Source organism: Geotrypetes seraphini, chromosome 18, assembly GCF_902459505.1.
Source record: "Geotrypetes seraphini chromosome 18, aGeoSer1.1, whole genome shotgun sequence".
Lineage (NCBI taxonomy): Eukaryota > Metazoa > Chordata > Amphibia > Gymnophiona > Dermophiidae > Geotrypetes > Geotrypetes seraphini.
In genome coordinates this window covers 26,060,793-26,349,150 of record NC_047101.1, presented here as the reverse complement: position 1 = coordinate 26,349,150, position 288,358 = coordinate 26,060,793, and the positions used below count along the sequence as shown (strand labels likewise).

At 43.8% G+C, this 288,358-nt stretch overlaps 3 protein-coding genes across 14 annotated transcripts; all 3 read left to right on the top strand.

Annotated features, from left to right (window-relative positions):
• The first annotated feature begins 2,362 nt into the window (after positions 1-2,362).
• CXXC5 (CXXC finger protein 5) lies at positions 2,363-47,667 on the top strand. Of its 9 annotated transcripts, XR_004537502.1 has the most exons (4): positions 2,535-2,668; positions 14,995-15,904; positions 41,208-41,299; positions 45,536-47,667. XR_004537502.1 is itself a non-coding variant. In XM_033927485.1 (3 exons), exons 2-3 carry the CDS (start codon positions 15,119-15,121, stop codon positions 45,578-45,580), a joined length of 831 nt encoding a protein of 276 aa, XP_033783376.1. In that variant the 5' UTR covers positions 2,363-2,498; positions 14,949-15,118; the 3' UTR covers positions 45,581-47,666. The 9 variants fall into 9 exon arrangements, 8 of the variants coding, with proteins under 8 accessions (XP_033783376.1, XP_033783375.1, XP_033783372.1 ...); XM_033927485.1 differs by lacking the exons at positions 2,535-2,668; positions 41,208-41,299 and adding an exon at positions 2,363-2,498 and having other exon boundaries at positions 14,949-15,904; positions 45,536-47,666; XM_033927484.1 differs by lacking the exons at positions 2,535-2,668; positions 41,208-41,299 and adding an exon at positions 2,366-2,498 and having other exon boundaries at positions 45,536-47,666.
• Positions 47,668-62,531: 14,864 nt separating this feature from the next.
• STING1 (stimulator of interferon response cGAMP interactor 1) lies at positions 62,532-120,436 on the top strand. Its single transcript, XM_033927224.1, has 7 exons — positions 62,532-62,733; positions 74,845-75,092; positions 87,152-87,338; positions 89,118-89,226; positions 95,622-95,860; positions 109,188-109,374; positions 119,903-120,436. The coding sequence occupies exons 1-7, from the start codon at positions 62,731-62,733 to the stop codon at positions 120,091-120,093; spliced, it is 1,164 nt and encodes a 387-aa protein (XP_033783115.1). The 5' UTR covers positions 62,532-62,730; the 3' UTR covers positions 120,094-120,436.
• Positions 120,437-147,554: 27,118 nt separating this feature from the next.
• Positions 147,555-278,644, top strand: SLC23A1 (solute carrier family 23 member 1). Of its 4 annotated transcripts, none has more exons than XM_033927302.1 (14): positions 147,555-147,666; positions 166,327-166,476; positions 168,897-169,054; positions 176,175-176,263; positions 183,479-183,546; positions 187,810-187,991; positions 195,500-195,620; positions 195,710-195,866; positions 198,749-198,896; positions 212,753-212,858; positions 230,154-230,283; positions 234,736-234,879; positions 252,781-252,876; positions 277,463-278,644. In XM_033927302.1, the coding sequence occupies exons 2-14, from the start codon at positions 166,369-166,371 to the stop codon at positions 277,753-277,755; spliced, it is 1,800 nt and encodes a 599-aa protein (XP_033783193.1). In that variant the 5' UTR covers positions 147,555-147,666; positions 166,327-166,368; the 3' UTR covers positions 277,756-278,644. The 4 variants fall into 4 exon arrangements, with proteins under 4 accessions (XP_033783193.1, XP_033783197.1, XP_033783194.1 ...); XM_033927303.1 differs by having other exon boundaries at positions 147,579-147,666; positions 166,354-166,476; XM_033927304.1 differs by lacking the exon at positions 147,555-147,666 and adding an exon at positions 162,888-162,955 and having other exon boundaries at positions 166,354-166,476.
• Positions 278,645-288,358: the final 9,714 nt, after the last annotated feature.

The window sequence follows — 288,358 nt, the reverse complement described above, 5'->3', positions numbered from 1 at the left end:
CTCCAAGCTGGCTTTAGAAGTGCTGAAACCAGGACGTTACAGAGATATTTACACACATTCTTCTGGCTAAACAACTGAATTCTAGAAAAAATTGTTCACGTGTTACTTTTCTTACCAATCATTGATGCTAAGCTCACACTAGCAGGTCATTAGCAGGTCACTTATCTAGGCCCTGCAGTCTTTCTGTTAAATGTCGTTTATGCTGAGATAGCCATAAGAAGTTAGAATGTCCAAGCTAACACCCAAGGCAGGCAGGCTAGAACATGAGATAAGTTAGGTCTGCAGCTAAACATAATACAGCATTTTATTAAAGAGAAAACTTAGTTCAACACTTAGGAAAACCAGTCCCAGACTCCTTCATAATGAGTGCCTGTGACATAGATGCTGGTTAGAGCAGTGTTCTTCAACCGCAGGTCCGCAGAAAATTCCTGCCGGTTCGCGCAGGGCTGACAAGATCGACAGCTGCAATTTCCTGCCAGTCTGCACAAGGCCGGCAAGATCGACGAGCTACAGGGCCGGTGAGATCATGGGGAACCTCCAACAGTGGCTTTCTGCTGTCGGTACTTACCAGCGCAGCGATTCAGGAAGGCAGCCTTGGGGATTTTGCCGAGTCGTGACCGCCTCTGATGATGCAACTTCTTTCCTCAGAGGCGGCGCAACCCATCAAAGGACTCAAGGCTGCCTTAGTGAATCGCTGCACTGACAAGTACAGAGAGCTTCTGGGAGGGGAGAAAAACACTGTTGGAGGCTGGGAAGCTGATTGGCAAGGGAAAACAAAGGGATAGCTGCTACTGGACTTGGAGAGAGGGAGAAGGAGAGATGCTGCTGGGAGGGGAAGAGAGCAAGGGAAGAGAGTTATTGCTGGACAGGAGGAGGAGGGAAGGGAGAAGGAAAAAAGGAAGGAAACAGCTGGCAGGGAGATTAGAGGAGGGGGAAGGGGGAGAGACAGGAATGAGAAAGTAGAGAGATTGATGATGGGAAGGGGGTCAGCAGAGAAATAAGCAGAGGGACAAAGATGCTAGATCTGGTGTTGGAGAGATAAAAATGAAGAGAGCAGTGAAGCTGGAATGAATCATGTAAAAAGGAAAGAGGGGGCGCAGGCTGGATGGAAAGGGGGGAGAGGACATAGAAAGAAGACAGATACCATATGGAAGGGGAGAGGGCAGACAGTGGATGGAAGGGGCAGATGCTAGATTGAAGAGACAGAGAGGGCAGACGCTGGAAGAGAGTGAAAAGAAAATGAAAGCAGAAACCAGAGATAACAAAAGGTAGAAAAAAATAATTTTATTTCTATTTTGTGATTAGAATATATCAGATTTGAAATATGTATCCTGCTAGAGCTGGTGTTAGACATAACTGGGGACTGCAAAACACAGGCAGTGCTTCTTTAGCTTGCAGCTGGCCTAGGGCTCTCTGACCAGGGGGCAGTTGCCTTAGTTTCACTCCCCTAACACTATTCCTGTCATGTGTGACTGGGTATTCTGTTAGCATGATATTTCTGTGTAGCATTCTGTAATAAGTTGGCTTATTCAGTTTTCTTGATAGTAGAGGGGATATATGTGAAGGGGAGGGGAGATGGAGGTTTTGTTGATCCTTGCTCTGTATAAAATGACAATTGTATAGAATATTGTTTCTTTTTATACTTTAATAAAATACATTCAATATAAAATCATAACTGAGGCTTGTGTGGATGGGATCACATTGTTTGCGGGAACCAAGCTTGCGGAGATGGGGCAGAAACGGGGTTTTTAAATTTCAGTGCTGGTAGTTTGCCGTCCACAAAATAATAATTTTATTTCCGTCGGTCCATAGGTGTAAAAAGGTTGAAGAACAATGGGTTAGAGAATTGTGGTGGTGGTTAGAGAGGCTTACACGATTCTATATAGGATGCTGGTGTGCAATTTTCTAAAGCGGCTTCAGAGACTGGGAGTTCTATACAGAATCCGACCCGTTATGTCCATTAGTTTTAAGAGCTTTTAATTTTTAAAATTTTTTTTTTTTTTTTAGTTTTGGTCTTTTGTACACCAATATGGACTTTTTGGGATATGTGCAGTGTATAAATAAAGAGTTTGCATTTGTATGACAAATTAGAGGCGTTTCCAGCGGCAATTGTTTGGGCTCCTTGCCCCCATGTCAGTGTCAGACTATGGAACTTGTGCGACCCTTTTTGAAAAGCTATGCGTGGGCTTTTTGCTATTGTCAGGGTCTCAGTCTGGAGGTTTGAGCCGCGGCTAAGCTCCGGGGTGGCCGTCCTCGCGCTCTGGCTATTCGCCGGGGTGGCGTTGCTCTCCTTGCGCCGCTCGCCGGACTGGCTTGGAAAGTCCATGTCGCCTTTTGCCAGCAGCAGCAACTGAGCCTGTAATGTTGCCCTGTGCTGGCCGGGCGCGCTGGGCTGCGGAGGTGGCTTGGCGGGGTGGCGGCGCTGCGGCTCGAGCGCTTCTGGCGGAGTCTCGCGGCTCGAGCGGCACCTACTCGTCGTGTCGCCGTTGCCGCGCTCGGTAAGTGCACAGGCCTCGAGTTGGAGGAAGTGTGCCGAAAGTTTGGGCTCCTCTTTCCGGCCCGGAGGAGGTGGTCTCACCTCGCTAGCTGCAGACAAAAAGCGGCTCTTCTCACACGTGCAGGTTGGAGGAGAAGGAGGCGGACGGTGTGTGGTGGTGGCGGCGGCCGCGTAAGTGTGCAAACGAGCAAAGTTTGTCGGGGCTGCGGACATTGTAGTTTCTTCTGGCTCTTTCTACACACACTGCAGAGACCTCCCTGCCCTCTCCCGCAGGCTGCATTTCGGCCACTGTTAAGGCCTTGCTTCCATGGTCACCCTGTACTCTTGCCTCTATTTCGCTAATGGCTTTTCCTTTTCCACGGAATGCTTCTGCTGTAGTGTGCAGATACATTCCCTGCCACTTCTAAAGCTAGAGTCATGGGAGTGAAGCTGCACCAATTATTTTTTTCAGCTCACATTGTGAACCTAATGACCTGAGCGAGCTTGATAATTTAATGCCTTCTGGAGCAAGTGTGTGCAACTAGCAAATGACATCATGGATGTTTTTCGTATTGAGTGGAGAACTCTGTTTTTTTATGTAAACTACAGTAATTGAATATTTCGTATATTTTGGTAGGAGGCACAATACCAATACCGTTCCTCATCCATGAACACTCCTGCTGAGACTACTGCCCTTACTTGCATGTTCATGCTGTGCTGATTCACTTACAAACCGGCTTTCTTAGAAACAGTAGCTACATGGGCAGCTCGGATTGCTTTTTCATCCATTTGAGTGGGGTTAGAGCCTCATTTTTTTGTTTCGTATTCTGTGAAATTGCTGTTTCAGAGAGCTCTGCCCAAATTTTATTGGAAATATTAATATAAGGAAGAAAAATAGGTGCTGGTATGTATTTTAAGTGAATAGATGCTGAATGGTGGTATTGCATTCTGGTAATATCTGCCAAGATTTATTTTATAAATAGGAATAATAAAAGGTAAGAGCTGAGCAGTCTTGATAGAAAAGTAGCACATAAAGGGACTCATTTTCAAAGCACTTAGACACACAAAGTACAGTACCATAGTAACTCATGATACTTTGTGTGTCTAAGGGCCCCAAAATATATTTTTAGTAATTTGCAGAACTAGTCTTTGATTCAGTGAAAGCATATTTTTTTTCACACTCTAAGTATGGTGGTTTGATTATGTTTATTAATAGTTAAACTTTCAGCTCATAGCTTAAAATCAGCCAAGCACAGAATAGAAGCATTTACTCATGCTCTGTTGCCCAGCAAGAATATGAAGTGGAGGCTGTCTGTGGCAGCATTGGGGCCTTACCAGGGTCTTACTCCCAGAACTCTCTTGCAGATCTTTTTATTCCCTGTCTTTTTCTGGCACTAAAGAAAAATAAGTTACTTTTTTATTTTATCACTTGTTATTAGAGAATCACAAAAAGTCTTGTATAATTTTGGATTGTATATTGGGGGTTCTCCATAAAAGCTTATCATGCATGACATTGTCATCAATTGTGTATGCCAAAACCTCAGAGTATATGGGAAACTGCTTTGAGAATTTGTTAGTAATGTAATCTATATTGAAAATGCTTGAGTATCTGATTGTAAACCATCTAGATAACTTTGATAGGCAGTATATAAATACCTAAATAAACAAATGAATGCAAATGAGACTTTAGTGGGAAAACTCAGTTCTACCTCTTAATTTAGCATGCACTGCTGGCTTCTAAAATGTAATCTGATGAAGGATGTGCCATGGTTCTGGTCCTAATCAATATCTTTGTGAACAATATTGTGCTGAAATTGGGAGGAAAGATATGTAACACATTGAGATTGCTTGAGGGGGTAGAAGGAATTAAATTATGTAAGAAAGCTATGGATTTATTTATTTATTTGGTTTTATATCCCGTCCTCCCCAGAGAGCTTGAAACGAGTTACAAATTGACATTACATAGGGATGTAGTTAGCAGCACTCATAGGGTTACAGTGATAATACATAGGGATAAGGTACATTCACAGTTTAAGAAATCTATGGAATAACAGTTATGATCCCAAACAAAGGCCTGTCTGTCTTAATTACCTTACTGGGCAGACTGGATGGGCCACTTTGGTCTTTATCTGGTGTCATTCCCTCTTACTATTTTGAAGAGCGGTTAACTGTGTTTCAGTTATGACAGGTACTGAAATGTTCTTAGCCCAACCAACCAAATTCCTAAATTCAGAGCATTGTTTTGCCACTGTAGTTGAACGGTGTAATCTTATTTCATTAAATGCCAATTTGCAGAAGCAAAATTCTATGTTCTTGCACAATCCCACTCTATTCCTGGACTTGGGTTATTTTCCTATGGTTGCTAGACAGCTTGTAGGAAGCCTCAATTATTCAATGTTTTAGCCCCTCCCCTCAGAGCTGCCCCCCCCTCCCCCAGAATCCAGTTTCTTTCCTACATGCCAGAGCTGTAGGAGCTTGTCTTTTCTGCTTGTGTTTATTTTTCTTTAAACTCAAGTGTTTTGTACGTGAATTCCACCCTTGTGCTGCAGAGATTCCCTGCAGTGACAGCTCTGGCTGCAGGAGATCCCAGACTTTATGGAAAGTCTGTTTCCAGGGGGTTGACTGCCTGGCAATGCTTTTGGATCGGGGCTCAGGAACCGTTCCCTTGGGAGCTGGCTCACCCCAGATTCGTCCACTAATGGGTTTGAGCGCAGGCTGTATGGCTCCATGGAGGTGTGGCCGGGATCGGAGCCAACTGTGCTTCTCCACCAGGTCATGCGCGTGGTGTGTTCCGGTGGCGGAGATCCCTGGCCGCAGGACTTGGGGCAGTCAGAAGACCAGCAGTCCAGTTTGCAAGGCTTGTTGAGGCAGAGGATCTCCCTGTAAGGTTATTCAGCTTCTTTCTGCAGCTTTCCAGCACACAGTATGCACAGTGAGTACAGAGCTGACAAGTCTTATCACAGTGATTTGGGGGGGGTTCCTTAAAAGTGGATTTTGGGCAATTTGGGAGTTATCCCTAGACCCTTCACCCCTAAAATTCTAAAATTGCTGCTTTTGGGAGGGGGTTCCTGTGCTTTTCCTGAGCTATTTTCTTTTGAAAATTGCTCAGTGGCCATCTTGGATTTTTCTTAATTGGAATTTAAAGTTATGTTTTGCTTTTACAAGCTTTGTTTTTGCAAGAAAACCACTCAGATGGAGTCCCCAAGGCAGGATACTTTAGAGTCATGCTTTTTTTTTTTTTTTTGCAGTGGATGGCTGTCTGGTGAGAGCCATGTTCCATGTGCTCCGCGGCAGGGTGGGGGCTGAAATTTTGTTGGCCCAAGTTCTCTTTGCCCCTGAAGGGGTTCCTGCTGCTGTTGCTATCTGGGTCAGCCCAAAAAGTCGAAAGCGGGCCGCACAGACAGTGCCGTTACAGCCATGATTCGGTCCTAAAGTGCACAAGTCCTCCAAAGGTTCTAAGGGGGCTTCCTGGAGGCGGCTTCTGCCTCAGACAATGGGTTTTGCCCAGAGTTTAACTTGCTTTGTCAGGCTTATTTGGCAAAGAAAAAGGCACCTTCCGCGCCTCCTTTGGCATCCTCGTTGGCTATGGGGGTTTCCTCTTCTCAGGACTTGGGTATTATGCCCAGTCTTCCCAAAGTGTCACCAGCTGTTGCGCTTGTGTTTGGCGTGGACTACCTGGATGCCACGCCATATCTTTACTTACACAGGCTGCAGCACTCATGGATATACAGGATCGGAAATTTTCACACCTACGAACCTGAGTCCAATCCAAGAGTCTACTACTGCAGAATGCTCTCTTATGAGTAACAAGAAATCGCAGTCAGCCACCTTCCCTGATCATCTGGATATGTTTGCTGCCGGAAACCGCTTAGATACTAAGCAGTCTATAAATGTTTTAAATAAATAAATAGTCCAGATGTTCCCGGATTAGTGGGAAGTGGCTGAGGTCCCTTGAAATGTGCCAAAGCCTTGTCCAGGCTCTACCCGATGGTGGACACTTTTAACCAGCACTTTGCGTCCCCGAAAGTTGAATCCTCAATGGTGCAGGTTGCTAAGCACACTTCTCTCCCCAGTGATAGTGGAGTAGTGCTGAAGGACACTCAGGACTGCAGAGTGGACATTGTCCTTAAGCGCCTCTTTGACTTGACGGCTGCCGGGCTGAAGTTGGCGGCAGCCTCTTTTGTTGCCACAGCTTGACATTCACAGCTCTGCCATGATCCTGGTACTATCTTGATCCAGGATCTCGCCCTTCTAGTCTTATGGGTGGATTTCATGGTGGATGCCTTGTGCAACATTTTCAAAGTATTCAGCAAACAGTCGGCCTATTTCATTTCGGCACATAAGATGTTGTGGATCTGTCAGTGATCCAGTGACTCGTCCTGTAAGGCAGCCCTGAGCAAATTAACTTTCAGAGGGCAATTGCAGTTTGGCAAAGGTTTAGATGACCTTATGGCTAGTGTGCAGGACCATAAACCCAAGTCCTTGCCAGTTAATAGGTCCAGGGATTCAGGATGCCCTAGTTTTCGTCCCCTTAGACGTTCCTGCTAGTACTATGGGGGCTTCTTAAGCAGTCACACAGAGGTTCAGTGGTTCCCATTGCTAGCCATCAGAACTTACAATCTAAAAAGACAGACAAACAGGATGTCATGGATACAATGATCGCCCAATCTAAGAATTCCTCCTAAAGTCTCTTTAGCATTTACAACTCACTGATCTTCACTAAAGAAATAATGGAAGGTTCAGCATTGCAGCAACCAGATGGAGATAAGCAAGCACATTACTTTCAAGAAAAAATCATAACCTTGAAGACATCATTCACACATGACCCAGAAGATAGTGTAGCTCTATACCCAACCAAATACAATGAGAACGAAGGGAGTCCAGCTGACATACTGGTCAAAATTCACCTCAGTAAACACACAAAGAATTCTTAAAGCTGTCTGAAGAGAATGTCGAAAAAACACTGTCACTTAGATATATGCCAGCTAGCTAACTCATGCCCGCTCTAACTTTCTACTGTGGTTGTCAAATCTAGTAAACATGCTAAAAAAACAAAACAATATCAGCTATAGCATTGACACCCATACCTAAAGCCACAAACCCTAGATCTGACTATAGTAGAAAACTTCAGACCGGTAGCAGGGATTCCATGGCCTACCAAACTACTAGAATTCTGTGTTAGTACGCAACTAGCTAAATTCATAGACCAAACCAATGGGTTTCACAGATCACAACATGGCTTCAGGCCAAGGCACAGCGCTGAATCCCTATTACTTGAACTAACATCCAAAGTAAAATATCAACTCTGCAAAGGAAAACAATCTATGCTTCTACAATTTGATATCTTGGCAGCTCTTACTTCTCATATTAACCCCCTCCTTTACTAATGCTTACTATGAGTTTTAGCACTGGCAGTGGTGGTAACTGCTCCGATGCTCACAGTTACCGCTGCTGCCAGTGCTAAAACCCATGGTCCACATTAATAAAGGAGGGGATACAGGGTATGATACTACAATGGTTTACACAGTTCTTAAAAAAAGAACATAATGAAGTCTGGAAAGATGACAAAACATTCCAACAATGGAAGGCAAACTAAATTGTAGTGTTCCACATGGCTCTCCACTATCACCTGCACTGTTTAACATCTATTTGAGAGCTCTGGGAAATAATTTGCCCTCAACCTAGGATCTCATCCTCTCTTATATAGATGATATCTTCATTCTATGCACAGCCAAAGAACCCTTTGACACTCTAAATTACTTGAAAAATACTATTGATGACCTGAGCACATGGACAATGAAGAAAACATGCTGTATCCACTGAGAAGAGCCAAAGCCGAAGTCATAACATGGGATTAGAACTGAACATAAACAAGACAAAGATTATGAACATGGAAAATGATGAAGATTTTGAGCTTGAAAGCTATAGAATAGAAGTTGTAAAGGATTTCAAACTCCTGGACTCTTTTGTAAACAAAGAAGCAACTAACGGGGAGGAAGTACTCCACAGAATAGCACTTGGTCGCTCTTCAATGAAGGCTCTCAACAAAGTATTCATAGGCAAGGAGGTAACACTCCAAACAAAGATCAGACTAGTCCACGCACTCATATTCTCAGTGGTCAGTTATGGATACAAAAGTTGGACACTATGGAAACAAGACAGAAAGAAGGCTGACTCATTTGAGCTTTGGTGCTGGAGAAGGATTTTAGGCATGCTGTGGACTGCCAGAAAAATTAACAAATCGATTCTGGAAGAGATAAAACTGGCTATGTCACTTGAAGCCCAAATGGTGAAGTTATGACTATCTTATTTTGGTCACACTATCAAAAGAGAGAGATAAATAGAGAAGGACATCCATGTTTGGGAAGATTGAGGGAACCAGGTGAAGCAGACGACCTGCAATCAGATGGCTGGACACGTTGAAAACAGCCATGGTGATGATGCTGGAGGACCTTTCTGGACTAGCACAAAACAGATTTCTTTTGTGTAGGAGTGGTTCCTTCCTCACACCTAAGGTTAGGCCTTTCTGATGTCATGAAGCCTGAACCATCTTTTGCAAAAGAGAAAAGAAATAATCTTTGCTGTTTCTGCCTGCCTGATGCATTCTGGGTATGTTTACCAGAACTATGTGTTTCTCCAGTCAAGGACATCCGACTATGCCTACAAGCGCAGCCCGTGTGAATTTGGGGGAGGCATGAGCGTCTATGCTGTTCTTATCTACAATGGCGCCTCTCTCTTGAGGCCTGTACGAGACTTTACACAGAAAGGCTATTGATCCAAGTTCTGTTTCTGGATTGGTCTTGGGAGGTCATCTGACGAAAACTAAGGAGACGGTGTCTAATTAATTATTAGTTCATGCTGAGATGTAAGGAAGCTTGGATCTTCGCATAGGTTTCTCTGCATACCGCAATATAATAAAAACTGATAAGTTACCTCTTGTGACTAGCTCTCTGCCAGAGAGTGAAGAAAACAGAACTCTTTATATAGATCTGGATTCCCTCACATAAGGAACTGAGGCAGACCTAATTTACAGCTTTTCCAGTGACTAACAGACTGTTCCTGATCAGAAGAATTCTGTCCACTGCTGCGCTGAGGAAAATGGACGGATTCCATCTCCCTGATCTGACAAGGCCTGATCTGAGGGTGATAAAGGAATTATATTTTCTTTCAGTTGGGCTAGATAGAATTCTCTTGTCTTTGGGATAAGTAAAGTGAAGCTCCTTTGGTGATAAGCTATTTAGATTGCTGGAATTTATTATTAGAAGGAATTTACCTAGTGTGTAAGAATTAGTTGTATTTACTCATTTACTTAGGGATTATTGTGTAATAATTATGTAATGATATATATATATATATATATATATATATATATATATATATATATATATATTTTCAGATATTTTGTGAACAATAATTAGTTATTATTTACTGCTGGCTTGTGAATTATATTTTTCTATTTTTATAATAAAAATATTTCATATAACTCTGGTCTGTGTAGTCGTATAAGTAGGCAAAAATCTGAACCCTGGATAAGGTGTTTATGGGCTCCCTAGAAACTAGAGATGCACTTGACTTGTTTATGTAGCAATAATTTGTTATACCCATAAATCTACCTACAAAGCCCAAATGGTGAAATTACGACTATCTTATTTTGGTCACACCATCAAAAGAGAGAGAGATAAATAGAGAAGGACATCCATGTTTGGGAAGATTGAGGGAACCAGGTGAAGCAGACGACTTGCAATCAGATGGCTGGTCACACTGAAAACAACCATGGTGATGATGCTGGAAGACCTTTCTGGACTAGCACAAAACAGATTTAAGAACATAAGCAATGCCTATGCTGGGTCAGACCTGAGGTCCATCATGCCCAGTAGTCTGCTCACGCGGTGGCCCAACAGGTCCAGGACCTGTGCAGTAATCCTCTATTTATACCCCTCTATCCCCTTTTCCAGCAGGAAATTGTCCAATCCTTTCTTAAACCCCTGTACTGTACTCTGCCCTATTACGCCCTCTGGAAGCACATTCCAGGTGTCCACCACTCGTTGGGTAAAGAAGAACTTCCTAGCATTCGTTTTAAATCTGTCCCCTTTCAACTTTTCCAAGTGTCATCTTGTTCTTTTATTTTTCGAAAGTTTGAAGAATCTGTCCTTCTCTACTCTCTCTATGCCCTTCATGATCTTATAAGTCTCTATCATATCCCCTCTAAGTCTCCTCTTCTCCAGGGAAAAGAGACCCAGTTTCTCCAATCTCTCAGTGTATGAGAGGTTTTCCATCCCTTTTATCAAGCGTGTCGCTCTCCTCTGAACCCTCTCGAGTAACGCCATATCCTTCCTAAGGTACGGAGACCAATATTGGACGCAGTATTCCAGATGCGGGCGCACCATCGCCCGATACAATGGCAGGATAACTTCTTTTGTCCTTGTTGTAATACCCTTCTTGATTATGCCTAGCATTCTATTTGCTTTCTTAGCGGCCGCTGCGCACTGTGCCGTCGGCTTCATTGTCATGTCCACCATTACCCCCAAGTCCCTTTCTTGGTTACTCTCATTCAATAATATCCCTCCCATCGTATAGTTGTACCTCGGGTTTCTGTTTCCAATATGCAATACTTTACATTTCTCAACGTTGAACTTCATCTTCCATCTCGCCGCCCATTCCCCCAATTTGTTCAAGTCCCTTTGCAATTCTTCGCATTCCTCTTTAGTTCCAGCTCCACTAAATAGTTTTGTATCGTCCGCAAATTTTATTATCTCACACTTCGTGCCTGTTTCTAGATCATTTATGAATATATTAAATAGCAGCGGCCCGAGCACTGAGATCCCCAATTCTTCAAGTCGCTAGGACTTGAGCACGTGTCGATGGCACCTAACAGCAGCAAGTGTGTTTTATTAGCGTTCATAGGCATGAATTTCTTAGCAGAAGCCATCTTGGATTTTAGCGATCTTTTCTTCAAAAGTTCCCTGCACTTTTAGAACTGCAGTCCTTGAGCTCTTCTGACACAAATTCATGCCAGGATTGCACACAAATTGCACTTCTGGAGCATCCTTGCTGCGTGGCACAAAAAGGAGAGGTAGAAGTATACAGCTTAGCCTCTCCTGTGCTTGAGCAAGTGACCAAAAGGGCGGCTAGTCCGTTGGGATGGCTTTTTCTGTTTTTGGAGCCTGGTAATTCTGACCGTTCCACATAACAAGATGCAGACACCCCGCAGCCCAAGAAACACAAAGTAAAGTCATCAAAGGGTGACTCCAAGGTCCAGAGGACTACTCAGCCTTTATGAAATTTTATGTCAAGCCTTTTGTGACAGTTGTGCCTCTCCTGCACAGAGCCGTTGCGCCTCAGGCCTGTCTCCTAATGGCTTTGTCTCGCAAGGCATCTCTTCTTCACAGTCTGCCGCTGTTCAGAACATGGATGACCTCTCTCCAGGAGATAATAATAACTTTATTTTTGTATACCGCAATACCACAAGCAGTTCACAGCGATGTTACAGAAAATATTTTCAATTACATTAGTAAGCCGAGAGAGGTTAGGTATATCCAGAAGAATATCAGAGATACAAGAAGTATTTCAGAGATACAAACAATGTGTTGGAGAAATTTATCAAAGAGATAGGTTTTAATTGATTTCCTGAAGGATTGGTAGGAGGGTGTATTTGAAATGAGGGTAGTTAGGCATTTATTCCATTTGCCTGCTTGAAATGACAGTGTTCTATCAAGGGATCTCTTGTAGATACAGCCCTTCAGGGAGGGGAAGGCAAACAGATTGGCATTGCGTGTGCAAGTGGTGCTTGGAAATACAAAATGGTGCGACAGATAGATTGGGGATGAACCTGTTATGGTTTTGAAGCAGAGGCAGGCAAAATTGAAGATGACCCTTGCCTCTATCGGCAACCAGTGAAGTTTTCTGTAGAACGGGCTTACGTGTTCCGACTTTTTGAGACCATAAATGAGACGGACGGCAGTATTCTGGATGATTACTGCAATATCATATACCTGTGATCCTTTAAGAAAACCATTTGATGGTTTTCTTAAAGGATCCCAGGTATATGATATTGCAGTAATCTAAGGTGCTTAAGATTAGAGACTGAACCAGCAAGCGAAAGGAAAGGAAGTCGAAATAGTGTTTGATGGTACGGAGTTTCAAGAGAGTGCAAAAGCATTTTTTAACTTGAGCATTGGTATGGTCTTCAAAAGTCAGGCATCGGTCCAGGGTAACTCCAAGGATTTTGATGGTAGGATTGATTGGGTAAGTTAGCCCGTTTAACTTCAAAGAGGTATTTGTTAGCTTGTGGTTGGGACTTGACAGGAAAAGCTTGGTTTTTTCAGGGTTCAATTTTAGTTGAATTGTGTAGTCCATTGCTCTATCTTAGTGAGAACAAATGAGGTGAATTGTTCAGTTTCTTGTGTCAGTGAGATTATGGGGATAATAATTGTAATGTCATCTGCATATATGAATGATTTCAGTTTTAAGTTAGATAACATATGTTCCAATAATGCCATGTAGACGTTGAACAGAGAAGGAGAAAGAGGGGAGCCCTGTGGAACTCCACAGGTATTGCACCAGGATTGGGAAAAGGTTCCGTCGCTGTGGACCTGGTAGGTGCAGTTTTTTAAGAAGCCTGTGAACCAGGTTAGTACCTGTCCAGAAATGCCAATAGAATCGAGGCATCCGAGCAGAATGTCATGGTCGACAAAGTCAAAGGCACTGCTTAAGTCAAATTGAAGTATCAGTGCACTTTTTCCCAGAGAAAACAGATGGAAGAGGTGATCAATCAGCAACGCTAAGACAGTTTCCATACTGTAGTTTGTGCGAAATCCTGACAGTCATGTAGAATGTGTGGCGCAGTGGTTAAAGCTACAGCCTCAGCACCCTGGGGTTGTGGGTTCAAACCCACGCTGCTCCTTGTGACTTTGGGCAAGTCACTTAATCCCCCCCATTGCCCCAGGTACATTAGGTAGATTGTGAGCCCACCAGGACAGACAGGGAAAAATGCTTGAGTACCTGAATAAATTAATGTAAACCGTTCTGAGCTCCCCTGGGAGAACGGTATAGAAAAAATTGAATTAAAAAAAAATTAAAAAAATAAATATTTCATGAGATCAAGATTAACTAGACCTTCAATTAGTTTAAGGAAAAGAGGTATGTTGGAATGGGAAGGGGGCTGTTTTCATGATAATCGGAGGACAGTTGTCTAGTAGGCAGTTGGATTTTGCGTATTTACTGATGATGATGATGATTTTTACAGATCTCTTATTTTCAAGAGATGCTTTTCCTGTGGCTGGGGACCCGGGAGCATATGCCATCTTTGTTGATCCTGCTTTGGCTTTAGAACCAGGGGATGATCTCATGGATTTATGTTTATTTAAGTCTGTAGCTTTGCTGGATCTTATTTCTTGTATTAGACACGCAAAATATCTGGCTAATAAATAAAAATGAAACCAAGCTTCCCATCCCCCATCCGACAAAGCGCTCCTTCTCTTCCCCCTCCCCGAACCCCCAAAAATGGCAGAAAGGGTGCCCACTCCTTCCTGCCATCGGCTATCCACCCACTGTGCTCAAAAATTTGGCAGGACAGATGCCCAGTCCCTCTTGCCATCAGCGCCAATGGCCCCCTCCCTCCCGCCTGCGGCCGGCTGAACACCCTCCCTGCCCACCAGCCGAATATCACCCTGAGCTGAAAAATGCCATCGGGGCCCTCTCGTTCTCCTTCCTTCCTCCCCGTGAAACAAACGACAGGATTGATGCTGCCACCGGACAGCTGCGGATGCCTCCTCCCCATACCTGTATATTGGGAGCAGGAGGGGTGCTCAGTCCCTCCTGCTCCTCCGCCTCCTGCGACACAATGCGGATATTAGGCCCTGCCACGGTGCATCATGTGATACACAGGGAGGGGCCTAAGGCCCTGATTAGCTCAGGTGCCTTGGGCTCTTCCCTTGGGAGGAGCCTGAGCCAATCAGGAACTTCCTTAGGGAGGAGTCTAAGAAAGTCCCTGACTGGCCATTGTTTTGGCCAATCGGATTTCCTTAGACAGGTCTACAGCAGTCGGGTTTTAGGATAGTAAAACCCAATTCAAAATAGCCAAAGAAATGTTAGTGAATCAATCGCTTGGCTATTTTGCATGGGGTTTTACTAATTTTCATGGGTTGGATTGAATCGGACAACACACGGTGAGTCATTTATCGGGTGGGTATCAACGATCGTCTAGCGACGATCACTGACTTTAGTGAATCTAGCCCATACAGTTGCACATAAAGAGCTTGAAGGCAAAGAGGATGGGTGGGAGAGATGAACAAAGATAGCTATTTTTAGACATCTAGATAAAAGTGAATTGAAAAGTAGTTTATCATAAAAGGTTAGTAGTATACATTGAATGAGTATGCAGAAAATAATTGTCACTAGCCTATGATATTCTAAAGGCGTTATATCTAGAACAGTAATTATTGTACTGAAAAGTTTGAATTTTCTATTACAGATGAATACAGCTAGAGTCCTGACTACCTGCTCTTTTCTGTCTACAGAAGTGAATGTTTGATGCTTTTGCTATTGGCTATGCTGCTGTGCTGAAGCTGGGTAGAAGTTCCCAGTTACATTGTTACTTGAAGGACCCCCTTCATTACATGTTTATAGTGGGAGTGTGGTACCATGTCTGAACCCAGCAGCCAGCTAAACATCGATAAGAAACTTAACCTTTTGGAGAGCAGCATAGTGGATGACCCTCTGCCTGCAATTCATTCTGAGAGGAGAAATAAAATTGGTATAATTAGTGAACCTTTAAACAAAAGCCTGAAGAAGTCTCGTTCACTGTCAAACTACTCAACCTTTGGCAGCTCCAGCTCAGTAAATGATCACTTGGACAAAGGAGTCGCTCTGTCGAATGTGGGTGACCTAACTCTGGATAAAAGTATTTCTACCTCAAAGCACAAACGCATCTCTCATCTTCTGAACAAATCCAGCAGGGCCACAGAGGTCTCTGTAGATGGCCTGAACAGTCTACAGTTCATGCAATATACAGACATGTTTAAAGGAATAGGGACAGAGCATGTTCCTCCCCCTACTGACCTTGCAAATGGCATCTCAGACATGGAAGCAGTCTCAACTGCGGAGACTATGAACCTTTCTTCTGAGTTCCCCTACCTTGGGGCTTTTCCTTTCAATCCAGGTCTTTTCATTATGACTCCTGCTGGGGTGTTTCTGGCAGAAAGTGCACTGCATATGGCTGGCTTGGCAGAATATCCAACACAAAATGAATTAGCATCTGCCATTAACTCTGGTAAAAAGAAACGGAAAAGATGTGGCATGTGTCCTCCTTGTCGGAGACGGATTAATTGTGAGCAGTGCAGTAGTTGTAGGAATCGTAAAACTGGTCACCAGATCTGCAAGTTCAGAAAATGTGAGGAACTGAAGAAGAAGCCATCTCCTGCACTGGAGGTAAATGTTTCAATACAGTGTATTCATATGTGGTTTCTTTTTCTGCTGTGGATACAATGCACTCGATATTTAGCGCTATATAACCAGACAGGAAAGGCTTCTGGCTAATTAAATAGCATTTGGCCGACTATGCTAATATTCAGAGGTAGATAACCGACTCTGCTGAATATTTGTGTTTCCTTTTAGAAAAATTAGGGATGATAATTATCAAAAAAGAAGTCAGAAAGGAGTTTAAATGCAACAAGAAAAACTGACTTCAATAGAAAAAACTGTGTATAGAGAGTGATCAATTAAATATGTAAAATGCTCAGAAACATGGAACTCTGAAGGGAAGGCTAATAAACCCCCCTGCAATAAGAGTTCACCTTCCAGTCATTGCAACCTCATAAATCAGTGATCACGCTCCAAGACGTGGTGAACGGTTTATATTAATTTCAAAGTTTTTTTAATCCTTCAAAGTTGTTAAGAGTGATATCTTCTCTTCATTTATCAAAAAACAGCCATCACTATGTTAATTTAATGTAATAATATTCACTTAGCTTTTGAACGTGGTTTAAGGGGTCCCAACTTGGCCCCGTTTCTGCTTCAGGAGACCCAATTACGAGTTTTCAAAAAAAGCTTAGTGCTTTAAGTTGTAATAGTTATGTAAACTTCGTGATGTACAGTTACATCGCTGCTGGATCTCAATGTTAGTTCTGAAAGTTCCAACTGCCAGTTCCTGCACTGGAGGAAAATGTTTCAAAACAGTGTATTCACATGTGGTTTCTTTTTTCTGCTGTGTATACAATGCACTCGATATTTAGCGCTATATAACCAGACAGGAAAGGCTCCTGGCAGTTGGAACTTTCAGAACTAACATTGAGATCCAGCAGCGATGTGAACGTACATCACGAAGTTTACAGAACTATTACAACTTACAGCACTAAGCTTTTTTTGAAAACTCATAATCGGGTCTCCTGAAGCAGAGATTGAAACGGGGCCACGTTGGGACCCCTTAAACCATGTTCAAAAGCTAAGTGAAATTAACATTAAAGTGAAATTACATTAAATTAACATAGTGATGGCTGTTTTTTGATAAATGAAGAGAAGATATCACTCTTAACAACTTTGAAGGATTAAAAAAACTTTGAAATTAATATAAACCGTTCACCACGTCTTGGAGCGTGATCACTGATTTATGAGATTGCAATGACTGGAAGATGAACTCTTATTGCAGAGGGGTTTATTAGCCTTCCCTTCAGATTTTCATGTTTCTGAGCATTTTACATATTTAATTGATCACTCTCTATACACAGTTTTTTCTATTGAAGTCAGTTTTTCTTGTTGCATGAATATTTGTGTTTAGCAACTAAAACGTAGCTGGCTATATTGTGCAGTAGCTGCCAATTTTAAATATTGATTGGCCAATTTTATCAGCCACATTGGGTTGCCGAAATATCCGGTCTGTCTTTGGCTGTCATAACTTAACTGGCTAAGTGCTTAAAATCAACTTAGCTGGCTAAGTTTGAGCCAGCCAAAAATAGACCAGATACAGGTATATTCATTGCTGGTCACTGGAAACTGCCTGGCATTGGATATCCAGGCTCAGTGCCGACCACAAGAATTAGCTGGCTTCCCTCCCATGGTCTCAATATTGGCTCCACTGTGTTTGAAATAAGTTGAACATTGTAGTAATCTATGAATAGTAGTTTGCTAAAGTCAAAGTATAAAAAAGTAAGAACATGTCACAGAGAAAAATATGCCTTTTAACATGATATAACGTTAGAAGCAGAGAAGTAGTATTTAATGTCTGTACTGCTCTACTAGCAGACATTGTAATGGTCATAACTGGTAGAATTCAGTCTTGTATGGGACAGGTAAGGAAGATGAGAAGGGAGCAAATTGACCAGTGATTGAGCATAGTCTTTGGCAATGCTTCTCAACCCTCTTCTGTCGGATTTTCAGGATTCCAACAATGAATATGCAGGAGATGAATCTTTCACACAGTAAAAACCCATCATATGCAGCTCGGTCTCTTGCATATATTGTGGTGATCCTGTAAATCTGACTGGCAAGGTGTACCTCCAGGAGAGGGCTAAGAAGCACCGGATTTCTCCAAGGATAAAGCAGGTCCAATGTATTCTCACATGTTGGTAATGTCATCTGATGGAAACCAGTGCGGATGCTGCCTAGTGCATATAGCTTTGAGAAAATTCTGGCAGCATCCTACTATGCATGTGCAGGTGCCTTCTCAGGTACTTCAGTCTCTCCTTTTAGAACGTGTTTCGCAGTCTTCCTTCAGCGCATAGTTCTTTTGCCTTTAAGTGCCTTCCTATGTGGGTTTAGCTCTTATTTTCAGTTGTTCAGTATGTCCCTTGTTTTAATTCCTAATTATTTTTTAGGGTTTTATTTGGCCCTTCAAGTTTTCTTTCTTTTTTTCACGACTCTTTAGGCCTTAGCACCAGCCTCAATTTTGGTTTTGTGCCGTTTTATCTGACCTTCAAAACTGAGGAATTTAATTTGGCTGCTATTCTTTTCTTGATATCTTAAAAAACCCCAATGGCTTCAAAAGGCGTGCCCAGTGTAATTGGATGATTTCTGCCTAGACTTGCACAATTGGTGCCTCGAGTCGGATCACCAGCCTGATTCTTGTTCTTTCTGTTTACAAATGCAGCTGAGGATATAGAGGGTGCATCAGGTTCAACAGGAGAAATGTTTTGGCTCCTCAAAGGCCCTTCCCCATACATCCCAGGATGCACTGCGAAGAGGAAGGCCTGCCATTTTGGAGTGACAGGCTTGTGCGCAGGAGGAACTAAGCATCCTTCCTGCCATCTTCTTTCTGTAAAGGTATAGGGGTGGTGCGGGGCATTGGGGTAGTTTGGGGAAGGAGCCAGGGGTCATCCGGTGGCAGGAGGGAGTGCTGCTTCTACTACTCTTTTTTTTTTTAATTTATAAATTGCAATTTATTATAATTCACAATCTCTACTACTACTATAGCAATACCAGACGTACCTAGTATTGTACAGAGTCACGAAGAAGAGAGTCCTTGCTTAAAGGAGCTTATGATCTAAACAGACAGAATGTCATGGATACAGTTAAGGAAAATTGTTAATCTGCTAACTAGGTTGGTGGGCATTGGGAAGTAGGGTTATGGATTGAAGGCTATATCAAAAAGGTGGTTTTTTCAATCAGTTTTTAAACAAGGGAAGGAGCATGGCATGGTGGACAAAAAAGTAAACAGGATGCTAGAAATTATTTAAAAAGGGATGGTTAACAAGACTAAGAATGTCATAATGCCCCTGTATCGCTCTGGAGTATTGCGTTCAGTTCTGGTCTCCTTATCTCAAGAAAGATATCGTGGCGCTAGAAACGGTTCAAAGAAGAGCGACCAAGATGGTAAAGGGGATGGAACTCCTCACTTACGAGGAAAGACTAAAACGATTAGGGCTCTTCAGCTTGGAAAAGAGACGGCTGAGGAGGAGATATGATTGAAGTCTACAAAATCCTGAGTGGAGTAGAACGGGTACAAGTGGATCAATTTTTCACTCTGTCAAAAATTACAAAGACTAATCTGCTTACCTGACAGCACAGCTAGGGTTTTTTTTAAATCACTCTCAAAGTGAATAATTTACTTGAATTTATCATCTACAGCAAGAATGTCTTCAAGCAGGCAGACTAAATTAGAAGCATCTTTTGCAGCTAGAGGCTCAGTAAAAAGAAGGCAGATCCTCTTAACTCCATCCAAAGTGCCCTTCCCCAGGGACTCTTCTGAATTTGAGCAGCTGATGGAGGAATTAAAATCCATCAGAGGAGTGCTCCAAACACATACTGGCCAATTGGACACCATGCAGGAGGACCTGCATTCCCTGACGCAAAAGATGAAAGTATGTGAGCTCAGGACTGATCAGCTGGAACACCAGTTAACTAAAGTAGAAGGCCGTTTTAATAAGGTTCAAACAGACACTAAAGAGCTGGTGCGAATGGCAAGGGAGTTGGAGGACGCAAATAACAGAAGCCGAAGGTGCAATATTTGAATTTTAGGACTCCTTGAAGGGGTAGAGGGGGCTAACATTATTTCTTTTGTTGAGAATACCCTGCCAAAATTGCTTTCTTTGAACCTGCAGTTCCCACTTGAAGTAGAGAGAGCATACAGGATTCCAATGAAAATTTCAAATTAGCATACCGGCCTGAGGCACATAATCTAAATTACTTTGGTTCAGGCAGGTAATTGAAATTTTAAACGCAGCAAAACAAGCCAGCTCTTTAAAATGGCAAGATAGTAAGCTTCACATATTTCCTGATTTTGCTAAGGCGACAGCAGCCCTAAGAAAACATTTCCTGCTCCTTAGGCCAAAATTGAGGCAGTTGGGAGCTAAATACGGTCTCTTCTACCCTGCTAATATGAAAATTACTTACAACAATATCATTACCCACTATGAGGATCCGTGCAATCTTGAAGAATTCAACAATCTAAACTTGGACCATATATCTTAAAAGGACCATTTACTAGATTGGAATTAAATGTCAGACTGAATATGTTTTTTCTTTGTGCTGATATGAGTTTTTTGGGGGAGGGATAGAATCGTTAATTTTTCTTTTACTATTTTTTCTTTTTATTTTTTTTGAAAGTGCTGGTATGCAGAACACACTGAGATTTTGAACTGCCAAGTGAAATGATTTCGTTGGAGAGGGGCAGGACTTCCATTTCTTGCCGTTGATGTCAAAGTGCCAAAGTTCTGCATGAGTCACTGTGCAACATGTCTTTCTGGCTTGTGATGCCCATCCGTACTCTTGGTTTCTCGTGGACCAGCCACACCCACCTCTTAGCTGGCCATGGATGAGCACGAGAGCCAGTCTTTGGAGATCTCCAGTGCTATCCTGCCGGAGCCGCATTGTTACCAGCAGGAGCCCGAGGTGGAGGAGGAAGAGGAGAGCGAGGAGGGGGAGGACAGATCGGCTAGGTGCTGGATTGAACTAGTGGTACCGTGGATCGTTCCCACCTGCCCTTCGCTGTCCACTTCCTCCTCAGTCTAGAGCAGAAGCAGCCACTGCCAGCTCCCGAGATCAGGGGGAGCGGAGAAAGTCCACGAGAGAAGTAGTCCACAGCCGTCATCCGAGCTGCCGAACGTGAAGCTGCCAGAGATGAGTCTCGAGAGGAGCCTTGAGCCTCCGAGCGTAAAAATCCCTGTGCCGCGCATCAAACCCCCGGTGCCCGGTAACACCTCGGAGGAGCTGGCTTCGTGGTAGGAGCTTGTCTGGATCCACAGATGAGGCCTTTTTTGCTCTTCCTGCTACATCTGTACCTCTCTACTCCTTTGCAGACAAAGTTCTGGTCTTACAGGATCAACCAAGAGGATAGTCCATCTATGCTGCTTGAAACTGCTGCTTCTCTTCCTTCTCTCTAATGTGCCTATTAAAGAATACATATTCTCAAACAGAGCTCTACCTGAGCTGCCTGCAGAAAGAAAGGCTTCTCTGGTTTTGTGATAATTTGTTGTTATAAAGTTCTTCTTATATTGTTTAGCGTATGGAGGCAGGCAGCAGGGTTGTCATTGGAAGATAAGGTGTTTTGGTGCCAGTATGTGTCAGAATAATTGTTAAATGTTTAGTCTTCCTCCTGCGATTTTTATATAGCTTAATATATTGATATTTCAAATGCTACACCTACTTATTTATTTATTGATCTGAATATCAATTATTATTAAGGTTATATGAATATAAGGGGATAAAAGTGAAAATAATAAAATTAAACTGATGGATTCCAGTTATGGGGGGATGGTATAGTTATGAAAGGGGTTAAAATTGGAAGTGTAGATATAGTGGTATTTTAATCTTCACTGCACTCAATTGTTTAGAGCAGGGGTGTCAAAGTCCCTCCTCGAGGGCCGGAATCCAGTCGGGTTTTCTGGATTTCCCCAATGAATATGCATTGAAAGCAGTGCATGCAAATAGATCTCATGCATATTCATTGGGGAAATCCTGAAAACCCGACTGGAGTCTGGCCCTCGAGGACCGACTTTGACACCTGTGGTTTAGAGGCTGGAAGAGAAATTGATGAATTCAGGTTTGGTGGTTAGTAAGGGGTTAAATTAAGTATGAGTGGGTAGCTTCTGTTGGTAGTTTTGGCACAATTTATATGAATACAATACTGAACTGAATATATAAATGATATTTAAATGAATAAGTGAAAATGTTATGGGAATTATTCATTTTTATGATTATAATGGTATGTTTTGTGAGGCTTCTCTATTGAAGTTTTCATTTTATCTTTGTTTAGAAATACATACTTATTTTTATGGGTAATAAATGAATTAATTTGAATTTTTGGAATATAGTATATGAGAGTAGAAGCTTATCTTAATTGATTTAATTATAATATGGAATTTTATAGGAAAAAGAACTTAAAGCATTCATAAGTAAAATTTGCTGTTGGTTATATTTATGTGGATCATTTATTCATATATTCACATTCATGTGTTATGTTTTTAAGGAGTCTAATTATATTTCATGCATCTTTTCTATAATAAAATGATGACTTCCTTTTATGGTCTAAATGGGGAATTTTCTGGGATTTAAAATTATTCATTACATTCAGGGTGTATATTATGGGCCAAATTGGGGAAACAGTTAAGGTGCCTGGGGGAGGTTAGCAATTACCAGCTTAAATGTTTGCTTACAAGCTTTCGGGTGATATGATGGGATGGGTTTGGGGAGGGAATGGGGGATATTTGGGTTTTAGATCTTTGATTAGATGCTTACAGGGAGGGGCTAGGGGTGGGAGGGGGTTTAGATTGGGACCCTGGATGTGGGGGGAAATTTATCTAATTATATCATTAGAGGAGGAGAATATTTAGTAGTATGTTATAATTACTTACAGTGGCTTTGAAAATATTTTCATTGAATGTTAATGGACTTAACCATCTTATTAAAAGGAAAAAAAAATCTCAAATTTTTTTAAACAGGAGGTGGATGTTTGTCTTTTACAAGAATCACACTTATCACAAGTTAGTAGGGGGGTTGGTTAAATATTGTTTTTGTGCTCCTGTGGTGCCGAAAAAGGCTGGTGTGGCTATCCTGGTCAATAAAAGTTATTCTGCTATGTTTGGTAATGTTCAAGCTGATCTTTTGGGCAAATGGCTTCATGTGGATATGAGTTCAGGTAATGATATCCTGACGCTTTTAAATATTTACGCTCCTAATTCAAATCAGACCGAATTCTTTAAAAATCTTCAACAAATAATCCTGTCACTGGCTACATCTAGTTTAATTGTAGCCAGAGACTTCAATGCTGTCATGGATCCATTATTAGATAAACAACCTAGTAAGCAGATGAAATCACTAGGCCTAGATAATCTTGTGCAAGCCTGTGGATTGAAGGATATATGGCAGATTCTTCATTTTAATGCTCGTGAATTTTCTTTCTGCTCACGTGTTCATAAATCATTTTCAAGAATTGATTACATTTTTGTTTCAGATTATTTAATTCAACAGGTTATAAAAGCCAGCATAGACCTGATTCTTTTGATGGATCATGCTGGAATTTGGATAGCGTTTCAGTTTACTGAAAAAGATTTCAGTAGACCTGTTTGGAGATTTAATAATGCATTGTTTGCAGATTCAAACTTTCTCAAGGAAATTCAAACAAAAATAGATGAGTATTTTCAACTCAATACTTCGGAGGAAGTCTCTTTGGAAACTATTTGGGATTCTTTTAGAGCTACAATGAGAGGGAAAATAATTTCATATTCGACATACATTAAGAAACAAATAGAATTGGAATTTTCTAATTTGGAACAAATTACTTTGACATTAGAGTCACAATTGGCCTCGAAATGGGAACAAAATACTTTACAGGCCCTTTTGAAATATAAATATAATGAGATTTCCTCACAATTGGCTAGGAAAGATTTGTTTTTCAGCAGGCTCTGTATTATGGAAACTCGAATAAAGCGGGAAGATTATTGGCCAATTATCTTAAAGCTAAAAACAGAAAAGTAAAGATTGTGGCTGTTAAAGATGAGAATGGTAAAATTCATACTCAAATTGGAAATATTTTAAAACAATTTTTGGAATATTACAAGGCTTTATATTCCTCTGAGCTTTATTCAAATAAAGAAATTGAGGGTTTAGAATTTTTAAAATTAATTCATGGGCCCAAAATTACCGAGCATATAAAAGGAAATCTTGAAGCGTCGATATCACTTAAGGAACTACAGGCAGCGTTGACCTTCCGGAAAGCGGTAAAGACCCTCCTCTTCAACTAAAAGGACAAAGCGATCTACCCCTCAAACTCCCCTGTCCTTCTCCCCTCCTCACTCCATCCTGAACCTCTACTTAAATTATTGTATAGTCCTCTCTTAACTGTACCTAAATTGCTGTATAATCCCCGTACTTGAACTACTGTATAATCTTTGTACTGTCCAAATGTACATCACTGTGAATGTTTGCTTGTAGGCTGTTCTGAGCTCTGGGAGAATAAATCAAAATAATTAAATAAATCGGGCCAAAAGCTCCATGACTCGTGCCTTGGTGCCCTCAGGTGGGGAGGCTTGGACTCTGGACTTGGTTTGGGAGAAAAATTTATTTTTATTTTTTGACGAAGTGTATCTAGATTTTCAGAAAGCTTTTGACAAAGTTTCTCATGAGAGGCTCCTGTGAATATTAGAGTCATGGGATAGGAGGCAAAGTTCAATTGTTGATTAAGAATTGTTTATTGGACAGAAAAAAAGGGTAGGGTTAAATGGCCATTTTTCTCAATGGAGGAGGGTAAATAGTGGTGTGCCGCAGGGATCTGTACTGGGATCGATACTATTTAACTTATTTATAGATGATTGGGAAATTGAAGCTGTTCAAAGTTGTTAAAATGCATACGGACTATGAAAAACTGCAGGAAGACTATAGGAAACTGGAAAACTAGGCATCCAAATGACAGATGAAATTTAATGTGGACTAATGCAAAATGATGCACATTAGGAAGAATAATCCAAATAATAGTTACTGGATTCTAGGGTCCACCTTGGGAGTCAGCACTCAATAAAAAGATCTGGGTGTCATTGTGGACAATTCGCTGAAACATTCCACTCAATGTGCGGTGGCAGCCAAGAAAGCAAACAAAATGCTAGGAATTATTAGAAAAGGGATGGTAAACAAGACTAAGAATGTTATAATGCCTCTGTGTCGCTCAATGGTGTGACCTCACCTTGAGTATTGTGTTTAGTTTTGTTCTCCTTATCTCAAAAAACATATAGTGGCACTTGCTAAAGTTCAAATAAGTGACCAAGATGATAAAGGGGATAGAACTCCGCTCGTATGAGGAAAAACTAAAAAGGTTAGGGCTCTTCAGCTTGGAAAAGAGACGGCTTAGGGAAGATATGATCGAAGTCTACAAAATCCTGATCAATTTTTTTTTTTTTTTTTTACAAAGACTAGGGGACACTCAAAGTTACAGAGTAATACTTTTCAAACCAATAGGAGGAAATATTTTTTCACTCGGGAAATAGTTAAGTTCTGGAAGGCGTTGCCAGAGGATGTGGTAAGAGCAGTTAATGTAGCTGGTTTTAAAAAAGGTTTGGATAAGTTCCTGGAGGAAAAGTCCATAAACTGTTCTTGTTGCAGGTTTCTGGATCTCACTGCATCTTTGTCAGGTAGACACAGACGTTTCTGCCACCATGATGTGGCTTTCTTCAGAGTATGCTCTGAAGTCTGCAGTGTGACTTTGTAAATAGTGGGTTCACTGACCTGATTGGGAACAGGGCAACAAAACTCAAATTTCTGACCAACTGACTTTCCTGCCGAATTCAAATTGGTGGACTGCCCTGTTTCCAATCAGGTCAGGGAACCCACTATTTACAAAGTCACACCGCAGACATAAGAGCATACCCTGAAGAAAGCCACAGCATGGTGGCTGAAACATTGGTTTCTACCTGACAAAAATGCAGCAAGATCTGTTGTGTTTATCCTATGCATTTTTGAACTCAATGTTTTTGCCGGCACCATCTCCAGAGGGTGGGCATTCTAGGCATTTACTACCCTCGCGAGATGGGATGCATAACTCACTTGTCCAGGAATAGAGTATGGATTTACAAGAAAGAAGATTAGCAAAGGTAAGAATCTAATCTTTCATTATCTTAGGTGTCTTCCATAATTGGAAAAATGTTGCCATCAGCAAAACTTTATTAAACTCTGCACCAGATGGTTTGGGGAGGGATAGAGGATTCTTAGTTGTCCGTTATTTGGGAGAGTGATTATGGTATCCTCTGTGGATATTCTAGTGTTTTTTTGCAGTATTTTTTTTTTCACCTTTCATACATTGTTTTGATGGTGCTATGAAGCTAAAATACATTCAGATTTTGCTCAGATTTGTGTCAGGTTAACTATGGAATTTATTCCAATATTTTGTTATTGCCTGTTTTTTTCTGCATACTAGAGGTTCATTTATACCTATCCCTTGCATGGGTAGGGGGTGGGGGTTTATGCTGTTTATTGCTCTTGATTATAGTTCCAGTGCTATATGGAGAATAGATTGTGTATTAGGGCTAGAAGGAATTGTGATGGTTATCTACTCTATTTTGAAAATCAATAAAAATTGTTGCACATTAAACTCTGCACCAGATCAGTGTGTAAACATATGGACAAAATTAACGGCTTAAAGCAATGATAAAACATAATGTCGGTAAAATATGAAAAATGTGTAGACTAAAGATACGGTGTATGTTGTCTGTATTGTTCTTTATATAATATGCCCTTATGTTTAAATGTATAGCAGAGGAGTGTGTGGCACAGTGGTTACAGCTACAGCCTCAGCATCCTGAGTTTGTGGGTTCAAATCTCATGCTGCTCCTTGTGACCTTGGACAAGTTGCTTAATCCCCCAGGTACATTAGGTAGAGTGTGATCCCACCAGGACAGCTAGGGAAAAATTACTTAGGCTATAAGTGGTATATAAATACTAAAATAAATAAAAAACAGCCTCAGAACTTTAAAAAATGGGCTGTGATCCTGTAATAAACTAGTTAAAAACACCAAAAGCTTTAAAAGAATGACTTACCGACCAAGGGTAATAGAGAGCACTTATGCAAAGATATCTCAAAAACATAAGCTCACTGATGAGAGGCACAGCTTATGTCAATTCTTGCAAAAATAAAAGGACTTCATTTCAAGAAGCTTTATCAAACTAATAATCTGTGGAATTGTGAACATATTACTGCTCCCCACAATAACAGAATCCAATGCTGAAAATCTTGGCATAAGTTAGTGCAATGCTTGCATAAATTAACATTAGAAAATGTGAATGTTTAACGTCACAAATGTGAAAAATAGTGCACAAAAGAATAAGAAATCATAAAAAAACTAATAATTATGTGTAAATACCAATAGAATGTGAAACGTAGCACCTGAATGAAAAATTTAAAAAAACAGTATAAAGATGAAAAATAGAAAACTGCTGAGATAAAATTAATATTATTGGAACTGTTGGATAAACAAATATTATATACCTGTGTAAAAAATACACGTAAAATGAAGGTAACACAATCGTGAAAATGTGAAATTGTAATCACCAATAAAAAACATTTGAAAAGGGTAATAAAGTTACAAATGTGAAAAATCTTTTATTTAAAAAAAAGTTTCAAGTCTAATTCAGAATTAAGACCAAAAGGGAAACGGTATTGAACATATAAATGTAACGTTGCTCCTCTCCTAAGTAAAATATGATCAATATCACCACCTCTCCATGATAATCACGAAGTCTTGAAAACAAAGGGTTCCTTTTAAGAAGGTGCGCTAGGGTTTTTAGTGCACGCACAAAATTACCGCGCCCTGTAGGAGGCGGTAGTGGCTAGCGCGCTCGGGAATTTAATGCGCGCTATTGCGCACATTACAGCCCTAGCGCACCTTTGTAAAAGAAGCCCAAATAATTTAATATCTGTAGACACATGATTAGACAAATACCAATGTTTAACTAGAGGGGCTGTTTATACTTACCTAATTCTATAGCTCCTGTGTTCTATAATTCTTGTCCTAACACTCTTCTTTGTATACTATAATGACATTAGAGGTTTTGCAGTCTGAAGAATGCCTCAGAACATATTCTTTCCTTGTAACTGGATGCATGAAAAATGAGCCTACCACACAGTGTTTACAAACAGAACAAGACCCACATTTTTGGTGACCAGAAAGATTTCTTGAGGGGCAAACCTAGAGGAGGCAATGTTAACATGCCAAATTTTCTTACCTATACAATTGTGGGTCGTATATGATGGAACTGTATTCATAACAAAAAGAAAAACACAGCCCCACGTGTAGTAATGCAAGACACAAAAGAGAGTATGGAAGGGACACAGAACATCAGCCACAGGGACAATCAGTTTATTAAAAGCATATAAATGGGTAAAACACATAGAAAAAATAATAATAATGCAAACCTATCAGTGTCTTTTATCCTTTTTGTACTGGACCCCAACACGGTCCGTTTTTCAGCTATGAAAGCCTTCGTTAGGGGTGTGCTTATGAAATCTAAAAAATAAATAAAAAAGCAAACAATGTATCTTCACATATTAAATTATACATTGAATAAAAAGGAAAGAATAATCATGACTGGACTAAACATTCACATTGAAATACTTATAATCATATCGAAAGATATCTCTGAGCAGAGCAGAAGCAAAAAAAAAAAACTATCATAAAGGAAGCATACAAAATGACAAAACTATCATAAAAATGCCAAAACAGAAATATTACCAATTAAAATATAGACATGCACATCATTAGGATATATACATTGCATAAAAGCACAAAAAACATTTTTAATATATCAAAATCATACAAAATGAAAAATGTCTAAAAAGAACATGAAAACATGTATAAAAGATCATACATAAGAAACTAAAACTTGCATATAAAAGGAAAATTAAACCAAACATACCCAGTAGATGGCGCCAATATACTCGTAAAGACCAAAAAGGAATGCTATGAAATAAGAATCGTCATATAATTTATAAAGCAAGAAAGACTTTAAACAGGAGTGCACAAAGTGCTCAAAACATGCCATGTGGAAATGCCAAGGTGTGTAATGCATATAGGCTTCACGGAGAATCCTGGGGCACAACTTATGAAATTACAAAAAGTGTCCTCCATAGAATCCTCCTAAAAGGTCCACCTCATAAAACCATATAAAATCGGAGACGTGACCCCACAAAATGAAAAAAAAAGCTCTTAAAACCATTAAAAATCAGAGAGGTGACCCCACAAAGTGAAAACATCTGAACCAAAAGTAAGAGTGATACAGCGTATGGAAGAAAGGTTACCTCTCAATTTATATATAAAAGCTTGCAAATCAATGTAGTTGCTCTAAGGGTAAAAGACATTATAATTGTCATTTAAAAAAAAACTCTTAGGTGGATCACGGGAAAACATAAGCCAGTAAAAGTTATATACCAAATTGTTGGACACTTACCAGTCCCAAAACACTGCGTGCAACTGCATCTGCTGATGGTATCACTGCTGAAATGAGGAGCACGTCAAAGAGAAAGCTCTTAAGAACAGAACAAGGCAAAATAATGACGTCATCAAAAGAGCATAACTGGAGCACATAAAACATGTTAAAATAAAAATGATGGGATGAATGATGTGGGGAAAAGGCAAGGTACAAAAAGTTAGGTATTCTCTGAACTGCGGCACTATTTTGCAAAGTGTCTTCTAGATGCTTTAAAAATAGTAGAAGATACCCTGCAAAATAGAGATGCAGTTCAGAGAATACCTAACTTTTTCATAGTGACCCTCGCCACCTTTGCGTTGACACAAAATTATTTTTTGTTCCAACAGACGTTTTATCAGCAAATGAAGGGGACTGCTATGGGTGCCACTATGACACCTGATACTGCAAACTTATATGTAGCAAATTTTGAGGAGAGACATCTTACACTGTACCCCTATATGAACAATGTCAAATTCTACATGCAATATATTGATGACAGTTTTCTACTTTGACAGGGCGAGATCACTGAACTAGAGCAGTGTTTCTCAACTTCTTCAAGCCAAGTACCCCCTAAGCCTAACAAATTCCAACCGATTACCCCTGCCCAAGCTCCGCCCCAGACCCACCCCTGACTCCACCCCCATAATAATAGTACTAATTGTAATGCAATTTCTTCCATCCATTTTTCATATGCACACAATATAATCTTATTAATACATAATAGTAACCACAACATTTAAGAAAAACCACACATTAGAAAGAACACTTCGCAGAGAAAATGTTAATTATCATTTATATTCTTTTTTTTTTAAAGAGGTCAAGGCAGGTAACTTTAAAACATGCAATGTCATCTCAGTAACAGCTATAGAAAAATAGACAAATATAGTGCAAAGTATAGACAGCAGATAAACAGGGTGTCCCAAAAGTCACTACACACTTTTTTTTCTATTTTATTTCAGGTATCATTCGGAGAGACTTGAGGCCATCAGCAAAATAATAGTTAGGCTTTGCAGTTTCTGTAAGCATATCGTCCCTTAACCATAGGTCGCCAATTGACAAAGCAGCGTTGTAAAATTGTCGCTTGCGTCCGAAGGTGGCTGAAAGTTATCGAAAATGGAGGCGCTCATATGGAGGTATACAACTCGTCTTCGAGGCATTGGGAATGTGATGGCAAGCCTAGCAAGTAAAACTGCAATGACTCTTTTGTTGATGCTAAGAATATGAATAAACTCAGTTTCTTGTGTAATTTTTAAGAATTTATTAAAAATGTGTAGTGACATTTGGGACACCCTGTATATTCTCAAAACTGACACATTTTGATCACTAAATTGAAAATAAAATCATTTTTCCTACCTTTGTTGTCTGGTGATTTCATGAGTCTCTGGTTGCACTTCCTTCTGACTGTGCATCTTTCTGCCTCCTGCATGCTTCCTCTCCTCCAGATCTCATTCCATTCCCCAAGAAACATCTCTCTCTGTCCTTCCATGAGTCCAACTTTTCTTCCTCTCTCCTCCACCCCCATTGGCAACATTTCTCCCTCTCTCTCTCATTCCCTCCCCTGTTGCAAAGGGAGTGGGGAAAGAGAGAGCGAGAGATATCTAGGATGCATCTCTCCCTCTCCGTCTACTGCCGCATCCAACATTTTTCCCTCCTTTTCACCTGTTCAACATCTCTTTTCTCTCTGCCTCCTTCACGCTTCATCTCCTCCAGACTTCATTCCTTTCCCCAACTAATATCTTTCTCTGTCCCTCCATGAGTCCAACTTTTCTTCCGCTCTTCTTCACCCCTATTGGCAACATGTTTCCCTCTCTCTCTCTCACTGTCCATCTGTCATGAGAGATCCAGGTATCTCTCCCACCCCCTCTACTGCCACATCCAACATTTCACTCTCTCTCATCCCCCAGATTATGTGCAGCATTTTTCACCACTGCCCACCAGCCCCATGCTCATTTCTACTTCTATCAACCCTCTCCAGCACCATGCCACATCTGTTCCTCCATCACTATGTCCTACATTCCTCCCCCTTGCATCCCCTTCAATCTGTCCCTTCTCCACCACCATATCCAACATTTCTCCCTCTAGTCCTTCTGTTCCCCATGCATCACTAACACCTCTCTCTCTACCCAATTTATCTTTCTTCCTTTCCCCATGTGCACCATCTCTTTCCCTGTCACTCACACACTCATGCCCAACAATTCTCCTTTTCTATTCCCTCCCATGTGTCCCAAGTTCATGCCCCTTCCCTTCCTTCTGTATCCTGAGTTGGTGTCAACCTCCCTGCCTTCCAGTCTTTGCCCCAAAAATGTGCCTCTCCCATGTCCCAATGTGATCCTCCCCCCTCCCTTTGTCCCTCGATCATGCCCCCTCTCTCCCTTACTCGCAGGGCTGCACTCGCTTCTTTCATTGCCGCCAGATGGGCTCCTCCTTCCTGTCTTCTCTCGCACTTGTTTGCAGGCAGATACAGGCAGCGGCTCTTACACACTGCATGTGGCTGACGCACAAGCTTTCCCTCTGACGTCAGCTTTGACGTCGGAGATAAGGCTTCCAGGTCAGCCACTGCAGTGTGCAAAGAGCCGCTGCCGCGTTCCTGCTACAAGAGCCTGGCAGGAGGTAAATGGGATTCCCTGCTGACCCGAAAGGCTTCCCTCTAACGTCATCTCTGTCATCGTAGGGAAGCCTTCTGGGTCGGCTTCAGCAGAGGGAGACAGGCAGGAATTAAGGCATGGGATCCCCGGTGGCGGTGGCTTCTTTCAGCAGAGAGGGGTGGGAGAACTGCGCAGTGCGTACCCCCAACAAGCGGCTTGCGTACCCCGTGTTCCAGTGATTTCTAGGATTCACTTTAAATGTACCTGCTTAATTTTCAAGATCCTACATAGCATTCTGCCTCCCCTAATCCCTCTATCCTGGAATTCTTCGAGACCTGATGCTACCAGATCCGCCCACATACTCAAACTATCTTTCCCCTCGATAAAAGGTGTCATGTATGCAGGTAAATTAGGGAAATCCCTTTTCTTCAAATTCACTGAGCTTTGGAATAACCTCCCTGCCCCGCTGCGGAACCTAGGCTCATTCCAATTATTCTGAAAGCATCTGAAAACCTGGCTTTTCTCCAAAACGTAAAGCTATCTATTTAAAATGTAAAGCTAGCTATCCTCTTCATAACCTTTAATTTATTATTATGTCCTTCCCTCATTTATTGAATTACCTGTAAACTGTCGAGCTCTATCTTTATGGAGATGATGCGCTATACAAACTTAAGGTTTAGTTTAGTATTGAGAAACACTGAACTAGAGCACTTCACATGGTTGAACACTAGACGTGACAATCTGACATTTAAGATAATGTATGATCCGTTAGAAATCAGTTTTTTGGACTTGCACATCACCAAGCATTTTGATACCTTCACTACCAAAGTGTACAAGAAACCTACAGACAGAAACTCATTTTTGGATTTTAGCAGCTATCATTAATGGACTTTGAAGGCTAATTTACCAGTCAGTTAGTTTTTGCATGTGAAATGTATTTGCACTAATGATAGTGATTTTAGAGAACAATCTGGGCATTTGGCAAAAACATTTAAAAACCGTGGAATTCCTGAAAAATGCATCCAGGATGGCTATTTGAGGGCAGATTCCTTTGAAAGAAATACATTACTCCAAAATAGAACACAGAAATGCCCTCCTGAACTCGGTACCTCGGAATCCGAACACCCCAGAACTTGAACAATTTGGAATCCGAACTAAGTTTAAGAGCAAATTTTGCCCCGGAATCCGAATGCTGCTTTGGAATCCGAACGTACGCCTCAGACAATGAGGAAAAAAAGACTGGAAAATTTAACGTGCCAAGCACCCCTCTTCACATGCATTCGGTGGCCAGTCCCGTTCCCTCCCCTGTGATCTCTGCCATCTATTCTGCCCTTCCCGGTCCGGCGTTATCTCCCCCCACTTCCGCGATACTGTACCGCTCACTCAAACTCCTTCCGTCCTTCATGCTCTTGTCTGAAGTCAGCTGCCACTGACACGACTTCTTCCTCGTCTGCGTTCACCTCAGGAAATGCGTCAGGGGGAGGCAAGATGAGGGGGGTGGCCACTAGCAAAGGGAAGAAGTTGCGTCAGGTGTGTGCATACGCAGAAGGAGGCGAGTTTATGAGTGAAAGATGGTATCTGGAGCTTTGGACTCATTCGTTATCAAGGTTCACTTTACCTTTCTTTTACTGTACTGTATTTGAGTGTTCTGAATTACAAAAAAATCCAGTGTATTTAGTGTTAAAATTATTTGAAAATCTGAGTTTGTGGGACCAAGGAACGGATTAATCCAGTTTCTATTATTTTCAATGGAAAAAATTGTCTTGGAATTAGAACATTTTGGAACTCAAACAGGGTTCTGGAATGGATTAAGTTCGGATTCCAAGGTATCACTGTACTCGTATATAGCCCGAGATATCCAGAGAATAATAAGCCAACATTGGCACATCCTGGAAAAGCACTCCTGTTTTAAGAACAAATGTCTAGTAACTGCTTTTTCAAGAAACAAGAATATAAAAAAGAGAAGCTGGTTTCATCCTTTTTAGCACCCATAAGGCCAGATGATGCACTGATACATATGGGACACCGTACTTGCGGAAAGTACAGTGTGTACCAGCATGCAATGGCTATTGACCATTTTGCACACCCTCGTACTGAACGTGTCCATGACAGCAGACACAGTTTAAATTGCAAATCAACTTCTGTGATATATCTAATTCAGTGTCCATGTGAAAAGGTATATATTGGTAAGACCAAACGAATGATACGAACAAGAATAATTGTACACCGCAGTTGTCTGCACCACTGGTGGAACATTGGAGAATAATGGGCCATACTGTAGTAGATGATTTAAAATTCTTTGTTCTAAAAATGACCAAACGAAGCATGAGAAGAGAAGACATTGATAATATTTTGATACAGGAGGAACAAACTGATTTATGATTTCCAAAGCCTTACTCCACTCCATGGTTTAAACTCAGAGATAGATTTTATGGTGTTTGATATCTTCAAAATCAATTTGCGCACATGATTCATATTGACTAGACAGGTTGTTAACAATGGTTTCTTTTACGTAAACTGCTATATCATTTTTAAATCAATGCTAAACAACCTTTATATGGTTCGACTGTTTAAATCGGGGGTGTCAAAGTCCCTCCTCGAGGGCCGGAATCCAGTCGGGTTTTCTGGATTTCCCCAATGAATATGCATTGAAAGCAGTGCATGCAAATAGATCTCATGCAGATTCATTGGGGAAATCCTGAAAACCCGACTGGATTCTGGCCCTCGAGGACCGACTTTGACACCTATGGTTTAAATGATACATGTTGTTTATTAACAATGTCATGTTCTATAATTGAAGCGGTATTCATAATTGTATTTACTTTTTGCACCCCCTCTTTTATGCAACTTGTTTTAATTTTTCACTTATTAGTACCTTATATTTTTAATCCTTGATATTTTGAACCCCTTTTTTTACATCCTGGTTTAAAAATCTTTCTTGATCATTAAGACTTTTTAAATTTTATTCTTCATACACAGTCTGATCTTGGCACATGCCTGCTCTTGGCAGACACACATCATCTTTTAGGACCTTTTCTTTTAGATCATTTTCAAGGATAATTTTTTTGATTAGTTTACTTTCAGGACCTTTTTCTTTTAGATCATTTTTAAGGACAGTTTGATTAGTTTCACTTTGGACATACAGTTTTTTGTATGTTGCCTTTTCCCCACGTCATTCATCCCATCATTTTTATTTTAATATGTTTTATGTGCTCCAGTTATGTTCTTTTGATGATATCATTATTTTGCCTTGTTCTGTTGTTCTTAAGAGCTTTCTCTTTGACGTGCTCCTCATTTCAGCAGTGATACCATCAGCAGATGCAGTTGCACGCAGTGTTTTGGGACTGGTAAGTGTCCAACAATTTGGTATATAACTTTTACTGGCTTATGTTTTCCCGTGATCCACCTAAGAGTTTTTTTTTAATGACAATTATAATGTCTTTTACCCTTAGAACAACTACATTGATTTTCAAGCTTTTATATATAAATTGAGAGGTAACCTTTCTTCCATACGCTGTATCACTCTTACTTTTGATTCAGATGTTTTCACTTTGTGGGGTCACCTCTCTGATTTTTAATGGTTTTAAGAGCTTTTTTTTTCATTTTGTGGGGTCACGTCTCCGATTTTATATGGTTTTATGAGGTGGACCTTTTTGGAGGATTCTATGGAGAACGCTTTTAGTAATTTCATAAGTTGTGCCCCAGGATTCTCCGTGAAGCCTATATGCATTACGCACCTTGGCATTGTTACATGGCATGTTTTGAGCACTTTGTGCACTCCTGTTTAAAGTCTTTCTTGCTTTATAAATTATATGACGATTCTTATTTCATAGCATTCCTTTTTGGTCTTTACAAGTATATTGAAGCCATCTACTGGGTATGTTTGGTTTAATTTTCCTTTTATATGCAAGTTTTAGTTTCTTATGTATGATCTTTTATACATGTTTTCATGTTCTTTATAGACATTTTTCATTTTGTATGATCTTGATATATTAAAAATGATTTTTGTGCTTTTATGCAATGTATATATATTCTAATGATGTGCATGTCTATATTTTAATTGGTAATATTTCTGTTTTGGCATTTTTATGATAGTTTTGTCATTTTGTATGCTTCCTTTATGATAGTTCTTTTTTTGCTTCTGCTATGCTCAGAGATATCTTTCGATATGATTATAAGTATTTCAATGTGAATGTTTAGTCCAATCATGATTATCCTTTCCTTTTTATTCAATGTATAATTTAATATGTGAAGATACATTGTTTGCTTTTTTATTTATTTTTTTAGATTTCATAAGCACACCCCTAACGAAGGCTTTCATAGCTGAAAAGCGGACCGTGTTGGGGGTCCAGTACAAAAAGGATAAAAGACTCTCTGATAAGCTTGCATTATTATTTATTTTTTTGTATATATGTTTTACCCATTTTTTTGTATATATGTTTTACCCATTTATATGCTTTTAATAAATGGATTGTCTTTGTGGCTGATATTCTGTGTCCCTTCCCCACTCTCTTTTGTGTCTTGTATATGACGGAAACACTCCTTTGAAGATAAAATATGCCAATGTTTCCTTTTTATATTCTGAATATTGTGTCCTTCAGTGATACATTCTTTAGGGTATCGTGTGTGAGAAAATCTTGATCATAACAGACATGTTTGCTTTTCAAAATTGTCCAAATCTGAGCATAGCCTATGTAGCCTTAGAAACTGACTATATAGCAAATTTCTTATGAGACTCTTATGAAAGCTAATGAAGTATAGATATGAATTTCTATCTGTTGTTTTTATAAGAGTAAAATAAATAGTCTGATTTCCTTATCATATCTAAAAATGGTAGTCTCACTTTGGTAGGGAAGTTTTTTGGGGAGTCTGGTATTTCTCCATGAATGGGACCTGCCTCTAGTGAATCCATATTGCCTCGGTTCCTGTAATCCAGTGGATTCCAGAAATGTCACACTTCTCTGTTCTAAAAGTGTATCCATTAATTTACTTACCAGCCTATAGTTCCCTATTTCTTCCTTACTTCCACTTTCATGGAGAGGGACCACATCTGCCCTTCTCCAGCAGGAGAACCTAATTCAAATCACACAAATATGCAGGAATAAGAGAAATATCAACATCCATCATTTATATCTTCCTTCTGAGATGTTTAAAAATCTTTAACAATTGTTCAGACTATGAAAAACTGTGATCTTCACTGTCAGAGACAGTTAAATCTTTTTAATTGTCTTCCTAAAGGAGGAAAAGGCCTCGGATCCCCATATGCTAAAAGTACACGACTTAAAAAGCATACTTTAAAGGGAAAACTCCTCATCCGCCTGAAAAACCTCCGTAACTTAAGTAGTTGCTGGCATAATAACATTAATTCTAATATTTCTTCTGCATAAATAGGTTACATTACATTAATGACTTCTATTCCGCCTGTACCTTGCAGTTCTAAGCAGATTACATCAAAAAGATAACTGGACATATCCAGGAAGTGGGATACAATTCAAGGCGTTGGGGCCTAATACAATTTTGAAGAGAGGATACTAAGTGGGAGAAAGAGGGGAAAAGAAAGGGGGGTTAGGACATCAGGACAAATTTTTTGAATAGTAAGGTTTTGATTTCTTTTCGGAAAGCTTTGAGGTATGTTGTTGCTGTCAGCAGGTTGGTGATGGAGGGGTCCAATTTTGCTGCATGTGTTGCTAGTAGGTTGTCATACATCTTTTTGCGCTTAGTTCCTTAGAAAAGGGGGTAGGAGAAAGTGGACTGGGTTCTCCTCTGTCTGGAAGAGAGGTTCCTGTTTAGGCGGTTGTTATAGTAGTTGTGCCGATCTTCAAGAAAGGTTCGAGGGGAGATCCAGGAAACTATAGTCCTCGGTACCGGGAAAGATGGTAGAGGCGCTGATAAAGGACCGCATCATTGATCACCTTGACGGACACAATCTGATGAGGACCAGCCAGCACGGCTTCAGCAAAGGACGATCTTGCTTGACGAACTTGCTGCACTTCTTCGAGGGAGTAAACAGGTAAATAGACAAGGGTGACCTGGTCGACATTGTATATCTGGATTTTCAGAAGGCGAACGACTACTTCGAAAAATCGCAAGCCATGGAACGTGGGTTAAAAACTAGCTGGAGCATAGGAAACAGAGAGTGGGGGTAAATGGACAATACTCGGACTGGAAAAGCGTCACAAATGGAGTGCAGGGTTCAGTGCTTGGATCCATGCTCTTCAACATATTTATAAATGATCTTGAAATTGGTACGATGAGCGAGAACAATTTGCAGACAATACAAAGTTATTCAGAGTAGTGAAGATGCAGAAGGATTGCAAAGACCTGCAACGTGACATAAACACACTTGAGAAATGGGCCACGACAAGGCAAATGAGGTTTAACGTGGATAGGGTAGTGGTCTCAAACACGCGGCCTTCCAGGTACTATTTTGAGGCCCTCAGTATGTTTATCACAATCACAAAAGTAAAATAAAACAGTTTCTTGATCATATGTCTCTTTAGCTATAAATGACAATATTATTATTGGAGACTTGGCCAAAAGGAAAGATTTATAAACTATGAAGAGTTTTACCTCATGCAAAATTGTCATTTCTTTAATAAGACATTAACTATTTTTTCTGCGGCCCTCCAAGTACCTACAAATCCAAAATGTGGCCCTGCAGAGGGTTTGAGTTTGAGATCACTGGTATAGGGTGATGCATGTCGGTAACAAAAAGCTTATACATGAATACAGGATGAATGGTGCGGTACTCTGAGAGACCCCCCAGGAAAGAGACTTGAGAGTACTGGTCGACAAGTTAATGAAGCCGTCCTTGTAATGCACAGCGGCTGCATAAAGGGCGAACAGAATGCTAAGAATGATTAATTAGGGGATCACGAACAGATCGGAGAAGGTTATCATGCCACTGTACCGGGCCATGGTACGCCCCCCACCTGGAATATTGAATCCTGCACTGGTCGCTGTACATGAAGAAGGACACGGTACTGCTTGAAAGGGTCCAGAGAAGAGCGACTAAAATGGTTAAGGGGCTGGAGGAGTTGCCATACAGTGAGGGATTAGAGAAACTGGGCCTCTTCTCCCTTGAAAAGAGGAGACTGAGAGGTGACATGATCGAAACATTCAAGATAATGAAGGGAATAGACTTAGTAGATAGAGACGGGTTGTTCACCCTCTCCAAGGTAGAGAGAAGGAGAGGGCACTCTCTAAAGTTAAAAGGGGATAGATTCCGTACAAACATAAGGAAGTTCTTCTTCACCCAGAGAGTGGTAGTAATCTGGAACGCTCTTCCGAAGGCTGTTATAAGGGAAAACACCCTCCAGGGATTCAAGATAAAGTTAGACAAGTTCCTGCTGAACCAGAACGTACGCAGGTATGGCTAGTCTCAGTTAGGGCACTGGTCTTTGACTTAAGGGCCTCTGCATGAGCGGACTGCGGGGCACGATGGACCGACCACTGGTCTGACACAGCAGCGGCAATTCTTATGTTCCTATTCAATCTTATATAAAACTTATCTTGCTGAAGTCACTTGATGTTTTATATGCACTGCATACGGTCTTTGCTGTGCCCCGGTCTGCTGCCAATGGTAGCTAGTTGGCGTTTCGCTGAAGGGCTGCTTCAGGGCAAATGGACTCTATCCTTCAAAAAGAAAAAGAGAATTAAGAGCAAGACACTTTTTTTTTTCAGAAACCTCTATTTTCCACATTACTATATTACACCAGTTGTCATCCCTGAGTATTTAATAACAGTCTCCCCTTCTCGCAATTCTTAAGGTATAAATGCATTTGCTCCACCCAAGCAGACTTCAAGAACCAAGCTAAGCAATTGCAGTGTAAATTACTAGATCGTGGCTACCCTGAGAAGGTAGTGAAGAAGAAGAACGCATGCACCAGGGCAAGATTTGTGAATAGGGACCTTCTTCTAGAGGATAAGGAAGCAAAAGTGGAAGACTGGAATCCTACCTGTGTTTTAAAATTTTGAGGTGGCATAGATTAGATCGCTCAAATTCTACAGAGACACTGGTCAATAGTTCAATTACATCCAACCTTTAATGAAAAGAAACTGCATACAGTCGCCATCAAAATATGAAGGAGATACTGTGTCTTTCTGCCACTGTTGGTGAGGCAGACATGTTCGTAAGGGCAGGAAGCCATGTTAAGTGTGGGAAATGCAAGATGTGTGAGTCTACACTAGAGATGAGAAGGAGTTTCGTTCATCCTTTCACAGGAGAGAGGTACTTTGTGAGACATCACACTTCTTGTGTCACACCATTTGTAGTCTATGCAGTTACATGCCCTTGCCCCAAGCTCTATATTGGACAAACCTCTAGACCCTTTCAAGTTTGATCGGGTGAACATAGGAGCAGTTTGAATTGCAACAAGGAGGATGAGCCACTAGTTCAGCACTATGACACCTTGCATCACAGTGTCAGTGACATGAAGTGTGTTGTTATTGACCATGTGCCATTCTTGAACAGAGGGGGCGATAGGAAACTCGCCCTATTGAGTAAAGAACAGGAATGGATTTACCATCTTAAATCACAAGAGCCTAATGGCCTCAATTTGAAAATTGAGTGGCACCTATTTTTTTGAATAAACTGGGAATAGTCCCAGCTCAGGATATATGCATTATCAGGTATATGAGTATGTTTTTGTTAATAAGAAGATCTTTTCTTGAGTCTTGAAACAATCTTTAGTTTGGTGGGTGGAAGTTGGTTTTTTTTTTGTATGGGTCTCACTGTCATGTGGGCTAAGAAAATGAATTGAATTTGACTTCCCAGTGGACCACAGGACTTTTTTAGTGGCATATATAACATAAAAACTAAAAAAATTAACAAAAAGTCATTAAGAAAGAAAAAAAAAAGAATTGGAACATGAATTGCATGAAGAATTTAATGAAACCGATTCGATGTGTCAGCTTCTTGCAGTGAAAACTATAATGGATTTTATGAGCATACAGTAAAAGACAGTAAGAAATACATCAAAATCATTGAATGGACTGGAGATATCAGTATCATATATTAGATTGTAATCTCACAGAGCCGCACCTCCATCTAACTTTTTGGAACACGTTATTGATGACACTTACTGCTTTAAATATCAGCTGATCGAACTGGCAGCCATCTTTGCTGCACAGTGAGCATAAAGTTGAAACGCCGACAGTAAGTTTTGTTCTCTATAGGTGAACTGTCCTCTCTGTTGTCAAATGTAAATTTTAAAATTCTGCTACGAACTTGTGCTGACGGTCTGTTTCTCTTTTTCTTTTTGAAGGGTAGAGTCCATTTGCCCTGAAGCAGCCCTTCGGCGAAACGCCAGCTAGCTACCGTCGGCAGTGGACCAGGGCACAGCAAAGACCGTATGCAGTGCGTATAAAACTTGAAGTAACTTGAGCAAGATAAGTTTTATTTAAGATTGAATCATTGATCACGTTGTTATAGACAGCTCTACAAACATGGCTGCTATAACCTATTTATGCTGAAGAAATGTCAGAATTAATGTTGTTATGACAGCATTTGCTTAAGTTTTGGAGGTTTTTCAGGCCAATGAGGTGTTTTCCCTATCAAATGTGCTTTTTTAGTCGTGTACTTTTAGCATACGGGGTTTTGAGGTCTTTTCCTCCTTTAGGAAGACGATTAAAAAGATTTAACTGGCTCTGACAGTGAAGATCACAGTTTTTCCATATGCTGAACAGTTGTTAAAGATTTTAAAACATCTCAGGAGGGAGGTATAAGTGGTGAACCTAATTCAAATCCTGCTTCTGTTCCTTGTGATCTTGGGTAAGTCACTTAATCCTCTATTGCCTCAGATAAAAACTTAGATTGTGATCCCTCCAGGGATAGAAAGATTGCTGAACCTGATTGTACATTGCTTTGATAGCTTTCATGCTAGCAGGTGATATATAATAAATGTAATTAAAAATGCAAATATACACATTGAAAAAATAAATAGCAGAGACCCGGTAGCTTCCACATGGAAGTATTACTGCCCTATTTTACAAAGATATGCAGTATGTGTAAGTAGAAAGGCTACAATTTTAACTTGGTTACATTTTGGAGGCAGACATAAACTACATGGGATTAAGGAAAATGATTCCTTTAATCCCTCATGTAAAACCCTGGTTGAAAAGAACATTTTTAGAAACAGAGAAACATGGTGGCAGATAAAGGCCAAATGGCCAATCTAGTCTGCCCATCCACAGTATCCACCATATTCAGCTAAATGCCAATGAATAGGACCAGTTAGCCCTAAACAAACCTTTTAATCAGTCAAAAGCTGTTTCTGGCTGGTTAAATTGTTTTGAATATTGATCCCAGAGAAAGCAAGTTCAGTGACTGCATTTAATCAAAGAGAAAGCCTATGTGGACATTTTCTCTCAATTTTGGTACAAACCCCATATGTACACAATAGCTGTAGCCGGTTTTCATTATTGCCTCCCTCAGGTCAGGATTTCTTAGAAGAAAGTTTAAACTTTGTGCTCTGGTAACAATAGATACAATACATAGCAGCAGAGAAAGACCATACAATAGCTAGCCTTCAGATTTTACTTCCATTGCTCAATCTGTCCTCCTTTTTCTCCTGATGGGCTATGGCCCTTATCTGCCGTCATCTTCTATGTTTCTATGTTTCAATAAACTTAGTTACCCTATTCAATCTACTATGAAGGTCTTGGGGGTAATACTGGACCAGGGCCTAACCATGAAAGACTCCAATCTACATCCATTTGAGTCCATCTTAGTGCTATTGCTGCTTTTCATCAGCTTCTTGATGGGAAACCTCTCTGCACATCCCGTAGTTTCCCGATTTATGAAAGGACTCTTTAATGTTCATCCACCATTTAAACTGCCTCCGGTGGTTTGGGATCTCAATGTTTTTTTAGCTCAACTAATGAAACCGCCATTTGAACTTCTGGATAAAGCTCATCTCAAGTATCTCACTTGGAAAGCGTTTTTTCTGATTGCCCTCATGTCTGCTCGAAGAGTCAGTGAGTTACAAGCTTTGGTTGTGGACCCACCTTTCACAGTTTTCCACCATGACAAGGTGGTCCTCCGTACTCATCCGAAGTTCTTGCCTAAAGTGGTCTCAGACTTTCATCTCAATCAATCTATTGTTCTACCAGTATTTTTTCCAAAGCCTCATTCTCACCCTGGAGAAGTAGCGCTTCATACTTTGGACTGCAAACGTGCCTTGGCTTTCTACTTGCAATGCACTCAACCTCACAGAACAGCTCCTCAACTTTTCATCTCCTTTGATCCGAATAAGTTGGGATGTCTTTGGTTAGAAAGGGTTTTTTACTCTCTGGAAGCTTCGGTCCATTAGAGCATATTTTGATGCTTCATCATTCAGAATTTTGGTAGAATCCCTTATACTGAGCCAACTTGATTACTGTAATATCGCCCATCTGGCAATTTCCCAGAAGAATATGCAGCGATTACAACTGGTGCAAAATGTGGCGGTCAGGCTGATTTTCAGGTTGAAGAAGTCCGATCATGTAACTCTTTCCTACCGACTCCTGCACTGGTTGCAGATGGAAGCACCTGCGAAGTTTAAGTTTGGATGTCTCTGCTTCAAGGTACTATCTAGTTTAGCCCCTAAATATATAACTGACCTCTTCTCTTTCTCAACCAATAAACACAAGAGAAGTTCACACTTGAAGTTTGTTTCTCCACCGGTTAGAGGATATAAATTTAAAAGACATCATCAACATCTTTTCTCTTATCAAGCAGCATTATGGGGCAAAGATCTAGAACAATTGCTTATGCATGCTGAGAACTATGGGGAATTTAGGAGACACCTCAAAACATATCTATTCCTGAAGTACTTGGGTAGCTGATTTGCACAACCTCTTCCACAACAACTGATCTCTACAACTTCTAACTTTGTTCGTTCTACTCAATTTGTAACATCTTTAATCATTGTAACTGTTAGATCCATTCAATTTGTAGCATTTTTAATCATTGTATGTTCAAATGTTTTTATTTCAACAAATAACAAATAAAACAAATAGCATAGTCAGGAAATAATATTGAATACACTCCCCCTCCCTCCCTTCCCTCTCTCCCCACCCCAAGAGTCCAATGCCACAGAAAAATTGAGAGTGAAAAGTAAATCTATTGATTCAAGAGTCTACTTCGAGCATATGGTGTGAGATCCTGCCAGAAATATTCCCAGGTCTGACGAAATCCACGACCCGGCCCGTATTCAAAGTCTCCCACCGATCTTCGCTCCAGCGTAGCATGAGTTATCATCAAGGCTCTCCATTGAGCATTAGAAGGAGGATCTCGGGATAACCAGTTAGTAAGAATTGCTTTCTTTCCCATCAAAAGCACTCTAGTGATAAAAGCTGTCATTCCTTTAGGTTTAGGAGTGGCTATATTATAATATCCGAATAGTGCTCTCGGTTGCGGAAGCCATCGCCTTCTCCAAAGCATCGTAGTATAATGACCAAGATATCTCCAAAACTGTTGAATTTTGGGGCAGGTCCAAAACATATGTCCCAATGAAGCATGAGCCAGTGCACATTTCGGACAAGAATGAGATGTAGTTATCCCCATCCGGGCTGCTCGTTCTGGTGAAATATAAAGTCTCAAAACAATTTTCAACTGCATTTCCCAGTGGGTGATATTAGGAGACACCTTCTGGATATTCTTCAGTACCCGCTGAAGCTGGTGGGCCATTATCGTGCATTGCAAATCTTCAGCCCAAGCTGCCGCTAAAATGTCCAAATTAGGGCCGGATTGACCATCTCGAATCCCCACTATGTGAAACCGTAGAGGAATACTCTGTTGTGCAGAAAGGCTAAAAAGTTCCGAAAGAGCTCGCATAGAACTTCACGGTCCTGCGGTATATAAACTGTTATTATTATTATTATTGTATCCAATCACTTAGGTAGTAGGCTCTTGTGGTTTTTACATGTTTTAATTTATTACCCAATGTGTTTCTTGGCCTGGCAAAGGAGAAAGATGTCTGCATATGAGAGGATTTGGACTTGTGGAAGGGTGAAACTTTTGCCTAGAATGCTTATGTATAAATTGAACAATGAGGGGGAGAGTGGAGATCCTTGCGGGACTCCACAGGAGGCTTTTCAGCTTTGTGATTTTTCTCCAACTTTCCATACTTTGTAAAATCTATCTATAAAAGATACTTTTTAAGGTATACAGCAAGGGACTAGTGGAGGAAAGGGAAAGAGAACAATTCTGGATCCCAGAGATGAAAGGCCACCAGCGTGCTTGACTTTAAGAATAAATGGGACAACCATGTGGGATCCCTACGAGGGTCGAGTTAAGGAACTAGGTCACTAGCACTCAGACTTAATGGGGTGGGGTCATTAGAGTGGGCAGACTCGATGGGCTATAGCCCTTTTCTGCCGTCATCTTTCTATGTTTCTATGTTCTAAAGGGAGGGGGGAGGAATGGCTGGAGGGAAGCCTCAACTTATACTTCAGTTATCACAAGGTGACTTGCACATAAAATTTAACAAAGCATCAATAAGAGAAACAAAATTAATAAAAACACATTACAAAGAAAAAAATAAATAGTTAAAATATTTAACAAAGCTAAATTGCATTGCTAAACTGATTGTTTGTTTGTTTGTTTTTCCAGAAGGTGATGCTTCCAACAGGTGCTGCATTCAGATGGTTTCAGTAGCTCCAAAGCGCTATCCATTAAGTGCTATGTCACAACTTACTTGTGTTGTCTCAAGCAAGGAATTTTGGTTGGATTAAATGGATGCACCACAGAACCAAAAATATTTCCTTGCAGAATTCATCCTGGTTTCTTTTTATTAAATGTTTATCATTTGCAGTAGTAGTACAACTTATAATTTCTTTTGAAATCTGGATCTATAACATATGAAGACTTGCTAAACAAACTATGGACAATCAGGTTTTTTTCTGTGTTTTGATGTCAATGGTGTTTGTGTGAAAGATGCAGTTCTTGTATAGAGAATGTAAATTTGAGGTAACCTTTTAAACGTAGTTACTAATAAACACTGCTGTAATTTAGCACAGTTAACTATACCTTCATATATACTTTTATTTCTATCATAAAATAAGGTGGATAGTTTCTAAGATGCTCGATTTCATGCTTGTAATGAAAATGTTCTATTCACTTGCAGAGAACAAGCAACAGAAGACAAGATAAGCACAGCGGAAGAGACGAAAACACGAATCAAAGTATGGCATTCAGCTAACAAATTTATTGAAAAAAACGCAACAAGATTCGTGTTTCGGCCACTAGGCCTGCATCAGGAGTCTAAATAAAACAAAATAAGCATAAAATAAAAGCAATTTTTAAGTTTGCTATTATATTTTCTTGATTATAATAAATGTTTGTATATATATATGATGACATGTCTTACTTGTTTATGTATATGCTTATATTTTGTTAATTTTGTTTTATTTAGACTCCTGATGTAGGCCTAGTGGCTGAAACATGAATTGTGTTAAGTCTTTCCAACCTTTGACTTGCATTTTAGTCTCTTCCACTGTCGTCGTCTTGCTATTCATTTGCAGAACATACTTCAGCAAAACACTGAGGGGCTGATGCAGTGAGCTGCATGACCCATTGGCATACTGATTTATGTTTGTTTGGGTTTTTTATGCTAATCTTGCTCCTGATGCAGAAAGAAAGGTTATTGCAGGAAAAACAGCATAAAGCTACTTTCCTACAGGATAGTGTAGTAATCATACAAAATGCATAGAAAAGAACTGAATATTAAATTGTTTCCTGGTGGAAAGTTCTTCACTAAAATCTGGCACAGATTTTTTTTGTTTGTTTTTTATTCATTTTGTAGTACTGAATTTTTATGGCAGCTCAAGGAGCAGATGATTCCTCAATCCCAAAAACATTCCAAGTGTCCCATGTGAGGTTTTCATACTCCCAACTCCACAAAATACCATGGTGAGCCTCTTTTCCTGGACTGCTCAGACCCCCTTTCCTCAGGGCACTTTTTTGACAAACTGATCTTGCACGATGGGTCACAGAATGCACTGCAAGAGATCAGGTGCTGCGATTTTTCAAGATGGCAAATGTGTATCGCTGCTGCGTACCAAAATTTAAAGGTGCTTTGAGGAGGGATACTTGGACCACCAGAGACCTGGGTATCAGAAGTGCCCACGGGAGGAATGTGTTGTTGATTCTGTGCTAGTGTCAACTGAAGGTCTTGCACAAGACCTCTAATTGATAATAGTGCAGACCTATGTGCACATGTATCTGGCCTTAAGCACACAGTTTTTGGACTGGTTACTGCATTCAGAAGCTAGATTTTTGTGTTACACTTGCATTAGTTTGCGGCTCTAACACAAGTTTTCTGCGTTGGCCCCTGAATATGAAAGTGGAAATAAAACAAGAGGCAGATTTAAAAGGGTTTTATTAGTGTACTCCAAAGCATGGAATATTGCACAATAAATAAAACTTATTTACAAATATTTAATCAAAGAGAACACTTTTGTAAACTTCCTAATGTTAATCTCATCTGCCACTTGTGCTGAAGTCAGTACTTCCATGTGAAATCTCAGCTGTGCTGTTTGTAATGATTTAGGAATGCACATCCTGTGTCATAATTTACATCTTTGTTCCATATGTCCATTTTTGTTGCATGCGATTTTGATGCTCATTTCTGTTTCAGTGTTTTACAAATATGTTTCCTAGCATTTTCTTCTGTCTCCTCCCAATAATCAAGCAGAATAAATGAGAACATTGTAAATGTGTTAATTCAAATGAATATCAGTCATTTTAAAGCTTTATATTGTCTTTTTAACTAAGTTTTTTCTCAGGTTCTAAATGTAAGATGTGAGTTACATAATGAGAAGATTGTTTTCAGGTGAGCTATCTATTAAATCTGTCTCTTAAGAATTTTAAATGAAAGCAACTATTCTGTATATCATAATGTATCCACCTGATTGACAAACTAGGGAGAATATCTAAAATTGAGAGTCAAAAAAATATATGTTAAGAACATAAGAAGGTCCATCAAGCCCAGTATCCTGTGGCCAACCAGGTCCCAAGTATCTAGCTAGATCCCAAGTAGCAAAACAGATTTTATGCTGCTTATCTTAGGAATAAGCAATGCATTTCCCCAAGCCATCTCAATAAAGGCCTATGAACTTGTCTTTTAGAAAATTATCCAAACCTTTATTAAGCCCTGCTAACCTAACTGATTTCGCCGCATTCTCTGGTAATGAATTCCTGAGTTTAATTACACATTATGTGAAGAAATATTTTCTCTGGTTTGTTTCTCCGGTTTGCTACTTAGTAGCTTCATCGTACGTCCCCTAGTCCTAGTATTTTTGGAAACAGTGAACATGCAATTCACATCTACCCTTTCCACTTCACTCAGTATTTTATACACCTCTATCTTATCATCCCTGAACCGTCTTTTACTAAGTTTATGTGGACACGTGGAATACGCTTCCAGAGGACATCTGGAATGTGCTTCCAGAACACAAAGGCAACGCAGGGCATTCAGCGCAGCTCCCTGCGCTAAAAAACATTATCGCGGTTTAGTAAAAAGGGAGGGGTATATTTGTCTATTTTTGTATAGTTGTTCCTGAGGTGACATTGCATAAAGTCATCTGCCTTGACCTCTTTGAAAACCCATGGAATATAAATGATAATTAACATTTTCTCTGCATACAGTGTGCTTTGTTTTTTTTTTAAATTTTATTGTTGGTAGATCATTTTGACTTGGTCATTTAAAGGTAGCTCGCAAGCTCAAAAAATGTGGGCACCCCTGTTCTACAGCATGTCTTTTGTTTCAATTCAACATTTTGCTCTAGACCAATTAACTGTGATTAATGTTATCTGGAGGTCACTAATGAGTTTTGCCTTTCTGACCATTTGTTTGTGCTGACTCATTCCTTGCAGTGAGGTGCTCCCACTTCTAAGGCCACAATCTCCAGGTTGATCCATAGAGCTATTTCGTCCACATACTTTCTTGCAGGGAAAACAGTCCCCTGTTGCTGTTAAGGTGCATTCTACCCAGAGTGTGGCTTCTTCATGGGCCAAAGCTAGATCTGTTTCTCGGGGGGAGATTTGCAGGATGGCGGTGACATGGTCATCTCTTCACACGTTTGCCAAATTCTACAGAGTAGATGTTGCTGCCAAACAGGACTTGGCTTTCAGGTCTTCGGTCTTGAAGGCTGGCGCAGTAAGCCCACCCTGACTATTTGGGGGGACCGCTATGGTACATCCCTATGGTCTAGAATTTCTCACCTATTGCACTGGAAAAGGAGATTATGTACTTACCCTGGTAAGCTCTTTTCCAGTAGATAGGTGAGACATTCTAGACTCCCCACCCTGTCCTTGTTGTGCCTGCTTTCAGATTTCAAAGTTCGGTGCCACATTTGAGTCTCCTTATGCTTCTCCAATCTGTTTTGGGGAGACTGATCAGCCCTTTGGGGCTAGGAAGAGTTTGTAAATATGGTCCACGTGTTATGGGAGTAGTTCCTGAGCTCCTTTGAAGCCTATGTTGGCGGTTAATGATACTGTTTAGTTATTTTTGAGCCTGTTGTTAAAAGTGGCTCTACTTCACAGATGGTAGTGCCTTTCTATGTTTGGGTACAGACTGATGGAGGAGCTAAGCTAGTCTGTGAAGTACACTAAAGGCAGAGTGAAAAAGCTGGAATAGATTTCTTCTGCAGCTCATGTAGGCAAAGGGAAATAACCCTATGGTCTAGAATGTCTCACCTATCTACTGGTAAAGAGCTTACCAGAGTAAGTATATAATCTCCTTTTTGACAGATTGGCAAAAATCTGCTAAAACAATTGCTGATTATACAACAGATATCCAGGGAACATGTTGGGTGTATAAATCCACAAGTAGCTGAGTATGCAGTAGCTATCAGCCAAGTGGGTGCCCAAATGTTTGAATGCTGACAAGAAACGTTGTCGAGTGAACACTTCCCAAGTTGATTTTGCAGCATTTTCAGCAAGCTAGTTCTAACATTTTAGAACAACTAGCTACTATTGATGAAACATGGTTACACCACTATGATCCCGAGACAAAACGGTCTCATACGGCGGCCCTCTGGTCAAAGACCAGCGCCCTGAGACTAGCCCTACCAGTGTACTCTCTTGTTCACCAGGAACTTGTCTAACTTTGTCTTGAATCCCTGGAGGGTGTTTTCCCCTTTGACAGACTCCGGAAGAGCGATTGGTTACTTGTGTCTGTTCTGAGAACCGACCTGTCTGCTAACCCGGCTTAATTCCTCTTGGAATTTGTAGACCTCGTGGCTCTGGCCAGCTCAACTGATTAATCGAGTCCTGGGATAAAGTGCAAGTATCTGTCTGGGAATGGCCACCAAACTGGTAAGTGGAGGAATTGATCATTCCTCTCCTGTTTCTTTTCCGTTGCTCTAGTAAATGACTTGATTCATCATTGAAACAGCGGGGAGGGATTCTAGGAACTGTGTCTGTTTGTTTGGGAAACGAAACTGAACTACCGTATTTTCGCGGATATAACGCGCGCGTTATACGTGTTTTTACGTACCGCGCATACCCCTCGCGCGTTATATGCGTGAGCGCGGTATACAAAAGTTTTTAAATATAGTTCCCACCCCGCCCGACGCCCGATTCACCCCCCCAGCAGGACCGCTCGCACCCCCACCCCGAACGACCGCTCGCACGCGCTCCCACCCGCACCCGCATCCACGATCGGAGCAAGAGGGAGCCCAAGCCCTCTTGCCCGGCCGACTCCCCGACGTCCGATACATCCCCCCCCCCGGCAGGACCACTCGCACCCACACCCCGAAGGACCGCCGACTTCCCGACAATATCGGGCCAGAAGGGAGCCCAAACCCTCCTGGCCACGGCGACCCCCTAACCCCACCCCGCACTACATTACGGGCAGGAGAGATCCCAGGCCCTCCTGCCCTCGACGCAAACACCCCTCCCCCCAACGATCGCCCCCCCCAAGAACCTCCGACCGCCCCCCCAGCCGACCCGCGACCCCCCTGGCGACCCCCACGACCCCCCACCCCCCTTCCCCGTACCTTTGGTAGTTGGCCGGACAGACGGGAGCCAAACCCGCCTGTCCGGCAGGCAGCCAACGAAGGAATGAGGCCGGATTGGCCCATCCGTCCTAAAGCTCCGCCTACTGGTGGGGCCTAAGGCGCGTGGGCCAATCAGAATAGGCCCTGGAGCCTTAGGTCCCACCTGGGGGCGCGGCCTGAGACACATGGGCCCAACCCGACCATGTGCCTCAGGCCGCGCCCCCAGGTGGGACCTAAGGCTCCAGGACCTATTCTGATTGGCCCACGCGCCTTAGGCCCCACCAGTAGGCGGAGCTTTAGGACGGATGGGCCAATCCGGCCTCATTCCTTCGTTGGCTGCCTGCCGGACAGGCGGGTTTGGCTCCCGTCTGTCCGGCCAACTACCAAAGGTACGGGGAAGGGGGGTGGGGGGGTCGGCCAGGGGGGGTCGCGGGTCGGCTGGGGGGGCGGTTGGAGGTTCTTGGGGGGGGCGGACGTTGGGGGGGGGGGGGGGGTTTGCGTCGAGGGCAGGAGGGCCTGGGATCCCTCCTGCCCGTAATGTAGTGCGGGGTGGGGTTAGGGGGTCGCCGTGGCCAGGAGGGTTTGGGCTCCCTTCTGGCCCAACTACACAAAGGTATGGGGAAGGCGGGTGAGGGTGTCGTGGGGGTCGGCCAGGGGGGTCGCGGGTCGGCTGGGGGGGCGGTCGGAGGTTCTTGGGGGGGGCGGTCGTTGGCGGGGGAGGGGGGTTTGCGTCGAGGGCAGGAGGGCCTGGGATCCCTCCTGCCCGTAATGTAGTGCGGGGTGGGGTTAGGGGGTCGCCGTGGCCAGGAGGGTTTGGGCTCCCTTCTGGCCCAACTACACAAAGGTACGGGGAAGGCGGGTGGGGGTGTCGTGGGGGTCGGCCAGGGGGGTCGCGGGTCGGCTGGGGGACGGGCGGAGGTTCTTGGGGGGGGGCGGTCGTTGGGGGGAGGGGGTTTGCGTCGAGGGCAGGAGGGCCTGGGATCCCTCCTGCCCGTAATGTAGTGCGGGGTGGGGTTAGGGGGTCGCCGTGGCCAGGAGGGTTTGGGCTCCCTCCTGGCCCGATATTGTTGGGGAGTCGGCGGTCCTTCGGGGTGGGGGTGCGAGTGGTCCTGCCGGGGGGGGGGATGTATCGGACGTCGGGGGGGGGGGGGCATCAGGCTTTCAGGATGGGGACAGACCTTCAAGGGGGGACAGTGCACGGAAAGTCAGGGGGGGTGAACGGAGAGTCGGGACAGCGCACGGAAAGTCAGGGCAGTGCACGGAAGTCAGGGGAGGTGAACGGAGAGTCGGGACAGCGCACGGAAAGTCAGGGCGGGCGAAAGGAGCGTCGGGCATCATGCGCGGTATACCCGTGAGCGCGGTATACAAAAGTTTTTGTACATATCATCGTGATTTCTGCGCGCTATACCCGTGTGCGCGCTATACCCGTGTGTGCGTTTTACACGGGTGCGCGTTATATCCGCGAAAATACGGTAATCTGTAGATCTGAAGTTAGACAATAGATGTAAGCTGTTTGCATTTACAGGGCTCAGCATGATTAGGATGCATCCTTAAAAAAAAAATTGGTTAGAACTGGTTATATTTCTATTGTGCTGTATTTGTAAAGGAAGAAAATTGTACGAAAGTACAGAGATTGCTTTTTGCACGGGCCGTTTATCTGCATGTATGTGTGGGATTTTTGTGTGTGCATGACATTCAAAATCCCCATCCTTGTTTTTTTATCCCGGGTTCCTTATGAGTTCTGTCTGTCCAATATGAATTTTTATTCTCCATGTTTGTTTTATAAATTATTTTTAGAATTGTGTAATGCTTTGAATGTCTGATTAGGTGATTAATCAATTTTTAAAAGTGCCCATCTTTTCTGTACATTGAAATACATGGCAAATCAGGGTTTGCAGACCTGGTTCAGGGTAATAGCTGATTTTGTTAGTGCTGAGTGACAATGTGTGTGAATGTATCTTTTAAACCTAAGGAAATTCTGAAAAGTACTACATCTGTAATTTGATCTCTTTGATCTTTAACCCTTTCAGGACCATAAGGATCGTAGGCCAATTTTTGTGGTTTTGACGACATTTTTATGGTAAAAAGGGCTTGCAGATGCCAAAAAATTGATTCGGAGACGATAGCTGTTATAGTTTACGAGTTATAGCCTGGGACATATATGTCCCTATGGTCGGCTAAGGACACAGGTTGTATATAAGAGACGTGTATGCATATCCAATATATAACACAGCATAAGTTTCATCCTGAATTTATTATTGCACGATCTGTACATGAGTATGACTAAACCACAAAATCAGGTAACTTACAAGCACCGAGGTCATCTTTATTTGACCCGCAATAACCACTATGTGTGATATTTCTCAAAACAGTTGCGTGATGATGTGTAGCACAAGTGAACCTGACAAATTTCACAAATATTATCAATCCGATTTTCAATTTTGTCCTTTGCACATTGAGCACACCTTTTCCGCTTTCCCATTTTCGCCAACTTGTGTTCAGGCATAGGGGATGGTATACTGTTCTTGCTGCTTCGAACAGGTCCTGCTGGAAGACTTCTCTTCCTGTTTGTATAATTTCCAATGAGGAACCTTGCAATCAGTTGCCTGTACTGAAGAGGGGTCATGGCCTTACATTGAGGATTCATGTTCAGGTTCAGTTGAGTAAATATGCAATGAGCATTGTTGACAGCTATATCAATCAAATCGAAAAATATGCGCAAATAGTATTTGATCTTCGACTTCCTGTCAACTTCATATGTTATCTTCTTTTGATCCATGAGATCGACGACGCCCATGAAGTTGTTGTAGGCAACTATTATTTCAGGACAAGGAATTTGGATCTTTTCTGCACTTTTTTGTTGCCTCCTGGACACTGAGACCGAGTTGGTGGAATGCAGAAAATTAGACAACATCACAACAGATCGGTTGTCCATCCATTTTATACAGGTTATGCCATTTGCTGAAAGCATTTGGCTTTCTCCACGTTTCAGCTCTTTGTACTGCTTGAGATTCTTTAGCATATGCTTTCTGTCTGCCCGAGCCGTTCCACACAAATATATTTCCTGTTGTTGTGTTTTCAGCTGAAGAATTGGGGAATTGAAGAAATTGTCTATGTAAATCTCACAGCATAAGTGCTCGAGTGATTTCGTTAGCATGAGGACCACGCCCTCTCCAAGTCCATGTTCTGTGTCAGTTTTCTTGCCTGTGTACAAGTCGAATTGGTACAAATAGCCAGTCTTTGAGTCACACCTGCACCACATCTTGAAACCCCACTTTATAGGTTTATTTTTTATGTATTGCTTCATGATGCTATGTCCTTTGAATCGTATCATGTGTTCATCTACTGACTGTTGTTGGCTTGGGTTCCGTGCATTCTGGAAGCATCGATTGAAGTGATCCATTACAGGCCGAACTTTGAAAGCTCTATCAAACTCGGGATGGCTTTTCGGAAGCATCTCTTCATTATTTGAAAAATGTAAGGCAGACCTGATCGCTTCAAACCGTTGTCGAGGCATTACTTTAGCAATGTATGGCACTTGTAGGTCAGGGTCAGTAGACCAGTAGTCTCTCAAACTAGGAAGCACATGGTAACCCATCACTAAATTCATTCCCAAGAACGCACGGATTTCTTGGGCATCGGTTTGGAAAGGAACCCCCTTCTGCTTCATGTATAAATTACTTTGTTCAACAATATGAGCTGCCAGATCATTGAAACCGCAAGTTTTCTCAAATACCTCGTAGGCATTAGGTTCCACACTGCAATCGACATCTATGTTCACATTTCCATATTCATACTCAATGGTGTTCTTTTGAAAATTTGCTTTCCGAGGCTTCCAGATGAAAATGATGTCTTCTTTCTGGCCTGCTTTTGCACGACGTTGTTTTCGTGGAGCTTCGGGTAAGTCATTAGTTGCTGCTACAGGGCGCTCAATAACAATTTCTTTGCCTACCTTCTCAACATCCTCGTCAAGAAAGCCTCTATCTTCTTCATCAAGTGGAAGATTGTCTTCATCATCACTGTTATCTGCCAGCAATATCTGCTCAATGGCATCCTCAGTTATTTCGAAGAAGCGTTCTGCTAAAGGCATCCTTATTCTATCGGGTGCAACTGCAACAAAATATTTGATGAGCATACAAGTACTCGAGAAAGGATCCAAAATGCGTTCTACAGTTATTGGACAGGTCGGCCAACTTACCTCAGAGCTCTAGGCACCAGGTAACACAAAACGAAAAGAATCACGACATGTGCACATCAACCTCAGAATTCTACTACCGACCATAGGGACATATGTGTCCCATGACGAAATAAGGCGACATCTTGAGAACGAGAGATCAGATGTGGCATAAAACGCACCAGAACGCTATAGTAGCGACATAGGAAGGCAAAACCAAAGACAAAATGTTTTTGTGAAATATCATTATTTTTATTTAAAAAAATCAAACTTCTGGCTTATGGACTGTGTGGCAAATGAATCTTCTCGTCAATCTGGCAACGACGCTAATGAATGAATGTCGGAACCAGTTTGTTTACATAAAGGCAGTATCATATGGAATCCGTACATATCAAATTTAGAACTGTAGACTATCCCAATCAAAATTTATAGGATTTTAAAGTTATGGGACAAATATATCCCTTGGTCCTGAAAGGGTTAAGCAACTCTCTCTCCTCTGTGAAATTTTGAAGGGAGGGGGAGTAAGTCTCTACTTAGACGCATGTTGATTGTAACAAAAAAAAAGGTTTAAAGTTGTGTGTATGGATTATCTTTTGTGAGTACAGTAAAACCTTGGTTTGCGAGCATAATTTGTTCCAGAAGCATGCTTGTAGTCCAGGGCACTCGTGTATCAAGGCGAGTTTCCCCATAGGAAATAATGGAAACTCAGACGATTTGTTCCACAACCCAAAACTATAATACAAAAATATATATACTTGTATTGCAAAACCTTGCTCGTTTGGAACAGTCACTGCACTCCTGCAGCGTCATAGAGAGAGAAACCATTGGCTCAGTTGTGATAATGTGATGCTTGTATACTGCATGTACTTGTATTGCAAGACGTTGCTGGTATAGCAAATTAAAATTTAATCAAATGTTTTGCTTGTCTTGTAGAACACTTGCAACCCAAAGTTTTACTGTATATACCAATCTTTGTTTTGTATTTATTTTTATAAATCATGTAAGCTTAGTATAAGAATGTAACTTTTAGGTATAAGAATGTAATTTTTAGAAATGCTTTTGTATGGAAGTAAATATTTTTGCCAGTCAGATGATAGTGAAGGGACTGCCGCTTTAGAGAGCGCTTGTGTCAAATTACCCTGTTTAATAGGTGGACCCAGAGCTGAATTTTACTTAATTTTTACAAGTCAGCTCTTTGGGGTAGGAACCTGATACAGAATAGGGATTGAGAACAATTCTTATGTGCTAGTAGACAGTTTACTTGAGTCTTTTAGATAGTGGGTCTGCCTTTTAAATTTTCCTGTGGCCATATTTACACTGATTCCAAGTATGCCTTCCTCGTGTCACGTACCTTGGCTTTCAAATGTCCCAGGGTACTCGGTCCCTTCCTCACACCCAGGTCTGTAGTCTCCCTGTCCCTGATAACCTCAAGGCTCTGCATACCTTCTTCAGTACTGCAGGATACTGTCACATCTGGATTCCTGATTTTTCTACCATTGCCTGCCCTCTGTATGATTCCACCAAAGGCGCGGACTCAGCCCCTTTTCTCTGGACCCAACTCCAGGATCGGGCTATCCGCTGTCTGCAAAACTTCTGACTCGGGCTCCTGCTCTCTGGCATTTCTGCACAAGAAGCTGAGCTGTATGCCCTCCCTTCTGCCCTGTGCCACTCTGCCTCTCAGTTTTGCAACATATACACTTACTCCAAATATGCTATCTTTACCTTGCATTCCCATAGGGCCATCTGGAAACATTGAGGTTCGTTACAGCCTCCGGCCGCCTGATCCGTCATGCTCCCCTCATTCTTGACTTCCTCGAGGCCATCCAATTGCCATCCCGTGTCGTGGTTATGCACTGCCGTGCTCACAGACGCGTGACAGACCTTGTCTCTCGTGGCAATGCCCTTGCTGACTGCACAGCCTGAGCTGCCAGCCTCTGCCCCCCTCCTTCGGCTCCTCTGTACACCATCATTCCTTTTCTGGACACCCTTGCACCCCAGTACACTTCTCAGGAACAGACTTGGGCCCACATTCTTTTGGGCCAGTCTGTCCTGAAAGGGGGGTGGATACAAATATGCGCCAAATCAGACCCACACACTGATACTTCAAATGCAAGCACAGCGGGTACCCTCATATTAATTCCTCATCACCTGGCCCTCACGATTGTCAAAAGATGCCATGATCTGGAACACTCTGGAGAACCAGCTATGAAAATGAATCCCCCAACCAGATGACTGCCACCTCCTGGACACCAACCCATTGGAACATATCCGATGCAGGTTCTGTCTGTAGATTTTACCCACATGCCCACTTCCCGTTACCTCAGTCACTTCCTAGTCTTCACTGACTAGATGGGTTGAAGCCTTCCTTACTCGCACTGAACGTGCCAGGGACAGCGACAACGGCCCCGTCTTCATTGCTGATGTCGTACAACAAACTGCTCAGGCCCTCCAAATTGGATGGAAATTATATGCTGCTTACCATCCCCAGAGCTGAAAGGATGAACAGAACCCTTAAGACCCTTCTCACCAAACAAATTGAAGAAACCAATCTGCCCTGGCCTATCTTGTTGCCTTCTGTTCTGTTTCAGATCAGGTGTACCCTGTCAAAATCCACTAAACAGTCCCTGTTTCAGCTCATGTTTGGCCGCCTACCGCCCAGACCCTGGTTCTTTTGCTACTCTGGGGTCAGATCCAATCAGCTAAAGCCCTTCAAGAGCTCCACAAATGGGTTCTGGAAAGGGCCCCACTACCGATAGCTACATAAGTCCATGGGTATGTCCCTGGAAATACAGTATGGCTAAAACTTGGAAGTCAGGCCCCCTGAAACCTAGATGGATAGGTCCTTTTACTGTCCTAATTTCTTCTCTTACTACTCGTTCATACAGCCAACCAGAGTTTATTGATAGACTGCTTACTCCTTATCACCCCGCTAAATCTCTTTGTTCCATATCACAAAACCTTTTAGTTGTACCGTCTCTGAAATTAATTAATACGTTGAGATCTAATAATTTCGCTGTCACTGCACCCACCCTATGGAATTCATTGCCCAATCACTTACGTGTGGAAACCTCGATAAAGCAGTTTAAAGCAAAACTCAAAACATTTTTATTTGAGGATGCTTTTGGATAAAATTGTCCTTTTTAGGGCTAAACTGTCCCTTTCCCTACCTGTTGTTTTATCCCTAAGTGTGCTTTATCTTAAATTATTGTAGTTCAATCCTACTTTCCCATTTGTGTCCAGTTAGTATATGTGTTTATGTTTAAGTCTACTAACTTGATACTGTATTGTACAATATTTTAACACTAATTGGTTTTGTTTCTTTTAAAGGTTACTTTTTTATTATTGCTGTACATTGCTTAGAAATTTGAATAAGCGATATAAAAATTTTTTAATAAACTTAAAACTTGTTGTCAAGGTGTCCGGACATGAAACTTGGTTCCAATACAACACGGATCTTCAGCTGAAGCTTTCTATGACCTCAAAAGTTCTGAATATTTACCACTTGACTCAGCAGGTGTTCGAATATAACCTTTTTCACAAGTGTTTGAGTTTAATTGACTGCCTATGGTTCACCACTGCCTTTAGCAAGTGTCTTGAGTATAACTGTTTGAAGTTTTCTAAGTCATGCCTGAAAGAAAAATGAGCTTCCTATGTTAGCATTGTAGGCACCTTTTGTCTTATATATATCTGATATTTGTGTTGCCTTCACTGCCTTATGTTTCTTTTTTTCTGTATTTCTTTCCTATTGTACTTAAGTGCCCCTAGCCCCTTTGCCATTATGTTTGTTTGCATGATGGAGTTAAGTACAGAAAGTGTCAAACATCAGAGGGTATTTTCTGTTTCCAACCTACTGGTGATGAAGTTTAAAAGTGGGCGGAAATCTGCATTGATAATGTTGAGGGTTCACTTATCAACCAGACTCTTATTGTAGACCCCACTCGCCCGGTGATGCCCAGAGTCATGGTTTTGCCCCTAATACAGTTTTGTGTGGCTCCCTAGATTGACAGCGTTATTATACCAAATGTGCTAAGTATATATGTCTGTATAACCTGATGCCTTTAAGAAATGCCCCTATGAGGAAAACTTCACTAATGGTGGAGCCTGTCCTTTATGGGAATGTGTCTCATGGGCCACCTACAAGAACCCTCATAAATATCCCCTAATACCCCCTCTGCCTCACTTACTTTAGGTCCTAGCTCCAGCCCCTTGTGTACTACAGGCCACTGCAATCCCATGGTTTTCACTATCACTGACCCACATAACTGGAATGCCAATGTCCAAGTCCAGAAGGCCAGAGACCGCATGGCATTGTATATTGATGGTAAAAGGTAAGACCGAGGTACTGTTGTATATGTCCGTATTGTGTCCCGCTCACGTGCTTCTGTCCATCACTCTGTGGTGTTTCCCCAGTTTTATGAAATTATGAAAGTAGATTCCTGTAATCACTAGAAATCTGTTTATACAGTTTGCTGAAATTATAGGTCAGACTCTTAATGTTAGCAATTGTTTTATATGAGGAGGGACTGGTATGGGAGAACAGTGCAGCACAATAATGTAACCCTTTTGGATAATAGCCAATAATTTCCTAAAAATAACAACACTGAAGGATTGGCTAACACACCTGGTCCTTGGGCTAAAAAGTCTGATGAAGTGAAACAGGCTTTTAAGTAATGGACATCAGTATGAGCCCTTGATGAATCAACGTAAACCACTGGCTCAGGCGATATCTCAAAGGTGACAAGCACCAGACCGTAGTCTAAATGAGAATTGCCTCATACATCATGTAGTCCATGAAGAAATTAATAAGCGAGTGAATCAAATCACACTCCCAATGAAAAATCAGACTTTTATACCAAGGAAAAGGGGTGGTAAAGGCATAATAAATACATACACTCCCTGAAGACCAACCTAATAAATAATGAAATAAATAAACTAATACAATACTACAATGAACCGTACAATAGACAAATACAATAAAACCCATGTAAAGTGCAAGTGATAAGAGATAGTTAAATAACAACTAATTCTAAGATGAAATGCAAGGTGCAAGTGCTTACTACTAATTCATAGTATGTAAATATATACAAATTAATTAAAATATGGCAAGAAAAAGGAAGAGGCAGTATAAATATAAAGTGCAAATCCACACTAAAAATCCACTAAAAATCGCGTTGCCTTCGCGATCTACCAGTTTTTGTTTCAGGTTGTGTGGCTGTCAGAAGGCCAGCATGGGTGAAGCCGGGAATATTTCAGTAATTTGTCCCCCTAGAGCAGTTGCTGTGCTTTCAATTTACCTTGTCTTGAAACTTTGAAACCTTGTAACTTTCAAAAGATTCAGTTCTGTGTGATATTGTTGCCATTTATATGTGTTAATAAGTTTGTGTGCTATGATTAAGCTGTCAGTTGTACCACTAGTGAAAGTTTTCTTTTACCGCATGGCACCTGTGAATCATTGATTTATGAGCATGCAGAAGTTCCAAAGTTGGGACTTATAAAGTGATTCAAAATGATTTTCTGGTGGGTTTTGGAGTGAAAGATGGGATATAGGGCAGAAAATGAAGGAGAGAAAAACAGCAATTGGATAAGAAGGCCATGGAAACACAGACAGAAGGAAGTGCAACCAAAGACTGGGAAAAGATGAGTAGAAAAATAAAATCACCAGACAACAAAGGTAGGAAAAGTGATTTATTTTTAGTTTAGTGATTGAAATGTGTCAGTTTTCAGAATTTACATCTGCTGTATATATTTTGCACTGTTCAGGAAGAAATTCTCTGGTGTTGTATTGCATGCAGAGCTTGGCATCTTAAGGTTTTGTTTGTGTATATTAGGACTTTTAGTTTGTGGTCAGGGCAGGGCCAAGTGTCCTCTTTTTTAAAAAAACTTGTCAGGGCAGAAGCAAAAATCTAGTAATGCTAATCTTAAACAATGTCCAAACATAGCATTACGATTCTGCAAATTGGTGCTTTGCAAAATAAAATAACTCTTTTCAGCTACAGTGGCAAAATAACAGAATTTGGAAAGTTGGTTAGTCTGAGAACTTTTCAGTACCCCCATTCCATAAGACTGAAGGATTGCCTAGTCAAATCAGTCTTGATTAGTGCTGCCCGATTAGCAATTCGAATTGATTCACCAATTCACTTTGGGTGAATCGATTCAAATCGATTTGTTTTGGCAGCAATTCATCAGCCCCCTTGCTAGACACTCGTTCGAGCTTTCTCTCTGCCACCGAAGTCCATCCATCTAATGTAACTTTCGGTTTTGGGAAACTGGAAATTATATCAGAAGCAAGGACTCCGGTGGCAGAGGGAAAGCCTGAATGGACCTCTGTGTGCAGATTGGCGGCAGCAAGGCTCTCTACTTCTCGGCAGGAAGTATTTCTCCTCTCCCCAACCAGGCAAAAGTGGCAGTAGCAAATGCAATTCACTACCCTGTCACTACTCCGGGCGTCTTCTCTCCATTCGGCTGCCCAAGTGGAAACAGGGTGGGCTACAGTGGAGAGAAGACGCAAGGATTGGCAGCAGGAGTGGATCGCTAAATCACTTCCACCACCGGCAACATGCTGTAATGTCAAAATAAAGGTAGATGGGGGGAGAGGGGAGATGGACTTGGGGGAGTTGGTGGACTGGAGAAGGAGAGATGGGGAGAAGATGGATGGGAGAGATGAATTTGATGGAGGGGGAAGATGGATGGTCGAAGGAGGGAGAAGGACTTGGGGGAGATCATGGAGAGGGGAGATGAGGGGAGGGATAGAAGAAATGATGGATCTAAAAACAGGAGAGGGAGAGAGATGATGGACAATGGGATTTAGGGAGAGAAGGAACAGAAAGGGAGAGAAGTTGGTTACAAGGAATGGTGTAGAGGGGGGAGAGAGATACTGGATAGGAGGGTAGTTAGAAAGAGAAAGGGAGAACTGGTGGGGAAGGAGGGAGAGATGGTGGATCGGGATGGTGGGTGGGGTCTATCACTGCAGCTACAGGAATAGAGACAAAGGAAAGATGCCAGACCTCTGAGGGAGGGAAGGGAAGTGGAAGGGGAAGACAGAGATGGAAGATGGATGGTTACCACGGAGAAAGAAGAAAACGACACATGGGCAAGAGACTCTGGCAAGCGAGTTATCAGAAGATGTTTGTCGCAGAGCTGGGACCAACATGATTTGAATAATGGCCAGACAACAAAAGGTAGAAAAAATCATTTTATTTTCTATTTTGTGATTACAATATGTCAGATTTGAAATGTGTATCCTTCCAGAGCTGGTGTTAGACCGCGAACGTGAGCTAGGATTTAACAAAGAGGAAAAATTTTTTTGTTTGTTTATTTTGTTTACACTACAGGACCAGTGTGGGTAGGAGAGGACAAAGGGGGTGAAGAGGCTATAAAATAAACCCACCAGGATGTTTGGAAAAAAACACCCAACTGAGCAGGAAAATCAAATCAAAATATTTTTTCCTGAATCGGGCAGCACTAGTGGCTTGTCCAACAGAATCTGTCTATCACTTTCCATTCTGCTTCTCAGTTACTAACAGGAATCATCAGACCTGGGAAACTGAAACCTTATACTGGGAGGAAGTATTTAAAGTCTTAACTTGAATTTGTCAAACAAGCTTGAGAAACTTGTCAGGGCAGAAGCAAAAATGGTAAGTAGGCAACTAAATCTTTTACTGAAACTGTACTAAGAATATAACATAAGAATAGTCTTACTGGGTCATACCAATGGTCCATCAAGCCCAGTAACCCGTTCCCACGGTGGCCAATTCAGGTCACTGGTACCTGGCAAAAACCCAGAATAGCAATATTCCTTGCTACTGATCAGGGAAACTGAAACCTTATAGCTGGGAGGAAGTATTTAAAGTCTTAGCTTGAATTTGTCAAACAGAAGCTTGAGAAATTTGTCAGGGCAGAAGCAGAAATGGTAAGTAGGCAACTAAATCTTTTACTGAAACTGTAGTAAGAACATAAGAATGGTCCATCTAGCCCAGTATTCCATCTTCACAGAGAGCAATCCAAGTCACAAGTACCTGGCAAAAACCCAAAGAGTAGCAACATTCCAGGCAAGCAATGGCTTCCCCCATGTCTTTCTTAATAACAGACTATAGACTTTTCCTCCAGGAAATTGTCCAAACATTTCATAAAACCAGATAGCTATCTGCTCTTGCCACAACCTCTGGCAATGCGTTCCAGAGCTTAACTATTCTCTGAGTGTAAAAATATTTCCTCCTTTTGGTTTAAAAAGTATTTCCCAGTAACTTCGAGTGTCCTCCTAGTCTTTGTAATTTTTGACTGAGTGAAAAATAGATCCACTTGCACTCGTTCTACTCTATTCAGGATTTTGTAGACTTCAATCATATCTCCCCCTCAGCTGTCTCTTTTCCAAGCTGAAGAGCCCTAATCTTTTAGTCTTTCCTCATACGAGAGGAGCTCCATCCCCTTTAATATCTGGGTCGCTCTTCTTTGAAACTTTTCTAATGCTTGCTATATCTTTTTTGAGATAAGGAAACCAGAATTGAACACAATACTCCAGGTGAGGTCACACTCTGGTGCGATACAGAGGCATTATAACAGTCTTGTTAGCCATCTCTTTTTAAATAATTCCTAGCATCTTATTTGCTTTTTTGCCGCCGCCACACATTGGGCAGAAGGTATTGTCTTCAATAACACTCAGATCCTTTTCTTGGGCACTAACCCCCAAGGTGGACCCTAGCATCTGGTAACTGTGATTTGGGTTAATCTTCCTAATGTGCATCACTTTGCATTTGTCCACGTTAAATTTCATCTATCACTTGGATGTCCAGTCTTCCAATTTCCTAAGGTCTGCCTGCAATTTTTCACAATCTGCATGTATTTTAACAACTTTGAACAGTTTAGCGTCATCTGCAAATTTAATCACCTCACTAGTCATTCCAATTTCCAGATCATTTATAAATAAGTTAAATAGCACCGGTCCCAGTACAGACCCCCTGCAGCACTCCACTGTTTAATCTCCTCCATTGAGAAAAATGACCATCTGGCATCCCTCAAGGATTCCCATTGTCACCGACTCTTTTTAATATCTAATTGATTTCTTTGGTTAACTTATTACAAAATCTAAAAGTTAACTTTTATATCTATGCGGATGACATTACTGTATTATTGCCTATGTCTTCGTTTTCTGAAGACATCAAAAATCAGATTGCCGAAATGCTAGTAAAGATAACAATGTTGGATGTCTAGATTTAAACTTAAACTGAATTCAGACAAAACAAAATTTTTTTTTGCTGGCCCTAATGCTTCTATTTCAGACAAACACATTTTAATTAACGATCAAACTTTTGAAATTGTTTCTTCAATTAGGATTTTAGGGGTTACATTAGACCGACAGCTAGCATTTGAGGATCATATAGATCTTATGATAAAAAATGTTTTATGATTCTCTGGAAATTTAGAACCATTAAAAGATATTTTGATTTTGTTTCTTTTAGACTCTTGGTACAGTCTTTGATTCTGTCTGTCCTCGACTATTGTAATATCATCTATCTTGCATCTTTTAAGAAAAATCTATGACGTATTCGATTAATACAAAATACGGCAGTGCGCCTAATTTTTGGTTTAAAGAAATATGATCATATCGGTCCTTATCAACAATTGCATTGGTTGCCTTTTGAGGCACGTATTCTTTTTATGTTTGGCTGTCTTTTCTTTAAAGCTTTTTTGGGTTTAGCTTCAGGTTATTTAATCTCCCAATTTACCCGTAATAATTTCATGTTTATGTACCCTTCAATTAAGGCCTGTCATACAAGAGATTTTTGAATTGGACACTTGCTTTTCAATTAGGGAAAATGAACTCTTGGTTAAGCTCGCTGATCTTTCAAATGGATTTTTATTGTGTTTTTAGAAAATTTTTAAAAACCTATTTGATAAGTTTGTCAAATAATTATGCATTTTTATCTTATTATTAAATTTTACCATATTTTATGTATATGTCACTGATTGTACAGTTCCTCTTTTCTGTTAACCGCCCGGAACCTCATGGATGGGCGGTATACAAGAATAAAATTATTATTATTATTACCCTCTGTTTTCTGTCCAATAACCAATTCCTAACCCACAATTAAACTTTGCCACCTATCCCATGACTCTTTAATTTTCTCAGGAGCCTCTCATGAGGAGCTTTGTCAAAAGCTTTCTGAAAATCTAGGTACACATCAACCAGCTCACCTTTAGCCACATGTTTATTCACACCTTCAAAGAAGTCAAGCAAATTGGTGAGGCAAGATCTCCCTCATTAAATCATGTTTGTGTACGTGTTCACAATTTTATTTTTTCTAATTGTTTCCACCATTCTGCACTGAAGTCAGGCTTACTGGTCTGTAATTTCTTGGATCTCCCCTGGAACCTTTTTTAAAAATCAGCATAACATTGGCCATCCTCCAGTCTTCAGATACTATAGATCATTTTAGTGGCAGGTTACATACAGATCATTTCATTTTCATGCAGCAGCTATAAGAGGAAGTATAAGACAGTAGCTGTTTCCAGACAATACCAGAACACTTGGGCAGTGTTAGAGTTGCCAAGTTATCCAGTTCCAAAAGGGAGACTTTTTAGGCATTTCTGGCTGCTACATGATAGGTAAATGGGACACAGCTTTAGGGAATATCCTAGCTGCATGTTTTGCTAGAAAGTATACATCAGAGAATTATTAATCTGTGAAATGCATCCACCTTTAAATCACAGTGCAAATCCTATGGATCATTTTAGCTTATGTTCAGAGAATGTTTTGCAGTAATCCAAAGGCCAACTATAGTGAAGGAAGAATCAGACAGTTAAAGGAATAGTAATGCGATAGTGAAGCAAATGATGGAGGATAGGGAAAGAATGAGAAAGGAACTTGGGATGTCTGGGAAACATCCAAAGTTGGGAGATTTGTAGATTGTAAGCTTTTCTAGGCAGGGACTGGCTATTACATGTTAAATGTACATGTACAGCGCTGCATGCACTTTTCAGTTACAAAAAGCATACAAGTCCTGAGAATGGGTTAAGTCCCCCAAATTGTGAGCTATTGCAGAAGGAATCAGCTCTGCCTCCTTCCTTGGTGGGCTGTATTGCCTTCTTCAGTTTTTCCTTGTGCAAGCGAATTGGAAGGTGTCTTTCTGATCTGTTCTGAGAAGTTTTTATTTTTGGAGAGTTTTATCTGATTTTGAGGCTTGCAGTGCCCAAGAGGTTCCCAGTAGCCCTGGGGCAGCTCTACTTAGGAGAGGATGCAGACCCTCTGATGAGCTGTTTGCTGCTGACTGGGCTGCAGTAAAGGAACCTATCTAACCAGCCTGCACTAACAGATAAGGAGATCAGGGATCATTCCCCTGGGAGTAAGGCTCACCCTTGATGTATCAGATGCTTGAGCGCAGGCTGTTTGGCCCTGTGGTGATCCAGGAAGGCGTTTTCCTTCCCCCGTTGTGTTGCACAGGTTTGTGGGTGTCTAAGGCCTCAGTCTGGCATCAGCCGAGTGGCAGCCCAAACACTGAAGGGTCCTGGATTGAAGATATACTTGTCTGAGGCAATGATAGGATTACCAGATGTCCGGATTTCCCTGGACATGTCCTCTTTTTGAGGACTGTTTCGGGAATCTGGGTGTATTTTTAATTTTGCAACTTTTGTCTGGAGAAACTAGACATCTAGTAACCCTACAGCAGCTTGGGCACCTATCCGGAGTCCTCCCTCCCCCACCTTGCAAGATTCAATGTTTACTCACCTGCTGCTGCTGTAACTCTTTGGCCCATCAACAGCGTAACTGATGTAAACACACAGTGTTCTGTGACCTGGAAGTTCCTCTTCTGCTACTGTTTCATGTCTTTGCCTAGGCAGAAAGCAGTAGCAGAAAGAAAGCTTCCAGGTCGCCGAAGGCAGTGTGTATACTTCAGTCACACTGCGGATGGCCTGAAGAGTTACAGCAGCACCAGGTGAGCAAGCTCTGGATGGTGGGGGAAGAGGGGGGAGGGTAAGAGAGATGCTAGACCATGGGAATGGGGAGAACATAAGCAGTGCTTCTGCTGGGTCAGACCAGAGGTCCATCATGCCCAGCAGTCCGCTCACGCGGTGGCCCATCAGGTCCAGGACCTGTATTCTCTAACTATACCCTTCTATCCCCTTTTCCTTCAAGAAATCATCCAATCCCTTCTTGAACCCCAATACCGTACTCTGTCCTATCACACTCTCTGGAAGCTCATTCCAGGTTTCCACCACCCTCTGGGTGAAGAAGAACTTCCTAGCATTGGTTCTGAATTTGTCCCCTCTTATTTTTTCCGAATGCCTTCTCGTTCTTGTAGTTTTCAAAAGTTTGAAGAATCTGTCCTTCTCCCCTTTCTCTATGCCCTTCATGATTTTGTAAGTCTCTATCGTGTCCCCTCTAAATCTCTGCTTTTCCAGGGAAAAGAGCCTCAGTTTCTCTAATTTTTCAGCATATGGGAAAGGGAAGGAAAGATGCCAGACCTCCTGGGGAGGGAGAGGGATAGATTAAGATGCCAGACCACGGGAGGGGGAAAAGGGAAGGAGAGAGATGTCCAACCACTGAATGGTGAAGAGGGGGGAAGAAGAGAGAGATGTCCAGGGAAATGAAGGACTAAGGCAGGGGCAGGGGGAGTGAATGATAGAGGCTTTGGGGCGGGGCTGGGGCAGAACTGGGCAGGGCTGGAGGTAGAGCAAGTCAGGGCAGGCGGCGGAACGGGTAAGGACCATGTGTCTAAGTTTTTGCATCTCAAAATGTGGTAACCCTAGGCAAGGGTTTTCTCCACTATCCAGCTGCAGTGAGAACAAAAGGAGGTTATAGCACCAATACAGCACAGTAAGGCCATCACAACCTATGGGAAAATCGGGAGGGGGGATGGTGTCTTTAAAAGTCAGTTTTGATGGTTTCTGTGCTAGATGTAGGGTCCCCCACTTCCAAAATCACCTTCCCTGATTTTTTCCTAATTTAATGTAGATTTCCTGGGCCCTTTTTTTGTGTTGGACAGTGGCATAGTATGGGTGAGCAGTGCCCCCCCTTCCCCCCCTGTCATGCACGCTTCCCTTTCCCTGTACCTTTTTAACTTCTCCGGCATGAGCAGCATGGCCAAGTCTGTGTCGGATCAACTTTTGACATCACTTCTTAGGCGTAGGTCCTAGAAGTGACATCAGAGAGATTGCTGATGGCATTGCGGGCAGCAGCCTCATGTCAGGAAAGTAAAAAAGGTACAGAGGAAGGCAAGGGGCATACACACGCAGCAAGGAGAGGAGCAAGGGATGGAGAGGAGGAGGGGGGCCGTGCCCTTAGCAAGTCCTTGACCGAGGTGGAGTCCCTTGACTACGCCACTGGTGTTGGAACACTGCCGTGGTGGCCATCTTGAATTTCACAATTTTGATTTTATAGTCCATCTTAAAACTAAGTGGATTACAACCATACATATGTAAAATATTAAATAAACATAGTAACATTTAAAGCACAAACAAAATTAAAAATTGTATTTTGCTACTTATCTCTCATTTCCTTTTATACAAATCTGACAATATGTTTAAGAAAACACGCGGTATGGGCAGTGCTAAAATTTAAAGTGACAGTACACTTTTTAACTATCCATACTGGGTTCCATGGATGACATCACCATATTTGCTTTACTTGTGCCCTTGCTGCATTTGGCCACCTATAGCAACTTTATCCACAACTTTGGGTCCTATTCCTATTTTTATCTCTTCAATTAACATAAGAATATAAGAATTGCCATCCTGCCCAGCAGTCCACTCACGCGGCGGCCCCAAGTCCAAGACCAGTGCTCCAAATGAGTCTAGTCTCGCCAGTTTAGCATGAATTTGTCCAACTTTGTCTTGAAACCCTGGAGGGTGTTTTCCCCTATAACAGACTCCGGAAGAGTGTTCCAGTTTTCTACCACTCTCTGGGTGAAGAAGAATTTCCTTATGTTTGTATGAAATCTGTCCCCTTTCAACTTTAGAGAGCGTCCTCTCGTTCTCTCTACCTTGGAGAGGGTGAACAGTCTGTCTTTCTCCCTTCAGTATTTTGAATGTTTCAATCATGTCCCCTTTCAGTATCCTCTTTTCAAGGGAGAAGAGGCCTAGTGTCTCCAATCTCTCACTGTCCGGCATCTCCTCCAGCCCCTTAACCATTTTAGTCGCCCTTCTCTGGACCCTTTCGAGTAGTACCGTATTCTTCTTCATGTATGGCGACCAGTGCTGGACGCAGTACTCCAGGTGAGGGCGCACCACGGCCCGGTCCTTTGGAATTTCAATAAAATCCTGCTTAAAACTTACAATTTCTTTCTTGTTCTTTTCGTCTTTTTCACACACACACCCTAACCCCTCCAACAATGAATGTTCAGTATTCACAGATCTGTTTTCTAGGGTCATCGCCCAACTCGCATTAACAACCCAACCATTAGTCTCATTCCCCAACGTACCGAAATTTAGCCCTATCGGACTTATTCTCCTACTTCTCTCTCTCTCAACGCCACAGCCCCACAATGTCTAAATTTAGGTTTAACACCAGGTCAATGCGCACAAAACATCACATAATCAAAGATCTTATTACTCAACATTCCTTGGTTCTAAATTGCATAGTAGAAACCTTGCTATACGAGGGAGATGAGGCTTACCTCTCCTTTGCTAGTCCCCCTGGCTACACTTACTTCTTTAATCGCTGCTCTGGCAGGAAAGGAGGTGGTCTTGCCATTATTTTCAAATCCTCCCTTACTGTTAGCATTGATCCCTCCTCGATCAATTCCATTGTAGAGGCCATTCAACTTAAAATCCACACAAATCCATTTGTCGACTTACTCCTTCTTTATATCCCTCCTCCACTCAACACAAACATTATCACTATGGCTCAATCTATCGTTTTTGATTTTGCAACTCTCTCCCAAAATCCTATTATTCTTGGGGAATTTTAATATTCATTTTGAAGAATTCCTTAGCCCACTTACCTCTGATTTTCTAAATCACTTACAAGATCTTAATATTTCCCCTTTTGTTTTCTGACTCAACTCATTCAAAGGGTCACATCCTTGACATGATTTTCAGTCCCTTAACCCAAATTTCTATTGTCTCTAAGCCACTTATAATACCAGTTCCTTGGTCTGACCATTTTTTCATTTCTACATCCTATTGCTTAAAGCCTGCATCTCATTCACTGCCACCAAAAACCTTCCTTACAAGAGACTTTCATAATTTAAATGATTCGCTCCCTCTGTCCTCTTTTTAAATAGATCTAAAAACTTTTGACGCTGCTGGTTCTGACAAACAATTAGAGATCTGCCTGTCATTCTCTTCTCGACAACCTAGCCCCAACTTTTTCACGTACAATTTCTTAAAAAAAAAACCAACACAATCCCTGGATTAACTCCTCACTGGTTCTCCTCAAACGCCAAGTACACTCATTGGAACACAAGTGGTGCTCCCATCCTACCCTACCTAACCTCAGTACAAGGAACATTGAGAATAGTATAAAAAGACCTTGAACAGTGTAGAGGAAATATTATTCTAAATGCATCACTAAAGCAAATAACTCATCTGCTCTCTTTTCCATCCTGAAAAAAGTTACTCAATTTAAGCCTAAACCAACTACCCCTAACACAGACTCTCTTTCAGCTCAAGATCTGGCAAACCTTTTCCAAGAAAAGATCAACACCATCAGATCAGAAATTAAAACAGCAACTAGTCCAACCGTTCTCTCAGAAGAAGCCAAACTTAATTCATTAAGCTCCTCATGCTCAAATTTAATAATAACAATTTATATACTGCAGGACCGTGAAGTTTTATGCGGTTTACAATGATTAAAGATGTTCCAGATTGAGTGGAATAAACAAAGTTCAGACTTAGTGATTAACAGTTCTAGAGATCATTTGTTGAGGACTAAGATTGTATGGGTTGGTTTCCTAAGTATTTCAGGAACAGATGTATTTTTAGGCGTTTCCTGAATTCCCTATAAGTAGTAGGCAAGAGTAATTGTTCTAGATCTTTACCCCATAATGCTGCTTGATGTGAGAAAAGATGTTGGTGAGGACTTTTAAATTTACAACCTCTAACTGGTGGAGAAACAAAATTCGGGTGTGAGCTTCGCCTATGTTGGTTGTGAAAGAGAAAAGGTCTGTTATATATTTAGGGGCTAAGCCATAAAGTTCCTTGAAGCAAAATCAACTAAACTTGAATTTCACATGTGCCTCCATCGGCAGCCAGTGCAGAAGTCGATAGGAAGGTGTTACGTGATCAAACTTCTTCAGTCCACAAAGTAGTCTAACCGCTGCATTTTGCAATCACCGCATATTCTTCTGAGGGAGTGCCAAGTAGGCGATGTTACAATAATCGAGTTGACTCAGTATAAGGGATTGTACCAGAATTCTAAATGATGAGACATCGAAGTAAGCTCTGATGGACCAAAGTTTCCAGAGGGTGAGAAAGATTTTTCTAATCAAGGAGTCTACCTGATCTTTCATGGTCAGGCTCTGGTCCAGTGTTTCTCCCAATACCTTCATAGTGGGTTGAATGGGATAACTAAGGTTATTGAAGCACATTGATGTTTAATGTCAAGTGGGTGTGGCGATGCTATGAAAAATTTTGTTTTCTCTGAGTTTAGTTTTAGTCTGAATTCAGTCATCCATTGCTCCATCCGATTTAGTACTTCTGTTGCTTTGGGGGTGACTTCTGAAACAGAGTTAGTGAATGGGATAATTATTGTGAAGTCATCAACGTAGCTAAATAGTTTTATCCCCAACTGGGACAATTGCGCACCCAATGAGGACATGCAAACATTGAAGAGCAAAGGGGATAATGGTGACCCCCTGTGGCATGCCAGATGGATTGCTTCATGTGTCAGAGAGATCGTGATTAAAGCGGACTTGGTAGGTGCGTGTTATTAGGAAAACTCGAAACCAGTTTAGTACCTCTCCTCTGATTCCAATTGCGTCTAGGCATTGTAACAGTTTTCCATGGTCCACCAAGTCAAAGGCAGAGCTCATGTCAAATTGCATGATTAGGGCGTTGAGGCCCTTACTAAACAAGTAACGCAAATTGTTCATATTATGCACTCTCTTAATTCGAAAGGTTCCAACTCTGATTCTATTCCCCCATTCATTCTCAAACATCACTTTTCTATTTTTGGACCATACATTCTTAAACTTATTCATGCAAGTCTAACCTCAGCAACACTACCAAAAGCTTGGAAGCATTCATTTATCTTTCCCATTCTCGAAAACTATAAAAGATCTACTTAGGAATGTTCTAATTACAGACCAATAGCCAATCTTCCTTTTCTGGCAAAACTAACAGAAAAAATCGTGTTCAATCAAATTTCAGACTTTGTTGAAAAAACACAAGTTCTTCACCCCAACCAAACTGGGTTCTGCAAAAATCACTCAATGGAACACTCTCTTTTAGGATTAACAACCTCTATTCAATACTTCCTTGAATAGCATAGATTAGTTATTCTTGTCTCATAGGATCACTCAGCGACCTTTGACACAATAGATCATAAATTACTACTTAAAAGGTTAGCCTCTGTTGGTATTTCTAACCAAACCCTTGCATGGTTTACATCTTAATTTACAGACTGCACTTCTACAGTATCCTTCAATAACTCCACGTCTTCTATTTACAAAAGTAACTTCGGTATTCCCCAAGGTTCTATTCTTTCCCCCTTACTATTTAACATCTATCTGGCCCCTCTACTGAATCTGTCAATTTATTGGCTTTACCGTTTACACATACGCTGATGACATTCACCCCATTGATCCATCTAACATTTCTGATATTAGCAGTATCAACTTAAAACTAGATAAAATTAGGCTATGGTTAAATTAAAACATGCTCTCTCTCAGTATTTCTAAAACTAATTGTATTCTTTTTACCTGGAAGGAGAATATTCAACATTGGCCTCAATAACATTTCAATTGAACTGGTTAGTACAACAAAAATTCTAGGTGTACTTATAGATAAGTTAACGTATCGCCCACAAATTTCTGCAGTAGTTAAAAACTGTTTCTACAAGATATGGATGATAAGATCTTTGGCAACTATCCTAGACCAACAATCTTTAAATATTCTTATCCATTCTCTCATCATTTCAAAAATAGACTATTGCAACTCATTATACAAAGGTTTATGTCAAAAAGAGATCAGATGCCTTCAACTAATCCAAAACACTGCCATAAAAGTCATAACTAATTCCAAGAAATACGACCCTGCTACTCCTTTACTAAAAAAAGCCCATTGGCTTCCAATTCCCCACAGAATAACCTACAAAATAGCTATTCTCACATTCAAACCCCTACAATCCAACGAACATGCTTTTAATGATAGAACCCTCATCCCCTATGATCCCCTCAGAGCCCTGAGATCAACTTCTCAACATCTTCTTCATATCCCTCCCTTAAAAATTATCGGCACTCGTCGAACCACCTCCTTCTCGGTTACAGTCCCCACAATCTGGAATTCCCTACCAAATACCCTGAGGGTCGAAAAAAACAGATAAATTCAAAGGTGGACTAAAGCGTTTCCTTTTCAAAGACGCTTTTGAGTAATAACCTCTTCCTCTTTCCGGAATAAAACAAAAGAACCTAAACTTCTTAATGTAAGCGGTAAAGCATTCCAGAATTTGGTTAATTTAAAAGCAAAAGAATGACTAGGGGCTCCTTTTACTAAGCTGCGATAGCGGTTTTAGCACGCGCTGAATTGCCATGTGCACTAGACTTTAACGCCAGCATTGAGCTGGTGTTAGTTCAAGCTGCGAAGCACGGGTTTAGCGTGCGCTAAAATCCTGTATGCGCTAAAAACACTATCGCAGCTTAGTTAAAGGAGCCCTAAATCTCTTTAAAGTTCTGTTTTTACCATTGAGAGAAGGAAATGTAAGTTTTAATTTTTGAGAACTTCTGCCAATATAAGATCTATGAACATTCCAGTCTAAAGGAATCAAAGTGGCTAAAATGCCAAATAGGATCTTAAATGCAATACAAATGCACTTAAATTGAATTCTGAGAAACACTGGAAGCCAATGTAATTCCTTGAGCATAGGGGTTACGTAATCGAATTTATTCTTACCGAAAATAAGTTTAGCTGCAGTGTTCTGTATTAATTGAAGTCTCTGCAGATTGACCTTTGAAAGACCTAAATACACTGAATTGCAGTAATCCAACCTTGACAAAATGATTGCTCTCACTCTTCTCAGATCACGGAGGCTGAAAAGTCACTTTTTAATAAGCGAGTTTAGTTGGTCCTTAAATGTAAGTGAAGAATCGATAACAATACCTAGTACTAATGAGGAAAATTCAATTTTCAAAGATTCTCCTAAGATTACAGCAGAAGGGAGAGAATCTAACTTTGGGCCAAGCCATAAAAGCTTAGTATTGGCAGCATTTAATTTCATCTGAACCATTGTCGCTCTGAAAGCTCATTTATGCTGGCTTTTACAAAACTGTGGTAGAGGTAAATGTTCCGACGCTCATAGAATTCCTGTGAGCATCAGAGTATTTACTTCACTGGCTCATGGTAGAAACCTCTACTGCAGCTTTGTAAAAGGGGACCTTAGTTAATATTAGCTATTGCTTCACTATTATTAATGATGGATATATTGTATTTCCTTTAGTCCAGATCTAGAAGTAAGAGATAAGTAGTCCTTGATTTTTGGGTTGCCAAGCATCCTTTGGTTGGATTGAGTCACTGCACTCTATGCTCAAATGTAGCATTCATAAATTGTTTTAATTTACTGTAAAGTGTTTTTTTGTGTGTATGTTCCTTCTTAGAATTCTCACAGTAAAAGAAGAACAATTGTCCAATCCAGTGATATTATTCCAAAAGCAAGAGGGAGACGAGCTCACTATGCTATTTTCTGTGGAATCATCTTGGGTTTTGTCACGCTTTATGTAGAAGGGGCTACTACATATAAGCCTATCCTTAACCATTTCCTGATGTTCTTCACTATATCATTCTTTATGCGTGTTATTAAAGGCATATGTGACTTCTGTGAAGAGATTCATCATGTACAAGCAAGGTAACTAGCTGTAAAATATATCAAGAAGCCCTCTTTCAAATCTAAGAAACACATTAACCAATATGTTGTACTAGTGTTTAAGCCCGTTACATTAACGGGTGCTAGAATAGATGTCTGTCTGTCTTTCTCCTGCTCCCCTGTCTCTTTCTTCCTTTCTTTCTGTCTCTCTCCCTGCCCTGTCTATCTTTCTTTATTTCTTTCTTTCTCCCTCCCGCTGTCTATCTTTATTTCTTTCTTTCTATCTTTTTTTCTTTCTGTCGCTCTCCCTGCCCAGACCCTCACTGAATAGCCCGTTACATTAACGGGTGCTAGAATATATGTTTGTGTGTCTGTCTTTATTTCTTTCTCTCTCTGTCTCCTTAGCCGCTTTCTGTATTTCTGTCTTTCTTTTGGCTGTCCACCACCACCCCTTGCATGCTCCCCCTGTCCATTCTCCCTTCCTTTTAATTTAATTTAATTTAATTTAATTCTTATATACCGCTAATAACCGTGAGGTTTCTAAGCGGTTTACAAAAATGATGAATTAAAGTTACAATAAATAAAAACTAAATAAATAAGATAGGTACTTGGAAATTTCCTAACTGTCCCAAAGGCTCACAATCTAACTAAAGTACCTGAAGAAACAGTATGAAAAATAAAAAGGTAGAGATGAAATATTCCAACAAGTAATGAATAAATAATTTAAAGATAGAATTAAAATAATAATTAAAGTAAACAAAATAGAGATAAAAATAAGCATAGAGAGAAACAGAAACCCACTCCAAAAAAGCATCAAGATCTTTGACTTGTAATTATTATGATCATTAACACCAGATCTTAAATGCCTTTCCAGAATACATCATATCCCTATCCCTCTGCATACCCACCTCCATCTCCACCCCAATTCACTTCAACCACCTTTCCCATTCTATTCTTTAACTGCCGTCAACCCCAATTCCGATGGCTATCATCTGGGTCCCGAGTTTCATCCAAGAACAGGCGACATCTCTGGCAAAGTAATCTCCACCGCTGCCGCACATGATGCGAGATCCTCAGAGGTAGACCCTTCGGAATGGGGGAGGAATGAAGATGGTGTCGGGTACCCTGCTGGAACGGGCTCCCGAACCGACCGTTGGTCTGAGCATTGGACTGCAGCTCTCCTCTGTCGGCTCTCCCCTGCTGGAACGGGGGAGGGGTGTAGATGATGCTAGGTGCCCTGCTGGAAAGGGCTCCCGATCTGGCCACTAGTGAAACTGGCATTTGGTGCCGAGCACCGTCAGCGCTGCTCCTCCTGTAGTTCTTTTACCTCTCCTGTGTCCACCACCACCCCTTCACTGCTCCCCTTATCCAGCAGCAGCCCTTCTCCCTTTGTTTTACCTCCCCCTTGTCCATCAGCACCTCTTCCTGCTCCCCCTGTCCAGGAGTAGGCCTCCCTTCCTTTTTTCCCCCCTGTCCATCAGCACATTTTCCTGCTCCCCCTGTCCAGCAGTAGGCCTCCTTTCCTTTCCCCCCCCCCCCCAAAGCAGTCTGCAATAGTTACATTTTTGAACTTCTACAGCTCATTTTCTGTGATGAGTTTTATTTTTGGACTGTGTTCAAAACATCGGTTGGTATCATCTCAACCAGTGAGTTTGTAAGATGTGTTTTACTTCTCCTGATGAAAACACACCAGCTAAAACACATCCTTGTCGAGGGAAAGAGGCTGCTTGAAATTGAGAGAAAGTAACTGCTTTGAATTGAGTCTGTTCTCCCAGAAAGCAACTTCTTCTTATTTGGACTGTTATATGCTTTATTAAAGGTGCTTTGGACTTCATAGTGTTCTAGTTTGTTCATCAGTAGTTGGCAGTATACATAGCAACCAACAAGAAATATGTATTCATAAACAGGTTAATCAGGTAGTGGGTGTTGTACATTTATATAACTAAATACCTACTCAAAAATATGCATCTGTGAGTGTTTATTACTAATGCATAGCTTTAGACTCCTACCTCAGGGAAATGACAGTAAGCAGATTATGTTGCAGGGCTAGGTTAGACAGTTGCAAACACTTCTATAGTGCCCCATCTTCAAAAAAGCTGAGAACATTGTTATCAAGAGATAAATGCTTAATGTCAAGCAGACCTTGAAAATCCAGCCCTGTTGCTTTTGGAATCAAGTTATTGCTGCAGTCCAACTTCTGAAGCTTGCTTGGCAATCTGAGTGGTATGGCTTTAAGGCGGTTTTTGGCCACCTCCAGTATAGTTATGTTAGAGAGAACCTGGGCACCATACATGGAGGAGAGCTGATTGGCAGAGAGAAAAAGTTCTGTTAGGTTCTCCAGATGTCTCATGTCTTCAAATCTCAGATTTAAGCAATCACCTCACATACATCACTGGCTCAAACTCCAACTTCCATTTCTGCTGGCTTCTTTGTCTTGGGGGTGGCTCCTCCCTGACTCTTTCAGGCCTTTTCCGGGGCTCGTTAACCAGCGCTAATGTGCGCGAGTGGCTCCAGCATCGGCTTCTCCACCCAGACCCTGGGCACGCGCCGCACTCCGCCCCTTAGCTACCCGGAAGTACCGGGCTTCACTCGCCTTCTCCCGGAGAGTAGCCCAAGAGAGAGGGCGGGAGGGGCTGCTATGGTGATCTGGCAGACTCCCTTGCCGGAGTTATTTTTGTAATTATTCCTCCTCTAATGATCCCCGCCTGCATTAGAATTCTTCTCTGAAGCAGGTGTGGCTGGTGACAGGAGCCGCCGCGGCACCTTTAAACTGAAAAAATAACTCTGGCAAGGGAGCCGGCCAACTGGCAGTTAAAGTCGGAGCTTCGGTCTGGCCTGCTCCCTGCTCGCCTTGCCGTATTGTATTTTTTTACTTGAAAGACGCGGCGGCGGCTCCTCTCATGATCACCACCTGCGTCAGAAGTTCGACGCAGGCGGGGATCGTGAGAGGAGCCACCGCCACGTCTTTCAACTAAAAAATACAATACGGCAAGGAGCAGCAGGGAGCAGGCCAGACCGAAAAACAGAACCCAAAGCCGCGCATGTGCACTCCTACCTGCGGGTCCCTACATCTCACGGAAAACCGGTGCACGCAGAGGGAGTGCGCATGCGCGGCTTAGAGTTTTATTATATTAGATAGCAGACAGTTTCCTTCCAAGGGGTACTTGAGACATCTGCTGGGGCAGGGGGAGGTATGCAACAGCTGACAAGAACACTGATCATTCTTATTCCTTTTCCCATTGGGGTGTCCTTCAGCAGTGACAGTTCAATTTGGAGCAGGTACAGAAGCTTCATGGGGCATGTGTAGAGGAGCTTTATTGATGCAAAGTGCAGTTTCTATGCAGTCCCACCTCAATAACAGCCCTCCCATCGTGTAGCTGTACCCCGGGTTTCTGTTTCCCACGTGTAAGACCTTACATTTCTCTACATTGAACTTCATCTGCCATCTCTTCGCCCACTCCCTTAGTTTGTTCAGGTCCCTTTGTAAATCTTCGTATTCCTCTTTAGTCCTAGCCTAATTAAATAGTTTGATGTCATCTGCAAATTTTATTATTTCACACTTCATCCCTGTTTCTAGATCATTTATGAATACATTGAATAGCAGCGGAACTGGAACGAGAGAAGAGGAGAAAAAAATGGACAGCAGACACTGGAAAGAGAATTAGTTGAAGATAGACAAAATGCAGAAAGAGAAACTGGGACCAAGATGATGGAAAAACAAAACATCCAGACAACATGTGCATCACAATTATTTTTGTATTCAGTGGCGTAGTTATATACAGCTGATTTATGGGAGGGACTGGAGCCCATAATTAGTGGATGGGCACCAAAGTTTTTCCCTGCCTGAGTGCAATTTATAAATACTTGAGCTAGTGGGGATTCCCAAGCCCTGCCAACTGAAGACATCTTCCTCCAGTCTGGCAACTCAAAATCTCCAAGCTTTGCAGCCAATGGCAATATCCTCAAGCTGCCACTGCTTTCATGCATGCATGAAAGCCAAGGGGGGAGGGGGCAGGGAGAAGGGAAAGCAGCAGCTCTGCAATATTGCTGCCAGCTGCAGAACTTGGGAAGTTGTAAGGGGAGGTGGTGGCCGTCAGTTGGTGAGGCTTGGGGATTCCTACTAGCTACAGCAGGGAAGATATTCATTTTGAGGGAACCTAAGCTCAAAATAGGAGGCCCTGACTGAACGATCCTCCACGTGCACTGCTGACAGCTGATTCAGCATCCCCGCTCTGATGAGGCTCACCTCTGATGACGCTCACCGTAGGTGTAATAGAAGTGAATGAAAGAACCAGGAACACGCATCCCTGCTCATCAGAAGCCTGTAGCTGCTTCCACTGTCAGCGGTGCACGTGGAGGATCACTCAGGGTAAGTATTACTGCTTTTTTGGGTTCCTTTCCACAGTGTCCCTTTAATGAAGGTTTATTATTGGATAACATTTTCTTTATTAGTGATTGCAAATTTGGGTCTTGCTCAACCTTTTTTTTGCTCATCAACTAGTGTTAGTGTTTGTGCGTCCCCAGAAAAATTTTTTCATCCAATGCGGCCCATGGAACCCAAAAGGTTGCACACCCCTCGTCTATAGGGTGAAGAAGCTGTCCTCTCTGCAGGATTTACCCACAAGTATCGCTTATTACCACCCTGATTTTGATCATTTTTAAAAATTTCCAAAAGTGCTATGTGCAAAGATAAAATCGAGAAATCAAAAAATCTTGAATACAAAATCGTTTAAGCGCACATATCCTAGTATAAGAAAGTTTCCACCAAGTAAATCATAACTCAATGTAGACGGAGACTTTTATTGTTATGTCTGCAAGTGTTCAATAATTTCCTTAAGAGGGGGTGCCTCAGCTGATTGCCCTACAGAGTACCCCATTTCGTATCCTCCTTCAGGGGCAAACTCAGGGACACATCCTGCTGTGTATGTAGAGTGTTAGCTTCTCCATATCACTGCGGCAGAGGAAATCTAAGTTACATAGTAAATGACGGCAAATAAAGACCTGAACAGTCTGCCATTAGTTATTCTCATTAAAAATACATGATTAAATTAACTTGTATCTTCTTTGATATTTCTGAGCCATAGACTAAAGTCCACCTGGTATTATTCCAGCATCTGAAGTTGCCATCTAAACTCATTCAAGTCTGTCCAGTAATGTCCTCATGTTCCAAGTTAGTGGAGTTACCATTGGTTCCCTCCCCAGCCCATCCTACACCAAATCACTATATATGGGACACAAGTCTGTCCAATACCAAGGGAACGGCTCCCACAACTGAATCTGCAGTTGCCAGTTGCGTTCAGAAACTCTGTTCCGGCTCCTCCACAGAGCTTTTTTTTTTTTTTTTTTTTTTCTTCTGGCTCTTCCACAGAGCTCTTCGGGCTCCCACAAGCTGTAATCGTTAGCCATTTGAGATCGGGGCCGGGCTCCTCCACGGAGCCTCCACTGAAACTGCCCCCCCTCTAGCCAGGCATGTGAGCCAGCTCCGCCCCCCCCCCCCAGGTCAGCGAAACCACACCAAGGGAACGGCTTCCACAACTGAACCTGCAGTCTGCAGCATTCAGAAACTCTGTTCTGGCTCCTCCACAGAGCTTTTTTTTTCTTCTTCTGGCTCTTCCACAGAGCTCTTCGGGCTCCCACAAGCTGCAATCGGCAGCCTTTTGAGATCGGGGCCGGGCTCCTCCACAGAGCCTCCACTGAAACTGTCCCCCCTCCAGCTGGGTGTGTGAGCTAGCTCCGCCCCCCCCCCAGGTCAGCAAAACCACACTAATTACACCAAAGGAACGGCGTGCAGCCGTTCGGCGCGCCAGCTAAGGCACACAGCAAAGGCACGTGCGCCTTAGCACGCGACTTTGCGAAGCGTCTATGCAAAACATCTGAAACCCGGACCACAGGATATGTACTCATTATTTACCATCAAAGGGATAACCAGCTGCTGCCTGTATAATCTATAATTATAGCTTGCCACCGCATATATAGTCTGTATAGCCTGCATATATAGCTTATATAGTATGTATAGCCTGCATGTTTAGCCTGCATGTAAGCATGTATTGACTGCATCTATAGCCGGTTACCACATGCACAGACTGCATCTATAGCTTGTTACCGCATGTACAGCCGCACGTACACGTATAACCTATTGTATTGTTTAGAAATAATAGCATAACCTATTGTATTGTTTACTATAAAACCTATTGCTTACATAAAGTTATCTATTACCTTTAGCCTACTGCTAAATGAAAAAAAAAAAGGTGGGGGGGGTTATCTGTTGTTTAGAAATAATAGTATAACTTATTGTATTGTTAGAAATAATAGTATAACCTATTGTATTGTTTACTATAAAACCTAGTGCTAAACAAAAGTTATCTATTACTCAAAAAGTATAGCCTATTGTTAAAAATAAAAAGGGGGGGTTATCTGTTGTTTAGGAATAATAGTATAACCTCTTCTACTGTTTACTATAAAAACCTATTGCTAAACAAAAATTTACCTATTACTCAAAAAGTATAGCCTATTGTTAAAAATAAAAAGGGGGGTTATTTGTGGTTTAGAAATAATAGTATAACCTACTGTATTGTTTACTATAAAACCTATTACTAAACAGAAAGTTACCTATTGCTCAGAAAATATAGCCTATTGTAAAAAAAAAAAAAAAAAAAAGGACCAAGAATGGCAGGGAAGACAAGGAGCACCAAGGCTGCAAACAAGATCAACCCACGGCTGCAGAAGAGAACCAGATGAAGGCCACAGTCTCCGTGCAAACTGAGGAAAATCCCCCCCTCCCCCCCCCCGATGGACAGCGGAGATCTCTATACAGACCGAAGCTGAACCCCACCTGATTTCAGTCTCTGTGCAGACGGAAGAGGACGACCAGCAACAGCTCAACGGAGACATCCTACAAGAACTGACAAGTCTGAGGGAAGAAGTGCAGCAGCTAAGAAGTATCCGAGAGAGTGAGGCTTTCATCGATGGAGCCCTCCTAGAAATATCCCAGGTCTCTGAGCAAGGGCAAGAAGTCAGGCCCACAGCATTGGAAATATTGGCTGGGATACAAGAAGAGACTAGAGACGAGGACACCTGGCAACTATTCACCTCAGCAAGTAAAGAAGAAGAGTCTCGAGACAAGGATACCTGGCAACTAATCACCTCGGTAAGCAAATACAGAAGGTGGTCCAACTCCTCTAGATTATTATCTTCAAGCAAGCACAACCACAATCTTACATCAACTCCGCAAATCACCCTGAGCAACAGATATCAGCTCCTACAGGAAAGCCCCGCCAGCAGAACTCAAGAGAACATTCAGGAAGACATACAGGAAAGTCCCGCCAGCAGAACTCAAAAGAACACTCAGGAAGACATCCAGGAAACCCAGCAGATGGCCCCAAATCATGAAGTAACAAAACAACATCCTCTCAAGAAGCGCAGAGTAGTTGTCATTGGGGACTCTATGCTGCGGGGAACTGAGGGACCGGTATGTAGACCTGATCTACAAGCAAGAGAGGTCTGCTGTCTACCAGGAGCCAAGATCCAGGATGTGAATACCTGCATAGGCAAAATAATCAAACCCCAAGACCACTACCCAATGCTCCTCATCCATGTTGGGACAAATGACACAGCCAGGAACTCCCCGGAGCAGATACAGGAAGACTTCAGGGCCCTAGTAGAAAAACTGAAGCTAATGAAAGCACAAGTGGTCTTCTCCTCCATCCTACCGGTGAGAGACAAGGGGAGAGCCAGAGAGGAATGGATCAAGAGGACTACTGAGTGGCTAAGGGGTTGGTGCAGGGAGATGAACTTTGGCTTCCTGTACCACGGAGGAGCACTTCAAGGACTGCAGGGGCCTAATGGCCTACACCTGACCAGAAGAGGAAAGAATATCCTAGGACGACGCCTGGCTCACTTCATAAAGCTTTAAACTAGGTGAGCCGGGGCAGGGGACCCACACTCACACAAGCTGGGAAAGTAACTCGGAGGCAAGAAACCGCGCCAATACTAAAGGAGACAGAGGGAGGGAAAAAAGAAGAGTGGAAGACAAGGACTTAGTATCTGGGGTAAGCAATAAAGTCGGTAGAGTGGGGGACAAAGGAAAAGACGGAGTCTCCTTCTTGGAGCCAGTGGGGAAAACTCGCATGGACAGGACGTCAGGGGGAAGAAATCGCTTAGACACTGAAGGAGACCGAGGCATCAGAAGGGGTGACAAAGGCACGACTGAAGGGGACAAACTATCTCAACCAGAAAACACTCCATACAAAAAGAAAGAATGGACAGCCATGTATGCTAATGCCCGTAGCTTAGGCAACAAAATACTAGAACTGGAAACAGAAATGAGAAACGCTGACCTTGATGTAGTAGCGATATCAAAAACTTGGTTCTCGGAGTCCCACGGATGGGATATGGTCATACCAGGTTATAATCTACTCCATCAAGATAGAGAGGGCAAATCAGGAGGAGAGGTAGCTCTATACATTAGAGAAAACATCAAAGTTACTAAAATCACAGACATCAAGTATACAGGAGAGTCCCTCTGAGTGAACCTGGCCAGGGGCAATAACAAATGCCTGTATCTTGGTGTTGTATACAGACCGCCTGAACAAAAGGAGCAAGCAGACGAAGAGCTAATGGAAGACATTGAGACCATAATACTGCGTGGAGATACAGTGCTAGTGGGAGATTTCAATATGCCCAATGTGGACTGGAACGAACCTTCCGCTACAACCAGCGGCAGCAAGAGGATACTAGCCTCCATGCGAGGAGCATGCCTAAAGCAGATGGTACTGGAACCCACTAGGGGTCAGACGACCCTGGACTTATGCTCACCAATGGTGACAGTGTCACAGAGGTATCGGTGGGAGACACCTTGGCATCCAGCGATCACAACATGGTGTGGTTCCACCTCAAGAAAGGAAACACTAGGTCAAATACATTGACTAAGGTACTAAATTTCAAAGGAACTAATTTTCAAGGCATGGGGGACTACGTCTACAACGTGCTGCAAAATCAAAGCACGACAGATAACGTAGAGGATCTATGGTTGACTCTGAAATCTACCCTGCCAGAAGCAACCAACATATACATAAAAACCGTGAGCAAATGAAGGAACAATAGACTACAGTGGTTCTCCGCGGAGATCTCAGAACTAGTAAAGCAAAAAAAAAAAAAAAGCTTTTGTTACCTACAAACAATCACAGCAACTGGAAGTTAAAGAAACCTATATGGCTAAATCCAGAAAAGTTAAAACGACAGTCAGAGAGGCTAAACTCCGGATGGAAGAAAACATAGCTAGGCAGGTAAAGAAGGGAGAGAAATCCTTTTTCAAATACGATAGTGACAGGAAGAAGAACACAAGCGGCATTGGGCACCTAAAGAAACCTGACGGTAACTTTACAGACTCAGATGCAGACAAAGCAGAATTACTCAATAACTACTTCTGCTCAGTCTTCCCCTGCAAAGCGCCAGGATCTGGTCCTCAGCTACAGACAAGGGGGGGTTCGGAAGACCCATTCCAGAACATGGAATTTACTGCAAGCGAAGTCTACCGTGAACTATCAAAAATAAACGTGAACAAAGCTATTGGCCTAGACAATCTACACCCTAGAGTACTTCGAGAATTGAGCGATGTCCTGGCAGAGCCGTTGGCCGTGCTCTTCAAACTTTCCCTGAGCATGGGTAAAGTACCCCTAGACTGGAAAATTGCAAACGTTATCCCGCTCCACAAAAAGGGAGGTAGGTCGGAGCCTGAAAATTATAGACCGGTGAGTCTCGCATCAGTAGTGAGTAAACTCATGGAAAAATTGATTAAGAACAGATTAGACACGTTCATGGATGATGAAAGATTAAGAGATCCCCACCAGCATGGCTTTACAACGGGAAGGTCCTGTCAATCTAATCTGATAAGCTTCTTTGATTGGGTAACAAAAAAACTGGATGAGGGTGAGCCCCTGGACATAGTATATTTGGACTTTAGTAAGGCTTTTGATAGTGTTCCACACCGAAGGTTATTAAATAAGATGAACTCGCTAGGACTAGGAGAAACACTGACAGCATGGGTACAAGACTGGCTTAGTGGAAGATTTCAAAGAGTGGTGGTAAATGGTATCCCCTCATAAACATTGAGAGTGATCAGCAGGGCTCAATCTTGGGCCTGATGCTATTTAATATCTTTGTTGGGGATCTGACTCAGGGACTCCGAGGCAAAATTACACTATTTGCCGATGACGCTAAACTATGCAGCGTTTGGGCAGGGCCTCAGAACCTGATAGTGCAACCAGGCCCAACACTATGGAGCAAGACCTGCTTGTATTGGAAAAATGGTCCAGTACTTGGCAACTATAATACCAAGAAATTTAAAGTAATGCATCTTGGGAGTGGAAATCCACGCAAAACATACACCTTAAACGGTGAAAACTTAACAAGAACCACTGCAGAAAGGGACTTGGGAGTTCTCATCCGGGAAGATATGAAAGCTGCTAATCAGGTGGAGAAAGCTACATCGAAGGCCAGACAAATGCTGGATTGCATCAGAAGGAGCTTTATCAGCCGGAAGCCGGAAGTAATACTGCCGTTATACAGTTCCAGGGTGAGACCTCACCTGGAGTACTGTGTCCAATTTTGGAGACCACATTATCAAAAAGATGTGAAGAGAGTGGAGTCGATACAGAGAATGGCCACTAAGATGGTCTCAGGACTTAAAGGCATCCCATATGAAGAACGTCTGATCAAACTGCGCTTATATTCTCTTGAAGATCGCAGAGAAAGGTGTGACATGATAGAAACATTTAAATACATCATGGGCCACATCAAAGTGGAGGAGGAAATCTTTTTTCTAAGGGTCCCACGGCGACAAGAGGGCATCCACTAAAACTTAAGGGAGGAAGATTTCATGGTGACACCAGGAAATACTTCTTCACTGAACGGGTGATTGATCGATGAAATGATCTTCCCCACCAGGTGGTCGAGGCCAGTAACGTGCTCGACTTCAAGAGATGATGGGACAAACAAGTGGGAGTACTACGGAGTTATGCTCAATCGATAGATACTCCAGGGAAGAAGGGTCCTTCAGCAGGCAAACTAGTTGGAGGGAGGGTTCTCGAGTGGGCAGACTTGTTGGGCCATCGGCCCTTTTCTGCCATCATATTCTATGTTTCTATGTTTCTAATACTGGCCTTAGTTCTTTAATTTATACCATTTGTTTTCTAATTAGAGATCCTCTGTGTTTATCCCATGCTTTTTTTAATTCCATCACTGTTTTCCTCCTTGGGAGGGCATTCCAGGCATCCACTACTCTCTCTGTGAAAAAATAATTTGCTAACATTACTCCTAAGTCTTCTTCCCTGCAACCTCAAGTTATGCCCTCTAGTTTTATCATTTTTCCTTCTCTGGAAAAGATTTTGTTCTATATTAATATTTTTCAAGTATTTTAAATGTCTGTATCATATCTCCCCTGTCCCTCCTCTTCTCTAGAGTATACATGTTTAGGTCTTCCAGTCTTTTCTCGTACTTCTTTTGATTCAAACCCTTACCATTTTCATTACCTTCCTCTAGACCACTTCAAGTCTATCCTTGGCCAGATATGGCCTCCAAAACTGAACACAATACTCCATGTGGCCTCCCCAATGACCTATATAAGGGCATCAACAACTCCTTTCTTCTGCTGCTTATTCCTCTTTCTATACAGCCTAGCATCCTTCTGGCTACAGACACCGCTTTATCACACTGTTCCAGTTTACACTGTTCAGAGGTTTACATTGTGTATGTGCTGATAACCTCCAACTGTTTGGCAGGAGACAGCCTTGTGCATCCTGGAACTGAATAGTTTTACTTGTTTCTCTGGTACTCATCATTATTTCAAATGCACCACTAGGAATTCTGAACCCAGTCCTTGGGACACACCAAACCAGTCAGGTTTTCAAGATATCCATGATGAATATGTATGAGAACAAACTGCATACAGTGGAGGCATTGCATACAAATTTATCTCATGCATATTCATTGTAGATATTTTGAAAACCTGACTGGCTTGGTATGTACTGAAGACTGGGTTGAGAATCCTGCATTACAGTAGTACTATCATTCACTTAATCCCTGTCTCTTGTTTGCTTTAACAGGTACCAGGGGAAATACTCAAAGGCTGCATCTGCATGCATCAATGTCAAGCATTTCCTTTTAATGCTGCTCTTTGGATGCTTCTTTCTTTCACAGATTGACATGGATTCATTGATTAAATTGTCAAAACCTTCAACTGTTGTCCTGGTGTGCATTAGCCACTTGCTGTTGGTTGCATTTGGCCTGCAGGTATGGAAATAAAAACATTTATACTGGGATGTGTGATGCTGTGCTTTTGCAGATGGAAAGGTATAAAACATAATGTATATGGATTTCTGCCAAGTACTTGTGACCTGAATTGGCCATTGTTGGAAACAGGATACTGGGCTAGATAAACCATTTTATGATTATTTTATGAATATAAGAATAGCCATTCTGGGTCAGACCAAAGTCCATCAAGCACAGCATCCTGTCTCCATCAGTAATTCTGTTACATCCACTCTGGATTCTATATGATGGTTGTTCAGTCTGAACCCACGAATCGGGTCTTGCAGAAGTTTCACTCGAACAGATTCATCAATGGCTTGACTCTAACAGATTGGCTTTTAATGTTAATAAATCAAATGTTATGCTATTTCCCTGGAAAGACGGCTCTAAGCTTATTTTCCCAATTATTATCAAAGGTACTACTCTACAGTCAATAAGTAGCATTAAGATCCTAGGGGTCATCTTTGACCATAAATTAACCTATCATGACCACAGTAGTAGTATTATTAAATCAACATTTTCAGACTTCGTCAAATCCATTCAGTTTCAAAATTTTTATGTCCCAAATCACTCAACATTTTAATTCATTCCTTGGTAATCTCTAAAATTGATTATTGCAATGCTTTATTCAAGGGAATAGCCCAAAATGAAATCAGACGTTTACAGATTATTCAAAATGCTTCTATTAAACTTATAATGAAATCTAAGAAATTTGATCATGTGACACCTCTCCTTAAGAAAGCGCATTGGCTCTCAGTAGCTCATCGTATAATGTATAAACTAAGTCTGCTTACTTTCAAATCTTTGCTATACAAAACTCCTGCTTTTATTTATAAATTACTGAGTCCCTACACCTCAAATAGATTATTGAGATCAAACGATCAACATTTATTAATAATTCCCTCATTTAAAACCATTAATATACGACGGCAATTCATTTTTTCTGTCACAGCCCCCCAAACATGGAACTCACTCCCTATCTATTTAAGGGAAGAACGTGATTTGGACAGATTTAAGAGCAAATTAAAAAGCTTTCCTTTAAGGATGCATTTGATAATTAGAAAGCCTAACTAGTAGCCTTATTTCAATTGCATTTCTTTACTTCTCTGAAGTACATGATCTCTCCCTTCCCAGTGTAGTTTCCCATATATGTCTTATTTACTATCAAACAACTTGTATTTCTTTTCCCTTTCTTTCCTTTTGTTTTAATATGTTTGTAATATTAGTTTTTAATATGTCTTACAAGATTTAATTTGTGTCGTCTCTTTTGATGTCCCCTAAATTTTGTAATTTTACTGATTTGTGCATCGCTTAGAATTTTGAATAAGCGATCAATCAAATTTATATTAAACTTGAAACTTGATTTTTCAGCACCTCTCACATGACAGTGGAGTATAATGACTGGAAGAGGCAGAAAAAGTATTTGATAGGTTGTGAACTGTCTTTGCTCTATCCACTGAGCAGACAGGCAGGAGGAACTAAAAGATATTAACTAACTATATTGTGTGATCATGTAAACTTCTGTGTGCCTCCCTTTCCAATTTTTCTGCAGATTGGACATCTTTTTGGCCAAAAAGCAAATAAACTAAATTGCATTACTTTACCCAAAGTCTCTGCAAAGTCTTTCTCTACTGTGGGCAGTGCTTTTCTCACATTCTGAAAATGTAGACCTCAGTTTTGAAGGCCATAGGTTTTCATTTGTGCTTAGGCTTATAAACGTTGCAATTTCTGTCAGGTGAATTAATTTATTCTGTTCTGCAGCAGCCTACCATGGTGGAAGTGTCTGAAATCTGTGAAAAGCAAAAACTGAATGTAGCACATGGCTTGGCCTGGTCTTTTTACCTGGGGTATCTCAAGCTTGTTTTGCCAAGTAAGTCTAAAATGAATCTCCCTTCTCTCTTTTGAAATGACATTTATAAAACTGGTCTGAAATTACAATTGAAAATAAAAATTGATAAAATAACTGATATGGGGAGGAGAGATTTTCAAGCTATGTTCAAAACCTTCAAGTATTAGAGTTCAACAGGAAAAAGCATAGGTATTTACCTTTCCAGAGCCATCTTCTGGGAAAACTTTTGTTAACGAGTCCCTTTTATTTTTTTCAGAGATCATAAGAACATAAGAAGCGCCATCTCCAGATCAGACCCTTGGTCCATCAAGTCCGGCGAACCGCACACGTGGAGGCCCCGCCAGGTGTACACCTGCCGTAATTTTTAGTCACCCATGTCCTTCTATGCCTCTCGTAGGAGATGTGCATCTAGTTTGCTTTTGAAACCTAGGATGGTCGATTCCACAATAACCTCTTCTGGGAGAGCATTCCAGGTGTCAACCACTCTGCGTGAAGCAGAACTTCCTGATATTTGTCCTGAACTTGTCCCCCCCTTAGCTTCATTCCATGTCCTCTTATCCATGTCGAATTGGACAATGTAAATAATTTTTTCTGCTCTATTTTGTCGATTCCTTTCAGTATTTTGAAGTTCTCGATCATATCCCCTCGCAGTCTCCTCTTCTCAAGGGAGAACAATCCCAGTTTCTTAAGTCGATCCTCGTATTCCAGTTTCTCCATACCTTTTACTAGCTTCGTTGCTCGTCTCTGCACCCTCTCCAGCAGTTTTATATCCTTCTTCAGGTTGGGGAGACCAATGTTGAACGCAGTATTCCAAGTAGGGTCTGACCATCTAATATAATAAAACAGTAAGCCATGCATACGCACTTCCTATGCGTGCGCCGGTTTTCCGTGAGCTGTAGCGACCCGCAGGTAGGAGTGCGCATGCGCGGCTTAGGGTTCTGTTTTTCGGTCTGGCCTGCTCCCTGCTGCTTCTTGCTGTTTTGCGGTCTGGCCTACTCCCTGCCGTATTGTATTTTTTAGTTGAAAGACGCGGCGGTGGCTCATCTCACGATCCCCGCCTGCGTCGGACTTCCGACGCAGGTGGGGATCATGAGAGGAGCCACCGCCGCGTCTTTCAACTAAAAAAATACAATATGGCAAGGCAAGCAGGGAGCAGGCAAGACCGAAGCTCCGACTTGAACTGCCAGTTGGCCAGCTCCCTTGCCAGACTTCTTTTTTCACTTTAAAGGTGCCGTGGCGGCTCCTGTCACCAGGGAGTCGGACAGATCACCATGGCAGCCACTCTCCCCTCCCACCCTCTCTCTTGGCCTACTGGGAGCAGGCGATTGAAGCCCGGTACTTCCGGGTAGCTAAGGGGCAGAGCGTGGCGCGTGCCCAAGTCCGGGTGGAGAAGCCGGTGCTAGAGCCGCTTGCGCACATTAGCGCTGGCTAACGCACCCAAGGAAAGGCCTGAAAGCGCCAGGGAGGAGCCACACCTAAGACAAAGATGCCAGCAGAAATGGAACAGGGCTGAATTTTCAAGGACTGCTTGACTTGAAACATTTATTTCTTGATAACAATGTTCTCAGCTTTTTTGAAGATGGGGCACTCCAGAAGTGTTTGCAACTGTCTAACCTAGCCCTGGAACAGAATCTGCTCACTGTCATTTCCCTGAGGTAGGAGTCTAAAGCTATGCATTAGTAATAAACACTCACAGATGCATATTTTTGGGTAGGTATTTAGTTATATAAATGTACAACACCCACTACATGATTAACCTGTTTATGAATACATATTTCTTGATGGTTGCTATGTATACTGCCAACTACTAATTAACAAACTGCAACACTATGAAGTCCAAAGCACCTTTAATAAAGCATATAACAGTCCAAATAAGAAGAAGTTGCTTTCTGAGAGAACAGACTCAATTCAAAGCACTTACTTTCTCTCAATTTCAAGCAGCTTCTTTAAGGATGTATTTCAGCTGGTATGTTTTCATCAGGAGAAGTAAAACACACCTTACAAACTCACTGGACAGAAATAAAGACAGAAATACAGAAAGCGGCTAAGGAGACAGAGAGAGAAAGAAATAAAGACAGACACACACACATATATTAGTGTGGGTCTGGGCAGGGAGAGCGACAGAAAGAAAAAAAGATAGAAATAAAGATAGACAGCGGGAGGGAGAAAGAAAGATAGAAAGAAATAAAGAAAGATAGACAGGGCATGGAAAGAGACAGAAAGAAAAAAGATAGATGGGGCAAGGAGAGACACAGAAAGAAAGGAAGAAAGAGACGGGGGCAGGAGAAAGACAGACAGACAGACATCTATTCTAGCACCCATTAATGTAACAGGCTTAAACACTAGTTGCTCTGTAAAGCGGCATTATGACCCTCTCTGATCTACTCGTGATTCCTTTCTTTATCATGCCCAACATCCTATTTGCTTTCTTTGCTGCCGCTGCACATTGCGCTGACGGTTTCAGGGTCCTATCTATCAGTACACCCAGGTCCTTTTCTTGTTTGCTCTTACCCAGACTTGCACCTGACATTCTGTACTCATATTCCTTATTTTTTTTTCTGCCTAAATGCATTACTTTGCATTTCTCCACATTAAACTTCATCTGCCATTTCTCTGCCCATTTCTCTAAATGACACAAGTCGCTCCGGAGTTCCTCGCTATCCTTCTGCGATCTGATCGCCCGGCATAGCTTTGTGTCATCTGCAAACTTGATGATCTCACTGGATGTTCCTTCTTCTAAGTCATTGATATATATATTAAATAAGATCGGCCCAAGTACCGAGCCCTGGGGTACACCGCTAGTCACTTTCTCCCAATCGGAGAACTTCCCATTTATGCCCACTCTCTGTATGTAGCTAAGTTTTAAAGTCTGGGGGAGTAGACTTTTTTTTTTTTTTTTAATAGGCACCAGAGGGGTAGTCAAGCCATAGCATCCCACAACAGAGAAGGTTCAACAAGATACCTTTCCCATCGTCCCATTTAGCATTTTATTTTCTGTTTGCTTTCTGACCCCAGGTGGGAAAGCACACGCAGAGCCACAATTTGAGTTGCTGTATGCCTAACTAGGTTCAAGGCGACTTATAAGATAATTTACATGTTTAGGAGAACATAGGGCTAGATTCACTAAACTCACCAGTCTGGATCATTGTTGGGCGATTTGTGGCCGAGTTCTTTCGGGCGACCGATTCACTAAAGAGTCCTCATGCAAATTATCTAATCGGAAACACACCTCACCACGATCCCACGGATCACTGCAGAGCGATTGTGATGCAAGTACAGACCATCCTGATAGGCTGTAGATGCGATCCGCACATGCGCTTGCTCTCTGCACAAGTGAGATCAAAACAAAGGGGGAGGGGTGGCTTCAGTTTACTCGCTGGCCCCACGAGTGGACATTCAAAGCCCTAAGGTGTAGTATGTGGCAAGAAGCATAGGTACATGAAGAAAAGACAGGTCGACATATGCAGCTCCCCAAAGGAATCATTTCAATTTGTGCTGACAGAATAGAACATAACATGCTTTGCAGCCAGACTATGAAACAGAACACACTTTAACCTGTGGGTTAAAACCACGGGCTTGCATCGCTTTTTGCACAATATATAAAAAGGGGGGAGTATGCATATGTACAGTTTTTTTTATTTTTTATGTTGGTGGTTGGGATTTCAGTGTGGCAGAGAGCAGAAGAGTCAGCAGTCGCTTCATTTTGGATCGGCAAACCCAATCGGTGTTTCTTCTTCTGTTTAGTGAATCGATGGTTTCCTACTTATGCTTGCCATTTCCCCTCATTTGAATGGGCAGATCGGATCAGGTGGGACATTGATCGGCCAGAAGGGTAGTGAATCAGGTCGGGAAACAATTGCAAACTGATCAGGACACGATCGGTGCATTTAGTGAATCTGGCCCATAGTAGTTATAAGGCAACAACATACTTAAGTAAACCCCTCCAATATTTTTTCCTTATGAGGGGTTATATATCACATCTAATAAACCACTGAATATATATAATTTTTAAATGCCATAGTAACTGCTTAAAAAAATGGCTTACTCCTTCTGCTGCACATTGACCTGTACATCTTAAAGAGCAAGCTGAGCCAATCTATTTCACTTTAGATAAGGACAGAAATCTAGGACTGGATCTAATGGACACTTCTTGCCTGTGATTTACACCACAGAGAGACCTCCCAATCCTAAATACACTCCTGACCAGCTGTCTCTGCAATAGAGAGTTGCGCGTGGACAGAAATCCTACCCATCCCCACCCATCTCTGTGAGTAATCCTACCTGTCCCCGCAAGGAATCACCTCTGGCCCCGCCCATCCCTATAAACTTCAGAAATAGTTATTTCGTTTAATTATGCTACTGAATTAAAGGCTCTGGTAGAGACCCATTTACAAATAAGCAAAGAGACTTTATTAATTTGGAAATATTAATTGGGAAAAATACATACTTTGTAAATGAGTTTCTACCAGAACCTCTAATGTAAATATAAAATATAAATATTCAGCTGATGAGAACCCACAAGCTGTCAGCTGAGGACTTCCTTTGCAGTTGGCCGGGGGTCCCTTTTGCAAAGCTTGGCAGTAGCAGTAGCGTCCCTGAGTCACAGATGCTGGCACCTCAGTGGCTCATGGATGTTGCCAGCGACTGCTGTGCTTGGTGGAGGGGAGTTCTGGCCGTCTCTAGAGGAGGTCCTCTGCTGGCGGTGCTTGGGGATCCCCACCAATCACAGCAAGGGTCAGCAAGTACTTCAACACTGTAGAAATAAAACCAGAAATGCATTTCCTTTTCTTTTGAACACAATGCAAAGACATCTGCTATATACATTTCCCAAAGCTAACATATTTTAGTCAATAAATTCCGTTTTTTATCTTTGTTATCTGGAGACTTATTTTTCCATAAAGTTGGTCCCAGTTTCTTTTTTCCGCTTTCCCATCTTCTGTAAATTCTTCTGTTGCTGTCCATTGGTTCCTCTTACCATGGTCCAGCATTTATCCCTTTCTCATCTTTCGTGCCTGCCCACCAGCCCCATGCCCAACATTTCTCCTTCTATCACCCCTCTCCAGCACCATGCCATATCTCTCCCTCCATTCCCTTCACCACTATGTCCAACATTCCTCCCTCTTGCATCCATTTCAATCTGTCCCACTGTTCCCTTTCCACCACAATATTTCTCCCTCTCATCTGTACCTCACTCCCTCCCTATGACCCAAAATTCTCCTTTCTTCCATTCCCGTGTACACAACAATCTCTTTCTATCCCTCTCTCCCAAGTTCATGCCTTCTGTGTCCAAAAACGCATTCCCTCCCCACCTCAGCATCTCCCTCCCTTCCTCTCTCCCAAGTTCATGCCTTCTGTGTCCAAAAACGCATTCCGTCCCCCACCTCAGCATCTCTTTCTCTCCCTTCCTTTCTCCCAAGTTCATGCTTTCTGTGTCCAAAAATGCATTCCCTCCCCCACCTCAACATCTCTTTCTCTCCCTTCCTCCATCCTCTTTCCCAAGTTCATGCCTTGTGTCCAAAAATGCACTCCCTCCCTCACCTCAGCATCTCTTTCCCTCCATTCCTCCATCCTCTTTCCCAAGTTCATGCCTTGTGTCCAAAACGCACTCCCTCCCCCACCTCAGCATCTCTTTCCCTCCCTTCCTCCATCCTCTTTCCCAAGTTCATGCCTTGTGTCCAAAAACGCACTCCCTCCCCCACCTCAGCATCTTTCCCTCCCTTCCTCCATCCTTTTTCCCAAGTTCATGCCTTGTGTCCAAAACGCACTCCCTCCCCAACCTCAGCATCTTTTTCCCTCCCTTCCTCCATCCTCTTTCCCAAGTTCATGCTTTGTGTCCAAAATCGCACTCCCTCCCCCCTTTTGTGTTCCGCCTCCCAGCCCTCATCTGCAAGCAAATTACCAGCAAAATGGAGCTCGAGCCGCGAGGCTCGTTTTCTATTTCCTGCCTGCACTGCCCCAGCACACATAGCCGACCGGAAGTCTTCCCCGATGTCAGCGCTTAAGCCATTCCTCTGACGTCAGCGCTGACATCGGGGAAGACTTCCGGTTGGCTGTGTGCTGCGGTAGGGCAGGTAGGAAAAAGAAGACGAGCCTCGTGGCTCGAGTTGCATCGAACCCCGCAGGATCCCCGCGACCCTAGGAGGCGTCCCCACAAGATCCCCGCAACCCTAGGTGGTGTCCATATGGGATCCCCGTGACCCGAAGGGGGAACCCGCGGGATTCTCATTGTCCCCGTTCCCGTGCAGCTCTCTACTCTGCAACTCAATCCCACAATGAAGCCTTTTCTATAATAAGATTTCTTCTGATTATATTAATTATTTTTAAAGCATCTACAAAATAAAACTGATTGAAGTACTAGCCAGGAATTAGAATGCTTTCATTAACGAACAGTTTGTCTTCTTTTTCTAATTCTTTAGATCTTAAGAAGGCTGTCAGTTCATTCAATAAAGAGAACAGCAACCTTTTATGTTGTGAGGAAATCTGCAAACTGCATATTTTAATCCCATTAAGCTGTCGAATCCACAGCAATCTAAGTGAGGTTGATAGCAACATCCAGTTCGTGAAGGAGCTGCCCCTTCTGCAGATTGACAGAGCTGGAGTGAAAGGAAGAGTCTACAAGAACAGCATGTACCGAATTGTTGATGAAGATGGAAGGGTATCATAACTAACCTTTTTCTAGATTAAAAACAAGAGAGAGCAATGGAATTAGGGGACTCTCCACAGTGATAAGTTTCTCTGGATTTCTTTTGTACAGTTTTCAATACTTGGATGAGGCTCGTTTTAAATGTTCTACTACCTAATTCTATCTGTTTTACTTTTGCCTTTTTCTTGCTAAAAATCACAAAAGGAAAATAACAAACTTTTTGCATTTGTCCATTGAACAAGTTATCTCTTTGCTCACTGTTTCCTAGTATCTGGCCTGTTTCACTATAATATCTTGGTTTCTGGTGCACAGGACATACGAGTCTTGATGAGTAGGTTTCTTTCCCCAAACTGTGGGCTAGATATACTAAAGATCATTGGTAAGATTGTGTGGCTCTGCTCCAATCCAATTTTTGGCCAATACAAAAAAAGCTATTGATGCATTAAAAAGTTTGCATGCAAATGATTCACACTAGAGAATGACACGGGGAAAAAATTTGTCACCGCCCCGTCCCCGGCCGACTATCCTCTGCACCGCCCCATCACCGCCATTCCCTTCACCGCCCCGTCACCGTCACCGCCATCCCTTTCACCGCCCCGTCACCGCCACTGCCATCCCATTCACCGCCCCGTCACCGTCACCGCAGCATGTATAAAAGCCTCAAACAGGTATGATTTTATATACTTATCTTTATTAACGTATAAAGGAAACATTCTTTACAACTTTACAACTTAGTTAACTATACAAAAACAAAACACAACCTGTACTTTTAATTGTCCTTATTTTTTAACCCGTGGATGAACAACAAATCATCTGCACAAATGGGTTAAAATGCAAACCTGCTACCATGAAATTTGATTTTTAAGGGCATGCATTCGTGCAATTGTGCCACAGCAAATGGACTTTGGTGCATTTGCCAAGGGAGAATCGCTACTGTGGCTTTGTAAAAGGGGCCCTTACTGAGTGAAGTCCATAGTCACCTAGACCAGTGTTTCTCTCAACCAAGTTTCCCAGGCCAATCTCCACCCCTGACCCCCATCCCCATCATAATAGTAAATAGTACTAATTGTAATGCAATTTCTTCCATTCATTTTTCATGTACACTACTGTATATAATAATTCATTATGGTAACCACAAAATTAAAAGAAACACAAAGCACACTGTATGCAGAGAAAATATTAATTAATATTTGTTTCATTTTTCAAAGAGGTCAAGACAGATGACTAAAATATGCAATGTCACTTCAGAAACAACTATAGAAAAATAGACAAATATAATGCAAAATATAACTGATATAAATTCTCAAAACTGACACATTTTGGTCACTAAATTGAAAATAGTCATTTTCCATACAATTTTTCTATCACTAATCTTCCCCCACCCCACATATATTCCGCAAGTTTTCAAAGAGATCAAGGCAGATGATTTTATGCAATGTCACATCAGGAACAACTATACAAAAATAGACAAATATACCCCCCCTCCCCTTTTACTAAATCGCAATAGCAGTTTTTAGCGCAGGGAGATGCGCTGAATGCCCTGCACTGCTTTCGATGCTCATAGGCTCCCTGTGCTAAAAACCGCTATTGCGATTTAGTAAAAGGGGGCCATAGTGCAAAATATAGACAGCAGATATAAATTCTCAAAACAGACACATTTTGATCACTAAACTGAAAATAAAATCATTTCTCCCACAAGTGGACATGCTCTATGGCTGCTTTAACTGTAAGGCGCCTGAATCTAAGGCTACCATTCTGTAATGGAACCTGGGAGCCCATTCACTGCTATAGAATAGGCGTTCCCTGTACAGTCTCAGGGTGCCTACTAGGAAGAACCCACTTGGAAAATTGCCCCTTATTTTTTAAGGATTATAAAAACAGAAGCAATAATATGAAAAACAAAACCCAGCCTTAAAACAGGCTGAATTAATTTGTGAACCATTATTTAAAGGATACTCAGAAAAAATATTGTTTTCCCTTAACTTAAATGAAATAAACATATTCCTATCCATCATTTGACTATAGCTAAGGGCAAAAGAACCTCATAGAGCTGCAGTGAAATAGAAAAGTGATTTTGTTTTACTGTAATCTCTGCATTAAGTAGATTTGCACACCCCAAGTTCCTTAAATCCTGATGCACTTTTAGCTTTTCCTGTATCAGACTTTGCAAGATTAATAAATGGAGCATTCTTCTGCCTGCCAGTTAAAGGATGGAAAAAAAAAAAAAGCCTATAAAGTTCAAATCACAGCTTGACTAAACTCGAACTTTTTTGATTTCATTCTTCCTGGCTGACCACAATAAGCACCAAGGTTGGGGAAGGGGTAAAGCGCGGACCTGACGGACCTCGCGGATCTAAACCTGTACCGCCTTAAAAATCTGAGGTCCGTGTCGTGGCGAGAGCAAGCAGAATCAGGTCCAATGTCCGTGCGTTTTTTTTTTTTTCTCAAATTGTATACCACTACACTTGCTGCTTTTACTTGCTTCGGGCCTTCCTCGTTGCCGGGACCTGCCTACTTTCTGTTTCTGCGAAGGCAGGACCCGGCAGCGAGGAAGGCCCGAAGCAAGTAAAAGCAGCAAGTTGTAAGCTTCCCTCCGGGGCTCTATTGTGTGCGTGCTGGCTTCCCTTCTCTTCCCTCCGAAACCAGAAGTAGCGTCCCGGGGGGGGGGGGAAGAGAAGGGAAGCCGACACGCATACGATAGAGCCCCGGCCCGGAGGGAAGCTTACAACTTGCTGCTTTTACTTGCTTCGGGCCTTCCTCACTGCCGGGTCCTGCCTTCGCGGAAACAGAAAGTAGGCAGGATCCGGCAACGAGGAAGGCCCAAAGCAAGTAAAAGCAGGCTGGCAAAAAAAGGCAGGCGTCAAACAAAATTTTCGGTGGCGAGTTAGCCCGGGAAGGAGCATCGGCAGCATGGGTGGTCATCTAAATCAGCCGGGGAGAACACTTACTTGTACCTGACGAAGTGAAACGAGTGAATCCAAGCGAGGCAGCGACTGCAAACAAAATTCAAATCCTGGGCTCGGCTCCGAAATCCAATCGCTACTGCTGCACTACAACCCATTAAATATCAGGTGTGGCAGTAGCGATTGGTCCCCTTCTTTGAGCAAAAAGAACTGACCAATGAAGAGCCTGTATATTAGGGGGCGGAGTCAATGCGGCAACGTGCAAGTCGGGTAGAGACTAGAGAGTTGAGGAGACAGACCACGCGGAGACAAACATGGCCGCTGGAAAAAATCTGACACCCGGTCCCGAACTAAAGACTCACGGTGAAGACAAGGTAAATAGCGGTACATAGAAGGGGGTACATTTGCCTGCGGGGACAAATCTTTTCACCGTTTTTGCGGGCGGTGAAAACTTTTGTCCCCGTGTCTGCGGTGATTTGGCTATGGAGTCTCCAAAGCCCGCAGCCAAACCGCAGCCACCCCGCGGCTCCCTGCGGGGATCGCTCCCCGTGTCATTCTCTAATTCACACGAAGGTTTGTCGTAATCCCTGACTCTCCCATCAGATTGATCGCTGTGAGAGCAACTCTCACACATGTGCAGAGCTGGCAGGGGAAGGCTCCTGTCACACACAATAGCTGCCCCATCCAAAAAAAAGAAAAAAAGCACCACCTCCCCCCCCCTGATAACAGTCCACCCAGACGAATGTTGCACCCCCAACCCACACTAGTGTAAATTGGCAGGAGGAATACCCATTCCCTCCTGCTAACCCTTGCCACCCCCCACCCCCGTGCAAGATGGTGACTATCCCCTCTGAGAGAAAACAGGCAGGAGGGATGCCCACTCCCTCCTGCTACCAGATGCTGGGTGGGGCCTTAGGTGACTGAGCCAATCAGGGCCTTAGGCCCCTCCCTGTTCATCACATGATGCACCAAGGAGGAAAGGCCTGCCATTTTTGGATCGGTGGGCCTTGGAAGCTGGAGGTACCATGTTTTCCTCCTGCTTCTAACTTCAGAAAAAGATACCGGGAGGTCGGGGGAGCATCTGGTAGCAGGAGGGAGTAGGCATCCCTTCTGCCAATTTCTCTTACACAGGGGGTGGGGTCAGCATGGCAGGAGTGAGTGAGCATCCCTCCTGCCAATCTTCTTTCACACAGGGGGGCGGGGTCAGCATGGCAGGAGGGAGTGAGCACCTCTCTTGCCAATCTTCTCACACAAGGGGGCAGGGTCAGCATGGCAGGAGGGAGTGAGCATCCCTCTTGCTGTTTTCGCTGCCGTGGCATTGGGGGTTGTTTCCTGGTGCCGGTTCATGGGGTGCAGAGCTGGAAAGGTCATCATTGGCAGAAGGAGGGGAGTGCTTTTTTCTTTTTCTAATGGAGCAGTTATTGTGCGTGTGGAACTTCAAAGAAATGGGAGACTTCGTTCACCAGGCGCTACAAAGCCAAGCAGAAACCGATAACGTGGAAGAAATGTGGTCGACTTTGAAAGCCACCATACAAGAAGCAACAAACCGCTATGTTAAATCAGTAAGTAAACGGCGAAGGAACAATAAGCCACAGTGGTTCTCTGCGGAGATTTCGGACTTCATCAAGGAGAAGAAAAAAGCATTCATCTCTTACAAACAATCAGGGAAACAGGACTCTAGGGAAGTCTATCTGGCCAAGTCAAAAGCCGTCAAAACAGCAGTTAGAGAGGCCAAATTCCGCATGGAGGAGTTTCTAGCGAAGAACATCCAGAAAGGAGATAAATCCTTCTTCAGGTATATCAGTGACAGAAATAAGAACTCAGGCGGGATAGTACGTCTTAGGAAACAAGACGGAGACTATGTAGAAGCGGACTCTGAAAAAGCCCACCTGTTAAATGAATACTTCTGCTCAGTCTTCACCCGTGAGGCGCCAGGACTTGGCCCTCAGCTACAGACAAGGGTTGACGCAGATGACCCGTTTAGTAATTTCGAGTTTACACCCAGCGGTGTCTACTGCGAGCTGTCAAAGCTTAAGGTTAACAAGGCAATGGGGCCTGACAACCTACACTCCAGGGTGCTCAGGGAGTTGTATGATGTCTTGGGGAACCGCTATCCATGCTCTTCAATCTCTCCCTTAGTACGGGTAATGTCCCGTTGGACTGGAAGACGGCTAACATCATTCCACTCAACAAGAAAGGCTCCAAGATGGAGACAGCAAACTACAGACCAGTGAGTCTCACATCAATAGTGTGCAAACTAATGGAAACTCTAATCAAACGCCAATTGGATACGATCCTGAACGAGGAGAATCTACGGGATCCCCGTCAACATGGATTTACTAAGGGGAGATCCTGCCAATCCAACCTGATCAGCTTCTTTGACTGGATGACGAGGAAGCTGGATGTTGGGGAGTCCCTGGACATCGTATACCTGAACTTCAGTAAAGCATTCAATAGCGTACCACACCGCAGGTTGCTGAGCAAGATAAGTTCTATAGGATTAGGCGACACATTGACGAAATGGGTTGGGAATTGGCTTGGAGGTAGGCTTCAGACGGTAGTGATGAACGTCACCCCCTCTGAAATGACGGAGGTAATCAGTGGAGTGCCGCAGGGCTCGGTCCTGGGCCCGATCCTATTCAACATCTTTATAAGAGATTTGGCAGAAGGGCTGCGAGGTAAAATAACATTATTCGCCGATGACGCCAAACTAAGCAATGTAGTGGGCAAAAGCACAACAGACATAAATTCAATGTCCGACAACATGATGCACGACCGCTCCTACTGGAGCGCTGGTCTAGGTCCTGGCAACTCAGCTTCAATGCCAAAAATTGCAAAGTCATGCACCTGGGCAGCCAAAATCCATGCAAGACTTACACCCTTAATGGCGAGATCCTAACAAGAACTGAAGCAGAACGAGACTTAGGGGTGATCGTCAGTGAGAACATGAAGACTGCCAATCAAGTGGAGCAAGTTTCATCCAAGACAAGGCAAATCATAGGTTGCATACGCAGGAGTTTCGTCAGCCGTAAGCCTGAAGTCATTATGCCATTGTATAGATCCATGGTGAGGCCCCACCTGAAATACTGTGTGCAATTCTGGATGCCGCATTACCGTAAGGATGTGCTGAGACTGGAGTCGGTCCAGAGAATGGCCACCAGGATGGTCTCGGGACTCAAGGATCTCCCGTACGAGGAATGGCTGGATAAGTTGCAGCTGTACTCAATCGAGGAACGCAGAGAGAGGGGTGATATGATCGAAACATTCAAGTATCTCACGGGCCGCATCGAGGTGGAAGAAGATATCTTCTTTTTCAAGGGTCCCGAAGCAACAAAGGGGCATCCGTGGAAACTGCACGGGGACACCAGGAAATTCTTTTTCACTGAAAGGGTGGTTGATCGTTGGAATAGTCTTCCACTTCAGGTTATTGAGGCCAGCAGCATGCCTGATTTTAAGGCCAAATGGGATAGACACGTGGGATCTATCCACAGAGAAAGGTAGGGGAGGGTCATTGGGGTGGGCAGACTAGGAGGAGTGTGTGGCGCAGTGGTTGGATCTACAGCCTCAGCACCCTGGGGTTGTGGGTTCAAACCCCGCGCTGCTCCTTGTGACCCTGGGCAAGTCACTTAATCCTCCATAGCCCAGATACATTAGATAGATTGTGAGCCCACCGGGACAGAGAGGGAAAAATGCTTGATTACCTGATTGTAAAAACCGCTTAGATCAGTGTTTTTCAACCTTTTTTGGGCAAAGGCACACTTGTTTCATGAAAAAAATCACGAGGCACACCACCATTAGAAAATGTTAAAAAATTTAACTCTGTGCCTATATTGACTATATATAAAGTAATTCACTTGAGTGCCACCGCCGCCATCGGGAACAGGCCGGCGCCAAGTTCTCCCTGCTTCTCTTCCCCGCGGGGCCGACCCAACTCTCGCCACCCGTCGTCAATTCTAACGTCGGAGAGGACGTTCTAGGCCAGCCAGGCAGCGATTGGCTGGCCCAGAACGTCCTCTCCGACGTCAGAATTGACGCGAGTGGCGAGAGTTGGCCGGCCCCACAGGGAAAAGCAGGGAGAACTTGGCGCCGGCCTGTTCCTGATGGCGGCGGTGGCACTCAAGTGGCTAAAGAGCCGCAGTTTGCCGGCCTAGGGACAACACTGGAGGGTGGCCAGCTGTGCACCCCCTTGGGACGTAAACCCGGGGTGGGGCAGACCGCCCCCCCCCACCCTGGTATGCCACTATCTGTACCTCACTCCCTCCCTATGACCAAAAATTCTCCTTTCTTCTATTCCCCATGTACACAACCATCTCTTTCCCTCCCTTCCTCTCTCCAAAGTCCATGCCTTGTGTCCAAACACTCATTCCCTCCCCCACCTCAGCATCTCTTTCCCTCCCTTCCTCTCTCCCAAGTCCATTTCTTCTGTGTCCAAAAACGCATTCCCTCCCCCACCTCAGCATCTCTTTCCCTCCCTTCCTCTCTCCCAAGTCCATGCCTTCTGTGTCCAAAAACGCATTCCCTCCCCCACCTCAGCATCTCTTTCCCTCCCTTCCTCTCTCCCAAGTCCATGCCTTCTGTGTCCAAAAACGCATTCCCTCCCCCACCTCAGCATCTCTTTCCCTCCCTTCCTCTCTCCCAAGTCCATGCCTTCTGTGTGCAAAAACCCATTCCCTCAGCATCTCTTTCCCTCCCTTCCTCTCTCCCAAGTCCATGCCTTCTGTGTCCAAAAACGCATTCCCTCCCCCACCTCAGCATCTCTTTCCCTCCCTTCCTCTCTCCCAAGTCCATGCCTTCTGTGTCCAAAAACGCATTCCCTCCCCCACCTCAGCATCTCTTTCCCTCCCTTCCTCTCTCCCAAGTCCATGCCTTCTGTGTCCAAAAACACATTCCCTCTCCCACCTCAGCATCTCTTTCCCTCCCTCTCTCCCAAGTTCATGCCTTGTGTCCAAAACGCACTCCCTCCCCCTTTTGTGTTCCGTGTTTGCCTCCCAGCCCATCTTTGCAACTTTCTCAGCAAAACGAAGCTCAAGCCGCGAGGCTTGTCTTCTGCTTCCTGCCCTGCCGCGCACAAATAGCCGAACGGAAGTATTCTCCGACGTCAGTGCTGACGTAGGAGGGCAGGCTTTGCTTAAGCCCTCCCTCCGACGTCAGTGCTGACATCGGGGAACGCTTGCGATCGGCTATATGTTAGCTGCAGGGCAGGCAGGAACAGAAGACGAGCCTCGCGGCTCGAGATGTATTGAACTCTGCGGGTCCCCCGTCCAGCTCTCTCCTGTCCACGTGGGGCGGACCGCCCCTCTCCCTAGACTGTGGCCTAGGACCCTGGGGGAGCCCGGGCCCACTGTCAGCTCCGGGCCCCTGAATGCAGGACTGGTGGTACTGCCCTGATGGCGGCCCTGACCGTACGGCACACCAGGCAACATCTCGCGGCACACTAGTGTGCCGCGGAACAGCGGTTGAAAAACACTGGCTTGGATAACCTTGATAGGCAGTATATAAAATCCTAATAAACTTGAAACTAGATGGGCCGTGGCCCTTATCTGCCGTCTATTTCTATGTTTCTATGTTACCCACTCCTCCAAAAATGCCCCTTTTAGCTCTGGGTGCACAGAGGTAGAGGAAAGGCCTAAGCTGGTTTTAGATACGTCTAAAACCCTGTTTGATTATCGGCAGTGGCGTACCTAGGGGGGGGCGGGGGGGGGGCGGGCCGCCCCGGGTACCAGCCCTGAGGGGGTGTTCCCAGCCTTGCCGCTCAGTCCCCCCCCACGCCCGAAGGACCGCTCGCCCCACTGACCTTCCAGCACACCTATGAAGCAGCCCGCAGCAGGATCGCGACGTCAGCAATCCCTCAGCTGCTTGGGCGCTGCTTCCTGCGCCGCGGTCCCGTCCCTCCTCTGACGTCAGAGGAGGGGGCGGGACCGCGGCGCAGGAAGCAGCGCCCAAGCAGCTGAGGGATTGCTGACGTCGCGATCCTGCTGCGGGCTGCTTCATAGGTGTGCTGGAAGGTCAGTGGGGCGAGCGGTCCTTCGGGCGTGGGGGGGGGCAGTAGCTTAAGGTAGCCCGGCGCAGGAAGCAGCTCCTAAGCAGCGCAAAGATAGCTGACGTCGCGATCCTGCTGCGGCTGCTTCATAGGTAGTGCGGGGAGGCCAGGGGGGCGAATGGTCCTTCGGGGTGGGTCGGGGCATCAGGCCTTCAGGGTGGGGCGGGCGGGCGGGCAGGCAGACTTTCAGGGGGAGGGGGGTGACAGGCAGGCAGGCAGGCCTTCAAGGGGGGGTGCAGGTCTTCGGGGGGGGGGTGCAGACCTTCAAGGGGGGACAGGCCTTCAGGGGGGGTGCATGCCTTCAGGGGGGGTGCCGACCTTCAAGGGGGTGCAGGCCTTCAAGGGGGGGACAGGCAGGCAGGCCTTCAAGTGGGGGGACAGGCCTTCGGGGGGGTGCAGGCCTTCGGGGGGGGTGCAGACCTTCAAGGGGGTGCAGGCCTTCAAGGGGGGGACAGGCAGGCAGGCCTTCAAGGGGGGGACAGGCCTACAAGGGGGTGGGACAGGCCTTCAAGGGGGTGCAGGCCTTTGGGGGGGTGCCATCCTTCAAGGGGGGGTGCAGGCCTTCAAGGGGGGGGACAGGCCTTCAAGGGGGGACAAGCAGGCAGGCCTTCAAGGGGGGGACAGGCCTACAAGGGGGTGGGACAGGCCTTCAAGGGGGTGCAGGCCTTTGGGGGGGTGCCAACCTTCAAGGGGGGGTGCAGGCCTTCAAGGGGGGGACAGGCCTTCAAGGGGGGACAAGCAGGCAGGCCTTCAAGGGGGGGACAGGCCTACAAGGGGGTGGGACAGGCCTTCAAGGGGGTGCAGGCCTTTGGGGGGGTGCCATCCTTCAAGGGGGGGTGCAGGCCTTCAAGGGGGGGGACAGGCCTTCAAGGGGGGACAAGCAGGCAGGCCTTCAAGGGGGGGACAGGCCTACAAGGGGGTGGGACAGGCCTTCAAGGGGGTGCAGGCCTTTGGGGGGGTGCCAACCTTCAAGGGGGGGACAGGCCTTCAAGGGGGGACAAGCAGGCAGGCCTTCAAGGGGGGGTCAGGCCTTCAAGGGGGGGACAGGCCTACAAGGGGGTGGGACAGGCAGACCTTTAAGGGGGGACAGGCCTACAAGGGGGTGGGACAGGCAGACCTTTAAGGGGGGATAGGCCTTCAAGGGGGGACAAGCAGGCAGGCCTTCAAGGGGGGGTCAGGCCTTCAAGGGGGGGGGGACAGGCCTTCGGGGGTGCAGGCCTTCGGGGTGGGTGCAGGCCTTCGGGGTGGGTGCAGGCATTCGGGGTGGGTGCAGGCCTTCGGGATGGGTGCAGGCCTTCAGGGGGGGACAGACCTTCGGGTGGGGGGTACAATCCTTCGGGGAGGGTGCAGGCCTTCAGGGGTGGGGTTTAGGCGTTCAGAGGGGGACAGACCTTCGGGTGGGAGGTAAAGTCCTTCGGGGGGTGCAGGTCTTCAGGGGTGGGGTGTAGCCCTTCTGAGGGGGGACAGACCTTCGGGGGAGGGGGGTCCTGGTGTAAAAGTACACAGAGGGAGAGAGGGAAGGGGGGGTTCAAAGATACGTGCATATGCCAGACTTTGGGGGTTAGAAATAATGGGTCTAAAAACAGAGGAGTGGGAGAGAGATGGTGCATAATGGGATTTAGGGAGGGAAGGAACAGAAAGGGAGAGAACTTGGAAACAGGGGATGGTGTGGAGGGGGGATAGAGATACTGGATAGGAGGATAGTTGGGAACAGAAAGGGAGAGATGGTGGATCCTGGGGTGGTGGGGAGTTGAGAAAAGGTGAATCTGTGGATGGAGACAAAAAAAAGGAAAGATGCCAGATCTCCGGGGGAGGGAAGGGAAACGGAAGGGGAGAACAGAGATGGCAGACGGATGGTTAGCACGGAGAAAGGAGACCCTGGCAAGCAAGACAACAAGAGCCTGGGACCAACAAGATTTGAATATTGATCAGAGAACAAAAGGTAGAAAAAATAATTTTATTTTCTGTTTTGTGATTACAATATGTTAGATTTGAAAAGTGTACATGAGACAGCTTGAAATGGGAACTTTTCTATTTTTGTGAATGGCAAGGCTGAGTTCAGTTAAAATATATGCTTTATAAGAAAATATAATAATGTGTTTTATAAAGTTTATAAGCATTGCTGGCATACTCGGTGAGGTGTTCCTAGTGTTGGTGGTGGTGGTAGCATGTCAGTGTGTTGAGAGGAAGAGGTAGTCTGGGAAATTCTGCTGAGCAAACTCTGGGCCCATTTCCACCCCCAGTTAGTCCACTCCACTCAACTGGCTCACACACTGAGTGGGTCTTTGGGTGTTATTTCTGGGTAGTTGTTTTAGAATCTCTTCCAGTGGTTTGTCAGTATCTCCTTCTGGTCCAAGGAAGGAAACTTTGTCAACCTTAGCATTGACCTTCAGAATATGTTTGTAACAGCGCTGCTTGTGTGGCATTAGGCTATGTAGTGATCGAAAGAAAAAAACAGACCTTTGCACATTTTTGCACTATATGGTGGGTGTATGAGGAGATTCATTTCCTGCACAGTTAAGTCCATGTGAAGTTACCTTGTGCTGTATTTGACATCTAGCAAGGTCTCTGTTTGGAAGGAAAGATCTAAGCTTAAAAATGAAGTGGCCAGAAGTTATGTTAAAAGTAGATAGCGTAGCTGGTTTTAAGAAAGGTTTGGACAAATTCCTGGAGGAAAAGTCCATTGTCTGTTATTAAGACATGGGGGAAGCGTCTGCTTGCCCTGGATTGGTGCACTCAGCAGCAACAATTTTTTCTACTGAATAATAGTCTAGGTACAATGAAAGTAAATAGCAAAAATGTTTGAGTAGATAATTAAGGAAATCTTTTTCATATTGCTTGCTTATGGACTGGGAAAAAAGACTGTTCAAGCAAATGTCTCCAGAACTGCTTTAATGGAAAAATGTGATTTTTTTTTTTTTAAGTACTTTGTGAAATTTATTGTTGTTGTGAAATTTATTGTTATACTTTGTTTAAACTTAAAAAGCGGTGTCATTAACAGTGAATCTAATCGAAAACAGGGTGAATCGAATCGAATGAAATATTTTTCTCTGAATCGGGCAGCACTATTGGCTACCATGAGAATGGGCTACTGGGCATGATGGACCATTGGTGTGACCCAGTTAGGCTATTCTTATGTTATGTTCTCATCTGTAGGGGCCTTTGTTTTCACTTCTTATTTTAATGTATTTTTTTCCTGGGAACTTATCAGTGTTTTTTTATAATGGGAACAAAAATGGAAGAGAATTAATGTGTGTGGAATGGGGGGGTAACTAATTTCTTCAGCTAAATAATTCAATCCACTTCAAACAGACATAGGAGAACTCACGCACCATTCACACACCCTCCAACCAAAAACGTCAAAAGAAAAAAACTGTTCGACAACCTCCTAGCCATTCGAGCTGCAACACTTGACCCCCAACTCTACAACCTATTGACCTCGACCACAAACTACAAAACCTTAAAAAAAGAAATAAAAACCCTTCTATTCAAAAAACACATAAAACCAAACTAACATAATCAGAACTGTCCCAAGCATCACCTGCAACTACTCCATATGTACTTCTGATGTCATGACAATTCCGACATAATTTATGTTATGTTATGTTTGGAATAATGGTTACATAAATGAGGTTCAATAAAAGAAAATTTTCACTGCCTGTTTCTTTTTTTTTTTTTTTTTTTTTTTTTTTTTTGGTGCCGTTTCTATTCTGACCATTTATTCCATTTCATGGTTATTGCAAAAAAAAAAAAAAAAAAAATTTTACATGGGGGGGGGGGGGGTGTCAAAAAATGATGGGCCCCGGGTGCCACATACCCTAGGTACGCCACTGATTATCGGTACTTGGATGACCTGTCTTTTTGATCATCTAAGTACTGAGTTAAGCGGGTTTTTAGAATTTTTTTTTTTTTAATTATTATTATGTACCTCATGCTGGGGCCTAGAAAAAAACTTAGGAGGGAGCCCCAAATCTTAGCAGCAGGCTGGGCCTCCTTTAGCTTCAGGCATCTTTGGGTCCCCTGGTTGCATGTCCCTAAAACTGGCCCTGAGCAGGACAGATTTTATATTGATATAGTTCTTAAAACAACTGGTAATAGTAAAATAGCAAATTGAGTTTAATTAAGGACACCTGAATTTCTAGCTTTAAAAGGTCCGGTGAAAGGTTGTTTATTAACCTCATCCTTTACAAAGCCACGCTAGCATTTTTAGCTCTGGCTGCCGCGGTAACAGCTCCAGTGCTCACAGAATTCCTATGAGCGTCTGAGCTGTTACCATGGCATCCGCGCTAAAAACGCTAGCATGGCTTTATAAAGGAGGGGGTAAATTTGAAGGCTAATGTTACTTTAGAATGGGAGATTTAACCTGGTAATAATGCATTTCTTTTCTTTTTGTTAGCTATATTATTGCCCTGTTGAATATGCTACGCCACTGCACACCTTGTATGCAATGTCTGGAACAACCAGTGCTGGATTCAGTAGTGAGGATCGCCTTCTACAAGCAAAACTTTTCTATACAACTTTGAAAGATATTCTGGAAAATTCCCTGGATTGCAGAAACTGCTATAGACTTGTGGTGTATGATGGTCAGTAGCTCACAGATCTGCTGTTAAGTTCAGATGCTTCCCCAGCTTTCTTTTGAATATACATAGAATTACACAGTGTTTGACTGGCAAAAAACCCCCAAGAATCTGTGGTCCACTTGTGCTAATTTCCCCCTCTCTACACTATACATTCTACCTGCTTTTTCAATGAGTTTTAGCTATCATTCAAGCTCAACTGCATTTTTAAAAAATAATTTTTCTTCCCAGGTATCTGGAATAACATAAATGTCAGATAAATTATTCCAGGACATAAACTAGGTCAATCTAGATTTTACTACTTGGAGTTGATTTTCAATGAGGTGCTGTCAAAGCAGCAAAATTAAAACTGCTCAGATAGTTAACCTTTTCTAGTTGACAAAATACAGTAGTTGGTTTAACTGTGGATTGACTTTCCCCCTCTTTTACAAAAGTGTGCAATGCTTTTTAGTGTGTGCTAAACACGCTCTAAACGCTGTCCTATGGACACGTTAGCAGTTAGCCCATGTGTTGATTCAGCACATGCTAAATCCGCACTAAAACCTTTGTAAAAGAGGGCCTTTATTGTGCATAATACAATTTTAATCTTTATTGTTCACTTCTTTGGACAGTGTATTTAAAAGCTAGTAAGTTGGCCAATAAATATTTTCCTAAATAACCATACTAAGTCAGATGAAGGTCCACTCAGTCAAGTATCCTTTCTTTGATAGTGGAAGTCCCTATCACATCCCAAAAAATAGATCAATTTCCCAAGGATCATCTCCCAAGTCTACCTGGCTAATAATTTTTTATGAATCTTTCGTTAAAAGTAGGAAAGTTGTGTGGCTAGATTTAAGGCATCCATTTGGCCTCTTGGCTTATAAATCACCTTGAACCTGTACTGGATAACATAAGAAGTGCCTCTGCTGGGTCAGACCAGAAGTCCATCCTGCCCAGCAGCCCGCTCACGCGGCAGCCCACCAGGTCCAAGACCTGTATAGTAACCCTCCTATCCCCTTTTCCTTCAGAAAATTGTCCAATCCCTTCTTGAACTCCAATACCGTACCCTGTCCTATCACGCCATCTGGAAGCGCATTCCAGGTGTCCACCACCCATTGGGTGAAGAAGAACTTCCTAGCATCGGTTCTGAATCTGTCCACTTTTAATTTTGCCGAATGCCCTCTCGTTCTTTCAGATTTTGAAAGTTTGAAGAATCTGTCCCTCTCCACTTTCTCTATGCCCTTCATGATCTTGTAAGTCTCTATCATATCCCCTCTAAGTCTCTGTTTCTCCAGGGAAAAGAGCCCCAGTTTCTCCAGTCTTTCAGCGTATGAAAGGTTTTCCATACTTTTTATCAAACGTGTCGCTCTCTTCTGGACCCTCTCGAGTATCGCCATATCCTTCTTTAGGTTCGGCGACCAATATTGGACGCAGTACTCCAGATGCGGGCGCACCATCGCCCGATACAACGGCAGTACAACTTCTTTCGTTCTGGTTGTAATACCCTTCTTGATTATACCTAGCATTCTATTTGCTTTCTTAGTGGCCGCTGCACACTGTGCCAACAGATTCATTGTCTTGTTGATTATTACCCCCAAGACCCTTTCTTGGGTACTCTCACTCAGTAACAGCCTCCCATAATGTAGCTGTATCTCATGTTTCTGTTTCCTACGTGCAAGACTTTGCATTTCTCTACATTGAACTTACATCTATCATCTCTTCGCCCATTCCCCCAGTCTGTTCAGGTCCCTTTGTAAATCTTCGCATTCCTCTATAATCCTAGCCCCACTAAATAGTTTGGTGTCGTCTGCGAATTTTATTACTTCGCACTTCGTCCCTGTTTCTAGATCATTTATAAATACATTGAATAACAGCGGTCCAAGCACCGACCCCTGCGAAACACCACTCGTGACCCTCCTCCAGTCCAAGTAGTGGCCCTTCACTACTGCCCTCTTCTTCCTACCCGCCAACCAATTCCTGATCCATCTGTGTACGTCTCCTTCCACCCCTGGTTCTTCAGTTTCCAAAGTAGGCGTTCATGGAGTACCAGTTTAAGTATATGATGTCTATGGGGTCCCCTTTGTCCATCCGTTTGTTAATTCCTTCGAAGAAATGCAATAAATTCATTAGGCACGATCTTCCCTTGCAGAAGCCATGTTGGCTTGTTTTCATAAGTTTATTCTTCTGCCATTTTCCCCGGAACTGAGGTCAGACTTATCGGTCTGTAATTCCCCGGGTCACCTCTTGATCCCTTTTTAAAGATGGGTGTAACGTTGGCTATCTTCCAATCCTCTGGGATCACGCCTGTTTTCAGGGATAGATTACAAACTTGCTGTAGTAGTTATGCTATTTCCTCCTTAAGCTCTTTCAGTATCCTAGGGTGGATTCTGTCCGGGCCCGGTCAATTTTCAGTTTTTCTAACTGCCTGTGTACGTCTTCAAGGTTTACTTCCATGAATGTTAATTTTTCTGCTTGTTCTCCTTTGAAGATTTGTTCAGGTTCCAGTATGTTGAATGTGTCCTCATTTGTAAATACTGACGAAAAGAACGTGTTTAGTCTTTCTGCCACTTCTTTCTCCTCCTTCACCACTCCCTTCCTATCTCCGTCATCCAACGGTCCCACCTCCTCCCTGGACGGCTGCTACCCTTTAACGTATCTGAAGAATGGTTGATAAATACGATGCAGAAATTCAGATTAGATTAGATTTATTTGTTATAACTGGAGGTCAAATGAGGAGGTTAAGACAAGAAACTTAGAAGCATAAGTATCAGTAGGATCATCAGAGTGAAAGTTAAAATCCCCAAGAATGAGGTCTAGCCTTAAACCATCCAAGTTTTGCCCTTGACATTTTCTGCAGTGTTCTATTATGGCAGAAAATCATCCAAATCATAAATATACCCTAATGCCAAACATGTCCCCAACAGGCTTAGAAAACTGTCTATGTTCAAATGATTTTTATTGTTCCAACAGAAAACAAACAATACAATCAGTAACTTATTCTAAGAAAGAACAATGCAACAACCCCCCCCCCCTTCCCAACCCTCCCCACCCCCGGAGTCCAATTTAGAAAACTGTCTAAAAAATGTGCTTCGAAAATGTCAATTTGGACATTTTAGCACGTAGTCATTCTTAGGACCCTTTTTCTCTTTTGAAAATGAGCCCTGTTGTGGTGTTCAGCCAAAATGTAACCAGTTTGCATGGATAGCGGGAGGAATTTTAAAACCAGCACTTGTTCCCAATATTATTCATTGTGTATATGATATCATTTTGTGGTAAATTTTCTGTCTAGGTGTGAAATTCTTTTCCTATGTTGACAATATGTTTATATTGATACTCATTTAAGTAGGATTACCAGATTTCCTCATAAAAAAGAACAAATCTTTGTGAGTTTAGATATCGAGTAAATATAGAAGATCTTAGCTTGTACCGGGGCGAGGCCCGAGATGTCTTGCTGTTTCCATGCTGAAGCTATCACCAACCTATTAGCAGTGTAGATTTGATGAACAAGTCTCCTCCAGCAAACCACTAGTTCCTGAGAGCCAGTGTTCAGCTGAACCAAGCCTTGGACCTGATCCCAGCAGACCTGAACTTTCAGACAGGACTACCAGATGTGACAAAAAGATCACTGCCAACCACATTGTCACCAAAGATCAGAGCTTCAACCATACATGATTTTGAAATGTACTGTACATATGTATATAACAGTAACAGCTACTACTCAAAAACATCCACTAGAGAACCAAATACTTGTATAAAATGCAGCTATGATGCCAGTAAAGGGGGTGATAGAGCCTCAGAAAGTGGAGCACTCTAACTGATATGGGTATTTTTAATTTGAACAATGTTCATGAGCTCCTGTTCAAGTCACCAGCTCTATCCCCACTCTACCACTAAATTACTTTTTAATCTTTAATTATGCACTTTTTAATAGTCTTGATATAATATTTTTAAATAACTTCATTTAAAACTTCTCCAGTATTTAAGAAACATTTAGCCCAGGCAAAAAAAACTTCCAGGAGTGAAAATACCACCAAACAGTGTTTATTTACCTCACACTATATTTGGGTCAGAATCGGCAGATAAAAGCATAAACATAACACATCAAGCTACTTTACTCATATGCACTTGATGTGTTATGGTTATTTTATCTGCCAATTCTGACCAGGGCACACTAAAGGTAGTGGCCACAGTTTGAGGCACCCAGAAGTGCACAGACATGCATAAGTAACATCATCACGTCGACGTCCGTGCATGTGCAGAGGCCCTCCAGATGGGCCCTGAGACCCCAGTAGGGGGGTGCCAGCAGGGAAGAGGGCCAGAGAGGAGCTGGTGCCGGCTGATTGCCTACAGCAGTGTTTCTCAACTACTTTGAAATAAAGGCTCGTTACTTTACCTCACTGGGGATCCGTCGTGAAGGAAAAACACAAGGCTTACATTGTATATTCCAAAGCAAATAACTTTTTATTCTAGTAATAAGTATTATAGCAGCATTAGGCAAATCAGAAATAAATCAGTTTGGACATATACAACGGAGAGAAGAAAAAAAAACTCCTACAGGGTGCCAGCATATTTCTGTAAGTATGGCACAGCTTTTCTAAAGAAACTCTGCCAAAGCATGAGGGTTTTATCCAGAAAGTTTCTTTGTTTTGCAAGACCCTCTACTAGCTGATCATGTACCACCCTATTCGAGCAAATATGCTGCCTATCTAACCCTCCCCCCAGTCCACATCTCCATTCTTCCCTGAGGGGATCAGTGTCCCAAAAGCTTCATCACTTCTCCTATTTACCCTCTTTTTATCTGATAGTGTTTATCTAGCCTGCCTCCTGTACACATAATCAGCCACAGGTACCAGAACAATGTGATCCCGGGCAGTGTTTTCTGATCTGCTACAGCTATATCTCCTCGGGTGCACAGTGAAAATGGCAATTCAAACTTTACTAAATTAGTGTACAGGGCAAGGAATTGATTCAGCAAGGGCCTTTCTGTTACAAGAGGTTCCTTTGGTGTGAAGGTGGTGGACCTCACACATCACAGAATTGCCTTCAAGGGGCTCTTTAGAATTTCAATTGGATATCTTTTAAGCATTTATTTAGGAAAAGTTAAAGGGTATTTGGAAAAATTTATTGCAAAGATTATATTAATTTCTCATGTTTTTCAAGGCCTCTGCCTTATTACATTCAAAGACTACATTTTCTTGCTCATTCAAGCACAATTTAATCTTAATTATCTCCATCTTTGCTTAAAATGCATCCAGTCTATCATTATTATGAATAGTAGTAGTAATAATAATATTCAAATTATTTATCTAAGCCAGTAAGGGGAAGGAAATGAGTTTGGGTTTAGCCTACACTTTTTTCAGGAGTAACTCTAAGTTATGTATTTTCCTGTCCCTGGAGTGCTTATCATCTAAGTTTGTACCTTAGGCAGTGGTGGGTTTAATGACTTGCCCAAGATTACAAGGAGTAGAAGTGGGATTTGAACCTTGCTTCCCTTCATAACGATGTGCAACCTAAGACACATACACATTTTTTGATGAGCAACAATTTTGTCTCTTAGTACAATCCCTAATCTTGGGAATGTTGGATTACTATATCATCTTGTACCAACCATGTCCGGATGCTACTCCAATCATTGGGTTACTTCCTCCACTCCTCTCATATTATATACAAGGTGTATTGCTTTTGACAAGTTAATTAAAATTCAAAAGTCAATTCACAAACAGATCTGTCATACTCAGTAGTCCTCGTCCAGACTTGAAACTTCAGAAATCTACCAAACTCCTCTACTGCCACCTGCAGTGAGCCATGTACAGCAACTGTGCTCCAATCTCTCCTTCTTGCACTGTTGTCTCACTGATGGCATTGGTAGGCATCTGAATGGCTGAAGCAGCCAAGGAATTCTCCATTTGTGGTGAGCTAGGACCACTAAGAAATGTATTCAGACAAAGATCCATCGTTGGCCTCCTATCTGATGACAGGACTCCGATGGGGACATCTGAGATTGGGGAAGTTTCATAAATTGATCCATTGGGCCCATGGAGGTAACTGGTCATAATTGTTGCAGTTGTCCAGGACTCATCACATCTGGGTAGGTAGAACAGACACTTCAGCCATCTTGATGGCTGAAATGTTGGTTCAGCCTACCCAGACGTGGCAAAACTCGGACAACTGCAACAATTGTGATGCCAGCCGTGGAAGCCTAAGAGAACGTATCTAGTCATGGTTCCCAGGAATAGACCATTTAAGAAACAAATAAGGAAATCCTGGGAATAGTTGAGTGTGTCATACAGCCCTTAGATCTTTAATATTTTATATAGAGATTTTAGAGCACAAGTCTCTTAACATAGAAACATAGAAATAGACGGCAGATAAGGGCCCACGGCCCATCTAGTCTGCCCACCTTAATGTCCCTCCCCTACCTTTGCCCTGTGAATAGATCCCATGTGCCGATCCCATTTGGCCTTAAAATCAGGCACGCTGCTGGCCTCAATCACCTGTAGTGGAAGACTATTCCAGCGATCAACCACTCTTTCGGTGAAAAAGAATTTCCTGGTGTCACCTCGTAGTTTCCCGCCCCTGATTTTCAACGGATGCCCTCTTGTTGTCGTGGGACCCTTGAAAAAGAAGATATCTTCCTCCGCCTCGATGCGGCCCGTAAGATACTTGAACGTCTCGATCATGTCCCCCCTCTCTCTGCGCTCCTCGAGCGAGTATAGCTGTAATTTGTCAAGCCGTTTTTCGTATGGTAGATCCTTGAGTCCCGAGACCATCCGGGTGGCCATTCTTTGCACCGACTCCAGTCTCAGCACATCCTTGCGATAATGCGGCCTCCAGAATTGCACACAGTATTCCAGGTGGGGCCTCACCATGGATCTATACAATGGCATAATAACTTCCGCCTTACGACTGACGAAACCCCTTCGTATGCAGCTCATGATTTGTCTTGCCTTGGACGAAGCCTGCTCCACTTGATTGGCAGACTTCATGTCCTCACTGACGATTACCCCCAAGTCTCGTTCTGCTACCGTTTTTGCTAGGATCTCGCCATTAAGGGTATAAGACTTGCATGGATTCTGGCTGCCCAGGTGCATAACTTTGCATTTTTTGGCATTGAAGTTGAGTTGCCATGTCCTAGACCATCGCTCCAGTAGGAGTAGGTCGTGCATCATGTTGTCGGGCACTGAATCTTCGTCTGTTGTGCATTTGCTCACTACATTACTAAGTTTGGCGTCATCGGCGAATAATGTTATTTTACCTCGAAGCCCTTCTGCCAAGTCTCTTATAAAGATGTTGAATAGGATTGGGCCCAAGACTGAGCCCTGTGGTACTCCACTAATCACCTCCGTCATTTCGGAGGGGGTGCCGTTCACTACCACCCTTTGGAGCCTACCTCCAAGCCAGCTCCCAACCCATTTCGTCAATGTGTTACCTAATCCTATAGAACTCATCTTGCTCAGTAACCTGCAGTGTGGTACGCTATCGAATGCTTTGCTAAAGTCCAGGTACACGATGTCCAGGGACTCCCCAATATCCAGCTTCCCTGTTACCCAGTCAAAGAAGCTGATCAGGTTGGATTGGCAGGATCTCCCCTTAGTAAATCCATGTTGTCGGGGATCCCGTAGATTCTCCTCATCCAGGATCTTATCTAATTGGTGTTTGATTAGAGTTTCCATTAGTTTGCTCACTATCGATGTTAGACTCACTGGTCTGTAGTTTGCTGTCTCCATCTTTGAGCCTTTCTTGTGGAGTGGAATGACGTTAGCCATCCTCCAGTCCAACGGGACGCTGCCTGTGCTAAGGGAGAGGTTGAAGAGCGCGGACAGTGGCTCCGCCAAGACATCACTCAGCTCCCTAAGCACCCTGGGGTGCAGGTTGTCCGGCCCCATTGCTTTGTTAACCTTGAGCTTTGACAGCTCACCGTAGACACTGCTGGGCGTAAACTCAAAGTTACTAAACGGGTCAACTGAGCCAACCCTTGTCTGTAGCTGAGGGCCGAGCCCTGGCGCTTCTCGGGTGAAGACTGAGCAGAAGTATTCATTTAATAGTTGGGCTTTTTCCGAATCCTTTTCCACATAGTCTCCGTCTGGTTTCCTAAGACGTACAATCCCGCCTGAGTTTTTTCTTCTATCACTGATATACCTGAAGAAGGATTTATCTCCCTTCTGGATGTTCTTTGCTAGAGACTCCTCCATGAGGAATTTAGCCTCCCTGACTGCTGTTTTGACGGCTTTTGATTTGGCCAGGTAGTCTGCTCTAGAGTCCTGCTTCCCTGATTGTTTGTAAGAGATGAATGCTTTTTTCTTCTCCTTGATCAGGTCTGAGATCTCCGCAGTAAACCACTGTGGCTTATTGTTCCTTCGCCGTTTACTTACTGATTTTACATAGCGGTTTGTTGCTTCTTGTATGGTTGCTTTCAAAGTCGACCACATGTCTTCCACGTTATTGGTTTCTTCTTGGCTTTGTAGCGCCTGGTGAACGAAGTCTCCCATTTCTTTGAAATTTGTGTCCTTGAATTTGAGGACATTGGTTAGTGTAGTAGATTTAGTGAAACCTTTCCTGATATTGAACCATACCATGTTGTGGTCACTGGAGGCCAATGTGTCGCCTACCGAGACCTCTGTGACACTTTCTCCATTGGTAAGTATCAGGTCCAGTATTGCCTGATCCCTTGTCGGTTCCAACACCAGTTGCCTGAGGCTTGCTCCTTTCATAGAGTTTAATAGCCTCTTGCTGCTGCCGGAAGCAGAGGTAAGTGTAACCCAATCCACATCAGGCATGTTGAAGTCACCTAGCAATACTGTGTCCCCACGCAAGGTGATATTTTCTATATCTTCGATTATTTCCATATCCAGGTCATCCTGTTGTCTTGGGGGTCTGTAAATTACGCCAAGATACAAGCATTTGTCCTTCCCTCTGGCCAAATTAACCCAAAGGGATTCTCCAGTATACTGGACATCTGAGATTCTCGTGACCTTAATGTCATCTTTAGTATATAATGCTACACCCCCTCCCTTCCTACCCTCTCTGTCCCGGCGAAGCAAGTTGTAACCCGGTATGACCATGTCCCACCCGTGGGAGTCTGTGAGCCAGGTTTCGGATATCGCCACCACATCCAGGTCGACATTCCTTATTTCTGTTTCCAATTCCAGGATCTTGTTTCCTAAACTGTGTGCGTTGACGTACATAGCCCTCCATGTTATATTTTTGTTATGTCTCAGTGGGGATATTCCTGTTTGAGCTATTTGAACACCTTTAGCATTGTTTGTGTTATTTGTGCTTTCCTGAGGCTCAGAACCACAATGTGTACTCCCCATATACCCAGAACTACAGTGTGTACTCCCCCTAGACCCGGAATTACAATGTGACCCATAAATATGATGTGACCCTACTCCCGACTCAAAAGTGTGTGCACTCACCCCTGACCCAGAATTTCGGTGTCTACTTTCCTCAGCCTCATAAATGTATTGGCATTTTAGTTCGCCTGGTATGTTGTTTGTGCCTGTACCCTCCCCCGACTTACCTAGTTTAAAGCCCTGTGGAGTAGGCGGGCTAGGCGGTGTCCAAGGACATTCTTCCCTCTTCTGGTTAGGTGTAGCCCGTCGTGTCCCTGTAGTCCTTGCAATGCTTCTCCATGGTGCAGAAACCCGAAGTTCATCTCCTTGCACCATCCTCGCAGCCAGTCGTTCGTCCTTTGTATTCGATCCTCTCTGGCTCTGCCCTTGCCCCTCACTGGGAGAATCGAGGAGAAGACTACCTGCGCATCCATCCTCCTCAGCTTCTCCCCCAGGGCCCTGAAGTCTTCAGGTATGCTGTCCGGGCTGCTCCTTGCGGTGTCGTTGGTTCCGACGTGGATTAGAACCATGGGGAAGTGGTCTCGGGGCTTGATGAGTCTGTCAATGCAAGCAGTGACATCCCGGATCCTGGCCCCTGGCAAACAGCAGACCTCTCTTGATTGTAGGTCTGGTCTGCAGATTGGTCCCTCGGTGCCCCTCAGCAGCGAATCTCCGATGACCACCACTCTGCGCTTCTTAGGGGTGGGCTGTACTGTTGATTCCGGAGTTGGAACCGTCTGCTGAACAACTACTTGTAGCTCTTTCTCCGGACCTTCCTGTAGCAGCTGATATCTGTTCCTCAGGGCGATATGAGGTGTCGATGTTGAGCTGTCCTGTATGGGGGAAAAAGAGACAGAGTTAGGTCCTCTGCATTTTCTTGTGGAGGAAGTCACCAACTGCCAGGAGTCAGCGTCTCCAACCACTTCCTGCATTCCGGTAGTTTGTCTCAAGGTGGCCGTTTTGGATGCTATGGGTGTTCCCAGGGCGGTCTTGTCAGGTTCCTGTTCAGCGATCTGAGACAGCTCCTGGATGACTCCATCGATGAAGGTCTCGTCGTCTCGGATGCTCCTTAAGCGCTGAACCTCCTCTCTCAGGCTCTTTAGCTCCATCAAAAGGCTTTCGTCCGGTTGAACCATTACTTCTTGTACTAAATAAGCATTGTGCATGTGATATTCATTTGTGTTACATAGTACACAAATAATAAATCTTCTGATTTCTTCTAGATTCTGCCATTTCTGAGGATGAAGCCCAGAACATTCATTTCCTTTCCCGAGAAGTATTATGGCATTTGGAGCAACAGGCAAAGGAGGAATACAGCCCCTTAATGCATCATCCTTCTATTGCCTCTTCAGAGCCAGAATTGATGCTGAGTAATTCTGAATCACCTCATTCTTTACACAGTCATGGCACTTAAGGGTAAACTTTTGATAGGATGCTTAACAGCAAAAGTATCTTTTTATTCCACAAAATTCTAACTGATTTTAAAATACAATTGATCTGTGTACCCTTTGTTTATGAGGCTAAATTATGCAAGTTTCAGCCCCCTTACCCATCGTTCCTACCTTGTTTGTATCCTATCCTATTTGAATTGTATTGTAATGTCTTAGTTGATGTCCTTGTCTAGTTACGCCATTTGATTAATATTGTTTTTTGCTCTTTTTAAAATTTTGTTACTGGCATTTTCCCCATATTTTAATCTGCATCTCGCTTAGAAGTCGGAAAAGCAACATCAAATTTTAATAAAAACTTGAAACTTCTTGTTGGTATGTCTATTGTGTGTATGCATTTTTAAATCTTAAATTACATTCCTACTTTTCAATTGCCTCCCTAGAATGTCTCTTTTTAATGCATGGAGCATGGTTGGGATAAAATACTGCATATTACCTGTGTCCTTGTTGCATTTAGATGCCTACATTACATTAGCTCTAGTGAGTGTGTGTGGGGGGGGGGGGGTCATGCCTTTATCTCTCTGGTGGTCATGTGTAACCCTGATACTGGGTTACAAATGGAACTTCTGTACGTCCCTTCTGGATTCCATATGCTAGGTGTTCAATCCTAACCTGCAATCCGGGTATTGCAGGAATTCACATCATTTCAGAACACAGGGTGCACTAGTGGCAAAATCAGTGTTTAATTTCTGCAAGCAGCCTGGGCAGAAGTCTTTTGCTGCTTCTGTTTCTTAATTTGCCGATTAAAGTTAACTTAAACTTCATTTCCTGGTGGTCCGCTGTCAGAGAAAAGGACGTAGTTCTGCGGGGCCAGACTGCAACTTCAAAGAGAGACGCTTGTAGATCTTTGAAACCAGCCAGCTATATGCCACCTTCCAGAAGTACCCAGGGTCCCTCCCGTGGAGTTTGCTAGCCGGTGACCCCACAGTCACAGGTTTCTAGTGCAGGCTGAGTGTGTCTAGACAGAAACCCACCTGGGTTTCAGGGTGTAGGCTGCCTTTCCCGTCCCGGACCACATGGCAGAGGATCCGTGGGGGTGGAGGTTGGGGGTCGGTGTCTGGCTGGCTGGCAGTCTGAAGATCTCCATTCCTGGGCATTTGGAGTTGTTTTGGGGCAGAAAAGTCCTTGTTTCTCCATTCAGCTGCTAAAAAAAGCTGACAGGCAGAAGGCACCAGACTGTGAGTAACTCCAATGTTTCCTATGGGAACTTTCGGGGTGGCTTGGAAAATGTTTTAAAACCTGTTTTTCACAGTTTTTATGGGTAGGGTTCATGTCCTCCACCTCCCCAGACCACAAATCGCTATTTTTTATTTTCAGATGTTTGTTATTTTTGCTGTTTTTGGCGCGAATTTGTGACAGCAGCCGTCTTGAATTTGAAAATTGATCTTTTGTGCTAACTTTAAATTCTGCCTCAAAACCCCCTCAATGTGACTCAAGATCAATTGGGATGGACTCCCCAGCCCCTAATCTATTGGATTTAGACATTGATTGCGCCGGATTGGCACCAGATCAGTAAATTTGAAACACGTGCCTTAGCACACCGGGGGAGTGGACGAGAGCTTCGGACTTCGCCTATTCTGTGTTCTCTTTGGCTGGGGTGCCAGACTGGGTCCATGCCTTTTGAAGAAAATTTCACCCAGGTGAGCTCTTTGGGGACAACGGGGCAGAAAATGAAATAAATAATAAATTTAATTTGGATCCAGCTGCTGCCTTTGCTGAGACTGGTCTCCTCAGCCTCCCTGAGCATCCAGGGTTGGAGTTTCTGATCCTTCTTCGCATTTTCAGTGGGCTTCTGTCTGCCTCTTTCTAGTTGATGTTCTGTAAGAGCTCCGTTTGGGTTTTTCACTTTCCAGGCTTCAGTCCTGGTCTGTTCTGTGCCTTTTCTATTCCGTCCACGGATCCTGGGACAAGTTTCAGAACAATGTGATCCCAGACAGCGTTTTCTGATCTGCTACAGCTTTGTCTCTGTTTTATTTCCTGAATCCTGCTCTTTGGCAGGTCTGAACAGCCTGAGGTAGATTCTGCTGTGGTGCAGGTTTCCAGCATGCAGCCCTCCCTAGGGCTGGGGAGTGAATATTCAGGTCTCTCAGGATGCCTGAGGCTATTCTGATATAAAATATTCTTTTCTAGCATCCTCAGGTAGCCCAAGTGGTGGTGGCCACTTCATTTTTGGCACATGCCTGTCATTCCGGCCTGAGCAATGCGTCCTCTGTGGTGGTGCATACCTATTCTTCGTTGGTGTGGCTGCGGTGCTGACTGTCCTTTATGATCTCTTTTGAGTCTTAGTTCTGCTGGTGCAGAGACCGAGCGCCAGTCTCTTTGGACATGTTTTTAGATGTGGACACAGCCTCGAGGTTCTCCTTCAGTGGCCATCCTTGCAAGGTCCGGATTCTTGTTAGTACAGTTCAGAATGATCTTTTCTCAGGTATGGTGCTCGCTACCCTACATTGCTCCCTGTAATCCAGCTTCGCTGACCTTCAGGAGTGGATTGTAGTTCTCTTCGTTCCTCCCGCAGGTGTCGTCAGGGTTATTCTGTTTTTTCCTCCTTGAGACATTAATAGGGCCTCCGTTACCATGGTTCAGATTCCAGGCGTCATCAAGTTCCTGTACAGTGGCTATGCCACACACTTGCACGCACACACACACACAAAAAAACCCATTAGAATAAAAAGTGCCCGTCTTCTTCTACTGTTTTGTCAGTATGGATTCGACTTTCATTGGTCACTTGTTAATCTTTGCCTGCCTCTGGTTTGGTTTCTGAACTCTGACAAGTCGCCGGCAAAGTTTAAGGTCTGTGATATTCTGTAGCACCTCTTGGTCTTCGGGATGCTTAAACCAGTTCTAGTACCCTGAATGAGGACTTAAGTGAATGCTCCTTATACTTCCTTGTGCCAGACGGGCTCGGTGATTTGAAGACACATTCTGGTTCTATGATTGGTCACCCACTTCAAGCTTAGCTGCTGTCTCTAGGGAATTTTCTAGTCTTCTTGTATTTTTCAGAGGTTTTCCTCCATATTTCAATCTCCCTTGAGCATCGCAGGTTTCTGCTTTTCCATGTTCCACATCAGCATTTCCAGTTCACAGCTCTGCCCCTTGGCCTCACCCCTTTCATCCCAGTAATTGTAGTTGAGCTGGTTTTCCGCCAGCAAGGGGTCCACATCCACCCTTGCTGGGACAGCAGGTGCTCTGGGTTCCATTTCATTGGGTGTACGAAGACATGGTGGGGATGGTAGTGTCTCTGCTGCAGGCAAGGCAAGTTCAGGAAGAGACACAGAGCATTCTCCCAGTCTCTGGACTTTTTTAGGCCTTCTTTTCATCTCCAGATGGAATCGTGCATTTCTTCTCAGGGCGATTAGACAACCTTCATCAACAGATTTGAATTCTCTTGGATTGTCCGGCTCTCTCGGCCTGGGTTTATTTGCAGGTTCTGGTGCTCGAACAGCCTCCTTGGGGGCGATCCCCTGGGCCAGAGCGGCTATGCATCCTTGATGGGAGCCCTTCTTCTCTTGTTGATCTCTGCTGAGTTTTTCCACCTTTCACGGCTGCTCTCCTGGACAGAGCCAGATAGCGGCAATTTGAGCTGGTGGCTTCAGGGTGGCTCTCGGCTAGGGCTGGCTTCTTCATATTTCCAAGTGGTTAACTCTTAGCATGAATGCCAGCATCTTGGGTTGCAGGCTCCTTCTGGGGCCCACTCCATTCATGGGTAGTGGACTCCTGGTCTGCAAGACCTATCGTCTTGAGCTTCAGAAATTCGGCTGGCGCTACTCGCTCTCCAGCCCCTTCATAAGAATCAGTGGTGCAAGTTTTCTTCGACGCTATGGTGGTGGCATATGTACATTGTCAGGGAGCTCTACTGCCCTCTCTCTCTCTCTCTCTCTCTTGCAAGATAGAACTGTGGCATTCCACTGGGAGGAAGCTCTTCGGCCTTTCTCGGCGGCCCATGGGGCCAGAGTCGCCACTGTTCCAGCAGTCTTCCTCGGCCAACATTTCCTGGTTTCAGGAGCCTGGTTCCTCTCACAAGAGCCGGGGTTTGCCCTGGAGGATTTTGTTGGCTTCAGCAGAGATTTCAAAGTCCGGGCACCTTTCAGTCAACGAACAACGTGGGAGCTAGGTTCAGATGTATTGGTTTGGCCCTGGCTGGCTCACGAGTTCCTCTGTGATGTCCCCCCATGGCCTCTGATAGGTCAGGTCATCTGCTGGATAAGTAACACATTCTGGCCTGGTGTCTTTAGTAACTCTGGTTTGGCTTCGCCATCCGTGGTATGCAGTTCTTGTATGTCTTTAGCGGGATGAGAGACTCCGGTTCCCTTTTTATTAATATCTTCTTAGTCAGGGACTGGTGTCCTTGGAAAACCCACGACATTTTGGTCTTTTGGCATGGCTTTTGAGTGCTCAGCCTTGATAGTGAGCAGTTATTTGGAGGTAGTTATCATGATTCTTTTGCACTTGAAGTATCCTCTACTTTGGCTTCTTCTGCCAAAGCCTGGTAGGCTTTTCTCACCGGGGGTGCAGTGAAGCCTGAGCAGGCTCCCAATTAGGTAGTCCTCATTTTCCTTCAGGAGGGTTTAGCCAGAAGTCTGGCAGTGGCCTCCCTGAAAGTTCAGGTTGCAGGCTTTGTGTGTTTTTAGGTGCACAGAGGAGCTAATTCATTTACTATTTCAGATCTGACCAGGTGTGTGAGGGAGACGCTTTGTCCAAGCCCTCCCTTGTATCTTCTTTTCTCTTCGTGGACTCTTAACATCATTTTACAAAGCCTTGATAAGGCTTCCTTTGAACCACTATAGGATGTAGCTCTTATTGTTTATTGTTTATTGTTTGTTTATTGTTTATTTTAATTATTTGATTAAACGCCTTATCGATTCTACAAAGCGTTGTACAGAATAAAAATTTTTTCCTTTAGACAAACAATATTACAATTAATACATACTTTTTTTAAAGAAAAAAAGAAAACTACAGACGAACTATAATACATACAAAATTGTTGTGGACGAACGAACAAAAGACACACAAGGTAAAGAGGGGAGAAATACAATAGTTATAGTAAATAGAAGAGACATTAATGGAAAGAACAAAAGGGCAGGGAGATTAATTTAAAAGAGTAAAAAAGAGATTAAAATTAAGACGTCAATTAAAATTAAATTTAAGATAAAGTAAAACTTCAGTTAAAAGCATCTTTAAATAGGAAGCATTTTAATTTGCTTTTGAATGATGTTAGATTATTTTCCATTTTTAAATACAACGGAAGAGAATTCCAAATCGTTGGGGCTGTTACCGAAAAAATGGTAGTACGACGTGTGCCAATCATCTTCAATGAAGGGATATTAAGGTTAGATTGGGTTATGGATCTCAAAGATCTTGGTGGGTCATAAGGGATCAATAATCTATCAATGAAAGCTGGAGAATTGGTTTGCAAGGTTTTAAATGTTAAAAGAGCTATTTTATAAGATATCCTATGTGAAATTGGCAACCAGTGGGCGTCTTTTAGCAGAGGGGTAACATGATCATACTTTGATGCCTTTGAAATTAACTTAATGGCCGTATTTTGAATTAACTGTAAACGTTTCAAATCCTTATGATATATTCCTTTTAAAAGTGAATTGCAATAGTCTATTTTTGAGATTACAAGTGAATGAATCAGTACGTTAAGGGAACTGGTGTCGAGAAGAGGAGCCAGTGTTCGAATCATTCTTAGTTTGTAAAAGCTTCTTGACCTCCTGATCACGATGGTTTTTCTGGTCACTGTTGTCTCAGTACAGTGTATTATCCCAGGACAAGCAGGCAGGTATTCTCACTAGTGGGTGATGTCATCCGACAGAGCCCCGATACGGACATCTTGCAAGCATGTCTTGCTTGAAGAAACTCAGAAGTTTCGAGATGCCCGCACCGCGCATGCGCCAGTGCCTTCCCGCCCGATGTACCGGGCGTGTCTCCTCAGTTCTTTTCTTTCCGCGGAGCTGAGAAGTTTCACTTCATTCTGCGCTGACTGAATTTCAGTATATTTGCCTTCTTTACTACCGCGTTTTGTTGTTTATTTGATTTCTTTCAATTTTACGTTCTATTTAAAAAAAAAAAAAAGTTAAAATTATTTCTTCCGGCGGTTCGGCCGGGCCGGCCTCGTGGCTTAGGCCGAGCACCTTCAACCTAGCGGCGACGATTTTCCGGCCTATGTCCCGGCCAATCACCGGTTTTAAAAAGTGCAGCAAGTGCCAGCGTGCGATTTCGTTGACGGACCCGCATCGACGCTGTCTTCAGTGTCTTGGTCCAGAACACGTTCCGAAATCGTGCCGGCCTTGTTCCACGCTCACTGCGCGATCGTTCAAACGGCGCTGCTTACTTTGGGAGTCGATGTTTAAGATGGAGTCTGCCAAAGAGCCGTCTGCTTCCACTTCTACTGCGGTTTCGCCGGTTCGTTCGAAACCTGCATCGACAACTCCTGCATCTGGCATCGTGAAGCCGGCATCGTTCACTCCGACTTCTGCCTCCGGTTCAGCATCGGTGCCTGTCCCCGTCTCCTTGGCTCAGGTACCGCCTTCCACTGTCCCTCCGGTGGTCATCAAAGTGCCTAAAGCTAGCAAGCAAAAGCACTTGGCCACAAAGGAGCGCGAAGACCGTGCTGGAGGACCCCCTTTCGGTGCGGATCCCTCCATATCGGCTTCGCTGCGATCCCTGCTGGAAGCTCAGTTTGTCGAGCTTATGCAGTCTATGGGACCCCGGCTTATCGCCTCCATTCAGGGTGACCTCCCGGTCTCGACCCCGGGGGGCGGTCCGCCCCCTCCCCCTCCTCCTCGTCGTACGATCTCTCTGCTCGACGAGGAGGAGCGGCGGAGGGCGGCGGGTGCTTCCAGGCGGGCTTCATTTAGTGATATGCCGCCTTGGAGCCCATCGCGCCCCCTCGACAGCAGAGTGCTGTGTCAGCCCCTGATAGTCGAAGTCCTGGGCATACTGCATCGCAGGAAGAGTTCTTCCGCACTCCATACCAGACCTGGGTGGCGCTGCGTGAGTCCGCATCCTTACCACCTCTGCGATCCACTGCATCGAGTCCCATCCATTCCTTGGAGGCTTCGGGGTATCGTGCGATGCACAGAAGATCTCGTTCCCCATCCCGTCACCGGGAGGGGCATCGATCTCGGCACTCATCTCGACACTCCTCACGTCATTCGGAGGTGTCCCCGCAAAAGAAGATCCAGCGTATGGGATACTCCTCGTCAGATTTATCCCCGCCTGAGGGACCGGAGTATGAGGAACCATCTACCTCCTATTCTCCTTGCCGCTCTCAGCTTTCTCTGGATCCGGAGGCTTCCACTTCTTCTAGTCCGTCTCGCCGGCCGGCGCTGGCGGACCAACTATCTTTTTCATCCTTCCTTCGACAAATGGCGGATGATTTGGATGTGACGTTGGACACTGGTTCTCGATATTCTAAGGAGTATCTGGACACCATGCATTTGCCTCACCCTCCAGCGGAGACGCTTCGCCTTCCTCTGCATAAACTGCTTGACCAGACTTTCATGCGTTGTTTTGAGACACCGTATTCCATCCCTGCAGTTCCCAGTAAATTGGATGCTCGATACCGCATCGTCCATCACAAAGGGTTTGAGGGGGCGCAACTTTCTCATCAATCACTTCTGGTCGAGTCCTCCCTCAAACGATCTCATCCCTCCCAGGTTTACGCCTCAGTACCCCCAGGCCGTGAAGGGAGGACGATGGATAAATTTGGTAGACGTATCTACCAGAATTCGATGATGGCGACTCGAGTGCTCAATTACAATTTCTTCTTCTCTTCATATTTGGACTTTTTCTTGCCGGTGCTCCGCAAGTTCATCCCTTTTATCGATGCTCAAGCTCGATTCGAATTTGAAGAGGTGGTGGCGACCCTTTCTCAGTTACGCCTGCAGCTAATGCAATCCTCCTACGATGCCTTTGAACTCTCGGCACGTGCTGCGGCCTGTTCGGTCGCCATGCGTCGCCTGGCATGGCTTCGTACCATTGATATGGATCCGAACCTCCAAGACAGACTTGCTAATGTGCCTTGTGCGGGGGCGGATCTGTTCGATGAGTCTATCGAGACTGTTACTAAAAAGCTTTCGGACCATGAGAAGTCCTTCCAGTCTATTCTGCGGCCTAAGCCTAAACCTCAGCAGTCTCGTCCCTCTAGGCCACCTCTGATTTACCAGCGGCGTTATCAGCCGAGACAGACTCCTCCTGCGAGACAGCCTGCAAAGAGACAGCCTCCTCAGAAGCCTCAGCAGAAGCCTAAGATGCCGGCTGCACCCAAGGCTACTCAGCCTTTTTGACTCTCTTCCAGGGAGCATAACCGACTTCGTTCTGTCTCCCCCCGTTTTTCCCATCGGGGGTCGTCTCCATCATTTTTGTCATCGATGGGAGACAATCACCACGGACCTCTGGGTCCTTACCATCGTAAGAGAGGGATACTCTCTTCATTTCCAACGGGTCCCCCCCGGACCACCCGCCAAGAGAGTATCCTTCCAACTCGACGCAGACCGCTCTTCTTCTCCAGGAGGCTCAGGCTCTTCTTCGGCTTCGGGCCGTCGAGCCGGTGCCATTAGATCAGCAAAACCGGGGGTTCTACTCCCGGTACTTCTTGGTTCCGAAGAAGACGGGCGATCTGCGTTCCATTTTGGACCTTCGAGTCCTCAACAAGTTTTTGGTCAAGGAGCGGTTCCGCATGCTGACCCTTGCTTCTCTCTATCCCCTCCTCGAGCAGAACGATTGGTTATGCTCTCTGGACCTTAAGGAGGCCTACACTCACATCCCGATTCATCCGGCCTCCCGCAAGTTTCTCAGATTTCGGGTGGGACATTTACATCTGCAGTATCGAGTGCTTCCATTCGGCCTTTCCTCGTCTCCCAGAGTCTTCACGAAGTGTCTGGTGGTGGTGGCCGCTGCACTCCGGAACATGGGTCTTCAGGTGTTTCCATACCTCGACGACTGGCTCATCAAGGCACCGTCGGCTCCAGAGGTCATTTCGGCGACCTTGACTACAATTTGTTTCCTGCAGAGTTTGGGCTTCGAGATCAACTTCCCCAAGTCACATCTGCAGCCCACCCAGTCTCTCCCCTTTATCGGGGCTGTTCTGGATACCATTCAACTTCGAGCATTCCTTCCTCCTCAACGCATGGATGCTCTCCTTCTACTCTGCCAGTCGGTGTCTTCTCGCCCGTCCATCTCGGCGAGACATATGATGGTCCTCTTGGGCCACATGGCATCTACAGTTCATGTGACGCCTTTTGCCAGACTACATCTCAGAATTCCTCAATGGACACTGGCATCTCAGTGGACTCAGGTGTCCGACCCGTTGTCCCGTCACATTGTCGTCACTCCTGCTCTACGGCAGTCTCTTCTCTGGTGGATGACCTCTTCGAATCTATCCAGAGGTTTGCTGTTTCACTCTCCTCCCCACCAGAAAGTTCTCACGACCGATTCATCGAACTATGCTTGGGGGGCTCATCTGGATGGTCTTCACACTCAGGGGTTCTGGACCAGTGCGGAACGACTCCATCAAATCAATCTTCTGGAGCTCAGAGCCATCTTCAATGCTCTCCGAGCTTTTCAGCATCTGCTTCACGACATGGTGGTCCTTATTCGCACAGACAATCAGGTCGCCATGTGTTATGTCAACAAACAAGGGGGCACGGGCTCGGCCCCTCTTTGTCAGGAAGCTCTTCGAGTCTGGGATTGGGCGGTTCGCCACAACACCTTCCTCAGAGCTGTCTACATTCAGGGGAAAGACAACGTCTTAGCAGACAAATTGAGTCGTCTTCTCCAGCCTCACGAATGGACGCTCCATTCCAAACCCCTTCATCAGATCTTTGCTCAGTGGGGAACGCCTCAGATAGACCTCTTTGCAGCCCCCCACAACTTCAAACTGCCTCAGTTTTGCTCCAGGATCTACACTCCTCTCCGCCTCGAGGCGGACGCCTTTCTACTGGATTGGGGGAATCGCTTCCTATATGCGTTTCCTCCATTTCCTCTCATTCAGAAGACTCTGGTCAAGTTGAGATCAGACCATGCCACCATGATTCTGATTGCTCCTCGGTGCCCCAGACAACCTTGGTACTCCCTTCTACTTCAGCTGTGTAGCAGGGAGCCAGTACTTCTTCCAGTGTTTCCTTCACTACTTACTCAACATCAAGGTTCACTACTTCATCCCAACCTGCAGTCTCTCCACCTGACAGCTTGGTTCCTTTCAACATAACTCCTCACCAGTTCTCTCAAGCAGTGAGGGAGGTCTTGGAGGCTTCCAGGAAGCCTGCTACTCGACAATGCTATTCCCAAAAATGGACTAGATTCTCTTCCTGGTGTATTTCCAATGCCACGGAACCTCAGCGAGCTTCCCTATCTTCTGTATTGGACTATCTTCTACACCTGTCTCAGTCTGGTCTCAAGTCTACCTCTATACGAGTCCACCTGAGTGCTATTGCGGCTTTCCACCAGCCTCTACAGGGAAAACCTTTGTCTGCTCAACCTGTGGTTTCCAGATTTATGAAAGGGCTTTTCCATGTCAACCCTCCTATCAAACCTCCTCCTGTGGTTTGGGATCTCAATGTTGTCCTGTCTCATCTTATGAAGCCTCCGTTTGAACCTCTCAACAAGGCTCCACTTAAGTATCTCACCTGGAAGGTGGTTTTCCTGGTGGCCCTCACGTCAGCTCGCCGGGTCAGCGAGCTTCAGGCCCTAGTGGTGGATCCACCGTTCACTGTATTCCATCATGACAAGGTGGTCCTTCGTACTCATCCAAAATTCTTGCCTAAAGTGGTCTCTGAATTTCACATCAACCAATCCATCGTGCTTCCAGTGTTCTTTCCAAAGCCTCATTCTCATCCTGGGGAATCTGCTTTGCACACTCTGGACTGTAAACGTGCTCTAGCTTTCTACTTGGATCGCACAAAGCCACACAGAACTGCTCCTCAACTTTTCGTCTCCTTTGATCCAAACAAGTTGGGACGACCTGTATCGAAGCGCACCATCTCTAACTGGATGGCGGCTTGTATCTCTTCCTGCTATGCCCAGGCTGGATTATCCCTTCCCTGTAAGGTCACAGCCCATAAGGTCAGAGCAATGGCAGCCTCTGTTGCCTTCCTCAGATCGACACCGATTGAGGAGATTTGTAAGGCTGCCACTTGGTCCTCGGTTCATACATTCACCTCTCATTATTGTCTGGATACTTTCTCCAGACGGGATGGACAGTTTGGCCAAACTGTGTTACAAAATTTGTTCTCTTAAGTTGCCAACTCTCCCTCCATCCCATTGGGGTTAGCTTGGAGGTCACCCACTAGTGAGAATACCTGCCTGCTTGTCCTGGGATAAAGCAATGTTACTTACCGTAACAGTTGTTATCCAGGGACAGCAGGCAGCTATTCTCACGTCCCACCCACCTCCCCTGGGTTGGCTTCTCAGGCTAGCTACCTGAACTGAGGAGACACGCCCGGTACATCGGGCGGGAAGGCACTGGCGCATGCGCGGTGCGGGCATCTCGAAACTTCTGAGTTTCTTCAAGCAAGACATGCTTGCAAGATGTCCGTATCGGGGCTCTGTCGGATGACATCACCCACTAGTGAGAATAGCTGCCTGCTGTCCCTGGATAACAACTGTTACGGTAAGTAACATTGCTTTTTGGAGTTTCTGCTCTTTCGTGCAGAGAACCTTTTTTCCGTGTGATAGACGCGGGTGTTTTCCTCTGTACTGTACACTCCTTCTTGTCGACAGTGGTCTCAGCTTTCCGAGTTCATCAGGAAGTTAGATTGTCTGCATTTCATACGACAGGTTCAGAGTACAAAGATTGGATCTTCTGCAGATTAGATGTCCGGAAGATCTTGCTCCTGAAGATTGGAGGGTGGCCAATGTTATGCCGATTTTTAAAAAGAGTTCCAAGGGAGATCCAGTAAATTATATACCGGTAAGTCTGACTTCAGTGCCGGGTAAAATGGTGGAAACAATTATAAAAAATAAAATTGTGGAACATGTAGACAAACACGATTTAATGAGACAGAGTCAGCATGGGTTCAACTGAGGGAGATCCTGCCTCATCAAGTTGCTTGACTTCTTTAAAGGTGTGAATTAACATGTGGATAAAGGTGAGCCAGTTAATGTAGTGTATCTAGATTTTCAGAAAGCTTTTGATACAGTTCCTCATAAAAGGCTCCTGAGAAAATTAGAGCCATGAGATAAGTGGCAAAGTTCAGTTGTGAATTAGGAATTGGTTATTGGATAGAAAACAGAAGGTAGGCTTAAATGGTCATTTTTCTTAATAGAGGAGAGTAAACAGTGGAATGCCACAAGGATATGTACTGGGACCGGTGCTATTTAACTTATTTATAAACAATCTGGAAATTGGAACGACGAGTGAAGTGATTAAATTTGCAGATGACACTAAACTGTTCAGAGTTGTTAAAACGCATGCAGATTGTGAAAAATTGCAGGCAGACCTTAGAAAATTGGAAGACTGGACGTCCAAGGGGTAGATGAAATTTAATGTGGATAAATGCAAAGTGATGCACATTGGGAAGCATAACCCAAATCACAGATGACTTCATGCTGCTTTGGGGTCCTGACGCATTTCGCCAAATGACTGCTTCAGAAAACCCATAAATAGCTGAACTTCAACCCGTTTTCAAACAAAATATGGTATGTGGAAAAACATAGATAAAGGTTACAATCAATAACAAAAAACATCAAAATACTGCTCATACCATATTGTGTTAAACATAGAATCATGAAAACTGCAGAAGGTACCTGTCTATCATACTCCCACTCTTCACACTCGCAGACAAACTGGTACACACGTCAGCTGATATTTAAAGATCCCAACCAGAAATTACATCAAGCGATAAGTGCGGGCGTTTCAAAACGCTGTCAATCATTCAATGCAAAGAATCAGGTATCATAGTCTATCACTGAAGATAATATTAAAAATAAGAAAAAGTGCAAAAATGTTAGAAAAAATTTTCACCATTCCACCACTTAGATTGAACAAGTCCAGGTAACACATCAAGAATGAGGTAAAAATGCCCACCATTCCACTTCTTTGTTCAAGCCCAAAGGAAAAACTGTCTCCCACTTGTAAATCCACTGTTGGTTTTTTCTCCACAGGAACTCCTTAACGTTACCTCCCCTGGGGAAGGAGGTGTTGGCCTCTTATTTTTCATTTTTATAAATTTATATTTGAAATTCTTAATTTGTAATGTACAGTGTTTATAATACCATTGGAAAATTTTTGCACACATCAACTCAGTCCTTTGCTCACGCAAAAAAAATTTTGTTCACATCAACTCAGTCCTTAGAGGTAACATTACTTGTAACCCATTAGATTCTAGGAATTTCACTATCATTTCCTTCAGGAACAGTTCCATTATTTTTCCTATAACTGAAGTGAGGTTTACCGGCCTGTAGTTTCATCTCTGTAGGGCATTCGGTTGAGGCACCCCCCTAAAGAGAGCGCTTTGACTTCATAAGGACTCTTGAAAGCTAAGTTTTTCTGCATATCACATTCTATGAGAAAACTGTTACATTTAAGAACTGTTAGATTTAAACATTTTCACTGATATATTATTGATTTACTTGATTCCAAACTTGCATTGGGCACTTTACTATTTATTGATTGTTATATATGAAAGACACTTTTATATTTAAAGCGTACGGTGCACGAAGCACAGAACCTGTACGTCCCCAGGTTCAGAAAAGAGTGCAAGAAAAATCGAATAAAGAACCCAGCATGGATAACGGCAGTAAAAAAGGCGATCAGTAACAAGAAATCATCGTTCAAAAAATGGAAACAGGACCAAACGCAGGCCAACCAAAAGGAACACAAGGAAAGCCAGAAGGAATGCCACCGAGTGGTTAGGAGAGCAAAGAGGGAATATGAAGAGAGACTAGCGGGAGAGGCAAAAAATTTCAAATCATTCTTCAGGTACGTAAAGGGAAAGCAACCAGCGAGGGAGGAAGTGGGGCCCTTGGATGATGGGGATAGAAAGGGAGTAGTGAGGGAGGAAAAAGAAATAGCTGACAAGTTAAATGACTTCTTTACGTCGGTCTTCACGAGGGAGGACACATCCAACATTCCGGAACCAGAGGAAATAGAAAATGGAGATCAAGATAGCAAGCTGGTCCAATTAGAGGTGAGCCAGGAGGATGTCCTCAGGCAGATAGACAAGCTAAAGAGCGACAAGTCGCCAGGTCCGGACGGCATTCACCCAAGGGTGCTCAAGGAATTAAGGAATGAAATAGCAGAGACACTTCAGCAAATATGCAACCTATCCCTAAAAACTGGAGAGATCCCGGAGGACTGGAAAATAGCTAATGTCACGCCCATCTTCAAGAAGGGTTCGAGGGGCGACCCGGGAAACTATAGGCCGGTAAGCCTCACATCGGTCCCGGGAAAGATGATGGAGGCACTGATTAAGGACAGCATATGTGACCATATCGAAAAAAATGGACAGCTAAGGTCGAGCCAGCATGGGTTCTGCAAGGGTAGGTCGTGCCTCACAAACTTGTTGTACTTCTTTGAGGGGGTAAATAACCAGGTGGACAAAGGAGAACCCATAGACATAATTTACCTAGACTTCCAGAAAGCCTTCGATAAGGTACCACATGAGCGGTTGCTCAGGAAGCTATGGAATCATGGGGTGCACGGGGAAGTCCACCGATGGATCAAAAACTGGCTGGCAGACAGGAAGCAGAGGGTTGGTGTAAAGGGCCATTACTCGGACTGGCAAGAGGTCACGAGCGGGGTTCCTCAAGGATCGGTGCTGGGACCGCTCCTGTTTAACATATTCATTGACGACCTGGAGGCGGGAACAAAATGCGAGGTCATCAAATTCGCAGATGACACCAAACTATTCAGCAAGGTTGAAACCACGGTTGACTGCGAGAATCTTCAAAGAGATCTTACGACATTGGAAGAATGGGCGAAAAAGTGGCAAATGAGCTTCAATGTAGGGAAATGCAAGGTCATGCATATAGGGAGAAGGAACCCGATGTTCACTTACAAAATGGGGGGATCAATGCTAGGGGTCAGTAATCTGGAAAGAGACTTGGGAGTGATGGTAGACACGACATTGAAGGCGTCGGCACAATGCGCCACAGCCTCGAGGAAAGCAAACCAAATGTTAGGTATCATTAAGAAGGGTATCTCGACCAGAACGAAGGAAGTCATCCTGCCACTGTACCGGGCTATGGTGCGCCCGCATCTGGAATACTGTGTACAGTACTGGTCACCGTACCTCAAAAAGGACATGGCAATGCTTGAGGGAGTCCAGAGAAGAGCAACTAAACTGATTAAGGGTATGGAAAACCTTACATACACTGACAGACTGAAGAAGCTGGGGCTGTTCTCCCTGGAAAAGCGGAGACTCAGAGGAGATATGATAGAGACCTTCAAGATCCTGAGGGGCATCGAAAAGGTTGACAAAGACAGATTTTTCAATTTGAAAGAAACCACAAGAACAAGGGGACACTCGATGAAATTGAAGGGGGACAGGTTTAAAACAAACGCAAGGAAGTTCTTTTTCACACAGAGGGTGGTGGACACATGGAACACCCTTCCGGAGGCCGTGATAAGAAATAGCACAGTACAGGTTTCAAAGATGACCTGGATAGGTTCCTGGAAGACAAAGGGATTGAGGGGTACAGATAAGAGCAGTGGAAGGTTTAGAGATAAGTGTAGAGGTAGGCATAAAATTAGTCAGGGACCGCTGACCAGGCAATATGCCTGATGGGCCGCCGCGTGAGCGGACCGCTGGGCTGGATGGACCTCTGGTCTGCCCCGGCGGAGGCGACTACTTATGTACTTATGTACTTATGTACTTAAAAGGTTCATGGGGAGACTGAAGGTGTTGTTTGTGAGTATAATCCTGTAGGGTGCTTCATGCGCTGAGGATACACCCAGGTGAACTCCGTTAGAGCTTTTTCTCTCAGGAAGTTCCCCAGACTGATTAGTCTCCCTTTGTTAACCATTCTACAAATTTAATTTTTCTTAACCGTTTGAATAGAGTGAGTGCTGATGCATAGTTGGAATACAAGGAACTAAAGCAGGTCTGTGTGAACGTACTATATTTGAAATTGACTCCTTCATATTTATATAGAACTTCAGGCTTTGGGATATTTTGGGTTTTATCTCTGTGACCACTTTTATAAAGAGAGATCACATCCACTCTTCTCCAGTCCCATAGAAACTCTCCTATCTCCAAGGATTTATTGAACAAATCTTTAAAAGGACCCATCAATAATATCCTCCAAGGATACCTCACACTGAACCATCCGCTCTCGGGCGACTGTCAGTTTTCCCCCACATCTCAGTTTAAAAGCTGCTCTATCTCCTTTTTAAACGTTAGCGCCAGCAGCATCCCAGTTAAGGTGGAATCTGTCCTTTCGGAACAAGCTCCCCTTTCCCAGAAGGTTGCCCAGTTTCTAACAAATCTAAATCCCAGCACCATCATCTCAACCACGCACTGAGACTTTGGAGCTCTACCTGCCTCTTGGGTCCTGCATGTGGAACTGGGAGCATTTCTGAAAATGCAACCCTGGAGGATCTGGATTTCAGCTTTCTACCTAAGAGCCTAAATTTGGCTTCCAGAACCTCCCTTCCGCCCCAGCACTATCTAAAATCCTATCTATGTAACGCATGAGGTCTGCCATCTTTGCATCAGGCAGGCAAGTGACCAGGCGATTCTCATGCCCACCAGCCACCCAGCTATCTACAAATCTAATAATCGAATCACCAACTACAACCACTGTCCTAACTTTTCCCTCCTGCAATATGATTTTATCCGGCCTGTGGAAGAATTGTGTGGAAATGCACCAACTGGATTAATTTTCCAATTAGAATTTGCAAAATAAAAAAAACACCCCAAACCAACAACCCATGGGGTGTTGATAGATTTCAAATGCATTAATTAAAATTGTGTTCAAAATATATTGATATTCCATATTATATTAATATTCATATTAATAATATTCACAACTTTATTTAATATTGAATCATAATTGTATATTTCAATGTCTTTCTTCATACTTGATCAGCCTTGATCAACAGTCTGAATTCATGGCATTGTAAGTAGCTCTGGTGCTGTGATGAATCTTTAAATTGAATCTGGAAGTTCGTTACTAGTCGTTATGGATTATCCATAAGAATATTTGCAGTGTTGCAGTATATAATACTCAGTTTGTAATTGTATAAATTTATATTTAAAGGTGCGTATTCACAAATTTCCTTGTATGATAGTTTAATCTCATACACTCTGTAATTAGTTTATAAAATTTTCTGCTTTCAATGTCACCTAGTCTTTTAAAAGAGTAAAAAATCAATTCACTTTTACCCATTCTACACCACTCAGGATTTTGTAGACCTCAATCATATCTTACCTCAGCTTTCTCTTTCTCTTTCCCAACCCTAACCCTAACCTCTTTAGCCTTTCCTCTCATTTTGTCCTCCATTGTTCTATCAGGCCTACTCGAAACCATCATTTTTTTGCCTATCCGACATTAAGATCCGGCTGATATAAGAAATTTTTGGATAGAACACATGCATTCCAATTGTTTGTAAAGAGAGCGAAACGGAGATCTTCCGTCATTTCCATTTGGCCGGGTAGCAAATCTACTCCTGAGCTAAGTACTATTACAATAATGAACATAAGGAGATAATCAAAGTAGAATAACTATAGTGAAAGAAAAAGAAAAATTTCCATATACATTAAACCTTACCTTGCCACTCAAGGAATCCACCCACCAACAGCCATCCACCTAGCAGACCACCTCAAAAACAAGATCACTAATATCAGAACCGTATTCATCAATACACCCACCCATCTCGAAAAGATAACAACAAACCCAACAACAGGTGAAGCCATCGTAGCAGACAGAAGCTGGTCCAACTTCCCAATCCTACTTTGGTTGGATATGAACTGACTCTACAATAAATACAGCCATGCTTCCAGCTAACTAAATAATTGCCCCACCTACCTGTTATCAAACGCCTCCATCACATTCAAAACCAACTTTATGTTATGGATTCAAACCACATTAACAGAAGGCCAATTCCCAAAGGACCTAGGAGAGATCTTAATCACCCCAATCATGAAAGATCACAAAGGCCCAATAGATAGCCCCTCCAACTACAGACCTATCACTTCAATTCCAATATACGTCAAAATAATAGAAGGCCTAGTTACACAATACCTCACAAACTACCTGGAAAAACATAACCTACTCCACCCCTCACAATCAGGATTTCGAACTAACCATAGTACAGAAACACTACTAGTCTCACTTCTAGATACAGCCCGACAACACATCAGTAAAGGAAAAAAGATGATACTAATACAACTTGACCTCTCTGCAGCATTTGACCTAGTTGACCACACCTTATTACTACAGATACTCGACGCCATAGGGATCTCAGGCAAGGTCTACAATTGGTTTCAAGGGTTCCTCAAATCAAGAACCTATAGGGTTCAATGATATAATGATATCAAATCAGAGCCATGGACAAATCCCTGCGGAGTTCCACAAGGATCACCTCTCTCACCTACACTCTTCAACCTCTTTATCTCCTCCCTAGGAGCCACCTTAGATAACCTAAATGTCACATCCTTTAGCTATGCAGACGACATCACCATACTCCTCCCCTTCGACCCATCAGAGCCCACCACCACAGCAAAGCTGGAAACAACCCTAGATACAGTAGAAAAATGGATGATGGATCACAAACTAAAACTAAACTCAGAAAAAACAAAATTCCTCCTGCTCGAAAAGGCCAAAACTCCTACCATCACAGAATTGATAATCAAAAATACCAAATACCCAATACAACCTGAACTAAACCTACTAGGAGTTACCATAGACAGATGTTGCACAATGCAGTCCCAAATCAACAAGACGACCCAGAAAGCTTTTCTAACCATGAGAAACTTACGCAAAATCAGAAAATTCTTCAACCAAACACAATTCAGACTAATTGTACAATCCCTAGTCTTAGGTCTACTGGACTATTGCAACTCCCTATATCTTCCTTGTCCAGCCATTATGATAAAGCAACTCCAGACCATACAAAACACCGCCCTCAGACTGATCTACTCACTTAGAAAATATGATCACATAACAACTGCCTTCTTAGACTCCCACTGGCTACCCATACAAGCACGAATTCAATTCAAATTCCACTGCCTATTATTCAAAGCAGTACACGGCTCTTCCCCATCCTACCTAAACAACCGCTTAAACCAGATCTCCACCACAAGACACAGAAGAACCCTGAACCCTTTTGCCTCCCCCCCACTCAAAGGCACACAACGCAAGAAAATGTTTGACAACCTTCTGGCAATACAAGCAGCAAAACTCAACCATTCCATCTCCAACCTGCTGACAACATCGGACGACTTCAAAACATTCCGTAAAGAAATCAAAACCCTGCTTTTCAAAAAATTCATCCAAATATCTTAAACCCTCTTCACCTACCTCCAGCTAATTTCACCTACCTCCAGATAATTCACCTACCTCCATTGAATTCACCTACCGCCAGATAATTCTCCCCCAAATATCCCACCTAAACACCTTTCAAGTAAACAGACCCCTAAAATAGATTGTAATCTTGCCTACTCTAACTGTATTCCATTTGCTAATATCACACAGTTCGGCACTGTCAGTTTACTATCCAACCCGTAAGATCCCCTCGAATTCTTTCCAGCTACCCCCCTAAAAAAAAAAAAAAATTGTATCCTCACTGGAAAATGTCCAGTAAAATCCTCTGATGTGATCATCGCTGGAAATGTCCAGTCAAATCTTTTGTAATCCTCCTTGAACTGCAAGGTATAGGCGGAATAGAAATCCGTAATGTAATGTAAGGTAATGTAATTAAATTGAACATTACAATAAAGAGTTTAAAAGACCGATGATAGCTCGCAAGACAGTTATATGCCATTACTTGTTCAATTGGCAGTATAACTGCGAGCACTTGAGATCCATAAAAAACCTTTTAATTCAATTTAATGAACGTTATATGGATTTGTGGCTCTGGCAGTAGCCTATATATTTTGGTGGTAAGAGTGCGTTGCACAAGATTTTTTGAAGGAGTTATCTATATCAAAATGTAATTATTCCATATACTCCATCTTATTCCTTTAGAAAACTGGTGAAGACCTATTTGTTTTAAAAATTTGTTGCTTGATATATATCTATTTTCCATTGCGTGTATTTCCCTATTATTTGTATTCTTTAGTTCTTCTTTTTTGTGAACTACCTAGAACTATGTGATGTGGCGGTATATAAGAATAAACTTATTATTATTATTCAATTTCCTTTATCATTTTGGTGGTTGTTCTTTGAATCTTTTCTAGTTCTGCTATATCTTTTTTGCTCAACTAGAACTGAATGAAATACTCAGGATGAGGTTGCACCATGGAGCAATATAGAGGCATTATCGTTTTCTTGGTCTTATTTACCATTCCTTTCCTTTCCTAATAATTCCTAGCATTCAGTTTGCTTTTTTTTAGCCACCGCTGCACACTGGGCAGAAGATTTAACAGTATTATAACACCTAGATCTTTTCCTTGGTTGATGATTCCCAGATAACTATGCTTTGGATTATTTTTCCCAATATGCATTACTTTACATTTTTCCACATTAAATTTAATCTGCCAATCGTATGTCCTCCCTAACCAGCAGATTAAACTATATCCCCCACACTGGCATCCTGTTTGTCTGTCCTTTCTGTTTAGATTGTAAACTCTTTCTTTTCTTTTTTTTTTAATATCATATTTATTGAGACAAGAGGCGTCTAAACAACGAGAGCCCAACAGTAGGCAACAAAGCAAACAGTATATCACACAAGATCAGAATGGTACAATCAGCACAAGCAGGAATGGAGCACACAAAGGAGCAGGTAGGAGACAGCAGCAGAATCACATCAGGGTCAAAGTGCAGTGGGGAAACCACTCGCTAGCCATCGCCCCCATCCACTTTTAAATATAAAAGAACATCCCCAATCCCCAAACATTGCAACACAAGCAATCATCACCCGAACACCACCCCAACATACCAGAACTCACCCATACACTACAGGACACATGCAGACTCACAAAAACTCACAACACATACACACAACTAACCAGATGCAAACACATTCGCCCTGCCGGAGAGCGCCACACCGGAGACAATGTGAAGTAAAATGGTAAAGTAAAATAGACAAGAGAAATAAGCAGGTCTGAGAAACCACTCAAGCCCGCACAGAAGCCAAACCAGCAGCAACATTTATGCATCAAGGTCCAAGAACTGCTGCCAAAGGGTGCAATAGAACTTCCATTGATCCTGCGGACGAGTCAAGTATGTGTCCAACTCAAAGCGAGCTTGCTGTTTCATCATGGCAACCACAGAGTATAAGAGGGGGCCTCCTCTGAGATCCAGTATTTTAAGATGAGCTTTTTCCCCACCAGAATCGCATGTAAAACAAATTTCTGGGAGGGTAAGTCCAAGCCATGATTCTGGAGGTCATGGACATCTCCTAATAACAAGGCAGGTGCATTCCAGGGCACCGTGCAGTGCAAGAGGAGGTCCAGGCAGCTCCTGACAGATTCCCAAAGAGTCAGTTGCAGGCATGCAAAAAAGGAATGTGCCCCTATGAGTTTTACATTTAATACATTTATCGTCAGACCATAACCCCATAACGTGTCCTCGGGCTCTCGTAATGTAAAAGTGATGCAAAATTTTGTATTGTGTCTCCTGCAAAGACACCGCTTTCACATGACAATAGAGAGTTTGAAAAAAGAACCTGATGTCATTAATAGAGACCTCCTGTTCGAGTTCAGAAGTCCACTCCCCCACCAAAATGGAGAGACATCTCTCCCCCACCCCATCCCTCCCCGCTCTGTACCAAGTAGATATTTTGTTAGCGTCTGTGGGGGTAGAAAGGAAAATCAAATCCATAGTCCCATAACCCCATTTGTCCCCATGAGCGCGCACCAGTGAGTGGTAATAGTGATGGATTTGGAGATAAGTGTATAGATTGGCGGAAGGTAGATGCCACGATGCTTGCATTTGGGCAAAAGAAGGGAACACTCCTCCCCCCAGATCTAAAGCAGCACCCATAGTTGTGTCCTTCCCTGGGCGTCCTCTCAAGCCCGCCAAACCTCCCACCCCAGGAACAAAATCAGGGTTATGAATAAGAGAAAGAAAGGGAGAAACCCGAAGTAGCCGACCCTGGTGCCTGCGCCACCAATGCCAGGCTCTGCGAAAGGGAAATAGGAATGGGAGAGTATGGGAAACAGATGCCCCAGCACCACCACCAGACCCGTGTATAAAAGACGAAAAAGACCAGGGCATTCAACAGTCCTCAAGCAGAGCCGCAGGGGAGTAGCGGCGCGAAGATACCAGATGTTCATGGATCCAACGGAGAAGCGCCGCAACGTTGTAAACACGAAGGGCAGGCAAGCCCAAACCCCCCCCTATCCCTACTCTGCGACAATTTAATAATATTTATAAGGGCCACCTTTCCCCTCCAAACAAAAGAGCGGACAATAGCCTGATAAGAGCGTTCGTCCGCGCATGATATCCAGACAGGTATTGTTTGCAAGGGGTAAAGCAGTTTCGGAAAGAGCACCATTTTCACTAAGGCCATGCGACCCATCAGGGACAGGGGAAGCGATTGCCATTTCAAACACAGGGTTTTAATCTGTCCAATAGTAGCCATGATGTTGGCAGCATACAACTTGCGGGGGTCTCTATAGAGCATGATACCTAAATATTTTAACTTCCCTGGTGCAATGCCCACACCCAATCCCTAACACCAAGGTTCCTTGGCCTGGGCCACTAGCAAAAGGGCCTCTGTCTTATCGAAGTTAATTTTAAGACCAGAAAAAAACACCATAGGACCGAATAATGGACATCAAGGTGGGCATGTTATGGTCTGCGTGATTTACATATAACAACATGTCAGCGAACATGCTAATGCCCACCCGAAGTCCCTCCAATGTAGGATCCTGTCGCAAATGGGAAGCTAGAGGCTCCAATGAAAGGAGAAAAAGGAGCGGCGAAAGAGGACAACTCTGCCGTGTACCTCTTCCGAAGGGGAAAGGATCAGATACTCCACCGTTCACCAGTAACTGGGATTGAGGATTATGATACAACGCTGAGAGCCAGGCAATGAAGTCTCCATGCACGCCAAAGCACTCAAGGGTCTTGAAGAGATGGTCCCAGGAGACCATGTCAAACGCCTTCTCAACATCCAAACTGGTGATGAGCGCTCTGTCTATGAGGTCGCGGGGAGATTGCAACACCGCTAGCACCTTCAAGAGATTCATGGAAGCATGCCTACCTGGTACAAAGCCCACTTGGTCTTCATGAATAAGAGAGGGCAGGTATACATTAAGCCGCCCCGCAAGTATGCTAGCCAAGATTTTGCCGTCTTGATTGAGGAGAGAGATGGGTCGGTAAGACACCAGAGCATCAAGAGGTCGCCCGGGCTTGGGAAGAATTATAACATGTGCTCTATTGTGGGTATCCCCCGGAGGGGTGGTAGTGCGTAAGCCTATAAAGAAGTCCCGTAAAGACGATAAATCTGAGGGGTCCAAAAGTTTATAAAACTCAGGGCCTAGTCCATCCTAGTCTTAGCCAGTTTAAGTTTCTGAATAGCCACTTGCAACTCCGTGCCTGTGATGGGACCATTAAGAGCTGCGCATTGGTCGGAAGTTAACTTGGGAAGGGAGTTATCCCGGAAGAACTGATCACTAGCAGACACATCAAAGGGTTGAGCGGCGTAAAGGTCTGAGTAAAATTTCACAATTGGTGCGTGATGGCTTGATGGGTAACATGGAGTGCTCCCTGTCTGTCTTTGATTGAAGTAATAATGTGCCGCGCCTTATGAGGACGCACTAGATTAGCCAACAACGGCCCGTTTTATCGCCCCAGCGGTGGAGTTTATATTTATAACAGTAAATATTGCGACTAGCCCGCTGATCTAAGAGATGGTTAAGTTTAGATTTGATAGTACTTATGGTCTGTCTGGTAGCGTCATCGAGATGAGAGATGTGTAGGGTCCTATAGGCAGCCAGGTCCCGCGATAAAGAGAGAAGCTCCCCATCCCGTCGCGAGGCAGAATAGGCCAAAATGTGCACTCTCATAACCGCCTTAGCGGCCTCCCAATAAATAACTGGGCCCACATCCTCCACAGAATTGGATAGAGTAAAATCATCCCATCTCTTCAGAAAGAACTCACGAAACAAAGAATCCGTAAAGAGGTGGGGTGACATATGCCACACTCGGCCCACTGATGGAGAGCCAAACTGTAAGGCGAGGCCCAGAAGGGCATGATCAGAAACCAGGGGTGCTGAGATAGTAGCGGCCGACATGGAGGGGAATAGGGAAGCAGAGATAAGTATGTAATCAATGCGAGAGTATGACGAGTGCAGATAGGAATAGAAGGAGAAGTCATATTCATCCAGGTGCAGGGTGCGCCAGGAGTCTAGGAGGCCCAGCTCCTTCATGAGGAAGTGCACCCCTTTAGTAAAGTGTCCTTTCGGAACCGCCAGTGCTGGTTTATGATCCCACTGGGGGTGGGCTACAAAATTGAAGTCCCCTCCTAATACGATCGGTTGGGGCATATGGGGGGCCAGATGACCAACCAAAGAAGAGAAAAAGGCATGGGTGTAAAGGTTAGGAGCATAAACATTACACAATACTAAAGGTTTTCCCCAGAATTCCCCCACCAGGATAATGTATCGCCCATTAGGATCAGCAATTTGGCTATGAATGTGAAAGGGTATATTCTTGTGTATTAAGATAGCCACCCCGCATTTCCGAGCTGTGAAGGAAGCATAGCTCACCTGACCCCCCAGTCCCTTTGCAGCTTGTTATGTCAGATGGGTCTCCTGTAAAAAAGCGATGTCAGTGCGTTCCCTCTTAAGGTAAGCTAGTATCTTTGTACGTTTGATGGGGGAGTGGATCCCAGCCACATTAAGTGACTTCACATTCAAGGAGGTCATAGCTCAGAAAAGGCACAAAGCATGAATAACCAAGTGTAGAACATACAGCAAAAAGAGGGGGGGACATCCCAGCTGTATCCCTCCCCTCGGAACATATACAACAACCAGATGGTAGGCTAAAACCCAGAAAAGCTCCGACTGACGACGACTCCCCAGCAGAGAAAACAAACATACAACCCCAAGCACACCACCACATACATTCCAAACAGACTGACACCCCCCTCCCCCTCCCACTCCACCCCCTCAGACCCAAAACCCAAACAAAGCATGGATAGCTCCCTGCAAATCCCCAACCCCTAGAACTCTCCCACCGCGCAGCCCCGGACCGCACTACATCAATCAGCAGTCCGACCCGGCAAAGTTAACAGTGTGGCCCCACCAGGGTCGTAGCCCCTCACAAGGCGAGTCCCGAACAAGGCAGATGATGGCAGGGCCAGGTGAAGGCTTATAACAGAAAATCCAGACAGTGGAATGCACAAAAGTGCATAGAGTACATATAAACCAATGAAGGAGCGTAACAGCAGTGTCCAAAAATACTGATAACAAAGGAGTCAAGTTGCATCACAAATCAAGATATCAGGCTCCTTGAGGGAACAAAACAATGGAACAGAACATTCAAGTGCATAGCAGAACCTCACACTCTGGGTGACCAAGGCACAGCATAGGAAATAACCTCCGGAGGCTTTCCCTTGAGCAAATAGCCACGGAACACCAGAGCCAGGGTTACAAAAGTACAAAAGAATATACTGTAGAAGATCCACCTGGACTATAGAGCAGATCTGCAGAAGGTAAGTACTGACGCAAAGCTCCAGGAACAAAGCGTCGGCCATCACCATAAGATAGCTCGTCATGGTGGGCAACCAGATCGCCCAGTTCAAACAAGCAGAAATCTGGTGCCAAACGGAGCCTTCACACCACTTCCTCAGCGACCCAACTCAGACAGTGCCAAACCAAGGAAGGAGAACAGTGGCTCATTTAAAGGCCCGTTCATAGCCCAATCAGGAGACACGCCTGTCTCCCGGCGCCATGGCAAGGAGAGATTTAATGAACCCTGCCAACTCTGCAGGAGTGGTGTAAATAGTGGTGGTGTTGTTGTAGGTCACCCTTGCCCTTGCAGGATACAGCAGCGAGAATCTGATGTTGCGCTTGAATAACTCACTGCAATGGGGTGCCATAGCTCGACGCCGCGATGATACTTGTGGCGAGAAGTCCTGAAAAATGAGCACTTTGTGACCCTCCAGTTGCAGGTTAAGATCCCGTCCTCTACGATAATGGGCCAGATTCATGGCATAATTAAGAAACCATGCAATAACTGGCCGGGGCCGGGAATCCTCCTCACGTCGGGCGCCCAATCTGTGATCCCTTTCTATAGAGAACGGCGCCAAAGGGTCAGGCAGTGCAATAGCTTTAGGCAGCCAGTCCTCCAGCCACTGGCGCAGGTCGACATCCCGAATGCTGGAAGGGATCCCCACAAACCTCAAGTTATTGCAGCGGCCCCTATTCTCCTGATCCTCAAGGCGATCTGCCATGGCCCTATTCGCCGATTCCAACGTGCGAATGCGCTCCTCAAAGTTAGCTGTGACATCCTCCTGCTGGGCTATGCGATCTTCAGCCCACTGAATCCTGCCTGCCTGGGAGTCCAAACCTTCTTTTATACCTTCCATGAAGGTATGTAAAGTGGCCAGTTTGTCTTCCATGACTAATGTGAGCGAGCGGGTGAGCTCTTGTACCGCTGCTGCCTCCAGCGTGAAGATAGGCGCCTCGTGGTGTTCCGCCATCATGCCGTCGGGTCCCCTGGTCTTGTCCCTCACGGCCTGAGCAGATTTTGCTGCCATGAATCCGTCCCCGTCGGAGCGGAAGCGTAGAGGCAGATACTGCACTGCAAAGGGAGTCGGGTCTCCAGTGTCGGGTTCGCCGCCGGTCAGTCGGAAGCAGATTAAAATGTAAAGGCTGGCGGCGCGGCCCGGAGCTACGCAGAGGCATGTCCGTTCACCCTCCCGGCATCACGTGCCCCCCAGATTGTAAACTCTTTCAAGCAGGAATTGTCTCCTTCATGACTCTGTACAGTGCTGTGTACATCTGGTAGCGTGCTAGAAATAGTATTAGTTGTATGTCCAGTCTTCCAATTTCCTAAGGTCTTCTGCAATTTTTCAGTCTTACAGGGAAAAACTTAGCAAATAAAATGTAATAATTTACTGGATTGTTGATTCAACATTCCTTAATGAATGTGACTGTTGGACAGACTGGATAGACTATACAGGTCTTTATGTGTCATCATGTAAGTAGGGAAGAGGTTAAGGACTGTTGAACAGATTCAGCTCTGTTCTTTTTAAGAGCAGTTATAATTAATGTAGTTAATATATCATCTAAAAGCACAGCTGCCATTTAATTGTTGGTAATCGTTAACAATGGTTACAAATTGACTGCATAAGAATTTTGTTTGATGGTTAAAGTCCTCTGTATTTTCTGATAATCTGAAAAATTTCTATTCTTCTTTTCTGTGCAGTCTAACAACTAATCTCAATACATAGCACATCTCAGGACAGGACCCTAAAGGTAAATCCATTTTATAACAATCTAAATCTTTTAAAAAGGTAGTTTTATGATTTCTATAGTGCTACCAGACGCACGCAGCGCTGCACAGAGTCACAAAGAGTAAGAAAACAGTCCCTGCTCGACAGAGCTTACAATCTAAACAGGCAAGACAGACAAATAGGATGTCATTAATACAGTTAAGGGGAACGGTTAATCTTTTGGCTGGGTTGGAGGATTTAAAATTATTTTAATAATTGTTAATGCTCGTTGACAATGTTGAATAACGATATAATATTGATATTAGACCCCAAAGATCTTTAGTTATCTACATAACATATGTAGCAGCAGTACAAGATTTCCTATAATTCTCTGGAGGAATTACCTCTAAAGGTGCAAACCTGATTTAATAATCAAAATTGTTCACATTTGTGCAAACTCTGTCCACAGAGTTTACATAAGAACATAAGAATTGCTACTGCTGGGTCAGACCAGTGGTCCATTGTATCCAGCAGTCCGCTCACTTGGCGGCCCTCTGGTCAAAGACCAGTGCACTAACTGAGACTAGCTCTACCTGCGTATGTTCCGGTTGTCTTGAATCCCTGGAGGGTGTTTTCACCTATGACAGACTCCGGAAGAGCGTTCCAGTTTTCTACCACTCTCTGGGTGAAGAAGAACTTCCTTATGTTCGTACGGAATCTATCCCCTTTTAACTTTAGAGAGTGCCCTCTCGTTCTCTCTACCTTGGAGAGGGTGAACAACCTGTCTTTATCTACTAAATCTATCCCCTTCAGTACCTTGAATGTTTCGATCATGTCCCATCTCAATCTCCTCTGTTCGAGGGAGAAAATGTCCAGTTTCTCTAATCTTTCGCTGTACGGCAGCTCTTCCAACCCCTTAACCATTTTAGTCGCTCTTTTCTGGACCCTTTCGAGTAGTACCATGTCCTTCTTCATGTATGGCGACCAGTGCTATACGCAGTACTCCAGGTACTGGAGGGCGCACCATGGCCAGGTACAGCGGCATGATAACCTTCTCCGATCTGTTCGTGATCCTCTTCTTTATCATTCCTAGCATTCTGTTCGCTCTTTTCGCCTCGGCCGCACATTGCGCGGACAGCTTCATTGACTTGTCGATCAGAACTCCCAAGTCTCTTTCTTGGGAGGTCTCTCCAAGTACCGCCTCAGACATCCTGTATTCGTGCATGAAAACAAAACTCTGCATAAGGCTTTATTTTTCATTATTGCTTGTTTCTTTGTGTTATTTTCCCAATGGAAATTCATAAATGGGGTCTAATGTGATTTAACCTGCATTTCCTATTATTCTCATTATTAAGCATGGGAGTAATGAGAGAAAGACTTTTAACGCGCATATACTGGATGATACCAGGATGATCTCGGGGCTCAAGGGTCTCTCGTACGAAGAGAGACTGAACAAATTGCAGCTCTACACTCTCGAGGAACGTAGGGAGAGGGGAGACATGTTCAAAACATTTAAGTACCTCACGGGACGTGTCGAAGTGGAAGATGATATTTTCTTTCTCAAGGGACCCTCGGCCACAAGAGGGCACCCGTTCAAACTCTGGGGCGGAAAATTTCATGGCGACACCAGAAAGTATTTCTTCACAGAGAGAGTGGTTGATCATTGGAACAAGCTTCCAGTGCAGGTGATCGAGGCAGACAGCGTGCCAGACTTTAAGAATAAATGGGATACCCATGTGGGATCCCTACGAGGGTCAAGATAAGGAAATTGGGTCATTAGGGCATAGACAGGGAGTGGGTAAGCAGAGTGGGCAGACTTGATGGGCTGTAGCCCTTTTCTGCCGTCATCTTCTATGTTTCTATGTTACTGTATACACAAAATGTAATGCCTTCTGACTCTGGTGGAGGCTTCCTTGGGAGCCACTGTTTACTTGTGTGTGTACATTGACAGTGACAGTAGTTGCCTTCTTTTCCCAGGCTGGTCATCTCAGTTGCTGCCAGATACCATTTCCGTTTCTCTCTTTGCTTTCATATGTTCTTGTAGTTGTTTTTCTAGGTCTGCTGTAGCCTCTTTTGATAAATCACTCAGTGCTGATGAAGATCACCAGAGACTGCCCAACAAAAAACTAGGCTGGTCAGAGGCAGTTCTTTTTCCTTTATTTTATATATTTTAACTCTGAGTTTTATTATTATTTTCTTAACTGCCCTGCAGTGCCGTAGCCCTCTTTTCTGCCCCCCCCCCATGTGTTCCCCTTCCCTTAGACCTGTTTAGCTTCCCCAGTGCGAGCAACATCTCTAACTTGCTGCCCATGTCGGCGTCGGCTCTCCTTTTGATATCACTTTCTAGTCACATGACTTGGAAGTGATGTCAGAGGAACCTTGCCAGTACGAGGAGCAGGTTAGAACTGCTGCTCTTGCTCCGAAGAGCTAGAGGTACAATGGGGGGAAATTGAAGGTGTGTGGTTGGTGGGAGAGGAGTGAGAAGGAGCTGCTATGACCTCTGAAAGCAGCTACATAAAGTACTGCGAGAGGTCACAACAGCTATATGCAAGGAGTGAAGCTGTATATAAAAGGCAGAATTGAGATGATTTTACTTCTGCCCCCAATGATCGCCTTAAACCACCAAGGAAATCAGGTAGGCCCAGGGTGATGGGAGGCTTTGATCTTGCAGGCTCAGGGGATGAGGGAAGGGGTGGGAACTATTTTGGAGGTCTGGGAGGGAATCGGAAGCAGGTACCTTAAAAGGGAGTTATGAAGGTCTCAACTGATATTCAGTGGGGCCATAGTCATCATGGCCTGGCACTGAATACTAGGGGCTAACCTAACTACTGACGAGCAGCATAAAAAAAAGGAAAAGCTGACTGCCACTGACTGACATGCTGAGACATGTTGGCAGTTAACTATGCTCTATCTCAGTTTCTTGACGAGCTTCTCAATTGTGGTTCAATTAAGCAAGTATAGGTTCCCGAAGAAGGGGAGAGTTGTGTTGAAACAGAGCTCAGAAGAATCTGGGGCTGCAGTAGAGATCAAGTTTATTTTTATTTTGATATACCACTTACTCAGACAAAATTTTATCTTATTGGAAGTTGACTATGATATCAGCAATTTGGCTTCATGTATAAATTGCTGTATTTCTAAACTCCAAATGTGGGCATTTCCAAATTAAATTGAATGCTGCTAAAACCAAATTGCTTTGGGTTGGACCAAGATTATAAAAACTTCCTATTTATGTTATACTGAATACAGGTATCTCATTACACATATATTTTTCCTCTAGAGTATTGGGTATTATCCTTGATTCATCACTTTCATTTCACGAACAGATAAAGTCTTTGACAAAAAAAGTGTTTTTTTAGTCTACGTATGTTGAGGAAAGTTAGATCATTGTTCCATCAAGAATATTTTTCAGTATTGGTACAATCTACAGTGCTTGCCGAGCACTGTAGTTGGAAAAATAATGGAAGTGTTGCTGAAAGAAAGGATAGTGTACTTCAAGTTTCAAGTTTAATAATGATTTGATTTATCGCTTAATCCAAATTCTAAGCAATTAACATATTGATAAAATTACAATGTAAGGGGAATAATACAATAAATAAGACTGACAAAATTATTAACAAATTTGATAAGACAAGAAACATAAGGGAGGAGATGGGAAAGAATTACAATATATTTAAAAGATAAAGAGACAAATAAGGAAAGGGGGAAAGAAAAAAAATATATATATATAAAAAATATAAAACCCCTTTTTTTTTTCTTCTTCTTTTTCTTTTAAATTTAAATTTACTTCAATAAATGTTTGGAAAGAAAAAATTATATCGATTCAAAGACAAAATGATTAATTTATAAAGGCATCTTTAAAGAGAAAACTCTTCAGTTTACCTTTAAATTTTTCTATATTGGTTTCATCCCTTAAATGATTAGGGAGAGAATTCCAGGTTTGGGGAGCTGTAACTGAAAAAATTAACTGTCGTCGGGTATTTATAATTTTAAGGGAAGGAATCGTTAGTAGATGTTGTTCAGCGGATCTTAATGTTCTATTGGCGGTGTATGGTATCAATAACTTGTAAATAAAAGCTGGGGATTTAAAGAGAAGAGATTTAAATGTAAGCAGACATAGTTTATATGTTACCCGATGTGTAACTGGAAGCCAATGGGCTTCCCTAAGAAGCGGTGTTACGTGGTCGAATATTTTGAATGATCTGTAGACGTTTGATTTCCTTTTGAGCTATCCCGTTATACAGAGCGTTACAGTAATCTATTTTGGAAATAATGAGAGAGTGGATAAGAGTTTTGAGAGACTTAGCACAAAGAAATTGGGAAACAGAACGAATTTGTCGGAGGCTAAAGAAAGAGGATTTGACAATATTACTGATGTGGTCGTGAAAAGAGAGTTTATGATCAAATGTAACACCTAAGATTTTAATGTTATTGACTTCTTGCAACGGAACACCCTTGATTGTAATTGGAAAGTTAAGTTTTAAGTTATCTTTCCAGGTAAAGAGCATAATATTTGATTTATTGATATTCAGTGCTAGTCTATTATTATTTAGCCATTGTGATATTTTTTCAAGTTTCATATTTATTGTTGGTATGTCCAAAGGGTTATTGGTATCTATGGGATGTAATAGTTGAATATCATTGGCGTAAGCATAAACATTGAAGCCGATGGATTGACACAGAGTAAGTAATGGGGCGAGAAAGATATTGAATAGAAGTGGAGATAGTATAGATCCTTGAGGCACACCGTATGTTGTGGTAAAATTATTAGAAGTTTCGTTATTAAATGACACAGATGAAGTACGATCAGAGAAATAGGATTGAAACCAAGATAAGACCTGGTCTGTGACACCAATAGATTGTAGCCTATTTAGTAAGAGCTCATGGTCGATCGTATCAAAGGCGGCTGAAAGGTCTATAGAAATTAAAAGAACTGACTGGTGGTGATCCAAGAAATATTGTATGGATGTGGTCATACCTACTAATGAGTATTCTGTGGAATGGTGTTGCCTAAAGCCTGTCTGATTTGGGTGCAAGATGTTAGTTTTTTCAATGAAATCTGACATTTGATTAAACACCACCTTCTCAGTTAATTTTGATAGGAATGGGATGTTCCTTCCTTGAATCTAATGGGTTACAGGATCCGAGGCAACATGGCTTTACAAAAGGTAAATCGTGCCAAACGAACCTGATTGAATTTTTTGATTGGGTGACCAGAGAGCTGGATCGAGGACATATGCTAGATGTAATTTACTTGGATTTCAGCAAAGCCTTTGATACAGTTCCTCATAGGAGGCTGTTGAACAAACTTGAAGGGCTGAAGTTAGGACCCAAAGTGGTGAACTGGGTCAGAAACTGCCTGTTGGACAGACGCCAGAGGGTGGTGGTTAATGGAAGTCGCTCGAAGGAAGGAAAGGTGACTAGTGGAGTCCCTCAGGGTTCGGTGCTGGGGCCAATCCTGTTCAATATGTTTGTGAGTGACATCGCTGAAGGGTTAGAAGGAAAAGTGTGCCTTTTTGCAGATGATACCAAGATTTGTAACAGAGTAAACACCGAAGAGGGAGTGGAAAATATGAAAAAGGATCTGCAAAAGTTAGAGGAATGGTCTAATGCCTGGCAACTAAAATTCAATGCAAAGAAATGCAGAGTAATGCATTTGGGGATTAATAATAGGAAGGAACCGTATATGCTGGGAGGAGAGAAGCTGATATGCACGGACGGGGAGAGGGACCTTGGGGTTATAGTGTCCGAAGATCTAAAGGCGAAAAAACAGTGTGACAAGGCAGTGGCTGCTGCCAGAAGGATGCTGGGCTGTATAAAGAGAGGTGTAGTCAGTAGAAGGAAGAAGGTGTTGACGCCCCTGTACAGGTCATTGGTGAGGCCCCACTTGGAGTATTGTGTTCAGTTTTGGAAACCGTATCTGGCGAAAGACGTAAGAAGACTTGAGGCGGTCCAGAGGAGGGAAATGAAAATGATAGGAGGCTTGCGCCAGAAGACGTATGAGGAGAGACTGGAAGCCCTGAATATGTATACCCTAGAGGAAAGGAGAGACAGAGGAGATATGATTCAGACGTTCAAATACTTGAAGGGTATTAACGTAGAACAAAATCTTTTCCAGAGAAAGGAAAATGATAAAACCAGAAGACATAATTTGAGGTTGAGGGGTGGTAGATTCAAAGGCAATGTTAGGAAATTCTACTTTACGGAGAGGGTGGTGGATGCCTGGAATACGCTCCCGAGAGAGGTGGTGGAGAGTAAAACTGTGACTGAGTTCAAAGAAGCGTGGGATGAACACAGAAGATTTAGAATCAGAAAATAATATTAAAAATTGAACTAGGCCAGTTACTGGGCAGACTTGTACGGTCTGTGTCTGTGTATGGCCGTTTGGTGGAGGATGGGCAGGGGAGGGCTTCAATGGCTGGGAGGGTGTAGATGGGCTGGAGTAAGTCTTAACAGAGATTTCGGCAGTTGGAACCCAAGCATAGTACCGGGTAAAGCTTTGGATTCTTGCCCAGAAATAGCTAAGAAGAAAAAAAAAAAAAAATTTTTAAATTGAATCAGGTTGGGCAGACTGGATGGACCATTCGGGTCTTTATCTGCCGTCATCTACTATGTTACTATGTTAATTCAGTCCGTTTAGGTATTAAGCAGGGCAGTCTAAAATGACTTCAGCTGATACAAAATATGGCAGCTAAGCGAAAGTACGATCATTTTTCTCTTTTGTTGAGAAAACTTCACTGGCTTCCAGTCTGCTTCAGGATTCAATTTAAATGTGCATGCATGATCTTTAAGCTTCTCTATGGAATATTTGATCCTTTAGTTCCCTTATATTGGAACCATAAGAACCCATAAGAACATAAGAATTGCCGCTGCTGGGTCAGACCAGTGGTCCATCATGCCCAGCAGTTTTCTTACACTGCGGCCCTCTGGTCAAAGACCAGCGCCCTAACCGAGACTAGCCCTACCTGTGTACGTTCTAGTTCAGCAGGAACTTGTCGAACTTTGTCTTGAACCCCCTTCAGATCTTGCCATTTGAGGAATACACAGAGAAATAAACTATCTTTCCTTTCTTTTAAGGGTATTAAATCTATAGGAAAGCTTAATCAATCTTTTGCCTTCAAGCTGGTAGAGATGTGGAATGGACTTCCTGACTCCATTAGACTGATAGGCCAGCTACAACAATTTCGTAAAGCCCTGAAAACTCTGCTGTTTACATAAAACTTAAATGGCTTAACTATAGTATCAAAGAACTGACGATAATCCAGCTTTTTTTTCTTCTATGCTCTCTTTCTTATATACTGTAGTCTTAATTACATGTGAACCGAGTCGAGCTTCATTGGGAGATGACCCGGTATATAAATTGAAGTCATGCTGATCGTCTTCTTTGACTTCAGTGGCATGGTTCATCACGAGTACACACCACACGAGTATCACCACAACCATCAGCAAAGGATACAACCAAGAGGTTCTGCGTTGCCTTCGTAACGCTTTGAGAAGCAAACGGCCAGACCTGTGGGCAGCGAGCAATTGGCAGCTCCATCATGATAATGCACCTGCCCATTCTTCACATTTGATACGGCATTTCCTGGCCAAACACTTCCTCCTCAGTGTCTACTCTGTTACAATTCTTGGTATCATCAGCAAAAAGGCAAACCTTTACTTCTAACCCTTCAGTAATGTCACTCACAAACATATTGAACAGGATCGGCCCCAGCACCGAACCCTAAGGGACTCCACTACTCACCTTTCCTTCCTCCGAGCGACTTCCATTAACCACCATCCTCTGCCGTCTGTCCAGTTCTCCACTTTGGGTCCTAACTTCAGCCCTTCAAGTTTGTTCAAGAGCCTCCTATGAGGAACCGTGTCAAAGGCTATGCTGAAATCTAAGTAAATTACATCTAGCATATGTCATCGATCCAGTTCTCTGGTCACCCAATCAAAAAATTCAATCAGGTTCATTTGATAAGATTTACCTGTAGTAAAGCCATGTTGCCTTGGATCCTGTAACCCATTAGATTCTAGGAAGTTCACTATCCTTTCTTTCAGCAACACTTCCATTATTTTTTCCAACAACCAAAGTGAGGCATACTGGCCTGTAGTTTCCCGCTTCATCCCTGTGACCACTTTTGTGAATAGGGACCACATCCCCAGGAACCACTCCCGTCTCCAGAGATTTGTTGAACAAGTCTTTAATAGGACCCGCCAGAACCTCTCTGAGCTCCCTCAGTATCCTGGAATGGATCCCGTCCGGTCCCATCGCTTTGTCCACCTTCAGTTTTTCAAGTTGTTCATAAACACTTTCCTCCGTGAACGGCGCAGAATCTACTCCATTTTCCCGTGTAGTTTTGCCAGACAATCTCAGTCCTTCTCCAGGATTTTCTTCCGTGAATACACTCACCACATATCGGTTCCTAGCATCTTTTAGTTTAGCATTTCCATTTTTCATCTTCTGCCTTTCACTGATGTATTTTTGTCTCCCTTTTTTACATTTTTAGCTATTTGCTCTTCCGCCTGCACTTTCGCCAGAAGTATCTCCCTCTTGGCTTCTTTCAGTTTCACCCGGTAGTTCTTTCTATACTCTTCTTCTTGGTTTTTTTAAAATATTTCAGGAACGCCAACTCTTTTGCCTTTATTTTCTCCACCACTAGTATAGCTGACTTCCAGACCTTCTTTCCCTATTTGGGCCCTTGCATGGATGCTTCTATATTCTTTCGCTGAAGACTTCAAAATTCTACTATGGTGTTTCAACCATGTATGCTTGTTCTGTTGTTTCTCTCTGATTGACTTTTTCTGGGTTGCGGGAACTAACAAGGGTGGAGAGCCTTTCAGTTTAGTCTTCCCGTCACTACAGCTACTCCTCTGTTTTGCTGCAATGCAGGATCAACCAGGTGTAGTGGTTCTTCACTGCCTTCCACTGTTCCACTAATGTTACAGGGTGCTTTCCTGCGAGCATACAGACTATGCCAGTGTCTCCTATGTCCCTTTGCACTTCATGCCGGAGGTTTGGGAGTGGCTGTAGGGGAGTAGGAGGCCGCTCAGTCCTTTTTAGGATATTTTTCTTCTCCTGTTTTCTATCGCATCATTTCCTTCTTTTTGCTCGATCCATGGGAATTTGTTTGTACAGTGCACTTTGTGTGTTTTTCTTCACATTGCCTTCTCTTCATTTCCGGGGCCCTTTGGCCGCTGTCCGGCTGTTTAACATCCCTGAGTTCTCAGGGTCTGGAGTTTCTTCTCCCCAAACGTACGATTGGTTATCAGCCCCTTTCGGTTATCCTGTTCTATCACCCAGGTGCAGTCTTTTCAAACTTCCCGAGTCTCTACTCTGAGTTTCAAGGAAGCCTGTACTTCTATGTCATTCCTTCTGGCTTCCCGCAAGTACTTGCGCTTTTCTGTCAATCAGCGCAGTTTCCACTACCAGACCCTTCTTTATGGCCTATCATCTTCTTTCAATGTCTGGACGGAGTGCTTGCTTATTGTGGCAACGGCACTCAGATCTCACGGTCTTCAGGTTTTCTTTACCTGTACGACTAGTTATTCAGCAGTTTTTTCCTCTCAGGCAGTGGCCCTAGCGAAGTTTTTTAATCTTTGGGCTTTTTTTCCTAGCTTCTACTCAATTGAGAGCATTTTCAGGATCGTCTGCTCGCTCTCCTTTGCCTCTGTGTACACATGTTTCAAATACAAACATTCTCTGCAAAGCACTTGAAGGCTCTCTTAGGCCACATAGCTTCCACATAACATGGACCACTACTGGCAAGACTCCATCTTCATATTCCGCAGTGGACCCTTGCTCCTCAGCAACAGTGTATTTCTCTACCATCCTCTATTCAGCAGTTGCTTCAACGCTGTATGACCTCCTCCGTACTCTTCAGAGTTCTCTTTTTACACTTCCCTCCTTTTCAAGGGGTGATGTTGACAACCCATCTCCTTATACCTGGGAAGTGCACCTGGATGTCCTTCTAAACCAAGGTATTTAGTCCATCAAGGAGCACACCTTATCATATCAACTTACTGTGTTCAGAGTAATGTATTATGTTCTCAATGTTTTTTTCAACATCTCTTGAGCCCTGGAGTCCTTTGCATGGACAATCAACTACCCATGTACTCTGTAAACATGCACAGAGCCACAGGATCTCTCCTGTTATGTCATGAAGCTCAGAAAATCTGGCTTTGGGCAACCGCTTGTCTCCTTCTCTTGATGATTGCCTGTTTTCCAGGAGAGCAGAATGCCCTATCAGACAAACTAAGCAGAATTCTTCAGCTTAACGAATGGACTGCCAGCTCTGCAGCTCTCCATTCCATCTATGCTCAAAGAGGCACTCCACAGGTGGACTTGTTGGTGACTCCCACCAATCACAAGTTGCCCCACTTTTGCTTCAGACTATACTCATTGCACTGTCTGGGAAGCAGAGGCATTTCTTTTGGATTGGACAAGCATGTTTTTTCTATGCATTTCCGTCCTTTCATTTCATGTTGACGTCTTTGTTCAAACTACAACAGAAGTCAGCCACCCTGCTTCTTATAGCTACTTGGTGGCCCAGATAGAATTGGTTCTCCATTCTACTTCACTTCAGCACAAGGGAGTAAATACCTCTGCCATTTTTTTCCTACTCTGCTTCCTCAGTGGCACGGATATTCCAACCTGCAATTATTCCACCTAACAGCTTGGTTTCTTTTGGGCTGAACCCATCTGCATTACATCTCTCTCAGCCTGTCCACAATATTATTGAAGCCTCCAGGAAACCAGCCATGCAACAATGTTATCATCAAAAGTAGACTAGGTTTTCTTCCTGGTGTCTCCTTCATCATCACAATCCAACTTCATTGTCAGTGGAAATGGTGTTGGAATCTCTACTTCATCTGTCTGACTCTGGACTCAATTCTACATCTCTGTCTCAGTGCTATTCCAGCTTTTCACCTGCCAGTCGAGGGAAAGCCTCTTACTATTCATCCCTTGGTCTCCAGGTTCATGAAAGGACTTTTGAAGGTGAATTCACCTGTAGTCTGGGACCTTGATGGGGCTCTTTCCAGGTTGATGAAACCTCCATTTCAACCAATGGCCACAGCTCATTTCTAGTTTCTCACCTGGAAAGTTGTCTTTCTTCTTTCTCTCCCCTCTGCCAAGAGGGTCAAGTGAGTTCCAAGGATTAGTGGCGGATCCACCCTTCAGTTTTTCACCATGATAAAGTGGTTCTGTGCATGCACCCAAAGTTTCTATCGAAAGTGGTGACAAAGTTTAATTTCAATCAATTGTTTGTTCTTCTATTTTTTCCCCTAAGCCTCATTCTCATGCAGGAAAAACAGCTCTTTGCACTCTGGACTGTAAGGGTGCTTTGGCTTCTTACATTGCCAGGACAAAGCCTCATAGAACTTCTCCCCAACTCTTTGTCTCATTTGATCCAAACAAGTTGGGACATCCTGTTTTCAAGAGAACGATTTCCAACTGGTTGGTTGCCTATATTTCGTTCTGCTATGCTCAGCCTGGCCTGCACCTGATGAGTCAGGTCACAGCCCATACAATCTGAGCTATGGCAGCTTCTGTTGCTTTCCTTAGATCTACTCCTATTGAGGAAATATGTAAAACTGCCACCTAGTCCTCAGTTCACATATTCACCTATCATTATTGTCTGGAGTCTTTCTCCAGATGGGATGGGCACTTCGGCCAGTCAGTATTACAAAATTTATTTTCTTAAAGGCCAATGCTCCTACCATCCCATTCTAGTTAGCTTGGAGGTCACCCATATGTGAGAATATGCTGCCTGCTTTTCCTGGGATAAAGCACAGTTACTTACCATAACAGGTGTTATACAGGGACAGTAGGCAGATATTCTCACAACCCACCCACCTCTCCTGGTTGGCTTCTTATCTGGCACCTCTGTCGAGTGGGAAGGCACTCGCACATGCGTGGTGCGGGCTATCGCAAACCTTTTAAAATCTTAAGCTTCAGCACCAAATAGACTGGGGCCAGGGAATATGAGGGAGGGAGGGACCGAGGCAAGGGGAGGGGGAAGTAGGCAAGGGGTTCTGGATATGAATCTTTCTGTGTGGGAAAGAGGTGTGTGTGTGGGGGTAAGTGGTAGATTTGATGCGGTTGGAGGGATTTATGAGAGCTGTTCTGCATTAATAAACTTGTTCACTGATTTTACTGGAAGTTTGTCTATTAATCTAATCTAATCTTTGATTTTTTTATACCGATTCATCCCAACAGGAGGGCTCGACTCGGTTAACAAAATATTAATAAAATTATACAGGAGATTAGAGCAGAAACTATATCTTTTAGGCCATAATTTTATATTTTATGAATGATTATTTGAAAAAGAAGGATCATTAGTACATTTCTGAAATAAATATGTCTTCAAGTTTCAAGTTTCAAGTTTTATTGATTTTGATAAATCGCCTATTTTGTACTAAGCGAGCAACAATTAAAAAGAAATACTATACATAGTTTTAAAAGAGGTACATAAAAACTTCAGACAGACAATACTGACAAACTTGAGAAACAATGGGAAGGGATAAAGTAGGTTAAAGTTACATATTGCTTTTCTCAGAGGAGAAGAAATGGAAAATATGAAAGAGGAAAAAACATTAGGGTTGGGGGTTTAAAAAGTCATATTAAGAGAAGTTGAGAAAAAAAGAAATAGAAATTATTTAAAATTGCTGAAAAAAAAAAATTGTACTAAGCGAGCAACAATTAAAAAGAAATACTATACATAGTTTTAAAAGAGGTACATAAAAACTTCAGACAGACAATACTGACAAACTTGAGAAACAATGGGAAGGGATAAAGTAGGTTAAAGTTACATATTGCTTTTCTCAGAGGAGAAGAAATGGAAAATATGAAAGAGGAAAAAACATTAGGGTTGGGGGTTTAAAAAGTCATATTAAGAGAAGTTGAGAAAAAAAGAAATAGAAATTATTTAAAATTGCTAAAAAAAAAAAGGATTAAAAAATAATATTAAGTGAGAAGGTTTTAAATATTAAAAGAAGTTTTAAAAAGGAAAGTTTTTAGATTAGATTTAAATAAGTTCAGGTCTTTGGTTTCTCTAATGTATAAAGGAAGGTCATTCCAAGTGAGGGGAGCCATGACTGAGAATATGTCGTGACGTCTGGTTCCGATGATCTTTAGAGAAGGCACAGTAAGTGTTCCTAAAGCAGTTGATCTTAATGCTCGGGACGAGCTATATGGAATTAATAGTTGATCTATAAATAAAGGTTCATTATTGAGTAAAGCTTTGAAAGTTAGAAGTGATATTTTATAGGTTATTCGTTGATTAATCGGGAGCCAGTGTGAGTCTATTAAAAAGGGTGTTACGTGATCGTATTTTTTGCCATTATGAATGATTTTAACTGCAGTATTTTGTATTATTTGTAAACGTTTTTTTCTTTTTGTGTAATGTTTAATAAGAGTGAATTACAATAGTCTAATTTGGACATGACCAAAGAGTGTATTAAAATATTCAATGATTTAGGTTCCAGAAATTTAGACATCGAACGGATTAGGCGCAAGCGAAAAAAACAGCATTTTACCACATTGCTGATATGTTCATGGTATGAGAATTTGTCATCAATAGTGACTCCTAGTAATTTTAGTGATGATACTATTTTAATTGGTAGGTTGCTTATTAGAAAAGGCGCTGACAATGTTAATCCTTGCTTCATTGGAAAAAATAAGGCTTTGGTTTTGGTAATGTTTAATGCTAATTTGTTTTGTGAAAGCCAGTTTTTTATTTTTTCAAGTTTTTGATTAATTGCAAGTATTTCATTGATGTTTTCGGGATTAAATGAATGAACAAGCTGAATGTCGTTGGCATACGCATAAATAGTGAAACCGATAGATTGGCTCAAACTAAGTAAGGGTGAAAGAAAAACGTTGAATAATAGTGGGGAAAGAATGGAACCCTGTGGGATTCCATAATTCTGAGAGAATAGTTTAGAGTTTGCATTATTGAAGTTTACTGTTGAAGAACGATCGGCTAAGAAGGAAGTGAACCATTGTAATGAAGTATTACAGACACCTATATTTTGTAATCGGTCCAATAAAAGCGAGTGGTCGATAGTGTCGAAAGCAGCTGAGAGATCAAGGGAAAAAAGAATAACGGAATCATGGTGGTCAAGATGATAAATAATTTTTGTGGTCAGACCTATTAAAGAATATTCAGTGTTGTGGTTTTTTCTAAAACCAGTTTGATTAGGGTGCAAAACGTTTGTAGACTCGACAAAATCTGATAATTGATTGAATACCACCCTTTCAGTAATTTTAGCTAAAAACGGAATGTTGGCGATAGGGCGGTAATTAGTAGGGTCATCAAGACTAATTTTACGATCCTTTATAATAGGGAGAATTACAGCTGATTTCCATGCCTTGGGTAAGGTCCCAGTAAGGAGACTCTTTTTGACAAATGAAAGTATAAAGGGTCCAAAGCAGGTGAAATATTTCTTTAATATTGCTGGAGAGATAATCTCTGATACAGAACTTTTTAAATTTGTTTTTTGGAGAATGAGTTTAATATCTGTCAATGTTGGTATGTTGAAATTTGAGCATTTGGCACAGGGAAGTATAAATTTGCTAGGTGAATCAGGATAATCGATGTCTTTGTTGGTATCAAATTGCTCACGTATTTTTGAAATTTTATCACAAAAAGCATCAGCTAAATCTTGAGCTGAGAGAGTTGTTTTTTTTGTGTCCTTTTGTGAATCAAGAGTGAAAGATTTCACAATCGAGAATAATGTTGAGGAGTTTTTAGCCGATTTAATTTTATTTGAATAAAAGGATTTTTTTTCAGTATTAATTTTGTTTTTAAAGAAAAGTGATAGTTCATTATATTGATTCAAGTTTTCGACAGTTTTATTTTTTCGCCATTTTCTTTCCAGGGACCTGAGTTGTCTTTTAATCAGGGTAAGTTCTGGTGAGAACCAAGGGTTTTGTAATTTCCTACTAGATATGGTTTTAGTGGTGAGGGGAGCTTCTTTGTCCAGAAAAAGTTGAATTGCTGTATTCCAGGAGAGTAATTGTTCTTCAAGAGTATCAGTCTTCAGTACTTTACGAAAAGTGGGTAGATAAGAGAGAACTCTGATTATAGAAGGAAGGTCATTCCAAACTTTAAGTGTTGCCTCCTGCCCACTATCCCTGCTAACTCCCACTAGCTACCAAAGGTTGTGCTCCCCCCTTAGACAAATAACCTCCAGGCAAATTGCTATCTTAGACACAGCCAGCAACAGCACTCCTCAGTCAGTCAGCCCACTCCCTCAGACGCAACAGACAGACAATTAGCATTCACTCTGCAGCTCCAGGCACACAGGACAGGCAGAAAGTAGACAACACAGTGACAGAGAGCCAGGTGAGTGAGTAAGTGGAAATGGAAAGGAGGGTGACAGATATCAGGTAGGAGAGTTACTGAGTGCTAGATTGGCTGTCTGTTTGTGTCCCTGTCTCGACCTTAACCTAACCTGCCCTGTTTCTCTGATTGGTCCATTTCTCACCCCACACCTATACCTTGCAGACCTCTGCCATCCCACTTAACCATTCCTCCTTGATGATCTAGCATGAGAACATGTTTTATTGGGTTAGACCAGTGGTCGGCAAACTGCAGCCACTCATGGCTTGTCTAGAGCAGGGGTGCCCAACTGGCTTCCCTTCCCTTCTCACTGCCCTCCCCCAAGCCACCGCCATTGGGGAACAGGCTACCGCCATCGGGGAATAGGCCGCCACCGATGCCATTGGGGAATAGGCCGGCGCCGAGTTCTGAGCTCTCCCTGCTTCCCTTCCCCATAAAGAGGAGCGCAGGGCTGACCAACTCTCGCCACCCGGCGAGAATTAGTCGGCCCCACACTCCTCTTTACTGGGAAGGGAAGCAGGGAGAGCTCAGAACTCGGTGCCAGCCTATTGTCCGATGGCGGCACTGGCAGCCTATTCCCCGGCGGCGGTGGCTGCAGCATGTTCCCCAATTGCGGTGGCTTGGGGGAGGGCAGGGAGAAAGAAAGAAAGAAATGGGGGACAGGGAGACAGAAAGAAAGGGAAACAGACAGAAAGGGAGCATGAAGAGAGAAGCACAGACAGAAAGAAAGAAAGGGGGCATGGAGAAAGAAAGAAATGGGGCATGGAGAGAGAGAGAAAGACAAACATACAGAAAGAAAGGGGGGCATGAAGAGAGAAATAAAGAAGGGGGCAGGGTGAAAGAAAGAAAAAGTTGGGGGAGGAAATGAGGTCTGGAGGAGAGGAAGCATACAGGAGGCTGAAAGAAGGGAATAAATATTGGATGCACAATCAGAAGAATAAAGTGCAACCAAAGACCAATGAAATTAGCAGACAACAAAGGTAGGAAAAATGATTTTATTTTCAATTTAGTGATCAAAATGCGTCCGTATTGAGAATTTATATCTGCTGTCTATATTTTGCACTATGGCCCCCTTTTAATACACCGCAATAGCGGTTTCTAGCGCAGGGAGCCTATGAGCATCGAGAGCAGTGCAGGGCATTAACATAAGCATCGCCTCTGCTGGGTCAGACCATGGGTCCATCATGCCCAGCAGTCTGCTCCCGCGGCGCCCCCCCCCCCCAGGTCCATGACCTGTAAGTGATATTTTACTTAAAACATGTTATTCCCTAATCATTTAATATCCTGTATAGTAACCCTCTAACTATACCCTTCAATCCCCTTTTCCGTCAGGAAATCATCTAATCCCATTTTGAAACCCAGTCCCAAAATCGTACTCTGCCCTACAACCTCCTCTGGAAGCGCATTCCAGGTGTCCATCACCCTCTGAATGAAGAAGAACTTCTAGCATTTGTTCTGAATCTGTCTCCTTTCAATTTTTCTGAATGCCCTCTTGTTTTTGTTGCCCCCGCTAATCTGAAGAATACAGATTAATACAGTGGCAGTATAACCTCCTTCGTTCTGGTAGTGATACCATTTTTGATAATGCCCAACATTCTGTTCGCCTTCTTTGAGGCCGCTGCGCATTGTGCCGCCGGCTTCATTGTTTTATCCACCAAAACCCCCAAGTCCTTTTCTAGTTTGCCTTCCCCAGTACTAACCCTCCATCATGTAGTTATACATTGGGTTTCCTTTCCCTATGTGCAAGACTTTACATTTCTCTACATTGAAGCTCATCTGCCATTTATTTGCCCACTCACTCAGTTTGTTCAGGTCCCTTTGCAGTTCTTTGCATTCCTCAACAAACTGACTTTAATTTCTATGAATGAATAGAATGAAAATGATATAAAATTGCTTGCTTGTTTTTATGTGCGTGCGCTGAAGGGAAGCAGAGAGAGAGTGGGCTGAGGATGCTGAAGGGAAATGGGGGAGAGTGGGGAGAAGACGCTGATTTATAAATTGACAATTGTACAGAATATTGTTTCTTTTTATACTTTAATATAATAAGTTCAGTATAAAACTATTCGAGGCTTGTGTGGATGGGATCAAGTGGTTTGCAGGGATGGGGACTGAGCTCATGGAGACGGGGTGGGGACGGAGACAATTTTTTTCCCCGTGTCATTCTCTAGGCTCTGCCACGAATCGATTTCGACTACGTGTGGGCAAGCGGGGTGTCAGTCGGGTTGACGTAGCCATTGTAGCGCACATGGGCACGGGGTATGGCTCTCAAAAGAAATCTTAATTGTTGTACTGCTGATTTTGGCTCTTTTGACTAATGAGTTTGCCTACCACTGGGTTAGACTATTGGTCTGTCTAGCCCAGTAGTCCATCTTCACAGTGGCCAATCTAGGTTAGCAGAACATGGCAAAAACCCGATCCATATAATTAGCATGCTATTAGTTTTGAGCTTTGTGAAGGGTTTTTTCTGCACTGTTCCAGTGGTATTTTCCAGCTCTCGAGCATTGGCCTGAGCTTCTCTGCTTAATGCAAAACTAGCAAATGTCATACATCACTTAGCTAGGGTTTTAGAATGTGTTGGAGAAGAGTCATAAGAACATAAGAATAGCCATACCAGGTCAGACCAAAGGTCCATCTAGCCCAGTATCCCGATTCCACAGTGGCTAATCCAGGTCATGGTCCATATGGATGCCAAGAACACAAGAAGGAGCAGAATGAATTTTGTGGAAGTCAAATTTAAGTAGAAGATTGAAATCCAGAACTTTCCATAATAGTCTTCTCATGAACAGATCAAGGAGGCAGGCTGAGTGTTTGGGTCTCAGTATATGGATGAAATGATGGTGCACAGAGAAAAGTCTTAGATTTGTAAGGAACTGGGGACTCTTTGGGGAAAGGGGAGCCTTTTCTAATAGGGTAGTCTACCTGAGATCTGTTCTCTGCTGCTGCTTGGCTGTTGACTCTTATTCTCTATTTGCTCTTAACTCATATACACAGGTTTTCTTAATCCTGGATAGTATTAACAAGGATTGCCCTCCTTTTGAAATGCGTAGCACCTTTCAATTCATGTTCATAAGCTACTTTGTCTGTTGCTAAGATATTTATTTAGAAAATGACTTATCTAACGAAGAGCTATAGGCCTACTCAACATATACAATACACTTATTAAGAATTTTCAAAGGTATTTACTGTGGTAAATTGGTGTGTTTGAATAACCCTGGGTGCAGTTCCTTTCTTCTTTTCCACACCTCCCCTCATTCCATTTTGAGAGGTTCTATTTCCTCCTTTCCTTTGTTCTGTATTCTTCTAGAAAAGACTCCTCCTTCTTTTTGAAATAAAGGTCCTATTCATTCAGAAGTTAATCTGTTTTTGTTGCAAAGGAAGAAAACTTGTCATCTAATTCCCAGAAAGAAGCACACAATATGAGACAGCCAGCATTACCAGCTATGGCAGAACAGCCAGGATATGACTTAATCTATAAGATAGAAGATGTTCCTCCATGGTATCTTTGCATTCTGCTTGGCTTTCAGGTAAGCCCATTTCTGTTTTTAGTAGATAGAGACTTCAGCTCTGCTTAATTCAGAGGTGCCAAGGGTAGAACATTTTACCCCAAAGAATGAGATTTTCAGATGGTTTGTAAGGGTATACATCTAAAAAATGTTTTTAGTGCTGTATTGCTTAACAAATGAAAAAGACAACATAAAATATTTGTTTGGTTTGGTTTCTCTAAAATGATAGGGTGGAGGCAATATGAGACAATTTTCAAAGGAATTTATTTAGGAAACTCGGCAGATTACATCTAATCTTTAATTTCAGAGTTACTCTATGCCTATCTAATTTCAAGGCGATTTACAAATGAAGGGTTTACCTTATAAAAATCTGAGTTACAATTAGATGAAGGTGTACTAGGAAGAAATTACCAGATGTATTGAGAAGCATACACAGAAATTCCATTAGAGATTACAATAAAGCGTTTTAAAGTGCCATACAAGTTATGCAACAGAGAGCTCGAGGGGAAGCTCATGTAGGGTTCTGGGGAGGGTGGAGGACTCTGTAGGTTGATGAATAATTTGTTAGGTGTCAGTGGTGTATATGTTCTCAAAAAGGAGAGTTTTTTTCATAATCTGAGGTAGGTAAATTCTGTCTTAATGAATGTTGAAAGATTGTTCCAGGTCTTGGTGCCATATAAGTGAAATGTGAGTTAGATCATAGGCATTGAACATAAGAACATAAGAAGTGGCCTCCACTGGGTCAGACCAGAGGTCCATTGCGCCCAGCGGTCCGCTCCCGCGGCGGCCCATCAGGTCTGTGACCTGTGAAGTGGTTTCTGACCATTTCCATAACCTACCTCTAGTTCTATCTGTACACCTATCCAAACCTTCCTTGAACCCCTGTAATGTGCTCTGGCCTATCACATCCTCCGGAAGCACGTTCCATGTGTCCACCACCCTCTGGGTAAAAAAGAACTTCCTAGCATTTGTTCTAAACCTGTCCCCTTTCAATTTCTCCGAGTGACCCCTAGTACTTGTGGTTCCCCTCAGTCTGAAGAATCTATCCCTGTCTATCATGTCTCCTCTAAGTCTCCGCTTTTCCAGGGAGAACAACCCCAGCATTTTCAACCTGTCAGCGTATGAATAATTTTCCATATCTTTTATCAGTTTAGTCGCTCTTCTCTGGACCCCCTAAAGTACTGCCATGTCCTTCTTGAGGTGCGGCGACCAGTACTGGACACAGTACTCCAGATGTGGGCGCATCATTGCATGATACAGCGTCTTGATGACTTCCTTCATCCTGGTTGTGATACCCTTTTTAATGATACCCAACATTCTGTTCGCTTTCTTTGAGGCTGTCGCATACTGTGCCGATGTTTTCAATGTTGAGTCCACCATCACCCCCAGGTCTCTTTCAAGGTTGCTCACCCCTAGCAATGATCCCCCCATTTTATAGCTGAACATCGGGTTCTTTTTCCCTACATGCATGACCTTGCATTTCTCTACGTTAAAACTCATTTGCCACTTTTTTGCCCATTCTTCCAGTCTCGTTAGGTCCCTTTGCAGGTCTTCACAGTCTTCCGTGCTTCTAACCCTGCTGCAGAGTTTGGTGTCATCAGCAAATTTGATAACCTCACATTTTGTCCCCGTCTCCAGGTCGTTAATAAATATATTGAACAGGAGAGGTCCCAGCACTGACCCCTGGAACGGGAGTGGGGGACCATGGCCTTCCCCCAAAATTGGCAGTAGGACCTCTTGTATGGCTCACAGCTTTCCGTCGGGTTCCAAGGCTCCCCACCTCAAAAACTGCAAGGAGCAGCACCGATTCTCCAGTGCTGCCAGGGTCCTCCTCTGCAATGTTCTGCTGCTGCAGTTCACCCCCCACTGACTTCTGGGTGTCAGTAACAACTGATTTCAAACCTGCCTTACTAATAAGAGCTCTCGCAGAATAAATCTCTTTAATTACCCATCCCCGAAATCATGTCTTTACAAGAAGTTCCTAGAAAGCATGGAACATACACAGGATTTCTAAGGTAGTATGAGTGGGCAGACAGGCCATTCAATATTCAAAGTTATTTACATGGACTAATACTGTACAACTAACACCAGAGGTCATGGTGGCTATTTTTACCATGGAAGTTCTAGGGATAGGAACGAATGGAGTTTGGATCACCAGGAAATTCAGGGTAGGTCTGGGGGAAGGGGTCTATTCTAGACACAAAACTTATGTGGGTTCAGTCACTGATATTCACTGCTGGTGATAGAACCATCAATGGCTGAAGACTGATTGGATGGGCTTTATTTGCTGTTCTTTTCTATGTTCCTCTATTTACAACAGAGGAGAGGGAAGCGGGAGAGAAACATATGGCTAAGCTGTTTGTTTCCTTTTTATTATTATTTTAGTTGGCAAACCTAAGTCTCTCTGTGCTCTTAATAATGATTTCTGCCTTTCCTTACAGCATTATTTGACCTGCTTCAGTGGCACAATCGCTATCCCATTCCTCCTTGCAGAAGCTCTCTGTGTGGGCAAGGACCAGATTACCATCAGCCAGCTCATTGGGACAATCTTCACTGGAGTGGGTATTACTACCTTAATCCAGACAACAATAGGAATTAGGTTTGTTTGGCTTTTACCTTTATCATCTAAAAATAGCATAATTAATTATAACACAAAATATATATTTCAACTTTGATGTAGCTATTTTACAAACTTAGTTCTCATGTAAAGCTGCTTGTACATGCAGAAAAAGACTTATATTTCACTAGTTATATCTAGGCACTGTAACAAAGAAACATGAAGGCAGATAAAGACCAAATGGTCCATCCACTCTGCCCATCAGGAGTAACCATTATCTCTTCCTCTCTCTAAGAGATCCCATGTGCCTATCCCACACTTTCTTGAATTCAGACATAGTCTCCATCTCTACCACCTCTTCCGGCAGACTGTTCCACGCATCTACCACCCTTTCTGTAAAAAAGTATTTCCTTAGATTAGAGAATGACATGGGGACAAATTTTTCCCCGTCCCCACAGGAACTCAATTTCCCCATTCCGTCCCTGTGACTTTCATAACTGCTCAAGCCTTGAGCACTTATGATTTTAAAGTGTTTGAGGCTTGTGCAGATGAGGACATAGCTTGCAGAAATGGGGCAGGGACAGGAAAAGAACTCACTGGGTTGGGAAAAGGAGTTCCCAGGAGGACGGGGAAAATGTGTCCTTGTGTCATTCTCTGCTCCTGAGCTTATCACCTCTTAACTTCTTCCTATGCCCTCTCATTCCAGAGCTTCCTTTCAAATGAAAGACTCGACTCATGTGCATTTACGCCACATAGGTATTTAAATGTCTCTCAAGATCAATAAGAGTAGTGACAGTAAAACCCAAACAATTCCAAAAAATGTCACTCACCAGCAGTGGGCTACCTCTCCAAGATCCAACACTGAATTTCAAAAACAGGTGGAGAAAAAGCCTCAAAAACGTTTTAAATATGCAGCAATCATTGATGATTCACAGCTGACATTCTTTTCTTATCATAGGCAAAAAACTCACATCCGCAGCACAATGTAAAAGGATCTGAAAGGGAAAACCCCACTATTTTTCCCCGTCCCTCCGTCTTTTTACATTGTGCGGCGGGTGTGTGTTTTTTGCCTTTGATAAGAAAAGAATGCCAGCTGTGAATCATCAATACAGCAGCCAAACTTATTTTGGGAAAGAGAAAGTACTACCATGTTTCCCCATTGACTTCCGGTCCATCATAGGATCCAGTTCAAGTGTGCATATGTGGTTTTCAAACTCCTTTATGGAATATTTGACTCTTTGATTCCCCTTAGTGGGAATTCCTTTAGATCCTGCTATTCAAGAATTACAACAATTCACAAATTAGCATTTCCTTCTCTGAAAGATATTCAATGCACTGGGAAGCTTAATAAATCTTTTACTTTTAAATTGGTGAGAATTTGGAATGGACTTCCAGATTCTCTAAGACTGGTAGATCAATTATTTTAATTTCAAAAAAGTTTAATAACCTGGTTGTTTTAACAATAGTTAATTTGATTTTAGCTATCGTATAGTAATTTTAAGCAATTCAACACACTTTTTTCTAACTTTTTCCATCCATCTAATCTAACCAATTTCTGTTTTTATCCCACAGTTTTTACTTGTTATGTTTCATTTTTTAATCAACTGTAAACCGAGTCGAGCTCTTTAGGGAGTAGATTCGGTATATAAAATGAAGATCAAAATACTAATTCACTCTTTAATTATAGCAAAACTTGACTATTGCAACACACTTCTCCTCAATATTTCTCAAAAAGAAAAAAGGAGACCAGTTAATACAAAACACTGCAATCAAATTAATATACAATGCTAGGAAATATGACCATGTTTCACCGTTGTTGATAGACGCCCATTGGCTTCTAATCGGCCATAGGATCATTTTTAAAATAATGTTGCTTATATTTAAAACTCTAGCATTCAACGAACCCCAATTTATTTCTAGATTATTAATACCACACAGTACTCAATGCCCACTTCGTTCATCTGGCCAAAATCTCCTCTCTGTTCCTTCTTTGAAAATTATAGGAATAAGAAGATCGGATATGTTCTCTGTGATGGGCCCTCAATGATGGAACTCTCTGCCACAATATATTAGAAACGAAAAATGTAATGTAATGTAATGTAATTTATTTCTTATATACCGCTACATCCGTTAGGTTCTAAGCGGTTTACAGAAAATATACATTAAATTAGAAATAAGAAAGATACTTGAAAAATTCCCTTACTGTCCCGAAGGCTCACAATCTAACTAAAGTACCTGGAGGGTAATAGAGAAGTGAAAAGTAGAGTTAGAGGAAAAATAAAAATAAAATAAACATTTTAACAAGACAGCATTGATCTAAATACTTTGGAAGGTAGAAGAGAGGAGAGAAAGGAATAGAAGCAGAAGGGGGAGCCGTTGAACAGTAGAATTCTGGAGAAATTTAAATGATAGAAATAGAACAAAACAAAGACAAAAGGCAAAACAATAGATAAGATTAAAGATAAATCATAAGCTGGAAAGAAAAATAAAATAAAACTTTGTCTTCAATCCACGGTTTCAGCGTCAGTGATGAAGTGGAGCAAGTAAGTTTAGGAGGAGCGATTGACGTTTCCAGAAAGGGCTTCTTCAGGGAAGAGACTTGGCAGACAGTCCCAGGATGCCTATGTCTCCTCCCCTGCGATGTTCTCCCATCCATGCATTCCCTCCCAGACACACTGCCCGTGCCCCAGCCGCTCCAAGGAGGCTGCCCCAGATGAGGCCCACGGTGAATGCAGGATTCTCTCCTCTGCGGGAAAGCCGCCCGGAGCCGACAGTCGATCTTCTTAGCGAATTGCATGGGGGGAAGAGTTCACACTCTTGGTAGGATCGGGTCTGTGTGCTCTCGGTGGTTGTGGCTGGTCTCGTTGCTGCTTAGGTGTAAAAGCAGTTGATCTCCTACTTCTGATAATATTTAAAAGCAAGCATATTGATTTTTCCAACGGAATGCTGGGGGAAGAGCTTACTTGTTTGGCTGGATCAGGGCAAAGGGCTCTCGGTAGTGGTGGCTGATCCTGTTGCTGCTTAGGTGTAAAAAACAGTTGATCTTCCTAGTGGACTGCAGGGGGAGGTGGAGTTCACACTCTTGGTTGGATCGGGTCTGTGGGCTCTTGGTAGTTGCGGATAGTTCCGCTGCTGCTGAGGTGTAAAAGCAGTTGATTTCCCACTGTTGCTGATATTTAAAAGTAGGTAGATTGATCTCTCCAATGGACTGCAGAGGGAGGAGCTCACATGCCTGGCTGGATCGGGGCAAAGGGCTCTTGGTAGTGGTGGCTGGTCCTGCTGCTGCTTAGGTGTAAAAGCAGTTGATTTTCCTAGCGAACTGCAGGGAGGGTGGAGCTCATATTTTTGCAGGACCGGGACTGTGGGTTTTTGGTGGGTTGGTCCCGTTGCTGCTTAGGTGTAAAAGCAATTGATCTCCCACTGCTGCTGATATTTAAAAGCAGGCAGATTGTCCAGGGAGAGGAGCTCTGCACTCAAACTGCCATCCTCCTCGCCTCCAAGTTCCGGAATATGTCACAATGTTCAAAAAATCTTTAAAATCTTATCTGTTTAAAGATGCTTTTAATATTTAAACTTCTTAAGTGAGGTTTCAAAATGTGCTATAGTTTAACCACCCCCCATCCTCTTGTTTTTTCCATTTTTCTACCAAAATTGAAAATTGTAACTTTTTGCATTTTCCCTCCCGACTCATGTTTGTATTTTATGAAAGAATATTGTTAATATGTTAGTTTCTTTGTATTATACTCTATTTTTAATTTTGTTCATCGCTTAGTAATTTTAATAAGCGATTCATCAAACATATTAATAAAATTGAAAAATTGAATTGAAATTGAAATATTATATTATATAGAGAGAGACCTCACCTTGAATATTGCATTCAATTCTGGTCTCCTTAACTCAAAAAAGATATAGCATCACTAGAAAAGGTTCAAAGAAGAGTGACCAAGATGATAAAGGAGGTGGAACTCATATGAGAAAAGATTAAAGAGGTTAGGGCTCTTCAGCTTGGAAAAGAGACGGCTGAGGGGAGATATGTTTGAAGTCTACAAAATCCAGAGTGGTGTAGAACAGGTACAAGTGGATTGATTTTTTTTACTGCATCAGGTTTTACTCAAGTTTCTCAAGTGTATTAAAATTGGATATACCGCTTTAAAATTGTCAAAGCGGTGTACATTACATTCAAACTATAAAATTGGAGACATACTGTTAGTACTTAGGGTAGATACATGACACATCGAGTCATAAGGGACGAAGAATGGAACTACAATCATTTATAGGAAAGAAGGAGAAAGGATAGCACAATGGGGAAAGGAAATGATGCTCTTCCTTAGATTTTATTTGATTAGGAGAGGTCAGAGAACTTTTTTGATCTGACGGGAAGTCATAAATTATAGGCATCCTTCAACATGAAGGTTTTTAAGTTCGATATAAAGAGTAAGGGGACACTCAATGATGTTACAGAGAAATATTTTTAAAACCAATAAAAGGAAATATTTTTTCATTCAGAGAATAGTTAAGCTCTGGAATGCATTGTCAGAGGATGTGGTAAGAGCAGTTAATGTAGCTGGGGGGTTTTCCAACTATGTTTATTAAATTTTCAAGAATATACAATCCAACAATACAGCACAGAAGCCAAGCTGTCATATAAAATGAAATAAATCACAAAAGACAACAATTGGAAGAATTGTCCATTCCCCCCTTCCTATCCCCCTCCAACCCAGGAATGTAAGAGAAAAAGATTACAGAATACAGAAGTCAGGGGCAAGCATGTAAGACACGGCTGCGGGCATGTGGAGTTAAGGTATCCATAAGCAACACTTGTCCCTGTTTAGTGTCCCAGTCAGACAGATACATGGGTTCCATTATCAGGAGGTGTAACATACATGAGCGCCATTGGCCATAAGTAGGAGCTAGGGATCCTATCTAATGAAAAAGTAGAACCTTCAGGCCTGAGAGAATCGCCCAGTGAAGAAAGCCCTTGAGACCTCTGGGTATAAGACATTGAAGATCAAAAAGCTAAAACAAACTATAGATATTACAGTGCCATCTGGTTTGTCACATGCTGCCAACTCTGGAGAAAATCACAGATCAGAAAGTGTGCACTAAGGAACAGTCCCAAAACATGTGTGACAGGGTAGCTTTAGGGCAGTGGTCTCAAACTCGCGGCCCAGGGGTCAAATGCGGCCTGCCAGATACTATTTTGAGGCCCTCGGTATGTTTATCATAATCACAAAAGTAAAATAAAAGTTTCTTGATCATATGTCTCTTTAGCTATAAATTACAGTATTACTATTAAGACTTAGCCAAAAGGAAAGATTTATAAACTATAAAGAGTTTTACCTCATGCAAAACTGTAATTTCTTTAATAAGACATTAACTATTTTTTTCTGAGGCCCTCTTAAGTACCTACAAATCCAAAATGTGGCCCTGCAAAGGGTTTAAGTTTGAGACCACTGCTTTAGGGTAACCACACTTTAGGCAAGAGTCCGCAAAGACAAGTGTTGCTCTATATGCACACCAAGGCGCTATGTACAATCTACAAAGAAATTTGTAGCCCATTTCAAAGTAAGAAATGTTAGGCAAGAGGCCATGAAGCAGTTTCAGGAAGCGTTGTATGTGAAATCCCTGCAACTTAATCTGCAATTCAAAATTCCAAGCCTGGGACACCTTAGCAGAGTCTAAAGAGAAAGAAAATTCCAACAGTGAATGGCAAAACTATTTAAAGGGCACTATCAGCTGGGCATCTAACCAATATACTTCGGACACCGAGGAGGGCAAAGAAGTCTCATAGTGCCGAAGTTAGAGATAGGAAAAGACATCCAATCTGCTCCAACCATAAGCAGTGCACAACTGGGAAAGTGTTGGTAGAGTACCCTCACCAGTAAGGATCTGATACAAATAGGAAATGTTTCCCCTTCTATCCACCAGAAATCCCGCAGCTGTTATACCTGGTAGAAATATGCCATTTCCATAAGAGAGGTGTAAACTGAAAGTTTAAGTGCAACTGAGCACATACTTGGCGTCAAGTGGATCTCAAGGGAACAAGAAAAAAGTAATAGGGGTTCCCCAGGACAGCAGCCACAACTCGAGGGGTATGTAAGAGAGAACTGAAATGATAGGGTTTCCAAAACTGTAATTCAACCAGAATCCAGGAGAAGTAAGACGCATAAAGAAACCAATCATGAATATGCCGCATGTGACAGGCCTCCACAAATCTCCTCAAAGGCAACAATTCCAGGCTGCTCCCATTTATTGGTAAAGTCACCAGGCATAAAGGAAGGCGTGGGAAGCCACCCAGCCAAAGAAACCCACATAGTAATTTGTCCAAATTACATTCCATAGTCCTTGAGAAGGTCAGGGGCAGCATTTGGTAAACATACAGCCATTGAGGAAGTATCAGCATATTATAATGAGCAATGCGCCCCATCAAAGAAATGGGAAAATGCCACTAAGTCAGCCAGCGTGTTTTAGTCTTTTCCAACAAGGGTTGTATATTAAGATATCCTGTGGAATCGTAATCCCCAAGTAGTTAACTTTCCCTGGCACTCAAGTTAATGGGAAAGGCCAATTCCATTGTGCTGGCAAAGTTGATTGGAAGGGGAGGGCTACTGATTTCTGAAGGTTCAACAAGAAACCAGAGTGGAAGCCATACTCAGCAAAGGCATCAAGCAGATGAGACAAAGAACTTGTAGGATTTCTCAATATAAGCATCAAATCATCTGCTTTTGACTCATAGTCGGCAATATGATTGATTGATTGTATTTTCCTGTCGATTTTATGACCTTTTTGAATATAAATCGCCTTGAACCTTTTTGGTATAGTGCGATTCATAAATTGTGTATTAGATTAGTCCTGGTGGGCTACCAAACCTGGGGCAGTGAAGGGCTAAGTGACTTGCCCAGTTTCCTCAGGGTTCAAGCCCAGCACTGCTTTCTTCCTTCCTTCCTGTCCTGGCAGAGTTGCAATGTATGCATGTATTTTATATAATGTGTGTACATGCACATATTTACATTTTCTTCAGAGCAGCTATAAATTTGTGTGTTGACATTTGTTTCTCATTTTAGATATTTCACGTAGACATAGAAGCCCTTACTGTCCAGTTATATTCTATAAAGTTAGAAGAAAGTCTGCATATTAAAGGGTTTTTTTCTCATTCCTATAGGCTCCCCCTTTTCCAAGCCAGTGCCTTTGCTTTCCTGGTTCCTGCTAAAGCCATATTAGCCCTGGACAAGTGGAAATGTCCCTCTGATGGTAAACTATTTATTTTGTTTAACATGTCATGATTATAATTTCACCTACAGGATTTTTGTTCAAGAATTCTTCCCATTGAAATTAAGGGAAATGTGGCATTTTCATTGATCAACTGAGTAATTTTTGCCTGGGTGTAAAAATGGAACAAATGTTCAATGAATCTGCTCTTACATTAATTGTTTGATACCTAATAGATCTATACAATAGATGAGAGTAAGGGAACATTTTGATTTAAATTTGTAAGGACAGGTAAGAATTTTATTATTCACTTTTCTTTTACTATTTTACTTCTATTAGAAACAGGCATTGTCCAAGGGATTCCGATAACCTAGGCAAACCTTCAGCCATTTACCCCTCCTCCCATTAGGAGCAGCTCAAGGTTCTAACCCCCCTCACCTGATAGTCCAGCATCTCCCTTTTCCCTCCCTTCCAAAGAGGAAGAATGAGCACTTTCCCATAAACACACACAGCTGGTCTAGTGAGAAGCTATCTTGGGCTCTTTGTCAGATAAATCTGTAGCTGTAGGTACAGCCAAGCATCCTCCTATGCCCTAAGGCCCTGATTCTATAAATGGTGCCTGACGCTGTTTATAGAATTACGCCTAGTGGCGCTTAAGCATTCTTAGGCATCAGTAGGAGTTAAAGCCTTAGGCACACTGCCATTTAGGCCAGGGTTTCTTGGCTTAAATGAGTGTGCCTAAGTGAAACCACAACCAAAATCTGCCCTGAATCCGCTCATAACTAGGTGCCTCGGTGTAGATGCCTACCTCAAAGTGGTAGGCATCTATGTGTCAGTAAACCCAGAGCAGGAAGCTCAGGCAGAGGAAAGCTGATCCCTTCCTGAACCAGAGGACGACGATGGCATGGAGCTGTAGCCACAGTTCTTGGCAGGTTGGAGCTCTTCACATAGAAGTTGGTGCAGCAAGTTTTGCTTTGTTTGTGCTGTTGCACAAAGGAAAATTGTTTTTCTTGTTCCTTTTTGAATGTTTTTGCCACTTAACAGTTGCTAAGAACAAGGAACTGAGCACAAAGTCTGAAACCTTTAATAATGTGCTTAGGGGGGAGGGTTCTTGTTGGGCCGATGGCCCTTTTCTGCCGTCATATTCTATGTTTCTATGACCTTGCCCAAACCCAAAGACTAATAAGATATTGCCTTTGGCATGATTTTTTTCTTTCACCTTCTGCTGAAGTAGTATATTAAGGCCCAGTTATTTTGAATTGTGTTTTTTTTCTTTGCCTTGTATGAGAACTTTTTGAGGCTTCCAGTTTATTTTGTGGATTTATGTGGGTGGGGGAACCTGAAGATTTGGTTCCTTTATGGGAGGTGAAATCCCAAGCTTGGGGAAGTAATATTCCTGATTTTCCCCCAAGCACTGGCTATTAAGTACGGGGTGAAGAACTTGTGCTTTGTTTTTTGGTTGCTTGTTTGACCTACCTGGTTTGCATTGTTTGACCAAACTGGAAATAGTGGAAGAGAAGGTGAAGCTTGAACTGAGTATGATTTGTTTTCTTTTTTTGCACCATGGGATGGGAACTACTGTGAAGGTTGTTCCAGAGCTCAGTGATTTTGAAGGGGAGGGAGGTCCCTAGTTTTCCTGTATGGAAAATGCCTTTTAGCGAGGGGAAGGATAGTTTTAATTTGTGGGAGGGTCTGGTGATATTAGGGTTTGAAGAATTCCAAGAAAGAGGGATAAAGGGAGGGATGATACCGTGTAGGATCTTGAAAGCTAGACAGGCGCATTTAAAGTGGACCCTGGCGATTATCGGAAGCCAGTGAAGTTTGGACAGGAGCGGAGAGACATGATCAAATTTACTTTTAGCGAAGATGAGCTTGGCTGCTGCATTCTGAATCCGCTGAAGTCTATGAAGGTTTTTCTTAGTTAGGTTTAAGTAGATAGAGTTGCAATAGTCTAAACTGGAAAGGATGATGGATTGGACAAGGAGGGTAAAATGGTTTTGATGGAAGCAGGATCTAATTTTCCTCAGCATATGAAGGCTGAAAAAGCATTTTTTTTACCAAGGATTGGAGGTGGTCGTTGAAGGACCATGTGGAATCAATGATGACGCCCAGAACATTGCTCGAGAACTCAAGCTGCAGAGTGGAGCCAGAGGGTAGTGGGATGGAGGTGGGTAGTTGGTCTAGTTTTGGGCCGAGCCAAAGAAGTCTTGTTTTGGACTCGTTTAGTTTCATTTGCACAGTGTGGGCCCAAGATTGTAGGTTCAGTATACAAGAGGATATGTTTTTAGACAGGTTGGTGAGGTTCGAATCGGTCTCGAGGAGGACGAGGATGTCATCAGCATAAGTGTAAATTGTTTCAAGGGGGGATAGATGGAGGAGTTTGAGGGAGGACATGTAGATGTTGAAAAGGATAGGAGATAGGGGAGAGCCTTGCGGGACTCCACAATTCGGTTTCCAGGGGGAGGATGAGGTGCCATTCATATTGACAATGTAAGAACGAGAGCGGAGGAATTTTGAGAACCAGTCTAGGACTGTGGAGTTAATGCCTATCTCAGAGAGTTGGTAAATAAGAATATCATGGTGGACAACGTCAAAAGCAGCAGAAAGGTCAAATTGTAGGAGGACGGCGAACTTGTTTCGAGAATGAAGTTGCTGAACCTTTGAGATCAGGGAGGTCAGTAGGGATTTGGTGCTGAAGTTGGGACTAAAGCCATATTGATAGAGTAGGAGAATAGAGAATCTCTCTAAGAATGATGAGAGTTGGGTAGAAATGATAGACTCAAGCATTTTGGTTAAGAGAGGTATATTTGCAATTGGGCGATAACTGGAAGGTATGGAAGGGTCAAGGTCAGATTTTTTCAGTACTGGGGTCAAGGCAATAAGACCCATTTCTGGGGAGAAAAGGCCCAAGTGAAGGGTGGAATTTATGAGGTTAGTGATAGAAGAGATGGCCTGTGCGGGAATATTCTCGTATAGGTAGGAGGGGAATGGGTCCAATTGTTCTTCCTATTATTGTCTCTCTTTCCTTTAAGCTATGTAGTTCTACCCCTCTACCTTGATGGACCAGTATGTCTTATAGTCCATGTCCCCAAGATTTTACTTTTTATTGGAGACTCATATGTATGCCACTTAGAAATCCAATAGGCGGACAAAGGCGAGTGAGGTGAAAGAGAGACTGTGACCTACTTCCGGGATCCCCGTGGCTCCTTTTCCTGGCTAAATTATCTTTGTGCTGTGCCGCAGTCTAGTGTGCACAGTGTTGGACAGACACGTGACGTCAGCACGGTCCTCTTTATACCAGCTAAAAGGACGCTGCAGGCGCGGCCAGAGGGGCACGCCATGCCCCTTGGAGCCACAAAGAGCCACTGCTACTGCAACGAGAGCTAAGTGAACTTATGTTTAACATTCACTTATATAGAGTGCTTCCTTTTTTCCCCCTATTCTTTTTCTGTTGTTCTAGTTTATAATGTGCAATGATCTTCTTTTGATATGGGGAAAAGGAAGGTAAAACCACTTAGCTCTATACCTTCAGCAGGAGGCCCTATGGATCTTCATGTAGTTTCTTTAGCTGAGGGGTCGGCTTCAACTAAAGTAGCCAATTCAGTCACGGGGGCATCTCTCAGTCCCTTAGAAAGGAATCCTCCTCCCCCTCCTTCATCTTGTGAATTTGGTGCCGAAGTGGCTTCCAAAGGTTCAGTGGGAGAGCTACTTTCCTCAGAAAATCATGTGATCTGAATAACTGCCCCTCATATCTACTAATGAACGCTACCCCTAATTTCAAAGCTAACCTCATGCAATGGATACAAATCACACTCAGAGAAGGCCAATTCCCACCAGAACTAGGCGAGATCATAATCACCCCTCTACTGAAAGATCGTAAAGGCCCAATTGACTCTCCCTCTAACTATAGACCCATCGCTTCAATCCCATTATACGTTAAAATAATAGAAGGTCTTGTTGCACAATATCTCACAAATTACCTGGAAAACCATAACTTACTCCATCCCTCACAATCAGGATTCAGAACAAACCATAGCACAGAGACATTACTAGCAACACTACTGGATACAGCCCGACAATACCTCAGTAAAGGAAGTAGGATACTAATTATCCAACTAGATCTTTCTGCTGCATTTGACCTAGTAGATCACACCATACTACTCCAGATAATAGACGCCATAGGGATCTCAGGTGGGGTATACAACTGGATCCAAGGATTCCTTAAAACAAGAACCTATAGAGTAAAGTCTAACGATCTCAAATCAGCCCCATGGTCTAACCCCTGTGGAGTCCCACAAGGGTCACCACTATCGCCCATCCTCTTCAATCTATTCATATCCTCCCTTGGTACCACTCTAGATACCCTAAATGTAATATCATTCAGTTACGCAGACGACATAACCATTCTGCTCCCCTTTGATAACCAAGACCCCAACTCAACAGGACACCTGGAAACAACTCTGAAAGCAGTGGAAAAATGGATGACAAACCACAAATTGAAGCTTAACTCGGATAAAACAAAATTCTTACTACTTGAAAAGGAAAAAAACCCTTCCATAACAGAATTGGTAATAAATGTAACCAAATATCCAATACAGACATCTCTTAAAATCCTTCGAGTATTGATAGATAGATGCTGCTCAATGCAGACTCAAATCAACAAAACAACACAAAAAGCATACTTCACCATGCGTAACCTACGAAAAATAAGAAAATTCTTCAACAAAGAACAATACAGGATCATAGTCCAATCCCTTGTACTAGGACTATTGGACTACTGCAACATCCTCTGCCTACCTTGTCCAATAAACTTAATTAAACAACTACAGTCCGTTCAGAACACAGCTCTCAGGCTAATCTATTCACTCGGAAAATTTGACCACATCACCAATGCCTACCTAGACTCACACTGGCTACCCATACAAGCCAGAATCCAATTCAAATTATTCATTCTATTATACAAAGTAATAAGCGGAACTGCGCCTACCTACCTAAACAATCGCCTAAATCGAAACCTTTCACCCAGAATTAGGAGAACCCAGACACCATTCTCCTACCCAGCACTAAAAGGTACCCAACGCAAAAAAAACTATACGACAGTCTCCTAGCTACTAAAGCAGCGAAACTTGACCCCTCCATATCCAACCTATTGACTACAACAACAGACTATAAAGCATTCCGAAAAAAATATAAAAACACTACTATTCAAAAAACATATTCGGTTAACCTAACCTAACATGAATCCCATCATGCTGGAATCTTCTTCTCTATGTCACAAAATAACCTGAAACCTCACTATGTAACTTGAAACCAACTACCTTCTAATGTAATGTAATTTCATGGAAATGTCCAACTTTCTTTCAATGTATCTTCCTGGAAATGTCCAGCTATCTTCCAATGTAATGTAACTTCCTGGAAATGTCCAGCTATCTCCCAATGTAATGTAACCTCCTGGAAATGCCCAGTTATCTTCCAATGTAATCTGCTTAGAACCGCAAAGTACAAACGGAATAGAAATCCGTAATGTAATGTAATGTAATATTGCCTAAGGCAATTACCCAAGAAGGGTTACATGAGGAAAGTGCTCACAAGAAATTACTTTGAAAGATTTGTGGGAAGTAAATATGTGAGTTGAGGGGTTGTTAAGATCTGTAGTCAAGCAGAATGTTGATTTCTCTCAAGAAGTAGTGACCAAATTTGAGAATATTGATTCCAATGTAAAAAATTTAGATAAAAGAACAGCTAAGTCCCTCTGACGTGGGAGGAACTTCCTCTGTCAGATGGAAGGCTTCTGGCTCAGCTGTGGGATGCGCATAGGAGCAGCTGCCCACAGATTTGTGCAGAGAAATGACTGCAGCTGGAAGGAGGGAGCCAGCCAGAAGGTAAACACCCACTGTAGGGAGGCATGTACTTGGGGCATAGAATGGAGGGATGGAGAGACATTGGAACTCGGGAGGGAGCACAGACTTGGGACACAGAATGGAGGGGAGAATGAACCATATGATGGAAGAATGGAGGGAGTGAGGGAAAGAAATGCTGAGGTGGGGGAAGAAATAGAAAGGGAGAATTGGGTATCTTGAGTGAGAGAGAAAGAGAGATGGTGCACATGGGGAGGTGAAGAAAGAGGAGATTTGTTGGGCATAGGGAGGGAGAGAGAATTATTGGACACGGTGGTGGGAGAGGAATGAGATAGAGATGCATGGGGAAGAGAGATGAGAGGGAGTAATGTTGGATGTGTTGGTGGAGAGGAGACAGTGGGATGGATGGAAAGGAATGTAAGAGTGGTCTCAAGGAGGTGGAGAAGATGGGAGGAATACTAGGATGTGAGTTACATACAAATTCAACTTCAAAGCGGTTTACAAAACGGAACCCGTTCTTAACCCGGGGACTACCTGTACACACCAATTGATAAGCCCAGTTCAGACTTTTCAGCAGTGGCTGTGAAGGCCATGCAGCATAGGAGAGAGGATGTTAGATGCACCAAAAGATGTGTTCATTTTTCAGAATTGACTGGGGAAGAATGTGTGTGTTCCTGATGAAGTTCTTCAGTCTCTTTCACGATATTGGTTAACTTTGGGAACTACTCAGAATTAGATCATCATGTTCCTGTCTGTACTAATGTACAGTACTCACTCTGTTTTCATCCAGCTCACTACTTGAATTTCTTTTTTATTTTCTGATCAGCCAGTTCAGTAACAAATTGTTAAGGATCCTTTTCAATAAATAATTTCTTCAATTTTATGGCCAATGTAACAATCACTTGAGGAAAGAAGAGAACGGGGAGATATGATTGAAACATATAAGTACATCACGGGACGCATCGAGTCAGAAGATGATATCTTCTGGCTCATGGGACCCTCGACCACCAGAGGGCATCCGCTGAAAATCAGGGGAGGGAAGTTTCATGGCGACTCCAGGAAGTACTTCTTCACCGAAAGAGTAGTGGATCATTGGAACAGACTCTCACTTCAGGTGATAAAGGCCAGCAGCGTGACGGATTTTAAGAGAAAATGGGATACTCATGTGGGATCTTTAAGGGAGTAAATTCAGGGGAGGAGATACTTGGAATGGGCAGACTTGGTGGGCTATAGCCCTTTTCTGCTGCTTTTTTCTATGTTTCTAATCATTCATGGAAAAGATTATGAAAAGGAGGGAGTGAATCATTATTAATCCTGTAGTGAAGTAGTAGAACGAACACAATGCTATAGATTCAGATAGCATTCCTGCTTTTTATTCCCATTTTTGTTCCCTCCCTAGAGGAGATCTACAGGAACTGGACAGAGCCTTTGAACACATCACATATCTGGCAACCAAGGATCAGAGAGGTAACTGTTTTGTATCATATGCTCACCATGGTAAACACTTATGCCTCTCTAATGTGTCAGATTTCTCTGCTTCAAATTCTGTGGACATAAATGTCAATAGACAAACAAAAAAATTGATATATTTGTATTGGATTGACTTAATACATTTCTTGATTAGCTTTCAGGTCAAAAGCAGGATGTGGGACACTTTGAATAGAAATCCGTCATCTTTATAGCATATATATAGCTTATTCACCTTTATTACCAGGCATATAACTGTTATGGCTAAATTGGGAAAGGAATCATAATCTGAGATATTAGCTTTAGTTGGCCATGTACATGCTTACCCTTACATAACAACCATCATACTATGCTTCAGAATGCAACGCTGGAGCATGTTATAAGTATGGAGACCTTAGAGTCAATGCAAGGTGGTTGGCATTCAAGGTGAACCTTCAGCCTTAGCATGCAGCCACAGCAATATTTTGTGATAATTAAATTCAACAAGTAGGATCTTCACATATCCTATAAAAATGCAATTTAAAGTATATGTTGATTCTTTGCATGGCTCAGGACTTATTGTTTTGCTTTGACTGAAGTTGCTGATCTAGGTGACTGTCTAGTCTTACCTAAGGTATTTTTTTTTTGTTCATTTTTGTTTTATGGTTTATGCATAGTACGATGGAAGAATGGAAGGAGTGAGGGAAAGGGATGCTGAGGTGAGGGAAGAAGAATTTTGTATCTGAGTGAGAGAGAAAGAGAGAGGAGAATTGTTGGGCATAGGGAGGGAGAGGGAATTATTGGACACAGTGGTGGGAGAGGAGTGAGATAAAGATGCATGGGGAAGAGAGAGATAAGAGGGATGGAAAGGAATGTAAGAGCGGTCTCAAGGAGGTGGAGAAGTATACTAGGATATTTTAGAGAGAAGTTTTTTGCCGGTTATAGTTCATTCCTTAATAATTATCTCATTGAATTGTTCTAATATGTTTGCTAGGTCTTCCTGTCAAACAGATGAAATGATTGTAGATTTTACAAAATGTTGAGGGGAAATAGATTCAATCATGTTACCTCATTACTACGAGAACTGCATTGTTTGCCAATTGATGCAAGAATTGAATTTAAAAGCTTGATTTTTATTTTAAAATTTTATATGGGTTATGTCCAGGTTATTTGACAGATTACATTACATTACATTAGTGATTTCTATTCCGCTTGTGCCTTGCGGTTCTAAGCGGATTACAAATTAGAAGTCTGGACATTTCCAGGAGCGTTACAGTACAAAGTAGCAAGTTACAATTGTTAGTCTGGTTATTTCCAGGAGAATTACAAAGTAAAGAGTAAGTATATAATAGGTTACTGTGATGAATAATAATACAATCGGGATACAGTAGTGAGTTGTACAATGTTGAAGGTGTTGCTGTGGTGGTGGTGGTGGTGTTCATGAGAGTATTTTCTAGTGCTATAGTGAGGTTAAAATGATGGGAAGTGTTTTTTGAAGAGATGAGTTTTGATTTCTTTTCAGAATACTTTAATGTCTGTTGTTTTGGTCAGTAGATTGGAGATGGTAGTGTCAATCTTCGCTGCCTGTGTCGCCAAAAGGCTGTCGTATAGTTTCTTGCGTCGGGTACCATTGAGAGGGGGGTAGTTGAATAGGCTCTGAGTTCTCCTTATTCTGGGTGAGAGGTTATGGTATAGTCAGTTGTTTAGGTAGCTGGGTGCTGTTCTATGGGTTACTTTATATAGTAGACAGTAGAATTTGAACTGGGATCTTGCTTTTATCGGTAGCCAGTGTGAGTCTAGGTATGCATTGGTGATTTGGTCATATTTGCCGAGGGAATAGATGAGTCTGAGGGCCGTGTTCTGAACGGTCTGTAGTTGTTTTATCATATAGTTTGGGCATGATAGGTAGAGGCTGTTGCAGTAGTCTACAATACTTAGTACAAGGGATTGTACTAAAATCTTGTATTGATCTTTGTTGAAGAATTTTCTTATTTTTCTTAGGTTTCGCATTGTGAAGAATGCTTTTTGGATGATTTTGTGGATTTGAGTCTGCATTGTGCAATTTCTGTCTAGTTGTATTCCCAGAATCTTAAGTGTGCTTTGCATTGGGTACTTGATTGTGTTTAATTCAAGTTTCTGCACTCAGGCCCAACAATTGTCTCTTTCTATTCCCTCCCTCCTTCCTTCCAATGTCCTTAGTACCCCACAATTTATTTTCCAACTTGTGGATATCAAATTATTCATTTTAACTTTATATAAACAATGAGACAAAAACTCACTTATCCAATTTGCCCTATAAACCTCAATCTATATAATAAAACCGTAGGCGGCGCATGCGCAGTCTTATCGGCGTGCTTCCATGATCCGTATGTCCGTGGCCGCCAAGACTGCAGCATGCCCCGCTCTTACTACGGCCCCACTGCCCTACACTCTCCAGAAGGACTGGACTGTATGAGTCCCCAGCACAAGCGCGTCGGCTCGAGCCACTTCTCATCTCTGCCTTGATTACACATAACAATAAAAAATGCCCCAGACGTTAACACCAGCCGGAGAGCAAGAGGAGTGCCTGCGATCCACTGTCACGTGAGCCCTGCATTTGACACATAGGAAGTGTGCATGCGCGGCTTACGATTCTTTGAAAGACGCGGCGGTGGCTAATCTCACGATCCCCGCCTGGGTTGGACTTCCGACGCAGGCGGGGATCATGAGAGGAGCCACCGCCGCATCTTTCAACTAAAAAAAACCAAAAAACCAAGGCGGATGTCGGCCCGATGGCTGGAGTTCACCGCTGAGTCCGGTGAGGAGTGCTTCCCTCAACAGGAACCGTCGGGTCTAATTCAAATACTCCCAGCAGGTCGGGAGGGGGCGGAGCAGGCTCGCACGCCTGGCGCGGACCGGACAGGAACTAGACTCCCTGCAGGAGCCATCCTGATGGCTGGAGATCACCGGACTGGACAGGGGGAGCAGGTAAGGGGGTGCTGCAGTACAGGAGGAGCGGGGAAGAGGTGATTCTGGACAGGGGTGGAGGTAACAGGAAGGGAGGCCTACTGCTGGATAGGGGAAGCAGGGAAGAGGTACTGCTAGACCGGGAGGAGGGGGGGATAAAAGGAAGGGAGAAGGGCTCCTGCAAATGAGAATAGCTACTGCTGGATATGGGGAGCTGGAAATGGGGTGATGCTGAACAGGGGGAGATAAAAGGAAAAGGGCTACTGCTATATAGGGGGAGCAGGGAATGGGTGGGGGTGCTGCTGGACAGGGAGGAGGTAAAAGTAAGGGAGAAGGGCTGCTAGCACCCGTTAATGTAACGGGCTAAACAACTAGTTATGTAATATAAATAAAAGTAAATTAGGATCAACAAGGTCAAAAGCACTAGAAAGATCAAATTGCCCTCAAATAGCATTTTGCCCTTGACTAAGTAATGACCTACCTTTAGCCGCTAATTAACAGATCAAGATCTTGTACACTGAGGGGGGAAATTCTATAACCAATGCCTAAATTTAGGCCTGGTCACACCTCATAGAAGCTCTTTGTACCTCTGTATTGTAACACTCTATAGAAGCACTTGCAAACCGCTCTGAATTGACTCCCCAGTCATTAGTAGCAGTATAGAAGCTCACAATAAATACTTACTCAAAATTAAGACTACAAGTGAAGAAATGTGCTGGGGGGGGGGGGAAAGACGACTGAGACAGGCCCTGCTAAGCCTGCCAGTGGTTAATCTGTTCATGCTCTAGGCTGTGACAGCTACGTTTCTATCTCTAGTAGAAAGTTCAAATTGAAAAACTATGGGGAAAATGCTTTTACATTGTGGAAACTAGTGAATGAGTAAAGTTTGCTTTTATAAAATTTAAACTCTCTTTATACAGGAACCTTCAATTTATCTTTTATCCCAAAATTATAAAATCATGTTTACTTACCCAGAGAAATGTCCTCCTCTCCTCTCCCAGGTTAACTTAACATATTTACAAATGAAATGAATCACTGAAGGTAAAAATGCTTACAGATACCTCTAGTATTCCTGTGTGTACCCTCCCAGGGCCTTCTATTCCGCAGGTTGGTGTATAAACTAAAATTGGACAAAGTTTATGCAGTCAGCAGTGAAGTATTAAAACAGTAAGATATATCTGAGTAATTCCAAGATACCCAGTCAAATTGTTTGAGTCTCAGATGCTTCCATCCATTAGTCCTTTTTTACAGGTGAGCTCTAATTCCTATGACTTTCATCTTAGTCTGTGTACTAGTCCTGTTAAATCATAACTGCTTTTCATTCTTCTTTCTGGCCAGATCCAAGGTGCGATCATTGTGTCTAGCATTGTAGAAGTGTTTATCGGGCTGGTGGGACTCCCAGGAGCACTGCTGAGTTACATTGGACCCTTGACTGTAACTCCTACTATCTCTCTGATTGGACTTTCAGTCTTCCAAGCTGCAGGGGAAAGAGCCGGAAGTCACTGGGGCATCTCAATATTGTAAGCCTGAGCACTTTGGAGACATTTCATATTGTTCCTAACTTGAAAGGACAGAAACTCCTCCCCTCAAAAAAACCAAAAAATTTCCAATGTTTTCAGCCTTATTTTCTAATCCTCTGTGTATTTGATTTCTGCTTTTGTCTTGCTTCTTGATGCCTCAAGATTTCAAATTCTCATCAAGCTCTTTGCTTCTGGTGTTCAGCTGGGACCTGTATAAAGGGGAACTCTGAAGTTGTTGAATCTCTCTGTTTTGATCCCAAAATCAACACTTAACCTCATCTCAATGGTCCCAAAGGCAATAAAAACCTCCCAATGCTTCTCCAACCAATCTGATCACCTCCTAATGACCCTAAAGGCAACAACCCCTCTTCCCCCTTGATGCTTATCCCTTCTGATGGCCTCAAAGGCAACAAAGACACCCCCATCCCACACTCTTCCTCCCATAGCAAAAGAGCCCCTGACCCCCAAGAAACACCAAGTCCTACCAGGGTGCATCTGTAGTGGTATAGTGGGATGGGATGGGAAGGGATCTCCCTTTGGTTCTGCCCCATTTTGTTCCAGATGCTATGTATACCGTGTCAGAAATGCTATTTAAAGGTGAAGAGTTAGAGGAACTGAAACAGATCTTGGTGAATCTGGAAGATGTCATAAGCCAAATCCAATAAAAACTAATGACAGCTGCTTATCCAATCCAATTGTAACTGGAATAATTTTCCTGCACTTTTTCTGACTTCATGTGTATTTTTTTTTTTACTTAACTTAGTCACCCTTATTTCTATCTAACTCCTCTAGCTAAAGGAACTTAGGAAAATTCTGGTGGCTCCGCTGACTGACCTTTTCAATGAGTCTCTAGAGTTGGGAGTAGTACCGGAGGACTACAGAAGGGTGGATGTAGTCCCTCTCCACAAAAGTGGAAGTAAGGAAGAAGTAGGGAATTATAGGCCAGTAAGCCTGACTTCTGTGGTAAACAAATTAATGGAAACGCTTTTAAAACAGAGAATGGTCAAGTTTCTGGAATCTTGTGGATTACTTGACTGGAGGCAACATGAACTCACTAGAGGTCTTGTCAGACAAATCTGATCAATTTCTTTGACTGGGTGACCAGAGAATTGGATATAGGGAGTGCGCTAGATGTGGCGTATTTAGATTTTAGCAAAACCTTTGACCAGTGTTCCACACAGACGTCTAATAAATAAACTGAGGCCCAAATTCTGTAACCAGTGCCTAAAGTTAGGCTCCTGTTTCGGAGGCGCCCAACTAGATAGGTGCCTATCTAAATTGAACAACAAGCGCAATTAAGCTTTTTAATCAGCACTGATTGAAACATAGGTGCCTATCAAGAAACATAGAAACATAGAAGATGACGGCAGAAAAGGGCTACAGCCCATCAAGTCTGCCCACTCTGCTTACCCACCCCCTGTCTATGCCCTAGTGACCCAATTTCCTTATCTTGACCCTCGTAGGGATCCCACATGGGTATCCCATTTATTCTTAAAGTCTGGCACGCTGTCTGCCTCGATCACCTGCACTGGAAGCTTGTTCCAATGATCAACCACTCTCTCTGTGAAGAAATACTTTCTGGTGTCGCCATGAAATTTTCCGCCCCTGAGTTTGAGCGGGTGCCCTCTTGTGGCCGAGGGTCCCTTGAGAAAGAAAATATAATCTTCCACTTCGACACGTCCCGTGAGGTTCTTAAATGTTTCGATCATGTCTCCCCTCTCCCTACGTTCCTCAAGAGTGTAGAGCTGCAATTTGTTCAGTCTCTCTTCGTACGAGAGACCCTTGAGCAGTGGCGTACCTAGGGGGGGGCGGGGGGGGCGGGCCGCCCCGGGTACCAGCCCTAAGGGGGTGTTCCCGGCCTTGCCGTTCAGTCCCCCGCCACCCCCGAAGGACCGCTCGCCCCACTGACCTTCCTGCACCACCTGAGAAGCAGCCCGCAGCAGGATCGCGAAGTCAGCATCAGCATCCCTGCGCTGCTTCCTGCGCCGCGATCCCGCCCCTCCTCTGACGTCAGAGGAGGGGCGGGACCGTGGCGCAGGAAGCAGCGCAGGGATCGCTGACGCTGACTTCGTGATCCTGCTGCGGCTGCTTCATAGGTGGTGCGGGGAGGCCAGGGGGGCGAGCGGTCCTTCGGGGTGGGTCGGGGCATCAGGCCTTCAGGGTGGGGCGGGCGGGCAGGCAAGCAGGCTTTCAAGGGGGAGGGGGTGACAGGCAGGCAGGCAGGCCTTCAAGGGGGGACAGGCCTTCGGGGGGGGGGTGCAGACCTTCAAGGGGTGCAGGCCTTCAAGGGGGGCAGGCAGGCCTTCAGGGGGGTGCAGGCCTTCGGGGGGTGTAGGCCTTTGGGGGGGTGCAGACCTTCAAGGGGGTGCAGGCCTTCAAGGGGGGGAACAGGCCTTCAAGGGGGGAAAGGCAGGCAGGCCTTCAAGGGGGGGGACAGGCCTACATGGGGGGGGACAGGCCTACAAGGGGGGGGACAGGCCTTCAAGGGGGGGACAGGCCTTCGGGGGGGTGCAGACCTTCAAGGGAGTGCAGGCCTTCGGGGGGGGAGGGTGCAGTCCTTCAAGGGGGTGCAGGCCTTCAAGGGGGGGAAAGGCAGGCAGGCAGGCCTTCAAGGGGGGGACAGGCCTACAAGGGGGGGGGACAGGCCTACAAGGGGGGGGACAGGCCTACAAGGGGGGGGGGACAGGCCTACAAAGGGGGAGACAGGCCTACAAGGGGGGGGACAGGCCTTCAAGGGGGGGACAGGCCTTCGGGGGGGCGCAGACCTTCAAGGGAGTGCAGGCCTTCGGGGGGGGGTGCAGTCCTTCAAGGGGGTGCAGGCCTTCAAGGGGGGGAAAGGCAGGCAGGCAGGCCTTCAAGGGGGGGACAGGCCTACAAGGGGGGGAGAAGCTACAAGGGGGTGGTACAAGCCTTCAAGTGGGGGACAGGCCTTCGGGGGGGGTGCAGACCTTCAAGGGAGTGCAGGCCTTCGAGGGGGGTGGTGCAGGCCTTCAAGGGGGTGCAGGCCTTCAAGGGGGGACAGGCCTTCAAGGGGGGAAAGGCAGGCAGGCAGGCCTTCAAGGGGGGACAGGCCTACAAGGGGGGGGGAGAAGCTACAAGGGGGTGGGACAGGCCTTCAAGTGGGGGACAGGCCTTCGGGGGGGTGCAGGCCTTCGGGGGGTGCAGACCTTCAAGGGGGGACAGGCAGGCAGGCCTTCAAGGGGGGGACAGGCCTACAAGGGGAAGGGACAGGCCTTCAAGGGGGGTGCAGGCCTTCAAGGTGGGACAGGCAGACCTTTAAGGGGGGACAGGCCTTTGGGGGGGACCATGATTTAGAAGTACACGGAGGGAAGGGGGTGTTCAAAGAGACATGCATATGCCAAACTTTGGGGGGGGGAAGAAATAATGGGTCTGAAAATAGAGGAGAGGGAGAGAGATGATGGACCATGGGATTTAGGGAGGGAAGGAACAGAAAGGGAGAGAAATTGGACACAAGGGATGGTGTGGAGGAGGGATAGAGATACTGGATAGGAGGGTAATTAGGAAAAGAAACGGAGAGATGGTGGACTCTGGGATGGTGGGGAAGGAGGGAGAGATGCCGGATGAAAGGGTATTTAAGAAAAGGTGGATCTGTGGAGGGAGATGAAAAAAAGGAAAGATACCAGACTTCCTGGGAAGGGAAGGGAAATGGAAAGGGAGGACAGAGTTGGCAGATGGATGGTTAGCATGCAGAAAGAAGGAGACCCTGGCAAGCAAGTTATCAGAAGAAAACCAGAGCCTTGGACCAACAAGATTTGAAATATAACCAGACAACAAAAGGTAGAAAAATTAATTTTATTTTTTGTTTTGTGATTATAACATGTCAGATTTGAAATGTGTATCCTGCCAGAGCTGGTGTTGGACTGCAAACGTGAGCTAGGATTTAACAGAAAGAGGAAAAGTCCTTTTTGTTTCTTTATTTTATTTACACCACAGCGCCAGTGTGGTTAGGAGAAGCCAAAGGGGGTGAAAAAGCTATAAAACCCACCAGGAGTTTTGAAAAAAATCACCCAACTGGGCAGGAAAATCGAATTGAAAAACCAATTCAATAGGGCTGAATCGAATCAAAATTTTTTTTTCCTGTATCTGGCAGCATTAGTTTGCGCTACTGTCTTAGACTTTAGGACCTGGGATTGGGGAGAGATGGCATCCTCAGTACTTTATAATGCAAGTGAAACGAGGATTTGGTCAGACTTTTGAAGGGTCTGCAGAAAAAAAATATTGTATAGGCCGGGGACATGAGACAGCAGGAAATGGGAACTTTTCTTCCTTCTATTTTTGTGAATGGAAAGGCTGAGGATGTCAGAGAGGTCAGTTAAAATATGTGCTTTATAAGAAAATATAATAATGTGTTTTATAAAGTTTATAGCATAGCTGGCCTACCCAGTGAGGTGTTCCTAGTGGTGATGGTGGCAGCGTGTCAATGTGTTGAGAGGAAGAGGTGGTCTGGGAAATTCTGCTGAGCAAACTCCGGGCCCATTTCCACCCCCCAGTTAGTCCACTCCACTCAACTGATTCACACACTGAGTGGGTCTTTGGGTGTTGTTTTGGGATCTCTTCCAGTGGTTTATCTCCTTCTGGTCCAAGGAAGGAAACTTTGTTATCCTTAGCATTGACCTACAGAATATGTTTGTAACAGCGCTGCTTTTGTGGCATTAGGCTATGTAGTGATCGAAAGAAAAAAACAGACCTTTGCACATTTTTGCACTATATGGTGGGTGTATGAGGAGATTCACATTTCCTGCACAGCTAAGTCCATGTGAAGTTACCTTGTGCTGTATTTGACATCTAGCAAGGTCTCTGTTTGAAAGGAAAGATCTAAACTTAAAAATGAAGTGGCCAGAAGTTATGGTAAAAGCAGATAGTGTAGCTGGTTTTAAGAAAGATTTGGACAAATTCCTGGAGGAAAAGTCCATAATCTGTTATTAAGACATGGGGGAAGTGTCTGCTTGCCCTGGATCGGTAGCATGGAATGTTGCTACTCTTTGGGTTTTGACCAGGTATTAGTGTCCTGGATTGGCTACCATGAGAATGGGCTACTGGGCATGATGGACCATTGGTCTGACCCAGTTAGGCTATTCTTATGTTATGTTCTCATCTGTAGGGGCCTTTGTTTTCACTTCTTATTTTAATGTATTTTTTTTCTGGGAACTTATCAGTGTTTTTTATAATGGGAACAAAAATGGAAGAGAATTAATGTGTGTGGAATGGGGGGTAACTAATTTCTTCAGCTAAATAATTCAATCCACTTCAAACAGACATAGGAGAACTTGTGCACCATTCACACACCCTCCAACCAAAAACGTCAAAAGAAAAAAACTGTTCGACAACCTCCTAGCCATTCGAGCTGCAACACTCGACCCCCAACTCTACAACCAATTGATATCAACCACAGACTGCAAAACCTTCAAAAAGAAATAAAAACCCTTCTATTCAAAAAACACATAAAACCGAACTAACACAATCAGAACTGTCCCAAGCATCACCTGCAACTACTCCATATGTACTTCTAATGTCATGACAATTTAGACATAATTTATGTTATGTTATGTTTGGAATAATGGTTACATATATGAGGTTCAATAAAAGAAAATTTTCACTGCCTGTTTCTATTCTGACCATTTATTCCATTTCATGGTTATTGCAAAAAAAAAAAAAAAAAAAAATTTTTTACATGGGGGGGGGGGGGGGGTGTCAAAAAATGATGGGCCCCGGGTGCCACATACCCTAGGTACGCCACTGCCCTTGAGCCCCGCGATTCTGTAACAAGGCGCCTCTAAAAATTTAGGTGGCCTTCAAAAAATAGGCGCTATGCATGTCAGATGTGGGCATGGGTATGTGTTAGGCGGCTTCTTATAGAATCACTGCTCTTATACGTGCTTAAGCGCTCGTATAGGCGCCTAACTTTTAGTTGTGCCTAGAGCTGGCCTATTTAATGGGTGCCTCCAAAATAGGTGCCGCTCAGTTTGATTCACTAAACAGCACCCAATTTTACTTGAATCGTGCTGAACAGTGCCTATATCAGTGCCTAACTTTTGGACGCTTCTTGAGTGCCCTCGGGATGGGTCCCAAAGTGATGGGCTGGGTCAAGAACTGGTTGAGTGGATCAATGGAGATCACTCTGAGGAAAGGGATGCCTCGAGGCTCTGTTCTTGGGCCTATTCTTTTTAACATTTTTATAAACGATATTGCTGTAGGGCTCTAAGATCCACCTCACAACATACTCTTAATATCCCATCCTTAAGAATAATAGGTACTCGACGTAATACAATCTTTTCAGTAACTGCCCCCCCGATTTGGAATTCCCTACCTATATATATATACGATCTGAAAACAATCTACAGAAATTTAAAAATAGTTTAAAATGTTTCTTTTTTAAAGATGCCTACAATTGACTATTCGTTTCAAGTCCAGCAACTCTTGATTTCCCCTCCCATTGTTCTTCCCTTTGCTGTATCTTTTCTTAATAAATATTGTAGTTCTCCCCCCCTCTTTTCCTATTGTGTCCTTATAGTTTAACAAAAAAAAAAAAAACAACCCACGAAGTATGTTAAGATGTTAGTCTCTGTGTACTTTTGTCAATGTTTTAATTATTATTGTACAACGCTTAGTATTTTGATAGGCGTTTAATCAAATAATCAAATAAACTTGAAACTTGGCTGTCAGGTAAGATTTGCCTCTTTGTGGATGATACCAAAATCTGTAATAGAGTAGACACGCTGGATGGTGTGAATAAAGAAGAAAGACCTGGTAAAGCTTGAAGAATGGTCTTAAATTTGGCATCTATAATTTAATAAAAAAATATAAAAAATAAAACAGAGAGCTACAACCAATAAACAACGGGATTCAAAAGTAAATCTCAAAGATAAGAAAAAGAAATCCCTAAAGAGTATATACCACAGAAAAATACTATAATATCAGAGCAATGTATTCAAATTGCAAAATTAGAAATATTGTAGAAATATTTAGTATTATGATATTATAGTATTTTTCTGTGGTATATACTCTTTAGGGATTTCTTTTTCTTATCTTTGAGCTATAATTTAATGCTATGAAATGCAAAGTCATGCATTTGGACTGGAAAAACCAGAGGGAACGGTACAGTTTAGGGGGTGAAGAACTTGTGTGCACGACAGAAGAGCGGGACTTGGGTGTGATTGTATGTGACGATCTTAAGGTGGCCAAACAGGAACCTTGAAAAGGTGATTGCGAAAGCTAGAAGGATGCTAGGTTGCTTAGGGAGAGGTATGGCCAGTAGGAAAAAGGAGGTATAATTGATGCCTCTGTATAAGACTCTGGTGTAGAATATTGTGTACAATTCTGGAGGCTGCACCTTCAAAAAGATATAAAAAGTATGGAGTCAGCCCAAACGAAGGCTTTATTTATTTTCTGCCTTTTCATGAAGAGATTCACCCAAAGTGCACATTTAGTGATAGTTATGTGCAGGCTACGGCAATAGGACAACTAATCTATTCTTATTTCTTTTCTAGGTCAATGTTTCTAATAATTTTGTTTGCTCAGTACCTTCGGAACATATCTATTCTGTTACCAAGTTATAAGCGGGGAAAAGGATTCACAGTACTGAGGCTGCAGATCTTCAAATTATTCCCGGTAAAAGGCATCACTCATTTGTAATCCTGTTCTTTTCACTTTTCTCTGTGCATTGAAGGTCCTTCTGATCTTTTCTGTATCTTTTACAGATAGTTCTGGCCATCATGGTCGTTTGGCTACTATGCTACATTCTAACAATTACTAATGTGTTTTCAAGTGACATAATGTCGTATGGGTATATGGCCAGGACAGATGCAAGAGGAGAAATCATGTCAAGTGCTCCATGGTTCCGTTTTCCATATCCTTGTAAGTAAAATGCTTGTTACAGTCTGTTCTGCTTCATGAAGAGAGGTCAGTGATAGAAGTCACTGATATTATTGCTATAGGATTGCTTTTCAGAACCATAGTAGATGACGGCAGATAAAGACCCGAATGGTCCATCCAGTCTCCCAACCTGATTCAATTTAAATTTTTTTTATTTTTTTTTTATTTTTTCTTCTTAGCTATTTCTGGGCAAGAATCCAAAGCTTTACCCCGTACTGTGCTTGGGTTCCAACATAGGAACTAGATACCCTTCTAGTGAACCTTCTAGTCACCAAGCACAGCAACTTTCTCCTCTTCAACACTAGAAGCATTCCTCTCTCTTTTTTCGTCCTCACCACAGCCTCTATTTTTCTTCTCACACCACCCCCGCAAACTCTCAGCACATTAGTCCCACAGTTCCTCTGATCTTTTCCTCACAGACATCCAGTGCAGTTTGACCTCCACTTTCCAAGAAGGGCAGGGCGTATCACAGAATCAACTTTCTGCTCAATTAATGCACAACATGGACTCCACAGACATGAAGTTCCATGGTATGCATTCCCCCTGCCAGCAAGTGGAGGAAGTAGCAGGAATAGGATCACTCTAGTGCAAATGCTTTGACTCAATGAGCAGGCTGTACTGCTCAAGACCACTCCATTGTATTAGGCTAGAGAATGAGAGGTTGCTGTCCAGTGCATTAGACTTGCAACTGCTATTCCCAAAATTGTGGTACACTAGGCAGTCATCTAGTTCACACAGACTCTCGGAAAGCTTTTAGTATAAAGAAAAGTAGACAATTACTTTTCTCTATAGAATATTAGCCTAAGTGGCTGACAACATGCCTGTATTTGACATGAGCATTTACACCAGCCATAGCATTGTGTAAATCACAGAAGACAGACACAAATAGGTGGTAGACCCTGATCAATTTTCAGAGGATTGGGTTCATGAGGAGCTAGCTAAATTAAAGGTGGACAAAGTGATAGAGTCGGATGATGTACATCCAAGGGTACTGAAGGAACTTAGGGAAACTCTGCAGGCTGACCTTTACAATGCTTCTTTAGAGTCGTGAATGGTACCAGAGGACTGGAGAAGGGAGTATGAGGAAGTAGGGAACTACAGGCTGGTAAGTCTGACTTCTGTGGTAATGCTGTGGAAATGCTTTTAAAACAGAAACAGTAACATTTCTGGAACCCAGTGGATTACAGAACCCGAGGAAACATGGATTCACTAGAGGTAGGTCTTGTCAGACAAATCTGATCAATTTCTTTGACTATATTTATTTATTTATTCCTTTAGTCCGTCTTCCCATAAGAGTTCAGAACAGGTTACAGGAGTACATACATAGTAAGGGTCAAAGACAAGACAAACATGAAGTATTTGGATAGCGGGTAATACAATAACTGAGTTACAGTAGACACAAACATCTGAGAGACACCAGTTAACAATACATGCTTTGATATGGACATTGGACATATGACCTAGCTGGTGAGACTATTAGAGTTCTTTACAGCTTGGTCTTTTCAATGAGTTGGATTCGTGAAGAGGAAAGTTTTGACATGGTACAACGGGGAGACAACATTTTTTTAGATAGGAAAAAGTGCAAAAGTGGCATTGTGAGACTCAAAGGTAAAGGAGAGGAATATGTAGAAACTGATAAAGAAAAGGCTGAATTGCTTAACAAATATTTTTATTCTGTGTTCAATGCTGAAGCGCTGAGAACGGGACCGCAGAAGACAAACGTGAATAGGAATGGAGGAGTAATAGACCCTGATCAATTTTCAGAGGGTTGTGTTCATGAGGACTAGCTAAAATAAAAGTAGACAAAGCGATGGGGCCGGATGGTGTACATCCGATGATGCTGAAGGAACTTAGGGAAGTTCTGGTAGCTCCACTGACTGACCTTTTCAATGAGTCGCGAGTAGTACCAGAAGACTGGATAAGGGTGGATGTGGAAGAAGTAGGCAATTACAGGCCGGTAAGTCTGTCTTCTGTGGTGAGCAAATTAATGGAAACGCTTTTAAAACTGAGAATGGTCAAGTTTCTGGAATCCTGTGGATTACAGGACTGGAGGCAACATGGATTCACCAGAGGCAGGTCTTGTCAGACAAATCTGATCAATTTCTTTGACTGAATGACCAAAGAATAGGATAGAGGGAATGTGCTAGATGTGGTGTATTTAGATTTTAGCATAGCTTTGACAGTGTTCCACACAGACGTCTAATAAATGAGTGCCCTCGGGATGGGTCCCAAAGTTGGCTGGGTCAGGAACTGGTTTAATGGACGTCGACAAAGGGTAGTGATCAATGGAGATTGCTCTGAGGAAAGGGATGTTGCCAGTGGTGTGCCTCAAGGTTCTGTTCTTGGGCCTGTTCTTTTTAACATTTTTATAAACAATATTGCTGAAGGGTTGTCGGGTAAGATTTGTCTCTTTGCGGATGATACCAAAATCTGCAATAGAGTAGATACCCCGGATGGTGTGAATAACATGAAGAAAGACATGGCAAAGCTTGAAGAATGGTCTTAAATTTGGCAGCTATAATTTAATGCTATGAAATGCAAGGTCATGCATTTGGGTTGCAAAAACCAGAAGGAACGGTACAGTTTAGGGGGTGAAGAACTTGTGTGCACGACGGAAGAGCGGGACTTGGGTGATTGTATGTGATGTTTGTGCATCAGTTGCTTGGCTATTTTGCATGGAGTTTTATTAATTTGCATGGATCAGATCTGATTCTTAAATGGGCGATCAGGGGGAAAGACACGTGGTGGGCATCGGGGAATCAGATCCAATCGATCTCTAAACTGGTCCAACCGGATTGGGACAGGATCGGTAAGTTTTGTGTATCCCCTCGTATAATGCTTTATCTCTTTCTGTTTTTATGCAGGTCAGTGGGGATTGCCTACAGTAACAATTGCAGGTGTGTTAGGAATGTTCAGTGCTACTGTAGCTGGAATTATCGAGTCAATTGGTGATTATTATGCCTGTGCTCGCCTGGCTGGAGCACCAGCCCCACCTGTACATGCTATTAACAGGTACTGCAACAAGCCACTATTTTATTCTTTCTGTACTAGAAATGGTTTTCATCAGGATTATAATACCTGTTCAGTAATACTCAGGGTTGGCCCAAGGTGCCTTGGTTCATAGACAACGGCGCGAAAGACAAAGGCGCGCGCCGACAACTGAGCGCAAGACGGAAGCGCGCGCCAAAGAAAATTACAGTTTTTAGGGGCTCCGACGGGGGGTTTTGTTGGGGAACCCCCCCCCACTTTACTTAATAGACATCGCGCCGGCGTTATGGGGGGTTTGGGGGGTTGTAACCCTCCACATTTTACTGTAAACTTAACTTTTTCCCTAAAAACAGAGAAAAAGTGAAGTATTCATTAAAATGTGGGGGGTTACAACCAATGTTCCCTCTAAGGATTGATGAGGTGTGTGCAAAAAAAAATATGCATGAGCGACAAGTTACATATTCCATAAATTGATGAGCAGGCACGGAGGACGCATTTTTAAACATTACATTACATTACATTACATTACATTAGGGATTTCTATTCCGCCATTACCTTGCGGTTCAAGGCGGATTACAAAAGGTTAATTTAAAAATACAGAGTTACAATGATTGGCTAGAGAGGTAAGTTGTAGATTTTATAAACATTAACGGGTTGTTGAGGGTGAGGTGGTTTGTAAGAGAATTAATAGTTGGTCATAGTGGAGGTTCTTTTGTTGTTGTTAGTGCAGTAATGGGTAGATCAGATGTCGGTTTTAGAGTTACTAAGAGGTCGTGATGTTATTGCTGCTTCAGGAATTTCTTGAAAAGTGTGGTTTTTATTTCTTTTCTGAACGTCCTATAGTCTGGGGTGGTCATCAGAAGGTTGGAGATCTGGTTGTCCAGCCTTGCGGCTTGAGTGGCTAGGAGGCCGTCGTGTAGTTTTGTTCTTTTTACTTCCTTGATTGGAGGGGGTATGAATGGGGAGTGTGTTTTTCTGTGTCTGGTAGTGGGTGCTTGGATGAGGCGATTATTCAAGTATGATGGGCTGTCTCCGTGTAGGGTTTTAAATAGTATGCAGTAGAATTTGAATTGGATTCTTTCTTGGATTGGAAGCCAATGTGAGTTGATGAAGGCTTCAGTGATGTGGTCATGTTTTCTCAATGAGTAGATGAGTCTCAAAGCTGTATTTTGGATTGTTTGGAGTTGTTTAATCGTGGTTACAGGGCAAGGAAGGAAGAGGATGTTGCAGTAGTCCAATATACCTAGTATTAGGGATTGTACTATAAGTTGGAATTGTGTTCTTTCAAAGAATTTTCAGACTTGTCTCAGATTTCTCATGACTGCGAATGATTTCTGAATTGTTTATCCTTGTACTCCTTATGTATTTTTAATCATCTATGGATATGTTTGTATGTTTATTGTTCAAATGGTTTTATTTATTTCCCAAAATTTATTTTTGTTATACACATTGAAAATATTTGATATTGCGTTTAAATCTAAATCTCAATAAACTTGAAACTTGAAACGAGTGCCCATGAGATTGTGGGAGGGTTAAATACTCAAAACTTAGAAGAATAACAATTTACTTGAAGTTTTTGCTTCGCCAGCTTTCTGGTATCTTTACATACAGTGGCGTACCTAGCATATGTAACACCCGGGGCCCATCATTTTTTGGCACCCCCCCCCCATCTGTACGAAAAACATGATTTTTAGTAACAAGCCACACGTCACACATGAGTACCTAGGAAAAGGCAGCATCTTACATATTGCAGTGAACAGTACATCAATACACCCATTGTAAAACTAAACAAGCCAGACCAGCACAGATCAATCCTACACCGTCAATCCTAACAGAAAACTATGTCTTTCGAATACATAGAACACACCTTCGCCTAGTATGGAATATGTAATCACAAACTAACCCATCCCTCTTTTACAAAATTGTAGTGTGGATTTTAGCTACGGAGGTAACAGCTCTGATGCTCATAGAATTCTGAGCATCAGAGCTGCTACCACCACGGCTGGTGCTAAAAAACGCTTCACAGTTTTGTAAAAGGGGGGATAAAATAAAAATACGTAGACAAAGGTTAAATTGAACCAGCAAGAAGCTGGACTCTGCATACAATGCTTCACAGAAACAGTGACACATGTCTCCTAAAGCAATAAATAAATAGAAATTTTTTCTACCTTTGTCTTCTGTGGTTTCTGCTTTCCTCATCTTCTTGTAACTCTCTTCCTTCCATCCACTGTCTGCCGTCTTTCTTCCCCTATATGGCATCTTCTCTCCTTCTATGCCCCTTCCAGAAACTGTATGCCTCCCCCTTCCATCTCTCCTTTCACCCCCATTGGTCTGGCATCTCTCTCCTCTCCTTCCCTCTCCCACACCTCTCCTCTGCAATCCCTTTCCCTTTTTTCCCTCATTTCCCTTTTCAATTTATTTTCTGCATCTGTCTAGATTATGTTCTTACTACCCTCTCATCAATGTCCTTTTTTACTGTCTACCTAAAGCTTGCCACCTCTTTCCCTCACCCCTCCAGTGTTTCCCTAACTCAATCCTTTTCTCCCCATCATGTGTCCTCCTTTTATTTATCCCCTCCTTTCATCATGTACCCTCTTTCTCCAACCCTTCCATCTAGTACCTTCTCCTATCTCTGTCCACTTATCATCCAGCATCTGCTCCCCTCTTTCTCTCCTCCCATTTCCTTCTGGCATTTGCTCCTTATCTCTCCCATCTGCACTTCCATCCAGCATAGGCTCCCCACTACCATCCAATGTCTGCCCTTTCTCCCTCCATCCACCCCTCTTCAATCAGCATCTTCCCTCTTTCTTTCCCTCCAATATCCTTCCCCCTTATGTCTCTCCCCTTTCTCTGTACATCAATTCCATCAGCACCACCCTTCCATACCACCCTGCCCCCTTTCTTTCCCTCCACCACTCTTCCATTCCAGCAGTCCTGCTCCTTTCTCTCCCTTCATGCAGCAAGGTCCCGCGATGATTGCAGCTGCCTGCTGCCAATCCACCCCACTCTGACGTACTTTCTCTAGAGCGGACTCAGCAGCCGCATGCTAGAAGGGCCCGCGAATCAGAGAGCAGGTGTCCTCCAGCTGCATTGCTACCACTAGGGGGTGGAATATTTTCAGTCGCTAAGGACAGGTATGTTCCCTGGAGTCCTGCAGAACTTGCCTGTCCCTCACAATTGAAAAATGTGACAGTAAAACAGCACCCTCTATTGGTGAGACTGTGGGTGGAGGACTCCTGCTCAGCTTAGAGGGAAGAAGTAAGTTACGTTGGAGGGGGTGGACCCGGCAGACGCAGGGAGTTGCGGCAAAGTCCCGGAATGACTGCGTCTGCCGGGTCCACCCCCTCCGACGTAACTTACTTCTTCCAGAGCAGAGCCAGCAGACGAGTCATCGCGGGACCTTCCTGCACCTCAGTGCGGATGCTGACTCTGCTGAAGAGAAAGTAAGTCAGTGGTAACGTGATCATTTATTTTTTTCATCAAAAGGGGACATCTATTAATTGACTGTGTAATCTTTCTTTCTTTCTGCACTCAGGCCCAACAATTGTCTCTTTCTATTCCCTCCCTCCTTCCTTCCAATGTCCTTAGTGCCCCCAGTGCCTCCTTCCCGTGTCCATAGTGCCCCCAGTGCCTCCTTCTTATGTCCCCCCACCGCCTTCCAGATTTTGCCCACCCCCAAAGCCAGCCAGCTCTGCCACCTCTCCATTTTTTTCTCTCTGTCACCACCGCATCCCCTATGCTCTGGCATCTCTCTCTTCTCCTTTCTTTCCTTCGCACCCCATAGTCTGGTATCTTCCCTTCCCTTCCCTGATTCTCTGGCATCTCTCTCCTTTCCTTCCCTCCCCCTCCATGCTCTCACGTCTCCCCCTTCCTTTCCCCTTAGTCTGGCATACCTTCCTCCTTCCCTCCAAGCCCTGGCATCTCCTTTCATTCCCTCCCTCATCTTCCTTCTCCCTCCAGCTGGGTACCGCAACACTCTCCCCTGCAGCTCCGGACTTCCCCACACCTGCTCCCCCAAAATTGCCATGCTTCGGTTCCTCTTCTTCCTTCCTCCCATCCCCCCGCGGGACCCTGCGGCACCATCAACTCTTACTCCCTCTAATGCCGGCCCTGCAGCTCCGGACCGCTATTATTTTAAATGTTATAGCGGCGGCGCTGTATCCATCAGTGGAGACGTCTAACCTCGGCCTGACCCGGAACTCTTACTGCAGCAGCCGCCCGTCTAGGCAGGAACAGGAAGTGACTGTTGCAGTAAGAGTTCCGGGTAAGGCCGAGGTTAGACGTTTCCACTGATGGATACAGCGCCGCCGCTATAACATTTAAAATAATAGCGATCCGAAGGGGGGGCAGGGCCGGCGTTACACCAATGAGAACAAGGGGCGGACCGCCCCCCCCCACACACTTAGTACGCCACTGGGAAGGGGTAAAATGCGGACCTCAAGGAGCCGCCGCTGCGGCATCTTAGGCGAGCAGGGCAGACCGCCACCGCCACCGCTTCCTCTCACCTCCGCTCGAGTGAGCGACGCCAGAAGAAGCTTGAGCGACGCCACTGAAAATAGTGAGCGATCGCTCATGCGCTCACCTTAGAGGGAACACCGGTTACAACCCCCCACACCCCACAACGCAGCGCCATGTCTACCCCCCCCGTCAGAGCCCTAAAAACAGTAATTTTGAGCGGCGCGCGCCTCCGCGCTGCGCTCAATTGTCTGGGCGCGCTTTTGACCTGACACCGGATGCCCTAAGTGTAGCATCAGCCTTGCGCTCCTTCCCTCCAGGTCTCCAGCATCTTCACCCCTGTAGTCAGCATCTCTCCTCCTTTTCTTCTCCTCCCTATGTGCACAGCATTTCCCCCTTCCTGCCTCTTCCACCTTAATATTGTGGGAGTCCAAAGAAAATAAAGGCAGCAGCACATTGTTAGTAGCAGGGAAACCCCTTAAAAGATGCTGCAACAATGGGTCTTTCAGCCTCTCCCTTCCTATGTGCTGTCAGAGTGGGACAGGTTGGGGCAGGCCTTAATCATGCATGCATGTGCAGGAATTCTGAAAAGCCTGCCACTCCCAGCAGCTTTTAAAGGGCTTTCCTCCTGCTATCTTTGCTAACTGTGCTAGAGCTGCAGAATGCCCCTAAAAGCTGAATAATCTGCTTAGCGGTTGTGCTGGCCCTTGGATAATTAATTACATTTTCTATATTGTTCTCCCAGGGAAGCTCAGAATGGTGTATAGGAATTTATTCAGATACTCAAGCATTTTTCCCTGTCTGTCCTGGGGGCTGCCCAGGATCGAAAGGAGCAGCATGGGTTTGAACAGTACGGTATCAGGGTTCAAGAAGGGATTGGATGAATTCCTGAAGAAAAAAAGGGATAGAAGGGTATAGATAGAGATCATTATACTGGTCCTGGACCTTATGGGCCGCCGCATGAGCGGACTCCTGGGCAGGATGGACCTCTGGTCTGACCCAGCAGAGGCACTGCTTAAGTTCTTTAACCCACAATCACAGGGTGCTGAGGCTGTAGCTTTAACCACTACGCCACACTCTTCTAAACTAAGTCATGCCTAAGAGTACCCACAATAATTTATGCATGTGTAACCCTGGTCCCAGTCACAGAGGCCATGGGCTACACTCTTTGGGATGGATTCCCAGGACCAGGATGTACGAAACAGTTCAGGCACAGGCCGGGGCCAGGCTAAATCTAGTAGCACAATCTCAAGAAAATGCAGGATCTTGGAAGTGAAGGGCAGGTTGGAGACAGGCCTAAAGTTCATGATTTTTTTTTTTAAATTGGTCTGATGAGCCTGATTGTAAAGGTATTGATAAGAGGAAGGATTGAGCTTACAAAGGTGTCTTTTGCAGTGTCACCCACCATGCCTCTGGTCAGGACAGCAGAGGGTGCTAGTGGGAATCAAACTTGATCCCTGGCGTGTACCCCTGGAAATGAGGGAACCCTGACCCAGGTGCTTGCCTAGGGCCTTCAAGTATATTGGCTGCTCCAGTAATAATCGCCACCACACAAAATAGTGCAAAAAATGATAACTTTTATTTACCCTTTTACGGGGCACAGGTCAGAATGGCTAAGCTGGTAATCGACAAACATCAGAGAAAACCAGGTAAGAGTTTGCTTCATCTGTTAGGTTAGTTCTTTTAAAGACTTGTAACTCATTACAGGCTTTAGAGCAAACACTGAGCTTCACCGCTGTAGTTTGGTTGCTTGAGACTGCTTGTGCTGCAGGTGGAAACTGAGGTGTAATCAGGCACTGTGATGGCTGCTTTCAGGTAAGTATTTCCAACGGGAATCAGACTCTTTCCCTTCTTGGTACAGAGATGAATGAGGTCTGACTTATATAAAGAAGACACGGACCAAAAGGCAGAACACTAGTCAAAGAGTTCTGAGAGTGGTAATCTAATGATTAACAAACCTTGTGAAAAAAACACGAAACCGTGAAATTCATTAAATTATGAAAATATTTATGAAGCGGGGTTTCCTCAGTGTGAGAGGTCAGCAAAGGGAGAAATTCTCCAGCGCTTTACATAACATGGCAAAGGTAAGCAAACCTCTGCCTGCACACCATCATAGGATACCTCACATGTGCCTAACCAAAATAGTGAAAATTCAACAGTGATGTAAATAATAATCACACAGGTGAAAAAATCAGAAGAACCACTCTGAGAACCCCCCAGCCAACTCCCCAAATAAACTGAGATTTAGCTTTGAAAGTGTGTCCATTGATCTTGCGAAGAAGCAGGGGGTAACACAATGATCAAAAAAAACCCTGGTAGCCGGGTTCGGAGCGATCAAAGGAACCATAACTGATTTAATGAGTCATTTGCAGTTTCACTGTACCAGCCGTGTGTACTTACATGGGCATGGCTTAATCAACTAGGATCGCTCCGAACCCGTGAGCGGACTGCTGGGCACGATGGACCACTGGTCTGACCCAGCAGCGGCAATTCTTATGTTCTTACTGGGCCTACCCTTTAATCTGGCCCTAGTGGTAAACATAGAAACATAGAAATAGACGGCAGATAAGGGCCCACGGCCCATCTAGTCTGCCCACCTTAATGTCCCTCCCCTACCTTTGCCCTGTGAATAGATCCCATGTGCCGATCCCATTTGGCCTTAAAATCAGGCACGCTGCTGGCCTCAATCACCTGTAGTGGAAGACTATTCCAGCGATCAACCACTCTTTCAGTGAAAAAGAATTTCCTGGTGTCACCTCGTAGTTTCCCGCCCCTGATTTTCAATGGATGCCCTCTTGTTGTCGTGGGACCCTTGAAAAAGAAGATATCTTCCTCCGCCTCGATGCGGCCCGTAAGATACTTGAACGTCTCGATCATGTCCCCCCTCTCTCTGCGCTCCTCGAGCGAGTATAGCTATAATTTGTCAAGCCGTTTTTCGTATGGTAGATCCTTGAGTCCCGAGACCATCCGGGTGGCCATTCTTTGCACCGACTCCAGTCTCAGCACATCCTTGCAATAATGCGGCCTCCAGAATTGCACACAGTATTCCAGGTGGGGCCTCACCATGGATCTATACAATGGCATAATGACTTCCGCCTTACGACTGACGAAACCCCTTCGTATGCAGCCCATGATTTGTCTTGCCTTGGACGAAGCCTGCTCCACTTGATTGGCAGACTTCATGTCCTCACTGACGATTACTCCCAAATCTCGTTCTGCTACCGTTTTTGCTAGGATCTCGCCATTAAGGGTATAAGACTTGCATGGATTCTGGCTGCCCAGGTGCATAACTTTGCATTTTTTGGCATTGAAGTTGAGTTGCCATGTCCTAGACCATCGCTCCAGTAGGAGTAGGTCGTGCATCATGTTGTCGGGCACTGAATCTTCGTCTGTTGTGCATTTGCCCACTACATTACTCAGTTTGGCGTCATCGGCGAATAATGTTATTTTACCTCGAAGCCCTTCTGCCAAGTCTCTTATAAAGATGTTGAATAGGATTGGGCCCAAGACTGAGCCCTGTGGTACTCCACTAATCACCTCCGTCATTTCGGAGGGGGTGCCGTTCACCACCACCCTTTGGAGCCTACCTCCAAGCCAGCTCCCAACCCATTTCGTCAATGTGTTACCTAATCCTATAGAACCCATCTTGCTCAGTAACCTGCGGTGTGGTACGCTATCGAATGCTTTGCTAAAGTCCAGGTACACGATGTCCAGGGACTCCCCAATATCCAGCTTCCCCGTTACCCAGTCAAAGAAGCTGATCAGGTTTAATTGGCAGGATCTCCCCTTAGTAAATCCATGTTGTCGGGGATCCCGTAGATTCCCCTCATCCAGGATCTTATCTAATTGGTGTTTGATTAGAGTTTCCATTAGTTTGCTCACTATCGATGTTAGACTCACTGGTCTGTAGTTTGCTGTCTCCATCTTTGAGCCTTTCTTGTGGAGTGGAATGACGTTAGCCGTCCTCCAGTCCAACGGGACGCTGCCTGTACTAAGGGAGAGGTTGAAGAGCGCGGACAGTAGCTCCGCCAAGACATCACTCAGCTCCCTAAGCATCCTGGGGTGCAGGTTGTCCGGCCCCATTGCTTTGTTAACCTTGAGCTTTGACAGCTCACCGTAGACACTGCTGGGCGTAAACTCAAAGTTACTAAACGGGTCAACTGAGCCAACCCTTGTCTGTAGCTGAGGGCCGAGCCCTGGCGCTTCTCGGGTGAAGACTGAGCAGAAGTATTCATTTAATAGTTGGGCTTTTTCCGAATCCTTTTCCACATAGTCTCCGTCTGGTTTCCTAAGACGTACAATCCCGCCTGGGTTTTTTCTTCTATCACTGATATACCTGAAGAAGGATTTATCTCCCTTCTGGATGTTCTTTGCTAGAGACTCCTCCATGAGGAATTTAGCCTCCCTGACTGCTGTTTTGATGGCTTTTGATTTGGCCAGGTAGTCTGCTCTAGAGTCCTGCTTCCCTGATTGTTTGTAAGAGATGACAATCAGGGAAGCAGGGGGTAGATGTATGGAACAGTCTCCCGGAAGAGGTGGTGGAGACAGAGACTGTCTGATTTCAAGAGGGCCTGAGATAGGCACGTGGGATCTCTCAGAGAGAGAAAGAGATAATGGTTACTGCGGATGGGCAGCCTAGATGGGCCATTTGGCCTTTATCTGCCATCATGCATCTATTATCTCCAACGCGCTTCAATCTCTACATAGCTTCACTTGGATACATGCAGATGACATCACCATCCTCCTTCCTTTTGAACAACCTACCCCACCACAACAGACACACTACTCAAAACATTAGAGACAGTGACACAATGGATGAAAGAGCACTAACTAAAGCTGAATCAAGACAAAAGTAAATTCCTATGTTTCGGGGGGAAAAAAAGAAGCTCAAAATCTTGTTAGTCGTTACTAAAATAAAGTAACTAGTTACATTGATAGTTACCTAACAATGGGGTAAAGATTAGCGCACGCTAAATGCTAAGGTGCACACAGAATATAATGGGCACCTTAGCATTTAGTGCACGCTAAAACAGCACGCCTTAGTAAAAGGACCCCATTGTTAGGTAATTATCAATGTAACTAGCATTAGTGTAAGTGTAAGCAGTTACTCCCCATGCTCTGTTTCAGGCACAGTCACTGAACTTTACAGGAGAAATGTATTCCGCTCTGTTTAAATCCTTAAAATCACCCCTTACATGTTTTAACAGAGACTTATTTACAGCAATGCAAGAGATTTCAGCTCACTTTGTGTGTTTCATTTATTTTCTATTCAGTTCATTGTTGATTTTTATATATGGGCTATCGACTTTGGCTTTAAATATGATACATAACAGTTTAAATCAGGGTGAGGTCCCAGTATGCTGGAAAAAGGCAGTTTTAAACCTATTTTGAAGAACAAAGATCTAGTTCAGGGATCTCAAAGTCCCTCCTTGAAGGCCGCAATCCAGTTGGCTTTTCAGGATTTCCCCAATGAATATGCATTGAAAGCAGTGCATGCACGTAGATCTCATGCATATTCATTGGGGAAATGCTGAAAACCCGACTGGATGCGGCCCCTAATCTAGTTATAGGCCAGTTTCAAATCTTTGCTTTTTAGCAAAACTGACAGAATGGATAGTTTTAGAGCAATTGGTCTCTTATATCAAGTTAACAAAGGTTCTAAATCCAAGACAGGCAGGATTTCGAACTATACACATTACTGAAACAGTTTTAGCAGGTTTCCTTAGTGAAGTTCACTCTATCTTGGATCACGAGAACTTCTCAATGGTAATATCTTTAGATCTGAGCTCAGCATTTGATCTAGTTGACCATGAACTTCTATTGAGATTGCTCCATGAGATAGGTTTAATAGGATTGGTTTGCAGCCTTTCTCCAGGATCGTACTTTTAGAGTAGTTACGGATGGGTCAACATCCAGTGATAGATTATAGGACTGTGGGGTACCACAAGGCTCAGCCCTTTCACCGATTCTGTTTAATATATTTTTCAGTCCTCTTGCAAGATGAAATTAGGAATTATAGACATCGTATATTTAGATTTCCAAAAAGCCTTTGACAAGGTACCCCATGAACACCTACTTCGGGAACTGAAGAACCATGGGGTGGAAGGAAACGTACATAGATGGATCAGAAATTGTTGGTGGGAAGGAAGCAGAGGGTAGGAGTGAAGGTCCACTACTCAGACTGGAGGAGGGTCACGAGTGGTGTCCCGCAGGGGTCAATACTTGGACCGCTGCTATTTAATATATTTATAAATGATCTAGAAACAGGTACGAAGTGTGAAATAATAAAATTTGCAGACGACACCAAACTATTTAGTGGTGCACGGACTAAAGAGGACTGCGAAGAATTACAAAGGGACTTGAACAAACTAGAAGAGTGGGCGACGAGATGGCAAATGAAGTTCAACGTTGAGAAATGTAAAGTATTACATGTAGGAAGCAGAAACCCGAAGTACAGCTATACAATGGGAGGGATGTTATTGAATGAGAATACCCAAGAAAGGGACTTGGGGGTAATGGTGGACAAGACAATGAAGCCGACGGCACAGTTCGCAGCGGCCGCTAAGAAAGCGAATAGAATGCAAGGTATAATCAAGAGGGGTATTACAACCAGAACGAAAGAAGTTATCCTGCTGTTGTATCGGGCGATGATGCATCCGCATCTGGAGTACTGTGTCCAATTTTGGTCACCGTACCTTAAGAAGGATATGGCGATACCCGAGAGGGTTCAGAGGAGAGCGACATGTTTGGTAAAAGGTATGGAAAACCTTTCATACGCTGAGAGATTGGAGAAACTGGGGCTCTTTTCCCTGGAGAAGAGGAGACTTAGAGGGGATATGATAGAGAGTTACAAGATCATGAAGGCAAAGAGAGAGTAGAGAGGGACAGATTCTTCAAACTTTCAAATAATAAAAGAACAAGAGGGCATTCGGAAAAGTTGAAAGGAGACAGATTCAAAACGAATGCTAGGAAGTTCTTCTTTACCCAACGTGTGGTGGACACCTGGAATGCGCTTCCAGAGGGCGTAATAGGGCAGAGTACGGTACTGGGGTTCAAGAAAGGATTGGACAATTTCCTGCTGGAAAAGGGGATAGAGGGGTATAGATAGAGGATTACTGCACAGGTCCTGGACCTGTGGGGCCGCCTCATGAGCGAACTGCTGGGCACGATGGACCTCAGGTCTGACCCAGCAGAGGCATTGCTTATGTTCTTATGTTAGATCTTTCACTACACCATCAGCATATAGAGATAATAGATAGTTTTAAGTATTTGGGAATTATAATTGACTGTCATTTGAATTTTGAGAAGCAGGTTTCATCTACAGTTGCGAAAGGATTTGGGGCATTAAGACAACTTAGAGCTATTAGAGATTTCCTGGATGAGAAATCACTACATACTTTAATCCATGCTTTTGATCTATCTAAATTGGATTATGGCAACTTGCTATATGCAGGAATAACAGTTGGATAACTGAAGCGTTTACAAACAGTACAAAATGCGGCAATTCGGCTGTTAGGACGCACACACATCTATGATCATGTAACTCCATTATATTTGAAATTCCATTGGTTCCAATGGAATTTAGAATTAAATTTAAAATCCTGATGCTGGTACATAGGACATTATTTGAGTTACAACTATTATATCTCTCTAATCTAGTGTTATTTTACACACCTAGTCACTCGTTGAGATCTTTAAATGACAATAGAGTAGCTGTTCCCCATATCTCAAAGGCTCACCTTGCCTCAACCAGAAATGGTGCATTTTTCTACTTGGTTCCAATATTGTGGAAGGAAGAATCATTTCAAAATTTTAAGACATATCTAAAAGCACATTTTTTTTCAAATGGCTCTCCCAAATTCATTAATGGAATGGGGACCACAATCTGCCTCAATTTGTACTGATTCGTGTTGATACAGTTTTAGTGGATATGTTTTAGAAATGTTAATTTCTTTGATGCTCTCAAGCTCTTCCAGTGAGGGATCTGTGAAGTGGGCTGTGCCAGGAGTTGTATTAAGACCTGCACTAAAATATGACGGTTTGCTTTCAGGCCACTTCAGAGACTTTTCTCTCTCTTAAATTTGTTTTATTTTATTTTTTATCTTCTTTCATTATTTCTATTTTCTATCTCTTTGATTTTTGATCTTGGAAATGTATTATATGTTGTTATTACATATTTGTAGTTTATCATGTACTTAGCTAGATTATGAGCCTTCGTGACAGATAGGGTAGTTTTTCTCAAGTACCTAATTTCATTATAGTTTGATACATTGTAAACTGCTTAGGTCAGTAAAATGCAAGAGCGGTATATCAAATCTTAAATTAACATAAACATATATGTATATGGCACAAAATGGGGCGGTCAGGCTACTTTGTGGGTTGAAGTTCAATCATGTAACACCTTCCTACCGACTTCTACACAGGCTGCTGATGGAGATGCGTGTGAAGTTCAAGTTTGGATGTTTTTGCCCCTAAATATATAACTGACCTTTTCTCTTTCACAACAAACAAACATAAGAGAAGCTCACATCTGAATTTTGTTTCCCCACCGGTTAGAGGATGTAAATTTAAAAGTCATCATCAACATCTTTTCTCACATCAAGCAGCATTATGGGGTAAAGATCTGGAACAACTGCTTATGCATACTACTTATGGGGAATTTAGGAAACACCTAAAAACATATCTGTTCTTCAAGTATTTAGGTAACTGAGCTATATAATCTTAGTCCATAACTACTGATCCTCAGAACTGTTAATCACTAACCTTTAACTTTGTTAAATCTACTTAATCTGTAACATCTTTAATCATTGTAAACCGCATAGAACTTCACGATCCTGCAGTATATAAACTGTTATTATTATTTGAAGTGTATAATAAATAAAACAGGGGAAACAAATCCACAAACTCAAATACATAAAAGAAAGAGTGGAATTATCCTAATTAGACCGATGTCCACAACCTATTATAAAAATGTCTTTTTACTCATCCAATGTTCAAGTCACTTCATTCATCCAATAACTCAATGACTCGATATGTACATGTTTCGGCCGAACAGGCCTGCTTCAGGAGTCTTGAGAAACTACTGAGTTATAACAGAATGCCCGGGACTTTTTTCAGCTTTGAGTACTGTCACCAAAGTTTTTTACAACATAGCATTGACTTGAAAAACTATTCACATAATCAAAACACCATCTGTTATAACTCAGTAGTTTCTCAAGACTCCTGAAGCAGACCTGTTCGGCCGAAACATGTACATGTCGAGTCATTGGATGAGTAAAAAGATATTTTTATAATAGTTTGTGGACATCGGTCTAATTAGGACAATTCCATTCTTTCGTTTGATTTGAAGTGTATCATTTATATGTTAAATCTTTTATGTTGATTTTATTATTTCTTAAGGTTTAAATGCTTGTGTTTGCTTGTAGGGGGATTTTTATTGAAGGAATCTCCTGTATCATAACTGGACTCCTTGGAACAGGCAATGGATCCACTTCTTCAAGCCCTAACATTGGGGTTCTGGGGATCACTAAGGTATTCCTTTTTGTTGTTTCATTTGCAAGCCTTGTTAACCATTTGCTGACTTTATACTTTTCTAAGTGGTGTTTGTTATCTGTTTCCATCGTAACCTCAATAGCAAATTACCAAATTTGTATTTGTCTAGCAGTTTTTCCCCTTTCGCCCTCTCAGCTTAGTCAAACTGAGAATTGGTAAAGATTGTATGGAACACTTTCTGCCTCTTTTACAAAGCCGCGTGGCAACAGCCCCGAAGCCCTTTAAATCTCTATGGGCTTTAGGGCCATTAGCGCAGCTTTGTAAAAGAGGCCGTTTATTTTTGATTCATTGTTATTTTCTTTAACTCGGTTACCATTTTTATATCTCCCACCTCTTTGCATTAAGAAATTTCTCCTGATGTTGATCCTAAATGTATCTCTTTAGTGTATCATACTGTGATCTCTTGTTCTGGAGCATTCTTTCCTTTTTTTAAAAAAAAAAAAAAAAAGTTTTTCATTTGACATTCTTGAATGTCTCCTTCACATCTTCTCTTCTAGGTTCATCTTTTGCTATGGTCTACATTCCGGACCCTTTTCACAATTTCTCTCTTAATTAGTGTCTCAAACTTTTTTTTTAGCTCCTGCACACTAAACAGAACAAATGTTTTTCACGAATTGAAATGATAAAATTGCAAATCCAACAAAAAATTAAATTTGAGAGCTATTCATTTAAACTTCTTTAAGCTATAAGAACATAAGAACATAAGCAGTGCCTCCGCCGGGTCAGACCATAGGTCCATCCTGCCCGGCAGTCCGCTCCCGCGGCGGCCCAAACAGGTCACGACCAGTGTTCCCTCTAAGCGGGCGGGTGTTGTGAGCAAACTTTTTTCACCGTGAGCCAAAAATATCGGGCGCCAGCAAGTTATGAGCCAACTCGCCCGATTCTCCTCTCGCCGCCCTGCCATCTGCCGTACGCCTCTTCTGATCGTGCGCTGTGACGAGAAACGTGTGCGCTGCGATGTAATATTTTGTGCGCCAGCGCAGCTTAGCGGGAACACTGGTTCAAATGGTTTTATTTATTTCCCCAAATTTATTTTTGTTATACGCATTGAAAATATTTGATATTGCGTTTAAATCAAAATCTCAATAAACTTGAAACGAGTGCCCGTGAGATTGTGGGAGGGTTAAATACTCAAAACTTAGAAGTTTTTGCTACGCCAGCTTTCTGGTATCTTTACATACAGTGGCGTACCTAGCATATGTAACATCCGGGGCCCATCATTTTTTGGCACCCCCCCCCATCTGTAAGAAAAACATGATTTTTAGTAACAAACCACACGTCACACATGAGTACCTAGGAAAAGGCAGCATCTTACATATTGCAGTGAGCAGTACATCAATACACCCATTGTAAAACTAAACAAGCCAGACCAGCACAGATCAATCCTACACCGTCAATCCTAACAGAAAACCATGTCTTTCGAACACACAGAACACAGAAAACACCTTCGCCTAGTAAGGAATATGTAATCACAAACTAACCCCTCCCTCTTTTACAAAACTGTAGTGTGGATTTTAGCTACGGAGGTAACAGCTCTGATGCTCATAAAATTCTGAGCATCAGAGCTGCTACCACCAAGGCTGGTGCTAAAAACGCTTCACAGTTTTGTAAAAGGGGGGATAAAATAAAAATACATAGACAAAGGTTAAATTGAACCAGCAAGAAGCTGGACTCTGCATACAATGCTTCACAGAAACAGTGACACATGTCTCCTAAAGCAATAAATAAATAGAAATTTTTTTCTACCTTTGTCTTCTGTGGTTTCTCCTTTCCTCATCTTCTTGTAACTCTCTTCCTTCCATCCACTGTCTGCCGTCTCTCTTCCCCTATTTGGCATCTTCTCTCCTTCTATGCCCCTTCCAGAAACTGTATGCCTCCCCCTTCCATCTCTCCTTTCACCCCATTGGTCTGGCATCTCTCTCCTCGCCTTCCCTCTCCCACACCTCTCCTCATAGTCTGGTATCTCCCCTTCCCTGATTCTCTGGCATCTCTCTCCTTTCCTTTTCTTCCATCTTTCGCTCCCCCTCCATGCTCTCACATCTCCCCCTTCCTTTTCCCTTAGACTGGCATACCTTCCTCCTACGCTCCAAGCCCTGGCATCTCCTTTAATTCCCTCCCTCATCTTCCTTCTCCCTCCAGCTGGGTACCGCAACACTCTTCCCTGCAGCTCTGCACTTCCCCACAATTGCCATGCTTCGGTTCCTCTTCTTCCTTCCTTCCTCCCCCCCCCCCGCGGGACCCTGCGGCACCATCAACTCTTACTCCCTCTAATGTCGGCCCTGCAGCTCCAGACTTCCTCGCACCTTCTCCCCTCCCCCTTTGGATCGCTATTATTTTAAATGTTATAGCCGCGGAGCTGTATCCATCAGTGGAGATGTCTAACCTCGGCCTGCCCCGGAACTCTTACTGCAACAGTGACTTCCTGTTCCTGCCTAGACGGGCGTCTGCTGCAGTAAGAGTTCCGGGGCAGGCCGAGGTTAGACATCTCCACTGATGGATACAGCTCCGCGGCTATAACATTTAAAATAATAGCGATCCAAAGGGGGAGGGGAGAAGGTGCGAGGAAGTCTGGAGCTGCAGGGCCGACATTAGAGGGAGTAAGAGTTGATGGTGCCGCAGGGTCCCGCGGGGGGGGGGGGGGAGGAAGGAAGGAAGAAGAGGAACCGAAGCATGGCAATTGTGGGGAAGTGCAATCCCCCCAATGCGTCCCCTTACCTTACCGACGCGTGTGTGCGCTGTGAAGAGAAACTTTGCGCTGCGATGTAATATTTTGTGCGCGAGCGCAGGCCAACGCAGCTTAGCGGGAACACTGGTCACGACCTGTCTGAATCACCAGAAGGGGCTCCCTTGCCACCTTGGTTTCTCATTGAAGTCCTATCTTCCCATCGAAGTCCTAACCCTCTGGTCTTGCGCATGCACGACCTGGTTGGGTTTCTATACTTATTACCTGGTTAGCTTTCTATACTTGTGTTACATCCCAGCTCCTCCCTCAGTATCCCACGATCCCTTTATCCCTCAGGAATTCGTCCAATCCCTGTTTGAATCCCTGTACCGTACTCTGCTTGATCACTTCCTCCGGTAGCGCATTCCAAGTGTCCACGACCCTTTGCGTGAAAAAAAACTTCCTTGCATTTGTTCTGAACCTATCTCCCTTCAGTTTCTCCGAATGCCCCCTCGTACCTGTTGTCCCCTTCAGCCTGAAGAATCTGTCCCTATCCACCCTCTCTATGCCCCTCATGATCTTGAAGGTCTCTATCATATCTCCCCTGAGCCTCCTTTTTTCCAGAGAGAAGAGCCCCAGCCTATCCAACCTCTCAGCGTATGGGCAGTGTTCCAGCCCTCTTACTAGTTTCGTTGCTCTCCTTTGAACTCTCTCAAGTACTGCCATGTCCTTCTTGAGGTACGGCGACCAATATTGAACGCAGTATTCCAGATGTGGACGCACCATCGCTCGATACAATGGCATGATGACTTCCCGCGTCCTGGTTGTTATGCCCCTCTTTATGATGCCCAGCATCCTGTTGGCTTTTTTCGAGGCTGCTGCGCACTGTGCAGATGGCTTCAGTGATTTATCCACCATCACACCCAAGTCTCTCTCAAGACTGCTGTCTCCCAACAATGCTCCCCCCAATTTGTAGTTGAACAATGGATTCTTTTTCCCTATATGCATGACCTTGCATTTTTCCACGTTAAAGCGCATTTGCCATTTGTTTGCCCAGTCTTCCAGTTTGTCCAGGTCCCTTTGTAGGTCCTTACACTCCTCCCTGGACCTAACTCTGCCGCACAGTTTAGTATCGTCTGCAAATTTTATAACCTCGCACTTTGCCTCCTTTTCCAGGTCATTGATAAATATGTTGAAGAGTAACGGCCCCAGCACCGATCCCTGTGGCACACCGCTCGTGACTCCCCGCCAGTCAGAATATTGTCCCTTTACTCTGACCCTCTGCAGTCTACCCGACAACCAGTGCTCGATCCATCTGTGCACATCCCCTCCCACCCCATGGTTCCACAGCTTCCTAAGCAGCCTTTCATGTGGCACCTTGTCGAAAGCCTTTTGAAAATCGAGGTAAATGATGTCTATAGGTTCCCCATTGTCCACCCGACTGCTTATTCCCTCAAAGAAGTACAGAAGGTTCGTTAAGCATGACCTTCCCTTACAGAATCCATGCTGGCTTGTTCTCAGTAGGCCATTTCCCTCGATGTGCTCGCAAATACTGTCCTTGATCATAGCTTCCACCATCTTCCCTATAATTGAAGTCAGGCTCACCGGCCTGTAGTTCCCGGGGACACCCCTCGATCCCTTCTTGAAGATAGGTGTGACATTCGCCAATTTCCAGTCCTCTGGTACCTCTCCAGTTTTCAAGGATAGGTTGCAAATATGCTGGATTGTGCCCGCTATTTCTTGTCTTAGTTCCTTTAGAACCCTTGGGTGGATCCCGTCCGGGCCCGGCGATTTGCCGCACTTTAACCTGTCTATCTGTTTGAGGACATCCTCCTTACTTACCTAATCTAATCTAATCTAAATCTTGGGTTTATATACCGCATCATCTCCGCAGATGGAGCTCGACACGGTTTACATGGTTAGGGAAGGAACGGAACTCCAGTGGAATTATATAAGTATGAGAGAAGAGAGGTTGGTGTGAGAGTGCCAGGAGCGGGACGGGTTACGTTCTGGAGAAGAGCCAGGTCTTCAGATGCTTACGGAATGGTAGAAGGGGGCTCAAATTGCGGAGAGGGGAAGGGAGACTGTTCCAGTGTTCTATGTGTTCCAATTTTTCAGCCTGTTCCCCACTCATGAGCTCCTCTGAGTCCGGTATATTAGATGTGTCTTCTCTCGTGAAAACCGACGAGAAGAACGTGTTCAACCTCTCAGCTACCTCTTTATCCTCCTTAATCACTCCCTTCCTATGTATGGGTAATTGTAATAACAGAGAAACTAGAATTGCTAATCAATGCAATTGATGAGCTTGTTTTAGAATGGAAATTACACTCGATAGTCAAGTAAACACTTATTTCATCATCCACCATCTGCTGTCCTCTTTTTTTTTCTTAAATTTAATTTCTGTCAGAGCTAAAAATCCCAAGTTCGCAAAGATAAGAAGATCCAAACGGTAACAAGGCCTTGATTGCTTTATTGCTCGTTAGGATGACTATTGCATAACAAATAAAAATAAAACAAATGATTTGCTGTTAGTTTTCAAGGACCAATCACATCAAAGAATGATGTTTGGGCAGTTGTATCCTTACGCACGCAGATGCTCATAGCATTGACAGACTGTTGCATAAGTGATGTACATGTCATCTATTCTAGTGTATACTTTTAAAGGGAATTTTTAAAAAGAAAGTCTAATCTGGAATCTCTTCGGGGCACACAGTTTGAGAGACACTAAACACGAGGCCTTCCTCTTTGTTGGTGCACATTGGTATCCACCTGTTATTGTGTACTAGGCCTTTGGACTTTGTATTCCAAGTATATGAGTAGTATATGTGACATCCCTTGGAAATGCTTTTGCAGTATGGCTAGAATGGACTAGATCGCACTGGTGTGCCCTAAGATGCCAGTGCCGGCTGACTGCTTACAGGACTTGCAAGAGGCATGTCCTGTAGTCAGTCCTTCTCCTCACCTCTCCTTCGGGCAGCAGCTGGAGGACATTCACACATTTCCAGGTGCCCTCCAGCCACAGCCCCAAGCTGTTTGTAGACACTTATTTATGATTTGTCTTTCCTAAAGTTGTTTGGTCATTTTTGTATTAGCTTTTTAAATATGTTACTGAAGAATTTGTAAATTTGTTTTCATATGTGTTAATATTCTGAAGAATGATTTGTATTGATTTGTTATTGTTTTTGCTGTAGGTATGTTTATTTGAAAACCCCTGTGACTCCAGGCGGTATATTAAGTTTTTATATAAATCAATTAGTATGCCATAGCTTAAAACATTTGTGACACACTGGACTAGAGGGATGTGCAAAGAGAAATCTTGGTCTTTGGTGCTCCCTTTACTCCTGACAAAGTCCTGTATGTTGAAAGAGACTCCTGTCATACCCAAGAGGGGGACAGACACCATTGGGTTTGACAAGGAAAACTAAAGAACTTAAAAGGAGACTAAGCTGCTCTCAGATTTGGTTGATCCTAATTTCCCCTGCTAAGTCTGAGTAAAAGAACATAAGAATTGCTGCTGCTGGGTCAGACCAGTGGTCCATCAAGGACCAGCACCCTAAATGAGACTAGCCCTACCAGCGTACGTCCTTGTTCAGCGGGAACTTGTCTAACTTTGTCTTGAATTCCTGTAAAGTATTTTCCCCTATAACAACCTCTGGAAGAGCGTTCCAGATTTCTACAACTCTCTGGGTGAAGAAGAACTTCCTTACGTTTGTACGGAATCTATCCCCTTTCAACTTTAGAGAATGCCCTCTCATTCTTCCTACCTTGGAGAGGGTGAACAACCTGTCCTTATCTACTAAGTCTATCCTCTTCAGTACCTTGAATGTTTCAAACATGTCCCCTCTCAATCTCCTGTGTTCGAGGGAGAAGAGGCCCAGTTTCTCTAATCTTTCACTGTACGGCAGCTCCTCCAACCCCTTAACCATCTTAGTTGCTCTTCTCTGGACCCTTTCGAGTAGTACCGGGTCCTTCTTTATTATGGCGACCAGTGCTGGACGCAGTACTCCAGGTGAGGGCGCACCATGGCCCGGTACAGCGGCATGATAACCTTCTCTGATCTGTTCGTGATCCCCTTCTTTATCATTCCTAGCATTCTGTTTGCCCTTTTTGCCGCCGCTACACATTGCATGGACGGCTTCATTGACTTGTTGATCAGAACTCCCAAGTCCCTTTCTTGGGAGGTCTCTCCAAGTACCGCCCCGGACATCTGTATTCATGCATGAGATTTTTGTTACCAACATGCATCAGAACCGACAAGAGGAAATGCCACTCTGGATCTAATCCTAAATGGGCTAATGGGACCTGCAAAGGAAGTGGAAGTAGTTGGACCATTGGGAAACAGCGATCATAATATGATCAAGTTCAAGGTTGAAGTAGGAATACCGAATGGAAATTACAAAAAAGGAAAAAAACGAGAGGGAGGGAAGGGGGTTAATGGAGTTAATGTCTATAACCAAATATGAGGGGTCCAAAATAAGACATATATATCAAAAGCGTCTTGAAACAAAAAAGTTTTCAATAATTTTTTAAAAGAGGTAAGATCTTTTTCATTTCTAATCCGCATATGTCTTACTCTCGTATAGATTTCTTTCTAATCAGTAAAGCACTATGTGCTTCAGTTACCAATATAGATATTCTGTCAATTACTATCTCGGATCATGCTGCCATTCTGTTACAGCTTAAATTACAACAAGCCTCGCAGCAACAGAGACAATGGCGTTTTAACTCCTCTCTCCTCCAGGATTCACAGTTCAAAATACACGTCCGGAAAGCTATTGGAGAATATTTCCAACTTAATAAGCCTGAACATACTTCATGGATCTGCTGCTGGGATGCCTTTAAAGCTTTTATAAGAGGTGACATCATATCTTATACAGCTAATATGCACACAATACAGAAAGAGGCTCTACAAAATCTGGAAGATGAAATAAAATCAATGGAGAAGAGACATCAACAAACCCCAACCGATATACCCATCTTGCACCAACTCAATAAAAAACGATTCCAATATAACTCTATGTTAAGCAACCAAGCTGCCAACACTGTATTTCAATAATCGGCCTCATACTTTGCTGAAAACAACAAATGTGGCCACTTATTGGCAACATACCTCAAAAAACGAGAATACAAGAAGAACATAGCTAATATTATGCTTGACAGTGGTGTCTCCCTAAATAATAATACAGACATCTCCCAGGCCTTTCTGAACTTTTACAAACAGCTTTATACCTCTGAACTATATAACACGCAGCCTCACTCTTCTTTTCTGGACAATCTCCCTCATCCTACTCTAAATGTGGTTGATAATGCAGCACTTGATAGTCCTTTATCTATACTCGAAATATCTCAGGTTATTGATTCCATGGCAGTCAAAAAATCACCAGGTCTTGATGGACTGACTGTAGAGTTTTACAAAGAATTTCAGGATGTTTTGAGCCCATACTATCTGCAATTTCTTGAACATCTAATTGACACGGGCAATGTATATGGATCCTTCACCGAGGCTACCATTATAGTCCTCCCTAAACCTGATAAAAATCCGCGCTTTGTCGTCAATTACATACCTCTTTCACTGATAAACGTAGACGCAAAAATCTATGCTAAACTTCTTTCCAACAGACTACAATCTGTTATATCCAAACTAATAAACACGGATCAATGTGGCTTCATTATGGGGCGCTACTCTAATGACAACACAAGAACCTTTTCTAACATCATTGCACATGCACAGAGCCATGAACAAGATATATTTGTGGTGGGGCTAGATGCTGAGAAGGCCTTTGATCGAGTAGAGTGAGCCTTCCTATTTTGGATTATGAGGTAGTATGGTTTTTCCACAGAATTCATTAAGAAAGTTAGAGTCTTATATTCCTCACTCTCTACTAAAACATATATAAATGGTTCACTGTCCTCCACTTTCCACCCTACCAGAGGAACCAGACAGGATTGCCCCTTATCCCCATTGCTATTTAATCTTGCTTTGGAAACTCTTATAATGGCAATACGAGGTGAGACTTCAATTGAAGGCTTCAAACTCAAAGACAATGAGATAAAGATATCAGCGTATGCCGATGACATTTTACTTTATATAACTCCCTCATCTATACCTTACTTCTTGTCGATCATAAAGGAGTATTCAGCACTGTCAGGGTATAAACTGAATATGAGTAAAACGGTGGTTATGCCAATTAACTGTCCCGATGTCAAACCTGAGGTGGAAAAATTTGGAGTACAGTGGATAGCCACGAAAATGAAATATTTAGGGGTTTTCTTTGGTCCTACTATAGAGGAGACAATACAATACAATACAGAATATTTGCTACAAACTGTTAAGACTATTACGAATAACTGGTCACCATTGAATCTATCGTGGTGGGGAAGACTGGAGACGATTCGGATGATGATCACACCAAAAGTAAATTTTTCTTTGTTGTATTGAATATGTTACCATTTTATCTGCCAAACTCCTTTTACAAAAGTATTGACACTATACTTACCCAATTTCTTTGGGGAAAAAACCAATCTCGTATAGCCTTGTACAAACTGAAAGCTAGGAGATGTGAGGGTGGTATAAATTTCCCTGATTTCCTTCAATATCACAGTGCTTTCCTCATACGACAGTGGGTATAGGGTCATAATGGATACAGAAATATGGACAAGCCATCCTGGCTTATTATAGAAGGTATGATCTATGGCTCCACACGGATGATGCTCTTACCAGGTCTCACACTATCTAAATCTGAAAAGTCAGACCTTATACTCGCCTCTTACAAAAGGGCCCTCTTTGATGTTGATTCCACTCTAACTGACCGTTGGGAACATTCAAGATATGTACCAATTTGGAATAATGTGAGATTTCAAATTCAGGCAAGAACTGTGTCTTGGCCAGTATGGCAACATAGGGGAATTTGGTCAATACAGGATTTGATGATTGATGACAGATGGATGTCGTTCCAGGAATTATCCCAGGACAAGCAGGCATGATATTCTCACATGTGGGTGACGTCATCTACGGAGCCCCAGCGCGGACAGCTTTTCAAGCAAACTTGATTGAAGTTTCAAGTTTGCACACTGCACCATGCATGTGCTAGCCTTCTTGCCCACTAGAGGGCGCATCCCCACCTCGTGGTCCTCAGTTCAATTTCATCCGTGGAGCCAGAAGCCCTGTGGATAATTGTGCTCTCTAATTGCCTTCTGTCGCCGCGGCTGTGTATGTTTTTTCGACGCGGTCGCTGCGTGTAGCTTTTTTTCTTTCTTTGTTTTCCCTTTTAGTTTAAAAAAAAAAAAAAAAAAGTTTCTTTTTTCCGTCGCTCCGGGGGCTCCCGGTAGCCACGGCCGTGGAACCTCGTTTGTTCCCGGCCACTTTTTGGGCCCATGTCCCGGCCTGTTACGGGTTTTAAAAAGTGCGGTCGTTGTGACCGACTCCTTTCTATAACAGACCCTCATCGGTGCTGTTTACGGTGCTTGGGGCCCCAGCACCCGACAGACGCGTGTGCCAAGTGTGCCACCTTCCAAAAGCGGGCTCTCACACGCCATAAGGCCCGCATGGCGGAACTTTTCTCCGTCGAGTCCCCGTCGGGGAAGGCCTCGAGTTCGGCCTCGGCTTCGGCCTTGACCTCGGCCTCAACCTCGGCCTCGACCCTCGATGCCATCGAAGCCGGTTGCCTCGTCCAAGCAAGCCTCGGGTAAGTCTCCACTTCCCTCCTCAGCTCCAGGATCATCCAAGAAGCCATCCTCGGGCTCTTCGACGGCGGGAGGGTCGGCCTCCGCCCAGCCCAAGGTGTCCAAGTCGATCGCCCCGAGGGAATACTCGAGACCGAGGTCGCCCTCTGAGGAGCGTCGACAGGTGTTGCCGCCGGGGATGTCGATCCCGTCGTTCCAGGACTTGCTCCGGGCGTTGATCGCCTCGGAGCTGACCGGGGCCATTGAGCACCTGCAGCAGGCTTCGGCCTCGACTGCTTCGGTCTCGGCTGCCCCGCAGTTGGCGACCTCGGCCTCAGGGTACCGGGGCTTCGGCTCCCGAGGCGCCTACGGCCTCGACCTCGGCGTTGCCCTCGGACCCGGCTTCGATGGGACAGCCGGAGCGTAGCGTGCGCCAACGCGACAAGGTGCGCCGGGTGCGGAGGATCTCGTCTTCGTCCTCGGAGTCCTCGCGAGGTTCATCGCCTTCGGGCAAGTCTCGGGCGAGGCGCCGTCCGAGGAAGGCCAAGCGGTCTCGGGCCTCACCTCGGAGGCGCAGTCGCTCGTCGCCGCCCGGGGGCAAGACCTTACGGGTGCGGGACCTCCGTGTGGATAACCCCAGCCTGTCTCGGTCCCCTGTCAGGGAGAGTTCCCGTGCTTCCTCGCCGGGGCGGAAGGGACGGGCCTCGATACCCCGGACCCCGGGGGGCTCCCCCAGGGGTTCCTTTAGGCAGGCTCGGTCTCCGACCCCTTCGAGGTCACAGGACTGTGCCTCATTGGGATCGGGGTCGGGTAGGGAGCCGAGGTACTCCCTCGAGGCCTCTTCCTTCGGCTCGGCGGGGAAGTCTCGGTCACCCTCTCCTCCTGCTAGACCTTCATCCTTTTCGAAGTTTGTGCAGGACATGGCGGGGGCTTTGGGTGTGGACTTGTTGGAGGGGTCCCATTACACCAAGGAGTTTTTGGAGGAGCAGGATCTTCCTACTCCCCCTCGGGAATCCCCTCGCCTCCCACTCAACAAGGTCCTCCATCAGACCTTCCTCAGGAATCTGGAAGCTCCTTTGACGGTCGCAGTGGTGCCCTCCAAAATGGAGTCAAAATATCGCACCATTCCTCCCAAGGGTTTCGAGAAGGGGCAACTCTCTCACCAATCGCTCCTGGTGGAGTCGGCACTTAAGAGAACGCAGCCTTCCAGGGTGTTGGTAGCGGTCCCACCTGGTAGGGAAGGACGGACCCTAGACAAATTCGGCCGTCGCCTCTACGCGAACTCTCTGATGGCGACGAGGGTGCTGAATTACGCCTTTTCGTACTCTTCATTCTTGCGTACGATGGTGAAGGACCTCCCCTGTTTTCGTGAGGTGATCCCGGAGTCCCATAGAGACAGGTTCGCCACCTTTATGTCGGATCTTTCCCAGCTGCGCCTCTACTTGTTCCTTGTTCCATGCAGTATACGACGCTTTTGAACTTGCCTCGAGGGTATCCGCCTGTGCGGTGGCCATGCGCCGGCTGGCGTGGCTTCGTACCCTCGAGATGGATCCAAATCTGCAAGAGCGCTTGGCGAACTTGCCTTGCGTGGGGTCAGAGTTGTTTGACGACTCCTTAGAGGCGGCGACCAAGAGGCTTTCGGAACAGGAACGCTCCCTGGCCTCTTTGGTGCGCCCAAAGCCTAAGGCCCCTCCGCAGAGACCCTTCCGACAGCCCCCGAGGAGGTACCCTCAGAAGTCCACGCCGGCCTTCTCAAGACCGCCACCACGGCGCCCACCCCAACAGGGTAGGGGTGGCCCCTCCAAGCCCGCCGCGCAGGGAGCGTCCAAGCCTGCGCCGTCCTTTTGACGGGGTGTGCGGTTGGGGGCAGGCCCCCTCCGCAGTTCCGCCAGACCCCATTCCCATCGGGGGTCGCCTCAGAACATTTTACGGGGCTTGGTCTGGGATCACGTCCGACGCTTGGGTGCTCCGGACCATCTCAGAGGGCTATTCGCTCAACTTCTCCGTGCAGCCTCCAGATATGCCACCCAGAGCTTGCCCGCAGTCTCGGAGCCAGTTGACCCTTCTCCTGATCGAGGCCAGGGCCTTGTTGAGCCTCCGCGCAGTAGAGCTGGTGCCTCTCGATCAGAGGGGGCGGGGGTTTTACTCCCGTTACTTTTTGGTCCCGAAAAAGACCGGGGACTTGCGCCCCATTTTGGACCTCCGGAGGCTCAACAAGTGCCTGGTCCGGGAGAAGTTCCGTATGTTGTCACTTCCGGTTTTATATCCACTCTTGGAAGAAGGGGATTGGATGTGCTCCCTCGACTTGAAGGAAGCATATACCCATGTTCCGGTGCATCCCGCTTTCCGCAAGTTCTTGCGGTTCCAAGTGGGAGATTTGCACCTTCAGTATCGGGTTCTTCTCTTTGGTCTGGCGTCGTCCCCTCGGGTGTTCACCAAGTGTATGGTGGTGGTCGCGGTGGCCCTGCGCTCTCGGGGGCTGCAGGTCTTTCCCTACCTGGACGATTGGCTGATCAAGGCCCCGACCAGGGAGGGGGTTATCTTAGCGACCCAACAGACTATCAGTTTACTTCAACGCCTGGGGTTCGAGGTGAACTTTCCCAAGTCTCAGTTGTGTCCGGCGCAGTCTCTCCAGTTTATTGGAGCCGTGCTGGACACGGTTCGCCTCCGCTCTTTCCTCCCCCCTCTTCGGCGGGAGGCCTTGCTTCGGTTGAGTCGCCACTGTCGGAAGCAATCGGTGGTGTCGGCTCAGCACATGATGATTCTGCTGGGACACATGGCGTCGACAGTTCACGTCACTCCCTTCGCCCGCTTGCATCTGAGGCTCGCTCAGTGGACTCTGGCCTCTCAGTGGCGGCAGGATCGCAATCCAGTCTCTTGTCCGATAACAGTGACTCCTTCTTTGAGACAATCGCTCCGTTGGTGGACCAACTCTTCCAATCTTTCCGGGGGTTTGCTGTTTCTCGTTCCTCCGTGCAGCAAGGTCCTGACCACGGACTCCTCAGAGTACGCGTGGGGGGCACATCTGGACGGTCTGCGGACGCAGGGTCTGTGGTCGGCCGAGGACCGTCGGTGCCACATCAATGTGTTGGAGCTTCGTGCCATCTTTCTGGCTGCGCGAGCTTTCGTCCACCTGCTGCACGATCAGGTGGTGCTCGTGCGGACCGACAACCAGGTGGCGATGTACTATGTCAACAAACAAGGGGGAACGGGCTCTTGGCCTCTGTGCCAGGAGGCTCTTCGTCTTTGGGAATGGGCGGTCTCCCAGAACATATTCCTGCGTGCAGTTTACATTCAGGGAGAGCAGAACTGTCTGGCGGACAAACTCAGTCGTCTTCTCCAGCCGCACGAGTGGTCTCTGAACTCCCGGGTTCTGCGCGAGGTCTTCGACCGCTGGGGTCTCCCCAGGTGGATCTGTTTGCCTCCCCGGAAACCCGCAAACTACCCCTCTACTGTTCTCGGATGTACTCCCAGGACCGTCTCGAGACGGATGCTTTTCTGCTCGACTGGGGGGGGAGGTTCCTTTATGCGTTCCCTCCTTTTCCTCTGATCTTGAGAACGCTGGTACATCTCAAATCGACCGGAGCCACTATGATCCTCATTGCGCCTCGTTGGCCCAGACAGCACTGGTTCTCCCTGCTTCTTCAGCTCAGTGTCAGGGAACCTCTACTTCTGCCTGTCTTTCCCTCTCTGCTGTCTCAGAGTCGGGGTTCGCTGTTACATCCCAATCTTCAGTCTTTACATCTGACCGCTTGGTTCCTCTCCCCCTGACTTCGATCCCGGTGTCTCAGGCGGTGAGGGAGATTTTGGAGGCCTCTCGCAAGGTCTCGACTCGGCTTTGTTATGCCCAAAAGTGGACCAGATTTTCATCCTGGTGTTCATTGAACCATCTGGACCCGAGTTCGGTTCCCGTGTCTTCGGTACTGGACTATTTATTGCATCTGTCTAAGTCAGGCCTGAAGACGACTTCCATTCGGGTGCATCTCAGTGCCATTGCGGCGTTCCATCGGCACCTCGAAGGTCGTTCCCTCTCTCTTCATCCTCTGGTTACTCGTTTCATGAGGGGTTTAGTGAATGTCCATCCTCCTCTGAAACCTCCTCCGGTGGTTTGGGATCTTAATGTGGTCTTGGCTCAGCTGATGAAGCCGCCTTTTGAGCCTATCGACAAATCTCATCTTAAGTTTCTCACTTGGAAAGTGGTCTTTTTGATTGCGCTCACGTCCGCTCGTCGGATTAGTGAACTGCAGTCCTTGGTTGCGGATCCTCCTTTCACGGTGTTTCATCATGATAAGGTGGTTCTTCGCACCCATCCTAAATTTTTGCCTAAGGTTGTGTCTGATTTCCACCTCAATCAGTCCATTGTCCTTCCAGTATTTTTCCCGAAGCCCCACTCTCATCCTGGTGAGGCGGCGCTTCATACGCTTGACTGTAAGAGGGCGTTGGCCTTTTATCTCCAACGTTCCAAGTCTTATCGGAAGGTTCCTCAATTGTTTTTGTCCTTTGACCCTAATCGTTTAGGACACCCTGTTTCAAAGCGCACCTTGTCAAACTGGTTAGCTGCTTGTATTTCCTTTTGCTACGCTCAGGCTGATCTCCCGCTCTCGGGTCGAGTCACGGGGCATAAGGTCCGAGCGATGGCAGCTTCGGTTGCTTTCCTCCGATCCACGCCTATGGAGGACATTTGTAAAGCTGCCACTTGGTCTTCGGTTCATACGTTCACCTCCCACTACTGTTTGGACACTTTGTCCAGAAGCGACGGCCGGTTTGGCCAGTCGGTGTTACGTAATCTGTTTTCCTAAATTGCCATCCTCCCTCCTGCCCTTTTTTGGTTGGCTTGGAGGTCACCCACATGTGAGAATATCATGCCTGGGATAAAGCACAGTTACTTACCGTAACAGGTGTTATCCAGGGACAGCAGGCATATATTCTCACAACCCGCCCTCCTCCCCGGGGATGGCTTTTATCTTTGCTTGATATGGAACTAAGGACCACGAGGTGGGGATGCGCCCTCTAGTGGGCAAGAAGGCTAGCACATGCGTGGTGCAGTGTGCAAACTTGAAACTTCAATCAAGTTTGCTTGAAAAGCTGTCCGCGCTGGGGCTCCGTAGATGACGTCACCCACATGTGAGAATATATGCCTGCTGTCCCTGGATAACACCTGTTACGGTAAGTAACTGTGCTTTATCTGAAAAAAAAGGGCCTACCCCATAATCAATTCTTCCAGTGGATGCAACTCTTACATTGTTTAAAGTCATCCATACCAGATCCACGGAAACTGGTAGCTAAACCAAGTCTAAGTGTGCTCCTAAGCAAGCTCTCACTGAAGGTATGTAAAGCATCGATATGGTACAAAATGATCCAGACAGCTAAAGCCCATGCACACATAACACCTAAAATTAAGTGGCAGGATGAATTAAGTCTTCCTTCGGAAGCTATAGACTGGAACAATGTCTGGTTAGTCATTTTCAAATCCATTAGATCTGCCTCATTACTACAATCTATTTTCTTTTTATTGCACAGAGCAGTTTGGACACCAATATTGTCAAATAAGATAGATTCAACTTCTTCCCCATGCTGCTGGTCTTGTAATCAGTCTGTTGGTACAATAGAACACTTGTTGTTTTCCTGTAAACATCTAGTACTATACTGGGATAGAATATGGAGCACGATAAGTACTATATTAGAAATTACGGAACCTTTTACATATGATACTCATACTAATGTCACAGGGACTTTCTACGACTATAGACAATGATAAAGGAAGACTGTTGACCATTATTCTATCCTTAGCGATCCAAAATGTTTTATTCTGTTGGAAAGACTTAACCAAAATTGAATATCATGCATGGTGGAATAATTTATGTTCAATTGGTAAATATGAAAAGGTATTGGCGGAAAGGTCTTCAGCCCTTTGCAAATATGATTCCATTTGGTCTCCACTAGTCAGATATTGTACTAATGCATAAAATAATGTACTGTTGTTACTTGATATGTTATGCTATGTATGACTTATCAATGTACTAAATATAATAGTACCCATGTATATGTTTTTCCAAACCTGATGGACTAATCTTTTGTAGCTGAACACCTTGAAGTCTGTTATATTTTTGTTTCTGTTTTTGTACTTCGAAACTTACAATAAAATTTTGAACTTTAAAAGTTGAATAACCAAATATAATTCTATATAAACACGATGTCTTAATATTTTCTTTATCTTCGAGTTAGCAAGATGGTGGGGTCTTGACCTTTCAGTACCCCGAATGATAGTCAAGCAGTTTCTTTGGGCTTGTAGCCTAAATGTTACCAAGCCTGGACTCCATGTTCCTTGAACAGGTCTTTTTTTTAATATCAATTTAGAACTAGCATGAATACTTAGTTTGTAGAACTTACAGCAGTGCTTCCTCAAAAGTCCATACACTCAATTGGCACATCCTATATGTAGGGAAAGTTTGGTCTTTTCTCTTTGTTTGAATGAAATCCTTTCCTATTTTTAATGGCGTTCCTTTCTGATGCCTTTATGTTTCGTCCTAGACCCTAGGTTCCCTGTCACACTTATGTTTTAATCTAGGGAGCACAACATGTAATTAAACTCTGGAATTTGTTGCTGGAGAATGTGGTGAAATCAGTTAGCTTAACGAGGTTTATTAAAGGTTTGGATAATTTCCTAAAAGAGAAGTCCATAGGTCATTATTGAAATGGCTTAGAGAAATCCACTGCTTTTGTGGATAAGCAGCATAAAATCAGTTCTACTTGGGATCTAGCTAGGTATTTGGGCCTGGGTTAGCAACTGTTGGAAACAAGATACTGGACTTGATGGACCTTTGGTTTGTCCCAGTATGGCAATTCTTATGTTCTTATGACTGTTTTTGAATATAGCACATCATACCTTCTGACCACCCTGATAAAAATACTTCATGTGAATGCCAATGACCTGGAATACCATGTTGCAGGTGGGCAGCAGGAGAGTGGTACAGTATGGAGCTGGAATCATGTTTCTCTTAGGAACCGTGGGGAAGTTTACTGCTCTCTTTGCATCCATCCCCGACCCCATTCTTGGAGGCATGTTCTGTATATTATTTGGTAAGTTATATTGGACATTTATATTGATACAAATAAAAATTTATTAATAGACTATGAAAATAAGCCCATTTCCATGAAAAAGAAGGGGCCTGTTCCTGCAAACTATGGAAAATGGTCTATGAGCTTATTTTATTTTCAGCCTGTCATGTCTTAGCTTTGTCCTAGGTGAAGTGCCAAGGAATTGGAAGCTCAGTTTAGTTGATTTTGGATCCAATTCTATCAATTGTACCCAAATTTGATTTCCAATAAAAATTAACACTGATGCTATGAATCCTGGAAGGGCTTTTATAAAATAGCCTGTGGTCCTGGGATCTGTGCCAAACTTTGGGCATGAGGATTTATACCAAGTAAAACTTGATGTAAGTTTACATGCCTAAATTAGGAGCCAATTTTCCTTATTCTATTAAACTGAGCATAAATTCCAGGAACGTCCCTGATCTGCCTACGCTCTTCCTTTTTGGATCCATATGCCAATTATCATCCATAATATATTATTATCAGCGCTAACTGGCTTGTTAAATTGTATGTGCAAATTGATTGTGTGGCCATATTTGCAAGCACAATTTTAAGGTCCAAGACTATTACTTAAGAAACATCTCCATGTGTAAAAAGCAGTATTTAAATATTTCAGAAAGCTGGAGATCCACACAATGTAGAGATTGTAGCGAATCCATGGGGTTATAGTGGGGCATCTCTTGGGCGGGCCAAAAATCTATACATCTGTCACTTTTGGATCTTGCACCAAATACATACATAGAATTTTTTTAATTGCTTGTTTTGGCCAGGTTTCTACATTTTCCTTTATTCCTAATGTGACCATTTATTTTTTTCCTCAAAACAGGACATCTACTAATTTTTAGGTAATAGTATGTGTATTCAAGAAAATGCATATTTCTTTTTTTTATTTATCAACTTTTTCAAATTTACAATTCACATGGAATAAAGAAAAGGAGTCAAATTATAAAGAACAAGAACAATAGCAAATGAAACATTTCCCATCATAAAATAAGGTATTCCTTTCTAGCCCACAAAATGAGAGAAAATACTTATACAATCTCATAAATCCAAAAGTAATATCAAATGAACATATATCTGTCCATTACTTTGCTAGGACTTTTATCTAATATACTTCTTAGGAGGCTTCATTGGCCCCAAGAGAGAATACAAGAGCCACACTAAAGCCCAGGTTCAAGCTGTCAGGCCAGTGCTAGATGAAACCCCAGGACTTTGCTCCATAGCGGGAGTGGTGTGTGACCCTTCCCGAAGCCCCCCTCTTCTCAAGGGGTGCAAAAGCCGGAGCATACCCGCTGCCCCACTTGCCCCTGCAGCACCATTCCGCTGCCCCTTTCCCCCCCAACTCACCGGGCTGTTGCTCACACATGGACAGAGCTGCTTGGTAGAGCCGGGACTTGGTCACTGCCGCTGCCACGATTATGTCTGAGAGGGAGAGCGCAAGCCAAGCACTTCATCTGGAAGTGAGTGTTGCCGCCTTTGCACGCTCCGATCTCTCAGCTCCGCAGCCAGATAAGCAGTGTACGGGTGGAGCCAATGGGAAGCCAGTGACTACGGCGCTGCCCAATCAGAGGTGAGGGGGCAGGGTGGCAAGCGCAGGAGAAAAACAGGAGACGGTAAACAGAGAAAAGAGTATGTGAGCCCACCCCTTGAAAACAGGACATTTTGGCATCCCGAAGCTGTGCTTGAGGACAACGGGATAGATTACCTAAAAATGGGATGGTCCCGTTCAAAATGGGACATATGGTCAAGTTATTTATTCCTCATTGTGTAGTTCAACCTCTAAAATGGAAACCAATAAAAATTGTTGTTGGCATTTATAGTGTAGGTTTGTAAAATGGGTAGCCTACACATATAATATTGTTCAATTGGGGGGTTTTCAGTCTTAGTCTCAGGGGCATTTTCAATAGGACCATAAGATTCCATCATAAGAATACTGGAATAGATCAAAGGTCCATCAAGCCCAGTATCCTGTTTCCAACATTGGCCAACCCAGGCCCCAAGTACCTAGCCAGATCCCAAGTAGTAAGATTTTATGCTGCTTATCCTAGGAATAAACAGTGGATTTCCCCAAGCCATCTCAATGACCTATGGATGTCTCTTTTAGGAAATTATCCAAACTTTTTAAAAACCCTGCTAAGCTAACTGATTTCACCATAATCTCTGGCAACGAATTCCAGAGTTTAATTACACATTGTGTGAAGAAATATTTTCTCTGGTTTGTTTTAAATCTACTACTTAGTAGATTCAATACATGTCCCCTAGTTCTAGTATTTTTGGAAAGAGTGAACAAGCAATTCACATCTACCCTTTCCACACCACTCAATATTTTATAGACCCTGAGCCTCCCCTCCACACCTAACTGAAAAGTTATTTTATTTATTTGCAGTGACCATATGCCATCAATTACACATATGGTGTATCTAAATTAGTGTTCCTGAATTAAACACCTTGGGGGAGACCAATGGTGTCTCCTGGAGACTTCTAGGACAGCACCCATTGTCTTTCTGATTTCTTTCTGCCCTTCTGCCTCTCTACCCAGGCTCAAGAGAGAAAGGGGGAAGTGGATGGGGAGGAAGAGACACATGCTTGAAGGACAAGACATTTCTCAATAGATAAGAGAATTCATTTGGCTAGTGGCAGGGGGAGATATTTGACAGCTCTCCTTCAGCTCATTCGAATTCAAAGTGACCCTATATTAAAAATTAATGAAGTCGTTGATCTAAGCAGTTTGGAAACAAATCAGCAAAACATATAATAACATAAGAATTGCCATACTGGGACAGACCAAAGGTCCATCAAGCCCAGTATCCTGTTTCCAATCCAGGTCCCAAGCATCTAGCTAGATCCCAAATAGCAAAACAGATTCTATGCTGCTTATCCTAGGAATAAGCAATGCATTCCCCCAGGCCATCTATCCTCCAAGCAATTTCATTACATTTGCTGCAGAATCATTCTACAAAAATGTTCCACAAATAGCGGCCTTAAAAAGGATGAACCATGAACCTTAGGATTCACACTGGCTGATAGGGGTCACGGTGACCATTTTGAGAATGGTGCCATGACAAACAGGAGCAAGTGGGCATCACTCTTGCCCATAAGACCCCATTAGACTACTAGGATAGAAAAAGTAGGCTGGGGAGGGGGCTGGTCTGAGGCATACTGGCCTTGGGGGATGAATGAGGGGATAGGGATCAGGATAAGAGAACAACAATCCCCTAGGCCTCTATCCAGGAATTAACTGGTGTCTGTCTAGTTCTGTGGATAAAGTTAAGCTACCCTTTTTGCTGTTCTTTTTCCACTTACTTAATAATTTAGTAATCTGAATATTGCCACTAACCATATTAACCACTAAACCAATCAAATATGGTGTTCCCCCAACATGGTGGAATGCCCTACTGAAGGAATTAAAATTCAAGAAAGGCATAAAGATTGTTCTTTTGTCAGACTACTTCAATTGAAATTACGAGGAAACTAGAACTTTCAGGGATGTGTGCAAATAGATGATAATTAGTTGAAATTGCCAACCACCTTTGGAGATGTATAAAGATAATTGTGTATTTAGCTGCAATAGTAAACCTAGTTTATATGTATATATACATAGGGCGATTGATTTGGTAAATGTGTACATATAAGTAGGATGATTGATTATGGCATAATTATGCCAGTACTAATCACAGCACCACAGAGCTCCATGTATTGTATCGCCTCGCAGAAGCTCTTTGTAACTCTATGAAATTCATGTAGTGTAGAAGCTCATATAAACCATTCTGAATTAACTCCTCAGTAATTAGTAGCAGTATAGACGCTCTCAATAAACAAATTCCTACACTTTGGGACAGAATACAAACTTACCTCTTGCTATATGAGTAACAATGAAGAAGAAATGTATATTGAAATGCATGTTGGAACCGATCCTCTGTGTAGATCAAGTTATGATGAACATATTGTTTTGCAAATACAACTGGAACCTGTTCTGAGCTTGTTGGGGAGAGTGGGATAGAAAATGAATGAAAGGACCAGCTCTGTCCCCAGACCACCCCCGCACTAAGTGCAGAGGCAGTCAGAGCATTGTCCAGTTATGTACCACTGAATAGAAACAGGAAGAAGTGATTGAACTTGGCAGGTGGCAGATGAAATATTGATGTCCTTTTCTGATGTAGATTCAGTTTTCACCAAGTTGTAATTTTTCCATTTGTATAGCCACAAAATATTACATTTACATATTTATACATATATACTCTATAATTGGCCGTCAGTGTGCTGGATCTAGGCACCAACTTGTGTCCCCCTATATATATAAATCACCACTCTGCTCCAGCTGCATACAAATGCCACCAACAGGAACGTTCTGAGATGTGCCATTGTTCATGCAACTTTTCAACAGCCCTTTTATGTGTGTGACTGGTTGAGTTATTGATTTCTTCCTGTATTTTTCAGGAATGATTACAGCGATTGGTCTCTCTAATCTGCAGTTCGTAGATATGAACTCATCTCGTAATCTTTTTGTTTTGGGATTTTCCATGTTTTTTGGGGTAGTGCTTCCAAATTTCCTGGAGTCTCATCCAAACACCATTAACACAGGTAAGCTTTAATTATGCCTCTCTGTGTTGACCTCTGGTGCAGCAAAACCTAAAGCATTATGTGAAATTTTGGTTGCCCCATCTCAAAAAGTAGATGGCTAAGGGTTTGGGGTCTACAAAATTCTGAGTGCTGTAGAATGGGTAAAAGTGACAAAGACCTGGGTACACTCAATGAAATGACATGGAAATTCTTGTAAAACAAATAGGAACATTCTCTAGATTATCTCTTAACCTTTATCACAATGACCTCACTCTGAAGACTGTCAACAATTAACTTACTGAGAGGCTATTATTGGCATCAATTAAACATTGCCTCTTGCAGGTTTTCACACAGTCTCTCACAGGTTTTCATTATGCTGGATCTAAGTCTTTACCATAGATTTCCTCAAGTTTTGTACTGAAAGCAAGAACTCCTCATGGCCATGCACTGCTGAACTCAATTAGGTTGGCACTTCTCTGAGGATTCCCTTCAGTTAACCCTTACTTCGGTAATCTTAGTGTTATCAGTCAGATTCTCTAGTTCTTGAACAACTTTCTTTAATAATGAAGTAAAGAATAAACACTTACAACTGCTGATTTCAAAGCAGTTCAGCTTTGTCACAGAATCTCCTCACTCTACCAGCATATTCTATTCAAAGGGAAGCTGGGAGTTGAGTGTGGGATACCGCATCCCAGCCCAACATAGCTACCCCCAATGCCACTAATTCACACAAAGGTATGCATTTTCAATAAAAGTAATATTTATTCAATTTATATTAAAACTAAAATGACAATTAATTATATTAATTTTCATATAACAAAACCCCATTTGTATGAGGAAGATCCTTTCCCACAATGCTTGTGGAAAAGAATCTCCAAAGAACCAGGGTTGGGCCTTTGCTTATATACTGTTTGAAATGACTTGATACGTCATTTCTCCAAGCTCCAATACTTCTCCTAAGCTCCAATACATTCTCTTAGAAGGTGGGATTATTTCAGAAAAAGAAAATTCCTAAGTTTCAAAAGATAACACTTTTTAAAGAAAGTTTACAAAGTACAGTATAGAAAAAGTAGATGCATTTCTGTTAAAGAAGATAATAAACTTTTAAACAGCTTATAAGAACATGAGTCCATCAAGTCCGGTGATCCGCACATGCGGAGGCCCCACCAGGTGTACCTTGGCCTAGTTTTAGCCGTACAGCGAAAGATTAGAGAAACTGGGCCTCTTCTCCCTCGAACAGTGGAGATTGAGAGGGGACATGATCGAAACATTCAAGGTACTGAAGGGGATAGACTTAGTAGATAAGGTAGGGAGAACGAGAGGGCACTCTCTAAAGTTGAAAGAGATAGATTCCGTACAAACGTAAGGAAGTTCTTCTTCACCCAGAGAGTGGTAGAAAACTGGAACGCTCTTCTGGAGTCTGTCATAGGGGAAAACACCCTCCAGGGATTCAAGACAAAGTTAGACAAGTTCCTGCTGAACCTGGCAGCTGGGCTTCAACGCTAAGAAATGCAAGATCATGCACCTCGGCAGCAGAAATCCGTGCAGAACTTACACCTTGAATGGTGAGACCTTAGCTAGAACTTCATCAGAACGAGACTTGGGAGTGATCATCAGCGCAGACATGAAAACTGCTGATCATGTGGAGAAGGCTTCATCTAAGGCAAGACAGTTGTTAGGTTGCATCCGCAGGAGTTTCGTCAGCCAGAAGCCTGAAGTCATAATGCCATTATACAGAACCATGGTGAGGCCTCATTTGGAATACTGTGTGCAATTCTGGAGGCCACACTACCGAAAAGATGTGCTGAGAGTAGAGTCGGTGCAACGGATGGCCACCAGGATGGTCTCGGGGCTCAAGGATCTATCGTACGAGGAAAGGCTGAAAAATTTGCGGCTGTACTCACTCGAGAAACGTAGGGAGAGAGGAGACATGATCGAGACATTTAAGTATATTACCGGTCGTATCGAGATGGAAGAAGAGATTCTCTTTCTCAAAGGACCCTCAGCCACAAGAGGGCATCCGCTCAAACTCAGGGGCGGGAAATTTCATGGCGACACCAGGAAATATTTCTTCACCGAGAGAGTGGTTGATCCTTGGAACGAGCTCCCGGTGCAGGTGATTGAGGCAAACAGCGTGCAAGAATTTAAGAGCAAATGGGATGCCCATTTGGGATCCCTTAGAGGGTTAAGCCAAGGGAACCTGTCACCAGGAGTGGGATCCCTAGGATAGTAGACTTGGGGGTGGGTCAGTAGAGTGGGCAGACCTGGTGGGCTATGGCCCTTATCTTCCTTCATCTTCTATGTTTCTATGTTTCTAAGGACGTACGCTGATAGGGCTAGTCTCAGTTAGGGCGTTGGTCTTTGACCAGAGGGCCCCCGCGTGAGCAGACTGCTGGGCATGATGGACCACTGGTTTGACCCAGCAGCAGCAATTCTTATGTTCTTATGTTAGGGTGGAATGTGGGCTGACCAAACTTATCATCCTGCAGCGATGATCGAAAGTTTGACGAGACTGGGTGGACAGAACTTATATGTTGTGACTTAGGCAATCTAAAAACAGGTATAAGTACCCAGAAGGTATACAAAGTGACTAGATAACCACTGAAGGGACAAAGTACAGACCTCCACATACACCCTCAGTGATCACTGCTCCCCCCCACCATAAAAATCGGAATAAAAACGTACATACCTGCCTCCAGAACATCAGCACCTGGGATAGGAAAGCCTAGTACAGCTGCACAGAGGTAGCTTAAGTAGTCGGGGAGGGGGGGGGGGCTACTTGACCATAGAGAGAAGGATCCAGGCCCATAAGCCACTCTAACCACTGCATTCATGGTAAAAAAAATGTGAGTCCACCAAAACCCTACTGTACTGCCATACAGGGGTCACCTTCAGCCATAAGGGCTATTGTGGTGGTAGACAGGTGAGTATAGTAGGTTTTGGGGGGGCTCACCATGACCTGCAAGGGAGTTGTAGTGAGATGTTTATGTAGCACCCTTTTCGTGAAGTTCACAGCAGTGCCCTGTAAGGTGCCCCACTACTCTGTTCCCATGTTTGGATGGCCAGTCCATCACGTTGTTGTTTCTCTCCCATGTCCAAAAGGTCTGTTTCTAGGTATTTGGGACTTGGATGATTTTTTGGACGAGAATGTGTTATAAAGATAGATGACTTGGCGGTCTGGATGATCAAACGCCTGGACGTAGAAGTAGATGATTTTCCCCGCAAAAATAATTTGGATGTAATTTTTGAGAATGTACTTTAGATGCTGCCGACTTTGGGTGACTAGCGCCCTAGGCCCAAAATGGACTTAGACGCATTTTTTTTATTATGTCCCTCTAAAGCTCCTAATGTCCAAAAAAGTCTCTTTTCAAGTTGTCTCTTCTTTTTTTTTTTTTTTAATATCTTTATTCCTTTTTACATTATGCAAACAAGTGTACAATAAATCAAGTCATATTATACATTCTTCACTTGTATCTCTACAATCATTTTATACCACATATTACTTCCCTTCCCTCCCTTTCCGAATATTACCCATCTCAATTTTATAAAACCTACCCATCCACCCTCCCACCCTATACAAACTAAATGGGGATGAATACAATTATTTATTATAGTAATCAATTAATGGTCCCCACACCTCTTTAAATTTCTTATAATAACCTCTCTTAATCGCCAATGTTTTTTCCATTTCATACACCTGACACACCGAACGCCACCAAAAACAGTAATTCATTCCTCTATAGTCTTTCTAGTTATGTGTTATTTGTTGGATGGCAACTCCTGTTAAAATCATTAACAATTTATTATTATTTGATGAACATAGTAACATAGTAACATAGTAGATGACGGCAGATAAAGACCCGAATGGTCCATCCAGTCTGCCCAACCTGATTCAATTTAAATTTTTTTTTTTTTTTTCTTCTTAGCTATTTCTGGGCGAGAATCCAAAGCTTTTCCCGGTACTTGCTTGGGTTCCAACTGCCGAAATCTCTGTTAAGACTTACTCCAGCCCATCTACACCCTCCCAGCCATTGAAGCCCTCCCCTGCCCATCCTCCTCCAAACGGCCATGCACAGACACAGACCGTACAAGTCTGCCCAGTAACTGGCCTAGTTCAATCTTTAATATTATTTTCTGATTCTAAATCTTCTGTGTTCATCCCACGCTTCTTTGAACTCAGTCACAGTTTTACTCTCCACCACCTCTCTCGGGAGCGCATTCCAGGCATCCACCACCCTCTCCGTAAAGTAGAATTTCCTAACATTGCTCCTGAATCTACCACCCCTCAACCTCAAATTATGTCCTCTGGTTTTACCATTTTCCTTTCTCTGGAAAAGATTTTGTTCTACGTTAATACCCTTTAAGTATTTGAACGTCTGAATCATATCTCCCCTGTCTCTCCTTTCCTCTAGGGTATACATATTCAGGGCTTCCAGTCTCTCCTCATACGTCTTCTGGCGCAAGCCTCCTATCATTTTCGTCGCCCTCCTCTGGACCGCCTCAAGTCTTCTTACATCTTTCGCCAGATACGGTCTCCAAAACTGAACACAATACTCCAAGTGGGGCCTCACCAATGACCTGTACAGGGGCATCAACACCTTCTTCCTTCTACTGACTACGCCTCTCTTTATACAGCCCAGAATCCTTCTGGCAGCAGCCACTGCCTTGTCACACTGTTTTTTCGCCTTTAGATCTTCGGACACTATCACCCCAAGGTCCCTCTCCCCGTCCGTGCATAACAGCTTCTCTCCTCCCAGCATATACGGTTCCTTCCTATTATTAATCCCCAAATGCATTACTCTGCATTTCTTTGCATTGAATTTTAGTTGCCAGGCATTAGACCATTCCTCTAACTTTTGCAGATCCTTTTTCATATTTTCCACTCCCTCTACGGTGTCTACTCTGTTACAAATCTTGGTATCATCTGCAAAAAGGCACACTTTTCCTTCTAACCCTTCAGCAATGTCACTTACATACATATTGAACAGGATTGGCCCCAGCACCGAACCCTGAGGGACTCCACTAGTCACCTTTCCTTCCTTCGAGCGACTTCCATTAACCACCACCCTCTGGCGTCTGTCCGACAGCCAGTTTCTGACCCAGTTCACCACTTTGGGTCCTAACTTCAGCCCTTCAAGTTTGTTCAACAGCCTCCTATGAGGAACTGTATCAAAGGCTTTGCTGAAATCCAAGTAAATTACATCTAGCATATGTCCTCGATCCAGCTCTCTGGTCACCCAATCAAAAAATTCAATCAGGTTTGTTTGGCACGATTTACCTTTTGTAAAGCCATGTTGCCTCGGATCCTGTAACCCATTAGATTCAAGAAAATATACTATCCTTTCTTTCAGCAACACTTCCATTATTTTTCCAACAACTGAAGTGAGGCTCACCGGCCTGTAGTTTCCTGCTTCATCCTTGTGACCACTTTTATGAATAGGGACCACATCCGCTCTCCTCCAATCCCCAGGAATCACTCCCGTCTCCAGAGATTTGTTGAACAAGTCTTTAATAGGACTCGCCAGAACCTCTCTGAGTTCCCTTAGTATCCTGGGATGGATCCCGTCTGGTCCCATCGCTTTGTCCACCTTCAGTTTTTCAAGTTGCTCATAAACACCCTCCTCCGTGAACGGCACAGAATCTACTCCATTTTCTCGTGTAACTTTGCCGGACAATCTCGGTCCTTCTCCAGGATTTTCTTCTGTGAACACAGAACAGAAGTATTTGTTTAGCACATTTGCTTTCTCCTCATCACTCTCCACATATTTGTTCCCAGCATCTTTTAGCCTAGCAATTCCATTTTTTATCTTCCTCCTTTCACTAATATATCTGAAAAAATTTTTCTCTCCCTTTTTTACATTTTTAGTCATTTGTTCTTCCGCCTGTGCCTTCGCCAAACGTATCTCTCTCTTGGCTTCTTTCAATTTCACCCTGTAGTCCTTTCTGAAATTTGACTTTTGGCCCTCATAGACATTCCAAACAAAACTGTGTCATATGATAAGGCCACAGGATTCTCTAACATACAATTTATTTGACCCCAGATCAATTTCAAAAAATTATTAATAAGAGGACAATAAAATAATAAATGATCTAGGGTTCCAGCCTCAAGATGACAGTGCCAACATCTATTAGACTTAGAGCAATCCAATTTTTGTAAACGAACAGGGGTCTAGAGTGCTCTATGCAACAGGAAAAACCACGTTTGCCTCATAGACGCAGACAATGTACATCTTATCCTCCAAGACCAAATACGTGGCCATTGAGATGCATTAATTTGATGCTTAATCTCAATGCTCCAAATATCTCTAAGTACAGTCCTTGGTTTTTTATTTAAATAGCCAGATAATGTTTTATACCACTGCGCGGCCTGGTGACCCATAAAATCTGCCTGGAAGCATAAGAATTCTAGAGTAAAATGAGTATTTAAAGACTTCCATTCAGGGAACCCTGCCTGAATGGCCTGCTTCAATTGCAACCACTTATAACTTTGTTTTTTATTAAGACCAAATTTATGTTGCAATTGTGAAAACTCCAGCAATTTACCATCATTAATAACATCATTTAAAGTACGTATTCCTGCTTCAATCCAATCCTTCCAGACAATCATAAAACCGCCTATTTGTATCTTGGAGTTCAGCCATATATTTTGACAAGTAGATTTTTGAATAGTAATAGGAGTTAAGTTGTTAACATACTTTAATGTTGTCCATGTGTCCATTAATATCCTATTACTTTTCCTTATTCTAGGCATTTTAATACTAAGCAAATGACAAAGCCTAATAGGAGACATGAGCTGCCACTCCAACCATAACCAATCTGGAAGCTTCTCCATGAGTTCTGGGAGGATCCAATACATACCTTGGCGCAAGATATAGGATTGATGAAACCTATAAAAATTTGGAAAATTGAGAGAGGAAGTGACGTCAGCTCACAGGATGGCTGCTTGAACAGAGAGCTCCGTGGAGGCACGGGAGAAATATTAAAATTGCAGCGTTCTGACCGAAGGAGTTATATTCTTTATGCTATTGTGGCACATCAGCGGAGATGGAGACCCGTAAAAAGCTGGACAAATTTCGATTCCCTTTGCCTGAAGGGGAAAAATCGGCAACCGCGGGCAGTAGCGGACTGCCGGGATGTAAAAAAAAAATGGCGCCGGCGCACGTGGAATCGGACGAGGAAGAGATTGCCATCGAGAGCGCACCAGTCGAAGCGATCACCCCCCAAGTATTGCAAGAGTGGTTTCGAGATCTTAAGAAGGAAATGGTGGGTGTTCGCCAGGATTTAAAAGCTGCAATGACGGAACTGCGGTCTGAGGTGGCCGAGTTGGGAGGTCGGGTGGGAGACACGGAAGATCGCGTTTCGGAGATGACACAAGATCTACTGAATATGCGAGCTGAATTGAATCAAATGCCATCCTCCATCCAGATGTTGCAATCTCAGGTGGAGGATTTGGAAAATAGATCACGCAGATGCAACTTGCGTTTTAAGGGCATTCCAGAGCTGGAGGAGTATAAGGATGGGGCTGCAGTGGTGAAAAAGATCTGTGCTGATTTACTCACTGAAGCACATGGCTCCCTGTCTGATCCAATAGTGCTAGTGAGGGCACACCGCAGTTTGGGTCCTGCACGAAACACAGGGCCTAAGGACATTATTGCTTGCTTCCAGGATTTTGGGATTAAAGAAAGCATTCTACAAATAGCGAGGCGCAAGCAGGAATACCGCTGGAATAATATCTCGGTGGGCATCTTTCAAGACTTAGCCTGGTCCACTCTGCAAAAACGTCGGAACTTTCAACAGATAACGCACTTGCTGCGAGCTGAGGGCCATCGCTACCGCTGGTTATTTCCCTTTGGAGTATGGATCACGATTGATGGCAAATCCAAACGTGTTGGTGATGTGGATGAGGCGTGGGCAGCCCTGAAGGAAATGGGGTGCAAAAATGTTCCTGAGGTTCCAGTGCCTGTATCTAAGAAGGCGGAGAAGCGTCCTACTGGAGTTTGGTCCACTGTTGGACGTGCGGGGAAGCGGCATTTAAAGGATCAGACCTGATGGATTGAGGGGATTATTACCCATTTGTTCTTTGCTTCCTCCCCGTATTTCTCTAGGACGTTCGGTCCTGGTTTAGGGGAGTCTGGCATTTGCCAGGGGTTCTATAGATTGATTTTTGAAATGACTAATTTGATTCTGCATATTCAGAAAGAAGTTATGTATAGAATTTTGTACGAGTTTTCCATGACAAGAATTATTGTCTGTGGGATTATTATTATTTTACTTATACTATTACGGATGTTGTTCATTGTAATGGGCATTTGTGGTTGTTGGGGTATGGATGAGTGACGCTAGTATAAAAGGGCTCAGTTGCCTTCTGTGGGGGGGAGACCTTACTTCTTCTCCTTGGCTGCCCAGATCTTGGGCATGTCAGGGTCATATAGACAGCAGGGGGGGAGGGAGGGGGGGAGTGGGGGGAGGGGGGGTGGGGATAGGGGGGGTCACTTGAGGAATGATAGTTCTCTTGTCCTAGGCTCGTGGAATGTTAATGGATTAAATAACCCTGGAAAGCGTAGTATAGTTTTTCGTGAACTGCATAGGCTGAAGTGGGATATATGCTTGCTGCAAGAAACTCACTTAAGATCGAGGGACGAGCGGTTGCTGCACACTCAACATTATGATCAAGTGTGGACTCATAGGGCTCGAGGCACACAAAGGGTGGGGGGTTTAGCTGTTTTGGTTCGTAAGGGGATAGGGCTGGAGGTGGATGAGGTTTTCAAAGATAGGGAGGGACGCTGTTTAGCTATACGGGGTAAGATACAGGATAAAATGACTACTATTATTAATATATATGGGCCTAACACTGATCAATCACATTATTATGCTGGTCTCACAGATGACTTGACTGCTTTCGCAAAGGGAGCGATTTTTTGTGGAGGGGATTTTAATGTGTGCCCAGATCTATCATTGGATCACTCCAAAGGGGGACGAGTGGTTCTCCGACGTCATAGTAAGGCCTTGATTAGGTTTATGCATCTATTGGGATTGGTGGATTGTTGGAGATTGCTACATGGTACTCAGAAGACTTATTCTCATTTCTCTAATGCTACTCAGACTTACACGAGAATAGATGGTATTTGGGTACATAGAAATCTTTGGGGCGGGATTCAAGAGGCGGAGATTGGTAACATTCAGATCTCCGATCACGCTCCTGTCTGGGTGGTATGCAAGGGACTTAGGATACAATCAGGCAACAGGTTTTGGCGTTTAAATGAATCACTTTTAGGGGACCCTATTGTATTACAAGAAGTGCAGGATTCTATTGTAGACTATCTATATATAAATGACAATGGGGAAGTAAGGGATGGGACACTTTGGGATGCACTGAAAGCTGTTATTCGGGGTATTTTTGTTAAATGGGGGGCCCGTAAAAAACGGGACAAAGCTAAACGCTCTTTGGGATTGAGGGAGCAATTGGTGGATTTAGAAAAACAACATCAATTAGATCCTAGGCCTAGGGTGTATGAGGCCTTGAGTAAAGTTCGATTGGAATTACACCAAATGCAACTGGAGGATTTAGCTTTTAGGAAGACACAATTGAAACAGGCTATGTTTGAGAATGGAAATCGGTCTAGTGCTATGCTTGCCCGCTATTTGCGAGCTCGAAGGATGTCTGCTACTATCCAGAGTATTCGTGGAACTGATGGAGTTCGATATAGGACTGATAAGGATATACATAACCAGTTTACTACATTTTTTGCAGAGTTGTATCGTGGGGACAACTTGAGTGAGGGATCTAAGATTTCAGATTTCCTAGATATGGTCCCTTTGCCAAAGCTCTCGGATTTGGAACAAGAGAGGTTGGATCTTCCCATAACGGAGGGGGAGGTGTCTGGGGTCATACGGGGTTTGAAAGGAGGGAAATCTCCGGGATTAGATGGGTTATCGAATGTGTTCTATAAGACCTTTAGAGAGCAGATTGTTTCCTTGTTGGTGAGGGTTGGTAATGGAGTGCGAGACGGGGGCTCTTTGCCATCTACTATGGGAGAAGCAGGGATCACAGTATTGTTGAAACCGGGACGGGACCCAGAGCAGTGTGGAGCATATCGTCCCATCTCATTGTTAAATGTTGATGCTAAAATTTTGGCGAAGGTGTTAGCATTGAGATTGGGACGAGTGTTACCGGGACTTGTCCATGTTGATCAGGCTGGATTTATCCAGAAGCGTCAATATACGTAGAACTTTACATTTGATCTGGGAGGCACAGCAACAACATAGTAAAATGGTCCTATTATCCATAGACGCTGAAAAGGCCTTTGATCAGGTCAATTGGAACTTTTTGTGGGCAGTAATGGAACGGATGGGAATTGGGGGAATGTATGAAAAATGGATAAGGAATTTTTATTTGACACCGAGGGCTTGTATTAAAATTAATGGGCTTTATACAGATTTCTTCTCTATTACAAGAGGGACCCGACAGGGTTGTCCACTCTCCCCTTTACTGTTTGCTTTGTATTTAGAACCTTTGGCTTGTTATATACGGGATTTGGGGGCAGTTAGAGGAATTCATATAGGAGATCGGGAACATAAATTGGCGCTATTTGCAGATGATATTCTTTTTTATGTGACGGACCCGGAGACTACTCTTACTGGGTTGTTGGAGGTATTTGGGACATTCAGAGGTCTATCTGGTTTTACGATCAACATGGACAAGTCCGAATTTTTGAATATTTCTTTGGAGGAGGAGGAGGCGCAGAGGTTGGCTGCCATCTTTCCGGTGAGGCGGGTACTGGGGCATCTTAAGTATCTTGGTATTTTGATTCCATCTGATTTATCGTGTCTTTATGATCTCAATTACTCTAGGATAGTGCGTTTCGTGCGGAGAGACTTGCAAGCTTGGAAGGGTTTGTGGTTGTCCTGGTGGGGGCGTATAGCTGTTGTCAAAATGAATATCTTACCCCGTCTATTATTTTTATTCCAAACGCTGCCCATAGCGGTGCCGAGGGGACTTTTGAAGCTATTGCATAAGGAATTTCGATATTTTATTTGGCAAGGGAAACATCCCAGGTTGAGTCAACAAGTACTTTGGTCTGCTAGGGAAGATGGGGGACGGGCAGTACCCAATTTGCACTGGTATTACGAGGCTGCACAACTCCGTTTTATTTTGGATTGGAAGATCGCAGTGTTTAAACCTGGGGTTCAAATAGAACAAAGCTATGTTCCGCATTGTACACTGAATAATTGGCTGTGGATCTCTTCCTCGCTGCCGGAACGATTGCAGGGGCAAGGGAACCCGTTCTTTTGTCATTTAGTACGGATGTGGGGTTCTTTATATCAAAGGGAAAAGAGTGGTAGGGGAGTCTCCACGCTGGCTCCTATTAAGGGGGAACCGCGGTTTATGGCAGGATTAGAAAGGGGGGCGTTTCGGAAATGGGAATCTATGGGGATTCTTACATTTCGAGATGTACTAGTTGGGGGATGCTTACCTACTTTTGATGCATTGGTGACTAAGAAGCCTGGGTTAAGAGGCGAATTTTTTGCATACATGCAATTGAGACATTTTATGATCTCGGAAAGTTGGGATAAAGGGAATCCCCAGGGGACTGAATCTTTGGAAAACTTATGGCTTTTGTTGAGTAGAGTACCGAGACCGATTTCCATTCTTTATAAGTTCTTGCGTGGTAGAGTGGTGATTTCCTTTCCTTTTAAACAACAGTGGGAACGGGACCTCCAGCTGCATCTTTCTGCAGATGATTGGTCACGTATTTGTTTGGAGGTACAGAAAGCATCTCATTGTATATTGGTCCAAGAAAATGCTTATAAAATTTTAACACGCTGGTACTTCACACCTGCACGGTTACATATTATGTACCCTCAAGTTTCAGACTCTTGCTGGAGATGTGGTAAGAGCCCTGGATCTTTTATGCATATTTGGTGGGACTGTGGGGTGATTCAGAAATTTTGGGTTATTGTTACACGATCTTTGACATTGTGGATCCAGGATACATTGCAACTTTCACCTCAAGTTTGTCTGTTAGGGTTACATAATGTTAGAGAAGTTCCTTGGCAGACAAAACTGGTCAGAATGGGGTTGGCGGCGGCCAAATGTTTAATAGCATTATATTGGAAGAAGTTAGCTGCTCCACCAGAAGAGGAATGGGTAGAGAAATTGAGAAAACTTGCACAGATGGAATGTTTAGCTGCTAAGCATTATGGTTATTATGACTTACAAAGGCGGACTTGGGACAAAATATTTCAGCACATTTAATTATTTACTCAAGTGGGGTGGGAGGGTGGGATAGAGGGTGAAGGGTAGTGTGGTTCATTGGGAGTCTTTTTGAAGGAACAACGAAAGGACTCCCTCATGGTGTTTACTCGATGGGGGATAGTATTGATTATATTGGTTTACTTTATGTAGGGTGGCGGGATTGAGATATATTTATGTTTGGGAGTTTTTCCCCTTGTTTTTCTTCTTTTTTTTTATTTTATATGCTTTGTTGAAAGATTGTAACATCACGGATTGGTTTACAAATGGTGTTTGTATTGTTTATCATTATTATAAAACTCTAATAAAAATTGATTAAAACAAAAAAAAAAAATTTGGAAAATTTACCCCTCCCTCCTCAATTGGTTTTTGTAAAGTCACTAGAGCAATTCTTACAGCTTTACCCAGCCAAATAAATTTACTAAGAATATTGTTTAACTTTTTGTAAAAAGACCCCTGAAAAAAAACTGGTATCATTCCCATTTGATAACAAACCACAGGCAATATCATCATTTTGACTGTTTGTACTCTTCCCCACCAAGATAAATGCAAAGGATTCCATTGCTCACATAACTCTGTTACTTTTTGCATAGAAACTTTTTTTCATTCATTATAATTGTCTCATCAAGCGTGTTTTTTATCCATATACCTAAGTATTTTATTCCTTCTTCTTTCCATATAAAAGGGAATGAGTCAAATAATCCTTTTGTGCAATGCACATTCAAAGGAAGAATTTCTGATTTAGTCCAATTTATTTTATATCCTGAAAACTTTCCAAATCTTTCAATCAAAACCAATAAATTTGGAATGGTTGTTTCAGGATTCCTCAAGTGAAGTAATATATCGTCCGCATATGCAGAAACCTTATATTCTTTATCCTTATGCAGTATACCCTGTTTATTGATATATAATCTAGCAACAGGAGAGCTATACAGAGTTTTAATCATTTGTATGAATCCCGAACCAATACCAAACCACTCCATGGCCTGATACATAAATGCAAAAAATAGTATAAAATACTACTTATATGAAACAATACACATCAGTATTGTTGAGTCCTTGTCATCTAGGACATACTATACGGCCTCAGAAATGGAGCCTACGCACAGCAATGTAATCACAAGCTGAGACAATCCACGTAGTTAGAATGCTCCTGCTCCAATCATTGGCCACTATATACCTCTTTAGAGTGTTACTTTTTAGTTTATTTTAATAAATTTAATGTTTAACTTAAGACAAATTCCTATAACTGTGATATTTTTTCAAAAAATCTTCTTCAAATACTGTGTGTATTATCCAGATTTGAAAAACTAGACCACAAAAACTTATCTGCTTTGTTTAGTAGTCTTCACTGGCGGAGTCTTTATAATAAAACCTCAATACATGTCCATTTGCCAACGCGGCCAGCGTTTCGCGGGAATTATGTACATCCGCTGCGTCAGGGCCACCGGGACATTAACACATACATCCACACTGAAAATAAATATAGAAATTAATACATTCACACTCAAGAACTAAATAGCACAGAGAATTTTAAAAAAAGTTAAATAGTACACCACTCACATCAGTGCTTTCGGTCACAGCTTTTCAAACAGTGCCAAGATGGCAACTACATCTTTTTATATCCTGAGTAACGTAAACAACGTGCTGACATAACCAGCACGTGACACATGGACGCTTCACAACTCAAAGAATGGCAATTAATAGAAATGTTGCCATTCAAAGGACCTATTCAGACCCTTGGGCCAAAGGGTATCTAATCTATTAATCCAGCGCTGTTCTCGTTGTGCAAGATAGCGCCTGAAATCACCCCCTCTGCTTCCCGGAATCACCACTTCCAAAATCAGAGCTTTTTAAGACCAAAACTCATGGTTATTATCGATACAATGTTTGGCCAAAGGTGCCCCAATTACTTTATTTTTGATGTTACTTTTATGTTCGGTAAGCCTTATAGTAAATTTCCTAGAGGTCTGCCCTACATAGATTAAATCACAGGGACATTTTATGATGTACACAACCCCACAGGTTTTGCAATCAGAAGTATGCCTCAAAATGTATTCACACTTATCCTTCGGATTGCAAAATCTGTCGGTACATACCATCAGCTTACACATTTGGCAAGCCCCACACACTCTATGACCCAACTGAATGCCAGCATCACTCAATCTACCGCTAGGTAACTGAGAAGGGCACAAAATCTCTTTGAGGTTCCGAGTGCGCCGAAAAGCTATTCTTAATTGGCATGCTTTAAAAATTCCTGAAGTTTGCAGAATCCCCCAATGTCTCTTCAGAGAACGTACCACCTGGTGACATTGACTAGAATATGTCACAACGCACGTAATGTATTGTTCACCTAATGTCTGGGGCCCAGATTTTTTAGGGACAAACAGAGAATCCCTATGACTATAACATGCTCTTTTATAGGCTGCAGAAACAACCTTATGGGGATAGCCCCGAGCCAGGAATTTTTCTTTAAGGACAGCAGCTTGTTTTTTGAAGTCACCTAATGTGGAACAGATTTGTCGCATACGTATAAATTGGGAGTAGGGTAAACTTTTTTTCAAGGAACTAGGGTGGGCACTGGAATAGTGGAGAGTAGAATTACAATCAGTAGGTTTTGTATATACTACAGTATGGAATTCACCATTCCGGATTTCCACAGATACATCCAAAAATGAAATCTGATGGGTACTGAAGGTATGGGTAAATTGAACTTTAGGATGACAAGCGTTCAAATATATAAAAAATTATTCCAATTTTTCCTGACCACCAACCCAAATCAAAAAAATATCATCAATGTATCTAGTCCAAAAAGTAATAAACTTAAAAAATTCACATCCATAAACCCAATCACACTCAAACCTGTCCATAAAAAGGTCCCGCCAGGTCCGGTGGATCCTTTAATTACTGCATTTCATAAGTTGGTTGAAATGGATATCTTGAAGAATACAACAAATAATAAGGAGAGGACTTACTACAACATCAGTAAGGCTGAGAAAAATTAGGACTCTGACTACTGATGATAACCTGATTATAAGAAAAGCAGACAAAGGAGGGTCAATAGTGCTGTTAAGTAAAGAGGCTTATATTAGTGAGGCTCATAGACAAATTTTTGTTTTGCTTTCCCGAAGCCATAATCCACCTCTACCTCACTTTTCAGAGTGAAACTTAAATTTTTTCCCGGCTATGTTCTCTGTCAATTAGCTTGTCTTCACAGAGCAACTCCACTACCCAGCCATTCTCGTCCGCTCCAAAGCCACGCCCCTCAAAAGTTGTCTCTTCTTCTTTGGGAGATGGTATCTCTTCTCTCAAAGAAAAAGTTTCACCTCCGCAGAGGAACTGGTGTTTTACTTCCTGTATTTCCTCATCCCAAAAGGGAAGAGAGGTCTACAGCCAATTTTAGACCTCAGGGGCCTGAACAAATTTCCATTGGGTGGAAAAGTTTCATATGTTGCCTCTGATAACTTTATATTCCCTCTCAGACCGCAATGACTGGCTATGCTCCCTAGATCTGAAAAGAAGTTTCTTCTCATATTCCAGTGCTTACGACCTTCTGGAAATTACTCAGATTTCAGATAGCGCAAGCCATTATCAATATAGAGTCCTGCGAGCTGCAACAGTGCTCTGACCCAGAGGGGAAAGTGGAGGCAGAGGAGAAGACCGTGCAACAAGGGAGCGGCAGTGGTTGTAGCCTTCCCTCCCCTAGCTCTGTAGCTCGGTCGCTGCTGCCTCCTTCTCTCCCCGGTGTTAGCGCTGAATGGATGCATGCACCGCACCCTTTAACATTTCTGTGCCGGCCGCATGCGCACTTAGGGTTTTATTATTAGTGATGATTTGTAGGGGACTGCTCCAAACAGACCCTTTGTAGCTCACAGACAGCTAACACCTAATTCAGGTCAGCAGCACTGGTTTCTGTTTTAAATTAAGACTCGTAAGGACTCTGTCATGAAGGACTTTGTCAAGTGCCTTTTGGAAATCCATTACACAATATCAACTGGCTTACCATTATCTACTTTTTTTTGTTTATATCTTCAAAAAATATAATAAATTTGTAGAAACATAGAAACATGATGGCAGATAAAGGCTAAATAGCCCATCCAGTCTGCCCATCCGCAGTAACAATTTTCTCTTCCTCTCTCTAAAAGACCCAGGTGCCTATCCCAAGCTTTCTTTTCCTGAACCCATGCCAAATCATTCCCATTAAATCATGTCTATTTATATGTTCAACCAAACAAAGAAGAGGGAATCGATGCAAAATATCTGCTTCAAAAGTCTATAATATAAACATGTAAACAGTTTAAAGAGCCTTCTTTTTAAAGAAGCCTTTAACTGAAAATACATTGTCCAACCAAGATGTAATACTTTACGATTTCAGCTATCTCCAAATTAAGATTTTTAATAGTTCTCTTATTAGACCCCATCTCCGCAAGCAATCCTCTTCTTCCTACCCTCCTTATGTACTTCCCTTTTATGTACTTTTTCTTTAAAATTGTATATCCTCCCCTCTTTCCTTCTGTTTCCCGTGGCTTTAAAAAGCAAATACCCAAGTAGGTCTGGTAACGAATTATGTATATGTGATTTTTTTTTTTTAAATCTTATTTTTACCTTTTGTACAACTCTTTGTATTTTGGTAAAGCGTTCAATCAAATAATATGAATAAACTTGAATAAACATATCCTTGATATTGGTAACAATACAAATGAAAATTATATGGTCAGTAATTTGGAGGGGGAAGCATGCTATCAGCACTTTGTACCCTGCACTATTATTAGGCTTACCAATCTAGTTTCCTGGATCACCCTAGAGATCATTGCATTGGTCAGGTATCATGGCTGTATAGGTTTAACTAATTGCTGATTGGATATTCTAGGAGATAGGGCAGCTAAAATTTAATGCTAAGAAATACCTTTGGGCTGCAAAAACCTGAAGGAACAGTACAGTTTGGGGGGTGAAGAACTTATGTGCTCAACGGAAGAATGGGACTTGGGTGTGATTGTATATGATGATCTTAAGGTGGCCAAACAGGTTGATAAGGTGACAGCGAAATCTAGAAGAATGCTAGGTTGCATAGGGAGAGGTATGGCCAGTAGGAAAAAGGAGATATTGATACCTCTGTATAAGACTCTGGTGAGACCTCATTTACAATTTTGGAGGCTGCACCTTCTAAAAGATATAAAAAGGATGGAGTTGGTCCAGAGGAAGGCTACTAAAATGGTGTGTGGTCTTCGTGATAAGGTTATGGGAACAGACTTAAAGATCTCAATCTGTATACTTTGGAGGAAAGGTAGGAGAGGGGCGATATGATAGAGATGTTAAAATACCTATATAATGTAAATGCGCATGAGTCAAGTCTCTTTCATTTGAAAGGAAACTCTGCACTAAGAGAACATAGGATGAAGTTAAGAGGTGATAGGCTCCAGAGTAATCTGAATAAATACTTTTTTACTGAAAGGGTGGTAGATGCATGGAACAGTCTCCCAGAAGAGGTGGTGGAAACAGAGACTGTGTTTAAATTCAAGAGGGTCTGGGATAGGCACATGAGATCTCTCGGAGAGAGAAAGAGATAATGCTTACTGCGGATGGGCAGACTAGATGGGCCATTTGGCCTTGATCTGCCATCATGTTTCTATGTTTCTTACCATGGTTTATATGTTGTTTAAAATTTTCAGGTATTCCTGAAGTTGACCAAATCCTGACAGTGTTGTTAACAACTGAGATGTTTGTTGGGGGCTGTGTTGCTATCATCATGGACAACACCATGCCAGGTATGGACTCTCTTCCAAGGGACTGGGTGTATATCAGATACATGTGGAGGGTAATTTTATAAGAAGTCACCTGGGACAGGAGGCCAAGTGGATGCCTGTTATGAGCCTAAGATGAGTTACAGAAAAGCACAGTTACTTACCGTAACAGGTGTTATCCAGGGACAGCAGGCATATATTCTCACATGTGGGTGACGTCATCTACGGAGCCCCAGCGCGGACAGCTTTTCAAGCAAACTTGATTGAAGTTTCAAGTTTGCTACACTGCCCCACGCATGTGCATGCCTTCTTGCCCACTAGAGGGCGCATCCCACCTCATGGTCCTCAGTTCCATAACCAGCAAAGAAGCCATCCCCGGGGAGGTGGGCGGGTTGTGAGAATATATGCCTGCTGTCCCTGGATAACACCTGTTACGGTAAGTAACTGTGCTTTATCCCAGGACAAGCAGGCATGATATTCTCACATGTGGGTGACCTCCAAGCCAACCAAAAAAGGGCAGGTGGGAGGATGGCAATTTAGGAAAACAGATTACGTAACACCGACTGGCCAAACCGGCCGTCGCTTCTGGACAAAGTGTCCAGACAGTAGTGGGAGGTGAACATATGAACCGAAGACCAAGTGGCAGCTTTACATATGTCCTCCACAGGAGTAGACCGGAGGAAAGCAACAGAAGCTGCCATAGCCCGGACCTTATGCCCCGTGACTCGACCATGGAGCATGAGACCAGCCTGAGCATAGCAAAAAGAAATACAAGCAGCCAACCAGTTGGACAAGGTGCGCTTGGAAACAGGATGTCCCAACCGATTAGGATCAAAGGACAAAAACAATTGAGGAACCTTCCAATGAGACTTGGTACGTTGGAGATAAAAAGCCAACGCCCTCTTACAGTCAAGCGTGTGAAGCGCCGCCTCTCCAGGATGAGAGTGGGGCTTCGGGAAGAACACCGGAAGAACAATAGACTGATTGAGGTGGAAATCAGACACAACCTTAGGCAGAAATTTAGGATGGGTGTGAAGAACCACCTTGTCATGATGGAACACAGTAAAGGGCGGGTCCGCAACCAAAGCCTGTAGCTCACTAATGCGACGAGCCGACGTGAGCGCAAGTAAAAAGACCACCTTCCAAGTGAGAAACTTAAGAAGAGACTTATCAATCGGCTCAAAAGGAGGTTTCATCAGCTAAGCCAAGACCACATTAAGATCCCAAACCACGGGAGGATTAACATTAACTAAACCCCTCATGAAACGAACCACCAGAGGATGAAGAGAGAGAGAACGTCCCTCTAGATGCCGATGGGAAGCAGCAATAGCACTGAGATGTACCCGGATGGAAGTCGTCTTCAGCCCAGACTTGGACAAATGCAACAAATATTCCAGAACCAAGGACACCGGAACCAAACTTGGATCCAGATGGTGCGAGGTACACCAGGATGAAAATCTGGTCCACTTCTGAGAATAACAAAGCCGAGTCGAGGCCTTGCGCGAGGCTTCCAACACCTCCCTGACCGCCGAAGTCAGGGGGAAAGGAACCAAGCCGTCAGATGTAATGACTGAAGATTGGGATGCAACAGCGAACCCCGACTCTGAGACAGGAGAGAGGGAAACACAGGTAGAAGTAGAGGCTCCCTGGCACTGAGTTGAAGGAGCAGGGAGAACCAGTGCTGACGAGGCCAACGAGGCGCGATGAGAATCATAGTGGCTCTGGATGACTTGAGGTGAACCAACGTCCTCAAGATCAGAGGAAAAGGAGGAAACGCATAAAGGAATCTCCCTCCCCAGTCGAGAAGGAAGGCGTCTGCCTCGAGACGGTCCTGGGAGTAAATCCGTGAACAATAGAGGGGCAGTTTGCGAGTCTCCGGGGAGGCAAACAGATCCACCTGAGGAGTCCCCCAGCGGTCGAAGACCTCGCGCAGAACTCGGGAGTTTAGCGACCACTCGTGCGGCTGGAGAAGACGACTGAGTTTGTCGGCCAGACAATTCTTCTCTCCCTGAATGTAAACCGCCCGCAGGAAGATGTTCTGGGAGGTCGTCCATTCCCAAAGGCGCAAAGCTTCCCTGCACAGGGACCAAGAGCCCGTCCCCCCTTGCTTGTTTACATAATACATTGCCACTTGGTTGTCCGTCCGTACCAGGACGCTCGAGCTGCCAGAAAAATGGCCCGAAGCTCCAACACATTGATGTGACAAAGACGGTCCTCCGCCGACCATAGCGCAGACCGTCGAGGTGAGCTCCCCACGCGTACTCCGAAGAGTCCGTGGTCAGGACCTTGCGATGTGGAGGGACGAGAAAGAGCAAACCCCCGGAAAGATTGGAAGAGTTGGTCCACCAACGGAGCGATCGTCTCAAGGAAGGAGTCACCGTAACAGGAAGGGAGAGCGGGTCTCGATCCTGACGCCACTGGGAGGCCAAGGTCCACTGAGGAAGTCTCAGATGCAATCTGGCAAACGGCGTGACATGAACTGTCGAGGCCATGTGGCCGAGTAGAATCATCAGCCGGTGTGCAGAGACGGAGCGTTGCAGCAGAATCTGACGGGCCAGGCGAAGCAGAGCCTCCAGTCTCGACGAGGGCAGAAATGCACGAAGGCGAACCGTGTCCAGCACGGCCCCGATAAACTGAAGGGATTAAGCCGGGCACAACTGCGATTTGGGAAAATTTATCTCGAACCCCAGACGTTGGAGAAAAATGATAGTCTGTCGGGTCGCTGAGATAACCCCCTCCCGGGATGAAGCTTTGATCAGCCAATCGTCCAGGTAGGGGAAGACCTGCAGTCCCTGGGATCTTAGGGCAGCCGCGACCACCACCATACACTTCGTAAAGACCCGAGGAGACGAGGCCAGCTCGAAGGGAAGGACTCGATATTGGAGGTGCAACTCCCCCACCTGGAACCGTAAGTACTGGCGGAAGGCGGGATGCACCGGAACATGAGTATATGCTTCCTTTAGGTCGAGGGAGCACATCCAGTCCCCCGATTCTAACAGAGGGTACAGGACTGGGAGGGATAATATACGGAACTTCTCCCGGACAAGAAACTTGTTGAGCCTCCGGAGGTCCAGAATCGGGTGTAAGTCCCCTGTCTTCTTTGGGACCAAAAAGTACCGGGAGTAGAACCCCCGTCCCCTTTGGTTCGGGGGAACAGGCTCCACCGCCCGAAGGCTCAACAAGGATTTGGCTTCCAATAAAAGCAGAGGAAGCAGGTCTCGATAGGCAAGGGAAGCCCCCGGCGGATGCTCCGGTGGCATGGCTAAAAAGTTTAGTGAGTAACCCTCGGAGATGATCCGGAGTACCCATGCATCCGACGTGATCTCGGCCCAGGCTGGGAGGAAGGCCTGCAATCGGCCTCCGATAGGAAGGGGGTCCTTTGACAATGCGGAGGGGGCCCGCCCCCAACCGCGCATCATGTCAAAAAGACGGAGCGGGTTTAGACGCTCCTTGCGCCTGAGGCTTTGGTTGGGACGCCCTGCCCTGCTGCTGGGAACGCCGGGGCGGAGGCCTGGAGAAGGCCGGCGTCGACTTCTGCAGGTACCGCCGCGGAGGAGGTCTAAACGGCTTCTGCGGCAGAGCCCGGGGTTTAGGACGGACCAATGAGGCAATAGAGCGCTCATGTTCAGACAAGCGTTTGGTCGCCGCCTCCAAGGACTCGTCGAACAACTCGGAGCCAACACAGGGGAGGTTGGCCAGCCGTTCTTGCAAGTTCGGGTCCATATCCAAAGTACGAAGCCATGCGAGACGGCGCATCACCACCGCAAAAGCGGATACGCGAGAGGCCAACTCAAAGGCATCGTAGACTGCGTGAAAAAGGTAGAGGCGCAGCTGGGATAAATTGGTCATAAAGGCTCCAAAATCCTCCTTATGGGAATCAGGCATGACTCCATAATATCTGGGTAATGCCTTCACCATCTGCCTTAAATAGGAAGAGAAGGTGAATGCGTAATTAAGGACCCTGGCGGCCATCAAGGAGTTGGAATAGAGGCGACGACCAAACTTGTCCAGGGTCCGCCCCTCCCGCCCGGGGGGGACCGCCGCAGAGACCCGAGAAGGCTGGGACTTCTTCAACGCTGACTCCACCAGCAACGACTGGTGAGATAACTGGGCTTTATCGAATCCCTTGCAGGGGACTGTGCGGTATTTAGACTCCATCTTAGACGGGACAGCTGTGACTGTAAGAGGGGAGTCCAAGTTCCTCAGGAAGGTCTGGTGAAGAACCTTGTTAAGAGGCAGCCGAGGGGTCTCCCTGGGAGGAGAGGGCAAATCCTGCTCCTCCAAAAATTCCTTTGTGTATTGAGACCCAGCCGCCAGATCAAGGTCCAAAGCCCTCCCCATATCAAGCACAAATCTTGAAAAGGAGAAGGGCTTCGAAGGAGGCGAGGTATAACGAGAAGCCCTCGTCGCCAAGAAGGAAGGGGAAGCCTCACGGGAATAACGAGGTTCCTGCCCCGTGCCCGAACCCAAACCCCAAGAGGCCGCACCCAGCGACCTCGACGGGGTCGGGGACCGGCCATGCCCCGAGGAACCCCTGCGGGAAGTCCCCGGGGTATGAGGGACCGAGGCACGCCCCTTCCGTCTCAGCGAAGAGTCCCTCGAGTAATCAACCTCGGAGGAGCGGAGAAGCCTCGGATTATCGAGGCGAAGCTCGGAGACCCGAAGGGTCTCGGCCACGGTCGGCGAGGAGCGGCCGCGTCGTCGAGGAGAGACCCGTTGACGTTTGGGCTTCCTCGACCGACGCTTCGCCCGAGGCCGACCCGAGGGCGAGGAGCCTCGGAGGACCTCGTCGAGGACGAAGAGGAAGAGATCCTCCGAACCCTCCGCCCCTTGTCCCGAGGCCGCACGCTCCGGTCAGGCTGGTCAGCCGAGGTCGAGGGCAAGGCCGGGGCCGAGGCCGAAGCCGTCCTGGGGGCCGAAGTCGAGGGTGCCGAGACTGAGGCCGCCGACGCGGGGGCCTCCGAAGGTGGCTGGAGGTGCGCGAGGGCGCCGGACAGCTCCGAGGTAATGAGTGCACGGAGCAAGTCCTGAAAGGCCGGTACCGCCATCATGGCAGGTATATCCGGGGCCGTCGCGGGCTCCCTCGAGGGCGACCTCGGTCTCGAGTATTCCCGCGGGGCACCCGACTTCGACGCTCGGGGCGGGGCCGAGGACGACACACCCACCCCCGTCGATGATCCTGAGGATGGCTTCTTCGCTGGAAGAGAAGAAGGAAGTGAGGACTTACCCTTCGCCGGCTTCGGGGTCGAGGAGACCGGCTTCGACGAAGCGGTCTGTCGGGGCGAGGTCGAGGGCGACGAGGCCGAGGTCAAGGCCGGGGCCGAAGCCGAGGCCGACGTCGAGGCCTTCCCCGCCCCGGTGTCCACCGCAAAGAGCTCCGCCATCCGAGCGCAACGGCGGCGGAGGGCCCTGGACTGAAAAGTAGAGCACCGAGTACAGGAATCGGTCGGGTGCTCCGGGCCCAGACAAAGTAAGCACCACCGGTGAGGATTGGTGATCGAAAGGAGCCGATCGCACCGGGTGCACTTTTTAAAGCCCATCAAGGGACGGGACATGGACACAAAAAACGGCCGGGTACGAACGAGGTCCCATGGCTGCGGCTACCGGGAGCCCCCGGAGCCGAACGGAAAATCTTTTTTTTTTTTTTTTTTTTTAATATTTCGACGAAAAAAGAAACACAAACCAATAAAACAACAAATTAAGCACAGCAACCGAGAAAAAAATACTCAGCCGCGGTGTCAGAAGGCAAAATCGAAGAGCACAAATTCCACAGGGCTTCTGGCTCCACGGAAAAGACTGAACTGAGGACCACGAGGTGGGATGCGCCCTCTAGTGGGCAAGAAGGCATGCACATGCGTGGTGCAGTGTAGCAAACTTGAAACTTCAATCAAGTTTGCTTGAAAAGCTGTCCGCACTGGGGCTCCGTAGATGACGTCACCCACATGTGAGAATATCATGCCTGCTTGTCCTGGGATAAACAACAATAAAGTCAACAAACAAGATCAGAAAAGAAGTGTATCGCTCAATCTTAAAAAGTCCTACAAATAAGAGAAATAATAGGGCAAATAAAAGACTTAGGGACCCTTTTACTAAGGCTTAGTACATGCACTAAGGCCCAGATTCTCTATATGGCACAGATATCAGCAGCCACCTAAAAAGTGACCACTGATCTCGTGTCAATCATGTGATGGCACTGTAGAGAGAATCGTGCATCTGGGACAGATAGGCGCTGTATTAGTTGGAAAGAGAAAATGTTTTTATAAGAAATATATGTCCAAGGAACCATAATGTTTTAAAATCTGTCCCGATTTCAAATGTTGACCAAGGACCCTTTCTAGAATCACTTACTCTAGTACAAGTTCTGTATTGCAATGCTAGATCAGTCTGTAATAATCCAGGATCTAATATCAGAACTGGATCCTGGTTTAGTTTGGATCTCTCAGGACGATATTTTCAATCAAAATGAGATCTGCCCACATGGCTTTAATAGCCTTTTCACTTTTAGAAATAGTAAAAGAGGTGAGGGTTTAGCATTGATTTTTAAATTGTTTTTTTTATGTACAATTACTTGACAATCAGTGACCCAACTTTAGAATATATGTTGGTATCCGTTAGGGATGAGTTAATAATAATAATAATTTTATTTTTATATACTACCAAAGCCATAGTAGTTCGAGGCGGTTTACAACAATAAGAGCTGGACAGTCAGTGAAAAAAATAACAGTGCATCACCCTTTAGGTATTCTTCTGTTTTATCGTCCTCTAATCCCTTGGAAAATATCTTTAGACTTAGTCACTGATGTTATAGTGGTTGCCTTAACTACATTTCATAGATTATTGCTGATTGAAGATATTAACTTACATCTTGAAGATCTTACTAAGAAGGATGTACAGTATTGGATTTCAACCACTTTCTCTTCGGGTCCATCCCTACCTATTACTGTAACCACACACGAAAAAGGTCATTTGTTGGACCTTATTAGTTTTGTCAATCTCGCTAATCAGTAGATGACATTAGATAGTGTACGATGGCAGCAGGTTCCCTGGTCTGACCATTATCTTGGTGAATTCTACTTGCCTATCTTTAGCTCTCATATTCAAGAACGACTGCAAACCCCCCCCCCCAATTATGTTAAGAAAGAAAGTTGATTCTCTTCAATTTTAGTTCCAATTACTCGATCAGCTGGCCCCTTCCTCCATAGTAACATAGTAGATGACAGCAGATAAAGACCCGAATGGTCCATCCAGTCTGCCCAACCTGATTCAATTTAAATTTTTTTATTTTTTTCTTAGCTATTTCTGGGCAAGAATCCAAAGCTCTATCCGGTACTGTGCTTGGGTTCCAACTGCCGAAATCTGTTAAAACCTACTCCAGCCCATCTATACCCTCCCAGCCACTGAAGCCCTCCCCAGCCCATCCCCCACCAAACGGCCATACACAGAAACAAGTCTATCCAGTACTGGACTTAATTCAATATTTAATATTATTTTCTGATTCTAGATCCTCTGTGTTCATCCCACGCTTCTTTGAACTCAGTCACAGTTTTACTCTCCACCACCTCTCTCGGGAGTGCATTCCAGGCATCCACCACCCTCTCCGTAAAGTAGAATTTCCTAACATTGCCTTTGAATCTACCACTCCTCAACCTCAAATTATGTCCTCTGGTTTTACCATTTTCCTTTCTCTGGAAAAGATTTTGTTCTACGTTAATACCCTTCAAGTATTTGAATGTCTGAATCATATCGCCCCTGTCCATCCTTTCCTCTAGGATATACATATTCAGGGCTTCCAGTCTTTCCTCATATGTCTTCTGGTGCAAGCCTCCTATAATTTTCGTTGCCCTCCTCTGGACCATTTCAAGTCTTCTTATGTCCTTCGCCAGATACGGTCTACAAAACTGAACACAATACTCCAAGTGGGGCCTTACCAATGACCTGTATAGGGGCATCAACACCTTCTTCCTTCTACTGGCTATGCCTCTCTTTATACAGCCCAGCATCCTTCTGGCAGCAGCCACCGCCTTGTCACACTGTTTTTCGCCTTTAGGTCTTCGGACACTATCACCCCAAGGTCCCTCTCCCCGTCCGTGCATATCAGCTTCTCACCTCCCAGCATATACGGTTCCTTCCGATTATTAATCCCCAAATGCATTACTCTGCATTTCTTTACATTGAATTTTAGTTGCCAGGCATTAGACCATCTAACTTTTGCAAATCCTTTTTCATATTTTCCATTCCCTCTTCGGTGTCTACTCTGTTACAAATCTTGGTATCATCTGCAAAAAGGCACACTTTTCCTTCTAACCCTTCAATAATGTCACTCACAAACATATTGAACAGGATCGGCCCCAGCACCGAACCCTGAGAGACTCCACTACTCACCTTTCCTTCCTCCGAGCGACTTCCATTAACCACCATAAGAACATAACATAAGAATTGCCACTGCTGAGTCAGAACAATGGTCCATCATGCCCAGCAGTCCGCTCACGCGGCGGCCCTCTGGTCCAAGACCAGCACCCTAACTGAGACTAGCCCCACCAGCGCACGTTCCTGTTCAGCAGAAACTTGTCTAACTTTGTCTTGAATCCTTGGAGGGTGTTTTCCCCTATAACAGCCTCTGGAAGAGCGTTCCAGCTTTCTACCACTCTCTGGGTGAAGAAGAACTTCCTTACGTTTGTACGGAATCTATCCCCTTTCAACTTTAGAGAGTACCCTCTCGTTCTCCCTACCTTGGAGAGGGTGAACAACCTGTCCTTATCTACTAAGTCTATCCCCTTCAGTACCTTGAACGTTTCGATCATGTCCCCTCTCAATCTCCTCTGTTCGAGGGAAAAGAGGCCCAGTTTCTCTAATCTTTCGTTGTATGGCAGCTCCTCCAGCCCCTTAACAATCTTAGTCGCTCTTCTCTGGACCCTTTCGAGTAGTACCGTGTTCTTCTTCATGTACAGAGACCAGTTTCTAACCTAGTTCACCACTTTGGGTCCTAACTTCAGCCCTTCAAGTTTGTTCAACAGTCTCCTATGAGGAACTGTATCAAAGGCTTTGCTGAAATCTAAGTAAATTACATCTATCATATGTCCTTGATCCAGCTCTCTGGTCACTCAATCAAAAAACTCAATCAGGTTTGTTTGGCACGATTTACCTTTTGTAAAGCCATGTTGCTCGGATCCTGTAACCCATTAGATTCAAGGAAGTACACTATCCTTTCTAGCAACACTTCCATTATTTTTCCAACAACTGAAGTGAGGCTAGTAGCTAGAATGACTGGCTAAATCATTCAGAGACAATCTTTTCCTACAAATGAAATTGAATATTCTTCCATACACCCCAAACATCCTACAGAAGAAATACCAACTGATCGCTTGCTTCAGTTTCTGAACTTTAAGTTCTCAGACTATGCGAAAGGATGAGAAAATGCAAATGCTTACTGGATCCCTTCCCATCTTATTTATTTCTCAATATTCCTCCCAAGCTATTATGTGGTTAACTGCTTTACTGAACTTTTCTTTGGAAAATTGTTATTTTTCCCCATTCTATGGGACAAATAACACTTTCTTCTCTTTTAAAAAAGGAAGATTTAGAGCCTACTGTTCCTTCTCATTACCATCAAATTGCTAATATACCTCTTTTGATGAAAATATTAGAATCAATTGTAGCTAATCAAATCACCGACTACTTAGAGAAATTCTCTCTACTTCAGCCATTCCAATATAGCAATAAACCCAATGTTTGAGGTGCCGAAAAAACACTCTGGGACAGGGAAGAGGAAGAGCCATGAACAAAAACAACAATTTTGGCAAATGAATCATCTTAATGGTCTGGATCCTACCACTCCAGGAAACCATCAATCTTTCCCACTGATCTAAAAGCTGAAATAACTCTTGAGTTTTAGCAGGCAAATTGGCTGAATAAATGGCATCCTTATTGTAGGCAGCGGTAGGTGTCCTACTGCTGTTTAACCAGCCAATAGGGACATGTTTTCTAAAGAAAAAAAACAACCCCAAGTCAGTCTGCCTACACAATAGGCATCTGTCATGGATGCAGGGAGGCACCTAGGGATGCTTAAGCTCACCCAAGGCTGGGCGTGGTTGCACCTGGAAGTGGCCTTGGGCGGGCTTAAGTGGCCATAGGTGTCTCCCTAGGGCACAGATGTCAAAGTCGGTCCTCGAGGGCTGCAATCCAGTTGGGTTGCCAGGATTTCCTCAATGAATATGCATGAGATCTATTAGCATCCAATGAAAGCAGTGCATGCAAATAGATCCATGCATATTCACTGGGGAAATCCTGAAAACCTGACTGGATTGCGGCCCTTGAAGATGGATTTTGACACCCCTGCCCTAGGGCCATGTTAGGTGTCTGAAATATAGGCCAACATAAAGCTGGTCTACATTTCAAATAGACACAGCTGCTGAGCTGATCACCACAAGGAAATTTCCCTGCTGCAATCAGATGAGTAGCCGCGGCAGGGAACCTGCTCCCCTTCCCCCCCCGTGAAGTCAGCCAGCAGAAGAGATGCCCACTCTCCCTCCCAACACCCAAACCTCCGACACTGTCCACAGAAGGAGGGATGCCCACTCCCTCCTGCCCCCGAACCCCTGACTCTCCTGACCCCCCCCACATCCAATTGGCAGGAGGGATGCCTACTCCCTCCTGCTGCCAGTCCTGTTGATCCTCTGAACCTCTGACACTCCCCAACACCCACCCGACATTCTCCAACACTCCCCAACACTCACCTGACATTCTCCAACACTCCCCAATACACCCTGACACCTCCCTCACAAACCTGACACCACCCAGCAACACTTCCATTATTTTTCCAACAACCGAAGTGAGGCTCACCGGCCTGTAGTTTCCTGCTTTATCCCTGTGACCACTTTTGTGAATAGGGTCTCCTCGATTTGATGATCGCTACTTCCCAGGTGAACACCCACTCGAACATTCGAGATACTCTCTCCATTTGTGAGGACCAGATCCAATATCGCTTTTTCCCTCGTGGGTTCCGTCACCATTTGTCTAAGCAGAGTCTCTTGAAAGGCATCTACTACTTCTTTCCGATTCCGCAGATGGAACATTCCAGTCTGCATTCGGCAGGTTGAAATCTCCCAACAGCAGCACCTCCTCTTTCCTTCCAAACTTTTGGATATCCACAATCAGATCCTTATCAATTTGTTGCGATTGAGTCGGAAGTCTGTAGACTACACCTACGTATATTGAAGTTCCATCTTTTCTTTTCAGAGCAATCTATATCGCTTCTTCCTTTCCCCAGATCCCTTGCATTTCAGTCGCTTGGATATCAATCTTTACATTGAGAGCTACTCCTCCACCTTTTTGACCATCTCTGTCCCTCCTAAAAAGATTATATCATGGTATGTTTGCATCCCGTCCATGTGATTCACTGAACCATGTCTCTGTGATAGCGACAATATCTAGATCTGCCTCTAACATCAGGGCTTGCAGATCATGAACTTTGTTGCTTAGACTGCGAGCATTTGTGGTCATCACTTTCCAGCTATTTTTCAGCGGTAATCTCCTTTTTCGTATAGATTTTTGTTTCGTTACACTTTCCGTTGCAATGCTAAGAAATGAGTTGCTGATATTATTTACGTTGCAATCTTTACTACCATCACATCTTTTATTTTGTTGGGTTAGGGGGTGGTGACAGGAGGAATTGTGCATGCCACAGGTGCTAGTTAGAGATTTGCAGAAAGGGAATCCCCCTACCATGATCAGCTAAGCAGCTGCAGCAGGGAACCCCCGAACCTCCCTCCCCCAGTGAACTGGCCAAGTAGCAATATTCCATGCTACCAATCCATGGCAAGCAGTGGTTCTCCCATGTCTTTCTCAACAGACTATGGACTTTCCCTCCAGGAAATTGTCCAAACCTTTCTTAAAACCAGTTATGCTATCTGCTCTTACCTCAACCTTAAGCTTAACTATTTTCTGAGTGAAAAAAAATTTCTTCCTATTGGTTTTAAAAGTATTTCCCTGTAACTTCGAGTGTCCCCTAGTCTTTGTAATTTTTGACAGAGTGAAAAATCGATCCACTTGTACCCATTCTACTCCACTCAGGATTTTGTAGACTTCAATCATATATCCCCTCAGCCGTCTCTTTTCCAAGCTGAAGAGCCCTAACCATTTTAGTCTTTCTTCATATGAGAGGAGTTACATCCCCTTTATCATCTTGGTTACTCTTCTTTGAACTCTTTCTAGCATCACTATATCTTTCTTGAGATAAGAATTGCACACAGTATTTGAAATGTGGATGTACCATAGAGTGATACAAGGGCATTATAACATTTTCATCTTTCCTGATAATTCCTAACATTCTATTTGCTTTCTTAGCAGCCGCGCACATTGAGTTCATGGTTTCAACGTATCCTCAACAGTGACACCTAGATCCTCTTCCTGGGCTGTGACTCCTAATATAGAACCCAGCATCACATAGCTATACTTCGGGTTCTTCTTTCCCACGTGCATCACTTTGTACTTGCTCACATTAAACATCATCTGCTATTTTGACGCCCAGTCTCCCAAAGTCCTCCTGCAATTTTTCACAATCTTCTTGCGATTTAACAACTTTGTACAACTTTGTGTCATCAGCAAATTTAGTTATCTCACTAGTTATTCCCATCTCTAGATCATTGATAAATATATTAAAAAGCAGCAGACTTGGCACAGACCCCTGGAGAACCCCACTTTTTACCCGTCTCCACTGAGGATATTGACCATTTAAACCTACTGTCTGTTTTCTCTCTTTAAACCAGTCCTTAATCCATAATAGGACATTACCTCCTATCCCACGACTTTCTAATTTCCTCAAAAGTCTTTCATGAGGTACACTTTCAAATGCCTTTTGAAAATCCAAATGCAGAATATCAATTGGCTCACCTTTATCCACATGTTCAATCACCTCTGGCAGTGTTCAAATTCAAGCTAAAGGCCCACTTTTTTGAAACTGCTTTCAACTCTTAACTCCCACTCACTGCTGTCAGATACCTAGACCCACTGTATCATTTCCTCTACCATAATTTCCCCAACCCTGTAATGTCCTATCTAAATTGTAAGCTCTTATGAGCAGGGACTGTCTATTATATGTCAAAATGTACAGCGCTGCGTATGACTTTTCAGCACTATGGAAATAATAAATAGTAGTAGTAGTAGAAATGCAGTAGACTGGTGAGGCAAAATTTCCCTTGACCAAATTCATGTTGGCTTTCTCTCTTTAATCAGTTAGTATAATACATGTACCAGTGCAATAGGTGAGTCATTCTAGGGGGTCCTCTGCGAGCAAGCCATCTGCAGAAGGAATCCACAACAGATTTTTTTTTCTCTGACTCTCCTCTACTTCATAGGGAACTCTGCTGCCACCTGTAGTTTTTCCCTTCTGTATGCGAGCCAGAAGGAGTGTTTTTGTTCTGCTCTCTCGGTTTTCTTGTTTCTCAGTGTTTAGGTACTTGGAGTTTTCCCATTTGGCTCTGCCTATGGAGAGAAGTCGCAGACTACGGTCTGCAGCTGACAGGCCAATTCCTGGTGGTACCTTTTAGCCAGCTTACATAAGGATTTTTGGAGCCCGGGGCAGTCCCTGCTTTTTCTCACCCACTGCCGAGCAGGGGTTTAAGTACAGGCTGTTAGGCATCTGTCAGAGGCTCAGCAGTGTTTTGCAGGGTGTCAGCTGCATTTTTTTCATTTTCCCCTCCCCCTCTCTGAGTGGGCAGCCATCAGTCCATGGGAGTGGGGGCAAGGTCAGGCTTCGTATATGACTGGTAGCCTGAAGAGACTTTACAGAGGCATTTCCAATTGAAGACAGTGATACTTCTCTATCCAGCTACTATTTAGAGCTGATGCAGCACATTTCCAGCACAGGTCACAGTGAGTAAGGCTGTCACAGCCTATGAGGTAATTCGGGGGGGGTGTGTGTCTGAAATTTGTAAATTTAAAGGTTGCTGCATGCTTCCCTGTGTTCCCCCACCTGATAAATCTTAGCTGTGGCCAACTTGAACTTTAGCAATCTTTTTTTTTTCAAAAGTTCCCTGCTCTTCTAAAACTGCAATTTTGCCTCAATTCATGTTGGGATAGAGTCCTTGGGTGATAACATGAATTCATGCCTGAATTGCACAAAATTTGTGCCTCAGGATCATCCTTGTGCCGCGTAGTATGGTTGGATGAGGAAGAAGTGACAAGCTTAGCCTCTTCCCTGAGTAAGCAGGTGACTAAAAGGGTGGCTAGCCCATTGAGGTGGCCATTGCTATTTTTGGGACCTAGTAAAGCTGACATTCCTGTGAGAAAGGATGCAGACACCCCGCAGCCCAGAAAGTGCAAGGTTAAGTCATCTGGGGGTGACTAAGCTCCTACTAAGCTCCTTGCTCCAGAGGCTTTCTCAGATTTCATGAAATTTTTGTCGAATGCCTATCATGAGCACCATGCTTTGCTTGTGCAGTCTAACTGTGCCTCGGGCTTGTCTCCCCATGGCCTTGCTTCACAAGGCATGTCTTCGTTGCAGACTGTCCTTGTTCCTGATTTGGGACTCTCTGCTTATGCAAATACTGATGACCATTTTTCAGATCTTTTATATGGGGACCCAGATCCTGCTCTGGTTTCTGAACCAGGGACTGATCCTTTGTTTCTGTGCTTCTTTAAGCCTGCGGTCTTGATAGATATTATCTCTGAGTCCCTGTATGAGTTGCATTTGGACACGAAGCCAGCTCCTTCTGACTCCTCTTCTTTCATGTGAAAACTCAGTCTGCAGCATATCCATGGCATCTAGATATTAATATCCTCGGAGCAGTGGGATGCTCCGGAGGGGGCTCTCAAGGTAGCAAGAGCTATGTCTCGTTTGTATCCTATGGTACAAGAGTGTCAGCAACTTTTCAGTCCTCCGAAGGCAGATTCCCTGGTGGCTCAAGTGACCAAGTGCACCTCCCTTCTGAGTGAAGGCAACGTGGTGCTTAAGAATGTTGTTCTCAAGAGAATTTTCAAGGCAGTGGCTCTGGGAATCAATGCAGCCTTGGTGGTATCCTTTGTCACTCATGCTTGCTTATCTAGACTGCACAGATTGTGTGGCTGGCACCCTCTATAACATTTTTTGGGTCATAGGGAAGACATCTGCTTACTCGATCTGCTCACAGAATGCTCATAAGAACATAAGCATGCCTCCGCTGGGTCAGAACTGAGGTCCATCGTGCCTAGCAGTCTGCTCACGCGGCGGCCCAACAGGTCCAGGACCTGTGCAGTAATCCTCTATCTATACCCCTCTATCCCCTTTTCCAGCAGGAAATTGTCCAATCCTTTCTTGAACCCCAGTACCGTACTCTGCCCTATTACGCCCTCTGGAAGCGCATTCTAGGTGTCCACCACACGTTGGGTAAAGAACTTCCTAGCATTTGTTTTGAATCTGTCCACTTTCAACTTTTCCGAATGCCCTCTTGTTCTTTTATTATTCGAAAGTTTGAAGAATCTGTCCCTCTCTACTCTCTCTATGCCCTTCATGATCTTGTAAGTCTCTATCATATTCCCTCTAAGACTCCTCTTCTCCAGGGAAAAGAGACCCAGTTTCTCCAATCTCTCAGCGTATGAAAGGTTTTCCATCCCTTTTATCAGACATGTCGCTCTCCTCTGAACCCTCTCGAGTAACGCCATGTCCTTCTTAAGGTAGGAAGACCAATATTAGACGCAGTACTCCAGATGTGGACGCACCATCGCCCGATACAACGGCAGGATAACTTCTTTCGTTCTGGTAGTAATACCCTTCTTGATTATACCTAGCATTCTATTCACTCTCTTAGCGGCCGCTGCGCACTGTGCCGTTGGCTTCATTGTCATGTCCACCATTACCTCCAAGTCCCTTTCTTGGGTACTCTCATTCAATAACATCCCTCCCATCATATAGTTGTACCTCGGGTTTCTGCTTCCCACATGTAATACTTTACATTTCTCAACGTTGAACTTTATCTGCCATCTCGTCGCCCATTCCCCTAGTTTGTTCAAGTCCCTTTGCAATTCTTTGCAGTCCTCTTTAGTCCGAGCTCCACTAAATAGTTTGGTGTCGTCCGCAAATTTTAATATCTCACACTTCGTCCCTGTTTCTAGATCATTTATGACACGACAGACAGTGGGCTGGTGATTCCACCTCTAAAGCTACTCTTGTGAGGCTTCCCTTTAAGGGGCAGTTGTTTGGTAAGGGCATAGATTTTATGAATTCTGTAGTGGACAGGCACCCCAAGACCTGACAGTAGACCCAAACCCTCTAGAGGCTCTTGGAGGTCTAATATTCATGGCTCCAGTGGGCATTATCAGCTGTATTCCAGCTTCCCAGGGCTACAGGCAGAGATTCTTGGGACCCATACGTAACCAGTGCTCTGTTTTCCGAATGGCTCCCTCGGCCAAAAAGTCACAGCAATACCAGGTTAGAGGCTCCCTCGATGCATATAGGGGGCAGACTCTCCACGTTCTTGCCAGCATGGGTTCAAATTTTATCTGACCAGTGGGTCTTGGATATAATCCAGTTTGGTTGCCATCTGGAATTTGCCCAACTTCTGACAGATTGGTTTGAGGACTCTCCAGCAGGACGTCTGAATAAGGCTGTCAAGGTGCAATGACTGTTGGGCATTCAAGCTACAGAACCGATCCTGCCCAAAGACTTGGGCTATGGCAGATATTCCATATACTTCATTGTGCCAAAGAAAGGTTCTGATGATTGGAAAATCATTATCAATGTTCAGCCCTTCCCTTTGGCTCCTTGCACATTCACCAAGGTGATGGTGGTGGTGGAAGCTTACCTGCGCAAAATGGGTTTGCAGGTCCACCCTTACTTGGACAACTGGCTGATCAGAGCTCCCACATTTCCCAAGGGTCAGAAGACTGTTGGTAAATTTCTCTGAGTCCTGGAAGACCAGGGCTGGATTGTGAATTACAGGAAGAGTCATTTGATGCTGACGAAGTCCCTGGAGGATCTGGGTGTTTTGATTGACACGGCAGTCAGCCGTGTTTATCTATGAGAGACATGCACACAGAAGTTATGCCCTCAGATTTCCTGTCTCCTGGACAAGACTGCTCCATTGGCATGGGACTATCTCCATGTCTTGGAGTCTATGGCAATTACTATCGATGTAGTGCTATGGGAGAGAGCTCGCATTCATCCCCTCCAGCACCCTGTTGGTCCCCTCAGATGGATGCACTCCAGAAGTACCTACCTTGGACTCTGGAGGCTTGAACCAGCATGAATTGGTGGCTGCAGCCTCAAACCCTTTCTATGGGCATGCCTCTGTGGATCGCTTCCTGGGTGGTATCATATTCAATGCCAGTCTCTGAGGATGGGGAGCCCATTGCAATCGGCACCTGATTTAGGGGCATTGGATGCCATCCCAGAAGAAATGGGACATTGCATGCCATTCGTTTGGCTCTGGTGAATCTACAGAAGACGCTGGAAGGCCAGGCAGACAGTCTTCTCCGATAATGGGATGGCGGTGGCATATGTCAATTTCCAGGGGAGTTACCAAGAGTGTATCTCTAGCGCTGGAAGCTCATATGCTCTTCCACTGGGTAGAGTGTCATCTTCAGGCACTCTCAACATAACATGTTTCAGGAGTTGACAACGTTCAAGCAGACTTCCTCAGCAGAGACCTTGGATCCAGGATAATGGATGCTCTCCTCAGAGGCATTTAAGATATAGTTCGGAGCTGGGGTCGGCCTCACTTCAACCTTATAACAACGGCCAGGAATAGGAAGGCCAACAGATTCTTCATTCGAAGAGTAGAGCTTGGATGTGAGGTTCTCGATGTGAGGTTGCAGATGATACCAAACTGTGCGGCAGAGTTAGGTCCAGGGAGGAGTGTGAGGACCTGCAAAGGGACCTGGAGAAGCTGGAAGACTGGACAAACAAATGGCAAATGCGCTTTAACGTGGAAAAATGCAAGGTCATGCATATAGGGAAAAAGAACCTGTTGTTCAACTACAAATTGGGGGGGGGGCATTGTTGGGAGACAGCAGACTTGAGAGAGACTTGGGTGTGCTGGTGGATGCATCACTGAAGCCATCTGCACAGTGCGCAGCAGCCTCGAAAAAAGCCAACAGGATGCTGGGCATCATAAAGAGGGGCATCACAACCAGGACGCGGGAAGTCATCATGCTATTGTATCGAGCGATGGTGCGTCCACATCTGGAATACTGCGTTCAGTATTGGTCGCCATACCTCAAGAAGGACATGGCGGTACTTGAGAGAGTCCAAAGGAGAGCAACGAAACTGGTAAGAGGGCTGGAACACTGCCCATACGCCGAGAGGTTGGATAGGCTGGGGCTCTTCTCTCTGGAAAAAAGGAGGCTCAGGGGAGATATGATAGAGACCTTCAAGATCATGAGGGGCATAGAGAGGGTGGATAGGGACAGATTCTTCAGACTGAAGGGGACAACAGGTACGAGGGGGCATTCGGAGAAACTGAAGGGAGATAGGTTCAAGACAAATGCAAGGAAGTTTTTTTTCACCCAAAGGGTCGTGGACACTTGGAATGCGCTACCGGAGGAAGTGGTCAGGCAGAGTACGGTACAGGGATTCAAACAGGGATTGGACGGATTCCTGAGGGATAAAGGGATCGTGGGATATTGAGAGAAGTATCCAGGAAATAAGTATAGAAACCCGACCAGGTCATGCATGTGCAAGACCGGAGGGTTAGGACTTCGATGGAAAGATAGGACTTCAATGGGAAACCAAGGTGGCAAGGGGGCCCCTTCTGGTGATTCAGACAGGTTTGGGCCGCCGCGGGAGCGGACTGCTGGGCATGATGGACCTATGGTCTGACCCGGCGGAGGCACTGCTTATGTTCTTATGTTCTCTAGTCCAGCTGTGGCCTCAGGGAATTCTGTGGTACGTTTTTCCTCCCTGGCCCATGATAGGCTGAGCCATTCAGCAGATCACAGCCAATCAGAGCAGAGTCATTCTTGTGGCTCCAGATTGGCCTTGCAGGCCATGGTACGTAGATTAGAGGTCTGCACAGGAACGGGGATCACAGGAATCCCGCGGAGATCCCCCTAGGTCAACGGGACTCCCACGGGGACCCCTCCAAGGCTGACGGTACTCCCACAGGGATGGACCTGGGGTTCCTATCCCGAGGCCTATCTAATTTACGGTCTGGGTCCGGTGCCGAGCTGAGCTCCAGAGTCCTGACGAATCATCAGCAACAGTCTCTGTCACATAGGAAGTGAGTTCAGCACATAGGCACACAGACTCTGTGTGCCTATGTGCTAAGCTCCATGCCTACATGACAGAGACTGTTGCTGCTGATTCGTGGGGAGGTGTCATGTGCAGGCTAGAGCGGGCAGACAGTCCTCCTCTTCCCCCCCCCCCCCGGACAAACCTGAAATGAGCTAAGTTAACTTTGCCGGTCGCGTGCAGGGCCTGGTTCTGCTGCATGAGCTGCGATCTGTGGCTCAGAGCTGAGCGGGGATCGGTGGATGCCAAGGGCTGCTGAGCTGAAGCTGCGAAAACCCAGCGAGGAGCTGAGACCTGGAATCTTGGACTGCAGCAAGCGAGGATGAAAGTTGCTCTGCCGCTACCAGAATGATTCAGCTTTCTGAAGCCCCGTGAGCTTGGTCTGCTCTGTCCCCTATGGGTCTGAAGCCCCATGGTCTGCTCTGTCTACCTATAGCTTGCCATTTCTTTCCTTCACTCTGGCTCTCTTATTCCACTTCTTATTTCCTAGTCTGTCAGTAATTCTATCATCTTTCTCTCCTATCATTCAGCATTTTCCCCTCTCTCTCTGCTCCTCTTCTATCCAACATTTGTCCTTTCTCTCTCTTTTCTCTCTAGCATCTTCCCTCTCCTCCATTTCCATCCAGCATCTGCCGTATCTCTCTTTGTCCTTTCCATCCAGCATCTACCCCCTCCCCCTCTTTCCATCCAGCATCTGCCCCTCTCTCTCCTGCTTCTGCCCAGCATCTGATTTGTCTCCTCTCTTCTCCTTCCATCCAGCATCTGCTTTTTTCTCCCCCCTTTCAGCCCAGCATCTGCTTCATTTCTCTTTCTCTCCTTTCTAATCAGTGTCTGCTCCATCTTTCACTTTCCTCCCTTTCATCCACATCCTCCCCTTCTCCTCCCTTCCCCTTTTCTTTACATCCATCATCTGTCTTTTTCTCTCTCCCCAGGCATTCCAGCTTGCCTGTTATCTTTCCCCTTTCATCCAGTGTCTGATCCCTCCCCCTTTCTATCTACAGTCTGTCTCCTCTCACCTCCTACATCCAGTATCTCTCCCCCCCTCCCAACTGACACCTCAGCCACCGCCAGACTGATGCGAAGCCTTCCCTCCAATGTCAGCTCCGACTTCGGGGGAAGACTTCCGGGTCGGCTACATATGGCATGCTGCAGGCAGGAAAAGAAGACGAGCCTCTCTGCTCGAGCTGCCTCCAACTTCTGCTGTTATCTGTACTCGAATGAAGGGGTGGGAGGGAGTGCGTTTTTGGACACAGAACGCGTGAACTTGGGAGAGAGGATGGAGGAAGGGAGGGAAAGAGATGCTGAAGTGGGGGAGGGAATAGAAAGGGAGAAGTGGGAGTGTCAGTAAGCAGGAAAGAGAGATGGTTGTGTACACACGGGGAATGGAAGAAAGAGGAGAATTTTTGGTCATAGGGAGGGAGTGAGAACAGATGATAGGGAAGAGAAAGATGAAAGGGTAGAAAGGGAACAGTGGGACACATTGAAAGGGATGTAAGAGGGAGGAATGTTTGACATGGTGGTGAAGGGAATGGAGGGAGAGATGTGGCATGGTGCTTGAGAGGGGTGATAGAACAGAAGGAGAAATGTTGGGCATGGGGCTGGTGGACAGGGGCGAAAGATGAGAAAGGGATAAATGCTGGACCGTGGTAGAAGGGAACCAATGGACAGCAACAGAAGAATTTACAGAAGATGGGAAAGCGGAAAAAAGAAATTGGGACCAACTTGATGGAAAAATAAGTTTCCATACAACAAAGGTAAAAAACGGAATTTATTGACTAAAATATGTTAGCTTTGGGAAATGTATATAGCAGATGTCTTTGTATTGTGTTCAAAAGAAAAGGAAATGCATTTCTGGTTTTATTTCTAGAGTGTTGAAGTACTTGTTGACCCTTGATGTGGCTGGTGGGGATCCCCAAGCACTGCCAGCAGAGAACCTCCTCTAGAGACATCCAGAACTCCCCTCCACCAAGTGCAGCAGTTGCTGGCAGCATCCATGAGCCACTGAGGTGCCAACATCTGTGACTCGGATGCTACTGCTGCCTACCAAGCTTGGCAAAAGGGACCCTCGGCCATCTACAGAGGAAGTCCTCAGCTGACAGCTTGAGGGTCCTCATGAGCTGAATATTTATATTTACATTAGAGGTCCTGATAGAAACCCATTTACAAAGTATGTATTCTTCTCAATTAATATTTCCAAATGAATTAAAGTGTCTTTGCTTATTTGTAAATGGGTCTCTACCAGATCATTTAATTCAGTAATAAATGAAATAACTAACATAGAAAAAGACTGCAGAAAAGGGCCATAGCCCATCAAGTCTGCCCACTCTAATGACCCCCCCTGCCCACTCTAATGACCCACCCACCCCTGCCCACACTAATGACACCCCCCCCCCTGGCTTTACCCTCCTAGAGATCCCAAATGTATATCCCATTTACTTTTAAAATCTAGCACACTGCTGGCCTCAATCACCTGTAATGGAAGTTAATTCCAACGATCGACCACCCTTTCGGTGAAGAAATACTTCCTGGAGTCTCCATGAAATTTCCCTCCCTTGATTTTCAGTGGATGCCCTCTTGTGGCCGAGGGTCCTTTAAGGAAGAAGATATCATCTTCCACCTCGATACGGCCCATGATATATTTATACGTCTCGATCATGTCTCCTCTTTCTCTTCGTTCCTCGAGTGAGTAAAGCTGCAATTTATTCAGCCTTTCTTCATACGGGAGATCCTTGAGCCCCGTGACCATTCTGGTGGCCATCCGTTGAACCGACTCAATTCTCAGCACATCTTTTTGGTAATGTGGTCTCCAGAATTGTACACAATATTCAATATTCAACTACTTCTGAAGTTTATATAGGGATGGGTGGGGATGGATTTGATTCCAGCGGGTACGGGTTTGATTCTACCAGGGACGGGCGGGGACGGGTTTGATTTCTGTCTCATGGTCCAGTCTGTCTAGTGCAGTGGTCTCAGTCTTGCAGCCCGGGGCCCACATGCGGCCCGCCAGGTACTATTTTGAGGCCCTCAGTATGTCTATCATAATCACAAAAGTAAAATAAAACTGTTTCTTGATCATATGTCTCATTAGCTATAAATGACAATATTAGTATTAAGACTTAGCCAAAAGGAAAGAATTATAAACTATAAAGAGTTTTGCCTCATGCAAAATTGTCATTTCTTTAGTAAGATATTAACTGTTTTTTTTCTGAGGCCCTCCAAGTACCTACAAATCCAAAATGTGGCCCTGCAAAGTGTTTGAGTTTGAGACCTCTGGTCTAGAGGATCTGTATTGCTGTGCTCTTACGGCATGGCTATTGAGCACGAAGCACTAGAACGCAAAGCATATTCAGATATGGTCATTGCTACTCTTCTCAAGTCCAAGTCAACTACTGTCTCGGCTTATACTAAGACTTAGAAGACTTTCCAATATTGATGTGACCATGAAAGTGTGGAATCGTATTCGGCTCTAGTGTCTATGGTACTAGTCTTCCTCCAGGAGGATCTGAACAAGGGCCTCATCATAGCTTCCCTTCAGTTTCAGGTCACTGGGCTTTCTTGTTTCAGGGCCCAAAATCGTTCGCTTTCATTGGCGTCACACCCAGACATCGCTAGATTTCTGAAGAGGGCTGTTTGAATTCAGCCACTGATCAAGCCACCTTTCCCTTCATGGGACCTTAAAATGGTTCTATTAAGCCGTTGTACCTGGCCATGGTGCGCCACCACCTGGAATACTGCGTCCAACACTGGTCACCGTACATGAAAAAGGACATAGTACTACTCCTTTCGCTTGCTGGTACAATCTCTAATCTTAAGCAATTTTGTATACCTGGGATCCTTTAAGACCATCAAACGCCTGGGAATCATCCAGAATACTGCCGTCCGCCTCATTTATGGCCTCAAAAAGTCAGATCATGTAAGCCCGTTCTACAGAAAACTTCACTGGTTGCCAATGGAGGCAAGGGTCATCTTCAAGTTTGCCTGCCTTTGCTTCAAAACCATAACGGGCTTATCCCTAATCTACATGTCACACCACTTTGTATTTCCAAGCACCACTCGCACATGCAATGCCTACCTATTTGTCTTCCCCTCCCTGAAGGGCTGTACCTACAAGAGATTCCTCGATGGAACACTGTCATTCCAAGCAAGCAAATGGAATAAATGCCTAACCACCCTCATCTCTAATACCTCTTACCATTCCTTTAGGAAAGCAATTAAAATCTATCTTTTCGATAAATTTCTTTGACTCCTTCCGGCCTTGTTGTACCTCCGAAATACTTGTTGTATCCATGTTATTCTTCCAGATATACCTAACCCTCCCGACTTACCAATGTAATTTGAAAATATTTTTTGTGACATCACTGTCTGTGTACAGTCTCTTCCTCTGTAAACCACTCTGAACTGCTTGTGGTATTTGCAATATACAAAAATAAAGTTATTATTATTACTCGAAAGGGTCCAGAGAAGAGCAACAAAAATGGTTAAGGGAATGGAGGAGTTGCCTTACAATGAGAGGCTAGAGAAACTGGGCCTCTTCTCTCTTGAAAAGAGGAGACTGAGAGGGGACATGATCGAAACATTCAAGATATTGAAGGGAATGGACTTCGTAGAGAAAGAGAGATTGTTCACCCTCTCCAAGGTGGAAAGAACGAGAGGGCGAAGGGTGCTGGGGGTGGGGGGATGGAGAGGAGAAGACGCGGAAGCAGCCTGAAGGGAACTAGGGGAGAAGACGTTGAGAAATGGGGAAGAGAGAGTGGGGAGAAGACGCTGGGAAATGGGGAAGAGAGAGTGGGGAGAAGACAGAGATGCCAGACTAGGGGTGGGGGAGAAGAACCTTGCAGAGAAATTTAGACAATATGTTTCTAGGCATTTAAACTAGAAGAACGACTAAAATGGTTAAGGGAATGGAGGAGTTGCCGTACAATGAGAGGCTAGAGAAACTGAGTCTCTTCTCCCTTGAAAAGAGGAGACTGAGAGGGGACATGATTGAAACATTCAAGATATTGAAGGGAATTGACTTTGTAGAGAAAGAGAGATTGTTCACCCTCTCCAAGGTGGAGAGAACGAAAGGGCACTCTCTAAAGTTAAAAGAGGATAGACTCTGTACAAACGTATGGAAGTTCTTCTTCATAGAGAGAGTGGTAGAAATCTGGAACGCTCTTCCAGAGGTTGTTATAGGAGAAAGCACCCTTCAGGGATTCAAGAAAAAGTTAGATAAGTTCCTGCTTGACCAGAACATATGCAGGTAAGGCTAGACTCAAGGAGAGCACTGGTCTTTGACCAAGGGCTGCCGTGTGAGCGGACTGCTGGGCACGATGGACCACTGGTCTGACCCAGCAGCAGTAAATCTTAGATTCTTATGTACCTTGTATTTTTCCTTGCTTGTTAATCTCTTTTTGTGGTTGTCTGCAGGCACTCCTGAAGAACGTGGTTTAGTGCAGTGGAAGGCAGGAGCACATGCTGACAGGGACATGTGTCAGGATATCCACAGCTATGATTTTCCATTTGGAATGAATCTGGTTAAAAAATTCCAGGGTTTCAAGTATATACCCATTTGCCCAGTATTCACTGGGTATCACATTCAGAGGAAAAGCAAAGAAAATGTCATCATTAACAACATCATGCAAAACAACTGCAACAACCATGCAACTAATAATGTGCAGGAAAATCAAGAAAACATTGTCATATGCACCACCAGGGTGTGATGCTGCAACAAAATGAAAAAGAGTAGCCAGTGACCAAGAAATGCAGCATCAGCTACTTACTCTGATTGAAAAAATTTAACTGTAAGGGCTCCTTTTACTAAGGTGCGCTAGCGGTTTTAGCGCACGCTTAGCACGTGATACAGTACTGCACATGTTAAACGCTAATGCCTCCATAGAGCTTGGGTTAGTATTTTTCAGTTAATGCGTGCTAAAAACACTAGCACACCTAAGTAAAAGGAGCCCTAAGTCACACAAAAAAGCTGATATGTATCATGATGGGACCAGTCATTTTGCTCCATTTTTAGCATTTTACTTCCCTCCGTAATGCTTGATTGTACTTCTCAATAGGAAAACCAAAATTAGAAATGAGAATAGACTAGAGGAGATTTTAAATGTAAGGGCATTTAAACACATTTTGCTCTAGTTGCTATCAGGGCTGAATAACCTTTTTGTTATTTTGAGTTATTAGGATAGTTATCCGGATTTTGGCACTGAATATTGTTATTTTCCAGCTCTGCACTAGCTGCAACCACCACTGCATTGGGATGCTCTGTAATGACTTTCAGTGGCATTATCCAGGCATAAAAATCAAATTTAGCCCATTAAAAAAACTATCAAAACAGTACTTAATTTCATTTCATTTTGTAGTAGTCAGACTCTTAGAAAAGAACTATAATAATCTTAACTGAAAATAATTAAACTAATGCTGGTAATTGTAAACATGTAAGCAGTCTGATATCCACATTTGAACATTAGTAGTATGTTCTTTTGAAAATGTTGAGACACCAAAATAATGGTTTAGTCTGTGCCTAGCACTAATTGGGGTTTTTCCTGTTACCATTTTCATTCTACTGTGACATTTCTGTCTTGTAATAAAGAAATTTATAAAATGAAAGACAAGTGCTTCCTTTTTATTTGATATCGGTTAAACAACCCATTCTTCTATATGGTGAAATTTGCTTAGACAGGTCTATATAGAGATATGGTATTAGATCAGGGGTGCCCACACTTTTTGGGCTTGCGAGCTACTTTTTAAATGACTAAGTCAAAATGATCTACCAACAATAAAATTTAAAAAAAACACAAAGCACACTGTATGCATAGAAAATGTTAATCATCATTCCTATTCCAGGGTTTTTCAAAGAGGTCAAAGCAGATGACTCTATGCACTATCACCTCATTAACAACCATACAAAAATAGACAAATATACCCCCCTCCCTTTTTACTAAACCACGATAGCAGTTTTTAGCGCAGGGAGCTTCTCTGAATGCCCAGCGCTGCTCTCGACACTCATAGGCTCCCTGCGCTAAAAACCTCTATTGCGGTTTAGTAAAAGGGGACCTTAGTGTAAAATATAGACAGCAGATATAAATTCAGACACATTTTGATCACTAAATTTAAAATAAAATCATTTTCCCTACCTTGTCTGGTGATTTCATGAGTCTCTGGTTATACTTTCTTCTTCTGACTGTGCATACAATCTTTCGTCCCTTCTTTTAGCCTGTATGCTTCCTCTCCTCCAGACCTCATTCCTTCCCCCAACTTTTCCTTCCTCTTCCCTGACCTTTCTTTCTCTCTGCCTCCCTTTCATTTTTTTCTGTTTCTCTTCTTTCCTTCTGTCTCCCTGCCTGCCCTTTTTCTTTCTTTCTCCTTGCCCTCCCCCAAGCCACTGCCACTTCCATTACCATCGGTGACCAGGACCCAAACGCCACTAATAACAGGCCAACCAGCATCCCTCTCCCCGACGTCAATTCTGCCGTCGGGAAGAGGAAGGCTGATCAGCCCAAGATCGTGATCAACCTATTGGGGGAAATGCTGCCGGGTCCTGCCTTCGCGGAAACAGAAAGTAGGCAGGACCCGGCAGGAAGAAGAACAAATGCTTCACTAACCTGTCTCCCGCATTAGCCCGTAGCGAACGCTTGCTTCAGGGCTCTCAACATGTGCGTACCGGCTTCCCTTCAACACCCCCCCCCCCCCCGTACATAACTTCCAGTTTCGAAGAGAAGAGAAGCCAGCACGCACACGTTAGAGCCCGGAGCATAAGTTGCTACGGACTGAAATCTCCAAGCCGGTTTTTTTGGGGGGGTTTAATGTTCAGCAGCGGCAGATGACACCTGGGCGGACCGCCCAGCTAAAAGGCCCTAGGGAGAACACTGGAGAGAAAGGCTGATCGGCCCGTAGATCAGGACGGCAACACGAGTCTATCACAGAGCCCAGGATGGGCTCCGCGATCGACTCGTGTTGCCTTCCTGAGCTACTGGTCGATTGCGATCGACGCGTTGGGCACCCCTGTATTAGATGATTTCTGTTATTACATGTGTTGCTACCAGGCTCTCTCTCATGTGTAAGTTTAGAGAGCAAGTCACATAAAGCAGAGAATTTAATGGGTCTTTGGCAGAGAAATTAAGATACAGTAGGCCTCTGCTTTAGAGGAGGCTGGGAAGGCTTCCTTCATATCTCCAGCTAGGGAAGAGTATGTATTGAAACAACATACGGATTTATTGTTTAAGAAATGTATCTCTGTGCTTTGGAAGCTTCATACCATTAAGAAGTATTTCGACAAAACTTCCTTTCGTTTATTGGTACAGTCTTCTTCTATCTTAAGTATTCTTGATTACTGTAACATTATATACCTAGGTGCTTACAAGAAATTTAAAAAAAAAATTGAGAATGATTCAGAATACTGCCGTTCGCCTCATTTTTGGTTAAAAAAAATGGGAGCATATCACTCCTTTTTATTTGAAACTCCATTGGTTGTCTATAGAGTCAAATTCTGTTCAAATTTTCTTGTATTTGTTATAAATTTTCTTGTATTTGTTATAAATCAGTTTCGGGTTTGTTACCAGGTTATCTTGTGTGTCATTTTTCTTTGAGTCACGCCAAAAAGACCACACATAGAGTGCACTTGTTTTCATATTCCTTCATAAAATCCTGTCGTTATAAGAAGTTCCTTGAGAGAACCCTCTCGTTTCAAGCCGCTAAATTGAATGTATGGCTTGGAAAAATTATGTTAGAGGTCTCTTCCTATCTTGATTTTTAAAAAATTGTTAAAGACTCAACTCTTTGATAGGCTGGTATCTTAATGCATTCTGTTTCATATTTTCAATCAAGTTCCCTATATTCAACTTGATGTATTTTATCTGTTCTATGTATTAACTTCTTTCCCTGCCATGCCAGTATTTTATTGCCTGTCTGGCTGGCATTTAACAGTTCTTTTTAAACTGTCAACAATGCTTCCCCAATTTTAAACTGTTGTTTTCTTTTCTGCATTATATTGTAAATGTTTTCTGTCTTTATCTGTTTTTAAGTCCAGTATTCTAATTTGTATTTTATCAGTATCGTATGTATTAGCTCACCTTGTTGTGAACAGCCTAGAACTTTTTCAATATGGCAGTATATAAGAATAAAATTATTATTATTATTGTAATAAGAATCTCCCCAGGGAGATCTCAGGAGATAGGAACAACCTTCACAAGCAAGAAATAAACAGAGAACTCCACTAACTAGTGGAGCTTAGTCTACAGAGATTGGGGTGGACCCAAACCAAACTTCCCATTAGCAGCTTCAAAAGACATTAAACAAAAGAAACTCAATAGGAGAGCATGACTTGCTAGTAGTAGAGAGCTTTCAGTATCACCATGGCTTCCCTGGAAAGACAAAAAGGCAAGCTTAAAGAACTTCAGCTTTATATGCAAATTAGTAACCACATCCCACTGCATAGGTTACTCTAAAACACAATCATATTGATATTCCCTTATCTCAAGAAAGATATAATGGCATTTGAAAAGGTTCAAAGAAGAGCGACAAAGATGATAAAGGGGATGGAACTCCTCTCGTATGAGGAAAGACTAAAAAGGTTAGGGCTCTTCAGCTTGGAAAAGAGACGGCTGAGGGGAGATATGATTGAAGTCTACAAAATCCTGAGTGGCGTAGAACGGATACAAGTTTATTAAAAATTTGATATACCACCTTATCATTAACTGATTCAACATGAGTTTGAAGTTGGTTGACTAACACTCTCTCAAGTACGGTAGTTTTGAAAGAAATGGAAGGTTTGATACTGGCCAGTAGTAATCCTATATAATAAAAGGCTAACTCGCGCATGCGCACTCCTATTTGTGTGCTTCCATGATCTGTAGTTCCGTGGCCGCATGAGTGCGCATGCGTGAGTCCCCAGCCTTCTTCCCAGCCTACCTTGGCCGTCAGCAGCCGCCACTGTGCCTGTGTCCGTCCGTGGCTGCGGCTTGAGGCGTATGCGCCAGTTAGGTGCATCGGGCGACAGAGCGGCGCTGGCGGCGGATGGCGGTAGGAGGGCTCATGGTCCTGCCGCCGCTGCCGCTCCTGTTCACAGCACGTCGCCGACTTCCCCCCCTTCCCGCAACAACCGCTATCGCTCCTGTTCAAAGCGGCCTGCTGAGGTTCGCGGCCGGCTGTAACGAACCTCGCAGGCCGCTCTCCACATGGTAGCACGTGCTGCTACTACTTCACAGGGACCTGGAGGGGAAGGGAAATACCGCTGCTGCTTCTACAAAGGAAAGTGGTGGTGGGGGGGAGAGAAGGGAATGGGGGGTGGGTGGGGAAAAATGCTGCTACTACTTCACAGGGATCTGGAGGGGAAGGGAAATATCACTGCTGCTTCTGCAAAGGAAAGTGGGGAGGGGAGAGAAGGGAATGGGGGTGGGATAAAATGCTGCTACTACTTCACAGGGATCTGGAGGGGAAGGGAAATATCACTGCTGCTTCTGCAAAGGAAAGTGGTGGGGGGAAGAGAAGGGAATGGGGGGTGGGTGGGGGAAGAGAAGGGAATGGGGGTGGGTGGGGGAAAATGCTGCTACTACTTCACAGGGATCTGGAGGGGAAGGGAAATATCACTGCTGCTTCTGCAAAGGAAAGTGGGGGGGGGGGGGGGAGAGACAGAAAGAAATACAGACAGACAAAGGAGGCTAGGGAGAGAGACAGACAGAAATAAAGACAGACAGGGGACCAGAGAGAGACAAAGAAAGACAGACAGACAAAGGGTGCCAGGGAGAGAGAGAAAAAAATTGCAGGAGGGAGAGAGACAGAAAGAAAGGAAGAAAGAGACAGGAGCAGGGAGAGAGACATAAATAAAGACAGCCAGCCATATATTCTAGCACCCGTTAATGTAACGGGCTTAAACACTAGTTCAGAATAAGAGGATCTGCATTACTTTTTTTTCAAGGGTGGCTTAAATGCTACTGGAACACTACCTAAGTGTCAAACCTTAAAAAAGAAAGTCATATTGAGCATTGGAAAATAATAACAATTAACTAATAAAAATAGTGCATATCAGCTGAGTGGATCCAAAATGGCCGTGAGCTTGTTTGGCTGAGTAGACGCCTTGGGAGTTTGTCCGATTAATTGAAGAATTTCTATGGGTAATGAGGAATTTTTATCTCTCCTACCTGCAATGCCGAAGCGCCGCGGGCGGAGCACCGCTACTGCCTCACGGCGAACCGGAGGAGTCCCTGTCGGTACTATTGAAGAAATCCTGAGGCACATGAAAAATTACCTGGAATGTCGGTGAGCAGCCCGCAGGAGACGCTGCATATGGGCGGGTCTGCAGCAGTTCTCCCTGGGCTGGACACAACTCTTAGCCCCGACATCCGAGCACCGCCCTCGCAGCCCCGGATAACAAGCTCCCTGAGAAGCGTGGAAACCCCGGAGGAAGGGTTATTTCCACCACTCGAGGCAAGTCAGATATCGTTGGAGAACCATGACAGCACTCAATTTCAGAAAAGGGAATTACGAGGCCATGAGGAAAATGGTGGGAAAGAAACTCAGCAGCAGCAGCTCAGGGAAGATGGAGACCGTAGAAAAAGCCTGGTCCCTACTCAAGGACACGGTGCACAAAGCACAGAACCTGTACGTCCCCAGGTTTAGGAAAGGGTGCAAAAAGAATCGAACAAAAAACCCGGTGTGGATAACAAATGCAGTGAAAAAGTAAATAAGTGACAAGAAAACATCGTTCAGAAAATGGAAAAAGGACCAAATCAAGGACAACCAGAAGGAGCACAAAAGACACCAAAAGGAATGTCACCGAGTGGTTAGGAAAGCAAAAAAGGAATATGAAGAGAGACTGGCGGGGGAAGCAAGAAACTTCAAACCATTCTTCAGGTACGTGAAGGGGAAGCAACCGGCCAGGGAGGAAGTGGGACCATTGGATGATGGAGACAGGAAGGGAGTGGTAAAGGAGGAAAAAGAGATAACTGAAAGGTTAAACAAGTTCTTCTTGTCAGTCTTCACGAGAGAGGACACATCCAATATTCCAGAACCCGAGGAGATCATAAGTGAGGATCAGGATAAAAAGCTGGTCCACCTAAAGGTAAAAGATATACCTCAGTGGAGGAAAAGGTCTCAGATTCACCACTTAGGGAACATATACGTGGTGTATAATTTCTTTCATCGATCAAAAAACCTCCACTTCACCATTAAATGTGTGTATTCTAATTAATTTTTTGTTATTTATTTATATTTTTATTTTAGTTAAACAATTGTGGAATGAAACTTCCTTTATAGTATTAACCATTAAATAATGGCATTAATAACGTGCAGAAGAGAAAAATGACTAATCTGCATCTATAGGAGCAGGGTTAAGGTGCTAGAGTGCTACAAATTAAAGTGCTGACTGCCATAGCTAAAAAATATATTGCACAAGAAAGAAGATAAAGTGCAAATGCTCAACTGATATTACATAGATAAAAGCTGCTGATAAGTCAGAAATGCAAAAAACGGCACTTATCTGCAGTAGAAGAGTGTTCCGCCACTTATTTCTGCCAGATGGGATGATCAGTGACACTCAGAAAAGCACACAGACAATATAAAGCATAAACAATAACACTTTATTACATATATAGATGAACATAAAAATAGAATAACATCACCGTGATTCTGAGCCACACCATCCTTCACAATCGGGAATCCTTGCAATTGATAGGAGGGTCGACACGGGCTGTCCCTTGGTTGCAACGAAAATGGATTCTTCTGTTAGGGGCAGAGTCCCGTCTTTTATATATAGGGTGAAAGCTGCTGAGTTCATAAAAACAACAGCTGGTCCTGCAGTAACCAGCGTCCTTTATTACGAGTCAGGCACACCCGGTCCTGGTCTTTTGATATTGTTTGGGCATCCCCCAGGTCAAAGAGGTCAAGATAGCAGATACTTGTTGCAGAAACCGGTTTCACTGTCCCTTTGATGTTGTTTGGGCAACACTCAGGTCAAGGAGGTCAGAATGTCAGATAAGCAGACTTGTGGATTCATGTCAATAGTCTGCTGAGTTTCAGTTACCCCCCTGGCCAGTTCCTTTGATGTTGTTTGGGCAACACTTAGGTCAAGGAGGTCAGAATGTCAGATAAGCAGACTTGTGGATTCATGTCAATAGTATGCTGAGTTTCAGTTACCCCCCTGGCCAGTTCCTTTGATATTGTTTGGGCAACACTCAGGTCAAGGAGGTCAGAATGTCAGATTTCAGTTCCCCCCTGACCATAGGTATAACAGTCCACCCCTGGATCCTCAAGTCTGCACCTCCGAATAAGAAGTCATCCGAATAGAGGGAGAGAGTGTTCGTTTGTATACACAATAGGTAAATCCACAATTAAGAAATGTTAACATAAGGATAACTAAACAAATATAGAAGAATACCAATCTGAGACCGAGACCCCACGCCCAAGTCTCCGGAAAGAAACACATGTCTCTCCTATATGAATAAAAACATCACCCCGATATACCTATAAATAGTACAGGAGAAAAGAGTGCTGTGCAAATTCAAAGATGCACGTGTAAAGAACTGAGGAAAAGATATCACCCTTTTCATGTCAGTCAAATGGCCCGACTGGAAGTCGTCCGAATCAAGCAGGCAGTCAAGAAGAAATTAGATGAATCGCCTGGTAGCGCCAAAACGGTACCACCGCCCACATCACCTAAAACGGGTAGGCAAAATGGCATGTGCCAAAACCGAAAGCGCCGCTCCAAGAGAGGCAGGCAAACCAAGTGCCGATTCGGAGTCCATAGAGAAAATGTAAATATACTCCCAGGTTGTCTGCAGAAATGTGTAACCCCGAGAAACTAATTCAGCAGAATGGGATCCAGCCTGCCCAATGCCCCCTATCTCGGGCACTATGCGGTAAGTGGAACAACATCCCTTAGTTCCCGAAGAACTACAAGAACCGTCCTGAGGACCAGTAACACTGAAAAGGGAAACACAAAACATAGAGACTCCAAGAACGAACTGGAAAACCTGAGGAGAATGCAAAGATGCAAGCATCCTGAAAAATCTTCACAGCCCTCGGACCTGACATTATAGTGTCTTCTCCCTCATGAGAAAGCCTGAAGAGTCATTGGAAGAAGTCAAGGTCCCCTCAGAATGAAGTGCAGAAGGTCAGGGAATGGCAGAATAAGACTGTAGGATCTGCAAGAAGATTCTCCTAGGTAAAATCAAGGTTCACAATGTAAAGAGGAATATACTGGAACCATGAAAACAGTACTAACCCCATGCAACATGAGCGAAATACGTATGTCCTTTAAAGTGAATACGTACTAGACTCAATCAAGATGCTGCATCTACCGCCCCGTGGAAAACAACAGCATCCTTACAGGTATCAGACAAAGCTCACATCGTTAATGAGAGCTTCAGGGATGAGGCTAACAGCCACATAGTGCGTGATCCTCCATGGGTTTGATAGAATAGGTAACTGGCTCCTGGTTAAAAGGAGCTGAACAGCCTTTTCTGTCTGGTTGGGGGGCCCGTCTAGCATGTGCCATGAGAAAATGGTGACAGGAGAAACCAGCGTGATAAGCATGGAAATCTGAAGTCCAGGCCCCCTCAGAAATAGAGAAAGAGAGTCCTGGCCGCAGGAATATGCGCAGTGTCATTATGCCCATAGAGACAGCCCGAATTTGGAAACTGCTTGTACTACCTTTAGGCATAAATATCCTGTGCCACTACTAGACACATGCAGCTCAGCACAGAGGCCCAAACAAGGACAGTCACCAATAGACAAAGGCTCAATCTGCAGGGACCCCAAGAGAGACAATGAGATACCTGTGTGAAATACAGGGCACTATCTTACTGCTGATCTCACTGTGTCGTGAGTTGCTGTATGTCACCCCAGTCTGGAGACAAACCAAGACTGGGTGACCTAGCACAGGTCAGAGTCTCTCTGGTAAACCCCTTGAGTGCTAACCCCAGAGTCCAATTAAACAAGCAGCTTCCTTCAAGGGAGTACAGCAGGAACACAGACATAGACATATAAAGCTGCCCAAGCTTGTCCCAAAGCTGGTGAAACACATACAACTTGTCTGAACCGGAAAGGAGAGAAGCCCCGGCATACCCTGACCAAAGTCAGCTGGAAACAAACTACCAGAACGCTGCAGCTCTCCCGCCATCGCCGGAGACCCGTGCGCACGCCTGATTCTCGCTGACACGTGGCCGCTGCATCAACGCTCCTAGAAACATAGTCGGATTCGAGCCCCGCAAAATTTACCCTGCCGCGGCTTGCATAGAAAGAAAATCAGACTCGGGGAATAACCAGAAGAACGGCCCACAGCGCCGGAAAAAACATATCCCATCTCATGCGCACTGCTATAAACCGGCACCTGCACAATCAGCTGCACATGGCCGTGACAAACACTGATGAAAGAGAGCCTCAGAATAAACAGGACTACTGCTGCACTGAAACCCAACAAAGAGAACAAGTACGAGCATGAAATCGCATCGCTACTGCTGCGCTGTAACCAACAAGGAAACAAAGCGTGTGCATGTAAAGGGCGGGAAGCCCCGGCTCCCTCCATGGATTTCTAGTCATAAAACTTAGCCTCAATAAAATATCCATACCTTAAATGTATGATGACCGAACCCACAGTACTAAGACTCCCAAACAGAACCTGAAGTTTAAACAACTGTAAAAGCCAGACATACTCACAGCTTGTTGTTAGGGCCGGTTGAAGCCAGTTTGCAGCAAAAGCATGGCAGAATGTAACAACTGTGGTCTCTTTTTTTTTTTTTTTACAGAGAAGGGAAAGAAGAAAAAATTTGAGACCCAGTCTGACCCTCTAGCAATGGAGGGAGGGTGAGGCAGGGACAAGGGGGGGCCCAAGTGTAACCTCTAAAGCCGGCACCGTTCAGCCGGACACCCCTGTCTCACTGAAGAGAAAAATCTCAACAGGAGAAATAACATTGCCAGCTCACTGAAGAGAAAATCTCAACAGGAGAAACAGAATGGCAGTCTCACTGAAGAGAAACCTCAACAGGAGAAAATAAAGTTCCAGCCACAGCCAGAATTCAGGAGCTAGTTGAATAGCGACCTTTTCCTGCTGGGAGATAGAGATTACTGATGAGACAGGAGGAGTGCCAGCCAATAGGACCACCCGTTAATCAGTTTCTCTATCTCCGCCTGCTGGTAGATGTGAGCTATCCCATTGGTCTCTGGATTCATCTGCTGCTGTTGCTAGGGAAACACCTTTCGTGCTGTAGCACTCCATCCGGTAAAAGCATCCCACCAATGGTGTGCAGTAGTAGCTTCAATATGATCTGCCACTGAATGCAAGTTAGTATTTAAAAATTCAGTATCTATTTTATGCTGCAACAA

What these genes read in the sequence shown, in the direction of transcription:
- SLC23A1 (XM_033927302.1), top strand. Translation starts at nt 166,369, where the DNA reads ATGAGACAGCCAGCATTACCAGCTATGGCAGAACAGCCAGGATATGAC. An exon ending in GGGTTCTGGGGATCACTAAG is followed by an intron (nt 212,859 to 230,153) that starts GTATTCCTTTTT and finishes ACCATGTTGCAG; the next exon opens with GTGGGCAGCAGGAGAGTGGT. An exon ending in CATGTTCTGTATATTATTTG is followed by an intron (nt 230,284 to 234,735) that starts GTAAGTTATATT and finishes TGTATTTTTCAG; the next exon opens with GAATGATTACAGCGATTGGT.
- STING1 (XM_033927224.1), top strand. An exon ending in TGGTTGCATTTGGCCTGCAG is followed by an intron (nt 87,339 to 89,117) that starts GTATGGAAATAA and finishes TCTGTTCTGCAG; the next exon opens with CAGCCTACCATGGTGGAAGT. An exon ending in TCTCAAGCTTGTTTTGCCAA is followed by an intron (nt 89,227 to 95,621) that starts GTAAGTCTAAAA and finishes CTAATTCTTTAG; the next exon opens with ATCTTAAGAAGGCTGTCAGT.
- CXXC5 (XM_033927485.1), top strand. Translation starts at nt 15,119, where the DNA reads ATGTCTGAACCCAGCAGCCAGCTAAACATCGATAAGAAACTTAACCTT. An exon ending in AGCCATCTCCTGCACTGGAG is followed by an intron (nt 15,905 to 45,535) that starts GTAAATGTTTCA and finishes TTGTTTTTCCAG; the next exon opens with AAGGTGATGCTTCCAACAGG.